The 246585-nt window shown below is 44.1% G+C and overlaps 5 protein-coding genes, 1 long non-coding RNA gene, 6 other non-coding genes and 1 pseudogene across 13 annotated transcripts; 8 read left to right on the top strand and 5 right to left on the bottom strand.

Moving 5' to 3' along the window:
- Positions 1-4334: 4334 nt before the first annotated feature.
- On the top strand, positions 4335-33068 carry LBP (lipopolysaccharide binding protein). Its single transcript, XM_060078397.1, has 15 exons — positions 4335-4458; positions 8490-8604; positions 9762-9890; positions 12586-12741; positions 13350-13413; positions 17322-17385; positions 19674-19765; positions 21360-21536; positions 22898-22957; positions 25385-25552; positions 26933-27000; positions 27536-27578; positions 29798-29861; positions 30672-30748; positions 33024-33068. The coding sequence occupies exons 1-15, from the start codon at positions 4335-4337 to the stop codon at positions 33066-33068; spliced, it is 1446 nt and encodes a 481-aa protein (XP_059934380.1).
- A 16007-nt stretch (positions 33069-49075) lies between these two features.
- On the bottom strand, positions 49076-65516 carry LOC132476435 (uncharacterized). The gene is made up of 5 exons (XR_009530140.1): positions 65355-65516; positions 63303-63365; positions 61708-61783; positions 52143-52303; positions 49076-50865 (listed from the first exon to the last, which is right to left on the bottom strand). It is a non-coding gene; the product is annotated as an uncharacterized LOC132476435 (long non-coding RNA).
- LOC132477226 (small nucleolar RNA SNORA71) lies at positions 61015-61146 on the bottom strand. Its single transcript, XR_009530242.1, has one exon. It is a non-coding gene; the product is annotated as a small nucleolar RNA SNORA71 (small nucleolar RNA).
- Positions 62708-62841, bottom strand: LOC132477224 (small nucleolar RNA SNORA71). Its single transcript, XR_009530240.1, has one exon. It is a non-coding gene; the product is annotated as a small nucleolar RNA SNORA71 (small nucleolar RNA).
- LOC132477228 (small nucleolar RNA SNORA71) lies at positions 63996-64129 on the bottom strand. Its single transcript, XR_009530244.1, has one exon. It is a non-coding gene; the product is annotated as a small nucleolar RNA SNORA71 (small nucleolar RNA).
- A 7494-nt stretch (positions 65517-73010) lies between the features above and the next one.
- On the top strand, positions 73011-73144 carry LOC132477227 (small nucleolar RNA SNORA71). The gene has a single exon (XR_009530243.1). It is a non-coding gene; the product is annotated as a small nucleolar RNA SNORA71 (small nucleolar RNA).
- A 2012-nt stretch (positions 73145-75156) lies between these two features.
- LOC132477229 (small nucleolar RNA SNORA71) lies at positions 75157-75289 on the top strand. The gene has a single exon (XR_009530245.1). It is a non-coding gene; the product is annotated as a small nucleolar RNA SNORA71 (small nucleolar RNA).
- A 1598-nt stretch (positions 75290-76887) lies between these two features.
- On the top strand, positions 76888-77021 carry LOC132477225 (small nucleolar RNA SNORA71). Its single transcript, XR_009530241.1, has one exon. It is a non-coding gene; the product is annotated as a small nucleolar RNA SNORA71 (small nucleolar RNA).
- A 7570-nt stretch (positions 77022-84591) lies between these two features.
- On the bottom strand, positions 84592-86257 carry LOC132476257 (splicing factor 45-like). The gene is given in 2 exon segments (XM_060078077.1): positions 84592-85346; positions 85349-86257. Coding segments are annotated over 2 exon segments (1200 nt in total). The 5' UTR covers positions 86139-86257; the 3' UTR covers positions 84592-84936.
- Positions 86258-98687: 12430 nt separating this feature from the next.
- On the top strand, positions 98688-202157 carry RALGAPB (Ral GTPase activating protein non-catalytic subunit beta). 2 transcript variants are annotated; one of them, XM_060120071.1, is made up of 30 exons: positions 98688-98942; positions 118774-118989; positions 122724-122926; positions 129955-130118; positions 131669-131855; positions 134317-134448; positions 144624-144802; positions 145853-146001; positions 146128-146344; positions 149850-150051; positions 152852-153019; positions 153538-153652; positions 154027-154174; positions 156581-156645; positions 158094-158223; positions 160049-160170; positions 164635-164817; positions 166067-166218; positions 171754-171941; positions 174240-174346; positions 175946-176098; positions 178235-178444; positions 185181-185339; positions 186930-187095; positions 190668-190790; positions 192042-192178; positions 193878-193986; positions 194761-194839; positions 197082-197230; positions 198080-202157. In XM_060120071.1, exons 2-30 carry the CDS (start codon positions 118804-118806, stop codon positions 198271-198273), a joined length of 4476 nt encoding a protein of 1491 aa, XP_059976054.1. In that variant the 5' UTR covers positions 98688-98942; positions 118774-118803; the 3' UTR covers positions 198274-202157. The 2 variants fall into 2 exon arrangements, with proteins under 2 accessions (XP_059976054.1, XP_059976052.1); XM_060120069.1 differs by having other exon boundaries at positions 160037-160170.
- LOC132476105 (small ribosomal subunit protein uS3-like) lies at positions 162267-163665 on the top strand (annotated as a pseudogene).
- On the top strand, positions 181788-182183 carry LOC132476129 (histone H2A type 1-like). Its single transcript, XM_060077886.1, has one exon. The coding sequence runs from the start codon at positions 181788-181790 to the stop codon at positions 182181-182183; it is 396 nt and encodes a 131-aa protein (XP_059933869.1).
- A 2206-nt stretch (positions 202158-204363) lies between the features above and the next one.
- Positions 204364-210374, top strand: ADIG (adipogenin). Its single transcript, XM_060079032.1, has 3 exons — positions 204364-204573; positions 208325-208454; positions 210209-210374. Exons 1-2 carry the CDS (start codon positions 204447-204449, stop codon positions 208435-208437), a joined length of 240 nt encoding a protein of 79 aa, XP_059935015.1. The 5' UTR covers positions 204364-204446; the 3' UTR covers positions 208438-208454; positions 210209-210374.
- The last annotated feature ends 36211 nt before the right edge of the window (positions 210375-246585 follow it).

The following is a 246585-nucleotide window of genomic DNA, read 5'->3' as shown; positions in this document are numbered from 1 at the left end:
GTTTCCATGTCTTGGCTATTGTGAATAATGCTGCAATAAACACAGGGGTGCAGATATCTCTTCAACATCCTGTTTTCATTTCCTTTGCATATATATCCAGAAGTGGAATTGCTGGATCATACAGCAGTTCTATTTTTAATCTTTTGAGGGACTTCCATACTCTTTCCCTAGTGGCTGTACCAATTTACATTCCCACCAACAGTCTACAAGCATTCCCTTATCTCCACATCTGGAATTTGTATATCTATACACAATGGAATATTATTCAGCCATGAAAAAGGAGGAAATCCTGTCATTTGCAACAACATGGCCCTTGAGGGCATTATGCTAAGCAAAAAAAAGATAAATATTGTATGATATCATTTATATGTGGAATCTAAAAGAGCTGAGCTCGTAAAAATGAGAGTAGAATGGTTATTACTGGGAGCCTCGGGCAGGGGGGAACTGGGGAGATGATATTTAAGGGCCAAACTTGGAACTAGTAGATAAATAAGTCCTGTAGGTCTAATGCACAGCATCATGATTACAGACAACAATACTGTATCATAAACTTCAAAGTTGCTAAGAAACTAGATCTTACTTATTCCCACCACAAAAAAGAAATGATAATCATGTGCTGTGATAGAGGTGTCAGCTAACGCTACAGTGGCGATCACACTACAATATATAAATACATCAAGTCAACACGTTGTACAGCTTAAACTTACCTGTCAATTATATGTCAATGAAAATAAATTTTAAAATAAAATAAATAAATGAGATCCCTGGGATCCGAGGAACACTGTCCTAGTCCAACACTTTCATCTGCATTTGGAGGCAAAGTGAGGATCAGAGAGGGGCATGGTTTACCCCGTGTCACACAGCCCATCAGGAGCAGAGCCTAGACAGGGACCCAGGCTTCCTTGCTGCCAGTGTGTCACATGTTCTGGCTCTGTGTTTCGACACACCCTGCTTCCTTCTCTTGGACGGCCCTTGGCTCTCTCCTCTGTAAAACCATGTGTGACCTTCAAGATCCAAGAGGATGTCACCTCCCTAGGCAAGATGGCCCCCAGAGACATCCTTGGTGGCAGAGTGAGGGTTGCTGTGTACTTTTAGTTCTGTGTCACAGGCTACTGTTCCCGCACAAGACCTGTTCAGACTTTGGAAAAGAGCTCTCCACGAGAGGAAGGCATTTGCTACAAAAGGTCAATAACAGAAGAAATACTCAGTGTACCAACTGTGTCCATCAGGGTCTAGGCAGGAAATCAGAATCCAGCTCAGATGGTTCTTGGGATTCGAATGAAGGGGCTATTTACAGAGCTGGGGGACGGGCTTAAGGAAACCTGTGAAGGATGGGAGGCCCCCAGGAACTAGCCTCCCTAAGCTTGAAGCAGCAAAGAAAGCAGTAGTGGTGTCCCAGCCTGGCGGGGAGATGGGAAGGCTGGAGCCAAGGGTGAGAGGAGTGTCAAGAGTGATGCAACCACGGCCAGACCTAAAATCCAAAGCAAGGAGGAAGCAGGGAGAAGTGCCCTGACCCTGCTCTCTTCCTAACCTCCGACCTCCTGCCGTGCTGGCCTTTGGCTGAGCCCAACTACAGATGAGAAAACTGAGTCAGCGTGCCCAAGGTCACCCAGTGGGTGAGCCGGGATTCAAACCCAGGCCACCTAGTCCCAACATCCATGCCGTTAACCTTTCACTTTTCCGATTTATGTTCATTCACTCAATTATCTACTATGTGGTGCTCAGTATTCCAGGCACTGTGGTTTCCAAATTCTGGGTTTTCCGAATTCTTTTCGAGACTTTTGTCATCAGAACACAGTAAACACTGTTCCTGTTCAAAGGGAGAGCGTTTTCTCTGCTGTAGGACTTGATGGTGGGGGAGTGACAGCGGCTTTGGCTTTCGTGGAGGTGGATGGGCAGACTGGTAGGAGAAAAGTCCAGGGGTTCTGGCCAGTGTTGGATTCATGCTGCTCCCAGGGGCCTCTGCGGGGTCCTGGGTCACCAGCAGGGACCTTGACCTGGGGGTGGGCACCTGTGGCGGTGGAGGCTGGGCCTGGGCCCATGGGGCACGCTGCCCAGCCGGGGAAGTTCTAATGTCCAAAGCTCACTGCTATGGGAACTCCTGCCCCTGCAAACAGCCCCCAGCCTGGACATTCTCAGACCTCTGCCAGAGGAAGAGTGACATCTGTGTCCCCATGAGGTCCCCACTCTCTAGAATGTCCTCCCTCATCTCCAAGCTGAAGGGCCCATGGGAGTCACCTGCTCTATCTCCCTCATTTTACAGAGGGAGACTTAGGCACAGGAGGACACAAGGCTTGCTGGGGGCCCCATGGCCAGGCAGAAGCCAGATCGGAACATTGGTTTCCCGGCTCCCAGCCCAGCGCCCCGCCCTACCTCCACAGGCAGAGTCCAGGGAGCAGATGCCCCCAGGCACACTGCTGCCAAGCTTTTGTCCTTGTTCTTTGCTGGCCTGGAATGGCTCTTCCAAAGGCCACATCCTCCTCATCCTTAGGGTCCCAGCTCAGCAAGTCACCTCAGAGAAGCCTTCTCTGACCATCGCTTTGGAATGGCATCCCACAGATCCGGGTTCAAACCCCTGTTGGGTGACTATGGCTTAATCACTTCATTCCTCTGAGCCTCAGTTTTTTCAGCTCAAAACGAGACTTCAGTACTCACCATAAAAGGCTGCTGCAGGGCCGAGAGGGGGGTGTGGCATAACCAGCATGGTGCCCCGCACATAGTGGGCGCTCAATAAATGCTGCTTCCCTGCCAGTTCCCACCAGAAGCGGGAAGGATCATAGGATTCACAGGGCTCAGCCCTGCCCTCAGGAGCACTCAGGCCTCTTGCAGGGGGATTGGGGGGTGGGACAAGGACCCCAAAAACCTCAGCCTGATGGACAGAAACAATAGGACACAGAGGAGCAGAGAGGCCCCAGTGTGGGCTTCCCTGCGCTCAGTGTGGGAGATTCTGATCCCAACCCCAAATCCAGTGCCTTTTATGACCCACTGGGAAGAAACCCTGTCACTCCTGCCACAGTCAGTGTATTGAGGCAGTCCAAAGACCCACCCAATTTCAAGGTGGAGACACAGAGACCCCACCTTTTGAATTTGTGGACATATTTTTAAAGTACCACAATTACAGAAAAGCAGAGAATGGTTAATGCTATGATGGAGAAAGTGCAAAGTTTTCTGGGATCTCAGAGGAGGACCTTCCTCTAATCCAGGGAAATATGGAGGTGATCTGGGAAGGCTTCCTGGAGGTGGGGGCAAAACAAAACTCACGAATATAGGGAGTCCTTGGGAGGGGAGAGATCCCTACAAATTAAGCACAATCCCTACTATAAATTTTGTTTCCCAAAATAAAATTTTATTTTCTTTACTTACTGCAAATACAATATATGCCAAGAAAATAAAAATGGAAATACCAGCAAACAAAAAGATTTTCAAAACACCCATAATCCTGCCCATCCAACCAGAAATGATCCCTCATAACTCCTTGCTAAGAATTTTCCAGATTGGCAAACGTGAGAATAGAACAAAGAAATAGAACCTCACCCTATGATGCCATTGGCAATGGGCCCCTCATAAGCATCTTTCTGAAGTATCAAGAAATACATTTATTTCTGCAGTCTCACTTTAAATGTATGATAGTATACCCAGTGCGCTTTTGTTGAACGTCTTAGGTTGGGTCCCACTCTGACCTTGCCGATGTCACACGGAGCAGCAAAGGGCATCCTACTGCTGTGACATATTTCCACACTGACTTAATTATGTACTTAGAGTAAAGTTCCAGCAGTAGAATTACTGGGTCACTGGGCATGCAGCTGTTTAAGGATTTGCCAAGTGGCCTTCCAGAAGATTTTACCACTAGCAAGGCTTGAGAAGCCTGTTTTCCCACAGGGGATGGGGAGCGGGGGTGTGGGGCGGAGATTTCTTTTTCACATAAACTGAGGTGAGTCTAGCTCAGCTGGCTTGGACTCCCAGCTCGGCCACCTGCCGGGTGTGTGAGCTTGAGCCGGTGACCTGGCCCCTCTGAGCCTCAGCTTCCTTGTCTACAAAACCGGGCCTTCCTGGAAATGAACGTGGGGTCTTTTTGTGGGAAGAGGGGACAGAGAGTGTCACCTGGGCCCAGGCCAACCCATCCTCTCACCCGGGGCGGCGACCACAGGCTTTGAAGTATGACCCATGACCCCAACAGTGTCGCAAGCAGGTTCCAGTCACTAGGCCTCCCCTTCCTGATTCCAGGAACCTGCCCCACTCAGGAGCTGCCCCAGGCCCCAGGCCTCAGTTACTTAAGGGAGCTGGGCCCAGCCTGAGGCTGCGACAGACCTGGCCCAGCCCTCTGGGAACCCAGGATGGGGACTTCGGCTGGGGCCCTGCCCTCCCTCCTGCTGGGAATGCTGCTCACATCCACCCCCGGGGCCCTGGGTGCCAACCCTGGCCTGGTCGCCAGGATCACCGACAAGGGCTTGGAGTATGGTAAGGAGCTGAGGCTGTTGGCTGGACTTGGCTGACCCGCTTGGCCCCAGGCTGCTCTGGGTACGGCAGGGGACACAGAGGGGACTCTCTCCCTTGGGATGGTGCAGCCTTCCCGGCCAGGCAAACCTGGCTCGGGTTCTGGCCTCGTCACCCAACCCCTGGGCCACTTGGGCACATTACTTGCCTTAGCTGGGTTCCCCACTAGGCACCAGAGATAAAGATTTGGGTGCGAGTAGTTGAGTTGGGAGATGATTCCAGGAAACACTGTAAGAGAGTAGTGATGTGAGATGAGAAAGGCAAGGTGGCCAGGAGAGGCGTATCATTAAACCAGCTACCGCCTCAGTGATGGGAACAGCTCCACTGGAAAATTTTTGCTCGAGTTTGAAAACATATGCCTTAAAACTAGATGTCAGGGACTTCCCTGGCGGTCCAGTGGTTAAGACTCTGCGCTTCCAGTGCAGGGGGCATGGGTTTGATCCCTGGTCGGGGAACTAAGATCCCACATGCTGTGCAGCACAGCCAAAAAATAAACAAAAAACAAAAATATATATATTAAAAAAAAAAAAAAACTAGGGACTTCCCTGGGGGAGCAGTGGTTAAGAATCTGCCTGCCAATGCAGGGACACGGGTTCGAGCCCTGGTCCAGGAAGATCCCACATGCTGTGGAGCAACTAAGCCTGTGTGCCACAACTACTGAGCCTGTGCTCTAGAGCTCGCGAGCCACAACTACCGAGCCCACACGCCACAACTACTGAAGCTCATGCGCCTAGAGCCCGTGCTCCGCAGCAAGAGAAGCCACCGTAATGAGAAGCCCGCCTACTGCAACGAAGAGTGGCCCCTGCTCGCAGCAACTAGAGAAAGCCCGCATGCAGCAACGAAGACCTAACACAGCCAATAAATTAATTAATTTAAAAAAATTGATGTCAGAATGGTGGTTACCACCCGGAAGGGGCATAGGGAGCCTGCAGGGGTGCTGGGAATGCCCTGCATCTTGCTCTGGGCGGTGGCTACATGGGTACATAAACATGTAAAAATTACCTGGCAATACCTTTAAGATTAGTGCCCTTTAGGTTATACCTCTACGGATGTTATACCTCAGTTTTAAAGAATGGGCAAAAGCAGGACTATATTTTATTTTTTATTGGAATATGGTTGATTTACAATATTGTGTTAGTTTCAGGTATACACCAAACTGATTCAGGCTTTTTTTTTTTTTCAGATTATATTCCATTATAGGTTATTACAAGATACTGAATATAGTTCCCCGTGCTATACAGTAAATCCTTGTTGCGTATCTATTTTATGTGCAGCAGTTTGTATCTGTTAATCCCATACTCCTAATTTGTCCCTCCCCCACACCTTTCATAACCATGCTGTTTTCTATGTCTGTGAGTTTGTTTCTGTTTTGTATATAGATTCATTTGTAGTATTTTTTTTTTAAAGATGCTAAAACAAAGTCTCAGGAATAAACTGTCCAAGGGGCAAGGGATCTAGGGTATTTATACCGCTCCCTTCAGCACTTGATGGAGGGCTGCTCCTCACATTTATGGAGGCTCAACTGCCTTATCTGTTCACTGGGGTAATAACATTCCCTCAGGTAGAGTTGGTGGGAGCCCAGATTGGCTGGGGACAGAGAGAGGGAAATCAAGGAAGGGGTCTTGGAGGAGGTGAGGTAGAAAAGATACGTTAACCAGGGACAAGAGATAGCATTTTGGCAGAGAGACCGGCTCATGCATTTGCTGGAGGGAGGACTGCAAAGTGGTATGAGGCAGAGTCGGGGAGACCCCGGGTCATCTGTGTACACACACCCTCCCTGAGGGCAGAATCCTGGGTCTCTCATACCTCAGATAAACAGAAGGTCCTACCGAATGCTGTTTATATTGAAACCCTAAATCAGGCAAAATTTGCCTTTTGCTCCTTTACATTTGCTCCTTTAAATGTAACCAGTCCTCCAGAGTTGGACATTTTGGTCCTTCCCATATTTTTTTTTTTTTTTTGCGGTACGCGGGCCTCTCAGTGTTGTGGCCTCTCCCGTTGTGGAGCACAGGCTCCGGACGCACAGGCTCAGCGGCCATGGTTCACGGGCCCAGCTGCTCCGCAGCATGTGGGATCCTCCTGGACCGGAGCACGAACCCATGTCCCCTGCATCGGCAGGCGGACTCTCAACCACTACGCCACCAGGGAAGCCCCTTTCCATATTTTTAATGACATAAACCCTGCATTTACTGAGTACCTGATGTGTCAGGCACCAAGCAAGGGTGCTTTTTAAAATAAATTTAATTAATTAATTAATTAATTAATTTTTTAACGTCTTTACTGGAGTATAGTTGCTTTACATTGCTGTATTAATTTCTGCTGTATAACAAAGAGAATCAGCTATACATATACATATATCCCCATATCTCCTCCCTCTTGCGTCTCCATCCCTCCCACCCTCCCTATCCCACCCCTCTAGGTGGTCACAAAGCACGAGCTGATCTCCCTGTGCTATGTGACTGCTTCCCACTCGCTAGCTATTTTACATTTGGTCGTGTATATATGTCACTGCTACTCTCGCACTTCGTCAGAGCTTCCCCTTCGCCCCCTGTGTCCTCAAGTCCGTTCTCTGTGTCTGTGTCTTTATTCCTGCCCTGCAACTAGGTTCATCAGCACCATTTTTTAGATTCCACATATGTGTGTTATTTGTTTTTCTCTTTCTGACTTACTTCACTCTGTATGACAGACTCTAGGTCCATCCACCTCACTACAAATAACTCAATTTCTTTTCTTTTTATGGCTGAGTAATATTTCAGTGTATATATGTGCCACATCTTTATCCATTCATCTGTCAATGGACATTTAGGTTGCTTCCATGTCCTGGCTATTGTAAATAGAGTTACAATGAACATTGTGGTACATGACTTTTTGAATTATGGTTTTCTCAGGGTATATGCCCAGCAGTGGGATTGCTGGGTCATATGATAGTTCTATTTTGAGTTTTATAAGGAACCTCCATACTGTTCTCTATAGTGGCTGTATCAATTTACATTCCCACCAACAGTGCAAGAGGGTTCCCTTTTCTCCACACTCTCCAACATTTATTGTTTGTAGATTTTTTGTTTGTTTGTTTGTTTGTTTGTAGATTTTTTCATGATGGCCATTCTGACTGGTGTGAGGTGATACCTCATTGTAGTTTTGATTTGCATGTTGAGCATCCTTTCATGTGTTTGTTGGCAATCTGTATATCTTCTTTGGAGAAATATCTGTTTAGGTCTTCTGCCCATTTTTGGACTGGGTTGTTTGTCTTTTTGATATTGAGCTGCATGAGCTGCTTGTATATTTCAGAGATTAATTCTTTATCAGTTGCTTCATTTGCAAATATTTTCTCCCATTCTGAGGGTTGTCTTTTGATCTTGTTTATGGTTTCCTTTGCTGTGCAAAAGCTTTTAAGTTTCATTAGGTCCCATTTGTTTTTTTTTTTTGTTTTTATTTCCATTTCTCTAGGAGGTAGGTCAAAAAGGGTAAGCAAGGGTGATTTTTATCCTGTCAGCCCCTTTTTGCTTTGCAATGATCTTTTTTAACCCTCATGCCACCCCAGTGAGGAAAGTATTATTATCATTGCTATTTAACCGACAGAGAACACCAAGGTTGAAAACTTGCTCAAGGTCACCCACCTAGAAACATGCCAACACCAGAATCCTAGCCCTAAAATCCTTACAGTCTCTTCTACACAGGCTAGATGCCATGAAGGACAGGAAAGAGGGCCACCCTCCAAGCACACAGAACTCCTCCCTCTCGGAGCTGCTGACAAAGACATTGTGTCTTCATCCATAACATGGGCATGAACATAACTACCCCACCAGAAATGCAGTGATGCTCCTGTGTGTTTCTCTTGCTACTTGGTGCTCTAGAGGGGCTCAATAACCTGCAACTGCAATTAATGCTAATCAGGAAGTCGACCTCTTTCCCCAGGGCAGGTGGGAGCCACTGAAGGGTTTAGAGGGAGGGAGGCAGGCTGACTAGGCGGACTCCCAGCTTTTTCCCATCCACAGTGGCCCAAGAGGAGCTGGTGACTCTGCAGAGTAAACTGTATGATGTCACACTGCCCGACTTCAGTGGGGACGCCAAGATCAAATACCTCGGCAATGTGCACTATGAATTCCACAGGTGGGGCTCTGAGGTGACTGGGCAGGGGCCGGGGGGTCTGGAGAGGAAGGGAGGGAGAGCCCCAGGACTGATTCGGGATGTCTCTGGGGCAGACGGTGGGATGGTTCCTCACAGAATTCAGAGGGAAGTTCTGGGAGGAACTTGGGCCCCTTCATTCATTCATACAACAAATATTAATGAAGACCCACTAGCTGTGTGACCTGAGCCTCAGCTTCCTTATCTGTAAAATGGGGATAACTTGCTGCCTCTTTGGAGTGATTATCCAGGCTCTGGCCTGGCCACTGGTTGTAGCCTGGAAGGGAAGCTAGACCTTAAACATTGTTTTAAATAAACCTTAAATTTTAGATGTAGTAGCCCTCTTAGCCCTGAGGTTGGCACATCTGGAGGAGTCAGCTAAAGTTTCCTGGACGCGATGGCATTTGAGCTGAGTCTTCAAAGGATATTTAGACCTGAACAGCTGATGCTTTTTTTAAAAAAGGCATCAAACACTTTTTGAAGGATTGATAATGGAATGGGGGCAATTGAGCCCACAGCTCATCACACACCTCTCTGCTCACCACTGATGGCTTCAGTCAGTCCTTTTTTTATTCAGTCCATCAGTAAACATCTATTGGGCACCTACTGTGTACCGGGCAAAGAAGATGGAACTTGACCATTCTCTTCCCAATGATGGCTCCATAATACACGTCATCTTGGTTTGCTTCTCCCAGCCCTTTTGTGTCTCTTCTTGAAGCTGCCTTCGGCCTTCTCTGAATCTGATTCCCCCACCTGGAGGTGTGGAGGAAAGGGATGATGGGGTGCATCTATGCACCCTACTCAGGATCCCAGCCAGGGACACATGAGCTCTGATCCTGACTGTGCAGCTTTGGGCAAATGCATCCCTTCTGAGAGGTTCTATGTCCCCCTCTGTAAAAAGGGAACCTGAACAGTGCTGAACCCCTCTGTGAGACAAACTGACATAATGCATATAAAGTACTTGGCATGGCTGCCTGGTCAGCACAGGGCACACAGCAGGTAAGTGTGGGGAGCCAGAAGCCTGTCTGATGCAGGCTCAGCTGGCCTAGTCCCTGTAGGATGGGGACGAGAGCAAGACCCCTGCTGAGGCTGGACCTGCCTCTGCCTCTGGGCTGATGCCGCTTCTGTGGGTCTCTCTCCAGCCTGGACATCCACAGCTGTGAGCTGCTCGGTGCTGCTCTGAAGCCCCTCCCCAGCCATGGCCTGAATTTCTCCATCTCCGACTCCTTCATCAGAGTCAAGGGCAAGTGGAAGGTGCGCAAGCGGATACTGTAAGTTGACTCTGCTTCCAGGCCCTTGGAACCTTGGCTTTGGCTTTCATTCCACGCTTCTTGGGTCCAAGGTGTTCCTAGCTTCCCCCATAGCAGACCTCAAGGCAAGTACTTCATCTGGGGAGCGACCTAAGGAAACATAGAGGGGGTGTGCAGAAGTGAGGTGGGGAAGGAGGTCAGCTTGGCAGCTACTAGAGCTCAACCCTCCCGGGGACCCCTGGGGACAGTGTAGGCAGAGCACACTTCTGAGGTACCCCAACCTCCTGTTTGCCATTGGTCAAGGGTAGCTCTCAGGGGCACGACCTCTCCAGCACTTTGAACTGTTCTCTGACCTCTGAGGTCCTTGGATGGAAGGTGGGTTAGTCTCCTTGGGCTGCCATAATGAAACATCACACACTAGGGGGTTCAACCAACAGAAATCTATTTTCTCACACTTTTGGAGGCTGAAAGTCCAAGATCAAGATGTGGGCAGGTTTAGTTTCTTCTGAGACTTCTTTCCTGGGTTTGCAGATGCCTGCTCTGTTGCCATGTCCGCTCATGGTCATCCCTCCATGAGCCTGCATCCCCGGTGCTTCTCTGTGTGTCCAAATCTCCTCTTCTTAGAATGACAGATTGGACTCTAGCCCACCCTAATGGTCTCATTTTAACTGAATCACTGTCTCAAATACAGTCACATTCTGGTTACTGAGGGGCCTTCAACATTTGAATGTCGGGGGGACACAGTTCAGCCCATAACAGGAGGGCAACTATGGGTGACCTGGCCATATAGACACTGGAGACCTGCCCTGTCCTACACAGTAGCCTGTGGCCACATGTCCTTACTGAATACATGAAAAGTGGCTGGAACAAATGGGGATCTGTTGTAAGTGTGAAACACCATATTTGAAGATTCAGCACATAAAAGAACATAAGAAATCTCATTAATAATTTTTACATTGATCACATGTTGAAATGATAATCATATACTATTAAAATGATTCTCACCTTTTTCCTTTTGCTTTTTCTAATGTGGCTACTAGAAAATTTTAAATTACCCATGTAGTTCACATTATATTTCTGTTGGACAACACTGCTTTAGAAAGATGCTCAGTATATAGGTCACCTATATTTGCATATTTCTTCAATTTCCATGACAGGAATGAAGCCATACTCTTCAAGATCTCTTATATGAGCATATGAATATCTACCTCATTTTTTAAAACTTTTTTTTAAGATTTTTTTTTTGGATGTGGACGATTTTTAAAGTCTTTATTGAATTTGTTACAATACTGCTTCTGTTTTATGTTTTAGTTTTTTGGCCACGAGGCATGTGGGATCTTAGCTCCCCGACCAGGGATCAAACCAGCACCCCCTGCATTGGAAGGGGAAGTCTTAACCACTGGACCTTCAGGGAAGTCCCTGTAATATTTTTATTGAGGTGAAATTCACATAACATGAAACTAACCATTTTAAAGTATACAATTCAGTGGCATCTAGTGCATTCACAATGTTGTGCAACCACCAGCTCTACCTAGTCCCACAATATTTCCATCAACCCAAAAGATGCTCCATACTTATTAAGCACTAACTCCCCATTTCCCCCTCCCCCAGTCCTGGGCCACCACCAACCCGCCTCTGTCTCTATGGATTTGCCAATCCGGGACATATAAATGAAATCGTATAGTATGTGACATTTTGTTTCTGACTTTTGTCATGTAACATAATATTTTTGAGGTTTATCCACACTATAGCATGCATCAGTGCTTTGTTCTTTTGTATGGATGGGTAATATTTCACTGTGTAACTAGACCACATTTGGCTTCATTCTTTTTAAAGGCTGCATAGCATAGATGCCCACAATTTATTGAACCTATCCCAACTAGTTGACATTTAAGGTTGCTTCCTCATTTCTTGCTATTACCCATGGTGCTTCAGTGAGCTGCCCCACACATATATCTTGACTGGACGAACCACAGAGTAAAGACTTAGAAGTAAAATTACTGGGCCAAAGATTTGTGGTTAAAATCAGGATAGATTCCACCAGCTTGTGTTCTAGATGTGCTTTCCCAACCAGTGTTTTGTTTTCCATATCTTCACAAGCACTGGGTATAAAAACTTCTAAACTTTTTATCAACCTGTTAGGTGAAAACTGGCATCATTGTTATTTTCATTTTTAGTAACTTCTCATGTGCTTATTTGCAATTGAACTTCCTTTTCATATCTTTGATCCCTTTTCTTTCCTTTTGTCCTTTCTTTATTTCCTTGTATAGGCTTATTCTTTGTGTATTAAGGAAATTAACTCATATATTAGCTCACATGTTACGGAAATTAGCTCTTTGCCTAGATCAAGATGCAATTTTTTTTTTTTACTTTGCGTATGGCATTTTTTTGTTGCTGTTCACTAAAGTTTTAATTTTCAGTGCTGGCAAGTTTATCCACCATTTCCTTCATGGCTGCTGAGACTTGGATCTAACCTAGAAAGGCTTTTGCCCATCCCTGACCATAAGTAAATGAACCCAAGCTTTCTTCTTGAACTTTTATGGTCTTATCTGTAATAAATCTTTGCTTTGTAATAAGTATTTGTAATAATTTTTTAAATTAAATTTTTACTGCAGCTTCACTTATTTGGGGGTAAGAATTGAGATTTATATTTTCCCCCCAAATGGTGGCTGACCCTAGTCTAGGAATCAATTACTACTTCTCTTATCTCCTCTAGGAAACTAGACGGCTCCTTTGATGTGACAGTCAAGGGCATCACCATTTCAGTCAATCTTCTCTTGGGCAGCGAGCCCTCTGGGAGACCCAAGGTCACTGTTTCTAGCTGCAGCAGCCACATCCGTGATGTGGAGGTGCACATGTCGGGAGATTTGGGGTAGGTCACCATCGGGACACTGACGAGCTTGACCCCTGGCTGCAGCTAGAGGCACATCCAGCCCAAGACCTGGTCACTGATAAGCATGAGGGTCCAGGCGTAATGCATGGGTATATCACGTGCACTTGGAGGTAATTCTTTGGGGAACCTGCTGAAATTAACAGAAGCAGATTTAAGCTCGGAGTACCAGTGTGCCATTTCCACCAAAAGACAAACTTCACCACCAACAGGCAAGTGCAATTTGGTTACTGAAGAAACACAAAGGCTTTTGGCCAAAGGAGAGTTTGTGGAAAATATATAAACCCTTGAGCAAGTCTCTTCAAGTCTCAGTTTTGTTGATTAGAAAAACATGGATTCTCCAGCCCCTCCCCCAAATCTACTGACTTGGGGGCACAGCAGGGGGCTGGGATGCCAGATGCGCTGAATCAGTGAGTGTGCTGGGAACTGGGACTCCGCATATTCATCCCATCCAGGATTCTGGGACACAGCAGGGGACCAGAATGGGGTGGGGAGGGCTCCCTTGGGGACTGGCCTGGCTCTCCCTACTCTCCCACTGTCCCTGCATTCAGTGGCACACAGCTGATCATCCACTGTGCTTCTCTCCCCAGGTGGCTGCTGAATCTCTTCCAACATCAGATCGAGTCCAAGTTCCGAAGAGTATTGGAGAACAAGGTAAGAATGTCCAAGTGGCTGGCGCTGCTGAGCCGCTCAAGGGGCTGGGCCCAAGTCCTTAATGGGCTCTGGCCTTGAACAGCCCGAGGGGCTGGCCCAGGCACACTTGGGCTCAAGGCCCAGAGAGGACAAATCAAGGTCATGAAGCTGGTGTGCGGCAAAGCTGGGGACAAAACGTAGGTCTCTGGACTCCGAGTCTATCCAGTGAGACAGAAAATGGTTAGATGCTTGGCCAAGGGTAAAACAGTAGGGGCCAAATGGAGACGCCTGCTTGGCCTTGCTCGCTGCCCGCCCTGGCCCTGCAAGCCACAAACGCAAAAAAGAAAATCAACACTTAGGTGGCTGCAGAGACCAAGCAGGAAACTCTGGGAGTGTGTGGACCAGGTGGGAGTTCTGGTTCCTGCCTGGGCGATGAGCACCTGCTTTGTACGCGGAAGCAGTAACAGACTGTCAGTTCTTCCCATTAAAAAATTATGTGAAATCTCCAAATTTTGGAATCTCTGGCTCAAAGAAAGAGGTTTCATGTTAACTTTCAGTTCTTGCACTCACTCACTTCACCCCAAAATCTCATTTCTGGGGTATCATATACCTGGATCTGTGTCTGTAGCAATGACTGTGCTTGGGAAGGAGAAAGTAACAAAGGAGGAAGAAACAGGCGCACACACCGCTCTTGGTACAACATCTGGTTTGGCTTTGAGTGCCTCCTGGTGGTTGAAGAGAGAATAGCATGCAGACCCCACAGATTGGATGTAGCAAGCTGCCTTCTGTTCCTTGTCTTATCCTGGTGTCCTGGGGTCTAGGTGAGCTTGGGAAATATGTCAGCCTCCTTCTCAAGCACCCCATTGCCATGTTGCCATGCCTTTCTGAGTGGGACATAATATTCTTCAGTGGTTTGGATTTATACTCCCCTGTTGATGATGGAGATAATAATGGTTAATAATAATAATATATAAAAATAGTACCATATTACAATTAATAATAATATAATAATTATCAGGGTAATAAGTTACCCTGATAAGTATTATTTTGATAAATTAATATAATTAATGTTATACAGAATGTGTCACTCTATGTAACTATTCTTATTTATAATAATAATGGTGGCTATTTGTTGAGCCTGTGGTTTGGCTAAGAGTAATGTACTAATCACTTCACATAGGCAATGCCACTGGATCTTAACCACAGCCTCTGAAGGAGATACCGTTTCCCACGTTTGAGGGAGAAGCTCTGAGCGTGGAGTAACTTGTTCAGTGGTCACCTTGTTGACAAGAGGCTAGGTCAGGATCTGAATTTCCTGGAGCTTGGAGCAGCTTGTACCAAAGGCCTTGTGGGGGCTGGTGTCTCAGGAAAGACGGAGATCTCTCTCCCCTGATCCCTGATCTTTTTTTCTTAAATTTGTTTATTTACTTATTTTGGCTGCGTTGGGTCTTTGTTGCTGTGCGTGGGCTTTCTCTAGTTGCAGTGAGCGGGGGCTACTCTTCGTTGTGGTGCGCGGGCTTCTCGTCGCAGTGGTTTCACTTGTTGCAGAGCACAGGCTCTAGGAGCACGGGCTTCAGCAGTTGTGGCACGTGGGCTCACTAGTTGTGGCTCGTGGGCTCTAGAGCGCAGGCTCGGTAGTTGTGGCGCACGGGCTTAGTTGCTCAGCCTCATGTGAGATCTTCCCGGACCAGGGCTCAAACCCGTGTCCCCTGCATCAGGAGGCGGATTCTTAACCACTGCGCCACCAGGGAAGTCCTGACCCCTGATCTTTATAGGGCTTCAGAAATCTCCTTCTCCCAGGGCAACTAAGAGCCTGGTGCAGGACCGTTCGGCTTACCCATTCAGGGAGGGATGAGGTATCTGACTAGCAGGGCTAAGAATAATGAGTCCTTGCTGAGCTTACTCTCTGGGCCATACACACTCATAAGCTTATAACCTCACCCTACCCCCACCAAACACCCTGGAAAGCACTGGGCCTTGTCATTGTATCCTGAGGTGAGGACCCCAAAGCAGAGAGAGATTCTGCAAAGGTCACAGAGCCAGTGGAGACTTAGCAGGATTTTTTTTTTTTTTATTAGTTTCTGCTCTACAACAAAGTGAATCAGTCATACATATACATCTGCTCCCACATCCCCCCCCCCTGCATCTCCCTCCCTCCCACCCTCCCCATCACACCCCTCCAGGCGGTCACAAAGCACCGAGCCGATCTCCCCTTAGCAGGATTTGAACCCAGGTTTTCAGACTTCCCTACTACACCCTTAACCACTGCCCCAACCTGCCTCTCTGGGAGACCTTACTGCACGTCTGGGGCCGAAGCACCTGAAGGCCTCCCTTCCCCCATTGGGTGAGGTCGACAGAGTTTCCTGGCTCCTTTGAAACTAACCATGAAGGTTCCTCACCACCTCTTTCCTTTATTTCTGGCAGCTCCCCACTACCAAACTCTTCTCCCAGAAACTAGGCCAGCTGCAAAGGGAGGTGAAGATTTCACCCCTTGTCTGCCCAACCCCCAGCCTGTCCTTCCCACAACCCTGTGCCTGGTTTATGCCTGCTCACCCTTTAGCTTGCCCTTAAAAGGCCACCTCTTCAAGGGAGCCGTCGGTGACTCCCTCACTAGGCCAGGGCCCCATCCATGCTCTTGGACCCCCTGCCCATGTGCTCCTCCCTCCACTGTATCTGTGCATCCGTTTGCACCACAGGTGATAGCTGGTTAATCAAAAAAGCTGTTTAAAGTGAGGACTCACTCATACACACCTGAACAAAGAAAATATTTACATATGAATCCAAATGTTTTAAGATACAGTAAATGTAAATTCAGTTGACCGAGGCCCAGAACTGTCCTTTGTAAACAGTCTCTTGATTGGCATTGCACTGTCTTTCTTTCATTCAACATGGATCTGCTACAAATTCCAGCTCAGATTTCTTTAACCACAATGAGAAACTGAAGACATTTGCAAAGCAATCCCAGTGCAGAATCCTTCTAAATTCTTATGATTGTCTTCCTTGTAAGCTTTTCTGGTCCACACCAATTTACCAGCATTTTCTTTAAGCAACTCACCTTTCCAAAACACTTGCCATAGGTTTTTGGGAATTCCCTGGTGGTCCAGTGGTTAGAACTCCGCGCTTTCACTGCCGAAGGTGTAGATTTGATCCCTGGTCAGGGCACTAAGATTCCTCAAGCCCTGAGGGCATGGCCAAAGGAAAAAAAAAAAAAAGAAGGAAAGAAAACGTAAGTTTTCATAGAAACAACTCTTGTCTCAGTCATATTTCATGGGTTTACATAAGAAATAATTTGAGTGATTGCAATAGCAAGGAAAGCAAACAGGTTAGAGAACACACATTTCCTTTTCTTGAGACGCACGCAGTTCAACTGGGGCAAAAAATTCTGAGTGCTTAGTGTGTGTGGTAGTCTGCTGGATGGGAGGGTTCAGTCTTCCATGGGCAGCAGGGGACATGGGGACTATTGATCAATCCAGCTAACCTGTTAAGTGATGACATTTAAGAAGTATCTGCATTAAGTATACACTTATTTGTGTGGCTATTGCTACTTATTGTCTGGTTCTGCTATTTCCACTCTAGACCCTGGGAGACCAGGGCATCCCAAAGGGAAAGGTCCTTCATGATGGAGTTTCAGGCAGCGCCTCTAGCCATGTCCCCTCATCCACTGCGTAGGTGACTACCTAGCTCCGATTTCCAGTCCTGGGATGGACTTTGACAGGTCCAGCTGGACCCTATTGGGGTCTACATGGGGGCTGACATGTTTTTGATCATTTCTACTTTCTCAGTACCTGGCACATCATAAGTACTTATACATTTTTGTAGAATCAATGACCAATTAGCAAATAAGTGAAATAATGGAACTAAAGCAATTAGCACAGGGCCAGACCAAAGCCAGGGAACTCACTCAGGCTTTCTCTTCTTATATTTTTCAGATTTGCAAAATAATCCAGGACTCGGTGACCTCTGACCTACAGCCTTATCTCCAAACTCTGCCAGGTAGGACACCCCACCCATACCTGGGATACTTGATTTTTACTAATTTTTATAAGTGCATACATGTACCTTATAAAACCTTACATGGAAGAGAAGTGTTGAAAGTTAAAATTAAAATCCCCTTTTCTCCCCAAATTTTCTTCCAAGAGGTAACCTATTTCCTTTGAATGTACAAATATAAATATACACATACATAAGCATATAACTATACATTCACATATATATTCCTTTTGTTCATGAATATATGTGAATATGCATAATTATGAATATATATATTAGTCTATAATAATACCTTGTTCTTTTGTAACTTGTATACTTTGGAGATCTTTTTACATCAGCACATATAAATTGATCTCATTTTTAAAAACTTTTGTGTAGAAGTTAATACAGAGAGAAAAGTGCTCAAATCATAAGTGAAGAGTTTTTAGAAACTTTTCACGAACTGATCACATGCACGTACCAGCTTACAGATCAATATACAGTACACGACTGGCCTTTCAGAGTCCTCTCGTGTCTCCTTCTGACACTACCCACCCCTCAGGGTGACCACTAACCCAGCTTCTGCTAGCAAAGGTTAGTTTTGCACTTTGTACATCAATGGAACCATTGATGTACAAAGTCTTGTATCAAGAGCTGGAGACTTTCTCTATTCAACTTTTTTTTTTAAAGGATACACATTTTATTTATTTATTTATTTAAATTTATTTTATTTATTTATTTTTGGCTGCGTTGGATCTTTGTTGCTGCGCATGGGCTTTCTCTAGTTGCAGTGAGCAGGGGCTACTCTTCGTTGCGGTGCACGGGCTTCTCATTGCGGTGGCTCCTCTTGTTGCAGAGCACAGGCTCTAGGCCTGTTGGTTTCAGTAGTTGTGGCACGCAGGCTCAGCAGTTGTGCCGCACGGGCTTAATTACTCCGCGACATGTGGGATCTTCTCAGACCAGGGATCGAACCCATGTCCTCTGCACTGGCAGGCAGATTCTTAACCACTGTGACACCAGGGGAGCCCTATTCACCTTTAAAATATGAGGTCAATCCATATTGTTGCATATCGTGAGTTCATTCTCCTGCTGTGTAATCCACCGTGTCCATGTCTCTCCATTGATTTATCTATTGTACTATTGAAGCCCATTTGGGTAGTTTCAGTTTTAGACCATCGTGGGTAGGTGCTGTGAACATTCTAGCTCCTGTGGATGCACGTCTTTGGGTATATACCCAGGAGAGAAATTACAGGCTCTTGTGGTGCGCACAGGTTCAGCCTTACCAGATCCTGCCAAACAGTTTTCCAAAGTGGTTTTAATAGACTTTTTTTTTTTTTTTTTGGCCACACCACGTGGCTTGCAGGATCTTAGTTCCCTGACCAGGGATTGAACCTGTGCCCCCTGCAGTGTAAGCACGGAGTCCTAAGTACTGGACCACAGGGGAATTCATTTTAATAGCCGCACAGTGTTCTATCTTAACGGATGTCTCCATTTATTTAATGAGTCCCCAGCTGCTGGATAGGTAGGTTTGTTGCCATCCTTTGCTATTGCCAACAGTGGGGCAGGGAGCGCCTCACACCACCTCTTCCCCTTCAAATGTAGCAAGTGGAGGCCCCGGATCTCGGCTACACACATAAAGTTGGTAGAAACAGGCCCTGGCAAATTGTTGAGGTGTTCTCTCATGCCTTGGCCCCCAGGTCCTCCACACTCACCTGTTGACATTCCCCTTCAGCAGAGACCCAGGCAGGCACAGACACCCAAGTGCTTGGGACAGAAAACTCCAGTCCCTCCAGGGCCTTGGAGGGGAGTCTCTGGGCCCTTTGGACATGGCCCAGCCTTCCTGGTTATTTGGTTCGTACTGGTAGGAGACTGGTTTCCCGGAAGATCAAGGTCTCGGTTGTAAACTTGGGGAGCAATAGCTTCGGCTGGAGAGTTTTTCCTATTGTGTAGCTTCCTAGGTGTGGAAGGGCTGCCAGACCTGAGTTCCTCCTGCCCTCAGGGTATGTGTGTGTGTGTGTCTATGTGTCTGTGTGTGTGTGTGTGACTGTGTGTCTGAGTATGTGAGACTCTGGGAACTGCTCAGGCTCTGGGCTAAGCATACCAGCCCCCTTGTGGCTAAATCACCAGTGGAACCGAAGAACCCATGTCATCTCTTTCTTGGCAAAGGCGTTCTTTGCCCCCAGCACTGGGCTGGGTGGAGGGTCTTAAGGTGGAGGGGCAGGGGACTCTGAAGAAAGTCACAGAGAGTGTGGGTCAGCCAGAGCCCTCACCCCTTCTCCCCCGCCTGCCTCCTAATTCTGCCCTTCCTTCAGTCACCATGGAGTTGGACATTTTCGCTGGGCTTGATTACAGCTTAATGGAGGCCCCTCAGGCAACAGTGGAAATACTGGACGTGATGCTTAAGGTAAAAGGGTCAGGGGCAGGGGCTTGGGCGGGTCCAGGCCAGGTGTGGCATCACCTCAGGGTCAGCCCTTCCTGGGGCCTCTTGTTCTCCTGGCTTCAGATCTGTCCTCATCTCCCCGTGGTTCCCACTGTGTCAAGGGCGGGGCGATATGGATTGCTGCGGGGTGTTCCCAGAGCCAGGATCCTCCCACGGTGTCTTTTTTTTTTTTTTTTAAGCTTTTTTTTTTTTTTTTTTTTTTTTTTTTCTTTTTTGCGGTATGCGGGCCTCTCACTGTTGTGGCCTCTCCCGTCGCGGAGCACAGGCTCCGGATGCGCAGGCCCAGCGGCCATGGCTCACGGGCCCAGCCGCTCCGCGGCATATGGGATCCTCCCAGACCGGGGCACGAACCCGTATCCCCTGCATCGGCAGGCGGACTCTTAACCACTGCGCCACCAGGGAGGCCCTAAGCTTTTTTTTTTGGCTGTGCCAGTAGCTGTGGCGCACGGGCTTAGTTGCTCTGTGACGTGTGGGATCTTCCCGGACCAGGGCTCGAACCTGTGTCCCCTGCATTGGCAGGCGGATTCTTAACCACTGCGCCACAAAGGAAGCCCCTCGCAGGCTGTCTTACATCACTTAGGCCTTGAAACTTCCCTTGCCCCTTCCTCCCCTCTTTCACCATTCCCACCAAGCAGGTGAGGTCAATCAGAGCTGGCCCTCAGTGGTGTGGAGGAGCCGGCCAGGAGGTCCTATAGGTTAACAGACCAAAGCTTCTGCGGATCATTTCATTAAGGGATTCTGGATACACACTTTGATCCAAAGGAAAACATCCTTTTTATTTTTTAATTTTTATTGGATTATCGTTGATTTACAATGTTGTGTTAGTTTCAGGTGTACAGCAAAGTGTATCAGTTATACATATACATATATCCTCTTTTTTTTATGTTGGGGGTAGGAGTTTTATTAATTAATTAATTTTTGCTGTGTTGGGTCTTCATTTCTGTGCGAGGGCTTTCTCTAGTTGTGGCAAATGGGGGCCACTCTTCATCGCGGTGCGCGGGCCTCTCACTATCGCGGCCTCTCTTGTTGCGGAGCACAGGCTCCAGACGCGCAGGCTCAGTAGTTGTGGCTCATGGGCCTAGTTGCTCCGCGGCATGTGGGATCCTCCCAGACCAGGGCGCGAACCTGTGTCCCCTGCATTAGCGGGCAGATTCTCAACCACTACGCCACCAGGGAAGCCCCCTTTCTTTTAAGATTCTTTTCCCATATAGGTCATTACAGAGCATTGAGTAGAGTTCCTTGTGCTATACAGCAGGTTCTTATTAGTTATCTTTTTTATATATAGTAGTGTGTATATGTCAGTCCCAATCTCCCAATTTATACCTCCTTCCCTTATCCCCTGGTAACCATAAGTTTGTTTCCTACATCCGTGACTCTACTTCTGGTTTGTACCCTTTTTTTTTAGATTCCAAGGAAAACTTATTTAATGGTGGAGTTTCAGGCTTGTTCCCTCCAATCCATGTTCCCTCATCAGACTCTATAGGCAACTACCTAGCTCAGATGTCCAGCCCTGGGATAGACTTAGAAAAGTTCAAATGGATTCTCTCTCTCTCTCCAGGGTGAAATTTTTAGCCGTGATCACCGCTCCCCGGTTGCCTTCCTTGCTCCTGTCATGAGCCTTCCTGAAGAACACAGCCGAATGGTCTACTTTGCCATCTCTAATTATGCCTTCAACACCGCCAGCCTAGTTTATCACAAAGTGGGATACCTGAACTTTTCCATCACAGATGACATGGTGAGAATCATAGCACAATAGCTCCCACAAATGACACTGTCTCCTTCCTTCTTTCCTTTCCACGCATTTACATCAGTGAAATAGTAAATTATGACTAAGAAGAAAGATCAAGAGCAGGAAAATATAAGTTAGTACGATTTCCCTTTTCACTTTGGCTGCCAGAAAGCTCAAAGTTCTTTCTCCCTTAGAACAATTGTGGAAGACTTTGTGGCTTGCTTGTCTGTCTTTTACTTTTCCCTCCAGACTCGATCTGTTATTCTAATTCATACTTTCTTTCATCCTGGTGGTCTGTGGAGGTTTAAAAAAAGATTTTAGTGAATGGGGCAGGACAATAGATACACTGATAAATGCATAAAGTTACATAGAATAGAAAATAAAGACCAAGTTAAAAGTAAAGCACAATTTTATAAAGACACTGGGCCCCAAAATTGATTTTTTTAAATATCACGAATCTGTGCAGGAGCTTCCTGTAGCCAAAATGGAAAGGGTACATGATTTAGTGATTCACAGGAAAAAGGAGAGACAAAGTCTTCCGAGCACTTAGCTCTAAAATAACTCTCAGATGTGGCTTTGTATAATGGTTACTAAATTTTAGAGTGGATCACGTGGTTAATATTTCTTTCAGTTTCTTTAATATTTCTGGGGTTTAGATGGATGTTTCTGTAGCTCTTTGTAAAAGCTGAGGCCCCGTGAACAATGTAGGGATGGTGGGGGAAACACAATGCAGTCCGTATTGGATGGTCCAGCCTACGCTGGTAATAAATTGAGGACCAGCGGTGATGGATGGAGTGACACTTGTCCTTTGACTCACCCACACCCAGGCCTTTTACTTCTATTGCCATGTTTGAGTCACCCTTCCCACCTGTGGTACAGTCCTTTCTTTCAGTGGGTGGGATCACGGTAGCTGTGTTTTACTGAGCACTCACTATGTGCTAAGCCTTGGGCTAGATGCTTTGTACCCACCATTTCACTTAGCCCTCACAGTGACCCAACAAGTGGGGACTATAATTATCTCCATTTTATAGGTGAGGAAGTTGGGGCTCAGAGAGGTAAAGGCACTCACCTGAGATCAAATAGTCACAAAGCCAAGAGTCAAACCTAGATCTGCGTGATTGCAAATCTCACCCTTGTGGATCCTCTGACTGAGTCCTGCGTGTCACTTATGGCCCAAGGAGAGCAGTCAGGATCCCAAGGACTTGTGTGCTCATGGTGAATGCAGAACAGGCATCTTGCCATTGCCATGGTAACCCTGAGCAGTCAAGAAGCTACATTATTGAATATCCCCCCACTTCCCCATCTCTCTTCAGAACTTCGGCTCTGGCCGGAGCGCCTAAAACTTCTTTTGTGTCCCTTTGCCGCAGGTTCCGCCTACTTCTAACATCCGACTGACCACCAAGTCCTTCCGCGCCTTCTGCCCCCGGGTAAGGCTTCCCTTAGCCCTCAGGGTGCAGGCTGAGCCCCCAATACTTCAGGGGTCTTCTTTAAAACCTCCACACTCCTCTCAGCTTGACCAAGAGTCAGAAGGCCAGCAGTGGGGCCCCCAGTGAAGGCCGTGGTGCTGCAGGTTTGGGGACTCCCTTCCCTTCAAGGCCCAGATAACAGAGGCCTGAGCCCTGTGTCTCGTGGGACCACAGGCTGCCCAGTCTTTTTTTTTTTTTTTGCGGTACGCGGGCCTCTCACTGCTGTGGCCTCTCCCGTTGTGGAGCACAGGCTCTGGACGCGCAGGCTCAGCGGCCATGGCTCACGGGCCTAGCCGCTCCGCAGCATGTGTGATCCTCCCGGACCGGGGCACGAACCCGTGTCTCCTGCATCGGCAGGCAGACTCTCAACCACTGCGCCACCAGGGAGGCCTGCCCAGTCTTTTGTTGATGATCTCTGACAATACCAAGGAATGCTGACATGTCCCACAAAATGTATCCTAATTAATAACACCAAGCAATTACAGAGGGCGTACTAGGGGTCAGGCACTGTTCTTGGTGCTTTAAAAAATTATTTTTTGAATGGATAATAAATTCTCATTGTTCAAGATTCAAAAGACATAGAAGGCTATAGAGTGGAAAGTCCCATCCACTCCTGTCCCCTAAACATCCAGTTCACACCCTGAGTCTATCAATATTATCAGATCATACACATCTTTCCGGGGCTATTCTATGTATATATGAACAAATGTATGTCTTTCCTCCATTTTTTTACAGAAAGGGAGGTATATTTTACACTCCATTTTGTACCTTACTTTTTCCCTTAGTATACCAGGAGATGATTCCATGTAGGTAGATAAAGAGCTTCCTCACTCTTGTTTTCTTGGGAATCCAGTCTGCCATTGTATTATGGATGGACCATAGTTTGGGTAATCAGTCCCCCATGGAAGGACATGTACGTTGTTTCCAGTCTTTTGCTACATCAGTGTTGCAGTGAATAACCCTGTAGCTTGGTCTTTGCTGGACTAAGCTCTTCATGTTCAATATCTCATTTAATCCCACAGAAATCCACCTGTCCTGTCCCCTCTCCCCTATCTTGTGAGTCCCCCCAAGACACAGCTTAGACAGGTGGTAGTGCTTAAAGTTCCTTGCAGGAGGCTTGATGATGGCTGAGAGGAATTATAACGGTGGGAAAATGGTTGAACTTTAAATACTGCGGTACCTGGGTCACGTCCTTCCATAACATACCCTCACAGCAGGCCCCTTCTCTCCCTAGAGCCCCAAAAAAGCCCAAGCTGCCACCATGTTGTCGGCACTAGCATTAGAGGGACCTTGGCTTCATCCTGGTTCCAACATCCCTTTTGCCCAGAAAGAGGAGGAAACTCTCCCTCTCCCTTCCTGCTCACATCGTAATCAACCTGACACAGAAGCAGCTCAGGTCACCTTCTTAGTCAAGTGGTTTACCTCCTCAACCTTCTAAAGATCTCCCTTTTACAACTGAATGTAGATTTTATATTTGCATAACCAAAAGGCTCATGGGACTGTCGTTCCTCCACCAACTTCCCCCCGTAAAAGGAAGTCTTGACCCCAAATTAAATTCTAATTAAAAGGAAAATTGCCAGCTCTTTTAAATGGTGGGATCTAGGTGTGCTGTGCTTCAAAAACATTGGTGTCTGGTCTTTGCATGTGCAGTTACCTGAGTGTGATGGGGGTATAGAGAAAAAAATAGTTCTCACCCATTGCCCAGGGAGGGGTGTGGAGTGAAAAAAAAATCAGCCTAATCTTTCTGGAGGACAGTTTGGCAATCAATAACTGGCAGAAGCTTTAAAAATATCCCTGTCTGGGGCTTCCCTGGTGGCGCAGTGGCTGAGAGTCCACCTGCTGATGCAGGGGACACAGGCTCGTGCCCTGGTCCGGGAAGATCACACATGCCGCGGAGCGGCTGGGCCTGTGAGCCATGGCCACTGAGCCTGCGCGTCCGGAGCCTGTGCTCCACAACGGGAGAGACCACAACAGTGAGAGGCCCGCGTACCGCAAAAAAAAAAAAAAAAAAAAAAAAAATCCCTGCCCTTGGACTCAGCAATTCCATGTCTAGGAATGTATCCCCCAAAATAATAGCCAAGGGTACACAGGAGAGTGGTCTTTAAAATGGCAAAACCTTGGAGACAACTTGATGTACAATAAAGTTAGATCAATTGCAGTACCCATGCACAGTGGAATACAATGCATCCATGAGATAAATGACACAGACTCCATATGTCTGACGTGGAAGGATGTCCAGTTATACCTTCAAGAGAAAAAGGCACAGAGCATTTTGTGGAAATTAAACCAACCAAGAAGTTTTCTCAGCTTGACCTGACTCCCTCAAGGTTCTCCAAGCAAACCTGCACGTTTCCTTCTCTTGACATAATTTCTTCATTCTGCCCTCAGTTAGCCAGACTGTACCCCAACATGAACTTAGAGCTCCAAGGCACAGTGGTCTCTGCCCCCTTCCTGAACTTCAGCCCTGGGAATCTGTCCTCAGCTGCCCAGATGGAGATTGAGGCCTTTGTGCTCCTGCCCGACTCTGTCAAGGAGCCTGTCTTCCGGCTTGGTGTGGTAAGGTTCAAAGGCTTGGCAAACATTGTTCCCTTTTCCTACATGCTTTTTCCCCCACTCCCCACCTGGCTAATTCCTTAAGATAGATCTCAACTTAAGTATCACTTCCTCAGATAGGCCTTTCTTGGTTGCCCTTACCCCTGATCTACCTTAGGCACCTTGTCATTTTTTTTTCTTGTGGCACCCTATTATTTTTCCTCATAGGACTTATTGTAAAGATACCAATGTAGCTGTTTGCAGGTTTATTTGCTTAATGTATGTTTGCCCAACTAAGTGAGTCTGGACTATTGTGGGGAGGAAGGCAGAGGGGATCTTTGACCTGTTGCTCTGCTCTGTATCTATATCTGACCCCTGAAGACTACATTTCCCAGGTTTCCTTGCACTGACTTCCAGCTAGGTCAGCCAATAGAAGACACTGTCAGGAGAACAGAGGGTGGGAGGAAGGAAGAAGCCAGAGTATTTCTTCTTCTCGCTTTATCTTGGACAGAGACTCAGGCACTGACTGTGTCTCCTCCATGGTGCCTCCCCAATTCCTCCCTCTGTTCCTCCAGTCCTGGGGTGGAAGCAGCTTCCCACCTCTGCTAATCTCTGAGTTGCCTGTCCAACTCTTTTTTAACTTCTCAGCAATTCCATCATTTGTATAACCAATCCCCTGTATGAAAGTCCCTCTTGGTTAAATATTGAGAGTTGTGTCTCCCTTCTCAATGGACCCTGTCAAACAGAGAAGGGATTGAGTTTTTTGGGGGTCCTGCTCACAGGATGGAGAACTTTGCTCTCTTGTTCCAGGTTTGAAACTCAGCAAGACAAATTTCTAGAAGAGTAATTGCTCCCAGATGTTATATCTGCAATTTGATATTGTTGTTATTGTTATCAAAATTGTTGTCAATATATTTTATTTTATTATTTATTATTTTTATTATTTTGGTAAAGCAGAAAAGGATAGCTTTATTGCTTTGCCAGGCAAAGGGGAACACTCCAGACTTCTGCCTTGAAAAACTATGTGTCCCTAATATATTCTAAATTAAAACATAAGCTATTATTACTATTACTATTTACTAGGGCTGAATCTTGGCCCTGAGATAGCTAGAAATGGTCCCTTTAGAGATCTCCAGGGATAGGCCTCTAAACCTTCTCTTGGTAGTATGTTCAAAGTTTAATGTTATCATAGTCAGCAATTTCAAGTAAAAATGTTCAAGTCCAAGTTCAAATGTTTATTGAGCACCCATGATGAGCTTCTTGGGAGTCTAATCTAGTGGGAAAGTTCCTACTTTAACTCAGTGAGATGTTTGCTTAGAGGAGACAGCCAGTCCTCATAGTTATCCATTCTGTACATGACAACCTCCTTCATCTAGACCTGTTTCTTTCTACCGGAATTACCAGGCCATTAATGTGTCTGTCATGTTGACCTTCAACACCAGCAAGATCACTGGATTCCTGAAGCCAGAAAAGTAAGTCAGCCTCCTGACTTACATGGGGGGTGCTCAACTGGGCTCCATCTGACACTTCAGCTGATTCCCTGTAGCTGGAGGTGGGATGTAACCAGATCCCCCTGTCAAACCGTGGGGCCCACAGTTTGGGAAGGAAACTTAAATTTTACCCCAGTTGGCCCAATTCCTTTGGCCAACTGGATCTGCCTCCATAAACTTCCTTTTCACCTAACCCCCATTACTTCCAAATTTCTAAAGAATTTACTAATACTGCTTTTTCTTAATCTATGAACTTTAGACATCAGCAATATTGACTTCCTGAAATTGTAGAGACTGAGTTCTTTCATGTTACACACTTCCCCTCTGCAAGTCTTCCCAATAAGGTTGTATCATTGTTTTTGGTTCCTCAATCACCTATTTCACTCTCACTGCTACCACACCCTTGGCCCTGTGCCTTCTCAAGCTGGTGTCTCCTCCTTTCTAGGGATCCCTACATTGCTTAGGTTTCCCTTGAACATAATGCCCACATCTCTGAATCTTCTCTGATTTGTTATAGGATACAAGTGGAACTGAAAGAATCTAAAGTTGGAGTATTCAATGTAAGTTATTATTGTTTTTATTTATGAAATGATTAGGGTAATAATTAATTTAGAGTATTTACTAAGCAATGCTTTGGCACCTATAATAGAAAATAGAAAAGGAGAAGAGTTACTCTCTGCCCTAGAAAAGCATAGAAGTTCTTGAGGACAGGAACCATAGGGCAGAGGAACAGTTACCTCCCAATATAAGACAGTATAATTAAATCATCTATTGGACAAAATTCTTTTAACTGCAAAGAATAGAAAGCCAACTAAAAGTGTCTTAAGCAAACAGAAGGAATGTATAGGATCATAACCAAAAAACAAAAACAAAAAAGCTAAGGCTAGAGGTTTCAGGCATAGCTGGATCCAGGTGTTCAAATTAGTACAAGAATCTCTCTCCAAGGGAAGGGGAGAGGGGCAATATAGGGATAGGGGGAAAACGGTTATTAACTGATTGTATAAAATCATGTGTGTGAAACTTCTGAAAATTGTAGAGTGCTACAGAATTTAAAGAATCTTTCATTCAATTTTTGAAAAAGAAAAAAAGAATATATTCCAAAAAAAAAAAAGAATCTCTATCTCTCCATTCTGCTTTCATCTGTGTTGGCTTCATTCTCAGGCAGGTTCTTCCCACTGGTGAAAAACTCACAAATTTCCTGTAGTTTCTTTTTTTTTTTTTTAACCCCCCCCCCGCAAAAAAAAGCCCTCGTTGGGTTAATCTTAGTCATGTGCCCATTCTTTAGCCAATCACGTGGTTGGAAATTGGACAAGGTCAATTGGCTGAGCATGGGTTTAATCTACACTCCCCGAGCCAGGATTTGCAGTCCCAAACCACACGGACTGAGATTGGAAAGGAGGGTTCCCCAGGAGAAAATAGGGACTATTATTAAAACAAAAGGAATTGAGTGCTGGGCAGGCAAAACCAAAGGATGATATCCACAAAGAGGAAAAAGTGGTGAAATAGATGGCGCCATATTAAAGGAGGAAAAAGAATGGGAAGTTTTATGTGGGCTGAAACAATCGAGGAGAGATTTCTGAAAAGAGGGAAGGTGGGGTGATGGCAGCTGCTCACAAGCCAAGGAGGAGATGGAACGACTTTAATCTACAGCAGTTGGCTCCCTTTTTACCATCCTATGGATGCTGGCTCCCTCTGACCACACTTTACCTGCCCCCAACTTCCCAGACCTTCCCTCAAGTAGAAGTGGAAAAAATACATCAAGTGTGGGGAGAAACATTGCCCACAGGGACCCTGAAGGATGACTCCTTTCAGAGAACAAAGGCTAAAGTGAATAATGACACACTAATATTGTATCTGTGCATGGCATGTAAAAATGTTCTATGAAGTAAATTATTCATATGTAAAGAGTCACAAAAAGACATCCTATCATGTTTTCAGAACATCGACCATAAAAAATAAGATCTGTAGGGCTTCCCTGGTGGCGTAGTGGTTGAGAGTCCGCCTGCCGATGCAGGGGACACGGGTTCGTGCCCCAGTCCGGCAAGATTCCCACATGCCGCGGAGTGGCTGGGCCTGTGAGCCATGGCTGCTGAGCCTGCGTGTCCGGAGCCTGTGCTCTGCAACGGGAGAGGCCACAACAGTGAGAGGCCCGTGTACCGCAAAAAAAATAAATAAATAAAATAAGACCTGTAGAATCAGATAAATCTGGATTCAAATTCAGACCCTGCTGCCCGATTTCTAGCAAGTCACTTTCATTTGGTGGGCCTCAGTTTTCTTATCTGTGAAATGGGGACGTTAATATTAGCTTCGAAGTGTTATAGTGAAAATGGAATCAGGTGTAGATGTAATGCTCTGAGCCCTATACCTGGCACATAGTGAGTGTTAAAAGTTGGGTTTCATCATTTTTGTTTTGACTTAAAAATCTTTTTTATTATATAAGTAACTTGGGAAAACATTTCCACTGTAAAAAGAAAAATTAGCTACTAAAGATAAGGCTAAGCCAAACCTTGATGTTCTTCCTGGAGGATAGATAGTTGGGTGTGTAGTCTTCCAAATTTTTCTATCCCTTTGTACACATATAAATGTGCATCTCAAAATAGTTTTACCTTATAAAGTAGTAGCATGATGTAGGTATCTACCTGAAATTTGCTTTTTTTCAAGCCTTTTGCCATGTCAACCCATACAAAACCACCCCACCCATGGGGTGGCTTCTGTGGAGGTTTGTTGGTGGGCAAGATGGTACATGTGGTTATGGTGTACCTCTCCTATGCTCCACCAGGTGGAGCTGTTGGAGGCGCTGCTCAATTACTACCTTCTCAACACCCTCTACCCTAAGGTCAATGGTAAGTATCACTATGGATTTTTCCAAGTCAAGAGTGGACACTGCTCTTTCGGGGAAGGAAAGCTGGGACCAGGGCTCTCCTGCAGGCTGTGTGACCTTGGGTGAGTCACTTCTCTTATCTGAGCTTCAGTGGCCTGTCTGTGAGACAGGAGTGTTGAAGTCGGCCTCACCTCATTCCGGGCCTCTAAGGAGGGCTGAGGATAGGGGCAGTTTTTGGAACACAGTAAACCTCCTCCTAAGAGAGAAAGAGGGGCTCACAGAAGTGCCCACACACACCCTGAAGTGATAGGTGAGACTGAGAACCAAATTAATAGACAGGGTACAAGGCAGCCCACCTCTAAAATCACATTCCCCAGTTAGTTGCTATCTCCCTGGTCAAAAAATAAAGCTTAAAGACCTAAACCCTGTTTCCATGAGACCCTGCTTCATTTGGCTGCAGTAGAAAGCAGGATGCAAGTGGGGGGCAGGGAGCAAATGCCCACTGGATTCTTATCATGAGTAGACGCTGCCCCATCCCTGCCAATGTCTCCACAGAGCACCATGGCTGAGGGCTCAGGCTCCTCTGTCAGTCTTCCTGGCATCAAATTCCAGTTCTCCCACTTTCTAGCTATGTAACCTAGGACAGGTTACTTGGCCACTCTGTGCCTCAATTTCCTTATCTGTAACATGGGAATAATAATCCCAATCTTTGGTGATAATTAAATGGGAATATACCATGTATAGGGTTTGTAGAGAGGACCTTTTTGGTGTAAAATTTTCTCTGTAATTATTTATTAACAAATCTCTCTGGATGTTCTGCCTCAACCTCCAGATAAGTTGGCAGAAGGCTTCCCCCTCCCTCTGCTAAAGCGTATTCAGCTCTATGACCCTGTTCTCCAGATCCACAAGGTCAGTGGGTTCAGCAGGGTTCTGAGGAATTGGGGAGGGGGGTTGGTTAGCTTTCCTGGTTTGCAGGCTATAACTCAGTGGGTGGGACCCAGCCCAACCCTGCAGCTGGGAAAGCCTCCACGGGGGTGGGATGGTTCAGGGTCAGCTGGATGCCATGAAGCCGTCCACATGTCCTTTAGAAGTGGCACCTCTATGGGGGCAGGAGGGATTTGACACAACCTGTGTCACAACTTTCCACCCCCCCACCGCCCCGCCCCCGGGCCGTGGGTGACCTGGGAGAACCTCAAGACCAGCTCGTTTTAAAAATACAGCAATCCTAGCCATGCCAACAGCTCAGGTTCTGAAAGCCATTTGTAAGTTTTTTAAATTTCTTCTAATTTCTTGGGAATTCCCTGGTGGCCCAGTGGTTAGGACTCGGCACTTTCACTGCTGAGGGCCCGGGTTCAATCCCTGGTCTGGGAACTGAGATCCCACAAGCCGTATGGTGAGGCCAAAATTAATTAATTAATTAATTAAAATAAAATTTCTTCTAAGTTCTTAAGTGGAAGAGCTTTGATGTACTAATAGATACATGTTTGGTGTGCCATCCCTCATAGACCCATGGCCCCACCACACTCATAGCTTGACTTATGGTGTATGTCCTTCCAGCCTTTTGTCTCCTCCAAGCATTTTTTGAAATTGTTTTCTTGTTATGGATAGTTGCCTTGCTAGCGCTCAGACCTGTTTCCTTTCTTTTCTTTTGGTTGCAGTCTAGTCTCCCTTCCCCCCACCAATGTTAAATTCTGTCCCAAGCATGCAAGGGACCATAATTTACTTAATGATTTGAATACCAAGGAATATGTCTGCTTCTTCACCAGACTCTCCACTCTTCTGAGCAAGCATTTTATGCGCCATCTGTGCCCCACGGTTCAGGTTATCTTTCTAGAAGAGCATCCGTGAGGTGGATGACTGGGTTGGCAGGCTTGTCAGCATTAAAGGAGATGTTGCTTTGTGCCTGGTACATAGTCAACATCCAGGAAACAACAGCTACTAATGAGAGGGGCAGGCAGCAGAGTGACCAGGAACATTGAAACAGAGATCAACTGAGACATCTGAAAAACAAATATCCAGAGCCCTTTTGTGCCCAGAGATACTCAACATCCAACTATGGTTGAGAGTTTATAAGGAGTGAGACAGACCATTGTTCAAAGCAAGGACTGAGGAACAGTTCATGCAGCTGGCCTCAGTCTTCTCCTGTGTAAAGTGGGGTGTAGCCCAAACCTCACTGGGCAGTTATGAAGATTAGAGCTTCTAGCTCAGTTTGGCACAATGGAAGTCATTAGAAGATTTGTTAGATTGACCCTTGAACAACACAGGTTTGAATGGCCCCATGTCTGGGTATACGCAGATTTTTTTCAATAATAAATACAATACTATGGTACTACACCATCTCTGCAGTTGGTTGAATCTGTGTATGAGCAACTGCGGCCGCGAGGAACCGCGGATACGGAGGGCTGACTATAAATTATACGTGGATTTTCCCACCCATCGGTGCCCCTAACCCCGCAGTTGTTCAATGGTCAACTGTATATACTATCATATCCATTCACATTTTTTTTTTTTTTTTTTTTTTTTTTTTTGCGGTACACGGGCAGTGAGACACTGTTGTGGCCTCTCCCGTTGCGGAGCACAGGCTCCGGACGCGCAGGCTCAGCAGCCATGGCTCACGGGCCCAGCTGCTCCGCGGCATGTGGGATCTTCCCAGACCGGGGCACGAACCTGTGTCCCCTGCATCGGCAGGCGGACTCGCAACCACTGCGCCACCAGGGAAGCCCTCCATTAACATTTTGAGGTCAACTCTGCCCATGTGTTTGACCCCCAAAGGCAGGGGATGGGTTGCTGTAGGAAAGAATTGGATTTTGCTCTGAGTTCAGAATTCCCACCCCTTTGGTGATGGAAACTTACGAGGAAGTAGGAGAATAAACCCCAGCAGCTCACAGTTTTGTCTTATTCACCAAGGAGAGAGAATTTAGGTGACACAGGGGACATTTATGAGGTCTGCCAGGAAGCAGCAGCTTGGGAAATGACAGATAAATTGCCACCTTAGAGAAGGTAGCTGGCAAAAGCTGTGCTTTATGGAGACCTTGGGAACAGAGGCACACGCTCGATTTATGCACTGACCTGGTTTCTGGCAGAGCTTGTGCTTCCCCAGACGTGGGCCTCCCTTTAAATCAGAGATGCATCTTTTTGGAGTAGAGGATGCTTTTACCATCCTGTCCTGTCTTGTCTCTCCTAGGACTTCCTGTTTTTGGGCACCAACGTCCGGTACCTGAGAGTTTGAGGACAGGGTGAAAGACAGGGCTTGGGGGCCACAGCTGGATTGCCAAGTTGCATTTCCAGATGTGCAGCATATTCCTGGAGATTCTGGGAGGATGAAGACCATTTCTGTTATCAGCTCTGGGGGCCTGGCCTCTGTCCCCACACTCCTCCTTTTCAGCACGTACACCCACACCCCCCTAACTCTGGATTTTACTTTCCCACCAGCACGGACCGTCCTCCCCCACTAGCCTGTACTATCTTTAAGGGCAGGCACTGTCTTTTTTTATTCACCATCGGATCCCTGTGCCTAGCAGAGTGCTTGCACTTAGTAGGTCCTCAATAAATATTTACTGAATGGCTCAATGAAGGAAACATCTGGTACTCTAGCTGATCCTCCCTACTGCCAACCCTCTCTACTTAAGGGGTCTTTGGATGGTCAGCTCCATCTGTGGTCTTCAAGGATGAACCCTGACCACATTCCCGTTTCTCAGCGCTGCTGCTGTGGGAACCTCAATGCGAGAACATGGGATTCCACTCCCTGCTCAGCCCTGGACCTGGAGCTGATGCTGGCTCTCTAAGACAACTGTCCATCTCAGTTTGGGGGCAGTTCATGGGCTCATTTCAGTACATGCTCCCTCTCTCCCTCCCTCTCTGTCTGCTGCAGTCACAGGAGCCAGTGGGTCTCCGGGAGCAAAAACTCAGCCTCCTGCGGCCCTCCCCATTGAAACGGGTGTAAATTAGGAGGAAATGGATCTGTCTAGGTTTTGGGTCCGATCCAAATCAAAGACTCATCCAACTGTTGTTTATGAGCCCCAAGCCTGGAGGAAGAGGCCGTGCTTTCTAATTACTGAACAACCAGCCTTTGATCAGACTTTACCAAACAGTCATTTCCAAGTTATGTGGTTGGGCCCCCGGGGACCGGGAATCAGAATGGATTCGTTGGATGCTTTCTTAATTGTGTTAATGAGCGGATGGATGGAGCTGCCGGCTAGCAGATAATTCACAGGGAATAGACCCATTTACCCTGTGTGTGACAGAGATGTATTCCAAGATGGGACGATGCACTGTCACCCAGCTGGAGGCGGGGTGAACCATGGCTTCGCCTCATCCCTTTTGTTCACTTGTCTGCCACCATCATCCATCCTGTGATGGATTGTGAAGGGCTCGGCTTCATCCAGCACTGGCCATGTGGCCTTGGACCGGTCCCTTTCCCCCTTTCCCCCACTTTATACTATAAAATAAGGATGAAAATAATAGTAGCCATGTCCTAGGACTCTTATAATGATGATATTAGGTAATCCATGTAAAAGGATTTATTTAACCCTAGTGGGGATTCAATATTTATTGGCTGGACGTGCTTACTGAGCATCCTCCTGTTTGCAGGCACTGAGTTGGTCAGCACAGGGGAACTAGAAGCAGCACAGGCCCGGTTCCTATGTCTGTTTTTCAGAACGTTGCCTCACCGTGGAAAGAGCCAGTCTTGACTCCAACTTACTTGCTTTGGGCCTCTGGAAAAGGCCTCTCTAAAGCCTCAGTGTCCTCCCTTGTCAAATTTGCTGGGAATACCTCCTTGCAGGGTGACTAGGGACTCAGTGGGTTCATGTCCAGCTTCTGGGGGTGAGGGGAGGATAGGGCATAACCAGGTCCTGGTAAACAGCTAATGCGATTATCACCTACTTTCCTTTGGGCTCCCCAGAAGCAGACTCTGAAACAAGGAGGCCGGTACAAGTAGTTTACTGGGAAGAGGATCCCAGGGAAATAACCAGCAGAGGAGAGAAAATGTGATGGGCGGGGGCTTCCCTGGTGGCGCAGTGGTTGAGAGTCTGCCTGCCGATGCAGGGGACACAGGTTCGTGCCCCGGTCCGGGAAGATCCCACATGCCGCAGAGCAGCTAGGCCCGTGAGCCATGGCCGCTGAGCCTGCGCGTCTGGAGCCTGTGCTCCGCAACGGGAGAGGCCACGACAGCGAGAGGCCCGTGTACCACACAAAAAAAAATAATAATAAAAATAAAAATAAAAATTTTAAGATGTCAATCAAAGCAATTTAGGCACATGCTTTAAAAAAATCAATATACAAAATGGATAATCAACAAGGACCTACTGTATAGCACAGGGCACTCTACTCAGTATTCTGTAATAGGGACTTCCCTGGTGATCCAGCGGCTAGGGCTCTCCACTCCCAACTCAGAGGGCCCCAGTTTGATCCCTGGTCAGGGAACTAGATCCCACATGCGGCAACTAAGAAGTCCACATGCCGCAACTAAGAAGTCCGCATGCCACAACTAAAGATCCCGCATGTGGCAACGAAGATCCCGCATGCATAAACTGAGACCCGGCACAGCCAAATAAATAAATAAATATTAAAAAAAACATTCTCTAATAACCTATATGAGAAAAGAATTTGGAAAAGAATGGATATATGTATATGTATAACTGAAGCACTTTGCTGTACACTTGAAATTAACACAACATTGTAAATCAACTATACTCCCATATAAAATAAAAATTAAACTAAAAAAAAGAACAAAAACATCAATGTACAAAAGGGTCCATAATAAGCAGCAAAGGTCTCAGAGGGAACAACTTTTAATTCCTTAAACGTTTCTGTTTTTAGTTCTGGATACCTTCAAATATTAAGTAATGTTCCTATTTCTCTCTCTCTCTCTCTCTCTCATTTACCAATATGAAACAAAATTACTGACTTCATTAACCTGCCCCACTTACAGTCCCTCTCTCAAAATAGTTATGTAACTTCATATTTTTGGCTTCTCTGTTGGTCAGTTTATAATTTCAGATACTATGTTCGTACATTTGTTTTTTGCTCCATCAACTATATATAGCTGGGGTCTCTCAATTTCTCTACTCACTGTGACCTAGCACCTCTCTGAGCCTAAGTTCCCTCACCTGGAAAAGAGCAGGTATGAGAGTCTGACTAGACAGCTAGTCACAAAACCATTTCTCTTTCTTCCTGGGCTCACAGCTGTTTCCCAGCCTCCCTTGCAGTTAGATGTGACCATGTAGCTGAGCTTTGGCAAGTGGAATGTGGGCAGAAGTGATGTGTGCCACTCTGGGTGTAGCCCATAAACACCCCTATTTGAGTCTCATTCTCTTTCTCTCTCTTTCTCTCCCCTCCCCCATCCGGATTTGACACCCAAGGTAACTTGAGATAAATGTACTGACGATGACAGAGCCTCCAGCAGCCCGGATCCCTGAATCATTCTGTGTCACGGACTTCCAGTACTATGTTGAATAGAAGTGATAATAGTGGGCATCCTTGCCTTATTCCTAATCTTAGAGGAAAAGCTTTCAATGTTTCACTAATGAGTTTGATGTTTGTGGTGGGCTTGTCACATATGGGCTTTGTTAGGTTGAGGTCATTTCTTCTCCTAGTTTGTTGAGTGTTTTTATCATGAAAGGGTGTTGAATTTTGTCAGATGCTTTTTCGGCATCTATTGAGATGATCATGTGATTTTTATGTTTCATTCTGTTAATGTGGTGTGTAATTTGCATATGTTGAACCGTCCTTGCCCCACACAGGTAAATCCCACTTGGTCATGTTGTATGATAATTTTAATGTGCCGTTGAATTTGATTTGCTAGTATTTTGTTGAGGATTTTTACATCTATAGTCATCAGAGATATTGTCCTGTAGTTTTCTTTTCTTGTACTGACTTTGGTTTTGACATTGGGGTAACACTGGCCTTATAAAGAGTTTGGAAGTATTCCCTCCTCTTTTGTATTTTGGAAGAGTTTGAGAGGTATTGGCATTAATTCTTCTTTAAATGTTTGGTAGAATTCTCAGTGAATCCATCTGGTCCTGGGCTTTTTTGGGGGGGAGATTTCTGATTACTGATTCAATCTCTTACTAGTTACAGGTCTGCTCAGATTGTCTACTTCTTCATGATTCAACCTTGCTTGGTTGTATGTTTCTAGGAATGTTTCCATTTCTTCTGGCTTACCCAATTTGTTGGCATATAATTGTTTATAGTAGTCTCTTATCATCCTTTTTATTTCTGTCATCAGTTGTAATATCTCCTCTTTCATTTCTGATTTTATTTGGATCTTTTTTTTTAAGTCTAGCTAAAAGTTTGTCAATTTCATTGATGTCTGTAAAAAAGCAGCTCTTAAGTTTCATTGATTTGCCCTGCTCAGTTAACCCTTCGTTTCCCCCCAGCAAGAAAATATGCAGCCTATCTAGACCATAAATAACCAGATAATCTCCCCTGGTTCAGAATTCTAAAAGCTTGTCATCAGCTCTACAGTTCACTTAGCAAATGATTGTGTGGCACTGTAAATTGCTATTTAAATATTTTGTTATCTTACTTCTCCTGAGTTTTATGTCTAACCTCTGTAAGTAGATTATACTTTCCTTGAGGGCAGGAAACAGATATTATATGTCTTTGTATCACCCATGCCTCATTGCAGTACTGAGTTGGGCACTTAATATGTATCTGGTGATTTGATTTGAAGTCTCTTGTCACTTAACCTAATTTTCCAATCTTTTCCCCAGCTATGGGCTGCCCCAGGCCCTTTTCACATAGCTCCTCCAATTTAGAGTCTGCTGTTAATTGTCTTCATATCTTTGTCTATGCTGTGCTGCACATGCTCAGTGCCCCTGCGTTTGACTTTCATATCATTCCTGTTCAGATCACAGAGCTCCCCAAAGGACATCTCACCCGGTTCTCGCTCTTTCTGATGGGTCTAAGCCCTCTGCTGGGGCTCCAGAGGATATTCGGGAGGTAGATGAGCCATGAAATGTTAAGTCAGGAGGGTGGAAACCCAGGTCAGCAGGAAACAAGAGAGGATCTGAAAGGCCTACATTTTAAAGGGTCATCAAGGGTTGCAGGGATTAGCATAGTTAATATTTTGGTGAATTTCCTTGGTGACTTTCCATTTTAGGAGAGCCTGGGCATGGTTAAGGTCATGCAGAGAGGAAGTATAGAGTGGGATGGCTTCATAGAAAAAGTCCCTTTTAGATCTAATACTCCATGATTCAAAATTACTTACCGTTGTGTGTTGAATTGTGTCCTCCAAAACAGATATGATGAAGTCCTAACCTCCAGTACTTCAAAATGTGACTTTATTTGGAAATAGGATCTTGATAGAGATAATCAAGTTAAAACGAGGTCATTCAGGTGGTCCCTAATCCAATATGACTGGTTTCCTTATAAATTTGGACATAGAGACAGACACCCACAGAGAAACAAGATGATGACAGAGGCAGAGATCAGACATGCAGTTTCAAGTCAAAAAATGCTTGAGGCTACCAGAAGCTAAGAAGAGGTAAAGAAGGATTCTACCCAGAATCTCTGAGGAAGCATTGTCCCATGGATATCTTGATTTCAGAATTCTGGCCTCCAGAACTGTAAGACAATAAATTTCTGTTGTTTTAAGCCAGCCAGTTTGTGGTATTTTTGCAGCAGCCCTAGGAAAGTAACACACTTATCTTCTCCATGCTTCCTTCCCCCTATCCATAAAATGAGCACCTAAGGGCCTCCCTGGTGGCGCAAGTGGTTGAGAGTCCGCCTGCCGATGCAGGGGATACGGGTTCGTGCCCCGGTCTGGGAGGATCCCATATGCCGCGGAGCGGCTGGGCCCGTGAGCCATGGCCGCTGAGCCTGCGCGTCCGGAGCCTGCGCGTCCGGAGCCTGTGCTCCGCGACGGGGGAGGCCACAACAGTGAGAGGCCCGCATACCGCAAAAAAAAAAAAAAAAAAAAAAAAAAAATGAGCACCTAATGTCAACTTCACAAGAGTGGGAGGCTTTTTGCTGAGCTAAAAATATCAGTGGATTTTTATTTTTTAAACATTTATTTATTTGACCGTGCTGGGTCTTAGTTGCGGCACACGGGATCCTCGATCTTCATTGTGGCATGCAGGATCTTTAGTTGCGGCATGTAAACTCTTATTCAAGGCATGTGGGATCTAGTTCCCTGACCAGGGATCGAACCCAGGCCCCCTGCATTGGGAGTGCAGAGTCTTAGCCACTGGACCACCAGGGAAGTCCCATCAATGTTGTTTTTTTTTTTTTTTTTTTTTTTTTGTGTGGTACGTGGGCCTCTCACTGTTGTGGCCTCTCCTGTTGCGGAGCACAGGCTCCGGATGCGCAGGCTCAGCGGCCATGGCTCATGGGCCCACCCGCTCCACGGCATGTGGGATCCTCCCGGACTGGGGCATGAACCCGCGTCCCCTGCATCGGCAGGCGGACTCTCAACCACTGCGCCACCAGGGAAGCCCCCACCAATGAGTTTTTAATTAGTTATGCAAAAGTCAGCTTCTCACTGAGTTTGCAAAATAAGCACAGCTGTTCCAAGTATGCTTTTTTTTTTTTTTTTTTTGGCTGTGTTGGGTCTTCATTGCTGTGTGCGGGCTTTCTTTAGTTGTGGCGAGCAGAGACTACTCATCCTTGCAGTGCACGGGTTTCTCATTGCGGTTGCTTCTCTTGTTGTAGAGCATGGGCTCTAGGTGTGTGGGCTTCAGTAGTTGGAGCATGCAGGCTCAGTAGTTGTGGCTCACGGGCTTAGTTGATCCACGGCATGTGGGATCTTCCCAGACCAGGGCTCAAACCTACATCCCCTGCATTGGCAGGAGGATTCTTAACCACTGTGCCACCAGGGAAGTCCCTTGACTATAGTTTTTTATTCTTTAACTATATTACTGGATTCTACCTCTTAATCTTTCATGAAGTTCTGCTTCAATATTCATAGATTAAATTAGTCTGTGAATTTCTCTTTGTTGCTTTGTCAGGTTTCGATATTTATCTTAGTCAACTCAGGCTGCTATAACAAAACACTGGGGTGGCTTTAACAACAGAAACTTATGTCTCACAGTTCTGGAGGCTGAGAAGTCTAAGATCAAAGTCCCGCCAATTTGCTTTCTGGTTAGGGTCTAATTCCTGGCTTACAGATGGTCATCTTCTGGCTGTCTTAACATAGCAAAGAGAAAGGGAGATGTCTCTCAGGACACTTTTTATAAGGACACTAATCCCATCATGAGGGCTCCATCCTCATGACCTCATCCAAACCTAACCACCTCCCAGTTGGAAGGCCCCACTTCCCAATACCATCACATTGGGAGTTAGGGCTTCAACATATGAATTTGGGGGGAGGACACAATACAATCCATATCAATATTAATACTCTTCCAAAAAAAATCACTGGGCAGTTTCCTTCTTTCTTTTTGCTCTGGAAGAGTTTGGTGAGCTTTGGAATTACCTGTCACTTATAGATTTGAAAGAAACCTTGGTGTTGTCTTGGACAACTTCCTCAGCTACTTCCATAGTTATTAGTCTGTTCAGGTTTTCTATTTCTTCTTAAGCCAGTCTTGGGAATTTTTTTTTTTTATTTTGGTTTTAAATCATCCAAATTTTCAAGAGGATTAACATTGCATTGTGTTAAACGGGCCTTCATAATTTCCCCCTTACCTTTATACTGTATAATATCATTCAACAATTAAAGAGAATAAAGTAGATCTATATATGCTGACATGGAAAGATCTACAAGATAGAATGGGGGTTTAGCAAGTCTCAGAAAAAGAGAGAATCCATTTTTTAAAATGTTTTTATTTTGGAATTAGAATCTCCTTTTTATATATTAAATGGATGTAAAATGGTCTAAAAAGATACCCACTAATATCTAGTTGTAGCAGTATTCCCCTTAGACCTGAGCAAGAGGGACCTCTCCCTTGGGCATGCTCTTTAGAGGGGCTGCTCATCCTCCTTCCAGATGCACCACATCCACAGAGGACATGCCCATCTAGAGTCTGAACCTTCCTTCTAGACCAGCCTTCCTATTCCTGGGACCCCAGCATTCCTTCCAGAGTCTGTAGGGACCTTGCCTCAGGTATGTCTTCCTGAGGATGGAGTGTACCACTGCTGTGACCACTGCTAGGTCCTGTTTGAGGGGTGTGTGGAGAAACCTGGATGTGCAGGTTGGAGCCTCCATCTGTGTATGCATGAGGCCCTGGTGGTGTAGACGGAGCCGGGCAAGGGAAGAGAAGGGAGGCCCTACACCACACTCTAGGAAGAGACTCTGTAGAGTCCAGGAATTCTAAATCCAAACATGGTTTCTCAGGTCAATATGAAGGTATATTTGTACAGGTAGGAGGATAGAACGTTTCTATTTAACAGTTTGTTAGCTGGATTTACAAAAAGTATGTAGATATATGGTATGTGGGCCTTGGTTTGACTCTTGTCCTGGGCCCCGCAAATGTCATGGGGTTAATCATATGACTTCTGGGAGAGATGTGGAACTTGAGGGGGGAAAAGGGAGAGTGTGTGTCATGGGCTGAACTGTGTCCCGCAAAATTCATATACTAAAGCCCAAAACGCCACCCAACCCCCTGTACCTAAGAATGTGACTATATTTGGAGATGGGGCCTTTTAATGTGTCGATGAACTTAAAATTAGGCTGGGCCCTAATCAAACTGACTGGTATGCTTATAAGAAGAGGAAACTTGGACACACAAAGAGACACCAGAGGCTCATGTACAGAGGGGTGAACGTGTAAAGAGGGGAACTGTCTGCACCCCAAGGAGAGAGGCCTCAGAGGAAACCAACTGTGTGGGCACCTTGATTTTGGTCTTCCAGCCTCCAGAAGTATAAGAAAATAAATTTCTGTTGTTTAAGCCACCCAGTCTGTGGCATTTTGTTCTGGCAGCCTGAGCTGACTTTAACTTTTTACTCTATTTTTTTCTTCTTCTTTGACTTTTATTTCTAATGCCTATGTATCCGTGCATTATTTATGTAATTAAAAAATACATATTAAAATGTTCTCTTATCATGCTCGTCTTTCATTTCTCATCCTAATTATGTGTTCTCTGTATGTGGTCTTTTTCCTCCTGATTAGGCTGGCTGGTGGCTTCTCTATTTTACTGTGCAGGGTTCTTTTCCACAATGAATCAGCTCTTCCATTTACCAATTCTACCTTTGTTTCGTACTTTAATTCATTAACTTCTGCTTGTCTTCATTCTGCCCTTCTTTCCTTAGATGTATTTTGTTCCTCATTTTGTATCTTCCAGCTTTGAATGCTTGATTCATTTATATTTGTCTTTCTTTTTTCTTTTTCAGAAATATACGTGTTTAAGAAGAAATTTCCCTCTCATAATGTTTTTTTATTTTATTTTATTTATTTTTGTCTGCGTTGGGTCTCCATTGCTGTGCGTGGGCTTTCTCTAGTTGCAGCGAGCAGGCGCTACTCTTTGTTCCAGTGCGTGGGCTTCTCATTGCGGTGGCTTCTCTTGTTGCAGAGAACTGGCTCTAGGCGCGCGGGCCTCAGTAGCTGCGGCTCGAGGGCTCTAGAGCGCAGGCTCAGTAGTTGTGGCACACAGCCTTAGTTGCTCTGTGGCATGTGGGATCTTCCAGACCAGGGATTGAACCCATGTCCCCTGCATTATCAGGCGGATTCTTATGCACTGGGCCACCAGGGAAGTCCCTCTCATAATGGTTTTAGCTGTATCTCATTGTTTTAGACACAGTGTTTTCATCTTTGTTTTCCAATCTTGTTTGAACTTACAATTTTGACTTTCTTTTGTTCTCAAATGGAGTTTTAAATTTTGAGGAGGGGATGCAACTAGAGATTATCATACTAAGTGAAGTCAGAAAGAGAAAGACAAAAACTATAAGATATCACCTATACGTGGAATCTAAAATATGACACAAATGAACTGATCTATGAAACAGAAACAGAATCGTGGACATAGAGAACAGACTGGTGGTTGCCAAGGGGAGGGGGTTGGGGGAGGGATGGAGTGGGAGGTTAGGGTTAGCACATGTAAGCTTTTATATAAAGAATGGATAAACAACAAGGTCCTACTGTATAGCACAGAGAGCTATAGTCAATATCCTATGATAAACCATAATGGAAAAGAATATTTTAAAAAAGAATGTATACATGTGTATAACTGAATCATTTTATTGTATAGCAGTAATTAACACAACACTGTAAATCAACTATACTTCAATTTTAAAATAAGTAAATAAAATTTGAGGAGGGTTTTAAAAAATATTTTATTTATTTATTTATTTGCTTGCACTGGGTCTTAGTTGTGGCATGCGGGCTCCTTAGTTGCAGCTCCCTGGCTCCTTCGTTGTGGCATGCAAACCCTTAGCTGCCGCATGCATGTGGGATCTACTTCCCTGACCAGGGATCGAACCCAGACCCCCTGCATTGGGAGTGCAGAGTCTTAACCACTGCACCACCAGGGAAGTCCCAAGGAGGGGGTTTAATTTTTCCATGTGGTTGGGTTTTTGTCTCATTTCTACTTTTTGTTTTAATTTCTGGTTTTATTACTTGGTGGTCAAAGAAGTCTCTACTATTTCTATTTGGGGGAAAATTACTGATATTTTCTTTATAGCCATGGTCAAGTTTTGTAACTATTCTCATGGGTGTTTCAGTGGAAGACATATTCACTGTTTACATATCCATTTGTTTGCACAATGCCATATTATTACTAATATCAACCTGATTCATTATTTGATTCGGATCCTCTGTATCCCTTTGTGACTTGTGGCTCTTGGTAAAGCCCTTTAGCCAGTGTGGTTGAGCTGATTTATCTCTGTTCAGCTGGCATTGTACAAGGGTGATATCAGAGTGTGATTCTCACCTCTCTCTCCTCACCTTGCCCTTAGCTCATTGGCTTGATATAGGACCCCAGCTCAGAGAATTACAAGGGTGGTAAAATTACAGAGTCATCCTTACAGCCCTGGTTCCCATCACCCCGGGGCTTGAAGACAGTCGCAAGGTCTTGAGTCCTCTTTTGCTCTGAGTTCTCATCTTTCCAAGTAAAGATGTTGGTCAGACCCTTCCAGACCCTCTTACTTACTTTTAGGAAACCTGTACCTACCTAATATCCGGGAGATAGGTAGGGACTCTCCATGTCTTCCTTAAATGTGTTACAGATATTTCTGTGCGTCTGGAAGGTACTCTTGCCAATTTGCTCAATTCTGCCACATTCATTTCAGATGACACGTTCTTCTGTTACTTGCTCCGTCGATTTGTCTCTGCTGCTGCTGTTGTTCACCTGAAAGGTGTTGGAGAGGGTCAGCGGGACCTTCACTCTGCCACCTTTTCCTCCTAATACTCATCAAAGCCAATTGCTTCTGTCTCTTGCCACGTTCTATGAAAGCCAATAGCTGGATCCTCACTAAATTGAGAGACTGTGTGCTGAAGTGTCTGACTCAAAATAAAATCTATTAACTTTATGGATCCTTGGGGACACCTCAAAGGTCATTCTGAAACTAGAGTTCAGCGGGAAGCCCATGTGCTTGCTGATGAGGACAGACAAGGCATGTTAAGATGCCTTTGAGAGACAGCACAATGGCTTCAATCATATGTCTTGAGGACAGAGAGATGCTCCCTATTGTGTCTCCCACAGGCAATTCGAAGTGGCTTCTAGATAAGCAGCAACCAGGCTGCTCTGGTTTAATAATATTCCTCTTATTTTCCTGAGCAATACCAAGGAGTCAGTTGAGCTGTCTATAAACACAGTATTCTCAAATTTTCTTTGTTTTTTCTTTACTGTTTTACCTTTCTCTTTCTCCTTCCCATTTTTTTCTTTTTTCTTTCTTCTCCTGTTCCTGTAATAAATTTGAAAGGATCAGTGTTTCTAATGTCCAGGAAATATTTTTATGACTCTTTCTCTTTGCTTTAGACCTTATTGGCTCTTTCTTTAACCATAATTCTCACCTCCTCATAGTATTTTACAAAACAGGAAATTTCTATTTACTGTAACTGGCAATTATTACATAAACATTCTTCATGTGTATTGGTCAGGTTTCAGCAGGTTGTGCTGCAGAACAAACAACCCCAAAATCTTAGTGGCTGACCACCACAGTGGTTTATTTCTCACTCATGTGACATGTCAGTTGCAGCTCTGTGCCAAGTCCTCTTCATTCTGGATCCAGGATGCAGGAAGAAAGGGAAGATCAAAGTGCAAAAGGGACAAACTAGCCAAATCTAATCCCTTTTAGAGGGCTTTTCCAGGAGCCCACCCTTTCCTGGTTCAGGTGGGTCACTCAGCAGCCTCCTACAGCGCAGGCAGCTGCTCCAGCACCTGTTCCTACAGTCTACAGCAGCCAGAAGCACTGAAAGGCCAGTAGCTTCCCCCAGCACCCCCACCTTTGGCAATTTTGTATTCAAGTGCTTCCACTGAGATACCTCAGTGGTATCAGGGTAACTTTCCCTGGTTTGATAGAGGGCAGTTTTCTGGCAAGTTCCACCAGGGCAGACCTCAGTAACTTCTCTGCTGTTCAGTGAACCACAGCTGTGCCCAATCCAACAAAGTCTGGACCTCAGCACTGGGGGGAGGGCATAGGGGAGGGAAAGCTCTTTCTCAGCCCTGAGAATCATGACTGCTCCTTATACCTGCTACTTCACCTGTATTCTTCAGAGTTCTCTTTACCTCTTACTAGGCAACCCCTCATTACTTCAATCCTCTGTTATAGTCAATGATTCTTTATATTACACTTTCCCTATTCAAATTACCATGTGGTTTTTCTCTCCTGATTGAATCCAGACTAATACACCAGCCCAGCTTTGTTGGCTCACATCTCATTAGCCAGGACTAGCTGCCAGTGCTGGGAAATGTAGCTCTTTAGCTGGGCAGGTGGCCACTTCAACTAATCCAGGGTTCTGCTAACAACAAAGAAGGGGAGTTGAGGTCTTGCATAAACAATGTGCAGCGTTGACCTCAACAGAAGTACATATTGATAAGGATGCCTTCCAGATCTCCAGTCAAACTTCTCTGCTTTCTAGGACAATTCCCTTGACCACACCCATGGGTGAAAATCCCCACCTGCCCACATCTCCAGGTGAACATTCTTACCTGTCCACGTCTCCAGGCTCATTTCACACCATCCTCCCTGATACCATGGATCCCTTCCCTTGAAAATCCCCTCAATCCTCTTAGAAAAGGATTAAATAAGCGGAAACAAATTCAACAAGTATGATTTGCTCTATTATGAGCATTACACAGACTGAGTGTCCCACAGTGTCCCCCTGAAACAGGTGGGAAGGGGGCAGGGCACAACCTTTAAAAAAATGACATAGCCTTTGGATCTGACATAAACTGGTTAGAACCAACTAGGTCCAAGATGGCAGAAGATTCGACTTCCAGTAGACCTTGAGCTTCATTTTATGCTCATTGTAATATATTAGCATATGCTAAATGACACCAGGGCCATGACAGTTCTGAGACTAACCATAAAAGGCCAAAGAGTGGGTGGTGGCCCAATTCCTGGAAATCTCCACCCCTTCTCCAAGATAGTTGGAATAATCCTCCCACTCATTAGCCTATGAAATTACCCAGCCCATAAAAACTAACCACCCCATATTTTGGGGCCTCTCGCCTTTTGAGATGGCCCACACTCTGTCTGTGGAGTGTGTTTCTCCCAGGGCCACTCTCGCCTTTTGAGACACACCATACTCCGTCTATGGAATGTGTATCCCTCTAAGTAAATCCACTTTTTACCTATTGCTTTGTCTCTCACCGAATTGCTGAGACATAAAGACTTCAGTAGGTCCTGAGACCAGATATGTGATTTTAATTAAAAGACAGTGGACTCAAGTTCCCATCTGGGTTTTGGCCAGGTTCGAGTCCCAGCCCATGGGTTCAAATCCCAATCTGAGTTGTGCAGTTTCACCCCATCTTTGAAAGCCCCCCCAGTCCCTCCAGCGTCTCAGAATCTCTCGACAGCCTGCCCACTGGCCCTCCATGTGCTGTGACCCATGTCGTGTCTGCCTCCCTAAACAGTTGAAGCCCCCTTAACAGGGGGACTGACCCAGTGTCTGTCCCTTGCAGCTCCCTGCCCAGTCACCCTGGCCCCCAAGGCAGGGAAGGGCATCCCCTCCTTTCTCAGGACGCTCCCCAAGCTCTCAGAGCCTGGGCCTGAGACACAGACATTATTGCTCCCCTTCTGCAACTCTGACTCAAGCACAAGTTCCAGCCAAGATGGAAACAGGAGGTAGTGATGGGAACTTGCTGTGTGACTGTGGGAAGGTTAACAATCTCCTTCTCAGGGGTAGCTGTGAGAGTTAAATGAGAAAATGACAGTCTTGCTAGTCACACAGTAAGTTCTCAGTAAATGCTAGTTGGGGTATTATTATTTTACAGTTGCTGGCTAGCTCTTCAGAAAGAGGGGCCTCTCACCTCTAGGAGTTTAGAAAACTCCAAGTGAGTTCTGACCACTTTGAGGTCCCGGGGCATCAAGAGAAGTCACTCCGAAGGGACAGGAGGGGAGAGCAGCTTAAGCAGCCAAGCTCTCCTGGTGGATGTTAACTTGAATTCACAGTAAGTTTCACAGGGAGATCTTTCCAGAAATGCAGCAGCTGCATTGAAAGTGCAGACTGCACCGCCATCTACTGGCCATGTCTTGGAAGGAACGTAAACAAGTAGACAACTGGTCACACTGCTGCTGGTTAATCACGTAGATTCCTGGCCTACACTCTCAGGGGTACTGGGGTGTCTGCATGTTTATCGAGTCTTTCAGTGGATTCTTGTGCAGGTGGTCCAGTACCCCCCACCTCTTCCCATGAGGGGACCCTATTTTAAGGCATGAACAAAAATATTCACAACGATGTGATGCACTGAAATGCACTCTTGCCCAAAACACCTAACCTGAATCTAATTATGAGGAAACATCAGACAAACCTAAAGAGAGTGACTGGCCTATACTCTTCAAAAATGTCAAGGTCATGAGAGACAAGAAGACTGGGAAACTGTTACCAGGAAACTAAAGAGAAAGGAAAACTGAATGTAATACATGATCCAAGATTTTCATTCGTTATGTAGGATGTTATGGGACAGTTGACAAAATCTGAATATAGTCTGCTGAAAACAGTATTGTATAAGTGTCAATTTCATGATTTTAATCATTGTACTATGACTATATAAGAGAATGTCCTTGCTTTTAGGGAATACACACTTAAGTGTTTAGGGGTAAAAGGCCAACAGGTTTGCATCTGACTTGCAAACAGTTCAGGAGGGAAATTTATGTATATATATGTATAATCTTGACGAAGGGTGCTCAGGAATTCTTTGTACTCTTTTTGCAACTTTTTTAGCAGTCTGAAATTATACTAAAATAAGAAAAAATTTTTTCACAGCCCTACTGAGAAAATAGTGACATAATGCCACCATAAATCAGTTACACATTAAAACCTCGCCTTTTTACAGAGCCCTTAGTAGGTGCTGGACATGTGCTTTTCATGGTTTATCTCATTAAATGCTCACAGCAATCCTATAAGAGAAATGCTACTATTACCCTCCAATTCTCACATGAAGAAAGCTTCACCTCAGAGAGGTGAAGTAATCTGCCCAAGATCACACAGCCAGTAGGTGATAGAACTGGGATGGGCTCTCTCAATCCAGAGTCATAAGAATCCAACTAGCAGCATGTAGGGTCCACAACACTAGAAGACATGGTTCTCATTATTGAAAGGACGGGGGACCACTCCTGCAGTTGCCAGATTGAACTGTACCATATCCTCCAAACATACCTGGGCCTTGACTCTGCCTCTGTGCAGACCATTGCTCCTGACTGCCTTTTTTGCTGTCTTCAATGTCCCTCCCCTACATCCTCTTCTGGGCTGAGAAACCTCTTCCCCCATAGTTCCTTCCCAAGCCCTGTACCTAGGAGGGACCTGTCCCTGCTCTGCAGTCCCACAGCCCTATACTTGTCCTTCTCTCAGAGAATATCCTATTCTCCATCTCCCATTATAATCCTTTGGCAGAGGCAGAAGAGGGAAGCTATTGCTGGCTCCAGCTCTGCACTCAGACAGACCTGGATTCGAAACCTGGCTCTGCCGTTTACTGGCTGTGTGATCTTGGGCAAGTCCCTTCACCTCTCTGAGCATCTTATAAGTAAAACAGAGCTACGATAACCCAACTCATTATAAAGAGAAAGAAAGATGAGCTATATAAGACATTTCCTATAATATCTGGCAAGCAGCAAGTACTTAAAAATGTTAATTACTACTCCTGTGTCCTACCTCCATAATGACTGTTTTAAATTTTTTCAGATAAATTAGTTATAAGCTTGTGTCAAAGTTTTATTTTGATCATGCCACAAAGCCAAGTCAGAGTTCCCTTTTGTTAAGGACATTTCCCAGGAAAAGAGAATGGTTGGATAAGCATTATTAAACTGAATATAAGATAAAGAATGTCTGATAATCAGCTGAGTGTTTGGGTAGCTGATTTCTCCAAGGAGGTTTTAATCTTGTTAGAGTTTATCAGAAAATTGCTTAAACATTTATCAAGAATGCTAATTTCCTCCCAGAAGGAGATTGTGAATTACATCAAGCAATTCTATCGTGATGGGAACACTCTGCTCTTAATCAAACTCATAATAATCAAGGCTGACATTTCGTGAGGGTTCACTATACACCCAGCATGGAGCTGTGTCACAGGCCTAGCCTTGAAGCAGATCCTGGATGTATTTTGTCATTGTGCCCTGTTCTGACTTAGTTCAGAGTCAGACTATGCAGGCGGCTACAAAATGCTGGTGGAATGTGTGAACGGGAGCAGCGGCCATCACGTCCCAGGACTCTGCATGATGTGGGACACACACCCTCTCCTGTCCTGCACACCACCAAGGTGGAAACAAACAGGTTTCTGAGAGCAGACCATCCACTGTTTCCCCAATATAATGGGATGTAAGTAAATGACTTGGTTAGGCTTTCTGGTTCAATACTGTCAAGAAAGTCCTTTACCAGCTAGATGACAAAGTGCTTAATTCTGGCCACAGAGCCTGGCAGAGAGACCAAAGGCTCATTACCAAGCATGGATGCCTTTCCTCTGGCAGACAATAAAGAGTTGGATCCAAGTTGCTCATTAGTTTCTTTAGGGATTTGTTGGACATCTTGCTACTATGTGAACAAACAGATGGACTTGGCTGTTGGCCGCAAGGATATTTAAGAAGGAACAGATCTGCCTACCCATTGTGAGAAGCAAAACACTGTGTCTGAAGGGGGTGCACTGCCTCCCATATGGTTTGGGGATGAAGTCAGTGGTCTTCAGAGTGTGGTCCCCTGACCAGCAGCATCAGTATCACCTGGGAATTTGTTAGAAATGCAAAGTCTTGGTCCCCACCCCAAACTTACTGAATCAGAAATCTGAGGTGGGATCCAGCACTCTGTGCTTTAACAAGCCTTCTAGGTGATTTGGATGCACATTCAAGTTTGAGTTAAACTGGGTTAAGTTGTAATATGTTTTCCTCTTTCTGTCTTCTCTGGCTTCCCCGCATCTTCTCTTCCTCCCCATCATCTCCCATCCTTCCTCCTCTACAAACCTATACCTTCTCAGAATCTCCTGGGATTAAATATAAGTACTCAGCTGGGCTGTGAGACCATCCATGGATCACCAAGAAAGATGGAAGATTATCAAACTCCAGAAAATTGTCACATTCTCCCAGCTGAACGTTTGAGAACAGGCCTGCCTGGATGAGCTAGAAGACGCCTTAATGGCCTCTGAGGCCACAGCACCACATGCTTCTGAGGCAGAAACAAGATCAGGCCAGAGTTTGGAGTCTGTGCTGTCCTGGAGCCAGCCATGGCCACTCAGAGGATGTTCAGAGCAAAATAGCTTAGGGAAAGAACAGCAACTGGGAGAAGAGGTGAAGAAATGGCTGTAGGTGACCACAAAGAGGCCTGGCACAATGGAGCCATTCAGAGAAAAATGCAACAGCTACAGGATGGATCTATAGAAACACATCAGCATGTACTGGGCTCTTGAATGGATTTCCTGCAGATCTGGGAGCTGATATTCAGTGGATGTTCAAGGAAAGGGTGACTCCTGAAGGCTGGAGAACTTGGGACACTCATGTGACACCTATAAAAAGAAGGCACAGTCAACTGATTCTTTTAATAAACATTTGCAATTCACCATGGCACATGCTGAATTTTAGGCAGAGGGCATATCTGGTACCTCACTCTGGTACTGTGGTCCCTTCTAGCAAGCTCTCCATCCAGCTCCACAGCCATCTCTAGGTCTACTTAGACCACTCAGGATCCCAGGCAGCTCAGGGAAGCTAAATTTCAAAGCCTCCTGCTATGGACAGAGTTATGTAACCCCAAAATCCATATGTTGAAGCCTAACCCCCAGTGCGCCAGTATTTGGAGTAAGGAACTAATTAAGGTTAAATGAAGTCATAAGAGTGAAGCCTTAATCTGGTAAAGTGAGTGTCCTTATAAGAGACACCAGGCATATATACAATGGAGTATTACTAAGCCATAAAAAAGACTGAACTTTTGCTATTTGCAACATCATGGATGGACCTGGAGGGTATTATGCTAAGTGAAATAAGTTAGACAGAGAAAGTCAAATACTGTATGTTATCACTTATACATGAAACCTAAAATATAAAACAGGTGAACGAATACAATAACAACAACAAAAAGAGACACCAGGGAGGCCACTCTCTGTCTCTCTCTGTCTCTGCTATGTGAGGACATGGTGAGAAGGTGGCCATCTGCAAGTCAGGAAGAGAGACCCCACAGGAAACCAAATTGACTGGCACAATCATCTTAGACTTCCTGGCCTCCAGAACTGTGAGAAAATAAATTATTTTATTTAAGCCACCCAGTCTATGGTGTTTTGTTTTGACAGCCCAAGATAATGAAGATAGCTCCCTCTGCCTGACCCCACCAGGCTGTCCAGTTGTCCTGGATATACTACAGGATAGGACAGGGGATAGTTCAAGAAGTGGCTTCTTTCAGATTGCTAAATGGGAAGCAGAGTAAATGATTCCCCCCCTGTCCTCAGTGTTCCCTCTAATGCACCTTTCCCCTGCAAGCCAAAGTCCACAGAAGAGACACCTTGTACCCCTCAGCCATCTGTCCAGGATCCAGTCTCCCTCACCAGTGGGCCAACACTAGCCTTGGGACATCCCAGATACTGCAGCCAGTTGTATCAGGAACTGGCCCCACCCACCAGCAGGCTGACACTAAATCTGAGACCCCCAGCCCCACCATCACCCACTCCAGAACCCCCCAGGATCACACAGCCAGCAGCCCCGTGACCCAGCCCTGCCAGCCAACCAGTGGCTGGCAGCCTCTACACAAGGTAGGGCCTGACAACAAACCAGACCAAGTGCCAGCCACACCTACCAGATTGCCCACAGCAGTCAGTCTGCCACAACACGCAGCCCAAATAGTGGGCACCCCTAGAGCATATAGCTCTGGTGACCAGAGAGAGGAGTGTGCTGCTGAGATACATAGGACGTCTCCTACAAAAGGCCACTTCTCCAAGGATGGGAAATGTCAACAACCTACCAAATACATAGAAATAAAAAGAGCAAATTAGGCAAAATGAGGTGACAGAGGAATATCTTCCAAATGAAAGATCAAGATAAAACCCCAGAAGAAGAACTAACTGAAGCTGAGATAGGCAGTCTACCCCACAGAGAGTTCAAGGTAATGATCATAAAAATGTTCAAAGAATTTGGGAGAATATTGGATGAACAGAGTGAGAAGTGAGAATTTTTTTTTTTTTTTTTTGCGGTACACAGGCCTCTCACTGCTGTGGCCTCTCCCATTGCGGGGCACAGACTCCAGTTGCGCAGGCTCAGTGGCCATGGCTCACGGGCCCAGCTGCTCCGCAGCACGTGGAATCCTCCCGGACCAGGGCACGAACCCGTGTCCCCTGCATCGGCAGGCGGACTCCCAACCACTGCGCCACCAGGGAAGCCCAGAAGTTAGAATTTTTTAACAAGGTTAGAAAATATAAAGAAGAACCAGAGATGAAGAATACAATAATTGAAATGAAAAATACCTAGAAGGAATTTCTAGAAAATTTCCTAGAAGGAGTCAACAGTAGACTAAATAATACAGAGGAACTGATCAGCAAGCTGGAAGACAGATTAGTGGAAACCAATGAAGCTGAAGGAAAAAAGAATAAAGATTAAAAAGAAATAAGGACAGTTTAAGAGATCTCTGAGATAACATCAAGCATATTAATATTCACATTATAGGGGTCCCAGAAGAAGAGAGAGAGAAAGGGGCAGAGAACATATTTGAAGATATAATAGCTGAAAATTTCCCTAACCTGGGAAAGGAAACTGACATCCAGGTCCAGGAAACACAGAGAGTCCCAACAGGATCAACCACACCAAGACACATTGTAATTAAAATGGAAAAAATTAAAGGGAGAATATTTAAAGCAGCAAGAGAAAAACAATTAGTTACATACAGGGGAACTCCAATAAGAATACCAGCTGACTTTTCAGCAGAAACTCTGCAGGCCAGAAGCGAATGGCATGATATATTCAAAGTGATGAACGGGGAAAGCCTACAACCCAAAATACTCTACCCAGCAAGGCTCTTTTCATTCAGACTTGATGGAGAGATCAAAAGTTTTACAGGCAGGCTGGGCTTCCCTGGTGATGCAATGGTTAAGAATCCGCCTGCCACTGCAGGGGACATGGGCTTGAGCCCTGGTCCGGGAAGATCCCACATGCCACGGAACAACTAAGCCCATGTGCCACAACTACTGAAGCCCACATGCCTAGAGCCTGTGCTCCCAACAAGAGAAGCCACCACAATGAGAAGCCTGCACACCACAACGAAGAGTAGCCTCCGCTTGCCTCAACCAGAGAAAAGCCCATGTGCAGCAACGAAGACCCAAAAGCAGCCAGAATTTTTTTAAAAATTAAATTAAATTAAATTAAAAAGTTTTGGGGCTTCCCTGGTGGTGCAGTGGTTGAGAATCTGCCTGCCAATGCAGGGGACACGGGTTCGAGCCCTGGTCTGGGAAGATCCCACATGCCGTGGAGCAACTAGGCCCGTGAGCCACAACTACTGAGCCTGCGCATCTGGAGCCCGTGCTCCGCAACAAGAGAGGCTGCGATAGTGAGAGGCCCGCGCACTGCGATGAAGAGTGGCCCCCAATTGCCGCAACTAGAGAAAGCCCTCGCACAGAAACGAAGACCCAACACAGTCAAAAATAAATACAAAAATTAATTAATTAATTTTAAAAGAAGACCTAAAGAAATACATGGTGAATATCTTTTAAAAAAATAGTTTTACAGGCAGGCAAAAGCTAAAAGAGTTCAGCACCACCAAACCAACCTTAGAGAAATGTTAAAGGGACTTCTCTAAGTGAAAAAGGAAAGGCCACAACTAGAAACAAGAAAATTACAAAGGGAAAAAATCTCATTGATAAAGGTAAATACACAATAAAGGTAAATTAGCAGTGTGTAAAGCTACTGTGAAAGTTGAAAGACAAAAGTAGTAAAATCATCTATGACTGCAATAAGTAGTTAAGCGATACACACAAAAAAAGATGTAAAATATGATGTCAAAAACAGTAAATGTGGGTGTGGGGAAAGTAAAAATGCAGGGTGTAAAAATGTATTTGAACTTAAGACATCAGGAACTCAAAATAATCACATATATACTGCTATATACAGTGTGGGGAATATAGTAAATAACTATGCAGTATCTTTGTATGGTGACATATTATAATTAGACTTATGGTGGTGATCATTTTGAAATGAATAGAAATACCAAATCACTATGTTGTGTAACGGGAGCTAACATAGTGTTGTAGGTCAGTTATACTTCAAAAACAAACAGATAAACAAACTCATAGAAAAAGAGATCAGATTTGTGGTTACCAGAGGCAGAGGGTGAGGAGAGGGGGAACTGAATGAAGGCAGTCAAAAGGTACAAATTCTCCATTATAAGATGAATAAGTTCTAGGGACGTCATGTACAACATGATAAATATAATGAACACTGCTGTACGGTATATATGAAAGTTGTTAAGAGAGCAAATCTTAAGAGTTCACATCACAAGAAAAACTTTTTTTCTATTTCTTTTTTTGTTTTTTTGGCTGCATTGGGTCTTTGTTGCCACGCGTGGCTTTCTCCAGTTGCGGCGAGCGTTGGCTACTCTTCATTGCAGTGTGCGGGCTTCTCATTGTGATGGCTTCTCTTGTTGCGGAGCACAGGCTCTAGGCACGTGGGCCTCAGTAGTTGTGGCACGTGGGCTCAGTAGTTGTGACTCGCGGGCTCTAGAGCACAGGCTCAGTGGTTGTGGTGCATGGACTTAGTTGCTCCGCGGCATGTGGGATCTTCCCAATCCAGAGCTCGAACCTGTGTCCCCTGCATTGGCAGGCAGATTCTTAACCACTGTGCCACCAGGGAAGTTCCTCTATTTCTTTAATTTTGCATCTATATGAGAAAATGAATGTTCACTAAACTTACTGTGATAATCATTTCATGATGTATGTAAGTCAAATCATTAGGCTGTACACTTTAAACTTATACAGTGCTGTATGTCAATTATATCTCAATAAAACTGGAAGGAAAATTAATAATAATAAAACATCCATACTATGCAAAGCAATCTACAGATTCAACACAATTCCTATCAAAATTCCAATGGCATAATTCACAGAAATAGAGCAAACAAGTCTAAAATTTATATGGAACCATAAAAGACTCCAAATAGCCAAAGCAATCTTGAGAAATAAGACCACAGCCAGAGGCATCACACATTCTGATTTCAAACTATATTACAAAGCTGTAGTTATCAAAACAGTGTGTTATTGGCATAAAATCAGAAACATAAATGAATGTAACAGAATAGAGAGCCCAGAAGTAAACCCACGTGTATAAGGTCAATTAATTTACAACAAAGGAGCCAAGAATACACAATGAGTAAAGAACAGTCTCTTCAATAAATGGTGTTGGGAAAACTGGAAATATACATGCAAAAGAATCAAACTAGACCCCACTCTTACTCCATACACAAAAATTAACTCAAAATGGATTAAAGACTTGAATGTAAAACCTGAAACCAGAAAACTTCTAGAAGAAAACATAGATGGTAACCTTGACATCGGTCTTGGCAATGATTTTTTGGATCTGACATGAAAAGCAGAGGTAACAAAAGCAAAAATAAGCAAGTGGAATTACATCAAACTAAAAAGCTTCTGCACAGCGAAGGAAACCGTCAACTAAATGAAAACGCAACCTACTGCGTGGGAGAAAATATTTGCAAATCATGTATCTGATAAGAGGTTAATAATCAAAATAGATAAAGAACTCATAAATTCAATGGAGAAAAAAAATCTGATTTTTAAATAGGCAAAGGATCTATATAGACATTTTCCAAAAGAAGACATACAGATGGCCAACAGGTACAGGAAAAGATACTCAACATCACTAATCATTGGGGAAATGCAAATGAAAACCACAATGAGCTATCACCTCACACCTGCTGGAATTATTATCAAATAATATTTAATAATAGCTATTATAAAAAAGACAAGAAATAACAAGTTTCAGCTTGATGTGGAGAAAAGGAAACCCCTGTGCATGCCTTGTTGGTGGGATGTAAATTGGTGCAGCCACTATGGAAAACAGCATGGAGGTTCCTCAAAAAATTAAAAATAGAACTACCATATACAAATCAGAAGAAAGCTGGAGTAGCAATTCTCATATCAGACAAAATAGACTTTAAAATAAAGACTATTACAAGAGACAAAGAAGGACACTACATAATGATCAAGGGATCAATCCAAGAAGATATAACAATTGTAAATATTTATGCACCCAACATAGGAGCACCTCAATACATAAGGCAAATACTAACAGCCATAAAAGGGGAAATCGACAGTAATACAATCATAGTAGGGGACTTTAACACCCTACTTTCACGAATGGACAGATCATCCAAAATGAATATAAATAAAGAAACACAAGTTTTAAATGATACATTAAACAAGATGGACTTAATTGATATTTATAGGACATTCCATCCAAAAACAACAGAATACACATTTTTCTCAAGTGCTCATGGAACATTCTCCAGGATAGATCATATGTTGGGTCACAAATCTAGCCTTGGTAAATTTAAGAACACTGAAATCGTATCAAGTATCTTTTCCAACCACAACACTATGAGACTAGATATCAATTACAGGAAAAGATCTGTAAAAAATACAAACACATGGAGGCTAAACAATACACTACTTAATAACGAAGTGATCACTGAAGAAATCAAAGAGGAAATCAAAAAATACCTAGAAACAAATGACAATGGAGACATGACGACCCAAAACCTATGGGATGCAGCAAAAGCAGTTCTAAGAGGGAAGTTTATAGCAATACAATCCTACCTTAAGAAACAGGAAACATCTCAAATAAACAACCTAACCTTGCACCTAAAGCAATTAGAGAAAGAAGAGCAAAAAAACCCCAAAGTTAGCAGAAGGAAAGAAATCATAATGATCAGATCAGAAATAAAGGAAAAAGAAATGAAGGAAACGATGGCAAAGATCAATAAAACTAAAAGCTGGTCCTTTAAGAAGATAAACAAAATTGATAAACCATTAGCCAGACTCATCAAGAAAAAAGGGAGAAGACTCAAATCAATAGAATTAGAACTGAAAAAGCTGAAGTAACAACTGACACTGCAGAAATACAAAAGATCATGAGAGATTACTACAAGCAACTCTATGCCAATAAAATGGACAACCTGGAAGAAATGGACAAATTCTTAGAAATGCACAACCTGCCAAGACTGAATCAGGAAGAAATAGAAAATATGAACAGACCAATCACAAGCACTGAAATTGAAACTGTGATTAAAAATCTTCCAACAAACAAAAGCCCAGGACCAGATGGCTTCACAGGCGAATTCTATCAAACATTTAGAGAAGATCTAACACCTATCCTTCTCAAACTCTTCCAAAATATAGCAGAGGGAGGAACACTCCCAAACTCATTCTATGAGGCCACCATCACCCTGATACCAAAACCAGACAAATATGTCACAAACAAAGAAAACTACAGGCCAATATCACTGATGAACATAGATGTAAACATCCTCAACAAAATACTAGCAAACAGAATCCAACAGTCCATTAAAAGGATCATACACCATGACCAAGTGGGGTTTATTCCAGGAATGCAAGAATTCTTCAATATACGCAAATCAATCAACGTGATATACCATATTAACAAATGGAAGGAGAAAAACCATATGATCATCTCAATAGATGCAGAGAAAGCTTTCGACAAAATTCAACACCCATTTATGATAAAAACTCTGCAGAAAGTAGGCACAGAGGGAACTTTCGTCAACATAATAAAGGCCATATATGACAAACCCACAGCCAACATCATCCTCAATGGTGAAAAACTGAAACCATTTCCACTAAGATCAGGAACAAGACAAGGTTGCCCACTCTCACCACTCTTATTCAACATAGTTTTGGAAGTTTTAGCCACAGCAATCAGAGAAGAAAAGGAAATAAAAGGAATCCAAATTGGAAAGGAAGAAGTAAAGCTGTCACTGTTTGCAGATGACATGATACTATACATAGAGAATCCTAAAGATGCCACCAGAAAACTACTAGAGCTAATCAATGAATTTGGTAAAGTAGCAGGATACAAAATTAATGCACAGAAATCTCTGGCATTCCTGTACACTAATAATGAAAAATCTGAAAGTGAAATCAAGAAAACACTCCCATTTACCATTGCAACAAAAAGAATAAAATATCTAGGAATAAACCTACCTAAGGAGACAAAAGACCTGTATGCAGAAAATTATAAGACACTGATGAAAGAAATTAAAGATGATACAAATAGATGGAGAGATATACCATGTTCCTGGATTGGAAGAATCAACATTGTGAAAATGACTCTACTACCCAAAGCAATCTACAGATTCAATGTAATCCCTATCAAACTACCACTGGCATTTTTCACAGAACTAGAACAAAAAATTTCACAATTTGTATGGAAACACAAAAGACCCCGAATAGCCAAAGCAATCTTGAGAATGAAAAACGGAGCTGGAGGAATCAGGCTCCCTGACTTCAGACTATACTACAAAGCTACAGTAATCAAGACAGTACGGTACTGGCACAAAAACAGAAAGATAGATCAATGGAACAGGATAGAAAGCCCAGAGATAAACCCACGCACATATGGTCACCTTATCTTTGATAAAGGAGGCAGGAATGTACAGTGGAGAAAGGACAGCCTCTTCAATAAGTGGTGCTGGGAAAACTGGACAGGTACATGTGAAAGTATGAGATTAGATCACTCCCTAACACCATACACAAAAATAAGCTCAAAATGGATTAAAGACCTAAATGTAAGGCCAGAAACTATCAAACTCTTAGAGGAAAACATAGGCAGAACACTCTATGACATAAATCACAGCAAAATCCTTTTTGACCCACCTCCTAGAGAAATGGAAATAAAAACAAAAATAAACAAATGGGACCTAATGAAACTTCAAAGCTTTTGCACAGCAAAGGAAACCATAAACAAGACCAAAAGACAACCCTCAGAATGGGAGAAAATATTTGCAAATGAAGCAACTGACAAAGGATTCATCTCCAAAATTTATAAGCAGCTCATGCAGCTCAATAGCAAAAAAACAAACAACCCAATCCAAAAATGGGCAGAAGACCTAAATAGACATTTCTCCAAAGAAGATATACAGACTGCCAACAAACACAAGAAAGGATGCTCAACATCTTTACTCATTAGAGAAATGCAAATCAAAACTACAATGAGATATCATCTCACACCAGTCAGAATGGCCATCATCAAAAAATCTAGAAACAATAAATGCTGGAGAGGGTGTGGAGAAAAGGGAACACTCTTGCACTGCTGGTGGGAATGTGAATTGGTACAGCCACTATGGAGAACAGTATGGAGGTTCCTTAAAAAACTACAAATAGAACTACCATATGACCCAGCAATCCCACTACTGGGCATATACCCTGAGAAAACCATAATTCAAAAAGAGTCATGTACCAAAATGTTCACTGCAGCTCTATTTACAATAGCCCAGAGATGGAAACAACCTAAGTGTCCATCATCCAATGAATGGATGAAGAAGATGTGGCACATATATACAATGGAATATTACTCAGCCATAAAAAGAAACAGAATTGAGCTATTTGTAATGAGGTGAATAGACCTAGAGTCTGTCATACAGAGTGAAGTAAGTCAGAAAGAGAAAGACAAATACCGCATGCTAACACATATATATGGAATTTAAGAAAAATAAATGTCATGAAGAACCCAGGGGTAAAACAGGAATAAAGAAACAGACCTACTTGAGAATGGACTTGAGGATATGGGGAGGGGGAAGGGTAAGCTGTGACAAAGCGAGAGAGAGGCATGGACATATATACACTACCAAACGTAAGGTAGATAGCTAGTGGGAAGCAGCCGCATAGCACAGGGAGATCAGCTGGGTGCTTTGTGACCGACTGGAGGGGTGGGATAGGGAGGGTGGGAGGGAGGGAGACGCAAGAGGGAAGGGATATGGGAACAGATGTATACGTATAACTGATTCACTTTGTTATAAAGCAGAAACTAATACACCATTGTGAAGCAATTATACTCCAATAAAGTTGTAAAAAAAAAAAAAAGAAACAGTAAAGGGGGGCTTCCCTGGTGGCGCAGTGGTTAAGAGTCCACCTGCGGATGCAGGGGACGCAGGTTCGTGCCCCAGTCTGGGAGGATCCCACATGCCGCGGAGCAGCTGGGCCCGTGAGCCATGGCCGCTGAGCCTGCGCATCCGGAGCCTGTGCTCCGCAACGGGAGAGGCCACAACAGTGAGAGGCCCACGTACCGCAAAAAAAAGAAACAGTAAAGGGAAAAAAACCAAAAACTGAGTAAAGGAGCAAAGTCAACACACAAACAAGCATGTCGGTCATGGGCTGCCTTGAATAATGTATTATTATGGGTTGTCCTCCATTCCTGTTAAGTTCATAGAGCAGAACCCACGATTTACAGTTCTCCCGTGTGCCCTTCAGCATTATCTGAACTTATTCCAGTGTGAGGTCCAAATACAAACGTATGGACTGGTTTCTCTCTGGAGGCTCCTTTACTTCAAAGACAAAGTGAACCTCCACAAGTCCGGGGCCCAGCCCGGTCACCATATCACATGTGGGCCGGCAAAGGCCCGTGCTCTGAAGGAAATGGCAGGACCAAAAAGCTAGTGTGTGAAAGCTCCAGGGTTTGGAAGGGACAACTGGGCCCTTCAAACACGGGGAAAGGTCTTTCAGCAACTCCTGTCCCTGCACTATCGATGACCAGGGCACGGGCAGCCCACGATCACTTTCGATGCAGGAGCAGCAAAGGACAGAAAGAGCCAGGAAGGGCGGGAGGCTGGAGCCAGGGGCCTGGGGCAGGGAGAGCAGCCCAGCCTGGCCGAGTCCCAGCAGCTTCTGTCGTGTCCGGCCAAGACCCCACAAAACCTCCCTGCCAGGGGGAGTCAAGACACTTCCAGCATAAAAAACTGCAAATGCTTTCGGGCTGAAAAAGATCAGGATCATGTGGTCATGGCACCACCATGAAAAATTTTTTAGAACTTTTGCTGCTATCCCAGCTTTGCTCTTCAGATGAAGATGTGGAGTCTGAGACGGGGTCACAGCGCTAGACAGGTTGAGAGGCGGGACCGGTCTCCATCACAACGGTACTTGCACTGACACCCTAAGGCTCGGAAGGGAGGTGCCCCGGGGAGCCCTTCACCCAAGCAGGTTTCCAGAGCCCTCCCCTAGGCATGTAGGGGACTGCCCCACAGCAGGATGCTGTCACCCCACTTCCCCTTACACGATCATCCAAGCCCCAGAAAACACGCACGTGACTTTACAAAAAACACAAAATTCCAGAGAAAGGTCCAAAAGCCTTACCTGGGGCCCCAGAGCCTAGCGCCTGGCTGACACCAAGATGACGCCTCCTGTGGAGCCTCTGTGCACACAGACCCAGCTGCAAAGGAAAATCGGTGAACGGGCACTCACAGCAGGCCCTGGGGGACACACGGAACACTTGGCACAGCAGCTGGCAGTTCCTAGCACCCACGAAGGCAGGCTGTTACTGCAGTACCTGAACGGCCACACTACGGTATCAGGAACAAGAACAATTTAACCCCAGGAAGGGGTCTGCAGGTCACCTCTGATGGGAATAATACCTACGTTACCCTATGTGCCAACTGTGATCAATTTGCTGCTAACCAGTCTGTAGGCTGTGGCTGCCTGGCAATGACTAGAATGGACCGGGAGGGGTACCAGGTGGAGGAGGGCCCCGTGCCTGCTACGTAGTATAAGGGCGACTTACATATGCATCCTCAACTATACTGGGCTTTGTCCAGGTCGGTCACTAGAAAATCACCAACAGTGGACCACGGGCCCTGCTCATGACCAGGATTAAGGCAGATTATAGTAAGTCTACCTTTCATTACAGAAACAATTCCAGTGGAGAAAAGGAGGCTGACCCGGCAGGCTGGCTTGCTGGAGGGCTTGGTACCCTGACACTCTGCAATGGGAGAAGCCCTGTCACCTCACAACAGATGGGTCATCTCCACCTCTTTGGGGTTTTTTTTTTTGGTCCAGGTGCTATGCATCAGGCACCAGATGCAACACAATACAGGGAGGTGCTGCCCTCAAGATTACAGCATAAGGGGCACGATCAGCAAATCAACACTTTCTAGGTGCGATCAGTGCTGAGGGGCGGGGCTGAGGATGTGGAATGAGGAAGGGGTGCGATGGGGAATCAGAGAAAACTTCCGGAAGGGAGCCCTCCACTGCCAGCCCGTGAACTGCTAAGGCAGGGCCCTGTTCGGGAAAAGGGGCGCTCAGTGAGCACACAGCGCCAGGGACCAGGAAGCAACACAAATCAGTGGGAAGAAAGACATGTACGAAAGCTCCAGAGTTTGCAAGGGACAGGAGTGAACCCTCCAAACACGGGGAAAGGCTTTCAGCAATTCCTCTCCCTGCACTATCAATGACCAGGGCACAGGCAGCCCACGATCACTTTCGAATGCAGGGGCAGAAAAGGGCAGTGAGGGAGCTGAGAAGGGAGGCCACCGCCAGCATCCTGGGAAACGGCCTGGCCTAGGAACACACCAGCAGACAGGTCAATGACCAGACTTACAGCCTAAGATGACAGAACCACCCGATTATTCACCAGTCCCTGCCAAGAGCTGAAGAGGAGACTAACGGCAGAAATACTGAGAACTCTTAGGTACTGAAGGAACGTGTGTAAGTGGCACCAGGATTGAACACCTGACAGAATTCTCGCTCAGGCTCACAAAAGAGCACTTGGCTGGTCACTGGATGTGAATCTCTGTCCTGTCAACATCACAGCAGCCTCCATCCAGGCTTTCAGGAGCAGAAGGGGGCCCAAGCCTCCACTGCACCCTCATTCTCTACACCTCAGCACCCAACATCTCTGGCCTCACAGCCTGCACACAACTCAAGTACTAGAGAACCGGCGGGACACCACTTACCTGGGACTCAGTCCCGGCTCTCCCTGACGACACGTCTCATGTAACAGCAGCCATGTGACACTCCTGCAGGGGACAAGAAGCCATCATGTGATCTGCCCAACTGGCAGGAAACCATTATGCTCATCGACAGGAAAACATGATGTGTGTGTTGGGGGGATTCGGGTCTTAGGCAATGAACGCACTACAGCCTGACTCCCTCCATCCTCAGACTGCCTCATGCTTGGTCACTGCTAGTCACTGAAGGCTGTCCTGTATGGAAGGGACAAGTATGGGTCCCCTGAACATGGGGAAAATCTTGCAACTTTTCCTCGGCCTATATTACCAATGACCAGGACACAGGCAGCCTGTAACCACTTCAAATCCAGAGGCAGAAAAGAACACAGGGCTGCTGAGACTGGAGACCAGGGTCAGAAGACCACAGCTGTGGCAAGACCCACTCCCATTCTCCTTTTTTAAAGCCTCAGAGAAACCAGCACCAAGCCAGGCAGAGGGCACTCAACAGACACCAGGTGCCAGGAGACATCTAAAGAGGTGGGGGGGGGAATTCCCTGGAGGCCCGGTGGTTAGGACTCCGTGCGCTTTCACTGCCATGGCCTTCGTTCAATCCCTGGTCAGGGAACTAAGATCCGTCAAGCCGTGCGGTGTGCAATAATACATAAGTAAAATAATAGAAAAGCGGCGGGAGGACGGCCGTGTGGGACAGCTCCAGAATTGAGAAGGGACAGGAGTGAACCCTCCAAACACGGGGAAACGCTTTCAGCAACTCCTCTGCCGGCACTACCAGTGACCAGGGCACGGCCAGCCCACGATCACTTCCAAATGCAGGGGCAACAAAGGGCAGAAGAAGAGCCAGGCAGAGGAGCCCATGTGAGCAGCCGGCTCTCCGCCCAGGCAGGGGAAAGCTGCCCAGCCAAGCCCGGGACCCCAACGCTATCCTCACTTCATGGAAAGACTCCACCTCCCCTCATCAACAGAGGCCACAGGAAGACCAACTTCTCGTAAAAATGCCTCAAGTACTCATCCACCCACAAAATACCAACTAAGTACCTACTAACCACTTGCCAGGCACTGGGGGTTCAAAGACACAGACCAGGCCTCTGCCCTCCCGGACTGCTTGCTGTTTCCCCCTGGAAGGAAAGGAAAGCTCAGGAGAATGAAGTAACTCACCTGAGGTTCCACGGCTAACAAGCAGCTGAGTCAGGATCTGAACTCAGGCCTTTCTGGACCCCAAACCCAGCCCCACTCTCCTGCACAAGGCTTGGCAAGACTGTGCCCAGAACCCCCCTGAGCCCAGGGACCACCCCTCTGCGGCGGGGCAGGAAGGCCACGGCCCCCAGTTCAAGGCCCTCAGGAGCAGCACTTGCCCAAGGGACAGCTCAGCCCCTGGACACAGTGGGGCGCAGCAGGCAATGCGGCTCAGGGTCCCGCAGGAGAGAAGGGGGCGCTGGCAGAGGCAGGCGCAGCAAAGCCGTTCGAGGGAGGGTCTTCAGCAGCGCAGGGCCTGGCCAGGGAACGGGTGCGGAAGGGCTTCAGTGCGAAGCAGGGACAGGAAGCCAGACTCTGCCCCTCGGGGGCCCTGGGGCGCCCTCACTTTAAAGCTCTAACACCCGTTTGGAAAATGGACGTTTCAACACTTTCCCTTAAAGCTTAATAAGGGGAAATGGGCTAACGGTCACCAGAGTATTTGGCCGGTAACCGACGAGCGGCTTTGGGGCCTGAAACGCTGGAGTCGGAGGTGATGGGCAGTGAATCAGGGGCTCTGGCGCCCCTCGGGCCAGGTTCACACGGGCTCTGCACGACCCCCTGCGGGACCTCGGGCCACGCGTCACCCGACCGGTCTCTCGACATCAGCGGGCACAAGTCTCCCCACGGGGCAGGTGAGGCTCCGAGACGGCGCCGGCCGGTGGCTCGGTGACCGGAGGCCTCTTTGTCGAAGACACGAGGGCCGAGAAGTCGCCATGCGGCGCTCACCGGCCCCTCGGGCCTCAGTTTCCCCTTGGGGGGGGGCGGGCGGAGCAGACCACGTGCCCAGCGCTCCCCTCAGTAACGCACCCGGGGCGCCGTGAGAGATGGCGCGGAACAGAGGCGGAAACACAGCAGACAGTGCGGGAAGGTGCGGATGTCCGCGAATGTTGGGAGATGGCGTGGATCCAAGAGAAACAGAAGCCACCGGAGCCGGGAACCTCCTCCACCCGCGCAGCGGCGGCGGAACTGCAGCAGAGACGAGGCCTGCGGCCTAGAGCGGAGTCGCCGGGAGCGGATCCCTCGCGCGCGATCCTGCAGCAACCTCTGGTGGAGCGGAGCCCGAGTTCTGCGTTGGGATGACTTGGTAATTTCCAGAAGCAGTCTGAAATTTTGAAAATAACATTCCCTCACCTGTTTTGCTTTTCTGTGTGTGTTCTGTTTGTTGTCACTGATTTGACATTAATTTGTACGAATGGTGACTCTTCCACATGAGGAGCTTTAATTAGCAAAAGCTCTTTTTTTTTTAATATCCGAGTATAGTTGATTAATAATGTGTTAGCTTCAGGTGTACAGCGGAGTGATTCAGTTATACAGATACATATATATATTCTTTTTCAAATTCTTTTTCCATTTAGGTTATTACAGAGTATTGAGCAGAGTCACCCCTGCTATACAGTAGGTCCTTGTTGGTTATCTATTCTAAATATAGCAGTGTGTACATGTCAATCCCAATCTCCCAATCTATACCTCCCCTGCCACCCTTTCCTGCTGGTAACCATAAATTCGTTCTCTAAGTCTGTGAGTGTGTTTCTGTTTTGTAAATAAGTTTGTTTGATCATTTTTTAAAGATTCCGCATGTAAGCAATATCCTATGATATTTGTCTTTGTCTGACTTACTTCGCTCAGTATGACAATATCCAGGTCCATCCATGTTGCTGCAAATGGCATTATTTCATTCTTTTTTTTTTTTTTTTTTTTTTTTTTTTGCAGTACACGGGCCTCTCACTGTTGTGGCCTCTCCTGTTGCAGAGCACAGGCTCCGGACGCGCAGGCTCAGCGGCCATGGCTCACAGGCCCAGCCACTCCGCGGCGGGACCCTCCCAGACCGGAGCATGAACCCGTGTCCCCTGCATCGGCAGGTGGACTCTCAACCACTGCGCCACCAGGGAAGCCCATATAACTGGCTTATTTTACTTAACGTAATATTATTAGGGTTCATCCATGTTGTAGCATTTGTCAGAATTCCCTTCCTTTTTAAGGCTGAATAATATTCCATTGTATGTAGAGACCACATTTTGTTTATCCATTCATCCATCAGTGGGCACTTGAGTAGCTTCTACCTTTTGGCTATCGTGAATAGTACTGCCATGCACATGGGTGGACAAATATCCCTTTAAGACCCTGCGTTCATTTGTTTCGAGGATAAGTGGAATTGTTGGATCCTATGGCAATTCTGTTTTTAATTTTTTGAGCAACCACCATCCTATTTTCCATAGTGGCACACACCATTTTGCATATTTTATCTACTTTGAAGTTGAAAACTTGAAGTTCAGAAGGATTAAGTAGCTTGCTAATGTGTAAAACGTGGTAGAGAAAAATTTCAAGTATGTCTATTGAATTCATTTCCTAGGGCTGCCATAAGAAATTACCACAAACTGGGTAGCTTAAAACAGAAATTTATTCTCTCACTATTCTGGAGGTTAGAAGTCTGAAATCAACATGTCAGCAGGACCATGCTCCCTCTAAAACTCTGGGTGGGGGTCTTCCTTTTCCTAGTGCTTGGTGGTGCCCATCAATCCTGCAGCTGTGTCAATCCAATCTCTGGCATTCTCCTGGGGTGTCTTTCTCCTCACTTACAAGGACACCAGTCATGTGGGATTAATGGTCCTCCGTCCTGCAACATGACCTCATCTTAACTTACATCTTAGTTACATCTGCAAATACTATTCCCACATCAGGTCACTTTCCCAGGTACCAGGTGTTAGGACTTCAACATAACACCTTTTGGGGGTATATAACTTAATCCATAATATCTGTCTTCCTCCAAATTCTGTGATATTTACCATACTTTTGACCTCTTAATGTGATAAACTACTAGACTTCCCAATAGAAAGCCATGCTTGCATTTATGGAACAGAACTTATTTGCTAGTGGTGGATTATTAGACTATAAGCTTGGAGGAAGGCAGACACAATAGGTTTTTTCATTCATCCCTTTGCCTCCAGTCATTATACAAAAACAAAAACAAAAAACAGTATTGGAGGGCTTCCCTGGTGGCGCAGTGGTTGAGAGTCCGCCTGCTGATGCAGGGGACATGGGTTCGTGCCCCGGTCTGGGAAGATCCCACATGCCGCGGAGCGGCTGGGCCCGTGAGCCACGGCCGCTGAGCCTGCGTGTCCGGAGCCTGTGCTCTGCAACGGGAGAGGCCACAACAGTGAGAGGCCCACGTACTGCAAAAAAAAAAACAAACAGTATTGGAAAAGTGGTATAGCTTTTCCAGTGCCTTTATGGGGAAAAATCATTTGAACAGTTGTTTGGGGAATTATTTAGGTGGTAGTTTTTGTTGTTCCTTTCTCAATTTCCTGCCAATCAGGCTGTTGTTGACATCTGTTGGACACACCCACCAGCATAGCGCCCCATAGAGCGGAAGCGCTTATTTACCATGTATTGAATGAATGAATGAATGAATGAATAGAAGGTTCATTGGCTCAGCAGTGCCTCTGCCCCCTTTTTGCTACTACTGTTCTGTCTCGATGACCAGTGGCTCCAAGTGACTGGTGGCTCCTCCTCCCCCTACAGCCTCCTTAAGCCCCCTGTGTCCACTCCTGAAAGAGCCTTGGTCCAGGCAGACCTAATCACCAGCCTCCTCCTGCCTGGGTAGGTCCCCAACACACCCCCTTCTGGCAAAAGACCCACTTGAAACATCCATCCCTTCTGGAGCTTGCAGAGAGTGCACTGCAGTTTTATTTTGTTTTTAACGTCTGCAGACACATTGCTGACTGACAAATAAGGACAAGCCACCGAGCATGGACTGTTATCTGAACGCCAAGAGCAAAGGCTGTCGTAACACATTTATTTCAAGACCTCAGCATGCTGCCCTGTTTGCTGGAATCTCCAGTTATGTAGGCCAGTGTCGTAGATGGGAAAGTCATCTGAGATAAGCCCGCAGTGCCTCGTGCAATGCCAACCTCCCCGCCCTGACCCCCACTGATGGAATACCTCAATAACTGGCCATTTAGGATAAGTTAAGGAAAAGACTTAGGCACTGCGCCAGGAGTGTTGGTGACAGAAACCTAACTTATTCTAAAAAAAAAAAAAAGAATTACATTCTTAGAAAGCTTATGTAACCGAACAAAAGGAAAGGCAGAGGTGGAACTGGGCTTCCAAGATGACAAACACCAGGGACTGAAATTCCACCAGTACTCTCTGTCCTGCATCTCCCCCTCTCTCTGTGTGTGGATTTCTGACTTTACATTTACTCTGTTTCTTGTATATGGGGTGGGGGGGGACATATGCTACATTTGCCCTGAAGTACATCTCCATACATCTTCCACTGTAGGTAGGCAGGATTGCCACATATGGTTGTGCAGGTTGTGTACTGCCCAACTCATGGACGTGCCATTCACATCATAGACTCTGGCTGAAAAGCAGAGACGTTAGGGATACTTGGCTGAACATAGAAAACATGTTTTCCTAGCACATCCTTCTCTCGTCCAGCAGAGTCACCCTACGTTCTACCATCCTGAAGGGAGGGGTTCAAAAATCTCCATTCTAATCCTTAAATGGTGGGCCCTTCTAATGAAGACTCTTGGGAATATCTTTAAAGGGCAACACTTTGGGGAAATTTTTCCACAAGCTTCATGAGGACAAGCAGAAGATAATTAAACCTGAGACAGTGTAACCCGTGCAGGTCCATTAGAATAAGAGAAAGGTTTGCAAGAAGTAGAGGGGCCTTCTGGGAAATGCAGCCCTAACGCCACAATCTTGGAACTCTCAATCCTCAAAGTTACTTTCCAGGCCAAAGGATAGGCCCTTCTACCTTTTCATAGCTGTGGGAGGAGTCACCCATCTCAGAGGTCTCTCATCTCATGGGTGGATTGGGAGGCGTTGAGCGTGCATAGGTGCATAGGTGTTAAGCATGCATAGACTTCAGAGTCTCTGTGGTTTGCCCTGCTTGGGATGCTTGGCCAAGACCCAGCTCCTTCCTGGATGAGCTCACTGGGAAGGCCCTACCCAGTGATGCAGTGGGCAGAGGGTGGGCAACAATGGTGAAAGGAAGAGGAGCCTGAAGGTCATCGAATCTGAGCTGGGTCCTCTGTCAAACATATTGTTCTCCTTGGTCATCACTGACCAAGGCTGCTTCCGCCTGAAACTTACCAATATACTTTTAGGATGTTTAGGTCTACATTACTGAATAAATTAACCTGTAATTTACTTTTCTTTTATTAACCTTTTCTAATTTGGAGGTTATGTGAACTGAGAACTGTTCTCTCTTTATAATCTAGGAGACTGTGTAAGGCCACAAATCTTTGTAGAATTTACCTATTAAGACACCTGGGGGCTTCCCTTCCCTGGTGGCGCAGTGGTTAAGAATCTGCCTGCCAATGCAGGGAACACGGGTTCGAACCCTGGTCCGGGAGGATCCCACATGCCGCGGAGCAACTAAGCCCGTGAGCCACAACTACTGAGCCTGCGCTCTAGAGCCCGCGAGCCACAACTACTGAGCCTGCGTGCTGCAACTACTGAAGCCCGCACGCTGCAACTACTGAAGCCTGTGCGCCTAGAGCATGTACTCTGCAACAAGAGAAGCCACCACAATGAGAAGCCCGCGCACCACAATGAAGAGTAGCCCCTGCTCGCCGCAACTAGAGAAAGCCCGTGCGCAGCAATGAAGACCCAATGCAGCCAAAAAAATAAATCAATAGGGCTTCCCTGGTGGCGCAGTGGTTGAGAGTCCACCTGCCGATGCAGGGGACACGGGTTCGTGCCCCGGTCTAGGAAGATCCCACATGCCACGGAGCGGCTGGGCTTGTGAGCCATGGCCGCTGAGCCTGCGTGTCCGGAGCCTGTGCTCCGCAACGGGAGAGGCCACAACAGTGAGAGGCCCACGTACCGCAAAAAAAAGAAAAAAAAAAAGTCGATAAAATAAACAAATTTAAAAAAATAATAATAAATAAATAAATTTATTTTAAAAAAAGACACCTGGGTATGATGTTTTCTTTGTGGGAGGATTGTTAACTGATTCAATTTTTTAAAGTGTTATGAAATTATTTAGGTTTTCTATTTTTCCTTAAGGCAATTCTGTTAAATATATTCCAGGTATGTGTTCATTTTACCTAAATTTAAAATTTTATGGGCAAAAAGTCAAACATATTGTTCTCTAGCTTTTTACCCTCTGCTGACTGTACAAAGCCCCTTTTCCCATTCCTAAAGTTGTTTGGCTATGTTGCTCTACATGGTTAGGCTCATTTTCTGCCATTTTGGTTTCTACTCATTGTTTTATTGATTTTACTTTATTTGGATCATTTCAATTGCCCTTTTCCTCATTTTTTTAAGCCCTCAGGAACCAAGAGCAGACTGAGACACATGGACTTTTTCTTACATTTCAGAATCAAGTGAGTGCCTCTCCCATTGCAACAATGAGAATTTCTTTCTTCTCTTGTAACATTTAAAGATTCATCTATTACAGGCCATGCAATGAGATGCCCTATCCAGTTTCTAACTTCTTCACATTCCAACACATGGATCCACTCCCCCATCCCTTCCCTCACATCGGCTTGTGCGTCTTCCTTTTCCTCCCTTTCCTGAACATCTTCCCATTCCCCCTTTCTGTTTGAGTCCTTCAAAACCCTGCTAAGGTACACCACCTACAAGAAACCACCTTAATTTGGAAATTGATTGAAGTATGACTCCACTCATAGCTCCACAACTAGCCTCCAAGCTCCTTTAGGATCCCTGCTCTCTCACACTCGAGATACAAAATTAAGGAAGAAAGTATAATTTTCCCAGCTTGGGTCCCACGCCCAACCCTTTCTCAGGAGAGGGCAGGACTCCATAATTGATATTCCCAACAAGACTGAATTCAACAGGAAAAGTGAATGCCACAAGAAAATCAGGGAGAAGGAGTAGACAGGTCAAAACTACAGATGTTCTAGCCATTTAATATTCAGATGGGTGGTTGGGAAGAGGAAAGGATGCTCGGAGACTTGGCAGGTCAGAGTTTCCGTTCTCATCCACAAGGGGGCGCGAAGGAACCGCTTGCGCGGGTTCCGCCCTGGGAGCTGCCGCTCTAGGCTGCCGCGCCTCAACTGCATTTCCGCTGGCGTTCAACCGGCGGACGCTGCGTCCTGCGTCCTAGTGGGAGAGAACCGTGCAGCTTCTTCTCACGTCGTCTCCTATGACCTGTAGCCGACAGTCCCGGCACCCTGGGTGAGTCACTGCGGGGCCGCGCTTCCCAGGGACCCCCGGCGGCCTTCAAGGCCGGTGCTCCGTCTCCCTGCCCCCGACAGGAGGAGAAACAGGCCCGAGGGGGTGGGAAGCTCCGGCCGCAGGTCTCCTCGGAGCCCTTGTCCGCTCCCTGTTCTGAGCCCGTCCTCTCCGCCGCGTGTGGGCCTTTCGGGACTCGTGTCCTCGACAAAGAGGCCTCGGGTCACCGAGCCACCAGCCGGCGCCGCTTCGGAGTGTCAGGTCCCCTGGCCTCACCCGCCCCGTGGGGAGACTTGTGCCCGCTGATGTCGAGAGACCGGTCGGTTGACGCGTGGGCCCGAGGTCCCGCAGGGGGTCGTGCAGAGCCCGTGTGAACCTGGCCCGGGGGGCGCCAGAGCCCCTGATTCACTGCCCATCACCTCCGACTCCAGCGTTTCAGGCCACAAAGCCGCTCGTCGGTTACCGGCCAAATACTCTGGTGACCGTTAGCCCATTTCCCCTTAATAAGCTTTAAGGGAAAGTGTTGAAACGTCCATTTTCCAAACGGGTGTTAGAGCTTTAAAGTGAGGGCGCCCCAGGGCCCCCGAGGGGCAGAGTCTGCCTGCTTCGCACTGAAACCCTTCCGCACCCGTTCCCTGGCCGGGCCCGGCGCTGCTGAAGACCCTCCCTCGAACGGCTTTGCTGCGCCTGCCTCTGCCAGCGCCCCCTTCTCTCCTGCGGGACCCTGAGCCGCATTGCCTGCTGCGCCCCACTGTGTCCAGGGGCTGAGCTGTCCCTTGGGCAAGTGCTGCTCCTGAGGGCCTTGAACTGGGGGCCGTGGCCTTCCTGCCCCGCCGCAGAGGGGTGGTCCCTGGGCTCAGGGGGGTTCTGGGAACAGTCTTGCCAAGCCTTGTGCAGGAGAGTGGGGCTGGGTTTGGGGTCCAGAAAGGCCTGAGTTCAGATCCTGACTCAGCTGCTTGTTAGCCGTGGAACCTCAGGTGAGTTACTTCATTCTCCTGAGCTTTCCTTTCCTTCCAGGGGGAAACAGCAAGCAGTCCGGGAGGGCAGAGGCCTGGTCTGTGTCTTTGAACCCCCAGTGCCTGGCAAGTGGTTAGTAGGTACTTAGTTGGTATTTTGTGGGTGGATGAGTACTTGAGGCATTTTTACGAGAAGTTGGTCTTCCTGTGGCCTCTGTTGATGAGGGGAGGTGGAGTCTTTCCATGAAGTGAGGATAGCGTTGGGGTCCCGGGCTTGGCTGGGCAGCTTTCCCCTGCCTGGGCGGAGAGCCGGCTGCTCACATGGGCTCCTCTGCCTGGCTCTTCTTCTGCCCTTTGTTGCCCCTGCATTTGGAAGTGATCGTGGGCTGGCCGTGCCCTGGTCACTGGTAGTGCCGGCAGAGGAGTTGCTGAAAGCGTTTCCCCGTGTTTGGAGGGTTCACTCCTGTCCCTTCTCAACTCTGGAGCTGTCCCACACGGCCGTCCTCCCGCCGCCTTTACATCTGCTTCCTGGCCCCTGGTGTCTGGCTTACTGAGTGCTGCCCTATGCGAGGCCCAGTGCTAGTTGCAGAGAAGCTTTTAAAAAAGGAAGATAAAGCATGGGCTGTGTCTAAGGAGCTATGGCTGGCTGTGGAACCACTGTTCGGGTAATTTTCACCAAGGGCTTCCCTCCAGGAAGCCAGGTCTGCCTCCCCCTTCTCCGCTTTCCAGGTCCTTAATCAAGCATGTTTCCTGGTGTGATGTAGTGTGGGAAGTGGCTTGATGTGAGATGAGGGCACTAATCATACTTTATGAATATCATTGGTTTTCTTGTTTTTTTGCCTCTCTCTGATCTGATCTCAAGGTCAGTGTCTGAGTTTTGCCTCTCCGCAGGCTCAGTGCCTGGCAGGTGTCCGGTCTCAGCAACTGTGGAACAACTGCCCAGCAGGAAAGAAGGAAAGGACAGACGCATCCCGGTGAGGTGGCGCGGCCCATCGTGTCATGGAGAATCAGGGAAAGACTGCTTGTGAGCCAGCCAGCCAGGGGAGAGATGGGGGCACTTCCTGTGTTTCCTTTTCTTGGAATTGTTCTTCCTGTTGACCAGTATTTATCCCTTGGAGGTTCCTTGGCATGAGATGGAGCCCAGTCCACCAGGGGAGACTTTCCCCATGGCCTGCGGTTATGGTGGCAAGAACCAGAACAGTATTGCACTTGGACAAGGCTTAAATAGACACCAGACCTCACCTCCGCAGGCAGCCTGAGGTGCCTTTACCCTTCCTACCCCACCCCCTGGTCAAGGCCAGACCAGGCCAGGCACGGCCTGTCAGGTGCTGCACACTCCCAGACCTGTCCTGGACTTTTATCCTGTTCAAGATCCAGCTTCCAGAAACTGTACAGTGTCATTAGAGTTTGCACAAAAGATGATCTGAAAAGGCCTCTGCCTCAGATGCAGATGAACTGTTGTCCCATGTGGAGTAATAACTTCCGTCCTGTTCATGAGTGGTGGCGTGGCTCGTGGGTGGTAACAGCAGCCCACGTTTGTGAAGTGGCCGCTCTGCACGTACTCAGCCTGGGCTTCCCAGGGCATGCTGTGGTCAGGTGGGATCTAGGTTACTCATCCAGGGCTTCTCGATTTTTGCAGAGGAGACTCTTTTTTTTTTTTTGCGGTATGCGGGCCTCTCACTGTTGTGGCCTCTCCCGTTGCGGAGCACAGGCTCTGGATGCGCAGGCTCAGCGGCCATGGCTCACGGGCCCAGCCGCTCCGCGGCATATGGGATCCTCCCAGACCGGGGCACGAACCCGTATCCCCTGCATCGGCAGGCGGACTCTCAACCACTTGCGCCACGAGGGAGGCCCTGCAGAGGAGACTCTTGAGAGGTGTCCCCATCCTGTCAAGAAGCAGCTGGACCTCGTGCTGCTGAGGTGAGCTCTGTTCCCTGGAGATCTGGGGCTTTGCCTCCCTCAAGGTGCACGCAGGTCCCGCGGTGGTCTGGGAAGCAGCTAGAGGAGAGACAAGAGTGGCTTCGACCCGGCCCTCACCTTTACCCTCTCTGGGGCCTTTGGGAACACACCTGGTTCCTCTTTATGTGCTTGTTTCTGAGAGCCCCTGGGGAGCCCTTCCTCAGACTGTTTGTTATGTTGGCAGCAGAATGTGTGAACAGAGGCAGGGAAAGGATTTCGGTATGCCCACCTGTACCCAGGTGTCAGTCACTTCTCTGCCTCCTCCTAACTTTGGGACCTTCTCTTATCGCTGGTTTCATCCTCCATAAAGCAGGACTACAATGAGGCCATTTGTCTTCAGATCACCGAGTCCCTGTCTTTTACAACCTAAGAACTCTGCCACTTTTCTTTCAGAGGTGTCCTCCCTTTATCTCTCCCTTCCGGGCCACGTGGAAGGCTTTTTTTGCAGGATTAGAAGCAGATACTGGGTCCTTGTGCTCCGTTAGGCCGACTGCTCCAGGCCTCTGCCATTGGCCTCCTTTTTCAGCAAGCCCTCTGTCCTTTCCTGCCCTTGCACTTGGAAGTGATCACGGGCTGCCCGTGGCCTGCACTTTGGTAGTGCAGGCAGAGGAAACATGGTAGGGTTGTCCTGCATTTGGAGGGGTCACATCCTCACCCTCCAGTTCCGGGAGCTTTCCCATACACTCCTGCTTCTTGCCTGCCACACCTCGGGCCTCCAGGGCCTTGGGGTCTATCGTGTGTGCATTGGTGTCTATCATGCGTGCATTGGTGTCATTGTTGGGGCATTCGCTTCCTGCCCCTGCTGTTGGGAACCAGGCCCTGTGTGCTGCTTAACTTCCCCTTGATGCCCAGTTGCTGTCAGCCGGCCATGGCACGTTCCCGTAAACCTGGCAATGGTGTCCTTTTCCGCCTATCACTGATCAATTACACATTGATCAGCGTTGGCCACCCTGCCATAGGCCATCCACTGTCTCCCTTTTTAGAGTTAACTACTGTTTTTTTAATGAAGAAATAGTGTGTCTGTTCAGGAAATAATAACAGCCAACATACGCAGAACGTTCACTGTCTGGTAACTCTTGCACTAAGTCCTTTCCTGGTGCCTGACATGCTCTGCTGTGAGCAGGGACAAGTCGGGTGCTCATCCTTGGCTTCTTGTCTGTTGCAGATGAGTCCAGTGTGTGCAGAGGTGTCATGGAAGTTGTCATGTCGGGAGTGGTCTAGACCCCAGTGTCCTTGAGGTAAGATCTCTGGTCCATTCTCTGGAGTGTTGGGTCCTCTCATCCGGTAGTCGTGTGTATGTGTTCCCAGGGGCTTTGGGTGAAAATGTAGGGGAGCCGAGAGGTGAGCTGAAGGCAGCATCCACGAGTCCCCAGGTCTGCTCACCACCCCAGCCCTGGGCATCCTGGACCACATCTGGCCCTTCACTGTCTGCAGTGGCTGCTGCAGGGGTGGAGCCTCTAGAGTTCCACTGGGGCGTTGAGAGTTGTGGGGTATCTGTCCTTCCCTGGAGTGTGGGCAGAAGCATGTTGTGATGGAAAACGGGTGGACCTGGGCATCAGAGATTCCTCCCCTGGCTTTGAATCCCCTTCTGCTGCCGTCTTAATCAGTGTCCTATTCAGAACCTTGTTTTCTTCATTTGAAAAACCGAAGCTGTGTTAGAGGTGACTTTGTGGTTCTTAAGACCACATGATTTCTGTAATTTCCAACCGTAATATTTTCCCGTTTTTGTCCAAAGTGACTTCTCTTTTTTTTTTTGAGTGGATTTTTTTCTGTGCTTATTTATTTGTTTGTTTGTTTGTTTGTTTATGGCTGTGTTGGGTCTTTGTTGCTGTGCGCAGGCTCTCTCTAGTTGCGGTGAGCAGGGGCTACCCTTCGTTGTGGTGCGCAGGCTTCTCATTGTCGTGGCTTCTCTTGTTGCGGAGCACGGGCTCTAGGCGCACACGCTTCAGTAGTTGTGGGTTGTGGGCTCTAGAGCGCAGGCTCAGTAGTTGTGGCGCACAGGCTTAGTTGCTCTGCGGCATGTGGGATCTTCCCCGACCAGCGCTCAAACCTGTGTCCCTTGCATTGGCAGGCAGAGTCTTAACCACTGCGCCACCAGGGAAGCCCCAAAGTGACTTCTCTTTGATTCCCTTGGGAGAAGGTTTCTTTTGGGCTTTTGCAGGAAAGAATGGCCACTCCGTGGGTCCTGTGCTTGGCTGGGTGGTTTTCCCAGACTCAAGTCTACCGTATAGGCCACTAGCACTCCCTTCTCTTCCTGGAGCTCTCTCTGCCTTGTACGCACCTGCATTCAAAGGTGACCATGGGCTGTCCGTGCTCTGGTCGTTGATAATGCAGGGAGAGGAATTGTGGAAAGCAATTTCCCGTGTTTGGAGGGTCCACACCTGTCCCTTTCAAATGCTGACGCTTTCACACACTCCTGCTTCTCTCCAGCCTGTGCTTTCCAGCCCTCAGGCACTGGGGGCCGCTGTGTGACAGGCAGTGACAGGAGACTTCCGAGCTCGGCCTGTCTCAGCTTGGCCTCCTGTTAGCAGAGCCAGGCTACGTCTGTGTCAGGTTTAGATACTTTAGGGGTGTAAGGAACCAGGATGAATTACACATAATGAATAAGCCCGATGTTGGGTGGTGTATAGTGGTTGCCGTAAGATTTTCAAAGGGAAGCAGCTTGTTGGAGGTGGCGGACCTGGCCTTTGAAGGAGTGGGATGCGATAGGCTGGAAGAAGGTCTTCGGGGGGAAGGGAGGAACACGAGGACGATTTGAGGCTGGGGTGAGCATGAGCACCTGGGAGTCCGGTGTACAGGCAGTAATGACGGTGCGGGGGACAGCTGCTGGGGGTGGCGGTCCCCACTCCTGCCACAGGGGTAGGGCCGAGTGGGAAGAGCTCCTGAGAGCAAGCTCTCCGGCCGTCTCTCTGCCAGTTACTGCATTTGCTCTGTCGCCGTGAGAAGGCCCATTTTTTGAAGACAGTGTTCATTTTGACTCTTCTCTAGGAGTTTTGAGATTCCTTTTTGAGCCAGGTTTGGTGTGAAAAGCCCGCAGCTCATGCCTGACTAACTGGGGGCACTCTCACGCATGTCAGCTTGAAGGAAGACGAGGTAACGTTGGAGAGTTATCCCTGGTCCTGACCTCCTGCCCCGTGGCCTCCTCATCACTCTGGGGCGCTGCCTTGGAGGAAGCCTCAAGGGATGGAAGTGCTGGCCTCTCAGGATGGTGACCTGGGTCCCAGCTCCCCTGGAGGGGCCTCCTCATGGTGAGTAACTGCCAAGGGGCTAAGTCGGCCTGTGTTTCTGAAATAGAAATTCCAAGCTGCCGGCCTCACGTGACTTCCTCCTTTAGGTGGTTTTGGGGCTGTTCACGGATGCTGGCAGAGCAGAGCGAAGAGGGGTGTTGCCACTGATCGTCACCAGACCTTCGTCTCCTGTTGCCTTAGCACAGTATGGAAGGACTTGGCCCCTGTGAGCGGGGCAGAGGGAAAGTCCTGGGACTCTGGGGACTCGGGATTCAGAACTGGAGACCTTCAGCTGGCTCTGCCCTTCCAGCAGGTGCCACAGAGAACTGGGGACCCAGAAGTCTGCTTTCCTTCCGTCTGGACCAAGTCATCCAGTGGCCTCCGTGTCCCCTTGTCTGCTCATGGTGTAACTTTTTAGAAACGAGTTCCCATTGGAGTCTTATGTGCTGGGCATCGTGTCCTCTCACCCACTTCAATAAACCTTGAAACTGCCTTGCCGCTTTTTATGGTTTTGTTTTCTTTTTTTAATACTTGCTTCCATGTGCACAGCTGGGTATAGAGACAGTGGGCCACAGGGACAGGTCTTCCAGGTTTCAGTCATTGAGACTTTCCACTTAGCACACTCCTGAGGCCTGACCTAGGGATGGGGGATGGGATGTAGAATTGACATGGTGTTGAATAATCCCAAGTGCTTCTGGGGGCTCAGGTTTAGCAGAGACGGGAATTGTTGGCAGAGGGATGTTTGCTCCAGGGCTTTGGAAGAGAGGATGAGGGTGTGGTGGACGTAGAGACAGTCGGGCTGAAGTCCTCGAGGAAGGCAGGAGAGCCTTGGGCTATGGGGGTGAAAGTACACGGGGTGAATTTGGGGAGATGGTTTGGAGCAGGGCTGGGAGAGGGATGTATGAGGAACAGCTGCCCTCGGGAGAACTCTGGCGGTGTGGTGGGCAAAGGCCAGGTGTTGGGGTTACTGGTACAGTAACAATGACGGCAGTGGTGCGCTTCACCACCCGCTGGGTACATGGCACTCTGCTCACCTTTCAGGTGTCGTCCACACAGGGGAAGTCTCCCAAAGGCCCTGGTGAGAAGGGAGGAGTTCTCTGTCCATTCCTTCCAGTGACGTTGAATCACCTTGACTGGGGCTGAAGTAGAAACCAGGTGGTCAGGCCCACCTATGTGAGGTCAGCAAATTGATGGCTTCTGCCAGTGGGAGGCATTTTTGGGCCTGGAGGGTCCACGCTGCCGGGCAGCCGTAGCAGAGGTCCTTGTTTCTGCCGTTCCCCTCTCCTCAGTACCTGCCCAAGGGCCACGTGAAGTCTCCCATTTGCTCTCTTGAAGACCCCCCACCTGCTCTGACTCCTCTCTGGGCCAGTTTCATCCCACCGTGGCCCTAGTCCTCTAGTGAAAAAGGAGCACATGTCCGCCCACTTAGCCAAAGCCCCGCTGCTGGTTGTTGCCTCGACACTTGGAGCCCTCTTTCTTTAACACAGACTGTCCCCTCATTGCTGAGCAACTTCCTGTCAGCTTTTGGTACCAGTATCTGTGCCCCATTCCCCTGCCCTTTATTCAGTTTATTCTTTCATGGTTTTCTGGACCCCCCCCACCTCAATCCTATAGCCTGGGGGTCCCTGATGCCATTTTGTCTGTGTTCTGTAGGAGGGGGCGGCGATGGAGCACTGGAGAGGGGAGAGGCGCGAGGTGCTATGGTTGGTGAAATGGGGGAGGGGAGGGGAGGGGAGTCACAAGCCTACGGAGGCGTGATCTCTGAGGAGGCGTGATCTCTGACCGTGGCTTGGCCCAAGGGCACCAAAATTTCCTTCGTAATTCGCCAGACTGGTCACTTTCCGGAGGTGTCACTCATTCCTCGCCCAGTTTCCGTGGCATCCTGGTATAATGACTGGAGGTGGGAGTGGGTGAAGTAATGCATTAGAAGTGCAGGTTGCACCACCCCGCCTGCCCGCCCCGCTTGTAACACTCGGTAGAGGACAGCGCTTCCTGATCATTAACCTGTTCACTTTCAGATTATAAATGACGCTCGCCCCTGACCCAGCCTCTGAAGTCTGCCCTCCCCTGCCCTCTGCTACCCTCGCCCACCTGACCCTCAGCCCCAGCTTAGGCTTCCCACTCGCCAGGGTAGACACGCAGGGCCCTCCCCTGTGATCATGGTCTACTGTCCACCCGCATCTCACACATCATGCCCCACAAGCACCATAGGCCCCAGCCATGCTAGCACGTAAGGTTCCTGACCATGCTGCCCTTTTCCTGGCCTGCGTTTTGTGTGCCTGGAACGCCCCTTCCATTTCAGATGCTCGCCTGACTCCGCTTGTGTCACTTCTGTAGGAAGCCTTCACCGGCTAAACCTCCACCCAGACTGGATCCCCTGCCCTTCCTTTCATTCACATCAAGTTCAATTTTGGGTAGGCACAATTCTAGGAAATGATAAATAGAAGAAGGCAAAAGAGCCAAAACCCCTGCCTTTATGGTGCTTCCATTTTAGAGGACAGGGACATACCATAAACAGTACTGAAACGTCTAGTGTGCTAGACAAGGACTGAGAAGAAAACTAGTCAAGCAGAGAAACAGGACAGGAAGTCTGGGGGCAAGCAGGGGGCGTGGCCTTTGAATCTGTAGTTGGAGAAGGCCTCACCTAGGAGGTGTGATTTGAGTAGAGGGAGGAGCTCTCACCTCTGGGCGTTCATGGCAGCCTGTGCAGTCTCCATCACGGCACGGACCAGCGATGGGAGGAATCTTCCCTCTGGGATACCAGGCCCAGGGAACTGGGGGGACGAGACACCTTTGAGGCCTCTGCAGGGCGACGGCTAGTTAGCAACGTCTGCCATGTGGTGAGGGCAGCAGCCGAATCAAGTTGGGATTAGCTAGTCAGACCAGGCTGTGCACGTCTGGAGGGCAGGCTCTGCATTGTCAGCGCGCAGCCCCTCGCCCCACCCCCCGACCACAGCTCGGTGGACTCGGTGCCATCACCCATGGGCAGGCCTAACCCCCGACCTTGGTCTAGGACCAAGAACAGTGCTAACCAAGCCAGGCATGTTTTCCTCTTGGGGAGTTCTTAGCGCGTCAAGAGCCTGAGTGATTGGTTGCAGGAACAAAAACAGGAAGAGATGGAAGAATTAAGTCCCTTTAACAGCAGAGTCCAGAGGTGCAGAGCATTGAGCTCCTGTTGTAGGCAAGAGGACCATTTCTAGAATTTTTACAGGGAGAGGATGAGACTCCAATTGCCAAACCATGTTTGTGCTGCTGTACAAGGCCTGGCTATGGAGTCTGAGCAGCACTTGCTACAAGGCCTGGGGTTCAGTTTTCCCTGAATTCTTATAAGGCGTGGCCAAGTGACCAAAATTCCCGTCTTCCTTTTCTTTCTAAGAGACGTTACATTCACCATCACTGTACCATGAGTAGAGGGAGCTAAATGAGTGTCTGCTCATAACAGCCTACAGGGTGTTACTTACTTACCAGTGTAGTGGCTGACACAGGCAAGGAGCTCAGTCTGCATTTAAGGATGAGGGATGAAGCCAGTGGTGGCCTCGACCATGGGTACCAGGAATAGTTCACTGAGGCCCCTCTTCCCCCATGACTACAACTGGCATGTCACCAGGATACCTAACTCGGCCTGCATTAGGAAGCGACCTAGAGAAATCGTTAAGAGCCTGTTGAATTCTGATGTTGTCCCTTAATTGCTTTGGGGCCTGGAGCACATTCTTTTGCCTCCTTGAGCCTCGGTTTCTGGCTCTGTAGTTTGACCATCAGAATAGGACCTACCACAAATAGTAATGATGAAATAAGATGATGCTTGTTAAATGCATAACACAGTACCTGCCTCACACTGAGTACTCTGTACACATCAGCTATTTTTATTCGATGAGCATGTCTAGCTTGTTGATAGTTAAAATGAAGAACAAATATAAAATGTCATTATGACAGACTCATCAGTCATCTGTTAACGTGACACCATAAATACTTCTTTGCAAATTTGCAGACGTCCCAGTGGGGCTGGTGTTAAGCATCCCTACCATTGATTGAACTTTTATTAAATTCCACGCACTGTACTAAGTGAGCCTGTATATATAATTACTTCACTTAATCTTCACAGCAACCAGTGAGGTAGACTTAATTATTCTCCATTTTATAAATGAGGAAACCAAAGCTCAGAGAAATGAAGGGACCTGTCTCCCTTCCAATGAATGGTTCAGCTGGCTTTCCATTTCCTGGTGTATCAAGTAGTGAAAAATGTTGCAGGCTGATTTCATAAATAGCAGAAGCATACGAGGCTGTCAGATGCTTGTTTGTACTGGGAAACTGGAAATTAGGATATTTTACTATTCCCTCCATCTGTTTCAAATTATGGCCTATTATCCAGTCTTCCTAAAATAGTCCCCATCTAAATCACCAGTCTTGAGGACTGAACTTGTGAACCTGACATGTACAGAGACGATAGGCATGTTTCAGCCAACGCCAAATTATCAAGTGCACATCTCATTACGGCTGTGTCTGAGGCAGGAGTCATCCTAGGTCTTCTAAGCTTGAAAAAACCTTGGCAGGGTATGACCGAGGTGGCCCAAGAACCAGGATTAGGGTCAAGAAGGGCCATGATCCTATCAGCAAGTTGGTACCTGGTACCAGAGGTGAGGCAGCTGGTGGGAGTTTTATGTATAGTATAATCAAGCCAGGAGAACGGCCATCTGGGAGAATGAAGGTTTATTGTCCATGCAAAAAAGATTTGTCAGGCACTGTGCTGAGAAGCAGGATCTGCCCTCATGGGGATCACATACAGGTATATACATAATAAGTTCTATTTCCAGATATTTATGGAACAGTCACTATGTGCGGGCCTTGCTCTAAGCTGTGCACACAATCCTGAACAAAGTTGAGGAGGGGCCTCATGGAGTGTACAGTCTAGAACAGCACTGTCCAATATAAACCCATACATGTAATTTAAAACTTTCCTACTAGCTGCATTAAAGAAATAAAAAGCAGATGAAATACATTTTAGGAATATGGTTTTATTTGATTCACTACATCAAAAAATATTGTCATTTCAACATATAATCAATATAAAAATTATTGAGATGTTTTATATTTTTCCCCCAAACTAAATCTTTGAAATCTGGGGTACATTTCATGCTTATAGCACGTCTTGGTTATGCTTACAGCACGTGTGGCTGGTGGCTACCTTATTGGACAGCACACAGATCTAGATGATGAGGGGTTCGAGGCTAATTCCATGAAAGAAGAGTGTTGCAAGGATGCCTTCTTTACAGGAAGGCTCCTGCATCTGGTAAAGAAGCTCCTCCAGCCTGGGTTCCCCATCGCCTGGAATCCCTCTTCCCCATCTTGGCAGAGCAGGGCCAGGTATATATCAGGTGTGCCGGATGGAATCCCTGCATCATGTTCCAGAACCTACTGGAGGCAGGATGCCAAGTTCCATAGTGCTCGCCCAGTGTAAGCCCCACTTCCTAGAGTTAACCTTAGTGTGCTGGGAGTGCGTTCATTCAGTCAGTTACTACTTGTTAATTGAGCACCTACTAAGTGCCAGCCTCTGTGCTGAGTAAGCACTGGGAACACACACCAGTGAACATAGACAGTTGATAGCTCACAGTCCCATCATGATAAACAAGTAACCCATAAATGAAGAAATCATTAAAAACGGTAAGAAATGCTGTGGAGGACAAATGACAGGTGCTGTGAGATTCAACAGGGCCACCTGATCTCTTTGGGGGTCAGAGAAGTTCTCCCAGAGGGAGTAGAATTAACTGGGCAAAGGAGGAGTGGTCCACGTGCAAAAGCAGCGTGGGGGATGCAGGGAGGAGCTCTAAGACAGCCAGTGGGGATGGCATGCACCACTGAGGATTAGGGCAGCAGCCTGGAGTGGCTGGGAGAGCGCTAGCTTTGGAGTTGGCACGGATCTGGTCCAACCCAGCCAGAAACTTGGGTGACAAGTTTCAACCTGTCTGGGACCCAGTGGCCTCCTTTAGAGGGACGTGGTGAAGATTAAACAGAGTGATGTATGAAAACTCTTGATATAGCAAATGCCCTACCTCATTGTTAAATTGTTGGCCTTTTTTATTATTTATTGAAGGTTCTTCTGCACCATATCAAGAAGATGGCCAAGTTTTGTGTTTGTTTCCTTCTCTTGGGGACTTCAGAAGTCTCCAAAGTCGAAGTGTTTGAAGAAGTGGAGACAGAAACCTCCCCCCCGCTTTATTTTTTCCCTTGCTTTATTTTTACTAGAAAATTTGAACAGTACAAGTAATAGATGACTTTTAAAAATAAACCTTTTATTTTGGAATAGTTTTAGATTTGCAGAAAAGTTTAAAACCTAGTACAAAGAGTTCCCATGGATCCTTCACCCAGGTGCCCCTAATAAGCACATTTGTCAAAATTAAGAAGTTAATACTGGTACCTTACCATTAACTGAACTCCAAGTTCAGTTTGGATTTCACCAGTTTCCCCACTCATGTCCATTTTCTGTGCCAGGATCCAATCCAGATTACCACATTACATTTAGTCATTATGTTTCCTTAATCTCCTCCAATCTGCAACAGTTTCTTAGTCTTTCCTTATTTTTCACGACCCTGACAGTTTTTTTTTAGAGAAAGCAGAAATTTTCACCTTTGGCAGACTGCCAAGATGATACTTTATTATAGAATTTATGAAGCTACAGTTTAGTAACTTGCAGGTTTTATTAAAATGAATCAAAAAAAAAAAGAAAGAAAAGCAAAGGGTAACACAACCCCACATCCCAAAACTTTCTAGATTTTTTTAGTGCAAGAAATGCCGTATCACTGAAGCACTTGAGAATTATCATGAAATCCTAGCAAAAAATGTAATCACCTCAGAAGTGGTAATAAAAAAGAGAAACAACCAGAGAGGCACACAGATTGTTTTTTTGTTTGTTTTTTTTTAAAGGATTTTTATACTATATTAAAAAACCACAAAATAAAAAAGGGATCAGTCAACATATATCTTAGAAGTCCTTCCAGAGTCTCTGTACCCACAGCCATGCAGGCTGCCTGTTGCCTTGCTCTCCTCTGCTCAGTCTGTGGCTCGTTGAAGGATCGTTGGAGATGACTCAGGCTCTAGTTCTTACAATCACACTTGTTCTGCCAAATCCAAGACCCTGAATTTATCCAAATTGTAGAAACATGCTTTGACCACCCGTCCACCAAAATACCTCCCATTCAGATCAACAACAGCTTTAATTGCTGATTCAACCCTCTCAAATTCTAAAAATATTCGTACTGCTTCATCATCAGGGGCACCAGGAATTTCAAATATCACACATTTTCCAACTTTGCCATATTTTTCACACTCTTCCTTGGTTTCAACTTCCAAGTCTTCATCTACCTCTCCTGCACCAACCATGTTCCTTAGTAGGACCACTTTAGTAGGACACTTAAGTATTTCAGCTAATGGATTTGAATCCGACTTCTTGGCTGCATCTTTCTCAGTGGCGTCGCCCACGATGATCTTGCCTCCCCGCTTGCTGGTCTTCTCCACAGCGCTGTGCTCAAGCCCTGCTCGTGCTTCCCAAGACCCTGGCCTTCCCGGAAGCCGTACTTCTGCATGATTTTATGTGCTACTGTGCCACCCATGTTGGCGAGGAAGGAGTTGCCAGGGCCAGTCGGGGATCTGGGTCTGTCTTGTTCCTCGTACACTGGGGGAGGGATAGCAGCTTTGGAAGACTGTGAGCGAGGTCTTGAATCCTCTTCATAAGGGAAGTCTCGGGGTAACTCTTTGTCTTTCTCTACAAGAGAAGTGGGTGGTGCAATGGCAGCTCCGCCCATACTTCTCTTCCTCCTCTCTCGCTCATAATCTTCATCTTCATCAGAATCTGGATCTGGTCGCCTGGAAAACCCACTAGCTTCATGTCTGTCTTTACGCCTCTTTTCTCTCTCTTCTATTTCCTTCTGTCTTTCCAGCTCCCGCTGTCTCTGTCGCTCCTCTCTCTGGCGCTTCACTGCTTTCTCATAATTGTTAGGAAACATGGGATCATATTCATCAGCTAGGGGAATCAAAACTTCTCCTGCAGAAAACCCACTGGGAGCCGGGTCCTTGAGGCCCGCCGCCACGTGCGGCGGGGTGTCCACGATCTGCCGCTCGTCTGAAGAGCCACCTCGCTTCAGGTCGATTACTGGGGCAAGGACCGTACTTTGTTTTGTCCTCTGGCTCTTTGCCTGAGTGAGAGCTGCCTTCTTCACCTGGAGCTGAGACTGCAGAAATTTGAAGTTTTTGGACCAGCCGTCCGTTTTTGAGTCACTGGTCTCCACTCCCAGGTCATCGTACAGGGACATCTCAGTTTAATGCCGGCCCGCCCGGCCGACGCTCCCGGGCCGCGGCGGCGCACAGGGGCCGAGGCGCCGCGGACTCGGCGGGCTGGGCGCTCGGCTTCAGCCCCCGACGGCCGGACCTCTCCGGCGCCAACCCCTACGCAGAGCCCCTGACAGTTTTTTGTTTTTGTTTTTGGCTGCTAAGTATGTGGGATCTTAGTTCCCCGACCAGGGATTGAACCTGTGCCGCTTGCATTGGGAGCACGGAGTCTTTTTTTTTTTTTTTTAAGGTCACTGCAGTAGTGGTTGGAATAAGAGGCTGAAAGGATTTTTTTGTTTTGTTTTTTGTTTTTTTTTGGCTGTGTTGGGTCTTTGTTGCTGCGCGCGGGCTTTCTCTAGTTGCAGCGAGTGGGGGGCTACTCTTTGTTGCTGTGCGCAGGCTTCTCATTGTGGTGGCTTCTCTTGTTGCGGAGCACGGGCTCTAGGCATGTGGGCTCAGTAGTTGTGGCTCGCGGGCCCTAGAGTGCAGGCTTGGTAGTTGTGGCACACGGGCCTAGGTGCTCTGTGGCATGTGGGATCTTCCTGGATCAAGGATCGAACCCGTGCCTGCATTGGCAGGCAGACTCTTAATCACTGGGCCACCAGGGAAGTCCCAACCTTGACAGTTTTGAAATGTGTTGGTAAGATATTTTGTAGAATGTCTCTCAATTTGGGCTTTTCTGATGTTTTCTCATGATTAGACTGGAGTTATGGGGTTGGGGGAAGAATATCACAGAGGTGAAAAGCCCCTCTTATCACATCCTATCAGGGAGTATATAACATGACTTATCACCAATGATATTAACCTTGATTACTTGGTTAAGGTGGTAGCTGCCAGACTTCCCCACTATAAAGTTACTATTTTTCCCTTTCCGTACTCTAGTCTTTGGAATATAGGCTTGATTTTAATAGATATTTAAGAAAACATATTTGGAAATCTTTGCCCAACAGTGAGAGAGTATATCTCTTTCTCAAGCACATTAGAAGTATTTACAAATAATGACCACATTATCTGCTGCAAAGCGAGTCTCAAATACCAATGCATCAGTATCACATAGATTACAATATGACTACAACATACAGACATGTAAAAACAAAACTTTAGACAATACTTAGACTTGAACTATTACGAATATACCATATATCAAAACTTGTGGAATGCAGCTAAAACAGTACATAAGGAGAAGTTTATAACTTCGAAGGCCTTCATTGAGAAATTCCCTACAGTAAAGGGAGCGTGTGACTCATCACACAGGAGACTTACCTCCACTGACCAGTGTGGACAGGAGTTCAGAGGGTTTCTCCCCAGTGTTATGGTCTTGGGCACTCCTCCAGGACTTTAGCAAAACCCTGAGGGAATCAGAACCACAGTGAACCACTGAGATTGAATGGCCCACCAGTTCCGAAAAATGGAGGCACAGAACAGTTCTTATTCGATTCTACAAAGAAAAGGGATAAAGGGAACTATGCTCAATATGCTGTGATAGGGACTTCCCTGGTGGTCCAGTGGTTAAGACTCTGCGCTTCCAATGCAGGGGGCGCAGGTTCGATCCCTGGTCAGGGGACTAAGATCCCACATGCATGCCGTAACTAAGAGTTCGCATGCCACAACTAAGGAGCCCGCCTGCCGCAATAAGACCCAATGCAACCAAATAAATAAATAAATAAATATTTTTTAAAAAGTCCTGTGATAAACCATAAAGGAAAAGAATATAAAAAAGAATATATATATGTGTATAACTGAGTCACTATGCTATACAGCAGAGATTGGCACAGCATTTTAAATCAACTATACTTCAATTTAAAAAAAAAAGAAAAGGGATGAGATATTTTCCCCATGCTAGCTTTGTGAAATAAGTTTCAGTTGTGATATCCATCAGAGGTGTTGAGGGAAACCAGAGTTTATGTTATCTTTGATTTAGATCTGCTAAAGACATTGTTTTGTTGGGAGCAAGAGTTTTATAATTTTTTTAAAAAGCTGTCCTTTCCAAATGCAAGAAAGACAGCTTCTCAACAGTGAAAAAAGTACACAAGAATATAGGTTTAACCTCTTCTTAAAATAAAAAATTCTAAGTAACGAAGTTTGCTCCAACGTCACAGGCATTGCCTTTAAATGCTACCTTTTTCAGAATGGGCCACCTCCTTGTAAAACTCTCTCCACTTCTAATAGACCCTGTGTGGATTCTGCTCTCATAGGTTTAGCTGTCTTCTGCTTGAGGTGATCAAGCCTGGGAATACAAAGCTTCAAAGTGCCGATTCTTTGAGCTATTCCCTGGCAGCTTTACCAGGGAGATCATTAACGGTTAGGGTGGGATTTCTTGAGCTCCCTTGGAATGGGCTTGTCGAGGACCACCCTTCCCCACCAGAGAAGAATGTACTAAGAAAACCTACCCTTCTCTTTCAGTCAAGCATTTTCTATGGCATGGGCTCAACCACGCATCCCCAGCATCTCTGCTTCTCAGCTATGAAGTATGATGTGAATGGCTCCCAGGAGGGGTACAGTGCACATCCCTGTGGCAAACCTGCCTACCTTCAGTGGAAGGTGGATGGAGACATGCCTGGGATAAACCTAGAGCATGTCTCTAACTGTATGCAAAAAGCCAGAGTGAGTGTGGAGTCAGAAGTCCACACACAGGGAGGGGCAGAGCTGCAGGACAGGGAGTCCCAGAGGAATTCCAGTCCCCCGTGCTTGTTGTCTTGAAGGCCCAACTTGACCTCTGCCCTCCCCTTATTTGACGACATAAGCTTTCCAATAAATATTTCTTTTTAAAGTATAAGTTAGATTTCCATCGCCAATGCATCCTTGCTAAAAGCCCGAGTTTTCCCCTTAACTTGCCCCAAATGGCCAGTTGTTAAGTTGTTCCATGGAGGGTTTGCTTATCCGGGTTGACCTTGCCTACCTAACGGGGATTCCAGCAAACAGGGCAGTGTATTGAGGTCTCAAAATAAACATGTAGTGACAGCCTTTGCTCCTGGCATTCAGACATCTGTCCATTCTCAGTGGCTTGTCCTTATTTGTTGGTCACTAAATTTATTTCCTGGTATTAAAAATAAAAGAGTAGGCACACTCCGTCCATACAGGAGATGTATGTGTGATTTGGACCTTTTGTCTGGAGGGAATGTTCTGGGGCAGCCACTCCAGTGGGGGCCCAAGTTGGCAATTAAGACTGCCTGGAAAATGGTGCTTTCAAGAGTGGGAGAAGTGAGCTCAGAGGAGCTCAAGGGGCCTATCGGGAGAAGAGGAGGACACCAGCCAAGGCAGTCCTAGTATGTGCAAGGCCTTGGCAAATATTTTTTGTATAGCCCCTGTCTATATAAACAATTTTCTTAAAAATATATTACAGAGGGGAATTCCCTGGTGGTCCAGTGGCGAAGGCTCTGCACTCCCAATGCAGGGGGCCCGGGTTCGATCCCTGGTCAGGGAACTAGACCGCACATGCCTCAACGAAAGGATTCTGCACGGTGCAACTAAAGATCCCGCATCCTGCAACTAAGACCCAGTGTAGCTGAATAAATAAATATTTTAAAAAAATGTATTACAGGGAATTCCCTGGAGGTCCAGTGGTTAGGACTCTGTGCCCTCACTGCCAAGGGCCTGGGTTCCATCCCTGGTTGGGGAACTAAGACCCCACAAGGCACACTGCGCGACAAAAAAAAAAAAAATTCATGGGCCCCATGTGGAGCGTTGTGATTTACTGATGAAGATTTAGATCATGGGTAGAGAAGGGTGCTGAGACTTTATTTCTTGTCCTATCAGTGCACATGAAGATTCTTGGTAATATCCAGACACCATCTCCTACTCTTCAACTCCAAGAACCATCTCTTCATGTTATTTATTGTAAAATGTGCCATTCTTGCTTAGTTTCTTATTTCCCACTGCAAAAAACGGTATGCCGTTTGGAGCCTGTTAGTATTGAAGCAATATAGATCTTCTTAACTTTGTATTTCTCTAATGCATTTCTTTACTTATATATTACATTACAATTCATACATTACTCATGATGCTGCAGCATCCATGGTGGTGGTCCCTATGTGCTGGTTTCCAAGGACTCTCTCAAACATTTTTACTGCGCCTCATTGATGAGAACTACGAATATCAATCTTACCCAGAGTATGCAGGAAAATGAGAATGATGATTTATTTTCTGGTCATGTTAAATTTATCATTTGCAATATTGTTTTGTAAATGTGGAGTAATACATCTTTCCAATCATGACTTGAACTCTTTTTTTTTTTTTGGTAGAAAGGAAAGTTGCTTTAATCAGAAAGCCAGCAATCTGGGGAGAAAGTAGACTCATGACCCAAGAACAACTCGAAAGATTCTGGTCAGCCATGACAATTTTTAAAGGGAAAAAGGGGAAATAATCGCAGTTAAATATTAAGGAGGTCATATTCTTTGTCATTTTTCCATTGCGTGCAGACCTGCTGACTTCTGATCTTCCTTTGGATGCTCTCCTGCCCGCGTGGTCTGCCTGCAAGTTTACCAAGGGGAAGCTAGGGGTAGATAGTAAGTCATTCTTTAACTACTTAATTCTTCATTATTACTCCTTCTTTTTTTTTTTTTTTTTTTGCGGTACGTGGGCCTCTCACTGCTGTGGCCTCTCCCGTTGCGGAGCACAGGCTCCAGACGCGCAGGCTCGGCGGCCGTGGCTCACGGGCCTAGCCGCTCCGCAGCATGTGGGATCCTCCCGGACCGGGTCACGAACCCGCGTCCCCTGTATCGCCAAGCAGACTCTCAACCACTGCGCCACCAGGGAAGCCCTATTACTCCTTCTAATCCAGGAAAGGAATCAACAGGTTAGGCAAGGCATTGTGTACATTCAGTAAAGCAAAAATCAAGAGTTAGGTTAAACATTACCTAGTGATATCATTTTTATGATTGAAGTCTGAGAAAAACAGAGATGAACAAACAGAAAAGGGACAAAAGAGATGCTTACATATCTACTGTACAAAAGCCTAGATTTGCTGAGAAGACCGTATTTCTCTTTTTATTACAAGTCTTTTCTCTGAAGTCAATATTTCATTCTGTTTCTTGGTAATATATATTTCCTCTCTCTTTAACTAATTTTATTCTTTTTTTCCAATTCTGGTTTTATTTATTTAAATTAATTTTTATTGGAGTATAGTTGCTTTACAATGTTGTGTTAGTTTCTACTGTACAGCAAAATGAATCAGCTCTACATATACATATATTCCCTCTTTTTCAGATTTCCTTCCCATTTAGGTCACCACAGTGCATTAAGTAGTTCCCTGTGCTATACAGTACGTTCTCATGAGTTATCTATTTTATACATAGTATCAATAGTGTATGTATGTCAATCCCAATGCATCCATCTTCATTAAATTCCTTCTTGAGAAATTCTGTTCTTTTTTTTTTTTTTTTGTGATACGCGGGCCTCTCACTGTTGTGGCCTCTCCTGTTGCGGAGCTCAGGCTCCGGACGCACAGGCTCAGTGGCCATGGCTCACGGGCCCAGCCGCTCTGCGGCATGTGGGATCTTCCCAGACCGGGGCACGAACCCATGTCCCCTGCATCGGCAGGCGGACTCTCAACCACTGCGCCACCAGGGAAGCCCTGTTCATTTTTATTTCTGGCTCCCTAGCATCGCTTTGGATTTGGACTCTGCTATCCAGAGTATTCACCAAGCCTCAGGGCTTCATGTCTTTTGAGAATCGGCTCAGCTGGTTTTCTAGGTTCTCATCCAAGTCTCGGCAAGAAACTGTTGGTTCAGCCAGAGCTTAGGGCTGAGTCCTCTAGGATGCTATTGGAACACACTCTCCAGCTTGGCTTTGACCCTTTGGAGACTGACTGAACTCGCTAGGCAGTCAACCAACTGCGTTATTGTCCAGCTTACATCTCTTTATCTCAGTTAAAAAGATATCATGAGGGTTTGGGTCAAGGGCCTTTCAGGCATAATATGGTTACACACAGGCCTTCCCAACCTATTAGTCTCTGATTCTATCACAAAAACCAGATAGAATTACTTGCTATAACTTATTCTTGGGAATCCCTTACTGGCTCCTAGAGCTCATTGGTCCCTCTCTAAGGGTCTACATACTACCTATTTGGGAACAATTATAGTTTTGTTTTTTTTTAAATAAATTTATTTATTTTATTTATTTATTTTTGGCTGCTTTGGTTCTTCGTTGCTGTGCACGGCTTTCTCTAGTTGCGGCGAGCGGGGGCCACTCTCCGGTGTGGTGCGCAGGCTTCTCATTGCGGTGGCTTCTCTTGTTGTGGAGCACGGGCTCTAGGCACGCGGGCTTCAGTAGTTGTGGCTCACAGGCTCTAGAGCGGAGGCTCAGTAGTTGTGGTGCATGGGCTTAGTTGCTCCACGGCATGTGGGATCTTCCCAGACCAGGGATTGAATCTGTGTCCCCTGCAGTGGCAGGCGGATTCTTAACCACTGCGCCACCAGGGAAGCCCCTCGATTATAGTTTTGAGTGAGTTAGAATTTGCCACACAGTTTGTCAGGTCTATCAGAATTTATTGAAGGGCTTCTTAACCTAGGGTTTGTGAACTTGCATGGGAATAAATTACATCTTTATTTTCACTAATCTCTGACTGAAATTTCGCATGTTTTCTTTTTTTTTTTTTTTTTTTTTTTTGCGGTATGCGGGCCTCTCACTGTTGTGGCCTCTCCCGTTGCGGAGCACAGGCTCCGGATGCGCAGGCCCAGCGGCCATGGCTCACGGGCCCAGCCGCTCTGCGGCATATGGGATCCTCCCAGACCGGGGCACGAACCCGTATCCCCTGCATCGGCAGGCGGACTCTTAACCACTGCGCCACCAGGGAGGCCCATTCGCATGTTTTCTAATTGTTAATGTAAGCAACAAATCACAGTAATGTTAGCATGACCTTGACTTTGTCGCCAATACAAATCATGGATTTTTCACATCATGCTGGAGTCGTTGTAGACATTTCAAAACATCTTTCAAGTTCACAACTACTTCAAAATTATGGTACTTATAAGACCTGCTGCTAGATCTTGTTACTTAATGCATTACTAAAGAGGCACGTATATTACCATATTGCAGGTTTAAAAAATATTCTAATAGCTTTATTTTAATATAATCGGCCTCCCTTGCAATCTGACATATTTCATTTGATGCATTTAAAAATGTAACTCTGAGAAGAGGTCTGTAGGTGTCACCAGTTTGCCAAAGGGGCTCATGTACAGAAATTCATGCTTGTCATGATGGTAGCAGCTCCTCCTCAGAAGCCTCAGGGGCCAGAGCTCTGCCCAGAGCTCCCCTTTGCCCAGACAGATCTCTTGAGGGGCAAAAGAACCCTCACCTCAACTTTGGGTTCTTGTCTTCTCTTCACTCAGACTAAGCTAACACTAGTGAAGCTTTCCTTTCGACTACATGTCTTGGACTCTTTAGGCCATAATCACTGCATTCCTGAATTATGATTGCTTTCAATGCTGACCACGGTCCTGCCTTCCACACACCACACCAGCGGGGATCACAGGAAAGGGGCCTGTGAGCAGAGTGAGAAGAGCGGCCCCCTTCATACAAGATACATCCATCCCTTGTTCTCCATGGCTTAAGACAGATGAGAGCACCATGTCATCGCACTGATTGGAGGCATGAAAAGTACATCGATGGAAAGAGCACATCGGCCTTGCAGCTCAACATCTCAAAAGTCCTTGGAGGAAACGGGCATGGCCGCTTCTGCCAAAGGGAGTGAGGTGACCACCCTGGGGGCTGGCTGGGGAAGGGACAGCAGAACACACAGGGTAAAGGACATCTGCCGCCCTTTTCTCCCATTTCCCTGGCTGCACTAGGTCAGAGGGGCACTGTGGTCTGAACAGAGAGGTGCAAGCCAATACCTGGGTCCACACTTGCAGCTCAAGCGTCTGCAGTGGATTGTTGGTGACTCACAATCTTAAACCTAGCCTGGTTCCAAAGTGAGTGAGAATCATCAGAATCATACTAAAACTATTTTGGCAGCCCAATCTTGCACAAAGGGTGAAAGAACTACTGTATCAGATAGCAAGAGTGAGGTCCTTGCCTGGCTGTCCTCTTGGAATCAGAGCTGGCTATGGGGCTCCATGACATGAGTCCTGGAGTATCTCAGGGCATCTGGTCAACCCCACACATAAGTGAGAGGGGGGTGTGGGTAAGATAGAGGGTTGAAGAGTTCTTCAAAGAAAAGTAATGGAGAATGAGACCCACCCGGGATGGACATGGTCTGGGACGGGGTAGCTGTGCCTAGACGGCACCTCTGGCCAGCCCCAACCACTGAAGTGAGACTTAGAAGATTTCAAGGTAGAAATTTCTGGCCAACAGGACCCACACAGGGCCTGGTCTGGATTGGGGCACCAGGCCAAGATGGCATTGGTGGCCTGGAGAGGCACTCAGAAAATTTTGGGGAATACCAATCCAAAATGCAGTACCATTTGAAGCACAAGGTCTGGGGCAGGGGACCTCTTACCTAGATCTAATGATATTTTCTACCTCTACCACTGGATATTATTCACTAAGACTTAACGGTCCAGCAAGAAACTGGGTTCAATGCTGAGCCAATGAATCTTCCAGCCACCCACCCATCCATCCAACAAATGTTTATTGAGCACATACACTGTGCTAGTATTGCGTTAGGTTCAGGAGAAATAGAAGTGGATCTTCTCAGCCATTTTCCACACCAAGCTAGTTCTGCACAACTGAAAAAGGAAGAAAAGGGTAAAAAAAAAAAACTGGCTACAGATGACATACCTCTCATACATCTGTTCAGTTAAACACTTTTCTCAATTATGGCTTTTGAAAACTGTTCCACTTACTATGGTTCCACACAATTTACCCCAAAACTTAGTGGCTTAAAACAATGGCAATATTTATTTTGCTCATGAATCTGCTATTTGGGCTGGGGTTATCTTGTCTCTGCTTTGCTTGCTTTCAGGTGAGTTGGCTTGAAGCCTGGGGACTGGAATCATCTGAAGCCTTCCTCATTCACATGTCTGGCCATTGATGTTGTCAGCTGAGACAGGTTGTCTCAGGTTGTCAGCTGGAACATCTCCACATGCTCTCTTCATGTGGTCTGAGCTTCCTCCCAGTATGGTGACTGGGTACTGAGGGTGAGCATTGCAAAAGCGGGTAAGCCAGGTGGAAGCTGAATCCTCTTTATGACCTAGCCCCAGAAGTCGCCAAGCATTACTTCTGCCCTATTGGCCAGAACAGTCACAGCAGCCAACCAGATTCAAGGAGAGGGAATATGGATCCATCTCTCAGCGGGAAGATGTTGGTTACATTGTAAGAAGAACTGGGGGATGGATTATATATATTGGTGAGGTCAGTTCAGGAAAAAAGTCTTCCACATAAGGTTGATACAACTGCTCCATTTTTTTTCCTTTTTTCAAATGCAATACCTTTTAATACACAGTAATTAAGTACATGATACAAAGTGATTATTCTGACTACAGTTTCAGATGAAGACAATTCCCCAATTCATTCTACTTTTATAGTTAGAATTTACGATGTAGAACAGATTTGAATTGTGCCCTGTTTGGAGAATCCAAATGTTTTATTCTGTATAGCATTTCATATGTCTCTTCAGTCTATTGTGCATGCACACTTTTTGCATACGTTTCAAAGTGTTCTGATGTTTAATTTTCCCTCAAGGTGTTTGTGTGTGTTATAACTTTATTTTTATGTTGGTTTAAGAGAAACACTGAAAAATTTTTTTTAAATTGGAAAAGAAAATATGCAGAAATATAATATCACCTTTAAAAAATGACTGCTCACTTGTATCTTTCCTCCACCCACCACCCCTTACCTAATATTAAATCTTGTCATCTTGGTCAGTACATTAGTCCTTATACGTTACATTTTTTATGTAGAAGCCACATTCTTTTTTTAGCATTTTATTTTATATTGGAGTATAGTTGATTAACCGTGTTGTATTATTTTCAGGTGTACAGCAAAGTGATTCAGTTTCATTTATTTATTTATCTTTTGGCCACACCATGTGGCCTGTGGGATCTTAGTTCCCCGACCAAGGATCGAACCCATGTCCCCTGCATTGGGAGCACAGAGTCTTAACCACTGGACCGCCAGGGAAGTCCCACAAAGTGATTCAGTTACACGTATACATGTATCTATTCTTTTTCAAATTCTTTTCCCATTTAGGTTGTTACATATTATTGAGCAGAGCTCCCTGAGCTCTACAGTAGATCCTTGTTGGTTATCCATTTTAAATATAGCAATGTGTACATATCAATCCCAAACCCCCTAACTATCCTTCCCCCCTGCAGAAGCCATATTCTTAATTTAAAATTATTTATTTATTGCTTATATGATTTTTGTTTCCATTGTTCCATTGCTACATGTTTGTCCGTTAAAAATATTTAGGTGTCTTGGGTTGGAATTGAACACCTATCTTTTTGCCATTAAAATTAATGGAAGGGCTTCCCTGGTGGCGCAGGGTTGAGAATCTGCCTGCCAATGCAGGGGACACGGGTTCGAGCCCTGGTCCGGGAAGATCCCACATGCCGCGGAACAACTAAGCCAGTGCGCCACAACTACTGAGCCTGTGCACTAGAGCCCGTGAGCCACAACTACTGAGCCCACGTGCTACAACTACTGAAGCCCATGCGCCTAGAGCCCGTGCTCCATGACAAGAGAAGCCACCACAATGAGAAGCCTGCGCACCACAACAAAGAGTAGCTCCCGCTCTCTGCAACTAGAGAAAGCCTGTGCACAGCAACTAAGACCCAATGCAGCCAAAAATAAATAAATAAAAATTTAAAAAATTAATGGAAATATATATTTTTTTCATTTATCAGCTTTTCACTTAGAGGCAGAATTTTCAGGAGTCAATTAAAGTCATCAGGTGGGAGATAGATGTACTTTCATCATCTCCCTAAAAGCTTTGACAGCCTCCCAGTCCTCTGTGTCTGTCATTTTTCCAGTTCCCATCACCTATTGCTCTTCTAAGCCATCACCTCCATTATCAGCTCCTTACCTGTCTGACATATTACAGATGTTCCATATTTATTACGTTAGGAATGAGTCTGGTTGAATGTAACAGGTAACTTGACAAACTTGACAAAAAGATTTTTTTTCCCCCTCATAAAACAGGAAGGCAGTCCAGGGTTTGTGCAGGTGCTTGAGTACGACCTAAAGAACCAGACTTCTTTTGTTCTTTTATTTCATCTTCCTTAGCACAATCCTCCTCATGGTCTCAAGGTGATTGCTGCACCTCCGGGTGTTGTGCCTTAGTTCCAAGCATGAAGTAGGGGAAGGGTGAAGGTCACAAACTTCCAAAGAGTTCCTTTTTATTCTGGAAGGGAAGCTGTCCCTTGGGACTTCTGCCTACATCTTATTGGCCAGGACTTTGTCTTATTGCCACTTCTAGCTGCAAGGGAAGGTGGGAACTGTGAGTTTTGCTTTCCAGCCTCTGTAGTTTGGAAAAGCAAGGGATAAGTGATTGGAAGAAATATTGAGAGCTTCTTACAACATGTGCCACACTGCGTTTAATTGAAATGTATTGCTTCGATCCACAAAGTATCCTGGATATAGCCTGTTCTTGTCCTGGAACATTCTTCCTTTTCCTTTTCTCTCCTTTCCTGGGTATGTATGTGTGTGTGTGTGGGGGGGGGAAGAGACAAAATATTGAGGAAACACTCATTTTTTTTTTCCATGAGGATACCAGTTCCTTTGTCGCTCCTTCCTCCATGGTCTCTTCTAACTGAGGGTAAGGAGGAGGAGTCAGCATCTTCTTTGCTCCATTCTGCTCTTTTCAGACACCGTGACTTCAGCACTACTACCCTGATCCCTTCCTCTCTGAATATTAAGGACAGTCTCAAGGCCAGGTTCTCCCTCCTCTTCTTTCTCAGCCCAAGTTTCCTCCTTTACACTCCCAAGGGACTTGAGCTGTATCTCTCTAATGGTATTTATCATTTTCTTCGTTGACGCTGAAACCAAATGATTGGAAGTGGTACTGTTTACGAAATGTGTGGTGCATTGTAGGTGCTCAAACCGGTAGCTCTTGCTATTATTACTACAATTAATAATGTCTTATCGCCTATATCAGACTCAGCTCCTTAATGACAGGCTCTGAATCTGATGTCCGATTCATCTTTGTAACACACATCTGGCCTGGAATTGAACATTGCTCATAATGCTATCAATATAAGGGGGCGGCGGGTAAAGGACAACGTTTCAAAGGAAGGGTTCTGTACTGGTGTGAGAAATTCTTAGAACCTGAGTGGAAGCCAGAATCTTGCAGAGAAGACCCTTACTCTGTCCGCATCAAAAACACGCAGAGTCCCAACTGTTTCGTAGGGACGCATGTGGACCGCCTTCACGCCTGTGTTGCGATGAAGTAGGAGAGTCCGTCACTTCACCCCTCCTGCTCCTCCGGAAAGGGAGGCGGGACTATACCCCGCGCGCGGTGATCTGGGATAGCTGCGCACGCGCAGCTTCCGGCTCCGTGTCTTGGGAATTATTTGACGCCGCCGCTTCGGCCCCACACAAGCCTCTGATCAGGCGCGCCGCGCACGCGCAGTGATCCTCTAGGCTCGGGGAGTTATTTGACGCTGCCGCCCCTGGCAGTCGGAAGTTGCCTGAGCAGATCCTAGCCGGCCGGCCCGAGTGGCCTTCGTCGATCTGGGCGCCCTGGGAGAGTCGCTGACGGGTGGACGGAGCGACCGCCTGAGGACAGCCGGCCGGGGCAGCGAAAGCGTCGGGCCTATGGCGCGGGTGGCGTGAGGCGGAAGGCCGAGTGCGGCCGGCGGCGGCGGCGGCGGCGCCCGCCCCAGCAATGCGGGCCCCGCCCGTCGCCTCAGGTAACCGGGCGGCCCTCCCCGTCGCGACCGGACCCTCCCCTCTCCTCCCCTCCGGGCGGTCTAGGGATGGCTAAGCCTTGTTTCTCGGCCCTGGTGGCTCCAAGGGCCCTTCGGAAGCGCATCTCATTTTGGGGGGGGACCCACGGGGTCCGGGGCAGCTTGGCTGTGGAGTCGGCGGCTTCTGTCGGGTCTGTTCAAACCCGGGGTGGCCCTTGAGAGCTGCCCCGGCCGGGCGAAGCTCTTTCCTGGCAGCCTGGGGGAGGGGGCGGGTCTGGAGCGGAGCTAGACAAGTCTGGCGAAGAATCTGGTCCAGCAGAAAGGTTGGTCGAGTGGCTGTCGCCCTTTGGGACGATGCTGCCCGTTGCACGGTGACTGTCGGAGGAGGAAGAGTTAATAATGAGAATAAACAGCTAGCCCTTGTTAAGCGCTTACTATACGCCGGCCATTGTGCCAGACCATTACGTTCACCCCATCTAACTTCACAACAACCCGGTACGGGAGGATGATTATCCCCATCTTACTGACGAGGCAACTGAGGCCCTAAATGGTTAGGTGACTTCCTTGCCCAAGGTCACGGAGCTGGTAAATTTGACTCGAGATTCAAGTTCTTAACAATTAGGTCAGTGGCTCTCCAACTTCGCTGCACGTAGAAATCACCTGGGGCAGCTTTTAAAGATTCCTGATGCCCAGGTAGCAGAGCCAGGCCAATTAAATCACCGTGTTTGGGAGTGGGGTTGGTGGGGGAAACCAGACAGCAGTATTTCTTAAAGATCCCCACATGAATTCAGTGTGCAGCAAAGTTTGGGAACTGCTACCGTAGATAATTCTGCATCTCAGTAAAACGTTTCGGTGTTTCTCCAGTTTAAGTGTGTAGGAGAATTTTCTGGGAGTTTGTTTAAAATGCAGTTTCCACCTGCAGAGATCTTTTCATTAGGCCCACGGACTACTACACCTTGTGAAAGCCTGATGGGGGTGGGAAGTAACTTTCTATGCAGGATTTGTGAGTCAGCTGGACCTTTTAAAGGTCCATCTCATGCAAAACTGTTAGTTTGCAATTTTCCTGGATACACAGTACTCATGGTTATAGTGTCTCTGATCTTTGGGTCTTGTTTGAATATGCTGTTATCTGCCTAGTCTGTCCTCTGTGCTTTCTCCCTGCTCCGCCCAGACACACACCCTTCTGCTGTTTCTTACACACATAAACGTAGTCTTTTCTTCCCACCTCTGGCTGCATAACTCCCAGCATTCAAGAAGCCTCTGTGACCCTCACACCTCTTGCTTCCAACCTCCTTGGGTCTTTCCTGTTTGCTCTTTAGCATCATCATAATGGAATTTACCAGTGATTTTTCTGTGTTGTATTTCTGTGTTTTATTAGATTGTGAGCGACTTGAGCCATGTTTTCTCATCTCTGTATTCCTCCCAGTTCTTTGACATACAGACTCACAAAGGTTTTACTGAATGGAATGTTTGTGTCCCTTTTATGTCACAGACTGCATGCTGCAAATCGGTTCTTCTCTATTTCCACTTTTGCAAAAGGTGTTTGGTAGTTCTTGCTCTACAGAGTTTTGTTCTGTTTGCTTGAAAATACTCTAGTTAGGTTCGTTAACTTTTCCATCCAGCAGTTAAATAAACACATTGAGTTCTTAGAACTGGCGAGACACTAGGGAAGACTAACTATGTGCAGTCAACATTGGTTGATTTTTTTTTTAATTAATGACTTCTTACTATATGGTGTCATATAGTAAGACTTCATGATGTTTTCTTTTTAAATTTTATTTATTTATTTATTTATGGCTGTGTTGGGTCTTCGTTTCTGTGCGAGGGCTTTCTCTAGTTGCGGCAAGTGGGGGCCACTCTTCATCGCGGTGCTGAGGCCTCTATCGCGGCCTCTCTTGTTGTGGAGCACAGGCTCCAGACGTGCAGGCTCAGTAGTTGTGGCTCACGGGCCTAGTTGTTCCGCAGCATGTGGGATCCTCCCAGACCACGGGTCGAACCCGTGTCCCCCTCATTAGCAGGCAGACCCTCAACCACTGCGCCACCAGGGAAGCCTTGTTGCTTTATATTATATAGTTTTATCATAGTCAGATACAATCAGTTCTGTAGTGGAGACCTTTTTATTGCCCTTAGGCCTTTGCATGTGTTCCCTACTAAACACTATGCTGTCCAAACTAGCGTTTAGTTGTCATCCACTAAATGTTGTTACCTTGCTGGTACTTGGTAAATACTAGTAGATGGAAGTGCTGTTGGTAGTAGTTTACTAGGAGGGATGACTTAAGAAGTACTTAATAAAGATTAAAACCTTGATGTCAGAGGAATTGACAAACTTAGTATATATTTATTACAGAATGCCTGAACTGCTGTTGCCCAACATATTTACAAATTATAAAGGAAGGCAGCCTGGTAATTCAGATTATCTTTGTTCTTGGCTGGTCTTAAAACCATGTAAGGTTTATAAAAGTGATTGAGTGAGTATGTGTGTGAAGGTCATTATGAAGAGGTTTTTGGACAATAAAGATTTTCTATAGTAGTTAAATATGGTAAAGTATGTGGACTGAATAAGAAACACATTTCACGTAATGACATTCTTTACATCATACAGATTGTTATAGAAAGAGTTTTCTTGGTTCTGTTTTGTACTATTTACTCAAATTTTAGGCTAAGGCTAATGTAGAAACTGATGGGATAATTTATGTTAAATTCAGATACTCAAGAAACTTGCCCTTGTTTCTCTGATCAGATATGGGCAGAGTATCCAGTTCTGGCCTTAGCACATGGAAGAAACTCAATCTTCAAGCCTGAGGTTTAAGTCTCTAGTTTGATCCCCCAGAAAAGGTGAAAAACTACACGTGCTCAGTTAGAGACCAAAAATGACTCTAATCATGATAGCCTGAGACCTAGAAATGGATTCTTTTTAATTTGAGGTACCCATCAGTGTTAGCAGATGTGTTCCCTGACATGTGTAAAGGGCTTTTCGATAGAATACATGATTTTCTTTGGTGCAAGACGATTAAATGTTTTAGAATTAAGGTACATGGAGTTTAAGTTTTAGATGCAGAAAATAGGTAACCTGCCCAAGACTACATGGTTGGCTGTAGCACATCTAAGAATAGAATGCAGGTCTCCTTCCTCTGGACTCAGTATCCCTTTCCACCCTCATGCCCCTCATGTGAGAGGATGTCTTGTTTCTTGTTGTTGTTGTTGTTGTGTGTGTGACAAAGTAGTCTGCTATGTTTGAGATATTAAGTTAGATATATAATGAGTGCTTGTAGTATGACATGTACTTTGCTATATAAACTGGGGATATTAAGATAAATAAGACACGGCCCCTTTCCTTCAGGAATCTATAGTCTAGTCAGGGTTGTAATAAAAGTAAAAGTATAGTATCTAAGGCAGCTCTGTCAAATAGAAATTTCTGCAATGATGGAACTGTTCTATATCTGCACTGTCTAATGTGGTAGCAGTTAACCACATGTGATATTGAGGACTTGAAATGTGACTAGTTTAACTAAGGAACTGAATTTATAATTTAATTTAAATTTAAGTAACACGTGGTTATGGCTGCTGTGTTAGAGCAAGTCTGAGGCATAAAAGATGAGAGCTGTGGTGGAAGTGGGAGCAGGCAGGGTATCCATGCTTTTTTGGACAGACTAGCAAAAACTACCTGTTTTCACTTTTGGGGAGGAATGCAGGCAGAACCTGTCTCCCTTTCTTGTAACTCAGGTGTTTGATAGGATCCTTAACAGAATCTGGTGCACAGGTGAATACATTCCTTTTTGGCCAAGCTTGATTGATACTTGCCTTGGGGGTCAATAGGACTACAACAGAAATATGAAATATGTTCCTTGTGCCTTTATTAGTTGTAAAGGTTATATGGATGACCTTGAATGCACTTATGCACCTTAAAATCCAGCATTTATTTACTCAGTTCATTTATTCAGTGTTTTGGCACCCTGTACCCTATTTTTCCTAAGAGAAACAAGGCATGCCTGATAGTGTGTACCTTGCATTTGTACAGCTCAAAGTATGTTGACTTAAGTTGTTTTATTTGATCCTTTTCCCAAGTCACTTTAGCTAGGTACTGCAGGTATTCTCCCTGTTTTACAGGTGAGGAAACTATGACAAAGAAATGCCAAGTGACTTGTCCAAGGTCATATGGTGAGGTACGGAGTCAGAACAAAAGAAGGAGCATTGGACTTCGAGGCAAGAGGTGGAGTTTCTTGTCCCAGCTCTACTGTTACTTGATGTGACCCTGAGCAAGTTGTAGAGGCTAGTGACATCTGTCTTGCTTAAATTTCTAGGCTTGTTATTGAACTGAAATGAAATAACACGTGAAAGCTCTTTGAAAATGATCAATTATGCAAAGGTACATTGTTATCAAGCAAGATCTGCAATAGTTTTTCTGTTGTAGGATGCCACCTTCGTAACTCATCACGTCAGTTACCGTGTTGAATACTGCTATATGATGGATTTATTCATCATGGATTTCTCTTGTCTTCACTATGAAACTTTCTCTTGGGCAGCCATTGTGCCCTATTCATATCTGCCTCCCTACATGTTAGGACAATACCTGACACATAGCAGGTGTTTAATAAATGTTTGTTTAATGAAATGACTGCTGTATGAATTTACAAAGTTAAAAAAACTGTTCTCTGTAATTAGATTTGAAGTTCCTTGGGAGCAAGGATGATGTTTATTCATTATTATAGTCCCTGTGCTTGGTGTATAGAAGGCATGTAATAAATATTGGCTGAGTTAATTGATGTAATTAATGCCAAGCTGTGGTCTTAGTGTGTCTACCACTGTATTGATCATTTTGGTAGTTTGTCAATTAGACCAAACCTTCATGTTACTTTGTGGTAGTACCTACAAGTCATAAACTGTTACCCAGCACACAGTGACCTGATAGTAGAAACATCCAGAGATTACCTAGAAAATGGATACATGCAGAGTTGGGAAGGAGACTAAGTGATCTGCAGGGTAGCACTGTCATCTTTGCTTTCCTCCTATCACTTCTAGAGTATTGAAAGTGGAGGCTTCTCTGCTCGCAGCTCAAGTTGATAGCCAACAGAGCCTATCTGGGAAGGAGACTCATAGGATCCTAACACAGCAGCCAAAGCTCTCAGCCGTCTGACTTCAGTATCTCACCACAGTGCCCAACCCTCCCTGCAATGTTCCCATCCTTCCTGCCCTCCCCTTCCTCAATATATTAGAGACACTGGAGTCTGCTTTCCCTTCAGCCTGTCTTAGATACTTCCATCAAATTTCCTTAATAGGAATTCAGTTCCTGTTGTATTATTCCTATGATAAAGTTAAACTTTCTCTCATTCTCTGCCCTCAGTTTTTACTAAGTTAATTTCAAATCTCCAATCTGAGGATTCATAGTACTCTTCCTCCATAAGAGCTATCGTTTGTTGATTGCTTACTTTGGACTAGATAGGACCAAACATCTTACATGTATTGATTTTCTAATCACAACTCCAAAGTAGGCTGTTATCCTACTGTTATCTCCATTTAACAGATGAGGATGCTCAGACACAGGTAGAGCAACTTTTGCAGGATTTTCCAACTTGCAGGTGGTGGAACTGGGATTTGAATCTAAGAAGTCTAGTTCCAGAGTCCTGGCTCTTAACCAGTCTCCTATTTGTTTTCATGCTTCTCATCTCTGTGTGTAATGGCTACATCATAGTATATAAAGTTAATATGCCCTAATTGTGAAGGTATTCCATTATTGATGGACAGTTAAATTCTGATCACTTCCCCATCTTATGTATAATACTACAGTGAATGAATGCCTCGTGCATTTTTCTATTGAGTTGTTTATCAGGATAAATTAAGTGGTATTACTGGGTCAAAGCACCTGATATTACTATGTCTCCCACTGTGTATTGGCAAAACATTCGTGCTATCCTTGGGTGAATGGTTAGGCATTAGCCTGAGGTGCCTTACAGGTGTGTCAATTTATCGGCAGGATAGAGCTACAAACAATTCCATGGCAAGTGGACTAGGCAATCAAGGCCCAGCAGGGTTTTACCATGGTGCTATCCTGAAAGGTTGATGCACATATGAACATCTTTGCCCAGGAGGACCTAGGCTGTGAAACAATTCTGGTTCTTGAAACTACAGATGTTCTTTGAGATCTCTGGGTTGCTTTGGACAGCTTGAGGTGCAACAGCAAGAGGAGGCTCTTATTTGTGTGTTTAAGACTAGGCTGGCCACTGACAAAACTGGACCCAACGGGACTTACCCTGCCAAATCTGTGACATTACACTCTGCCCTCATCTTTTTTTTTTTTTTTTCCTAACATCAACAAACATGAAACAAAATGAAGTTATAGGACTTCCATAGTTGGGTAATAAGCCCAGACCCTGGATCAGAGGTGGGTTAGGGTGACTTTCAGGGCAGCAATGGCTCATTCATAGTGTATGCCTCCCTACCTTCCCTCCACAAGAATCATGCTAATTCAGTTACCAAAACTAGCATATGCCTTTACCTTTGATCAGAGGCGTAAACTGACCCATAGATGAGTTCTTTTTAGCTTACATCCTGTTTTTTTTTTAAACTTGAATTAGTTGCTAACATTTAAAGAGTGGACTTCACAGAGATGTCCAGATTTTCTGTGTCTCTTGAAAAACTGGATTATCAGGCAACACTGGGTCTACATTCCTTCAAGGTAATAGTTGGCTAAGGCTGAGTAGTGATTGTGTCCTTTAAAGAGAACCTTAATTCTCTAATTTGCCCCAGTGTGCACCCTACCCACTTCACCCCATGTTTGGTTTCCTAGACTGGAGGTTTTCATCCTTCCCAGACCTAATATTGGTAATGACTGCTTCAGTATCCTGAAATTAACAGATAATATATAACCGACCAACACATAGAATTTTAAAAAAATCTGTGAAACTAACAATAACAAATGATAACCATAAATTATTATCCTTCCAATAAAATTGGTATTTCGGTAAAAATGCTCAGGTAGAGCTATACTAGAGGACATAACAAAATGGTCGGATGCTTGTGTCTACTTATAACTTGAGAAAGTAAGACAGTAATATGGCACTTTATATTTGACATTTGAAATAAGGGCTAAGTAAGTAGCATGTAGTTCTTGTGATTGTGTTCCTGACAGCAGTGTGTGGTATTAGCAACTCAGACACCACAAAAGGTATGGCCTTTGGTGATGTGATTGTTCTGAAATGGTGAACAATTCTTGGTATGGTAAGGTTCCAAACATAAAAAAGTTGAATCTTTCCTCGGTTTGCATGGTTAATTGTGTTACTGGAAAATTAAGTGTATATTAAAATAGCACAAAATATTTTGTATTTATGAGTAAAATGAAGTTAGATTTTTAGCCTTAGACAATTAAGAACAGAATGATTTTCTGGCAGACATTAGAAAGTCAGGTGAAATGTAGCAAAATTATTCATTGTGCAGGACTGTCACCTGGGTTACAGGATGTCTAGATATCTTGGATCTACCCATAAATACCAGTAACATGCCCCAGTCGTTGCGTTAACCAAAAGTGCACTTAATATTTCCAAAATACCCTGGGTGGGGGCAGTCCTTTTTTTTTTTTTTTTTAAGTTGAAAATCATTGCCCTAAACTCTTGAGTGTGTCCTGTTGGCCTTACCTCCTAATCATTTTGCTAGTTTAATATTTACAAAATAATGCCTTTGTTAATTTGTGTTTTTTTTTAATGTTTGTTTCCAATGTTTATTTTCTCTTCATTGTTTAATTTGCATCTGCAGTTGGCCCTTTCTGTTGGTGGGTTCCGCATTTGCAGATTGAACCAACCATGAATCAAAGATATTTGGAGAAAAAAAATCCAGAAAGTTCCGAAAAGAAAAACCTGAATTTGCTGTATGTAAGCAGCTATTTACATGGCATTTATATTGCAATTAGAACTACTTACATAGCACTTACATTGTATTAGGTATTATAAATAATCTAGAGATGATTTAAAGTATATGGGAGAATGTGCATAGGTTATATGCCACATACTTTTTTTTTTTTTTTTTTCTTTTTGCGGTATGTGGGCCTCTCACTGTTGTGGCCTCTCCCGTTGCGGAGCACAGGCTCCGGACGCGCAGGCCCAGCGGCCATGGCTCACGGGCCCAGCCGCTCCGCGGCATATGGGATCCTCCCAGACCGGGGCACGAACCCGTATCCCCTGCATCGGCAGGCGGACTCTCAACCACTGCGCCACCAGGGAGGCCCTGCCACATACTTTTATATAAGGGACTTGAGCATCTGTGATTTTGGTATTGTTGGAGGGTCCTCGAACCAGTCCTCCGTGGATACCAAGGGACAACTGTAATTATAAGGTACATCTTTGTCTTATTATTTTTTGTCTTTTATGCATTTTGTTGAAATTTAGCAGCTATGTTTTTCTGTTACATGTGTTAAATATTTTAGTTCAACCTTTTCTCTCTCTCGGTCTTAGTTGCAGTACGTGGGCTCTTTAGTTGGGGCATGTGGGGTCTTTAGTTGCGACATGCGGACTTCTTAGTTGCGGCATGCATGCAGGATCTGATTCCTGGACCAGGGTTTGAAACCAGGACCCCTGCATTGGGAGCGCAGAGTCTTACCCACTGGGCCACCAGGGAAGTCCCTACCTTACATGTTTCTTGAAGCATTTATTTCATTTTCTTCCATGTAATCGTTTAAACATTAATAGATTTGAAGAATTTAAATCTCTTACATTTAAAAACTTTTTTTAAGATTTTAAGAATTTAAGAGCTATTAATCCTGTTTTGATTGGTCTTTCATAGTGTTTTTTTTTTTTGCGGCACGCGGGCCCCTCACTGTCATGGCCTCTCCCGTTGCGGAGCACAGGCTCCGGACGCGTAGGCTCAGCGGCCATGGCTCACGGGCCCAGCCGCTCCGCGGCATGTGGGATCCTCCCGGACCGGGGCATGAACCCGTGTCCCCTGCATTGGCAGACGGACTCTCAACCACTGCGCCACAAGGGAAGCCCTTTCCTAGTGTTTTTTCAAGAAAGATACTCCTGTCTTTTTTTTTTTTTTAACTTTTTTTTTTTTTTTTTTTTTTTGCGGTACGCGGGCCTCTCACTGCTGTGGCCTCTCCCATTGCGGAGCACAGGCTCCGGACGCGCAGGCTCAGCGGCCATGGCTCATGGGCCCAGCCGCTCCATGGCATGTGGGATCCTCCCGGACCGGGGCATGAACCCGTGTCCCCTGCATCGGCAGGCAGACTCCCAACCACTGCGCCACCAGGGAAGCCCGATACTCCTGTCTTTACTTCAAAATTGGGAAGGGTGGTAGCTGTTTCTTAAAAATGCAAATTCCCAGGCCCTAACCCAGACCTACAGAATTGAGCTTTTTGGGGATGGAGTTTTGAAATCTACATTTTAAACCAGAGGCGCCCCCCCCCCAATGATTCTTGTGTATACAGTGGAGTTTGAGAGCTAGCTTGTCTTTTTTTTTTTTTCTTAAAACATTTTTTTCCCTCCAACAATGTATTATCCGAAATGGCCACTAAATATTATTTAAGTATTCCTTGAATATTTGAAAACCATCCAACTACTTTTTTAATACTAATAAATAGCTTAAAGCAAATGGACATTTTCAATTTTTATATGTATACAGCATGCAAAATTTTGGACTTCCTTCAGTGGCATAAATGGAACACCTTCTAACATCTTCCTTTTTCCCATTGATAAACCTTGGCATTCTGAAACATTCAGTATTCACTGTGTGCCAAGGACTTCTTAAAGATTGAGGAAGTGAGGTTTCCCCTCAAAAAGAAGGTTGACACACTTGTGGTGAAGATATCTTTATAAAGCTAACGAATAACCAAACGCGAAGCTTAATATTAATAGCCTGTAGTAGGCACTCAGAGCTGGTGAAGAGGGGTGACTGGAGGAGTCAAAAAAAGTTTTACCGAAGAGGACGTTTGAGCTGTGCTTTGAAGTGTGAAGACTTCATAAGGTGGAAAGAGGTGGGGAACAGCATGAACAGTAATATAGAGTATGAACAAACTTGTCGGTTTTGAGCAATCATCAGTGGTTCTTTGGGTCATAGCTTGGAGGATGGGGTGGGAAAGTGGCCATAGAAGATAAAACTGGGAACGTGCATAAGCAATTTCAATTAGAATTTTAGCAAGGTTTTTTCTTTAATTGGATAAAGTCATCTTAACTTTTATATAAAAGAGTAAATGCCTGAGAATAGCTGATAAAGTTTTGAAAAAGAGTAGTCAAAGTAAAGGGAGCTTCCTTTTCAGATGTTAAAACATTCTGTAAAGCCACTGAATTTAAATCATTATGGCTGGACTTCACTGGTGGCATAGTGGTTAAGAATCCGCCAATGCAGGGGACATGGGTTCTAGCCCCGGTCCGGGAAGATCCCACATGCTGCGCAGCAACCAAGCCTGTGTGCCATAACTACTGAGGCTGCACTCTACAGCCCACGAGCCACAACTACTGAGCCTGCGTGCCACAACTACTGAAGCCCGCGCGCCTAGAGCCCGTGTTCCGCAACAAGAGAAGCCACCACAATGAGAAACCCGCGCACCTCAACGAAGAGTAGCCCCTGCTTGCCACAATTAGAAAAAGCCCGCACACAGCAACAAAGACCCAGTGCAGCCAAAAATAAAAATAAATTAATTAATTAATTTAAAAAAATCGTTATGGCATTAACATAGGAATAGACAAATAGTTGAACAGAACAGATTTGTAAATAGATTCCTATATAAATGAGAGTCTAATATATGACAAAATTGGTATTTCACGTCAGTGGGAAAGGACGTGCTTGTTTTTTTGTTTTTTGGCTGCATTGGGTCTTCGTTGCCGTGCATGGGCTTTCTCTAGTTGTGGCGAGTGGGGTCTACTCTTCGTTGAGGTGCGCGGGTTTCTCATTGAGGTGGCTTCTCTTGTGGAACACGGGCTCTAGGAACTTGGGCTTCAGTAGTTGCAGCATGCGGGCTCAGTAGCAAGGATGTGTGTTTTTTTAGATGTTGGGGGTAGCAGTTTATTAATTAATTAATTTATTTTTGCTGTGTTGGGTCTTAGTTTCTGTGCGAGGGCTTTCTCTAGTTGCGGCAAGTGGGGGCCACTCTTCATCATGGTGCGCGGGCCTATCACTATCGCGGCCTCTCTTGTTGCGGAGCACAGGCTGCAGACGCACAGGCTCAGCAGTTGTGGCTCACGGGCCTAGTTGCTCCGCGGCATGTGAGATCCTTCCAGACCAGGGCTCGAACCCGTGTCCCCTGCATTAGCAGGCAGATTCTCAACCACTGCGCCACAAGGGAAGCCCAAGGATGTGTTTTTAATAGATGATATTGACACAACTTACTATACATCTGTAAGAAAATAAAATTGGATCTTTCCTATACCACTCGTAGAAGTAAATTCCAGGTGATATAAAACTTAAATGTGAAGAATGAATTATCTTGCATGAAAATCTAGTAACTACATTATACACTTTAGGGTTATGTCTTTAAACTTATGGACCTAGGTGCATAATAAATATTTTATGTATTTTACATTATGACCCAGAACATATGCATATATAAAAAATGAAACAAGTCTCAAAGAACATTGCTTACCTTTACTGTGTGTGGTGCCTTTATTGTATATTCTATTCCATATAATTAAAAAGTATTATCTATTTCATTTATTTTATGACCCACAGTTTGAAAAACACTGATACAGGGGATAGGAGGGAGAAATCACCTAAGCCAGACTCAAAACTAGAAGTTATAAAATAAAAAAATATATATTTGGCTAGAATAATGGAATTTCACTTCATACCTACCAAATTGGCAAATAAATATGTAAATAAATCTGATTCTTGGCAAAAGATGGGGACTGAGAGGAGGAAGGGCTCTCATCCATTCTTAATGTAAATAGGAGTTGTAATGTAAATAGCTTTTTGGGAATCTATCTGGCAAGACCTATTAACATTAAAAATATATATACTCTTTGATCCAATGGTTTCACTCTTGGAAACTTGTTCCATAGAAATTAAAAGGCCAGTACTTAAGGATATATTAGCAAGCATATTTATTGCATCATTATTTCCTGGTGACAAAATATGGGAAATGAAGTAAATGTAAATCATTGGGAGACTAAATTGTACCATATCAGGGAATATTACACAGCCATTAAAAAGAATCTTATTGGAAGGATATTCATGAGGTACTGGTGAATGGAAAAAAGATGTAGAAAAGTATATAGTCCCTAGCTATGTGTGCATATAAATTATTTTAGTATGACTGAGTTAGGGTGGAGCAAAATACACAAGGAAGTGTTAGGTTGTTTAAATGGCTTATCTATTCAGGGAAGTGAATTATTTGGGTAGGGAATGAAGACAAATATAAAGGGTAAAAAATCACACTAAAACAAAGCAAAAAACCTTGTAGTATAATGTTCTTGTGCATTTATTGAAGAGGTTATAGTGTGTGTATTATACTATATACTATATATGTATGTGTGTGTGTGTTTATATATATGTTCATAAAAAAAGGTGAGAAAAAATGTGTGGGTGTAAGTTATACTCTGATGAGAATGGCAACCTATCAGAGGCTCCCCTTTTTTCCCTTCCATTTTTTAAAAAATTCTTATTAGTCATCAGTTTTATACACATCAGTGTATACATGTCAATCCCAATCGTCCAATTCATCACACCCCCCTGCCCCTGTGGCTTACTCCCTTGGTGTCCATACATTTGTTCTCTACATCTGTGTCTCAATTTCTGCCCTGCAAACCAGTTCATCTGTACCATTTTTCTAGGTTCTACGTATATGCGTTAATGTACGATATTTGTTTTTCTCTTTCTGACTTACTTCACTCTGTATGACAGTCTAGATACATCCACGTCTCAACAAATGACCCAATTTTGTTCCTTTTTATGGCTGAGTAATATTCCATTGTATATATGTACCACATCTTCTTTATCCATTCATCTGTCGATGGGCATTTAGGTTGCTTCCATGACCTGGCTATTGTAAATAGTGCTGCAATGAACATGGAAGTGCATGTGTCTTTTTGAATTATGGTTTTCTCTGGGTATATGCCCAGTAGTGGGATTACTGGATCATATGGTAATTCTATTTTTAGTTTTTTAAGGAACCTCCATACTGTTCTCCATAGTGGCTGTATCAATTTACATTCCCACCAAGAGTGCAAGAGGGTTCTCTTTTCTCCACACCCTCTCCAGCATTTGTTGTTTGTAGATTTTCTGGTGATGCCCATTCTAACTGGTGTGAGGTGATACCTCATTGTAGTTTTGATTTGCATTTCTCTAATAGTGATGTTGAGCAGCTTTTCATGTGCTTCTTGGCCATCTGTATGTCTTCTGTGGAGAAATGTCTATTTAGGTCTTCTGCCCATTTTTGGATTGGGTTGTTTGTTTCTTTAATATTGAGCTGCATGAGCTGTTTATATATTTTGGAGATTAATCCTTTGTCCGTTGATTTGTTTGCAAATATTTTCTCCCATTCTGAGGGTTGTCTTTTGGTCTTGTTTATGGTTTCCTTTGCCGTGCAAAAGCTTTTAAGTTTCGTTGGGTCCCATTTGTTTGTTTTTATTTCCATTACTCTAAGAGGTGGATCAAAAAAGATCTTGCTGTGATTTCTGTCAAAGAGTGTTCTTCCTATGTTTTCCTCTAAGAGTTTTATAGTGTCTGGTCTTACGTTTAGGTCTCGAATCCAATTTGAGTTTACTTTTGTGTATGGTGTTAGGGAGTGTTCTAATTTCATTCTTTTACATGTAGCTGTACAGTTTTCCCAGCACCACTTATTGAAGAGACTGTCTTTTCTCCATTGTATATCCTTGCCTCCTTGGTCATAGATTAGTTGACCATAGGTGCGTGGGTTTATCTCTGGGCTTTCTATCTTGTTCCATTAATCTATGTTTCTGTTTTTGTGCCAGTACCATATTGTCTTGATGACTGTAGCTTTGTAGTATAGTCTGAAGTCAGGGAGTCTGATTCCTCCAGCTCTGTTTTTTTCCCTCAAGACTGCTTTGGCTATTTGGGGTCTTTTGTGTCTCCATACAAATTTTAAGATTTTTTGTTCTAGTTCCATAAAAAATGCCATTGGTAATTTGATAGGGATTGCATTGAATCTGTAGATTGCTTTGGGGAGTATAGTCATTTTCACAATATTGATTCTTCCAATCCAAGAACATGGTATATCTCTCCATCTGTTGGTGTCATCTTTAATTTCTTTCATCAGTGTCTTATAGTTTTCTGCATACAGGTCTTTTGTCTCCCTAGGTAGGTTTATTCCTAGATATTTTATTCTTTTTGTTGCAATGGTAAATGGGAGTGTTTCCTTAATTTTTCTTTCAGATTTTCATCATTAGTGTATAGGAATGCCAGAGATTTCTGTGCATTAATTTTGTATCCTGTGACTTTACCAGATGCATTGATTAGCTCCGGTAGTTTTCTGGTGGCATCTTTAGGATTCTCTATGTATAGTATCATGTCATCTGCAAACAGTGACAGTTTTACTTCTTCTTTTCCAATTTGTATTCCTTTTATTTCTTCTTCTTCTCTGATTGCCGTGGCTAGGACTTCCAAAACTATGTTGAATACTAGTGGCGAGAGTGGACATCCTTGTCTTTTTCCTGATCTTAGAGGAAATGCTTTCAGTTTTTCACCATTGAGAATGATGGTTGCTGTGGGTTTGTCGTATATGGCCTTTATTATGTTGAGGTAGGTTCCCTCTATGCCCACTTTCTGGAGAGTTTTTATCATAAATGCGTGTTGAATTTTGTCAGAAGCTTTTTCTGCATCTATTGAGATGATGGTTTTTTTTCTTCAATTTGTTAATATGGTGTATCACATTGATTGATTTGCGTATATTGAAGAATCCTTGCATCCCTGGGATACATCCCTCTTGATCGTGGTGTATGATCCTTTTAATATGTTGTTGGATTCTGTTTGCTAGTATTTTGTTGAGGATTTTTGCATCTATATTCATCAGTGATATTGGTCTGTAATTTTCTTTTTTTGTAGTATCTTGGTCTGATTTTGCTATCAGGGTGATGGTGGCCTCATAGAATGAGTTTGGGAGTATTTGTTCCTCCGCAGTTTTTTGGAAGAGTTTGAGAAGGATGGGTGTTAGCTCTTCTCTAAATGTTTGATAGAATTCACCTGTGAAGCCATCTGGTCCTGGGCTTTTGTTTGTTGGAAGAGTTTTAATCACAGTTTCAATTTCATTACTTGTGATTGGTGTGTTCATATTTTCTATTTCTTCCTGGTTCAGTCTTGGAAGGTTATACCTTTCTGAGAATTTGTCCATTTCTCCCAGGTTGTCCATTTCATTGGCATGGAGTTGCTTGTAGTAGTCTCTTAGGATGCTTTGTATTTCTGTGGTGTCTGTTGTAACTTCTCCGTTTTCATTTCTAATTTTATTGATTTGAGTCCTCTCCCTCTTTTTCTTGATGAATCTGGCTAATGGTTTATCAATTTTGTTTATCTTCTCAAAGAACCAGCTTTTAGTTTTATTGATCTTTGCTATTGTTTCCTTTGTTTCTATTTCATTTATTTCTGCTCTTATCTTTATGATTTCTTCCCTTCTGCTAACTTTGTGTTTTGTTTGTTCTTCTTTTTGTAGTTCCTTTAGGTGTAAGGTTAGATTGTTTGAAATTTTTCTTGTTTCTTGAGGTAGGCTTGTATAGCTATAAACTTCCCTCTTAGAACTGCTTTTGCTGCATCCCATAGGTTTTGGATCGTTGTGTGTTCGTTGTCATTTGTCTCTAGGTATTTTTTGATTTCCTCTTTGATTTCTTCAGTGATCTCTTGGTTATTTAGTAACGTATTTTTTAGCCTCCCTGTGTTTGTGTTTTTTACGTTTTTTCCCCTGTGATTGATTTCTAATCTCATAGCGTTGTCAGAAAAGATGCTTAATGTGATTTCAATTTTCTTAAATTTACTGAGGCTTGATTTGTGACCCAAAATGTGATCTATCCTGAAGAATGTTCCGTGCGCACTTGAGAAGAAAGTGTAATCTGCTGTTTTTGGATGGAATGTCATATAAATATCAATTAAGTCTATCTGGCCTATTGTGTCATTTAAAGCTTCTGTTTCCTTATTTATTTTCATTTTGGATGATCTGTCCATTGGTGTAAGTGAGGTGTTAAAGTCCCCCACTATTACTGTGTTACTGTCTATTTTCTCTTTTTTAGCTGTTAGCAGTTGCCTTATGTATTGAGGTGCTCCTATTTTGGGTGCATATATATTTATAATTGTTATATCTTCTTCTTGGATTGATCTTTTCATCATTATGTAGTGTCCTTCCTTGTCTCTTATAACATTATTTTAAAGTCTATTTTATCTGATATGAGTATTGCTACTCCAGCTTTCTTTTGATTTCCATTTGCATGGAATATCTTTTTCCATTCCCTCAGTTTCAGTTTATATGTGTCCCTAGGTCTGAAGTGGGTTTCTTGTAGACAGCATATATGTGGGTCTTGTTTTTGTATCCATTTAGCAAGCCTGTGTCTTTTGGTTGGAGCATTTAATCCATTCACGTTTAAGGTAATTATTGATATGTATGTTCCTATGACCATTTTCTTAATTGTTTTTGTAGGTCCTTTTCTTCTCTTGTGTTTCCCACTTAGAGAAGTTCCTTTAGCATTTGTTGTGGAGCTGGTTTGGTGGTGCTGAATTATCTTAGCTTTTGCTTGTCTGTAAAGCTTTTGATTTCTCCATTGAATCTGAATGAGATCCTTGCTGGGTAGAGTAATCTTGGTTGTAGTTTCTTCCCTTTCATCACTTGAAGTATATCATGCCACTCCCTTGTGGCTTGTAGAGTTTCTGCTGAGAAATCAGCTGTTAACCTTATGGGAGTTCCCTTGTATGTTATTTGTCATTTTTCCCTTGCTGCCTTCAATAATTTTTCTTTGTCTTTAATTTTTGCCAATTTGATTACCATGTGTCTCGGTGTGTTTCTCCTTGGGTTTATCCTGTATGGGACTCGCTGCGCTTCCTGGACTTGGGTGGCTATTTCCTTTCCCATGTTAGGGAAGTTTTCGACTATAATCTCTTCATATATTTTCTCTGGTCCTTTCTCTCTCTCTTCTCCTTCTGGGACCCCATAATGCAAATGTTGTTGCATTTAATGTTGTCCCAGAGGTCTCTTAGGCTGTTTTCATTCTTTTTTCTTTATTCTGTTCCGCAGCAGTGAATTCCACCATTCTGTCTTCCAGGTCACTTATCCATTCTTCTGCCTCAGTTATTCTGCCTTTGATTCCTTCTAGTGTAGTTTTCATTTCAGTTATTGTTCATCTCTGTTTTTTTGTTCTTTAATTCTTCTAGGTCTTTGTTAAACATTCTTTGCACCTTCTCCATATTTGCCTCCATTCTTTTTCTGAGGTCCTGGATCATCTTCACTATCATTATTCCGAATTCTGTTTATGGAAGGTTGCCTATCTCTACTTCATTTAGTTGTTTTTCTGCGGTTTTATCTTGTTCCTTCATCTGGTACATAGCCCTCTGCCTTTTCATCCTGTCCATCTTTCTGTGCATGTGGTTTTTGTTCCACAGGCTGCAGGATTGTAGTTCTTCTTGTTTCTGCTGTCTGCCCTCTGGTGGATGAGGCTATCTAAGAGGCTTGTGCAAGTTTCCTGATGGGAGGGACTGGTGGTGGGTAGAGCTGCCTGGTGCTCTGGTGGGCAGAGCTCAGTAAAACTTTAATCAGCTTGACTGCTGGTGGGTGGGGCTGGATTCCCTCCCTGTGGTTGTTTGCCCTGAGGTAACCTAACACTGGGGCCCACCTGGGCTCTTTGGTGGGGCTAATGGTGGACTTTGGGAGGGCTCACGCCAAGGAGTACTTACCAGAACTTCTGTTGCCAGTGTCCTTGTCCCCATGGTGAGCCACAGCCACCCCCCACCTCTGCAGGAGACCCTCCAACACTAGCAGGTAGGTCTGGTTCAGTCTCCCCTGGGGTCACTGCTCCTTCCCCTGGGTCCCGATGTGCACACTACTTTGTGTGTGCCCTCCAAGAGTGGAGTCTCTGTTTCCCCCAGTCCTGTCGAAGTCCTGCAATCAAATCCTGCTAGCCTTCTAAGTCTGATTCTCTAGGAATTCTTCCTCCCGTTGCCGGACCCCCAGGTTGGGAAGCCTGACGTGGGGCTCAGAACCTTCACTCCAGTGGGTGAACTTCTGTGGTATAACTGTTCTCCAGTTTGTGAGTCACCCACCCAGCAGTTATGGGATTTGATTTTACTGTGATTGTGCCCCTGCTACCGTCTCATTGTGGCTTCTCCTTTGTCTTTGGATGCGGGGTATCTTTTTTGGTGAGTTCCAGTGTCTTTGTATTGATGATTGTCCAGCAGCTAGTTGTCATTCTGGTGTTCTCACAAGAGGGAGTGAGAGCAAGTCCTTCTACTCCATCATCTTGGTTCAGGGCCACAAATTTTCCCTTCCGTTTTTGAGAGTGCTTATTTTAGGGCAGTGGTGCCGGGGTTGGGGGAACATCAGGATATCCTTAGGGGGGTTCCTTATAAATCCTAAGGAAATTGAGGCAACTTGTAACAGTCAGTCACATCCACCCATCCTTCACATTGTAGGTACCTTGTTCGATTCTGGTGCATCCTTTCTGCCTTCCCATTGTCAGGGCCTCTTGGTTCAGAGGAGGACCATATCCTCTTGAAAAACACTGATACTTACTGAGCTGGAATGAGGTTTTGTAAGATAAAATTAAACAAAGCTACCAGTTTGAAGAAAAACTAGTTTAAGGGATGGAACTTTTTAAAGCTTAAGTGTATCCTTAAACTCTGCCGGCTGGGCAAACAGATTTCAGAGCAAGTAGAAAATGAAAGTTAATAGAAATTAATTGGAAAGGATTAACCATCCTTGATTCTCTTCATGAGTATGGCATTTATGATTGTAATATTTACATTGCATTCATATAGATATGTTTTCTGTGGCTAAAGTTTCTCATTTGTATGGTAGACTTAAATATCTTTAAATGGAGAATATACAGCGTAGGGAAAAGCAGGACATGTCATGGAGAATGTATAGGTTAGGGAGGGGCAGTACATGCTGTGGTTAAGAGCATGGTCCCTGGAGCCCAACAGATGTGTACTCAAAACCCACCTCTACCATGTTATAGTTGTGAAGCCTCAGGGAAGCAGCAGACCTCTCTATGCCTCAGTTTTTTCATCTGTGAATTAGGGATAGTGTTACTTAATTTTCATAGAGTTGTTGTGTGATTTCATGAGTAGTATGTAGTAAATGCTCAGTAAGTGGCAGGTCTTTACATGTTTTCTGAAGGACACTGACTTCCAGGGGTTCCATTACCAGAAGAATGTATGCCACTGCTGTAGGGAATGAAATATTCTCAAAGAATTTTATGTCTGATTTGAGGACATTGGTGGGAAATTGCAGGGGTATGTTTCTAGCAAGTAATAGGTACTTGGAAACTGTTGACTGAAAAATCTGGGGCCTACAGTAAACCCTTTCCTTTGTCTCCCTTTCCTACTTAGAGCATACCATTCTTCTATCTTTTTCTATCCTGGAACATGAAATGTAGAAGGTTCCCTCATGCTGTGAGTGTACCAAATTTGATTATTTTATCCCCTTGCACGGTGGCCATCTGCCCCAGCTCTACTCTGAGCTTCTGAGGGCTCTTTTGGGGAGGTGCTCAGACAGCTGCTTCCCAGGGTCTGCCTTTCCTACTTGATCTCACTAAGAGGCTATTTAGGACATTCTCAAGACATTTAAATGTTTTTTTTCCTCAGTCTTCTCAAGGCAGTATATTTACAGCTTCTTTATCTTGCTGTGTAGGGTAAATGTGTATTTTACTAAGTTTTATTAGTTTGCAGCAATATAGTTTGACTTGTAATTCTCTTTTTGTCTTTTCAGGTGCCATTTGGATAGTCCTTTAGCGGCACGATGTACTCTGAGTGGAGGTCGCTGCATTTGGTGATTCAGAATGATCAGGGCCACACCAGTGTGCTACACAGCTATCCAGAGAGCGTTGGGCGAGAGGTGGCCAATGCGGTGGTTCATCCTCTCGGGCAGGCCTTAGGTACCCTTTCAGCAGCTGGTGGTGAGAGTTTGTTGAAAACTGACAAAGAAGTAAGTGTTTTTTTCATTTCATTCTACTCTGTGGAAATATGTCTGTTACAGGATAATTTGTTTAACATTGTCTTTTTAAGTGGATGTCTGCTCACTGTAGTGTGATGTCTTAATTTGACCGTATTTGGGTTGAGGGTTGGGGCCCAGAGTCTGTGGGAGTTATGAGGAATAGGTTGTACCATTGTGCTGTTGGGATTTCCTGCTAGCCGGACCCAGTTCTCCACTTGAGCTGTGAGCTGAGACAGAGACTTGCCTGTCAGGTCCCTTTCCCTAAGTTTTAGGCTTAGTCTTCAGATTTCCATTCAGAGGTTGTGTTTGGAAGGTCTTCATTCCTACCTCTAGATGGCCTCTGACTGAAGGCCTATCTTGTGTTGTCTTCAGGCTACACATGTGCGCTGCGCTTGAGGCTCTCCCGCTGTCTCCATCCCAGTCTACCCTTGTCTGACTTCTGCGTTTAAGAGTGCTACAGAGCAGCTAAGTCTGTATAGCTGTGAGCCCACGTGGTTGGGATGGGGGTTGTGTTTGCTGTTCCTAAAGATGAGGAGCTTTTGGAGTGGCTTGGCTTAGAGCTGGTCCTCTGTTCTTGGGTTCAGGGGCGGGGCTGAAGTTAAGTTGCCAGTGGGGAGTCATGAAGGGGCCCTGAGAATGGAGTGATTCGGAGCTTGCTAGTATGAGGTCTGGCTAATCGGGATTAGAACTTGTCCCCTGTGCTTGAGAACATTCATGCAACCTTTAGGCTTTGGGTTTACCTATTTCTCAGACACTGCACCGTTTTTCACTTACATTTTGATTTCTTGTGAAGGAGAGATTAGACTTAGTCTAGATATAAGACAACTCTAGATAGGAGACTAAGGTTTATAGCTCAGGAAGCATTTTATTTACCCTCTGTAGGCCAAAGAGCCTGGGTTGCCGAAGGGGAAGCCCCTCATACTGAGGAGCATTTTCTTCTCAGAGTGCCCTGGCAGAGACTTACCCCGAGGACCAGCACTTGTCCTGGCGCACTCTCTTCTTGGTGTGTCTGTAATTCCTTCTGCCCTCTCCTGGGAAGAGATGGCATGTGAGTAGATAAAGGTGCTCAGTGCAGCCCTTGTTTTTTCTCCTTTCTTACCCTCAAAAGGATATGAGAGAATAGGTCTTGAATCCAGTGTCCTCTTGAATTATACAGTTGAACTATTGTGTGAAGATATTACCAAAGATATCTTCTCCTTGGTCTTTGCTGTGATAATTAGGGACTTGCAACCTCTTTTAAAATTAGGGACTTGCAACCTCTTTTAAAATTCTTTTGTTCAGCTAAATCCCACCCCCTCCACACCCCTTCCCACCTCATTTGTCACAGCTTCACTGTGTTCTTATAGTCACTTTTAACATTTATTGCTGTTGTATGTTACTTTCTATTATATTATATTTTTGTTATGTATTTTCTACCCTTAGCCTTTGTAGTTCTGAGGTTAAAAATTTCAGTACATGTATTTATCTTGTTAGATTCAGCTTTAGTTTTAAGCTGTTATAATCTTTTTTTAATTATTATTTTTTATTTATTTATGTTTGGCTGCATTGGGTCTTTGTTGCTGCACACGGGCTTTCTCCAGTTGCGGCGAGCAGGGGCTACTCTTCATTGTGGTGCGCGGGCTTCTCATTGGGGTGGCTCCTCTTGTTGCAGAGCACGGGCTCTAGGCACGCGGACTTCAGTAGTTGTGGTGCGCGGGCTTCAGTAGTTGTGGCTCGCAGGCTCTAGAGCGCAGGCTCAGTAGTTGTGGTGCACGTAATTGCTCCACGGCATGTGGGATCTTCCAGGACCAGGGCTCGAACCTGTGTCCCCTGCATTGGCACACGCATTCTTAACCACTGCGCCACCAGGGAAGCCCAAAGCTGTTATAATCTTCTTGAATCCTGAATTTCTATTTAACAAGTTAGTTTTTTTTTTAGCTTTGTGATATCTACAAATGGTCAGCATGTAATCTGTTTTTCTCTAAGTTAAAATCTTGGCAGAGCCTTTGGCATGCCATTGGGCATCTTCTTCCAAAACGATCTTGGTACAGTAATCCACTGCTATTCTCCCATGTTATTTTGACCAGTTACAAATCCAACCATTCTACCTCCTTCTGGACTGTATCTTTCCATCTTGTCCACAAAGACCAAATTTCTTGTTGAAGCCCAGATCCCCCTTTGCCAGAGAAGGCTGTTAATGGCATGGTGAGAATAGCTTTAGGTTTCTAGTTGGAAGACCAGGGATCAAGTTTTCAGCTCCAGCATTTCCAAACGAGCGCCATGGTCCAAATTGCTTAATTTGCTAAACTTCAGTTTTCTTATGTATGAAATGAGGATGGGGACTTCCCTGGCGGTCCAGTGGTTAAGACTCCACGCTTCCACTGCAGGGGGTACACGTTTGATCCCTACTTGGGGGACTAAGATCCCACGAGCCATGCAGTGTGGCCAGAAAATAAAAGTAAAAAATAAAAATAAAATGAGGATAGTTTACCCTCTCACACCGGTTATTTTGATGTTTAGATAATATTTATGAAAATACCTCAGAAACTGGTTTTAAATCAGTGCCAGGTTTCTACATTTGTCAGCTGCCTTCATAGTAACCCTCTTAATAAAGGAATGAAGCGTATCTGGCATGACTTGTTTTTTTTGAGCAGGCTGGTTCTCAGCGACCCTGCTTCCCTTTCATAAGTGCTCACTGATCATCTGCTTAGTAATTTGTCCCAGAGTTTTGTCTGGAATTCACTTAAACTTTCCAGTCTACATTATCTGGAATATAGTTTCATCCTCTTTTGCAAATTAGGCCATTTCCCCTTTCTCATTGTGCCTTATTCGTTCATGACTGCAAGCAGTGGTTCAGCAGTCTCTTAGGCACCTTCTCTCGGCCCCTATGATTCAGACAGGTCAGGAGGCTGGAACTCATTTAGTGCAGCTAAGTGCCTTTTTAAGATCTTACCCAGCTTCAGTCCCTTCTGACTTGTGTTTGTTCTTGCCCTTCCATTTAAAATATTGTTTTCTTTGCCAATGAAAATAGTCACAAAATAAGAGTTGGGCAGTTCATCTTCCTTCCTGTTGTTTGTTAAAGTTGCATAATCTGGAAATGGAATATAATTAAATTTATGTAAGTGATTTCCTAAATGACACGCATACCCGCATGCAAATTAAGTGGAGAAAAATATCTAAAATTTTCTATTTCTGTGCCTCCAATCTCTATGGAAAATCAAGATGACCTGTACTTACTTTTTATTTTACAGAGCAAACAATAATAATGTTTAAGGGGTGAAAGCCAACATAGGCTTAATAATTAGAAATAAGTCATTTATTTTCTTCTTAAATCTTTTGCTTAGGAAACGTTGTCTGAGTATGTCTTTTTTTTTGGCGGTACGTGGGCCTCTCACTGTTGTGGCCTCTCCCGTTGTGGAGCACAGGCTCCGGATGCGCAGGCTCAGTGGCCATGGCTCACGGGCCCAGCTGCTCCACGGCATGTGGGATCTTCCTGGACTGGGGCACGAACCCGTGTCCCCTGCATCAGCAGGCGGACTCTCAACCACTGCGCCACCAGGGAAGCCCCCTGAGTATGTCTTATACATGGAAAGTACATTCTGTAGAATTAATCTGATGTATGTTGAGATGAATATACTTCAGTTGAGAGGTTTTTGACAATAAAAGAGCTTAACATTTTAAATCAGTCTACTGATACACAGATAGGAATGTGTAATAATTCTATATGTATATTTTCTTTTGTTTAGGTAAAATGGACCATGGAAGTAATTTGCTATGGACTGACCCTTCCATTGGATGGAGAGACTGTAAAATATTGTGTTGATGTATATACTGACTGGATTATGGCTTTAGTGTTGCCGAAAGATTCTATTCCATTGCCAGTTATTAAAGAGCCTAATCTATATGTTCAAAGTATACTAAAACACCTGCAGAATCTTTTTGTACCAAGGTAAGCTATACTAGTCTATCTGACCTGTTATCAGGATCATAATGAAGTACTCATCAATGTTACTTTTTTATATTATAGGAACTGATTTCATTGTTAGACCTTTGAACAGTAACTTTCATTACTTGTTCAGTTAAAGAGTGTGTTAATATGAATGAGAGAGATGAGCTTATATAATGTTTACTAGGACTCTTTAACAAGTGTGTGTTCATTTTAACGGCTTTTGGTTTTGCTTCTAAGATTGGATAGCTATTAGACGTTAAAATACTGTGACCCCTTTCCCTTCCAGTCAAAAAAAACCATGCTTTTTGCCTAACATAATTCTTGTCTCCACTTAAACTAAAGGCGACTAAGCCATCTGCCTTAAAATGAATCTTTCTTATGAGAGCATGAAGACATTGAAGTAAGCAGATTTGAAATTATAGGCACATTTGTAGTAGGCCAAAAGAATACTCTTGACAGTTTGTTACTGAGTTTTTCCCCTATCTCTGCGTCAGAGACCTTAAATATTGTAATGTAAGATTGCCTTACTTGTGCCTAAAACATTTTTTTCCCATTCTAAAAGGATTATATGTCACTATAAAGGATTTTGGAAATATAGAAAATAATGGAGAAGAAAGCACTAGTTGCCTACCTATTTGTAGGGATTTCCTTTGAGAAAAATCTGTTTTCAGCTTTTTTTTATGTCTGGAAGGGGCAAGTGGGCTTCCCTTCTTTTGGAAAAGTTCTGGTTAGGGCTTTTGGTCTGTCAGATGACGAGGCCTTTGAATCATACAAAAACCAGCCCTGTAAATTTTAACTTTTTAAATTTAGAAGGAAGATTACTTTGGAAAATCTGAATTAAAAAAGAGGAATCTCCATTAAGAGCTCTGGTCTATAGGATCAGTTGTACAAACATACCTCAAGATATTGCAGGTTTGGTTGCAGACCACCACAATAAAGCGATCATTGAAATAAAGCAAGTCACATGAATTTTTTGGTTTCCCAGTGCATAAAAGTTTTTATACTATACTGTAGTCTGTAAACATGAAATAGCATTATGTCTAAAAAAACACTTACATATTTTGATTAAAAAATATTGGCATTGCTGAAAAATGCTAACCATCTGAGCCTTTAGTGAACTGAAATCTTTTTGCTGGTGGAGGGTCCTGCCTCAGTGCGATGGCTGCTGACTGATCAGGGTGGTGGTTGCTGAAGCTTGGGTGGCTGTGGCGATGTGTTAAAATAAGACAACAGTGAAGTCTGCCACATTGATTGACTCTTCAGTTCATGAACGATTTGTCTGTAGCATGCAATGTTTTTTGATAGCATTTTACCTACAGTAGTTCTTTCAAAATTGGAGTTAATCCTCTCAGACCCTGCTGCCGCTTTATCAACTAAGTTTATGTAATATTCTAAATTGTTTGTTGTCATTTCAATAATTTTCACAGCATCTTCACCGGGAGTAGATTCCATCTCAGGAAACCACTTTCTCTGCTCATCCATAAGAAGCAACTCCTCTTCCATTAAAGTTTTATTATGAGATTGCAGCAATTCAGTCACGTCTTCGGGCTCCACTTCTAATTTTAGTTCTCTTATTATTTCTACCACATCTGCATTTACTTCCACCACTGAAGTCTTGAGCCCCTCAAAGTCATCCGTAAGGGTTGAAATCAACTTCTTCCAGACTCTTATGAATATTGATGTTTTGATCTCTTCCCATGACATAAATATTCTTAATACCATTTAGAATGGTGAATCCTTTCCAGAGGGTTTTCAGTTTCCTTTGCCCAGATCCATCAGAGGAATCGCTGTCTGTGGCAGCTATAGTCTTAAGAAATGTATTTCTTAAATAATAAAACTTGAAAGTCGAAATTGCTCCTTGATCCGTGGGCAGCAGAATGGATTTTGGGTTAGCAGGCAAACATTAATCTTGTTGTACATCTCAGTGTTGACGGAAAAAACTGCACAGTCGAAAAGTTAAGAATTATGTTTTATTCAGCGGACTTACTGAAGACTATAGCCCGGATACTGTTTCTCAGCTCTGAGGGGCTGTTCCAAAGAGGTAAGGGAGGAGCGAGGATGTATAGGAGTTTTGCTGGGAAAAAAACAAAAAAACAAAACTGTTTAGTGGAACATCAAAAGATTACTGCTAATCAAAAAACAGACATCTCAAGTTAATGATTTTAGTGCCTTTCTGTGTATGGGAAGGTGCAAGAGTTTGGGCTCATTGAAATAATTCCTTTGGTATGCATCTTAACTATCTAGGGCCACTATTTTGTTTCTCTCTGTCCTGAAGTCCCCTCATGGTGCACCTTGGGGGTGGGGGGGGCATCTGCAGCGGCTGATGGCTTTATGGCCACAATATTGTTTGTTTACTGAAATGGCAGGTGACATTCTTTGTCCACATCCATTAGAGCTCTTGGATGACCCAGGTACACTGTTAATGAGCAGTAATATTTTGAAAGGCATCTTTTTGTCTGAGCAGTAGGTCTCACCAGTGGGCTTAAAATGTTGTAAACAGATGTGCTGGCATCCAGGCTTTATTGTTTCATTTATATGGCACAGGCAGAGTAGATTTAGCATAATTTTTAGGGGCCCTAGGATTTTCAGAATGGTGAATGAGCATTGGCTTCAACTTGAAGTCACCAACTGCATTAGCCCCTAACAAGAGAGTCAGCCTGACCTTTGAAGCTTTGAAGCCAGGAGTTGACTTCTCTCTAGCTATGAAAGTCCTAGATGGTATCTTCTTCCAACAGAAGGCTGTAGGCTGTAGGCTGTTTTGTCTCCATTGAAAATCTGTTGTTTAGTGTGGCCACTTTAATTATCTTGGCTAGATCTTCTGGATAACTTGCTATAGCTTTTACATTAGCAATTGCCGCTTCATCTTGCACTTTTTTTTTTTTTTTAAATGGAGACATTTCCTTAAACTTCATGAACCAGCCTCTGCTGGCTTCAGACTTTCCTTCTGCAGCTTCCTCACTGCTCTCAGACTTCATAGAACTGAAGAGAGTTAGGGGCTTGCTCTGGATTAGGTTTTGGCTTAAGGCAGTGTTGTGGCTGGTTTGATCTTCTATCCAGACACTAAAACTTTCTTCATATCAGTAGTAAGCCTGTTTCTCTTCTTATCATTTGTGTGTTCACTGGAGTAGCACTTCTGATTTCCTTCAGGAACTTTTCCTTTGCATTCACAATTTGGCTAATTGGTGCAAGAGGCCTAGCTTCCAGCCTGTCTTGGCTTTTGACTTGCCTTCCTCACTAAGCTTAATCATTTCTACCTTTTTACAATGCTGTGTTAGATTCTAGTGTACAGCAAAGTGATTCAGTTTTTTGTATATATATATATATATATATATATATATATATATATACACACACACACACACACACACACATACATATATAAACACACACAAATATATGTATATTCTTTTTCAGATTCTTTTCCATTATAGGTTATTACAGGGTACTGAATATGGTTCCCTGTGCTATAAGGTAGGTCCTTGTTGTTTCTGGCTTTTGATTTAAAGTGAGAGACATGATTCTTCCTTTCACTTGAACACTTAGAGGCCATTGTAGGGTTATTAAATGGCCTAATTTTAATATTGCTATCTCTCAGGGAATAGGGAGGCCTGAGGAGAGGGAGAGAGCAGGAAAATGGCCAGTCAGTGGAGCAGTCAGAACACACACAACATTTATCAGTTAAGTTCGCTGTCTTATATGGGCATGGTTTGTAGTGCCCCAAAACAATTACAATCACCATAACAGATATAATAATGAAAATATTGTGAGTATTACCAAAATGTGGCACAGAGACACAAAGTGAGCAAATGCAGTTGGAAAAATGATGCCGATAGACTTGCTCAATCAATGCAGGATTGCCACAAGTCTTCAATTTGTAAAAAATCTGCAATATCTGTGAAGTGCAACAGAATGGATGCAATACAATGAGGTATGCCTGTAAACTCCTTATCTTGTGTGCAATACCTGCTGTAATCTGGCCCCTAACCACATTAGCTGCTGCTAGTTCTGCGTGAGCCCTGCTCTTTGGTCAGACTCATAAATTAAACATTCTCCTAAGACTCCTTAAAGATCTTCTCCATCATTACCTACTCTTTTGCCATCCTCCTCCTCCTCTCCCTGTCCTAGTTGTCCACATCGCTGTCTTGATGGTTCATCTTAAATTCAGCCTTACCTGATCATTCAGGCCCGTAGTGATCACACCTTCTTTGAGCCTGTGGGGTACTTCCTGTGTACTTCTGGTATCTCTCCAGTTTTATTGCCTATCTTTTAAAATGTGTATGTCTCATTTCCCCATCTAACCAACTTGAGGGTAGGAACTAGGTTGTATATAGTTTGGACTTCCACAGTACCTAGAGCAGTACTGGTATTACATTAGGGTGAATAAGATGCTGGTTGCTTATATTTATTGATTTCAAATAGAATTATAACAGGAATGATGGGAAGTAAGTGGCATATTGTTTGTGGCTAAGCAGGTTCTTCTAAAATGATATAATACTTTTAATGCTTTCTTGTCATCCCATTTAGGAGACTAATTTACTAGGCTTTTTCTTAGTGCGTGGGACAGTCTCATGGATAGTACTGTCACTGTGTTTCTTTCCTCTTTGTACTCTTACCAACTCTCAGTGCTCAGTTAGTTTGTATTGATGAGAAAAATCAGCGGCATTTGAGTTAATTAGGCTTTTGCTTTGGCTTTTCTCTTTTGAGAAACATGATTACCTTATAAATTGTTCACTTACTGTTTTGGTAATTAGCTTATTTTCTCAAAAGTGTGTGTGTGTGCATACTTCTGAGTGGGTGCTAAACTGAGTATTAGAGTTCTCATGGCCAGTAATGTCTTAGGGAGCTGAATATTTTCAGTGCTAAATATTGGGAGTTATGATCTCATCTCTTATTACTGGAAGTTTCTTTTTTTTTGATTCAAATAGTTCACAAAATTGTCATCAAGTTTACTTAATTAGTTGTTTTTATGAAAACTAACACTCAGAATAGAGGAAACAGCCTCTACTACTTTGCTAGAGATTAAGTCAGAGTGGATGTAACCTTTCTCTTTTTGCCTATCAGTTTTTGGGGGTCTTTTTTGCATAATTGAGTGAAGAGTGACCCATCATTTAAAATTGATTAGTGTTTTCATTGCTCAAATAAACTTCTTTAGAAAATGTGATGTTCTTCTAAAGCAGTGGTCGGCAAACATTTTGTGAAGAGTCATATAGTAAATACTTTAGCCTTTGTGGGCCATACGGTGTCTGTCACAACTATTCAACTCTGCTGGTGTAGAGAAGCAGCCGTAGATGATATATAAATAAATGAGCATGGTTGTGTTCCAATAAAGCTTTATTTACAAAAACAGATAGCAGGCCAGATTTGACCCATTGGCCATACATAATTCACCACCCCATGTTCTAGAACAGTTTTCTGAAGTTCACAAGTTGCTTTTGAAAATATTAAGGGGAAAGGAACATCTTTGGTGTTTAGACCTTTCTGTTTATTTTTCCAGTAAAGATTACCTTGTTTCTCTTAGCTGTAGAAACTTGGACACTGTTCTTAAATTTAGGCTGTCTGAGAGAGGCTGCAGTACCTAAGGAGCAGATGTTTCCTTTTCTGCCACTGGGCAGGTGGTACCTAGAAAGGGTGGGTAGGCCTGGGTTACCATTTGGGAGGCTTCTAGTGTCATTGCTGTCTTGCAAGAGTGTCACCCCCAGGACTACTAGTGGTATTTTTATTTCTTATTCTGGGTTTCCTCTTACATGGCTACATGAGGTTTGGGGCTGTTATGTATTTCTTACTCTTCTTTAGTAGCCAGAGCAACAGACACAAGCTTGAGCCTCATGGCTTCCCATGGACTGGATTCACCTCAAACTGAACATGGGATATCTTCCTGCTCTTGGGGACTCTTGGCTTTTCCTAAGTGAATGTCTCATCATTTTACTTTAGATCTGACTTCTTCAGGGAAAACGTAAGGTTGTCATTTTTTTGCAACTCCAGTGTAAGTTTCTGGTTTTCTGGGTCATGGCCCAGAATCTGAGAATCTTTATTCTAAGGTTTTGATGGGAGTTCTAAGGGCAGTCACTTCATTTTCTGGATTTCTTGAGGCAGCTCTGCGATTCTCTCCTCTCATTCAGACATGTTTTATGAATTTGTAACATGAGTCATAATATATAGAAACTTGGCCTCAAGATTTATTTCAGTAGTATTAGTTACTTGTCTTGGGTTTCACATGAGAACTCCGGAGGGCAGTTCATCATTTGCTGATGCAGTGGGTTTACTACGGTTCTTGAAATTCTCAAGGTGATCCACTTTGGACAGTGGGGATAAGGGCTGGAGCTTGGACCTGATATATTGATCTAATTCTGTTGGAGAAAAATGGTCCTGTGGACTAAAAAGCGTTATAAAACTGTTCTTCGGGAGTATCTTGGGTACCTTTGGAGCCCCCATCTTGGGTTATGTTGCCTTTTTTTTTGTAGAGCAGCAGTAGCAGGTGCTCATTTCTGAGGCAATTGCCTCTATCTCGTCAGTTTTGGGGACCTGTTAGGATATTCCATTCTGTAGGCTCTTCTCTAGCAGACATTAGCTTCAGAGGGACTGTGAGCACTATGAAATCACGTGCAGAATTCTTGTAAATGTGTGTTTACAATTTTTAAAAAGAATACAAAGGCCATTCTGCTGTGTGAGCAGCGGAAGTGGCTGTGGGTATTTACTCATTCATTCAGCAGAAACCTATTGAGTATCTGTTGTATGCACCAGGCACATTTCACACTTAGAAAATCTAGAAGTGAAGTTTACTTTCTGTTATCCTCTTGTCTCCCCAGGAGCTCTTCAAGCTCTTTAAGAGTGGTAGGCTGAGATCCCAGAGGGCCAAACTGTATGATGAGGAAGTAGCTTGGAACTGAAGAGGGTGCACCTAATTCTGTCTGCTGATGCTGTTAGGGAGTATCATTGGATCATTGCTTGCTGTGTCCAAAAGTCTCCTGTCCTTAACTGTTGCATTCTGTCCTTAAGGCTTGTCAGTGATGTTTGTCTGTCTTCTTCAGACAGGAACAGGGCTCCAGTCAGATCCGACTATGCTTACAGGTCCTGAGAGCCATTCAGAAACTGGCCCGTGAGTCATCCATTATGGCCCGAGAAACCTGGGAAGTCTTACTGTTGTTTCTTCTGCAGATTAATGACATACTTCTAGCACCACCAACTGTTCAAGGTTTGTTCATTTTTTTTCTAATTTATTTCTGAGCTCCAAATGCTGTTTACTTTTAGACTCAATGAGTAGTAGACTGTGGGGATTTAAATTTTGGCACTACAGTTGACAAACCAAGATGAACAGTTCTTAGAATGGAAAACCCTCAAAGGCACAATGCAAAGTTATGTTAACTTCAGTGATGATTTTGCTAACATAGGGAGGGACTCAGTGAATTAATGCATGTTTGATAATGACAGTAACAGTAGCTTGTTCAGTATATTAGGATAAAGCCTAAATATGAAACAACTAATGTACCGGATTACAAAGTAGTTATCCAGGTAGACTCTGAAAACTTGATAGCTAGAAGATACTTTGTTTAGCAAATGAACCCTACAGAATCTTAAAGAGTTCTATTTGGAAGTATGACAGTATGTCATTCATTGCCTAGCCATTAAAAAGCCTCCAATTTTATAAGATTTTAGAGTGTATTTTAGACATCCTGCTTTGTATGCACAGTATACACAGACAATAAGTTGATATTTTAGTTCCCTTGTTGCTTATTTATCTGTGTAGTCTCTTTACTAACACATGTGAGTGTGCTTGTGCTCTCACACAAATGCAGTGTCCAGGAAGATATCTTAAAAAAACCCTAGAATTTTAGTGTAGCAAGGGACCCCATAATAGGAATACCCTGTCTGGTATTGATGATAGCTGGCCAGACACAGATAGTGTGTCTCTCTGCTACACACTCCCCATGGCAGGGATTTCAGCACCATAAGGCCGGCAATCCATCCACTTCTGGGGCTTATTACTGTTGAAACTTCATTTTTGCACATTTGAAATAGGAATCCTTAGAACTTTTCCTTCTCGTCCCAAGTTTGTCTTTTGGAGCCATGCAGAGTACAGACCACCGCTGTTCTTCCTAGTTCCAGGGCTTGGAACAGAGGAGCAGCTCTGTTTTCATGGTTGAGACTCTGTCCTTCCCAGTACCAGCCCTTGGGCCCGCTTCCCTTGAAAGGGTCGCTTTCAAACACCTGAAGCATTTGATAGCAAAGTTTAGAGGTAAAAAGTCTTGGGTATTTGTTCTGATTCCTTTACTTATTGGCTGTGTGAACTTGGGCAAGCTACTTAAATTTCCTGAACCTGTCTTCTCATCTTCAAAATAGGTCTAATCGATAATTGGTAAGAGATATTATAAATACCTGTCCTGCAGAATTAATGTGTATGAGCTGTGTGCACAGAAACTGACTCATAGCAGTCATTCATTATAGACACTCATCCTTTCCCTTCCTCCCTCTGTACTCCTTGTCCCACTGCTGGAAGATTAAGATCTTCAATACAGACCAAGCAGGGCCACTTGAAAACTTTCAAAGTGATAATGGGTTGATGTATCCATGATTTCCTTCATAGGAGCTTCTAAGAATAGTTTTTTGTTCTCACTGTTAAGTTGTTATTTGAAAGTCAAAACTTAACATTGCAGTTAATTTTTTGACCAGTTCTCCCAAGTCACTGTATTAAAGATTCTGCTTTACAAATAAGTATGCCAAAGATGTTTTCTTTTTGTTGGTAAGGTGGCATTGCTGAGAATCTAGCAGAGAAGTTGATTGGTGTTCTCTTTGAGGTTTGGTTACTAGCTTGTACTCGGTGCTTCCCAACACCTCCTTACTGGAAAACAGCCAAGGAGATGGTGGCTAACTGGAGGCACCACCCGGCAGTGGTGGAGCAGTGGAGCAAGGTCATCTGTGCGCTCACTTCAAGGTAAGTTATCATCATCCACTTGCCTTCCTTCATCCGTCTGGCCTTGGGTAGCTTTCCCCTGGTTCTGTGTCTTTCTGGGATTCACAGAGTACATGGTAAAAAGTCTCTATTCTGTGTCTCTCATTACTGTGCTTTAGAGAGAGAATCAAACCACTTTTTAAAAATAGATATGTCAGTTTGGCTAGTGCCTGTCTAATCTAAAACATTTTAGATTAAGCAAGTATTTTGGAGAGGCAGATAAATTCTGAGCCCTGCCACGCCCACCCCCAAAATCCCACTCTTATTCTGATTATTAGAATATTCATGATCATTATTTTAAAAAAACAAACCAAAGAAAGGTATAACAGAAAGAATTAAGTTCACCAGAAGTCTTATTATATATGTTTATACATAATTTTACAGAAATGGGACCATACTATAATGTTCTCCTGTGTAACCAAAGTAGGCAGTGTTTTATTATAATAATTTAACTTTTTTTTTTTTTTTTTACCATTTATATATAATGCCATCACTATTCTGTGAGTAAACTGTTAGGCCTCATTTTTTTCAGACTTGTTTTTTTCATTTCTTTTAATATGACTCTGAAAGTTGAACATTCTTTTTAAAACATAATCACAATACCATTTATCACACCTAAACAAAATGTTAATAGTTTGTTAATATTGGTTAGGCTGTTGAGTGTTCAGATGTCCCTGAATGGCTCAGTTTTTTTTATAGTTGATTCCATTGAATCAGAACACAAACAAGGTTTGGACATTGTATTTAGTTGACATGTTTCTTAAGCCTATTTTAAACTGTAGGTTACTGTTCTCTCATTTTTATTTCCTTGCAGTCTTTCTGTTTGTCTTATAGAATGCTTCACAGTTTGGATTTTTCTGATTATGTCCTAGTTGTGTTAATTAGCATGTTCCTCTGTCCCCTGTATTTCCCGTCGACTGGTGGTTAGATCTAGAGACTTGATCTGATTCAGATTTGATTGGGGGTGGGGTAGTGGTGGAGGTAAGAACAGATCATTCGTAGGTGGTATCATGTATCAGAAGGTAGACTGATTCTGGTATATCTTTGTGAATGTCAATATTATGAATCTATTTTAAAATAATATATCATTTTTTCTTGATTATAAAAGCAATACATGCTTATAATAGAAAATTTGGAAGATGTAGGGGGAAATATCCATCACTTACAAATAACCAAAGTTTGAATGTATTTTTTCTGTTTTCTCTTTTTTAAAAAATCAAGTTGAGATTATTTGATATAGTATTATCTGCTTTTATTATCTGTTGTCTGATTCTTGTCCCAGTAATTACATGTACCTTTTCTCTTCTTAAATAGATCTCAAGATCATTTTTTAATGGCTTTATAGTTTTTCATTTTATAAATGGAATTATAATTCATTTAATAATTTCCCTGCTGTTTTGATACTTAAGTTTTTCCCTGTGTTTTATTTTAAAAATATTGTTGATATGTGAGTACTTTATACATAGTCTTTGTGTATATTCTGGTTATTTTATTAAGACATCATCTTTAGATTATATAACTCTAATGTAATAGATTATAATCTATTCTAATTATAATAGGTTAATAATTAGGTCAAAGGGCTTTGAACAGTTTTAATACATTTGGAATATTACTATTTAGTTAAGTAATTGAATTGTCAAATTCATTTTATGGCGCACACACCATAAATTCTAAACTTCATTTAAAGTTATATAGCAGTTATTATGAATAAATTATAGCTTAGTTGTGTTGAAGGCGTTTGCAGTGCGATGAATCTTTTAAAAATAATTTAAAGAATTTATTATTTATATTACATGACTATATAATCAACAAAAGCATAATTGTATATTATGATTATATAATTATTTGTTATTTGCAATTATAAAGTAAACTTTTAGGTAATTTTTAATTTTATAAAGTAATATTTAATTTGTAATTTATGTTATAATATATATTATAAAATTATGTATAATTATATACACCATTGGATGTTACATGTTATACATATTATAGTGTTATATACAAGAGGTATTATAAAATTTATATGAGATATATTTAATTTATAAAATCACTTATTTGATAATTATAATAAAATCATATAAGTAAAATAAACTTACAGTTAAATACATAAATTTATAAAATTATAAAGAAATTTTATAAGTAAATAAAATAAACTTATAAATTATATAACTTAAAAATATATGAACTAAATTATAAATAACATTAATTATTTAAAAAAAGAAATACATGTTTTAAATAATCCTTTACAAAACTGGAAATCCTCTTCCAGTTTATCCATTTTATAAACAAGGGTTTTCATTTATTTTATTCACTTCAGTGAGGTATAATACAAGTTTCATCTATTTTCTCTTATCATATTTCTCTTAGTATATTTTAATGCTTGAATATATTTTCCATTCTGTTACAAAATGAACTTGGTGGTGTGGTTTTTTTTATTTTCTAGATTGCTACGCTTTACATATGGTCCTTCATTTCCTCCATTTAAAGTTCCCGATGAAGATGCCAGTCTGATCCCTCCTGAAATGGATAATGAGTGTGTTGCACAGACATGGTTTCGCTTTTTACATATGTTAAGGTACTGTTGTTGTTGTATTTCATGTGGTTTTTACGCAGTGAGTGTCTTAGGGCCGGAATGGTGCTATAACTCCTTGTTGGAGTTCACAGTGTGGCTGTTAAGCCCAGTCATCCGATGGAGCCAAATTGGACAACACACACATCTACATCATGTGCCCCTGCTCTCCCTGTCCCAGCAGGGTCAGGCCGTCCTCAGCTGCTCTTGGGCCACACTCTCTAGAGGCTTGTTCCCTGCAGTAGGTGCAGCATTTGTTCTCTTGCCTGTTGGTGCAGCTTGGATGATGATCTCTCTCCCAGGACTTTGTCACATTCTGTGGGGACTGGAGACTAGCTTGTTCCTCTCTATGACCAGCACTTACTGGTCAGTCTGGCTCCCAGGACCTCTCTTCTAGTAGCCTTGTTTAAAATTTCACTGAGGGTACACCATAAAATTTCACAGAGGGACAAATTGCTAAAAGTAATACTTCATGCTCTTTCTTTTTTTATAGTAATTCTATTCAATTCAATTTCATTGCCTCCTACCTTTCTCTCTACTAGCCCCATCCTTGTGCTCTGTGGAACTTTGGTTCTGTTGTATACTGTCTTGATTTGTAAACTTTTTCCTTGCATATCTTTTCTTTCTGGTTTGATGAGCCTCATTTTTCTATTTGTGTATTAGTGATTCTGAATTACTCTGTATGACCTGTTTATGCATTAGGGATCTTAACCATTTTCTATCATGTTTTTTTCAGTTTGTATTGTGTGTTTTTCACATTTCAGTGATTTTAGTTTATTCTTTTAATCTGTCTTTTTCTGTGATTATTTTCTGTTTCCTTTAAGATTAGGAAGTCTTTCTCTGTTCTTTGATCAGATAGATATTCACCTATGATTTCTTCTGACTTTGTTTCCTTTGTGCCATTAAGTTCCTTTATATATATGGGTTTTGTCTTTGGGTCACATATTATTCCATTTATCTTTTAATTCATTCTTATAGGAGATTAACACTTTTAATTATTTTAACCTTATAATAGTTATTGATATTTGGTGGGACTAATATCTTTTTCCCTAAAACATTTCTTGGAATATTTTAAAAAATCTTTTCTTGCCTGTTTAACATTTTAGATGAATTTTAGAATCCACTTGACATGTTACAAAACACAAGTGAACAGAAGAACCTCACAAAACCTTTTGGGGTTTGGCGTGTGTATTAATTAGGGTAAGGAACATGTCCTCCTTTAGCAGATGAACCTGAAAATCTTAGTGGCTTAGTACAGTATGTTTCATAAAGTCTTGGGTAAGGAGCAGCTCTGCTTAGGTAGTTGTTCAGGGACCCAGGCTGGCAGAGTCTCTGCCATCTTCAACATGTGGCTTTATTAGGGCCTTAACTTTGTAGGCAGGTGCCTCTGTATCTGGCTAGAAGATGGAAAAGAGAGAGAGCAAGGAAAATTGTGTGGAAGGTTTTCATGGACCAGCTCCTGAAGTGTAATGTAAATCAATGCTACCCATATTCCATTGGCTGGAACTCAGACATATGCCACACTTAATAGCAAGAGAACATAGGAGGAAAAGAGAAGCTAGTGAACATCTAACCAGACTCTGCCAAAGATGAGAATTGCATTAAGCTTGTATTTATATTTAGGAACAGCTGATATCTTAATATATTGTGTTTGCTTTTCTAAGAGTAGGTATTTTTCTTTTTTAGAATCTTAATTAATTAATTAATTAATTTAGGTTGTGTTGGGTCTTTGTTGCTGTGCATGGGCTTTCTCTAGTTGAGGCAAGCGGGGGCTACTCTTCATTGCGGTGTGCAGGCTTCTCATTGTCATGGCTTCTCTTGTTGCAGAGCACAGGCTGTAGAGCGCAGGCTCAGTAGTTGTGGCGCACGGGCTTAGTTGCTCCACAGCATGTGGGATCTTCCCGGGCTAGGGATCGAACCCATGTCCCCTACATTGGCAGGCGGTTCTTAACCACTGCACCACCAGCGAAGCCCCTAGAATCTTAAATATCTTGCAGAAGTGTTTTACAGTTTTCTTCACAGAGATCTGCATAATTTTTTTCTTTTTACCATTATTCCTATGTATTTATTGCTGATGTTGTGAAAGGCTAACTTTTTTTCTACTGTTAAATCTTTTAAGTGGCTATTGCTGCTGTAAAGAAAATGTTTTACTTATTTTATTTTTGTATATTTTTTATATACTTGGGATTTAAAAATGCTCTGAGTATTTCACTGATTCTTTTTAAATTTCTAGATATAATGAATACATATCTGCAAATAAATGTCTCCTTTCTAGTAATTCATACTCGAATCTGTGGTAATTAATTATAAGTGCTTTGATTGCAGTAATATCTGTATATGAGTTCATGTTCTGCTACTTTTTTCTTTGTGAACTTGAGCAAGCAGTTTAGTGTCTCTGAGTCTCAGTCTCTTTTTAATCTATACAATGGGGATAATAATAGTATCCATCTTGTTATAAGCACTGAAGAAAAAGTATGTAAAACAGTACATCTAATGCTTGAAAAGTTGCCATTGTTGTTATAATTATTTTTGTATGTGTTTTACTACATTAGGCAGAATTTCTAGAACATTGTTGAGTTAAAATGATACTGTTTTGGCATCCTTCTTTCATTCTGATTTTCATTGGAATGCCTCTATTGTGTGAAATTTTGAGTGGGATATTGGTTGTTGATATTAGATAGTTATTCTTTTTTATGTTCCTGATTTCCTAAGCAATTAAAAAATTTTGAATTTAAAAATATAAGTAAAATCAGAAATAGTACTGAATTATTTTCAAATCATATTTTGGTGTCCATTTAAGCAATTAAATGTTTTTTCTTCGTTTACCTATTGATAGTATGTTAATTTTTCCCCAATACTGAATCATCCTTCATTGTTTAGAGAAAAATTCTGCTTGGTTATGGAATGCTGTTCTATTGAATCATCCTTCATTTTTTAGAGAAAACTTGTGCTTGGTTATGGAATGCTATTTTAATGTTTTCCCAAATTATCTCCGTTTCTATTTTTTGACTAATCTATATTTTGGTAACTTAAATAGGAAACTACCTATCTTTTTCTGTGCTCTGTTGCATGGAAGTTATATATTCCTTAAGAGTTTGTAGTTCTTGGATAACCTTTTCCTGTTCCTCCACTATTAATTGATCTCTTCAGGCTCTATCTTTGTTCTTGAGCTGAAAGATTTTAGTATTTTAGTCAGGTTTTTTTTGATATACAGAATAGGAACTTACTTAAACAGATGCAGGTGAAAAAGAGGGGTTATTGTGTGATGATAGAGCAGTCTCACAGGGCTCCAGGAAGCAGTGAACATTCAATCATGATAGGGAGGGATCAAGGCAGCCTTGGGACAGGCTGCTCTATTGTCTGTCTCTTGGCTTTTTTGCTCCTCTTGTGCATATGCACTGCTCTCTTTCTCCGGCAGGCTCCCCCGAACCCCTGTTTCTTTCTCTCCAGTTTTCAATATTAAACAGATATGAATTAAGCAGAGCTCTGCTGGACTGAGGTGTAGTCCATTCCAAGCTTACTGCTTATTTTTCTAATTTTTGAACAGAGAACTATAATCCCCAGTAGGTACTGCTTCTAGAGACTTCTTATCTTCCCTTCACCACATAGTAGACTACAGTTCTTTGGATACAGTGTACTAACACTAGAAGCCCCTTTTCCGTACATGCACACATACGCCCCTGTCCCCACTTGCAGTTATGTGAAATTCAGAGTCTGAGTAGATGGAAAAAGGTTTCAAAGGTCCAGGGCATCTATAAACCACTGATTTATGTTTCTCAGCCTAGTTCTTTTTGTCTTGAAGCTGGTGGAAGTTCTTTCCAGGTGCTGGCTGTAGGTTGACTAACAATATTACCTTGGGTTGGAAAGGCTGTTTAATGGACAGTTAAGCAGACTATTTTGAGTGGAAGCCTAAATCTGTTTTTCAATGGAAATGTTTAAAATTATTTATATATAAAATATACCTCAAGCCCATTGTTTTAAATACATTGAAATGGGTCTGCTGCCCTATCCTACCCATCTGTCACACATGCTGGGATGTTGCTCCAGGACCTTACTTCAGACATCCGTGTGGCTGACAGGGTCTTGGTGCTCCGGCCCGGTGTCAGGCCTGAGCCTCCAAGGTGGGAAAGCCAAATCCAGGACATTGGACCGCCAGAGACCTCCTGGCCCACGTAATAGCAGTCGGCGAGAGCTCTCCCAGAGATCTCCATCTCAATGCTAAGACCCAGCTCCACCCAGCGGCCAGCGAGCTTCAGCTTGGCTGGACGCCATGCCAAACAACTAACAAGACAGGAACACAACCCCATGCATTAGCAGAGAGGCTGCCTAAAATCATACTAAGTTCACAGACACCCCAAAACACACCACTGGACGCAGCCCTGCCCACCAGAAAGACAAGATCCAGCCCCACCCACCAGAACACAGGCACCAGTTCCCTCCACTAGGAATCCTACACAAGCCACTGAACCAACCTCACCCACTGGGGGCAGACACCAAAAACAACGGGAACTACGAGCCTGCAGCCTGCGAAAAGGAGACTCCAAACACAGTAAGTTAAACAAAATGAGACAACAGAGAATTGTGAGCAGATGAAGGAGCAAGGTAAAAACCCACCAGACCAAACAAATGAAGAGGAAATAGGCAGCCTACCTGAAAAAGAATTCAGAGTAATGATAGTAAAGAGGATCCAAAATCTTCAAAGTAGAATGGAGAAAATACAAGAAACGTTTACAAGGACCTAGAAGAGCTGAAGAGCAAATAAACAATGATGAATAACACAATAAATGAAATTAAAAATTCTGTAGAAGGAATCAATAGCAGAATAACTGGGGCAGAAGAACGGATAAGTGACCTAGAAGATAAAATAGTGGAAATAACTACTGCAGAGCAGAATAAGGAAAAAAGAATGAAAAGAATTGAGGACAGTCTCAGAGACCTCTGGGACAACATTAAACACACCAACGTTCGCATTATAGGGGTCCCAGAGAAGAAGAGAAAAAGAAAGGGTCTGAGAAAATCTTCGAAGAGATTATAGTTGAAAACTTCCCTAATGTGGGAAAGGAAAGAGTCAATCAAGTCCAGGAAGCACAGAGAGTCCCATACAGGATAAATCCAAGGAGAAACATGCCAAGACACATATTAATCAAACTATCGAAAATTAAGTACAAAGAAAAAATACTAAAAGCAGCAAGGGAAAAGCAACGAATAACATACAAGGGAATCTCCATAAGATTAACAACTGATCTTTCAGCAGAAACTCTGCAAGCCAGAAGGGAGTGGCAGGACATATTTAAAGTGATGAAAGGGCAAAACCTACAACCAAGATTACTCTACCCAGCAAGGATCTCATTCAAATTCGACGGAGAAATTAAAACCTTTATAGACAAGCAAAAGTTAAGAGAATTCAGCACAACCAAACAAGCTTTACAACAAATGCTAAAGGAACTTCTCTAGGCAGGAAACACAAGAGAAGGAAGAGACCTACAAAAACAAACCCAAAACAACAAAGAAAATGGTAATAGGAACATACATATCAATAATTACCTTAAATGTAAATGGATTAAATGCTCCAACCAAAAGACATAGACTGGCTGAATGGATACAAAAACAAGACCCATATATATGCTGTCTACAAGAGACCCACTTCAGACCTAGGGACACATACAGACTGAAAGTGAGGGGGTGGAAAAAGGTACTCCATGCAAATGGAAATCAGAAGAAAACTGGAGTAGCAATTCTCATATGAGACAAAATAGACTTTAAAATAAAGACTATTAGAAGAGACAAAGAAGGACACTACATAATGATAAAGGGATCGATCCAAGAAGAAGATATAACAATTGTAAATATTTATGCAGCCAACATAGGAGCACCTCAATACATAAGGCAAATGCTAACAGCCATAAAAGGAGAAATCGACAGTAACACAATCATAGTAGGGGACTTTAACACCCCACTTTCACCAATGGACAGATCATCCAAAATGAAAATAAATAAGGAAACACAAGCTTGAAATGACACATTAGGCAAGATGGACTTAATTGATATTTATAGGACATGCCATCCAAAAACAACAGAATACACTTTCTTCTCAAGTGCTCATAGAACATTCTCCAGGATAGATCATATCTTGGGTCACAAATCAAGCCTTGGTAAATTTAAGAAAGTTGAAATTGTATCAAGTATCTTTTCTGACCACAACGCTATGAGACTAGATATCAATTACAGGAAAAAAACTGTAAAAACCCCAAACACATGGAGGCTAAACAATACGTTACTAAATAACCAAGAGATCACTGAAGAAATCAAAGAGGAAATCAAAAAATAATTTGAAACAAATTATTTTGTTTCAAATGACAAATGACAATGAAAACACGGCGACCCAAAACCTATGAGATGCAGCAAAAGCAGTTCTAAAAGGGAAGTTTATAGCAATACAGTCCTACCTCAAGAAACAAGACAAATCTCAAATAAACAACGTAACCTTACACCTAAAGCAGTTAGAGAAAGAAGAACAAAATAAACCCCAAAGTTAGCAGAAGGAAAGAAATCATAAAGATCAGATCAGAAATAAATGAAAAAGAAATGAAGGAAACAATAGCAAAGGTCAATAAAACAAAAAGCTGGTTCTTTGAGAAGATAAAGAAAACTGATAAACCACCTGCCAGACTCATCAAGAAAAAAAGGGAGAAGACTCAAATCAACAGAATTAGAACTGAAAAAGGAGAAGTAACAACTGACACTGCAGAAATACAAAGGATCATGAGAGATTACTACAAGCAACTGTATGCCAATGAAATGGACAACCTGGAAGAAATGGACAAATTTTTAGAAAAGCACAACCTTCCAAGCCTGAACCTGGAAGAAATTGAAAATATAAACAGACCAATCACAAGCACTGAAGTTGAAACTGTGATTAAAAATCTTTCAACAAACAAAAGCCCAGGACCAAATGGCTTCACAGGCGAATTCTGTCAAACATTTAGAGAAGAGCTAACACCCATCCTTCTCAAACTCTTCCAAAATATAGCAGAGGAGGGAGCACTCCCAAACTCGTTCTACAAGGCCACCAATCACCAATACCAAAACCAAAGATGTCACAGAAAACGAAGACTACATGCCAGTATTACTGATGAACATAGATGCAAACATCCTCAACAAAATACTAGCAGACGGAATCCAACAGCACATTAAACGGATCATATACCATGATCAAGTGGGGTTTATCCCAGGAATGCAAGGATTCTTCAGTATATGCAAATCAATCAATGTGATATACCATACTAAACAGATTGAAGGATAAAAACCATATGATCATCCCAACAGATGCAGAAAAAGCTTTCGACAAAATCAGCACCCATTTATGATAAAAACTGTTCAGAAAGCAGGCATAGAGGGAACCTACCTCAACATGATAAAGGCCTTATATGACAAACCCACAGCCAATATCGTTCTCAATGGTGAAAAACTGAAACCATTTCCTGTACGATCAGGAACAAGACAAGGTTGCCCACTCTCACCACTATTATTCAACATAGTTTTGGAAGTTTTAGCCATGGCATTCAGAGAAGCAAAAGAAATAAAAGGAATCCAAATCGGAAAAGAAGTAAAACTGTCACTGTTTGCAGATGACATGATACTATACATAGAGAATCCTAATGATGCTACCAGAAAACTACTAGAGCTAATCAGTGAGCTTGGTAAAGTAGCAGGATACAAAATTAATGCACAGAAACCTCTTGCATTCCTGTACACTAATGATGAAAAATCTGAAAGAGAAGTTAAGGAAACACTCCCATTTACCATTGCAACAAAAAGAATAAAATACTTAGGAATAAACCTATCTAAGGAGACAAAAGACTTGAATGCAGAAAACTGTAAGACACTGATGAAAGAAATTAAAGATGATATAAACAGGTGGAGAGATATACCATATTCTTGGACTGGAAGAATCAACATTGTGAAAATGACCATACTACCCAAAGCAATCTACAGATTCAATACAATACTTACCGAACTACCACTGGCATTTTTCACAGAACTAGAACAAAAAGTTTTGAAATTTGTATGGAAACACAAAGACCCCAAATAGCCAAAGCAATCTTGAGAAAGAAAAATGGAGCTGGAGGAATCAGGCTCCCTGACTTCAGACTCTACTATGAAGCTACAGTAATCAGGACAGTATGGTACTGGCACAAAAAACAGACATATAGATGACTGGAACAGGATAGAAAGCCCAGAGATAAACCCATACACATATGGTCACCTCTTCTTTGATAAAGGAGGCAAGAATATACAATGGAGAAAAGACAGCCTCTTCAACCAGTGGTACTGGGAAAACTGGACAGCTACATGTAAAAGAATGAAATTAGAATACTTCCTAACACCATACACAAAAATAAACTCAAAATGGATTAAAGACTTAAATGTAAGGCCAGACACTGTAAAACTCTGAGAGGAACACATAGGCAGAACACTCTTTGACATAAATCACAGCAAGATCTTTTTTGATCCACCTCTTGGAGAAATGGAAATAAAAACAAAAATAAACAAATGGGACCTAATGAAACTTAAAAGCTTTTTGCACAGCAAAGGAAACCATAAATAAGATGAAAAGACAACCCTCAGAATTGGAGAAAATATTTGCAAACGAAGCAACTGACAAAGGATTAATCTCCAAAATATACAAGCAGTTCACACAGCTCAATATCAAAAAAACAAACAACCCAATCCAAAAATGGGTGGAAGACCTAAACAGACATTTCTCCAAAGAAGATATACAGATTGTCAACAAACACATGAAAGGATGCTCAATATCACTAATCATTAGAGAAATGCAAGTCAAAACTACAATGAGGTATCACTTCACACCGGTCAGAATGGCCATCATCAAAAAATCTAGAAACAATAAATGCTGGAGAGGGTGTGGAGAAAAGGGAACCCCCTTGCACTGTTATTGGGAATGTAAATTGATACAGCCACTATGGAGAACAGTATGGAGGTTCCTTAAAAAACTAAAAACAGAGTTACCATACGACCCAGCAATCCCACTACTGGGCATATACCCTGAGAAAACCATAATTCAAGAAGAGCCACGTCCCACAATGTTCATTGCAGCACTATTTACAATAGCCAGGACATGGAAGCCACCTTCGTGTCCATCGACAGATGAATGGATAAAGAAGATGTGGCACATATATACAGCCATAAAAAGAAACGAAATTGAGTTATTTGTAGTGAGGTTGATGGACCTAGAGTCTGTAATACAGAGTGAATGAATTAAGTCAGAAAGAGGAAAACAAATACCGTATGCTGACACATATATTTGGAATTTAAAAAAATGGATACGAGGAACCTAGGGGCAGGACAGGAATAAAGATGCAGATGTAGAGAATGGACTTGAGGACACGGGGGTGGGGAGGGAGGGGTAAGCTGGGACGAAGTGAGAGAGTAGCATGGACATATATACACCACCAAGTGTAAGATAGATAGTTAGTGGGAAGCAGCTGCATAGCACAGGGAGATCAGCTTGGTGTTTCGTAATCACCTAGAGGCATGGGGTAGGGAGGGTGGGAGGGAGACACAAGAGGGAGGGGATATGGGGATGTATGTGTACATATAGCTGATTCAGTTTGTTGTACAGCAGAAACTAACACAACATTGTAAAGCAATTATATTCCAATAAAGATGTTAAAATAAATAAATTAATTAAAAAATATGGAACAGAAAAAAATATATTGAAATGTATGGCTTTAGTGTGTGCATGTGAACACAAACACTAATCCCAATTTTCACATAGTTTTTAAAAAATTGGAAATGTTAATATTAAAGTAAGATTTTCTCCTTGGGGTTCTTGTTGATTTATTTATAGTTTTACCATTCCATTGCTTAGTTCCAAACATATTACAAAATATCCATGTATACGTTAAAAGAATTAAAAACTAGTCTTATTTTGATTCTCATTCTCTGAATAGGCAAAGTAGGTTCATGTAAGCAGACTGCAGGTCTTCTGTAAAGTAGTGTTGGTGTTGAGTCCCTAGCTTATTAAATACAGATTAATCTCCTCTCTGAATCATCAAAGAAATAGGCACAAACAGCCCGTTCTTAAATTAGATTGCATGCATTTTATTGCTAAAGAGATTTCTAAATGTCTAATTAATTCTTGCTCTCTCTTTTGATAGTAATCCCGTGGATTTGAGTAACCCAGCCATTATAAGCTCGACTCCCAAATTTCAGGAACAGTTCTTAAATGTGAGCGGAATGCCGCAAGAATTGAATCAGTATCCCTGCCTTAAACATCTGCCTCAAATATTTTTTCGTGCCATGCGTGGAATCAGCTGTCTGGTGGATGCATTCTTAGGTGAATTTTGTGTATGTTGCTAGATGTTTGAAGATAACTCTAGAGTCTAGTTTTAGAGACTTTTGTGGACAGCCCAAAGCAAAAGATGATCAGAGTTGATTACTAATAATAAACTGGGAAAAATTATTTGCCATGAATGTGATAGCTAGAGGGTTTTTGTTATTATTATATAAATAGATCAAATAATGCAAAGAACAAGAATAAGACCTGGTAGATAAATGGACAAAGACTATGAATAAATAATTTGCAAAAGAGAAAAGTGTTCATTCTCACTAGTAATCCAAGAAAATACAGATTAAAATGCATTAGGTATCATTCTGATGTGAATCATTAGGAAGCAGTTTATACTTTTTGTGAACCGTTGTTTTAAACTGTTTTTCACATGAAAAGTCAGAATTTTTTTAACCTGTTAAAAGGCAGTGATATTTAATACCAATCATTTTCAAAAACGTTTTTTTATGTGCAATTAATATATTACAGAGGTAATATATTAGTTCAGTTAACTTTGGCTGCCACCTGGCCAAAAGTACTAGTGGTTTAAACAAGGTAGTTTACTTTCACATGTGTTAAGCGCAGGACTAAGCTGTATACAGGCCTGCTATAGCAGTTCCACCATTGTCAGAGACCCAAGGCCCTTCCATCTTCTGGCTCTTCATCCTTTGTGCACACTCTCATGGGCCATGATGGGTGAAAGAGTTCCAGCTGTCCTGTTCAGGAATTGGGAAGGAAGGAGCATCTACCTTTGATTGGTTCTTTTAAGGAGATTTCTTGGGGAAGACCCACCCAATAATTGCCCACTTCTCTATGGTCAGAACATGGCCACATCTGTCTGTAAGGGAGCCTTCAAAAGGCAGTTGTTTATTCTGCATAGCCATGTCTAGCTAAAATTTGTGTTTTGTAACTCAGGAAGAAAGGACAAATTGATATTGGGAGGCAGCTAGCAGATTCTGCTGTAGTCTGTTGTGAGCCTTCACTGGTGTAGCTTGAGGAAGATCTACTGACCACATATTTTGAACTATGAAGAATAACTCCATTTGTCTTTCTTTAAAGGCATTTCTAGACCCCGATCAGACAGTGCTCCTCCAACACCCGTGAATAGATTGAGTATGCCTCAAAGCACTGCTGTCAATACCACCCCACCACATAACCGGAGGCACCGGGCTGTTACTGTGAATAAGGCCACCATGAAGACAAGCACAGTAAGTTCTCATGACCATTGTTATACTGTATAAAATGGGCTTTTTAATCTGTCTTCCTTTAAAAAAATCCTGCTGTTTTCTCAAACTTTTCATGAGTGTGGCTGTATTCTTGTGTTCTTCTAATAGGTTAGTACTGCTCACGCCTCAAAAGTTCAGCACCAGACATCCTCCACCTCTCCTCTGTCAAGTCCAAATCAGACTAGTTCAGAACCCCGGCCACTGCCTGCCCCACAGAGACCAAAGGTTAACAGCATCTTGAATCTCTTTGGATCGTGGTTATTTGATGCAGCATTTGTTCACTGTAAACTTCATAATGGGATAAACAGAGACAGCAGCATGACTGGTAAATATCGCTCAAGAAATACGTTGTCATTGTTTTTCTTTTCTTTTGTTTCTTTTTAATCTTTCCTACCTGCAAGATTAATATGTATCTTAAAAAGCTCTCTGTCTCTGACCAAGCAGTGTCTTGTGCTTAACCCCTTCCAGCTGAAGTAATTTTGAAAGTTTCCCTACTTGTCCTTTTTATGTTCGTTCTATGAGGTTTGGCTTTTGTCTGGCTTTTGTCTAACACTTCAGGTTAGCCACTTTTTGTTAAACCAGATTCCTTTCAGTAGGTGACCTGGAAGTTCCCTTCATGTCAGCCAGGATAATAATACTGATATAAAGAATTAAACATAATCGACCAGAAATTTATTCATAAGAAGTGTTTTCTTAGATTTTTGACAGCCATTCACTCATTACTACATATAAATATCAGAAAATTTCTGCTTCACAGAAGACTCTAACCTTTTAGGTTTTAGTCTAGAGAACTTTATTTCAAGGGCACACTTTGAAAAATATATTTTCTCTGTAAGTAAATAAGACTGGTGAAGAATTAATAACTCAACCCTGATATCTTCATTTAGATTTTATTACAGAAATGAAATTCTATCTAAATCTGATTTATTTTTGTCATCTTACCATTACACATGGAAAGTAGTGGCATAGGGTGCAGGATGGAAGGATGGGGTACTGCAGAATATACTGAATATTTATGACTGTTTTATAGAGCTGAGCAATAATAATGGCTAGCACTTACTGAGCTGCAGTCACTCTGTGCCAGGCACTATGCTTTATGAATTAATTGTGCTTTATGTAATATAATTAATATTGGTTGGTTGGTAAGAGAAGCACTTTTCCACTGGGGTTGGAAATAACTTGAGATAAAAGGATGCCTAATTGTGTTAGATTATGCGTCTCTAGGAAGAGTGTTAATTTCAAGGATAAAACTAATAAAATGGTCATAAGGGTCTCTGCTTTCTCTCAGAAATGCATTCTTTGTTATTATGTATCATCTCGGAACTAAGGGTCTGTTAGCATTATATACATGTAAATTATTTTGGTTGTTCTTACAAATCTTTAAATAATTTAGAAAAGTAGTACATATAAAGGCATTTTCAGGAATATAATTTGAGATTGCATGATTGAGTTTAGGGATTCCTTTGTTTATTTTGTTCAAATTCAGACACTTTATATTCTACCATTTCCATATTTTATTTGCAAGTTTGACTTATGGATAAGTAAATGTACTTATTTGATGACTAAATGAAAACATTTAAAAAACATTTTGACTTACGTTTTCTTATGTTCATGTGCCTTATATTTTGAGTTTTATGACCCATGTTTATATTTATTAATTTGTATTGTATATTCTAGATTGAGTTAGTCATATTTTTATTTTTTATTTTTATTAGGATACAATTCTTTACAGTGTAACTTTTGGGTATCAAGCTGTTGACACTAAAATCCCTGAATCCAGAGTGGTTCAACCTGCTGCTTCCTTGGTGGGCTTGCTTAAAGGGAATTTATAGATCTTCCCACTCTCTAGGGAGTTTTTAACAGCTTTTCTCACCCTCTTGTGCCAAAAGACAGAAACTAAAATTCAAATCATGTGTGGGCTACAAATTCCTACTTTTAACTCTTACCATTTTCTTTGGTGGGGAAAGGATAGAAGCTCTTCTTCCCCCACCTTGTGTTCAGAGATGAGAAAGGCTGTTGTATTACCCAGGAGATAGGAGGTGTCCAGATAGCTGAATGGGTTAAAGTGCTGTTGGGTGCTACTCTTGAGGTCTTGGGGGTGGTGGGAAGTTTGAGAATACTGATTCTGTTAGTCTGTTCTCTAAGTACTGGCTGCCATCAAGGAATTCTGCCATGTAGTTCACCTCTAAAAATGTTTGCTTCTGTGAACTGGTTAGCTTTAGAGTTACATGACAGTACACTGTGCTTTGTAATTGTAACATTGAGCTGGGAAGGGTTAATGAACTAAAATTTTAATGCACGTTATGGGCAGTTCAAAACCTCAATTTTTTTGTAGTTGTGTAATTTTCTTCGTTCATTGTTTTGCATGATACAAAAATCATAATTTTGGATCTGAATGCACAATTTCCTGTTTTTGAACTAGCTTGTGGTATCATAAAGCTTTTAATCTAACTTTTAAAAAGCTAAAAAGCTTCTTAACTTATTGTAAAATTTCACCATCTTTAAAGTATTTTATAATTACTACTGTCCTTTGATTTGTTTCCATTTATTTCTATTATCTTGCAGCATCTTTTATCCAAATTCTTCTTTCTTATAAATCTTGTAAGTAGGAACCAGAAGCTTCTCCTTAATTGCAGTCATGTTTTTATTTTTTTCATAATTCCATTAAAAATTTTGATTGTCATTGTCTCTTGTAGTTTTTGCACTTGGGAAGAAAAATACTTTTCTGTGTTTTGAATGGGGAAGATTGTTGGCAAAAGCAAATTAATCTGCCTGAATCAGTCCCATTATTTTCGTACACTAGTCTGGTCATGTCATGAATTCCAGGATTTTGCACTAACTGTGTTTTGGCTTTTTTTTTTTTTTTTAATTTAAAGCTTTAAGCGTATTTTTATACAGATTTAGTGTTTGATTTGTATGCATTCTGCATGTAGTGTTTTTCAAATGTATTATTGCTGGATAGCTTATTCAGGACTAAAAATGGCTCATGGGAAGTTGCATAAAGATTTATGCTTGACTCTGCATTCTGTTAAATCTGTTATTACAAATAATTTAAACATTTCATGTAGAGTGATAAAAGATTTCAGAGTGATTTTCAATACACTGTGAAATCGTTTGTTAAAAATAAAAGCAACTTTCGAAGGGCTTCTGTTTCAGTGACAACAAATGACCATGATAATCTTTCTTACCAATCCAATTTTCTGATTTATCAACCTCAAGTTAGCTGCTGTCTGTGGTTGTTAAAATTCATTCTCATTTTGCTTGGTTGGGCGATTCTTTGGTGTGTGTTTTGGAGTTGGGTGGGTGGTGGGAATGCTCTCTCTTCCTCCCTACCCATTTCTTATCCTTACCTTGCCCTCTCCCTAAAGTATACAACCTGGCATGGGATTACCCATTCAATTATGATGTCTGTCTGGGGTAATGTGTAAATTTGCAGTACCTATTTTTCTTAATGTTTAAGCATCATTTTTTTAGGGAGAGAAAAAAACAGAATAAATAATAGAAAAGCCAAATTCTGTGTTATATATCTGTATGTATGTGAATACAGATATATACAGATGTACTCTGCTAATCAGAAATTCAGTTGAAAAATGCATCTTGTAGAATCTGTTAAACTGACAGTACCACTGTAAATTGTTACCCCTTTTCAAAGAAGATTTCAGAGAGCCCTTTAAAAAAAAAAATTAAGACATAATTGCTAAACAAAAGCATTATTGGATTCTATTCAAGTAGCTATTTAATGACACCAACATTTGATCTTTGTGTCCAGGGTCCCATGAGCCTATTTGCATATCAACAAATATAATAAAACCCTCCTTTTTTCTCCCCAGCCATTACAACACAAGCTAGCATGGAGTTTCGACGGAAAGGGTCACAAATGTCCACAGACACCATGGTTTCCAATCCTATGTTTGATGCAAGTGAATTTCCTGATAACTATGAAGCAGGAAGAGCTGAGGCTTGTGGGACACTGTGTAGGATTTTTTGTAGCAAGAAGACTGGAGAAGAGATTCTGCCAGCTTATTTATCCAGGTCTTAGAATTTTTTTTGTTTATTTTTCCATTTATATAGTTGTAATAGTGAAACTATTATAGCATGGCTTAGTAGGTTGAACTGATAAGTAAATGTTGGTTTGAAATACCTGCAAATGTATGTAAGTAACTGAAATTTTTTGCTTGAATTCTTCCTTTTTACCTACCTTACCAGATTTGGTGAGGACCCCAACACCCTTTTTATTTTAGAAGTATTGTTAATTTCATCTTAGATGACGTTTGTTAATTACAGAGAGATTTGAAGGGCCACACTAAATTTTTAATACATTTTTACCACAGTACTAGACAGTATAGATGGTCCAGAAATGTTAGCTGTCAATCCTGCCTCTAAGGAGCTTATTTTCTCAAGTGAGCAAAGCCATGTACACAAGTAACACCAATCCGATAGCAATAGGAAGCTGGTAAGAGAGAGACACAGAAAAAGTGCTATAGGCATTCAGAGGAAGCAGCAGCATACACTTGCCCTGGGGGTTCAGGAAAGAGTTACAGAGGATTGGATGATTGTGCTGGACTTATAAAATGACTAGTATTTAGACTATGTTAACAAGTTGGGTAGGGTCATCCTATCCAAATTTATAACTTCATCCAGTCTTTTTGAATGGCTCTGCCATCCATTCAGTTGCTTATGCCAGAAACTAGGAGTCATTTTAGGCTTCTCTTCTCTCCCTCTGTATCTTTAGATGGTCAGCCGACTCTTGCCTTTCTGCTACTTAACCCTCTTTCTAATCTCTCCACTCTGTCCTCACCATGACACTTCAGGCCTTGTCACTTTTTTGCTAAATTAACTTGTAATGGCCTCCTATTTTTCTTGACTGTCTTTTGCCCTCCTCAACTGATCATTCACACAGCTCCTGAAGTGATACTAATATTAATAAGAACATTCAGGTGTCTGTACATACTAGGTTCTCAGGAGAGAGGATTAAACTGACTCAGAAGGAAAAAGTGTAGAAGAATACAGATGTGAAACAGAATGGTACATGCAGGGAAGTAAGCAGTATCTTAATAGGCACTTGACTTTCAGTAACAGAAAACTCTTTCAATGTGACTTAAGCAAAAGGGGAATGAGTTATGAGAAACTCACGCTGTTGAATACCTTCTAAGGTCAGGACATGCAGCAGGGTCTCACAAAGGGCAGGAACCAGGAGCTAGAAAATGTTCAGGGGCCAAAACAACTTTCCCCCTTTTTGTTTCTCTGTCATCATGGTCTCCCAGAACTGCTTCATTCTTCTCTTACCTGCAGATCATGTTCTTATATTGTAGTATGCTTCTAAGTTCAAATTTCCATGACCTTTGTGTAGGTGACCAGCAGGGCCAGTTAGCATTCTGAATCCTACTTTCAGATTCCTGAGAAAGAGGATCTGATTAATCAGGTGTCTACCTCTGGTCTAATCAGCTACAGCTGTGAAGGTGGGTCACATTGGATACTGGCACCCCATATGGTGGGGGCACATTTCTTAGGAGGGAGACGATAGGTTGGGACGATACTCCAAACGGTATCAACAGCAGTAAGGGAGAAGGCTGTGAACACGAGCCTTCCATCTGGCCCATAAGATTGGATGGGTGGTAGTGTGACTGAAGAGTGGATTTGTGACGGGGGCCAAGGATGGGGTTAGTGTTGAACCTGTTGAATTTGAGGTGCCTGCGGGCTATTTATCAACAAATATTTATTAAGTTCCTACTTTGTGCCAGTCGCTGTGCACAGGGAGTACTAGAGTAATCAGTAGACATGTCCTGCCCTCAGGTCTCCAGTATGCTTTTGGCTAGTAGATCTGGAGCTAGAGACTGATTTGATTATGTTTGGTGGCTTAAGTAGTGTTTAAAACCAGGCTAGTAAAAGAGATAGCTTAGAGAACTGAGGTTGGCAGCCTGAGGAACCCCAGTGTTAGGAGGCACGTGGAGTAAGAAGATCTGTTAAAGGAACTAGCCATAGAAGTCAGAGAAGAATTAAGAGCAGAAGGGAGTAATCAAAGGGTTGAATGCTTTAAAAAGGCAAAGTTAAGACTTAGACATGTCTTTTGGATTTAGCAATTGAGAGGCCATTGGTTATTTGCTATAACATGGTTTTAGTTGAGTTCTAGAAAGAGAAGATAGATTGAAATGGGTTGAGCAGTGACCAGGAGGTTAGGAAGTTGTTTCTGAGGAGGTTTGTGGAGAAGGGTACCTTACAGCAGCAGAAGAGTATACTAGTATAGTTGCTTTTGAATGATGGAAGATTGAATGCTTAGTTCATTGGGGGTTAGGGGAGGATGTTGAAAGTAAGGTATGTTCAAGTACATTCCTAAAAGGATTCTTATTCAGAGTGACCTTCATGTCGTGGTGAATACAGGGTCGAATGAGGTTTCTTTCTTTCATTGTGCCCCCAAAAATAATGGGGGAGGGGGAAAGGGACACAACACACTTTTTTTCAGGAATTACGAAACACTACAAAATTTTACTGACATGGAAATCAATTCAGTAATTCCTCCAGCTTATTGATAATTACTGCAGCCTTTTGTTTTTATCAGTAGTTACTTCATTTGCAGGCACCTGTAACTGAATTGCAAGGCTTAAAACTTCAAGAAAGTGTAATAGACATTAATCTTTTTTTTCTTTTGATTAGGAAATATAACTTGGTTCTTAGTGTATTTGATTCTGAATTGTTCTAACTCCAGTAATACATTTTAAAGGATAGAAGTAGTGAAGATTGGAAATAGACTTTAAGATGACTGTGTAGAAAATATTAATAATTATGAAAACAATTGATCAGCAGTTTGTTTAAAATTTTTTTCTTGCTTTCCTAGATTTTACATGCTTTTAATTCAAGGTTTGCAGATAACTGATTATGTGTGCCATCCTGTCTTGGCCAGCGTTATTCTAAACTCCCCTCCTTTGTTCTGCTGTGACTTGAAAGGGATTGATGTTGTGGTTCCTTACTTTATTTCAGCTCTTGAAACCATTTTGCCCGACAGGTAAGCTTTCATTCTGTACTAATATGTCAGTTGTCGGTTTTGGCCTGGTCTGTTTTGGTGCTTCCACCCCAGTTTCCCAATTTATCCTGTCCAGTTGTCTTCATAGCCCAAGGGGACTCAGGCCATATTAAATGAGTGTAGAACATCCAGGCCTACCTCGTCCCTGAACTCTTTCAGTTCTCTTTGTCCACGGGCGTGTTGAATCCTTCTTGGTCTGGTCTAGAGGGGTAAGAATAGCCCCAGCCCAGAGGTCTTTTATGGAGTAGGCCTTACATTTAAAATCAATCAATCAGTCAGATTCTAGTTTAATTCCATTACAGTTTAACATAGAGATTCTCTATCACACACACACAGATTGCAGAATATGAACTCAGTGGAAAGTAGTTACTGCATTCTTTATAAAACCAAACCCAGTGCGTGTATTATAAAAAATTGGCATAATGTATATTTGGCAATAGCTAAAAACGTACTTTAGTTCAGAAATACTAATAGCTATCTTTTTTTTTTTTTTTTGGCAGAGAACTCTCAAAATTCAAAAGCTATGTAAGTCCAACAGAATTGAGAAGATCTTCCATTAATATCCTGCTCTCTTTGTTGCCCCTCCCACATCACTTTGGCACAGTCAAATCCGAGGTAGTTTTATTAAAGTTTTTTATATTCTGTATTCTCTTTTGTGTGTTAATTCACGTCAAATTATTTTTTTAAATGGAACAGGAGCTTTAAAAAATTTTTTCAAATTATTTCAAGTGAATCAACAAAGTTGATTTGTTGAGGTATTTCTTCTGTCAGTGAGCCAGCATGCCCTTGGCCTACCATTTCAAGTGGTGATGGGCTGGTGATGTCTGATCTCATATGTTGTGTGAGTTAGTGACACACTTAGCACAGTGGCTAATATTAGACTGCAAGCCTTGCTTGTTAGACTGGTCTATGTGTCCACTGTAGCAGTTCCTACATGGGCGTAGTGTACCACAGCAGACGATGTTAAATGTTATTTGTTTCTTCCGTAGGTGGTCCTGGAAGGAAAATTTAGTAATGATGACAGCTCTTCTTATGATAAACCAATAACTTTTTTGTCACTGAAGTTGAGACTTGTGAATATACTAATAGGTGCCTTGCAAACGGAAACGGACCCCAACAACACTCAAATGATACTAGGTTTGTGTTCACATGTTTTTTTATAAGTGAAAACCCAGGTGGTATGTTGACCTCAGGCATGTTGAGGAGGCAGGGGTCAGGGATGGGAACCTAAGCATAATATAGCCCTACTTATTCTGAATCAGAGGCAGAATTTGTTTGCTTTTATATGTGAAAATTTTTGAAGGGGTGAGATGAGGGAAGGAAAGCATCCTAGTTGTCTTGGTAGGTCATGTTGGCTTAGTTTTATTTGTGTTCTTCATTTTTCTCTTTCCCTCTTGTCCTTCCTCTCTCCTTCTCTCCCCTTCCCTCCCCTTCTTCTCCCCTTCCCTCTCTTCTCTCTCCTTTCTGTCTTCATTACTTCTGCCTCTGCCTCCTGCCTATTAAGTACATGTGAAAATATTTGGAGTTGGGTGTAATTCTGGAAGCCATGTTTGAACATGCCAAGAGGAGATTGAGGAGTAGCTGTTGCTGTGCCTCCTCCCTTTTTCCTTATTATTTCCTGTTGGTTTTCTAATCATACTGACTCTTTGTCTTAAATGGCTCCTTATTATTATTGCCACTTACATATTTTAAACACTTACCACCTCTCAGCTTGGTTACTGAAGCTGTCTCTCACTGTACTTCTGGTTTTTTTATCAAAGCCAAGGGCATGGTCCTATGTGCAGATACTCCAAGGAGAAAGAAGAGAATGGCATGGCTTTTATCCTTGAGCAAGTCTCATTGCAGAGGTTGGAACACCTTCACAGAGTACTCAGATAACAGCAGAAGGCAGTGCTGATTGCATATCATGTTGAGTGTCTTCAGGGTTGAGAAAGAAGAAACCAAAAGAGCAAGGAAACTTCATAGAGGGAAGTGGAAGTTAAATTGGATCTTGTAGGGCAGGATTTGAATAGGCGCCAGTGAGGTTAGAATTTCATTCCAGGAGAGGAAATGACAAGGCCAGAGCATTGGTGGTGGCAGTAGTGGTTGGAGTGGCTACTCAGGAAGTATAGTATGTTATGCGGCAAGAGAGGGGAATAAACAGGGAAGAGTAAATCCTTTCATTTTGGAAAGGAGTTGAAGGAACAGAGGTTAAATCTCGATCTGAGAGAGCCTCCAAATTGTACTTCTTTAGGTTATTCAAATAACATCACTTGAAATCAGATAATTTCTACAGTTGATAGAGTATTTAGTTCTGCTTTATCCTTGTTCTGAAGACGCTCCCTATGTGTGTTCCAAGGAAGAATCAGTTGTCGGTCTTGCCATAGATTGGCAAAGCTGTGTCTGTCCTCTTTATCCATAGTGCACAAGAGCACTCCCCCACTGGGATGAGAAGCAGTGTGCTAGGCTCACTATCTTGTTTCTGTCCTAGTCTTTCTAGGGCTATGAGTTCCTTGGGAATAAATACATGCAGCTTGCCTTCAGAATATGCAGCCATGGGCGAACCCTAAACCATTTGTAAAAAGCAGTTGGTCAGAAAGATATAGCTGTGATTTTTATTTTGTTATTTTATATTGAAAAGATCAGGGCTTCCCTGGTGGCGCGGCGGTTAAGAATCTGCCTGCCAATGCAAGGGACATGGGTTCAAGCCCTGATCCGGGAAGATCCCACATGCCAAGGAGCAACTAAGCCCGTGCGCCATAACTACTGAGCCTGTGTGCCACAACTACTGAGCCCGCGTGCTACAACTACTGAAGCCAGTGTGCCTAGAGCCCGTGCTCTGCCACAAGAGAAGCCACTGCAATGAGAAGCCCACGCACCGCAACTAGAGAAAGCCCGCGTGCAGCAACAAAGACCCAGTGCGGCCAAAAATAAATTTAAAAAAAAAGTAAATTTATTAAAAAAAGAAAAAGGAAAGATCAGAATCTGGTTTTAAAAGTATTGCATAATATTTTTCTTAGTTTATATTACCCTCGAAATTGAGATGTTTACATCTGGTCTTTCACACCAATTAAAAAATACCTTCAGATTTTTTTTGACCTTCAGATTTATTTTAGGAAAACGTTATTTTAAAATTTGGGGGAGAGATCAGAAGATTAGGTCATTTCTAAAGAATATCTTTTCTGACCAACCAGTAGATTTATTAGTAATTTTATGGAACTTTCAGGAATACTCAGCTAAAGTAATATTCTTTTTTTTTTTTTTTTTTTTTTTTTTTTTGCTGTATGCGGGCCTCTCACTGTTGTGGCCTCTCCCGTTGCGGAGCACAGGCTCCGGATGCGCAGGCCCAGCGGCCATGGCTCACGGGCCCAGCCGCTCCGCGGCATATGGGATCCTCCCAGACCGGGGCACGAACCCGTATCCCCTGCATCGGCAGGCGGACTCTCAACCACTGCGCCACCAGGGAGGCCCTAAAGTAATATTCTTATCTCTGTATTAATGGAGATGTTTTAGCCATTTTAGTATTCTTGTCATGTATTTAAATGTATTTTTTTGTTGTTTCAGGGGCAATGTTAAATATTGTTCAAGATTCAGCACTCTTAGAAGCCATTGGTTGCCAGATGGAGATGGTAAGAGGCATACAACATGTAATTTGTCAGAGAATATCAACTTCTGTTTTTATGTAAATTATATTCCAAAATGTCTGTCCTTGTGTTTTTTTTTTTTTTTTTTTTTTTTTTTGCGGTACGCGGGCCTCTCACTGTTGTGGCCTCTCCCGTTGTGGAGCACAGGCTCCGGACGCGCAGGCTCAACAGCCATGGCTCACGGGCCCAGCCGCTCCGCGGCATGTGGGATCCTCCCAGACCGGGGCACGAACCCGTGTCCCCTGCATCGGCAGGCGGACTCTCAACCACTGCGCCACCAGGGAAGCCCTGTCCTTGTGTTTTTTAAAGGCATTTGTTTGTAAATTCAGCTCACTGATTCAGAAAGGATCCTTTTTAAAATATCTATTTTGAGGTTTCTTACCTTTCAGTGCCTCATCAGGTCCCTGAGAGATTCTGCATGAGAGAAATTCCAGCTAAACACTGTCTTTATTCCTGGACAGTGTTTACTTAAAGCTCTTACTTCTTTTGCTGTGTTGGTGAATTGGCTTGAATAATCTAGGAAAAGCCCCCTACTCCATAATTCCTTGTATCCCTTGTAGATCTAGTGTTGGCTGTAAACAGCATCTAGTTTATTCTTTTCTATCTCATCAGCTCTTTCTGGCCCCTCTAGACCAAAGTTTGAAGACCCCCGCAAAGCACCAATGCTTCTAAATCAAAAAAACTTTCCAGAGACTCCCAGTTCCCCCTGCTTCTGTCTTCAAGATATGTGATCCCTTTACCTGGAGTAGAGGTGGGGCAGTGGGTGGGTGGGGAATTAATAGAGTATACTGGTGTGAGATGGGTGGATGTTGGATGGGTGATCAAGTTATTATTAAGGAAACTATGTTCATGTCCCAGTAGGTGGCTAATAACAGTCACCTTATCTGGATAAAATGAATTGTGTTTGTAGGGGAAGAAAATGAGGAATGTCTTTAACAGACACCTTTGTTAGCCCCTATACGTACAGGAGTTAATCTTTGTACTAATCATATGTTTTATTGTTTGTGTTTTATCATATAACTACATTTGAAAGTTGTTGTTTGTTTATTTGTGTTGTTTGGTTTTTTTTTTAAGATTGTATTCCTGTTCTGATGTTTTGCTTGGGAGGCACTAGGGTATTTCTTTAAGGACCCAGAGTCATTAGCTAGTGAAGTCTAGTGAAGATGGAAAAGGTCTGGCCCTTTTAAACAGCATCAAAGAAAACTCCAGAATGGGCACCCTCTAATCATCAGACCCTTGATACCTCCAATAGGTGGTTATGCGAAAACACCACAGCAGTTTTAATCCTTTGTCAATTTTTATCTGTGTATCAGTTTGTGCTGTTTAGCTGGCACCTTCCATTTTATCAACATGGCTTTAGTGATTGACCTCTGTCTATACTTGTAAACTGTGGGTCTAGCTGTCAAATATTTGATTCATTTTTATTTGACTAGGGTGGTGGAGAAAATAACTTGAAGAGTCATAGTCGCACGAATAGTGGTATTAGTTCAGCAAGTGGTGGAAGCACGGAGCCCACAACTCCTGACAGTGAAAGACCTGCTCAGGCTCTTCTAAGAGATTATGGTAATCCATGTTTGTTTTTTTTTTTTTTGAAATCTAAAGTTTATAGAATAACTTTTAATGCACAGATATACAAAACAAACAAGCAAAGAAATTTTAAACCAGATTTTAAGTTCATGACTTTTATGTATCTAAGTGTAACAGAGAGGCTATTAGTCCAAGACATTAAGAAAAAGAAAACATTTAGCTCTGTAGCTTTTAGTAGTTGGATTTTGCGTGGTTTCTTAGATTTTATAAGTGATTATAATGTGTGGTTAGGGAACATTTCTGAATTCTGTACCAGGTGCTAGTAGTACAGAGTCAAATAGGATTTACGCTCTGCCTCAGAGTCTAATGGCAGAGTCAGCCAGTATACCCGATTTTGCAGTGTGGTAAGGGTGGGTGATGGTTTATGCATTAGACGGCAACTCAGAGGAGAGTCTGTCTTTGTGTTTGAAGGCTATATAGCCTACTTTATCTGGTTAGATTCTTCAGTCACAAAATGTAAGGAAGAGTAAGGAAACACTTGCCATTAGAGCATCCTATTCAATAATGTCCTTTATCCTGGGCAGTTACTTCATGGGTTCTGTGAGTTTATGGGTGCCTTTATGTTTTTACACATAAATACTAATGGTGTATTGAATCTGTGAGTATTAATCCAACTAGATTGGAATGAAATCTAGCTCCTTAGATGTGAGCTTAATTTTTTTAATCATTTGGAGAGTTCATGAGCCCAGGAGTCCAGACATATTTCAGTGATTTAAGTTTGTTTTAAGTATCCTTCAACATGTCAGATACATAAGGTCATTCATTATGTGGCTATTAAACACATTTAAATATTGCATTTATGAAGAAGTTATTTGAATTGCTATCTTACTCATTATGCTTGTGGATTTAAGTGTAGGTGAAAATTTGTTTTATTTTTCATGTTTCTAAGACACTTTTAAACTAAAGAAATTTTCGCATTATTATGTGTTCTAATATAAATGTTTGAAGTGGTTATTGTTTGTTTCAGTATTTTGAACTGGTGTTAGTGAGTTCTGCTTGTAATGTCATAAAATATTTTTCCTAAGAAATCCAGATATGTGTTAGTGTCGCATGAATGTCTCTCTTTAATGATCATTCCTTTTTTTGTTGTCACTGCCCTCTTTCTGATAGGATCGACAGGTATAATGTCCCTAAAGCTTCCTTTATAAATTCAATTTAATTTGTCCTAATTTATTATTAACTAAGTAGTAATTACTTTTAAATATAGAATTGGAGGCTAAATAAAAACACAATAACTTGGTTATGTAATTTTTTAGAAGTATTAAAGTTGTCTTAGAGAATTCAATATTAAAATTTGTTTGAAAAGGGATTGCATGTAACTTTTGGTGGTTTAAACCCTGAAAATAATTTCAGTAGATGCTTTAGGATAATTCCCAGCATCTGAGGAGATTCTAGAATTTGAATTCTTTCTCTATAAAATTCCAAAGAAATAATTGATAGCCTTTTCATTGTTTTGCTTTTTTTAAAAAAAAATGTTAATTTAGACATTTTAAGATTTACATTGTTATAAAAATGATACTGAAACTTTCAAATCCCAGTGGATGTCTGTATGAAAGTACATGAGCTGGGAGCTAGAAGCTGCTCTGGTCCAGTGTGTGTGCCCTGTGCACTGTTGTTCAGTCAGGCTTGATGCTCAGGCCAGTGGGGCGGGGAGCATAGCACTGTGTGGGTGCCCATCATGCTCACTGTGGCTGCTGTGGTCTGTGCCTAGTGGAATGCTGTGCTTCTCGTTACTAATGCTTAGTTGTTTTCCCTCCCTGTGGGATGTGGCATTGGGGTTATATCCTAGCTCTTAATACAGATTCAGCTGCTGGGCTCCTGATTCGCAGCATTCATCTCGTCACCCAAAGACTCAACTCCCAGTGGCGGCAAGACATGAGCATATCACTGGCAGCTCTAGAGCTCCTCTCTGGCCTGGCGAAGGTGAGAAGGACAATCCATTTATTTTAGCCCAGTGACCTTGGACCATGGCTCTTTTTTCTGTATCTCCTGACCCCTTCTTGGGGTATTGCGGTGTTGGTTATATTCAATGCAGTTGATATCAAGGTGTGCAGAAATGAGCCTCCAAGTGAGATTTTACAAAATGATCTTTACTATTTTGTTTAATAGGTTCAAAGAGTGTGAATGATATTTTTTGCTGTTAAATTACTGGAAACATTTCAATACTTGCTATTCATTTGTACATAATAATAGAATACCTGTTGATTTATACCTGTTGATTTTGTATTTGCTTATAATACCCTTAAATTTTCAACAACATTTTGTGCCATTGTAAGTTCATCTAACTTCAATGAACAAATGCAGATTTGGCAACAAAAGAAAAGCTTATCCTAAAATATGCCATTTGGGACTACCTGTGATTCTTCCATCTTCCATTATCAGAGATAAGTGAAAATTGGCTGTATTTTCAAATTTCTTTCATAGGTCTTTTTCAGTTTTGTGGAACCTTAGAGCTGGGTGTCTGTTTGCATTTCTCTAAGTATTTTCTTTTTTTTTTGCTGAGGTGAAATTCACATAACATAAAATTATCCTTTTAAAGTGAACAATTCAGTGCCTATTAGTACTTTCACCGTGTTGTGCAACCACCACCTCTATCTAGTTCCAAAACATTTATAACCCCAGAAGAACCCTGTACCCATTAAGCGGTTGTTTCCTGGTCTCCGTTTCCCCTAATCCCTAACAACCACCAATCTGCATTCTGTCTCTATGGATTTACCTATTTTGGATATTTCTTATAAATTAAATCATACAACCTATGAACTTTTATGTATGGCTTCCTTCACTTAATATGTTTTTGAGGTTGATGTATATTGTAGAGTCTGTCACAACTTCATTCCATTTTATGGTTGAATGATATTCCATTATATTTATGTACCAATTTGTCTGTTCCTCTGTTGCACATTTGGGCTGTTTCTACCTTTTGGCTATTGTGAATAGTGCTGCTATGAACATGGACATACATGTGTTTATTTGAATACCAATTTTCAGTTGTTTTGGGTATATACCTAGGAGTGGAATTGCTGGGTCATATGGTAATTCTATATTTAACTTTTTGAGGAGCTGCCAAACTGTTGTCCACAGCAACTGAATCACTTTACGTTTCCACCAGTGATATAGGAGGGTTCCAATTTCTCTACTAACATCTTCACTAACATCTAAATGTTTTCTTATCTGTAAAATGGGCAGGATTATCTTGCGTGTGTGTATGTATGTGTGTGTGTGTATATATATATATATATATATATATATATATATGTATATATGTATATGTATATATCTATCTTGTATAACACCTGGTGATGTGAGGATGAAATGAAATGAAATATATAGAACACTTTGTAAACACAAAGGTGATGTACACACATAAGGTGATATTGTCTGAGATAAAATTTAAGCCCTCGTTTTACAGATGAGGGGGCAGGTAAACAGAGGCTGTGACTTACCTAAGTCATGAGAGACAAAATAAGCAAGTCACCACCACTTACAGCTTACCTTTACCTCAGAGATTCTCAAGGATAGATGAAATGGCCATAGTTTTGTGAGGAGCAGTATTGATGCAGAAGGTAAGAATAGCCATTTGTGAGACATGCAGGACCATACTGTCTTTGAGAGCAAGGTACTGTTGCCTGTGACCTTGAGTACACTTGCAGTGGTAAGGAATAATTAGTCCTAGATGGAGTGCTCTCTGGACCTAACAAACCATAAAGGGCTAACACTATGTGATTTCAAGACTTGCTGTATAAAGCTATGGTAATCAAAACAGTCTGGTATTGGTATAGGGTTAGACACCTAGATCAACAGTGTAGTATATAGGGAGTCCAGAAATAGATCCACACATGTGTGGACATCTGATTTTTGACAAAGGTACCACAATAATTCAAAGGAGAAAGGATAGTCTTTTCAACAAATGGTGCTGGAACAATATTCATATACAAAAAAAAAGAACTTTGATTCATACTTTGTACTATGTACAAAAATTACCTCAAAATGGATTGTAGACCTACATATAAAACCAAAACTCTAAACTTCTAGAAGAAATAATGGGAGAAAAATCTTTATTGGTTGTACAGAGATTTGGGTTATACAAAGATTTCTTAGATATTATACCATAGAGGAACAGACTATTAAATTGGACTTTATTAAAATTAAAAACTACCATTCTTCAAAAAATACTGTTAAGAGAATGAGATGACAAGTCACAGATTGGGAGAAAATCTTTACAGAGTATGTATGTGGTGAGGGACCTGTATCCAGATCATATAAAGAATTCTCAAAACTCAGTAATAGCCTTTCATTTTGGTGGTGTGCAGTAGTAACATGGTGGTGAAAATTTCCAAGAAGAGGATGTTTGTTGTTGATGGCTTTTTCAGAATTAAACTGAATGAGTTCTCACTCAGAGGCTGGCTGAAGATGACTGCTCTGGAATTGAGGTCTGAATTATACCAACCAGGACAGAAATCATTACCTTGGCCTTCAGGAGCAGAATGTTCTTGGTGAGAAGAGTCCAGGAATTGACTGATGTAGTTCAGAAGAAGTGTGGATTCCCTGAGGGCTACGTAGAGCTCTGTGCTGAAAAGGTGGCCACACGAGGTCTGTGTGCCATTGCCCAGACAGAACCTCTGCATTACAAACTGCTAGGAGGGCTGGCTCTGCAGAGAGCCTGCTGTGGGGTGCTGCAGTTCATCATGGAGAGGGGGGCCAAGGGCTACAGGGTCATGGATGTCAGGGAAACTCCAAGGACAGAGGGCTGAATCCATGAAGTTTCTGGATGGTGTGATGATCCACAGTGGGGACCCCGTTAACTACTATATTGATACCCCTGTGTGTCAGTGTTGTGCTGGGCATCAGAGTGAAGATCATCTTGTCCTGGGATCCAAGTGGTAAGACTGGCCCTAAGAAGCCCCTTTCTGACCACATGAACATTGTGGACTCTAAGGATGAGATATTATCCATCATTTCCATCTTGGGACAGAAGGATAGGAAGCCAGAACTACCTGCCATGCTCGAGCCAGTCCCCACTGCATAACGTGGTCTTCTTGGCACCTGGATACGGAGTCTGGATGTTGCTTTGTAAAGACCTTTAATACAGTCTTTTGAAAAGACAGTATAACAATGACAGCAAAAGCCCTCAATAATACAACAAACAACCCAGTTTTAAAATGGGCAAAAGATTGGACAGATATTTTACCAAAGAAGATATACTGATGGCAAATAAGCACATGAAAAGATGCTCATTATCATTACTTAGTAGGGAAATGCAATTAAAATCACAGTGAGATACCACTCCATACCTTTTAGGATGGTTAAAATTTAAAAGACTGACCATACCAAATGTTTGGTGATGATGTAGAAGAATTGGAGCTCTCATATACTGTTGAAGGGAATGTTAAATGGTGCAACCATTTTAGAAAACAGCTTTGCAGGTCCTTAAAAAACTAAACATGCATCTATCATATGATTCAATCAGTCCACTCCTAGAAAATAAGAGAGCATATACGTGTACAAAGACTTGTACCTGAATGTTTATAGCAGCTTTATTTGTAATATTCAGAAGCTGGAAACAATCCAAATGCAACAGGTGACTGTATAAATTAATTGTGATATAATCCATATAATGGAATACTACTCAGCAATAAAAAGGAATGAAAAACTGATACACACAAAAATGTGGATAAATGTCAAAATAATTGTGCTGAGTAAAAGAAGCCAGACTGTCCCCCCGACCCCCACCAAATAGTGCAGGACTCTATGATTTTATTTATATAGAACTCTAGAAAATGCAAGTTAATCTATAGTGACAGCAAATCAGCAGTAACCTAGGGAGGGGGCAAAAAGGAGTGAGAGGAAGGATTACAAAGGTGCATGAGATTTTGAGGGGTGATGAATATATCCACCGTCTTGATTGTTGTGATAGTTCACAGGTGTATACTTAGGCTGAAATTTATCAAATTTTACACTTTAAATATATGTAGTTTACTGTATGTTAATTATACCTCCGGGCAGCTGCACAGAACTTTGTAACCCATAGAGCATTGCTGTGGGGTTGGGTTAGGGGACTTAAAAAATGTGCACATGTTCCATTGCCAGCTATTCTTGTGATTTGTGGCAGTGATGAGTAGCTGCACCCCAGGAGTTTAGGTTTTAGAGCATGAAAAAGTATGCTAAAGTGAAATACTGTTTTAAGGTTTGAAAAATGCCCTCTATTTTTATAGAGTAGTGTATGATAATGCATCTGAAATGTTATGTTCTTTTATATAAATAATACTTTAAAAAGCAAGGCTTCCTGTGGTGTGTCATATTCTCAGAAAGGCTGGGCCTCAGTGTTGAGGCTTTGACATTGGTACAGTGGTTCCTGGCTAACTGTGTTCACCGTACGAATACGCTCAGGTGAAGGTGATGGTTGACTCAGGTGACCGGAAGCGCGCCATCAGTTCCGTGTGCAGCTACATTGTGTACCAGTGTAGTCGGCCAGCTCCTCTTCACTCCCGGGATCTTCACTCCATGATAGTGGCAGCTTTTCAGTGTCTCTGTGTCTGGCTGACAGAGCACCCTGATATGCTTGATGAAAAGGTTAGTCTACTAGATCTTAAACAGTAAATAGAAACACAAATGTATGTTGGAAAATATCTTTTGAAAGAGAATATCTAAATGTAAATACAACGTTGCATACTTTAAACTGAATATACTTGTTATATTTCAGGAGAACACTTGTCCTAGTGAGCATAATTCAAAAACTGTCATCGTACTTATACAGTTGACCCTTGAACAATATGGAGTTGAACTGTGTGAGTCCACTTATATGCACATTTTTAAAAATAGTAAATACTACACTATTACATGATTCCTGATTGGTTGAACCCATGAGTGTGGAACTGTGGATAAGGAGGAACCGCATATATGGATGGCTGATATACATGGTGGATTTTTGACTGAACTGAGGGTCAACGCCTCTAACCCCCATGTTGTTCAGGGGTCAACTTTTATTTGGTTGCAAATTAACTCATAGAGAAGTTCTTTTCAAAGATGGGGCTTTGAATAATTTATCTGTGAACTGTCAAAAGAGATGGCCAATAGGTACTTTGGTCACCTGTCATCAAACCAAGAAGGGCAGTTGATAGCCAGGCTGCAAACCTAGAGCACTGCTTGTTCATAAAGGTTGCTTGTATCTAAAAATTTCATTCACACACGTTTCTTTCTTTTCAAGTAGACACAGATATCTAGACTGCTTTCTCTACCATTGTTCCATGTAATACTTTTCTTATGGGAAGGCAGACAGTTACAGAGAATTCACAGTGTAAATAAAAGAAGAGATACCAGGTTTATTGGAAAATTATAGAGAGTTTTATATAGTTTTTTAAAAATAATACTGTTGATTAACTCTTAGTCATTTTCATGATGACTTGTAAAGTTATCATACCAGAAATTGCTTTAAAATGTCAATAACCTATGAGCTTCCCTTTGGATAATGTAACATATTTTACACCATGTAGGTTTAACTGAATTACTGTTACATCTCTTTCACTGGGCCTTTCACGATTTACAGTCCATGGTAATTTTACAAGAATTGTGACTGATAAAATTGAAATGAATTTATCATTACTTATTATCTGAATCTCAACACTCAAATTTAGTTCTTTAAAGAACAGTGGGGGGGAACAAGTTTATTTTATTAAATTATTATGAAGTTAATATATACCTATTCAAGAAAATGAGAAATTAGAGTCCCACCACCAAAACACACCCATATCGACACTTTCATGTATTGTCGTCTCATAAAATAGGTGTATTACAAAAGCTAATCTGCTTTTCCTTTTTCTAGGACTGTCTTAAGGAAGTGCTGGAGATTGTGGAACTGGGTATTTCAGGAAGCAAGTCCAAGAACAGTGAGCAAGAGGTCAAGTACAAAGGAGATAAGGAGCCAAACCCTGCATCTATGAGGGTAAAGGATGCTGCTGAAGCCACCCTAACATGGTATGAAAGTGACTGCACAGGGATTGTGCCTAAGAGTTAGATGGGATTAGATGTGATCCTGTGTTGTTTCATCTCCCCAGTTGTTCAGCATTAAGTGACACAACCCCATTTAGGATACTGTTTCTCCAGAAATAAAATGGAAAAGAAAATCTTGTTTTTTGGACCAAAGGAAACCAGGAACTTGGGGCTGAGAGTTTGGGTCCTTGTTTTTCTATGCTGGTTGTTAGTTAATTCAAGTCATAGCATTTTAGAGCTGGAAAGGATCTTGGAGAGCCTTACCCACCCCCTCACTTTGATGGCTGAGTCCAGAGACAGGGTATGTCCATGGTCACACCATTAGGTCTCCTACTTGCCAGCTCAGTGGTTTGTATTCTCTGCTATACCATTTATATTACATGTTACAGGTTCATTCCGCAAGATTTATAAACTTTCTCTTATGAACTGGTAATAGGATTGTAAAGATAAATCAGATTCAGTTATCACCGTCAAAGAGCTTCTTGTCTAGTAAGGAAGATAAGATGTGAACACAAATATCTATAATGCTAGTTAGATTAAATGCTCTAAGAGAAGAGGTACAAATGAAATGCTGGGGTGTTGGAAGGAGGAAATGAATACTTCCGGATTTGGGGAAATCAAAATAAGATTCCTAAGGAAAATGACATTGACCTGATTCGTAGAGAATGGATAAAGTTTGAGCCATAAGTCAGATTGCAGGGTGGTTAGGCAGCAAGAGAAGACTCCTACGTCAAGCAATTTGGTAGTGAAGGGACAGAGACAGGTTGGTATCTTGAAAAAGTATTAGAGAGAATTGAAAGAGTGTGTTTGGCCAGTTAGTGAGCAGAGTAGAAAGAGGGAAGAAAGGCAATTTATCAACTGAAAGGAAGAGGTAGGTGGAGAAGATTAGGTGGAATTGGTACAGATGGAAAGATGAGGCTTATGAAAGGGTAAATGTGGATGAGACCCCAGAACAACATAAAAACAGAAACGAGGAATGTCAAGTCAGTCTGGGTTGGCTCATCTTGGTCTTCTTAGTAAAGTGGTAGGTAAGACAGCTTGTAGATTTGTATGTAAATCAGCCCTTACCAAGATCCCAGAATCTTTTATGAGTTTTGTGACCTGTTGAAAGTTTCACACTAAAGTGTGCACAATAAAATGGGGTTTATTTCAGTTCCTCATGGGCTTAGGTCATTCAGTAAATTTTCAGAAGCACACTTGCTTTAGTTCAGTCCTGCTCACTATGCTAATGATGGGCTTTCATTGACTTTGTGGAGGTTTGGCTAATAGCTAGAAAATTAGAAAAATGCGATTGAGTACTAGAAATAATAGAAGTCCAAAGAAAAGACCTGTGTGGGCTGGGGTGGACTTAAAAGCATTATTAAAAAACTAAGACTTGATGTGTGTACATTGAAGAGTAAGGGATATGGAGAAAGGGGGAAGGACATTTCTCACTGGGACTCTGCATTATATAAAAATAAGTTTGCTCCATCCTAGGCTGGATGGGACATTCCATTGAGAATATGATTGGCAGTGAGGATCGGATATGAGCTCAGAATAAGTAGAGAGTCCTGGGATGCTTCCAGGGCTAGCCAGTAGTTATCCAGGTGGCTCATCTGTCTTATCTCTGCTGGCAACTCTACAAAAGGCATCTTCAGTTTTAAGTCTTGAAGAGGGCCCTGAAGAGTCATCATGAAACATATCCAAATCACATTTTCTCTGTTCCCTCACAATTACAGCTTTATGTCAGTATCATTGCTGTTTTCCAGTTATGCAAACACAGAACTTTGACTCATTTTCTGATTTATCTCTGCTTTATCTGTTATTCCCCATATGAAGCCAGTGACTGAGTCCAATAGACTTGACTTTTGAAAGTATTTCCTCCATTTGTTCTGACCTCAGATAGCATTCCCAGTCCAGGCCCTTATCACTTCTTGCCTGATTTCCCTGTTTTCAGTCTCTCACACTTTTCATTTTGCATTCATTTGCATGAGTTGCTGAACTCATCATCTTAGGTACTGTGCTTATTCTGCTGCTTGAGTGATTGAAAACTGAATAGATTGCTGTTTACTGCGATGTGGTGTGAAATTTTTGGTCTCTTCAAAGCCCTCCTTGAGTCCCCACTCAAACTGTCTGATCTTTCCCAGCACATCCCTTCTGCCACAGCTGGCAGGCCACTTGTGGCTGTGAAGTGCACATGTTCATACCTGTCTGTATACTTGCCCTGGGTTTCAGGACTTCCCTCTTCTCTTGGCCACATCCTCCATTGTTCGGTGCTCACATCATATCCACTACTTCTGTGGACCTTCTTTGGTCATTCTGCTTCTTTTCCACACCTCTGTGCTCAATTAGTCTGACCTTACCACACTGCATGAGTTCTACAGTGTCATGATCACACCTGGTTATATTTGATAACATGCTAGTGTACCTCCCCAACCTGGGTAAAGACCACATTTCCCTCTTCACACCCCTCACAGTGCTGAGCACACAGGAGATAGTTACGGAATGCAGATCAGCTGGTTGGTGTTTTTTCCCTTGTTGTATAATATACATTAGGACTCTGGAAGACATTTTAGTGGCCCCTCTGCTTAGTCACCTTTAAGACTTATTTACCAAGTTATTCAGCCTCTAATTTTGGGATACTTTAACCCCCAAGTTTGCCCATTTCATTTTAATTGTTAAAAACTTGATGTTTACACTGAACTAAAATCTCTCCCACTTTAACTTCTACCCATTGGTTCTGATTCAGACTTTTAATAATGAAACCCTTTTTTCTGAGGAGTGGTGATATTCGAAGACAATGCTCATGTTCTTTCTGATTCATTTCTGCCAGTACCTTCAACTGTTTTTCATATGACAGGGATTTAGAGTACCTTTATCATCCTCGTCTTTTTCCTTTCAATGGCGCAGGTTTGGCTGTGTACCTCTTTAAAGGTCAATGACCTTTAAATTGTGGAATATTATATTTTCATTAAAGTGTACTTAGAGACTGCATTGGGTTTTTGAGAACCTGGTGATTTGTACTAAGTCAACTAAAATCTTAGAGGCTTTTTTTAACGCATTTACTTTTTGTCTTTCTCATCCTGTACTTATTTTTGGGGGGGGTATTTGGATGTAATATACAGAATTTTACATTTAAACTTGAAATTTCTTTATGTAAGATTTACCTCATTATTGTTAATCTTTTAAGATTCTTTTGGATCCCAACTCTTACTCTGACATACTAACTCTGCAGCTCAACTTTTGGTCAACTGCAGATTTATTTTATTTATTTATTATTTTCAAATTTATTTATTTATTATTTTTGGCTGTGTTCGGTCTTTGTTGCTGTGTGCGGGCTTTCTTTTAGTTGCGAGTGGGGGCTACTCTTCACTGTGGTGCGCAGGCTTCTCATTGCGGTGGCTTCTCTTGTTGCAGAGCACGGGCTCTAGGTGAGCGGGCTCAGTAGTTGTGGCTCGTGGGCTCTAGAGCACAGGCTCAGTAGTTGTGGCGCACGGGCTTAGTTGCTCCGCGGCATGTGGAATCTTCCTGGACCAGGGCTCGAACCCATGTCCCCTGCATTGGCAGGCGGATTCTTAGCCACTGTGTCACCAGGGAAGTCCCCAGCTGCAGATTTAATGAGCCTGCCCTGTGTGTCCTAATCAAAGATACTGATAAAAATATTGAACAGGGACTTCCCTGGTGGTCCAGTGGTTAAGACTCCGCTTCCACTGCAGGGGGCACAGGTTCTATCCCTGGTCTATTGGGGAAGATTCCGCGTGCCGCACGGTGTGGCCAAAAAAGTAAATTAATTAAATGGTTAGTTCTTGAAAAAAAATATATATATATATTGAACAGAGAAAGACTCACAAAGCACATGATAAGAGGTTTCCCTTCAGGTTCACAGAGGTTTTTAAATCTTGTCTGTAAGTTTATAATGATACACTGCCAAATACTTGCATGTCTTGATTTCAGAGATATTTCTCTGCCTTTCCAGTCTAGTAATCATCAAGAGGAGAAAATGAGGTTAGGCTGGTGTGACCTATACCCTTGCCAGCAACCTATCTGATAATGTCTTAGGATCTTGCATGGAACATAAGCTCACATGGTCCATATGCTTTGTGACAACCATCTCTGTCCCATATTAGAAAACCCACATTTTCCCATTACTCGTCTCTTGGTTTTTCATAAATCCTTAGGCCTGAACTCATCATGAAATTCTCCTGGTCCTTGAAATTCTTAGATAGTCCTCCTCCTAGGAGGAGAGAAAATGGAAGGAAAGTATCTGTTAAGCAGTGTTGCCTTCTATTAGAGAGATTTGGGTTCAAGCATTAGAATGAAAGAGAAAGGGAGAGGATTGCAATGATGTTGGGGAATACTAATTTTCAAATGAGTTACGAATGAAGGATCAGGTGATATTAGGACCACAAGATAAAATCTTTTAAGTTTTCTTAAGAAGATTCTGTCTGTGTTTCAGTTTCTTAATTATAAAATGGGAATAATAATGGTACCTATCTCATAGGGTTGTTATGATAACTAAATAAAATGTGTGAAGTGCTTAGACCCAGTGCCTGGCACATGGTAAGTGGTATATGTAAGTTATTACTATTATGCATTGAAGGTATGCAGAAATCTCTGTGGATATAAACATTTCAGAATGGTAAGACTTGATCAGTTGAATTCCAGTTTATAAAGCATTTTTTCTTATATATTCTCATTTAATAATTACAATGGTTCTGTGAGATGTAACTACTAGTGCATCAAGTTCCTTATCTGTAAAATGAAGATATCTATTCATGGCCACACAGTGAGAAGGCAGTAGGCCCTGGTTTCTGGTCTCTTGATGATCACTTATCTCTTCTGAGCCTGAGTTTCCGCGTCTGAAAAATTGAGGGGGCTTGGCTGATCTTTGGATCCTTTTCTAGGTCTAGAATGCTTTAGCATTATCCTGAAACCTGGAGCACACACATTTTTTAAAATATATCTTTAGGAGCTTCATGATTTGGAAGTATGATTAGTCACGTTCCCTGGGTAGCAAACTTCGAGAGAGAGAAATTTGCTTGCAGGAAGTTTATTGGAAAGTGCTCTCAGGATCAACCCTTATGAGGGAATGAAGGAAGTAGGATTGAGCAGAGGGAAGACATAAACTGTGATGCATTTGCAACAAAGAGCTCTGGAGCTGGACTGGCCCTTCAGGATTCTCTCATGTTGGGGCCAGGGGGCTGGGACTTTATACCCCTGTATTAACAGTTCATTGGATGAGAACTGTCCCAGGAGGAAGCTGTGATCTTGAGTAAAGTGGTTCTCATTGGCCTCTCCAGGACTCAGCTGAAAGCTATGGCCACCATCTCCCCGCATCTGAGGGACTGGGTCTTTCAATCTTGGAGAGGGAAATCTGGACAGCACACCACAGCATCCGCCACAGGGAGTAAATCTGACTCTCAAAGAGGAAGCGTGGCTGTGGTCAGATAAATCCAAAAGAACAGAAGGACAGATTGCTGCATGAGGTGAACTTAAGATTTCCCTTTGGGGATTAACTGTTATCTTTTGCATTCTCCGTAGTATTATGCAGTTGCTTGGCGCATTTCCTTCACCCAGTGGTCCTGCCTCTCCTTGTAGTCTGGTGAATGAGACCACTTTGATTAAATACTCCAGACTGCCAACCATAAACAAGCATAGTTTCCGGTACTTTGTCTTGGATAACAGTGTCATCCTGGCAATGCTGGAGCAACCTCTTGGAAATGAACAGAGTAAGTTTCAGCACTTTGGGCTTTTTCCACTGCTAAATCAACATGTTCATCAGTATTAGCAAACTGTTTCCAGGATCGGGGAAGGAAAGACTGCAAATTCTAAGTAATTTTGCATTTGTCAGAAAGCCTTCTAGCTGATGAGATAATAGCAACTAAAAAATAGAGGGTCAGAAAATGCAATATACATATTAAATAGAATCTTTTAGAGACTCTTTATTAGAAAAGAGCTCCATAATTTTATAAAAAGTTTACTTTAGTGGGATATTTCTGTTGTTTACTGTGTATAAAAATCAGTATTACTCTTCCGTTCTTCTTGAACTTTGGATCCTGCCCCTCTCCTTTCCCACCCTTCACTCCACATTGTTCTTTTTCAGTTATTGGTGCCACCCAAACAGGCTGGGAATTGGAGGAGTCATCTTTGCCTTCTCCTTCCTGTTACTCCCTTATGTAGTTGGTTTCCAAGTTTCTACCCCACTAGTGACTTTGGAATCTTCTTTTCTCTGCATTCCTCCCAGTACAGCCAAATGCAGGCCTTTATTATTTCTTACCTGGCTTATTGCTTCCTACCTGATCTGATTCTTCCTCCTTCCAGTTCCAAAATTTGTTACCGTTACCTCCATCCTACTTGCTGCCACCATTGCATTCATCCTCAACTGCAGATCTGACCATGCCAGTGCCCTCCTGAAAATTATTCAGTGATTTTCCATTGACATAACATGCACTGTTTTCTTCCCCTCTTTCCCCCAATTATAAACCATCTGCAACGCAGACTACTCAAAGTACATTTTTTTCTGATGGTAATTGGAATCAGCCAGTATGTAAAGGAAGCATGTTCTTAGAGAGACCCTTATTGCTGGGAAGGTAAAGGAAAGTGAAGGTTACAGAATCGTTGGGCATATAGGGAATCACCTAGCGTTCAGTTCCCGCATTTACAGGTTAAGAAACTGGGGCTCAGAGAGGGTATGTGACTTATCCAGGGTTACTTGAGAAGTGTATGCTATGACCAGGACTAGAGTCCAAATTTTCTGAACCTCATACTGTCTCTTTGTTATTGTTGCCCCACAGTGATAGGATTTCCTCAGTGATTAAAGACTTACCTTCTTACTTTTGCAGACGTGAAAAGGATCTTAGAGTCCCATGCAAATTCTGTTCAGTATATATAGGTAGGATCTCATAAATCCATAAAATGAAATGAGACGTTTCCCAGTAGTTCAGGGACGAGTGAATACCATCACAGGTTTCCTTCCTCTTGTGGTAAGATACAGTGACTTTAATATGAAGTGGATGGGGCCTTTAATCGTTGCCCAACTCCAGAAGCACTGGTCCCACGTCTTTCCTTCTTAAGGCACCTCATCCTTCTCTACCTTAGACCTGGGTGTTGCTTGACTTTCTTCCCTGGTTTGTGCCAGTTATTCATGATTCCTCCAGTTTCCCACTCCCAAGCCACCTGCTAAAGAGTCTATAAAAAATCCCAGTATCCTCTCCAGGTTTCCTGGCCTGAGGGGTAAATGTCAACCCTTTCAGATTTTTTAGGACTCCATTACTCTCATTCTAAGCAATTTCATTGCATTGGAATTCTACCAAAAATATAAACAATTGGGATTTTATTGAACTACAAGGATATTTTAATGGTTCATTGTAATAGTTATTAACAGAAGTAAGAGAGAGAAGTTTGAACAAGTTTGACTCCTACACCAGAGACAAAAGAAGGGAATAGGAAGAAGGATCTGGGTACTCAGGAAGTCCATCCTGAGTTCTTTACCTCCCTTCTTCCTGCCCCTGAACTTGTGTTGGGATGAAACAGTGCCTGCCTGTGGTGGGCCGTGGTGCACAAAGGCATGGGTGAATGTAACATCAGCACCGCAAGCACCCAGCCTGTCTTCTGCATTTAAGTCATTCCCAACACTGAAAATTAAGAGTATTTGCTAGGATAGTGTTACCCAAAAATGTGTATGTGTATTGCTGGAGGTATGTGAGATGATGTTGGTTGATACATCGGTGAACATTATTTTATGTATTTTTAAACATGTGTTTTTAAAATATATAATTAGCACACCAAAATTTATGGTTTTCCTTTTAAGGTAGAAATATATCATTTCCTTCAAAAATTTTAAGTTTAAATTTAAATAGTAATAGCGGTACCTGAATATGGCAGAATCCACAGAGATGGTTCACAAAGGATAAAAGTTAGGGAAGCACTGTGCTAGGGCTTTGATTATTAGAGGCTCTAAAATTGACAGTAGGTATATTTTATATGCTGTCAGAAATAAAAACTTTTCCACCAACATTTTATTCTAGATGATTTTTTCCCCTCTGTCACTGTGCTGGTCCGGGGAATGTCTGGAAGACTTGCTTGGGCACAACAACTTTGCCTTTTACCCAGAGGAGCAAAAGCAAATCAGAAGGTATCCATCAGAAGTTACAGGGAAGTGACTAGGAGTGAGTGTGTGTGTGCACGTGTTTGTGTGCATTGTGATTTAAAGGTTAAATAATACTACAACAAAAATCACCGATAAATATTTTTGATCCTAGCCAGATTCTCAGTGAGTTCACATCAGAATCATCTTAGGAGCCTAGAATTCCAGGTCCACTGAAATACTCTTTAAAGACGTCTTCAAGGCAGGTGTATTTTCAGAAAGCTTTCCGGGTGACTTTGACATCCACTTATGATTAAGAACTACTGTTCTGAACATTGTCCCAATTTTTTTCATGCAGTGTTTAATATAGTAAAATTTAGGTACATGCCATTATGAAAAAAATTTTGCCAGAGCCTTGATGTCTCTGGCAACAGTACTTAGTTTCAAATTGTTTCATATAACTGTATAATTGGTAATATGCTCTATAATTTTTTAATGTGCTGTATAATTTAATGAAATCTTTCTTTGGGGTGGCACAGTTTATTTTCTTTATAACAGTTGTAATTATGTGAATAAAATTTGCTTACGGGAGAAAGTTGGAAAATTCAGATAATGAAGAAATTTTAAATCACCTGTACTCTTACTCTCCAGAAGTAGATAGCCACTGTTAATATTTTAGTGGATTTCCTTCCAATCTTTTTGTTCCTTTCTGTACATAACACTTAAATAGAATTTTAGTCATTTTTGTATACTGCTCTTTTCACTTATCACACTGTAAGCTTTTACTTATGTTACTAAAAATTCTTTAAAACATAACTTAATAAAATTTTACCAGCATTTAAGAGAGACGCTCACAAAATTGGAGCAAATGCCTAAAACAATTGAATATTCCATATGTCTCTGTTAGATGAGATGTGTTTGCTGTGAGGAGCACACCCCTATTTGCTCCTGGTGGCGTCACGCCAGTCACATTCTGTCAGCAGCACTGTATAAGCCACTGAATGCCATTAAAGGCTGAGGAAGAAGGAGATCAGGAAAGGCACTAAAACTGTTTGATAGTTTAATATGTGCCATATATTTTTTTGTTTAATCCTTATGACAGTCTTGTGGTGGATTATTTCCATTTTTCAGGTGTGAAAATGGAAGTCACACAGCTAATATATATTAAAGCAGGGATTTGGCACCTTGAAGACCTAGATTCGGTGCCATATCTTTTCAATTAAGCCATGCTAAGGTTCTAATTATTGAACTCACTGTCTAGAGATGCCCAGTGGATGTAAACTTGTACCTTATTATATGGAATGATTTGAGAGCCCTTAGGGAAGAAGGACGTTTGAGTCTTAAGCTCTGAAATGCCTTACCTATTGGCTTACCACTGAATATGGAAGATTCAGGCCTGGTGCAGTGGAGGTCCGTAACCCATTTATCAGTCACAGAAATCTGTCATAAGTTGATGAACATTTTTATAAAAATAAAAGAGTACATTGGTTCCTTTACCATTAGCAGTAGTATTGGCAGATTCTTACTGAATTTCTGTGTTATGCAGTCCTAGGGAAACACAGGCATCTAAGAGACCAGGGTAATACATGTCATTTCAGATGGCACCCAAATGTAATAAACATAATGTTATTTGTTTTATTTTAACAGCTTTTTGTGCCTGAACCTCGTCCAGTTCCTAAAAATGATGTTGGATTTAGATATACTGTGAAACATCGACCATTTCCTGAAGAGGTGGACAAGATTCCTTTTGTGAAAGCAGATCTGAGCATTCCAGATTTGCATGAAATCGTTACTGAAGAAGTAAGATAAATTATTATGAGCTGTTGTTAAGAGAATGACTGTTAACATTCTTCAACAACTTCTGTGGTCAAGACACTGCCTTTCTTTGGTATTCCTGGAGGTGATTCATAAGATGACCTGGGTATTTGTCATCCAGGAGGTTACCATGTAGTAAGACAAATATAGATTGTGGCTGATTGAAAGGAACTGGACATATCTTATAGAGAGGTGGTACTGGGCTGCCTGGGCTGGTCTCTGGTTTCAATAGTGTTCTGATATGATCAGACCCTAGTGGAGGATATTTGGAGAAGGGAGCCTCATTCAGAGACAGTTATGGCAGTCTAGACAGGGGATGGGAAGGACTACCTCACTGATAGTGGAAGTTTCAATATACGGCATGTCTTATAGAGGTAGATCCAGACAGTCTTGGATTGACGAGGGAAGGAAAAGAGCCAAAGAACTTCAGATTTCAGGCTTGAGTGACAGAGATAACAGTGCCATTTATAGAAATACAGACATAAGAAGAGGACAGGTTTGGGAAAATGGGAAAAAGTTATTGCGTTGTAGATTAGATACTTAACTAGATTAAGTAATTGGTCGCTTAGGTCAAGAGAGATGAATTTTAAGAAATGGAAGGCAGGTATGTCAGGGCATGAGAGAATATAAGGTTAGGAATGGAGGCTGCCTGCAGTTTCCAATGCTAGAGAGATCAAGGAGAAGGAGCACTAAGAAGAGGCCCCTGGATTTTGTCATGAAATGTTGGTAACCTTTGAGAGCAAGTTCAAAGGAGTATTAAAGTGTAAGGGTCTGGGGAATGAATGGTTAAAAGAGGAAAAGGCAGTGAATGTAAACTACACTGTTGCTGTTAGCAGTAAAGGGAAGGGTACAGAGTGAAAAATAGTGTGAGGAAATAGCCTTAGCTAAGGAAAGGCAAGGCTGGTTTTTCTTTTTCTTTCTTTGTTTTTAATTCAAGAAGAATTAGAGGTGGAAAGGAGCCAGTGGAAAAGGGTCTGCACCTGCCAACACTGTAAGGTGGGCTGGGGAAATGATAAGTAACAGAGTAAAGCCCTGGAGGCAGTAGGGTCAAGAACCTGTGACTGAGTCTAGAAAAGGGACACTTCTGGTAAGACAGGAGAGGAGAGGGTCAGCGAAGGTTCAGAGACATTTAGAGGTGGAAAGGAGGAAAAGTGAAGCAGCTTATATAAGTTTTAATCTTAGTTCTTAGCAATGAAATAGGAAAGCAAAGATGATTCTTAAAATTGCCAGGCAGCCCAGCTAGGTTTAAGTAGCATCATCTGTAGTGAAGTTACTTAATGCACTCTGCTGACTTTCTTCAAAAGTCCTTGGTATCCAGAGGCATAAGTAAAAATTTTGAATGGTGTGGAGATTGGCTGGGTGAATAAGGAAGAATAAGGAACAACACAGCTATGTTATATGCTTAGAAGAGGGTATTAAGATGTCAGATTTGGGGATTTAGTTTTGGTTGGGAGGTAGATGAAGCCAGAAGGATGCTAATGGCTTGGGGAAATACGGGGAGGGGTTGTTTGCCTTTCAGTGATAGTACGGGGGAGTAGGGGTACGGGTGAGCTGTAGGAAAGGAATTTCAGGATTGTAGCTCTTGAAAGTCCAGCACATCTGAGGTACAAAGTGTGTTATGGATGGCCAGAGTTGTGAAGGTTGAGGAGGTTGTAGGAATATAAGCCAGACTGTTCACCAAAGAGGGTGGAATTTTAAATAGGATGGATCAGAAGGGAAGCAGAGGTAATTCCAAGAGTATAGCAACTAATGCATATGGTTGTGGAGTTCAAAACATGAGGGGATCACTGCAGGATGAAGAGGGACAGGGATCTGGCAGAGAGCAGCAGCTCTGCCCCCTTTCTTGCCAATGTGAAGGAAAGCAGAGACAGAGTGGTTTCACTTACAGCGAGGAGATGAAGGAGCAATTTTTGAGGTTGTAGGGACATGTTTTGGGTATTTGTTTTAACCTTGTAACGTATTTGCTTGATTGTATGCTCTTGGTTGTACTGAATTGAAGCTCAGTGTTGATCACTGAAAATTATCTTCATTTATTTTGTTGCTTTATTTTCATTTAAAACTCGATTAATTCTATTACTTTTATGATAATTCCAAAAAAATGAAATGTTCGGTTTATTTCAGTTAGAAGAGAGACATGAAAAATTAAGGAATGGCATGGCCCAGCAGATTGCTTATGAAATACACCTTGAACAACAAAGTGAGGAGAAATTGCAGAAGAGAAGTTTTCCTGATCCGATTACAGATTGTAAGCCCCCACCTCCTGCCCAGGAATTCCAAACAGCACGCCTTTTCCTTTCACACTTTGGATTTTTGTCCTTAGAAGCATTGAAGGTAATTTCTATAAACTTTTATGAGTAAATATATTCATAAATTAACATTCAGCTGCTGATAGCTAAAGCATTTTTATGAAAATAGAATTTTAAAAAAACAAAAACTGTTTAAAACCTTACCCTTCATACAAGGAAATGAAATTCCATGATGCTGTAGATTATAATATGAGCTCCAAGACAGTTTTCCCATGAATATATTTAGAGTTCTGTCTGAGGGGACTGCTTATAATATAATAATATATGCGCCTCTGAATTTTCCTAGGTAATGTAGGACTCATATCACACATATTAATGAAATCTATAGATAATTAGAAAAAAGAATGTTAAAACTCTTCCCCAGTAAACTTTATTACTGAAAGTATGGGCTACAATTTACTCTGCTCTTTTATGCCACTTTTAAAAAGGAACAAGTATAAGTACTTCTTATGTTGTGCAGTTCCTGAGATCAGACTGTCTAGGTTTATGTCCTGGCATCACTACTTGCCAGCTATGTGATCTTGGGCAAGTTGCCCAACTTTTCTGAGTCTTAGTTCCTCATCTATAAAATAGGGGTGGGCTTCCCTGGTGGTGCAGTGGTTAAGAATCCTCCTGCCAATGCAGGGGACACGGGTTCGAGCCCTGGTCTGGGAGGATCCCACATGCCGCAGAGCAACTAAGCCCTTGCGCCACAACTACTGGGCCTGCGTTCTAGAGCTCATGCACGGCAACTACTGAGCCTGCGAGCCACAGCTACTGAAGCCCGCACACCTAGAGCCCGTGCTCCGCAACAAGAGAAGCCACTGCAGTGAGAAGCCCGCGCACCGCAACAAAGAGTAGCCCCCGCTCGCCGCAACTAGAGAAAGCCCGCGCACAGCAACGAAGACCCAGTGCAGCCAAAAATAAATAAATAAAGAGATAAATAAAATAGGGGTGATAAGGGTATCCATCTCATTATGATCGTGTCAGGTGCTTCATGTAGTAGGTAGTACAAAGTCAACCAGCCTGTAAGGTAAATAATGTCATTATTCTTAATTCCATTAAAACAATTTTACAAGGAAAGTAATGGTATCTCTATTTCACAGATGTGGAAACAGGGCCTCAAAAATGTGAAATGGCTTCCCTGAATGAGGATTTAGAGTTTGTACTAAGGCCTGTTTGTTTTGAAAAGCACAACTGAAGATTGCCAGGCAAGAAGTTGCTTATTGCACAAGTTGCCCCCTGCCCTTACACGCCAACAGCTACTTGGTTAAAGGCCATTTAACTTTTAAGGAAAACAGGGGAACATTGCTGACTGAGTTTGGATTTCAGCATGTAGATGAAAAATATTTTATGTTGTAGAAAATTGAGTTAGTGGTGAAGAGTAAAAAGTAAAAAACTCTTAAAATGCAGAAGAAAACAACAGAAAGAGGAAAATAATGAGAAATACAGTGGTAAATATGGAAGGCCAGGAACAAAGATACAACCTACAAATGATTAGTGGTATTCCTAGTGGAGAAAATTGAACAAAGTAGAAGCAGTAAATTAAAATATACTAGAAGAAAATATTACATTCTGTGGACTGAAGGGAGACAAGAAGAGCCTTAACAGCCCTGTCTCTGAGATTGCAGTTTTCCTTTCATGTTATCTATTCTGCTTGAAATTTTTAAGCTTTCAAGGAAATAATTCTCATGCTTTCTCACCTGGTTCAGAACATAGGAAAAAGGGACTTCCTTGGTGGTCCAGTGGTTAAGACTCCGCACTCCCAATGCAGGGGGCCCAGGTTCGATCCCGGGAATTAGATCCCGCATGCCACAACTAAGAGCCCGCATGCCGCAACTAAGAGCCTGCATGCTGTGATGAAGATCCCGCGTGCTGCAACTAAGACCCAGCACGGCCAAATAAATATTAAAAAAAAAAAAAAAAAAACATAGGAAAAAGTCAGAAAGTAAACTGGTTTATTTTATGAATCTTAGCTTATCTCTAATAACTTAAACCGGACAGCACACACATACGAAAAAGCTATAAACCAATCTTTACTTATGAATATATGTGCAAAAGCGTTAAGGAGAATGCTAGTAAAACTGAATTCAGCAGGGTGTTAAACAAATTAACTTCTACAACCAAGCAAGGTTTATCCTAGGAACTCAAGGAGAGTCAGTTATTGGTAAATGTTAGTACAGTTATTAAGAAAATAATTTGATCCTATTTTAGCAGATCAGTCAATAAAACAGTCAGTATTCAATAGAATAATATTCAGTCTGATTTTTAAAACGTGAATAAACAAAAACCCAAAAACTTAGCCAGGGCCAGTAATGTAGATCTCAGTAAATGGCAGCCTGTTTAGGAAACAAGATGGAGAATGAGGAAACTAGAACCACCCTTTGTTAAAAATCAGAGGTAAGGGATATCTACCTTGGCCACTGTTTAACACAGAGTTTTTTAGTTAATGAAAAGTTATTTTAATTTTTATTTTATTTTTAATTAAAAAATATTTTTTTTGGCTGTGTTGGGTCTTCATTGCTGCACGTGGGCTTTCTCTAGTTGTGGCGAGCGGGGGCTACTCTTCATTGAGGTGCGTGGGTTTCTCATTGTGGTGGCTTCTCTTGTTGCGGAGCACGGGCTCTAGGCGCGTGGGCTTCAGTTGTTGCAGCACGTGGGCTCAGTAGTTGTGGTATGCGGGCCCTAGAGCATGCAGGCTTTAGTAGTTGAGGCACGTGGGCTCAGTAGTTGCAGTGAGTGGGCTTAGTTGCTCCATGGCATGTGGGGTCTTCCCGGACCAGGGATTGAACCCGTGTCCTCTGCATATGCAGGCGAATTCTTAATGACTGCACCACGAGGGAAGTCCCTATTTTAATTTTTAAATAACTATAGATTAACAAAGTTTTTTTAAAAATGTGAAGGGAGGTTCCCCCAGTGGGTAACATCTTACATAACTACAGTATAGTATCAAAACCAGGGAGGTCAGTGAAATATTAAAAGAAACTAAAAGGAAAAAAACCATTGGAAAGGAAAAGACAGTTCCCAGGTAATATGATTTCTAATTAGACAGCCATAAGAGAATCAATAGAATGTTTAAAGTAAATGAGAAGATCACTACACACAAAGTACAGATATTAATGACTGTGGCTCTAATATCCAGTTAGAAATATGATGCCAAAATACCTCAGTTACAACTGCGATATTGACAAAAGTTATTCTAAGAAAATGTATTAAAACACAGACCTAGAGGGAAAAACTTTAAAGTTACTAAGAGTTGAGAGATATAAAATATATGCATGTTATGTTCCTGAATCAGAAGATCATCCAGAAGAACAAGCTGATGAGATAGCTTATTTAAAAAGCAAAGAATGGTTTTGAAAGACTTCTGAGGTATATTCGTTGGTTTCATGATGTCTGGACGAGGTAAGCAAGGCGGGAAAGCTCGCGCCAAGGCCAAGACCCGATCTTCACGGGCGGCGCTCCAGTTTCCCGTTGGCCGAGTGCACCGCTTGCTCCGCAAGGGCAACTATGCCGAACGGGTCGGGGCTGGCGCGCCGGTGTACCTGGCGGCAGTGCTGGAGTACCTGACCGCGGAGATCCTGGAGCTGGCGGGCAACGCGGCTCGCGACAACAAAAAGACGCGTATCATTCCGCGTCATCTGCAGCTGGCCATCCAAAACGACGAGGAGCTTAACAAACTGCTCGGCAAAGTTACCATCGCTCAGGGTGGGGTCCTGCCCAACATCCAGGCCGTGCTGCTGCCCAAGAAAACTGAGAGCCACCACAAGGCCAAGGGCAAGTAATTGCATAGATTATAGCAACTCTAGTAAATTCAAACCAAAGGCTCTTTTCAGGGCCACCCATGTTTTCTGTAAGAGAGTTTAACATTTGTTACGTTGGACTATGAAAAGGGGTAGTGAGATTTAATAAAAGTTTCTGAAATATTTTGGTACAAAAGAAACACTACGTTGACTCGAATTTAGCAGACGGTGCAGCAAGTACCTGACCAGGCGGCCTGCGAGAACGCACCGGCCACGGGCGGCGTGAAGAAGCCGCACCGCTATCGGCCCGGCACGATGGCCCTGCGCGAGATCCGCCGCTACCAGAAGTCCACGGAGCTGCTGATCCGCAAGCTGCCGTTCCAGCACCTGGTGCGCGAGATCGCGCAGGACTTCAAGACCGACCTGCGCTTCCAGAGCTCGGCCGTGATGGCGCTGCAGGAGGCGTGCGAGGCCTACCTGGTGGGGCTCTTCGAGGACACCAACCTGTGTGCCATCCACGCCAAGCGCGTCACCATCATGCCCAAGGACATCCAGTTCCCCTACAGATCAACGGAGAGCTTCGTGGCACGATAGTCTCCCTCACCCAACTACTGTCAGCCACATACGTTTTCCCTAACAGTACATGTGCCACGAGGCAATGTTGCTACGTTAAAATATTGGGATTACATCTGTAGATGTGACACCACTCTGGAGCCTGAGAAAAGTTTCTCATATTTGGGGTGCGGCCTAAATCTCAAATGTTGTTGCCTCAGGAGAACTTGACAGGTTAGTTATTTAAAACGAACTTTAAACCGATCAAGACATTTGAGGAAATGTTTTCCATAACTATTGCTATTGAAATGTTGCCAAGTGTTGCCAATCACGCAGACTTAAACTTCTGCCTCGTAGACTTAAAGTAAGTGTGGGGTAAGGAAAATAATATAGAGGATTATGATATGGTTCGACAAAGTAGTTAGTAAGTAGTGGAGAAATGTAGTGTGTTGTGGGCTCCTGACAGAAACCAAGTCAGCAAAGCTGATAAGGGTTACCTTTGAAAGAGTTATTTGATGTGACATTACAAGTAACTTCTGTTGCTGTAACCAAATGAGGAATACCCCTGCCAATGGTTTTTACTGCCTAGGTTGCAGAATCTAGCCTCTTACTCTCCACTCACTGAACTCTTTTAATTGATGTCATCTCAAAATAAAAGACGTTAACTTAAAAAAAAAAAAAAAAAAAAAAGCAAAGAATGAGGAGCCTTTGTCCTATAAGGTGTATCATAGCATGCTGCAGGTCTGCAGTTCCTTATCCATGATTTCAAAGTGAAAAATGAAAACTAGAAGATCTTTTGTATGTTTGTATAAAATTCACTTAGTGGAAAAATCTGACCTGAATTGATGTGAGCCTATTTGTAGTCTTACTTATTTCATAGTGTGAATACTCTTCTGTTTGACTGCAAAAATAGTAATGTTTTTGATGATAGGGTGTTGCCTCAACCCTTGTTAGGAATGTTATATAATGGACTGGAAGACCAGGCTCACGATCCTTGCTATTGTAGAAGAGAGTAATCCTTGCCATCTCTGGGGGATGCTTTCCTGAAAAATATCATGGATGGCCCAACCTGCTGGGCAAGATCAGGATCTCAAAGAAGATAAGGGATGGGGGGAAACAAAACAAAAAATGCCTTAAAAAATTAATAGACTATTTTTTAAAGCAGTTTTAGGTTTGCAGAACAATTGAGTAGAAAGTAGAGAGACTTCCCATATAACCTGTCTTCCTCCACACACATAGTTTCTCGTATTGTAACATCTTGCATTGTTATGACACATCTGTAACAAGTGATGAACCAGTATGGGATGGATTATTAACTGAAGTCAGTAGTTTACATTAGAGTTCACTCTGTGTTGTACAATTCTGTGGGTTTTGACAAATGCGTAATAACATGTGTCCATCATTATAGCATTATACAAAATAGTTTCACTGCCCTAAAAATCCAGTGTAGTCTTCTTTTTTTTTTTTTTTTTTTTTTTTTTTTGCGGTATGCGGGCCTCTCACTGTTGTGGCCTCCCCCGTTGCGGAGCACAGGCTCCGGACGCGCAGGCTCCGGACGCGCAGGCTCAGCGGCCATGGCTCACGGGCCCAGCCGCTCCGCGGCATATGGGATCCTCCCAGACCGGGGCACGAACCCGTATCCCCTGCATCGGCAGGCGGACTCTCAACCACTTGCGCCACCAGGGAGGCCCCAGTGTAGTCTTCTTATTCATACTTCCTCCTCCTTCCCCCACCCAACCCCTGATTTTTTACTGTCTCTACAGTTTTGCCTTTTCCAGAGTGTCATATAGTTGGAATCATATAGTATGTAGCCTCTTCAGATTGGCTTCTTTCACTTAGCAATTTGCATTTAAGTTTCCTCCATGTCTTTTTGTGGCTTGATAGCACATTTCTTTTTATTATTGAATAATATTCCATTGTGTGGATGTATCACAGTCTACTTATCCATTCACCTACAGAAAGACACCTTGGTTGCTGCAAGTTTTGGCCATTATGAATAAAGCTGCTGTAAACATTTGTGTGCAGGTTTTTGTGTAGACGTGTTTTTAATTCATATGGGAAAATACCAAGTTATGTAATTGCTTCACTGTGTGGTAAGACTATGTTTAGCTTTGCAAGAAACTGCCAAATTGCCTCCCGGCATGGCTGTACCATTTTGCATTAAGCCCGGCAATGAATAAGAATAAAATACATATAAAATTTTTTGCTAGAAAGCTTGATATTTTATAGAGAGAATAGGATTTTAAATTATATACATATTAAGATTTCAACTGTCTTTCAACAGAAAAAGGCAAATAAGAGAACTGAGAGGAAGTACACAAGCATGTTAAATAGTTTCTGTAGTTTGGGATTATGGTTGTGCTTATTGCTGCCACTTTATAATTTTTTTTTTTTACTTAATGTTCATTAAACCATGAGCAAGTATTGCTTTTACAATTAGAATGATGAAGAGAGATGATAATTTCTCCTTTCTTCCTTTGGCGATAGGAACCTGCAAATAGTCGTCTACCTCCTCACCTTATTGCACTTGACTCCATGATACCTGGATTTTTTGATGACATTGGGTATCTGGATCTCTTGCCATGTCGTCCCTTCGACACAGTTTTTATTTTCTATATGAAGCCAGGTCAGAAAACAAACCAGGAGGTAAGATTTCTGGATTTTGGGGGTAAATTTTTATGCTGTAAATTTTATAAACCCTTGAGGTAATTCTTACACCGGTTGAGTTTCCTTAGCTTTCTAGGAACTGAGTGTGAATAGAAAACAATAAGATTCTCTGAGGCCTCCTTTAGAATGGCTGAGACCTGCCTTCCCTAGCCACAGGGAAGATTTAGATTAATTTCCAGCTGCCAGCCAGTGGCCTGCAAGTTGAATTTGACTTACTTATTGCATCTTGACTAAATTTTTAAGTTGTTTATTTAAAAGTTTCACTTCTGAAAAAAAATTTTAATTGGAAGAAAACGAGAACTGGCTGTCAAATCAGTTTCTTGGCACTTAGAAGAATATGAAGGGATATGGGTGAACTAAACAGGTACACTTCTAAGGAGATGATGTGTTTAAGAGATGATATGTTTAAGAGATAATGGCCTGGCAACGATGCCCAGTGGATTGAGAAGTATTCGACGTAACACACCACATATTTTGACTTTATTAGGCCTCCAGATGGTCTTGCCATTGATTAACATTGTATGAACTACATCAGTGATCTGTGGACTGGCTGCATCAAAAGTTACTTGGGAGAGCTTTTAAAAATAGTAATTCCAGGATCTTATCTCTGCTGATCTGATAGAGAAGTTCTAGAGTAGGCTAAGAGAATCTTATGTTTTAAGAGATTCCCCAGGTGATGTTGATACACTACCCCTCTCATTTTTAATTTGTAGAAGATTTCTCCTTTTTCTTCCTCTAGCATTAGGTTTTCAACAGAAGCACTGTTGCTATTTTGGGCCGGATAATTCCTTGTTATGGGAGCTGTTCTATAGGACATATAGCAGCATCTTTGGCCTCTACTCACTAGGTCCCAGCAGTGCCCCACCAGTTGTGATATCAAAAATGTCTCCAGACATTTGTCCCCTGGAGAGCAAAATCACCCCCATGAGAACCACTGTTTTAGAACAAGGGACTTTTCTTTCTGAGGCCCAGGAATTAAGTTTGGTACTTGGTGAAGAGGAGAGACCCTTCTGGTCACTTCATTTTTTCTGGAATGGTTGCATTCTCTTCTTTGGACTAAGAGAAGGATGTTTTCCCACTCATTAATTATTGGATTTGTAATAGGTTTATACTTTTTATAGCATTTGTCAAGATTTGTAAGTAAATAATCACATACCTATGTAATGTTTTTCACTAATCAGACTCTGTGAAGGCGGGGACTTAGTGTTTTTTGTTTACTTTTAGTAAACATGTCTAGCTCAATAATTACTTTGCTAGGGAGGGAGCTAAAGGATTTTCTTGTATTATCTCACCTAATCTTCACAACCATCATTATTACTCACTTTATAGATGAAGAAACTGAAGCAGTGGGGTTAAGAAACTTGCCCGAGGCCCAGCCAGGATTTGAACCCAAATCTGTCTAACTTGGAAGCATGCATTTTTAACTACAGTGATATATATAGTCCCCAGTTTATTCTAAGCTTGGGCTTGATTTATCAGACACTTCAAAGTGAATCGATTTTTATGAAGCTTATTTTGATATGCTCTTTTGTTTCCTTCATTATATCTGATGATTGGTATGTATTTCAGATTTTAAAGAATGTGGAGTCTTCCAGAAATGTTCAGCCACATTTCCTAGAATTTTTGCTCTCCCTTGGCTGGGCGGTAGATGTGGGCAGACACCCTGGCTGGACTGGGCATGTTTCCACCAGTTGGTCTATTAACAGTTGCGATGATGGTGAAGGACCTGAACAAGGTAAAACTCATATGTTCATTTGTTTTTTCTTGTTTTGTTACTCTTGGCTTTTCCCCCTTTACTATTAGTTTGTAGTCTTATTAAAAAAAACAAGCAGAGGTATAGAATGGAAAAGTCTTTTTCCTCTAATCCTCACAGGAGGTCACTTAATAATTGTATAGTCTTCCAGACATTTTCTGTTAATATGGGGAATACTTATGTATATGTATATATAAATGAATGTATATGTTATATACATATATAATGAGAGTTAATTAATATAAAATTAATGACCTAATTATCACAAGGTTAATAAGTTCCTTTTTTTGTAGTGTGAGTGAACAAATTCCATTTTCTATAACAATATTATAATAAATTTAGATTATAGCAAACAGTGCAGTTTCCTAACAAGTGTATTTTGTCTAATAAATATAGGTTTCTATTAACAGATGTGTTTTTTAGACTTTGTGGCTGTCATTTAAGTTACATTCTTGGGCTATTATATAAAAATCTTTGTAGTAAACAGCTGACTGTCTCTGAGAGATTCATGCCCATCTCTGCAAATCCTCCTGAGGAACTATAATCAGGATAACAAGTACCAGAGCAAGTATAAGTTTAAACTTAAGGCCTTTGCACCACCTGGCTAGTGCTTTTTGTTCTGGGGGCTCTTGAAATCACTGGAAAGTTAATAATGCCTCTCTCAAGTGGGTAATGCCTGTGTCCAGTGCTTTGAATTAGCAGAGTTTTTCTGTCAACAAGATTATACTCTCTCAAGGTTTCCCATTGAATATCATTGTGACCTGTAACTTGTAATTTTTTCTACTTTCAACCAAGGTTGAATCAAAGTATTTGAGGATATGTTCTAATTTTATTGCCACATAACCTTTAATATGTGCTTGAGTGTATCTATAGACTAAGTTCTCATAAGTAGAATTGATAAAGGATTTGCACATTTTTTAGTTTGATAAATGTATCAGTTGGATGCTTAAGGTTGCAGGTAACAGAAAACCCGACCCAAATTGGCTTAGATTTTGAAGGTCATTTATTGCCTCATATAACTGAAAATTCCAGAGATCAGTGTACATTTTTTGTTGCCATTTGATCAGCAGTCCTGTTCTATTTCTCTCCAGTTTTCCTTTAGCTCTCTTTTCCAAGTGTTGGCTTTGTCCCAGCCTGGCTTTCCTCATAGTGCAAATAAGGCAGTTCTAGGCTTTACATTCACATACCACACTAGTCTGAAGAGGAGAGATTAGCTGAGTCTCAGAACCTCCCTTCTCCCCAAATCCTGAGATACGCAGTGATTGGACCACCCTGAGCCCGTCCCTGTGGCAAGAGAGATGGAATGATCCTGACAGAAACAAACAAGATAGAGGAGGGGAGGGTGGAGTGGATCTTGGGGCAGTAACCACAGTGTGTACTGCAGTAGACACAAGTGCCTGCCCAGCATCTAAACCGGGAGTCAGCAACTACAGCCCATGCCTGTTTTTGTAAATAAAGTTTTATTGGATCTCAGCCACGCTTCTTTATGTATTATCTGACTGCTTTCATGCTACAACGGCAGACTTAAGTAGTCGTGGCAGAGACCATACGGCATGCAAAGCCTTATTTACTGTCTGATCCTTTGCAGAAAAAGTTTGCTAACCTCTGGTCTAAACTTCCTGTTTTCCACATCCTCACCAATTTAGGTGTCTTCTGGTCTGTTAGGTGAGGAATTTTCTATTTTTAATTATGATTGAGTTTCAGCATCTTCTCATATTTTTATTTCTTACCCGAGAACTACTTGTTAATTTCCTCTTCCCAGTTTTTTGTCAGGTTGTTGATCTTTTATGTATTACTGGCAGGGCATTGTGTCCATTTTTTTTTTTTTTTACAACTTTATTGGCGTATAATTGCTTCACAATGGTGTGTTAGTTTCTGCTTTATAACAAAGTGAATCAGTTATACATATACATCTGTTCCCATATCCCTTCCCTCTTGCGTCTCCCTCCCTCCCACCCTCCCTATCCCACCCCTCCAGGCGGTCACAAAGCACCCATCTGATCTCCCTGTGCTATGAGGCTGCTTCCCACTAGCTATCTACCTTACGTTTGGTAGTCTATATATGTCCATGCCTCTCTCTCGCTTTGTCACAGCTTACCCTTCCCCCTCCCCATATCCTCAAGTCCATTCTCAAGTAGGTCTGTGTCTTTATCCCTGTTTTACCCCTAGGTTCTTCATGACATTTTTTCCCTTAAATTCCATATATACGTGTTAGCATACGGTATTTGTCTTTCTCTTTCTGACTTACTTCACTCTGTATGACAGACTCTAGGTCTATCCACCTCATTACAAATAGCTCAATTTCGTTTCTTTTTATGGCTGAGTAATATTCCATTGTATATATGTGCCACATCTTCATTGTGTCCATTTTAATTGAAAACTATACTAGCTCTCAGGAGTGTTACTTTTTTAATTCAATCTTGCTGGCTTAGAGCAGATATTATTACTAAACTGCCTGTACACTTTGATATTATATCACTGATCACTGGGGAAAGTGGAACAGAAGCAAAGCTGAGGAGCAGTAGAGAGAGACCAGGGACAGGAAATGCGTTGAAAGCAAGAGTACACACACAGGCAGACATCTGTCCCCCTTCCCTTCAGAGGGACTGTGGTAGTCTTCTCCCTTTTGATTACTGTTACCTCTTCCAAAAAGACTGTTCCCTAAATCCGCCTTATACAGATGAGCTAAAGGTCCTGCTAATCAGAAGTGGTCTGGGGCTTCCCTGGTGGCGCAGTGGTTGAGAGTCTGCCTGCTAATGCAGGGGACACGGGTACGAGCCCTGGTCTGGGAGGATCCCGCATGCTGCGGGGTGACTAGGCCCATGAGCCACAAGTACTGAGCCTGTGCGTCTGGAGCCTGTGCCCCTCAACAAGAGAGACCGCGATGGTGAGAGGCCCGCGCACCGTGATGAAGAGTGGCCCCCGCTTGCCGCAACTAGAGAAAGCCCTCGTGCAGAAACGAAGACCCAACACAGCAAAAATAAATAAATTAATTAATAAACTCCTACCCCCAACATCTTAAAAAAAAAAAAAAAAGAAGTGATCTGATTTAGAGTAGTTTCAGAAAGTATGAAATTAAGATTTTATGATTTAAAGTTAGTGTACGTGCACCACAACTACTGAGCCTGCACTCTAGAGCCTGCACGCCACTACTGAGCCCGTGTGCCACAACTACTGAAGCCCGTATGCCTAGAGCCCGTGCTCCACAACAAAGGGAAGCCACCACAATGAGAAGCCCGTGCACTGCAACAGAGTAGCCCCTGCTCGCTGCAACTAGAGGAAGCCCGCACACAGCAACGAAGACCCAATGCAGCCAAAAATGAATAAATAAAATAAATTTAAAAAAAATACAACTTCTAATTTAAAAAATAAAGTTAGTGTAAAGACATTTAATGAACATTTATCGTTTATTCTTCTTACACATTAATTGGTTCATGTTGGAAATGTACCTTCTATTTATTATCACTTTATTAACCAGTTAAAATTTCAGGAAGCAGGATGATACTGGTTTTCCCCACTTTTTAGAGCAGTAATGTAGTGTTTCTCATTCCTAGATGAAGTGATTTCCTCTGAAGATGCTGGGGCTAGCATTTTCAACGGACAGAAGAAGGTGCTGTATTATGCTGATGCCCTTACAGAAATAGCTTTTGTGGTTCCTTCTTCTGTGGAGTCCTTAAGTAAGGGCATTTTTTGTATGGAACTATTTTTGTATTCACTGGTTTGTGCAGTAGTATTGCATTGGGGGAGATTCTGAAGTCACCTAAGACATTCTTCAGCTTTGAAGGCATGATAGCTTTTAGATTATGCAGAGGTACAGGATGTTATCCCCTCTTAACTAAAGGAAGGTGGTTAAAAACAAGAAGACTGGCTCTCTAATAATTTTTAAATAAAGGAGATCCACTTTGGCCCATTTTTTAACTTTTTAAAATCTGATTAATACATAGAAGCCCTATTTTCCAGTTTACTCATTTCTTTCTCTAATTATGAGTAAGCTCTCACCTGCTTCCCTGTTTCCATGTGAGAGCCTTTATATGGAACCCCAGAGAATCCTGCAATTGGAAGGCTCATGATGGCATCTGGCTGATCTTCTAACACTGAGGAGGAGAAACTTCAGCCTAGAAAAGGTGGTGATTAAGCCTGTTCTTCTCAAGGATCAGGAGTGATCATTACTTCTCAGTCTGAATTCTTAGTCTTATTTTGCCTAGAACCTTTGCTTCCTTCAAATTAAACTCATTTCTTTGTGCCTGACCAAGCAGTAGGTGGAAAACTTCAGCTTCTTCATTGAGACCATCCATAGGATAGGATGCTGCACATCACACTTTGATGATCTCATCTCTAGGCTAATGACTTTTTGTGTACTCTATAGCCTACCTAGGCAGCCTCCTAACCTTTGTATTTGGACCCTTAATTTTGCACTCTAGGCCCCTCTCTGTCTCTTACTCTGGGGCCAGTTGTGTCCCTGGCAGGAGGGGCCTTCCATGTTCTAGGTCAGTGTCTTAGCAGCTGTTTGCCTTCATGTTAAGGCTGTGATCTACCACCTGATTCCAGAAGCCAGGCCCCATCTGTCCTCTATGAACTGAGTCCCTGCCTGGTGTCTCTGGCCCAGCCTGTTTGCACCAACTCAGTAGAGCCAGAGCCAGCAAATTATGGCACACAGGCAAAATTCAGAACACTAAGAATGGTATTTACATTTTTAAAGGGTTGTAAATAAAATACAAAAAGAATATGCTGTAGAGACCTGTATAGCCAGCAAAGCCTGAAATATTTATTACCTGATCCTTTGCAGAAAAACTTTGCCAACCCTTGCTCTAGAAGCAGTGCTTTGCTTAAGTGACTTAGGTTGGACTGTTAGCATAACTAGTTTAATAAACATGTTTGCTCTAAGGAAGTAGTAGGTATTATAATTATTTTTTTTCTTTATGCTATAGCTGATTCATTGGAAAGTAACATCTCAGACCAAGATAGTGATTCAAATATGGATCTTATGCCAGGAATTCTGAAACAGCCATCCCTGACACTTGAGCTTTTCCCTAATCACACAGACAATCTTAATTCCTCACAGAGGGTAAGTCACTTTGTTGATAAACCTCCAAAAATTTGTAGTGAAATGGGAATAATTATAGAATCACGCCTGAAAAGCTTTTAACTTTAACCCAGAGAGTAATTATAGCAGTACTGATTCATTAGTATCTTAATTTTTTTAATCAAATTCTTATGCTTTTCTTTTTTTCAGCTTGCAACAAATATTTAATTCTAATTCAGCCTTTGTTGTTTTCCTTGATTTAGCCATTTCAGTTCCGTGCTCGGTTCTTTCACCCATTCCGTCTCAAGCCTAGGTTTTTATTTGGTCCCTACAATATCCACTAAAGGTACAACAATTACTATACATTTCATAGCATTAATCATGCAAAATTCAACTTAAGTCTGACAACATACAGATGACAGCATTTTGAAGAATCGCCCAGTGTTTGAATAAATGCACTGAGTGAGGCAACACAGCAGCTACTACAAGAAGACAGCATTTTACTTTTATCCTTTTTTCTTACCTTATCAGATGTTATGTCTTATCTGTGTTCTCCCCTCATGTTATGTCATAATCCTTACTGGAAGGTGACTAAGTGATAACAAGAGTACAGGATCAGTTTACAGGTGTAAGAAAATTGATTTAGAACAAATGGTTAAAAAGACAAAAGAAGTGTAATGTAAACTTTCCTGAAGCCCTTCTTCCATTGTAAAGGGGTTTAATTTGGCTCTTTCTACACTTAAAATTATTTTTAACGTTAAGTATTTGCTTAAAAGAATATGGGAGAGGTTCACCTTTAAAATTGATTTAGGAAAAAAGTTAACTTGTATAAAACTCTCTGAAGTAGACCGATTTTGAAAATCATGAGTTGCTACCTTTAAAAAGGTTTTACAGAATACAGTTTGGAGAAGAACAAGTCAGGTAATGCAGAATTTTAGTCAGATCTAATAGTCAAGGATTGCTACTCATTTTCTGAATGCCAACGTGGTTACGATTAGAAGGGAACTTCCTCAACCTGAAACAGAACTCTGCTAGAAACCTGCAGCTAACATTATACTTACACATTATTCTGAAAGCTTTCCCCCCAAATGGAGGCAAGGATGTTTGCTCTCACTACTTCTATTCACAAGGTAGTAGAGGTTTTATGCAGGGAAATAAGATAAAGAAATAAAACGCATAAAGCTTGGTTATTTCTTAAAATCCAAAGAATGACAACTCTTAAAGCACCATGTTTTCATTTGCCACATACTTTGCAGACTACTAACAAACTTAAGGAAAGAAAAATCATATCATTATATCAGTAGATACAGGAAAAGCTGTTGACAAGAGTTCAACACTGAAAGGATCCCCGGGCAAATCAGTGATGTTGCTATGATGGAAAAATTGTACTGCTTTCTGACCATAGAGATAGACTCAGATCCTTTTTAAGCACTCATTAAGGCATTGCATCAAATTTTATTTTTATAACTATAATTGTTTACTGTTCCTTATCTTTTTTTCATTTGAAGTTTCTAGACCTTCATTTCCTTGCTCTAGTTTGAGACTTGATAAACAGAGGAACCAAAGAAGGGCTTTTTTGCAAATGTATTTTATACTTTTTTCCAGAAGTGACTTCCCATGACGTGATCCTTATTTCACTGGGTAGCTTGATGAATGTATGGTTGTAGTTTTATTAAGCCAGTGTTTTTTATTTGTTTGTTTGTTTTTCTTCCCCTCTTCTGCTCTTCTCTGCCTCATACAGCTCAGTCCCAGTTCCAGAATGAAGAAGCTGCCTCAGGGGCGCCCTGTGCCTCCCCTTGGACCTGAGACAAGAGTTTCTGTCGTCTGGGTGGAACGCTATGATGATATAGGTACTGTGTAAGGACTTTGTCCATTAATAAGATTATAATAGGATGACGATGACTTGTTAAATGTCTAAAGGGAGTGGCAGCATAGGCCCTATATGGTGGCCAAGAGCTGGGACTGGAGTTCAGCAAGCCTCGATTTCATTAAGCCTTAGGTCACTCATCTGTTAAATGAGTGATCCAGCACTTATTTCATAGTTGTGAAGATTTGATGAGACTCATGGTTACAAAAAGCCTTTAGCTCTTCTTCGTATGCCAGTTACTGGTTTGTGGCCACTTGGTCCCACTGCATGTAGCCCCCAGGTACCCCAGAACCTCTGGAAAGGAGAAGGGGGAACACCTCCCTCACCCTCTTTCCACAGACCCTACTGTCTTATTTTAGTGTAAAGATTAATTTGTCCTTAGGGATTCTGCTATGGATATGTTTTTCATGATTTTTATGTAAGCTGCATAAGAACATTAGAAATGTGTTTTTGTCCTAGAATCTCATCCAGCTTAGAGTTTATAAGAAAGTGTGATAGTTGCTTTCCAGAACTTCTAAAGCTATTTCCAAGCCCTCCAAGACTATAGATTATGTTCTGTAAAAACTCTCTGCTTTAGATGAACTTATCTAAAATACGTCTTAAGGGAGAATTTTTTTTTTAATTTGTGAAGAATAGTTAGGATTATATATTTTAGGATAGCACAGTCCATATATTTGTTGCCCGCTATGTGAAGAGATTAGGAAAATAGGTTTCCTAGGAGGGAGATATTAATTGTAATGCTATGATTTTCTTCCAGAAAACTTTCCCCTCTCAGACCTGATGACAGAAATCAGTACTGGTGTGGAAACTACTGCAAATAGTAGCACTTCTCTGAGGTACGCTCTTTACTTGCTTGAAGTTTATCAGCATTGTGTTTAAGCATAAAGGAACCTATTTTTCACAATCTGTTGATTGCAGTTTCATTAAGAGATAAGGACTTTAATGAAACAAAAGGGATGAGGGCAGTAAGAAGTAAACATAATTAGGGGAAAAGAATCAAAGAGAGAAGTTAGTAGATTAATGCACAAGGTGATCAAATGAGCAAGGATTTTTAAATGGCATAATTAATTGCTGTTTAAATTTATCTGAGGCAAAAAAGAAAGAGAAGTGGAGGCAATTAAGTATTAGTGAAGGCTGATAATAGAGTAGCAATATTAGATAGAAATAATGGAATTAAATTGGTCAAAACATTCTGGATAGATAGCAGTTAAAATATCCTCATCACATAGGAGCTATTTAATGGAAAAATATTTCTAAGTAAAACGTAATGCTAACTTTATTATAATATTTTTATTTTAGCTTTTCATGCACAAAAAGGATAAAAACAGAATAATATGATTCTAAGAATAATAAGAATATATCTGTTCAGGCTTTATCGTTTCAAAGATTTTTGCTTGCTTGTCTTTGGTTTAAACAAATAATTTATATCAAGCTAAACTTGATATTTTAACTTTGAGTAAGTTCCTTCTGTTTACATGATCTGGTTTGTATTGCACGTAAGATGAATTTATATTACTGTTGTAGAAATGAAGTCAGTAAAGGTGGTTTATTTTAACATTATCATATTAAATTTCTAGAATAGGGCAAGTCATTCTTAAAACTTCCATGTTTGTTTTGGGGTTTTTTTGGCCACACCGCGTGGCATGCGGGATCTTATTGACAGTTCCCCGACCAGGGATTGGAACCCATGTTCCCTGCAGTGGAAGCACAGAGTCTTAACCACTGGACTGCCAGGGAAGTCCCCATGTTTTTTATGCTAAAGTATTTTAAAGCAAATTACAGATTTTCTAACATTCTAAATATGCACCTCTGAAGATTAAGAACACTTTTCAAATAGATAAAGATAATATTATCACAGTAATAAAGTTAGTAGCAATTCCTTAATTTTATCTAGTAGCCAGCTCACATTCAAATTTCTCCATTTTCCCTAAAATAGTCTTTATAGCTGGTTTGTTTAAACCAGCATCCATTTCATCCATCTGGTGTTAATTCTTTCAGTCTCTCTTAATACAGAACAGTCCTGTTTTTCTTTTTTTCGTCCATGACACTGACACTTGCTGAAGAGACCAGAATAGATTTCATAAGGGGTACTTTTCTAGAACTAGTTTGGAAGAGAACTTTTAAGTCTCTTGTACTGTTTGTTGTTGTTTTAATCTTTTTAGGTCAAAAGTTCTAATATGATTGGACTGTAAAATTTGTGTTTTACTAGTAGTTTAGCAAAGTTTAGAATTTGTCTTGGGGACAGAATTAGTATAGGATTGATTTTTATTAAATGTCTTTAAAAATTGACTCACTGTCCCTTTGGCCAAAATCACTTTAGAAAGAAAACTCATTGTGTTGCAAAACAAAAACAAACCAAAACCCTGGCATATAGCATCGAAGAGTAACATGGGTACCTCTAGATGCATTGGCGTAGCCCTGACACATGATGTGTAATTCAGTCTTCTAAAGGTACGGTTGCTGACCTTGGCAGCTGTGTTACCTGTTCAGAGGCTTTGAGGGCTTTGACTGTGCTAAGACTCAGCCATTTATCACCTCTGCTGAGGAGGACACTTGCAACTGACCCAGACTAAGGTCCTCCCAACCTCTTTCCCCAGCACCTAAAAAAAATCATATCAGGGATTCCCATAGTGAGCCTAAACTGTATTTCCACTTCTCCTCTGAGGTGCCAGCATTGACTGTGGTGGAATTCCCTGCCCTCTGGCCAGCCCCACTTTTGTTCCCTACAAGAAGGAGGAACTAAGTAAAAGTCCCATGGCTGGTTGCTATTGATGGCTCCCCACCATACATTTTTCTGGCCTTTCCTTCTACCCCGTGTCCCCAGTGTTTCTAAGCACAATTTTTAGCCCCTTTTTTGGTCAGCTTCAAAAGGCCAACCCCAGTGATGGGTAATTAGGGTCAGGTGTTGGTGTGGGGAGCTTCACCATGGGCTCCCAGAAAGAAGATTCTGAGCAGACTGATCACTTGTCTCTTCTCAAGTACTGCCTGGCAGTAAGTCCCCTTGGTATTCTTATATTATACATGGGGGACTTTAGCTCTTGAATATCTGGAGTAAGAAGAGTTTTTTCTTTTCTTAAGATCTACTGCTCTTGAAAAAGAAGTTCCTGTCATCTTCATCCACCCTTTAAACACTGGATTATTCCGGATTAAAATTCAAGGAGCCACTGGAAAATTTAACATGGTCATCCCTCTCGTGGATGGGATGATTGTCAGTAGGCGAGCACTCGGTAAGTCGTATGTGGCTGAAGGAGTGAGTTTTCTTTTCATTTATTTTTTTAAAAATAAATTTATTTATTTGTTTATTTATTTTTGGCTGTGTTGGGTCTTCGTTGCTGTGTGTGGGCTTTCTCTAGTTGCAGCAAGCAGGGGCCACTCTTTGTTGCGGTGAGTGTGGGCTTCTCACTGCAGTGGCTTCTCTTGTTGCGGAGCACAGGCTATAGGCTCACGGGCTTCAATAGTTGTGGCACACAGGCTCGGTAGTTGTGGCTCATGGGCTCTAGAGCACAGGCTCAGTAGTTGTGGCGCACGGGCTTAGTTGCTCCACGGCATGTGGGATCTTCCCGGACCAGGGATCAAACTCGTGTCCCCTGCATTGGCAGGCAGATTCTTAACCACTGCGCCACCAGGGAAGTCCCATTGAGTTTTCTATTTTTTTTTTTTTATTTAACATTTTCATGAACCAAAAAGAAGTATAAATAAGGAAATGGTGATATTACTTAGTAGGTCCCACATGTGGAAAATCCTCTGGCTCTTGTTAAAAGGAAGCATGTTTGGTTCTGTTTTGAAGTGTGCCTAATCTGCTAAGTAGGAGCACAACTATAATTCACAAACTTCCAGTACTGGAAAACAAGCATAGTTGTTTACAGTCCAAGGCAGGAAATGGGTTGTCAGGCTAGATTTTGATTTTGTTTTTCCATGTCATTGTGTGTTTCTTTTGACAGTTTTATCTTAGTAGAGCTCTGTCTCTCTGGGGACAAGGAGTTTTGCAAATGTAATGAAATAGTTTGAGTTTGCAGAGAATAGTTCACTTGAATACTGATAGTTCACCTAGCTGACTAAAACCCTCTGTTTTCAAGGTTTTCTGGTGAGGCAGACTGTAATTAACATTTGTAGAAGAAAGAGACTGGAAAGTGACTCGTACAGTCCACCACATGTCCGCCGGAAACAGAAGATCACCGACATTGTCAACAAGTACCGGAACAAGCAGTTGGAGCCAGAGTTTTATACTTCACTTTTTCAGGAGGTTGGACTCAAGAACTGTAGTTCTTAGACCACTGTCTGTCTAGGACTATTGAACTCTAGTTTGGAGCTATAATATCAAAGCAAAACAATTTGATAGGTGATCACTGTAACAAAACAAATCACTCCCCAAGAGCTTACTGTTTAATCACCAGAATAGAAGAGACACATTATAAACCCATCTGAGAGAAGACTTTTCGGCTTTTTAGTGAAATGGGCTCCCAGACACAATCATATTCCTGCTGGTAATGATGATATACGTTTTAGCCATAAACTTTCTTTTAAAAGTGACAATTTTAGTTAAATATAAGCCTTTTGAGGAGAAAGGCTTTTATGCATCTCAGTTAAACATGTGCATTGGTAGTTTCAAATTTGCAAATTAGAAGTTGAAGATAGTTTTATACCTCACTTTTTAGGAGGTTGTGTTCAAAAGTAAAATCTGTCTCAGAATCTTCCAGGACATTTAAAGACTCGTGTTGATGGCATGGAGGAGAAGGAAGGAAACCTCAACTTTCTGCTCACTCGTAGATCCATTTGTCATCCAGCTGTCATCCAAATGTCAAACTGATGGAAAAGAACTTAAGTGTTTTTTGCTCAGATAAGAAGTCTGAGATTAAAATATTTCATAGTTTTTCTCCACATTTCAGAAAGTTACTCTCATCACTGCAAAGGTCTGTCTGAAGGCCTCAGTTTCTGGGCAGCCCAGGAACAGATCTAAAATGGAAGCATGGCCCAGTCCTTTAATGAGGATACAAATGGAGTTTGTGGAGCTAAGTTAGAAGACAGCTGTGATGCCTCCACTCTCTCCGTTATTGTCTAGCTCCGTGACATTATGACAGGTTAACCATTTGTAATTCCTTGGTAATTTCTTGGTTAAATATTAAGAAATATAAATTCACAGCAAAGGTTAAACATTATTTGGTTTCATCCATTGTCTCATTTCAGGACCAAGCAGGAAACTGCAGTAGTTTATGAAGGATTCTAATTTGGGGTTCAGGAAGTAGCCTCTCAACGCTACTAATTCAGATCTCTCCCAGAGAGCTACTAGATTTCATCATAATTGACAAACATTAGTGACCACCTCCTTGGGTGGCTGCTTTTAGAAATGGCTGTTGTTATATTTTCTGGACTTTGCCGGCTGAAGGCACAACAAATCCCTGCCCGGGTTTTTGAAATACTTCTGTTACCTCGCTGCTACTTTTCTGCCAGGGATAAATGTTTTGAGGTGGCCAGACCCAGAACATCCTTACAAGGATTCCTGTTACAGTGCTAGAGTATACACTGCTCATTTCTCCTATTCTTATGTGCTTTCTTCTTTATTAAGATTATTTTATGTTAAGAAAATAAGTGACATTTAAAAGTCCAAAGAGGAGTGATCACAGTTGTATAAGGGGTGATTTCCCACTTGAACTCTGATGTCAGTAGATTCTGTAGGTCAGGCCTACAACCGTCTGTTTGGTTTGATGTTTTGGTAGTTTAATTAGAGGGTGGGGAATAATATAGGACCTAATTCCCTGTGCAGATATTTCTATTCCAGAAGTACATGTTGATATCTATGAGCAAGAAACGGCATAGCAGCTCTTGGTTTTAGTTTGCCGTACCTTTTTCTTCATGTTTGTTTTAAGCTCAGGTAAAGGTAACCTCCTCCTTCTATGACTCCAGTTTCCATTCAGGGTATAATATTATTCAGTAATTGATTTTTTTTAATCTGGGCAATAAATTGATGTTTCCAGATGGTAGCATGGGGGAGGGGGTTGTATGATTAGCACGTTCTTCCCTAAAAATGTTTTAGTAGCTCAGCAGGTGTAAAGTGAGGTTTAACAACTTTCATGGAAATTCCAGATTGACATTTCATGGGAAAAAATGGGCACTTGTTCTGATGGATGTGGACAAAGAAGGCTATAAATTAATGTGCAACTTATAACATTCCAGAGGTTAAAAATAACTGATATAGGTGTGCCTCCTCAGTGTGACTCTTCAGATAACACTTTTACCTTTGGCATAGTTCTGCTGTCAGCAAAATGTACGGTGGTGTGTGTGTGTTGGGGTGGCCTTCCTGATGCTTCAGTTTGCTCTAATTTCTGACAACTCTGTAATTCTAATGGCTTTGATAAGTCAGTGAACAACCATGTTGAATGCATTTATGATCTGGAAGACTTTGTGGTCTCCCAGGGAAGGAGGGATGGATTTAGGACTGTGCTGCTCCCTAAGGCGTGAAACCCCGGTGTGCACAGCACAGACGGAGTATGGGGCACACATACCTCGTCAGGTGCCGACTCCTTCTGCTCAAAATCCCATCTACCTAAAAAGGGAGTGTGGTGGGGACCCTTGGACCTTTCACTAGTGTGGGTTTGAGTTCATGGTCACTAAGTTCTCTCAACTGCCTTTGTAAAAGTCACTTTGAGTACAGTAATGCCAGAGGAGCATATTTAGTCTCTAATAATAATCTCTAGTAGTCCACTTGATAAATTTGCTAACATAGGTTCAGAACCTTTGGGGGGAAGCCAGGACCACTTCGGTCTTTGGTTTAAACAGTTTAGTTGCTGCATGTGACAGGTGCACCAGGGTGTGGGTGAGTGTGGCTTTTGTTGACAAGGAAAGCATTACCCAGGGGACAGAGGCAGGTAGCCCCTCGTAGTCCCTTCTCACATTTGGGGGGGTAGGGGCTCTCTCCCCCTCTCTGATTGGGAGCACTGAGGGCAGAGAGGAGGGCTTTTGCCTTTTCCTGTTCAGCCGGCTCTCTTTTGTCCAGTGCTTCCTCCTAAGACCCGCTCCTGTCCATTGGCCCTTTGACCTGGATAGTTACATGGTGGTTTGACTGCCTCCCGTCCTGGCAATATATACACAACATGCATGCATGCTGTCCTCCATTTCCAGGTCTTCAGGTCCCCTGAGGCCACCCATTCTCCTCTGGACTCATTTATAAAAACAAAATACCTACATCTTTGGCCAGTAATGTCAGTTCCCTACAGGTTTTGTGTGTGAGGCCTTCATGAGTGGTTACTTCCTGTATACACTGAGGAAGCATTTGTCAGACTCTGCAGAGTCATTTTTAGAGAAGCAGTGTCTTCAAGAGTATTTATTTATATTGGAAGGTGGAATTTTACCCAAAGAAAGTGGGAGTCAGCCTTGCTCAAAGACATGTAGATGGTAAAAAATGTATCGGCGGTAATTTGACACTCCTGCTGGTAGTTCTCCATTCAGCATTTTTAAACCCTTTCAGGTTATATCTTCCTAAAAAGAATTGATTTATATGTTTACATGAAACGGTAAGTTGTGTTAGGTGGTCTGTTTTAGGGATTTCCATGATAGCCTCTTTTCCTGAGATGGAGAGATTGGAGGTAATCCACCCGTTCAATGTGGAATCAAGCTGTGGGTTCTCAGTAGCTAAAGAAGCCATGTACTGTATAGTGTTTTTCTCGGAGTATCAACTCATGTTTTTCCGATGCTTTTCTTTTTTTAATGGTGAGGGAAAGGTATAATTTGGGATTCCACAGTGCCTTGCATACAGTAGGCGCCCAATAAATATTTGTTGAAGCAAACCAAGTTTCCCAAGTCCTTGTCTCTTGCAGTGACCAAGAACATCTTTCTCCTCTGAAGGGCTTGGCAGTTGTGGCTAAAAAGTAAGCAGTATCATTATTTGCTTGAAATCATATACACAGTTTGTATGAATTTTGGTATGTTGCCAAGACATGATCTTTTTCTTATTGTATTTTCTGTAAATATTTCTGGCACTGAACTGTAAAGTAAAGGCGAAATGTAAATATGAAGGTGTCCTGTGTACCCTCGCCTCCTGTGTTTCCTCTTTGTCAGTTAGGGAAGAAGGCCCAGAGGCTTGTTTGTATTTATGCAGCCCCTTTGTCCAGAAGAAACCCATGGAATATTGAATGTAATACATTTAGTCAATTAAATTTTAAGGAGATTCTTATCTAAAAATGTCATGTGTGCTTTTGGTTTGACTCTGGCATGGGTGTTCTTCATAATTTTAGATCAGTAGGTTTTCACCCTGGTTTTGTAGAGTATCATGAAATACTCAAATTTTGATAAATTTAAAAAGAAAATTATTTGGCCTTCTATGCTGGAAGGAGCTTGTGTAACAAGCACTGCCAACAGAGGCCCACCTTACAGAGGCTAGCAATTGCTGAGCAGCTGGCTGGCTCTCTGTGTCCTGGGAACACAGAAATGCCAGCTGAGCTCCCTGCCTGCAGAAGATCTGAGCTCTGCCAGGGCTGGCCAGTCAGGAAAGCAGAGATGCAGGGGGAGGTCCTCCCGCTGCCCACTGGCCCTTTGAGTAGGGTCTTGGCTGCAGAAGGTTCCATGGGGCCAGATTAACACCTAATGCCTAGGTCACACGTGGGGGTGGGGTACCACTTGAGCAAACAGCTGTGGTGCATGACTCTGCCAAGAGCCACCCCTCCAGCCTGGCACTGACTCCACGTGACAATGCGTGACCCCCTAAGTGCAACTGGAAGCCAGGGCTGCGAGTTGCATCCCCTCAGGTGTGTGTCCACACCTGCTTGCCTCCTCACCACAGGACCTGCTGCTGGGTTCTGGTGGCTGGGGGTGCTTAGCCCTGGGCTGACTGCACGGTGGCCCTGTTTTGGGGTCTGGCAAGGATATGTGTGTTCGAGCCTTTCTCAGCTGTGCTGCTCAGCTCTTTCTGACCCCAGCCCCTTCAGAACCCAGTGCCAAGGGACCTCCCTGGTGGGCCAGTGGCTAAGACTCCGTGCTCCCAATGCATGGGGCTTGGGTTCGATCCCTGGTCAGAGAACTGGATCCTGCATGCCGCAACGAAGAGTTCGCATGCTGCAGCTAAAGATCCTGCGTGCCACAATTACGACTGGCACAGCCAAAAACGAACAAACAAAAAACAGTGCCAAGAAATCACCCCAACCCAGACCACCCAGCTCTTGGTCTTGGCCCCCAGGCCCTGAGTGGCACAGCTTGCCAGGCTACCGTGTTTCATGGATGCACATTCTAATACCATCTGCCCTGACCCTCCTCTGCTGGGGACTCAGGTCATTCCACAGCTGGGCTAAGACTCCCTTTAAACACACTGGCCCTCCAAACCCCAGCTGTCCCCGCCCCCGTTTTTACTGTGGCTGGAGCCCTCTTACCCTTCTCCCTGTGCCAGTGTCTTCCTCTAAGGGGGTCCTTCCACTCCATGTCTCCCCTAGGTCTACCACCCACTTCCTACAGCTGCTCCCCCAGCCTGGAACTGGGTCTGCCTGACTTTCCAACCTATGCTCCATGAGATGCCGTGGTCTCAAAATCAAGTTGGCCTCAGACCGGTTGCCCATTGATGTGTGGAGTCCGAGCCTCACCCCCTGGAGGTTCTGACTCAGCAGAGCAGGGTGAGCACGCCAGTCGGCATGTCTCATAAGTACTGTCCAGCCCCCTCCGCCCCTCTGCTGGCAGTGGCTGAGGTAGGTGGGCCAGTTGGAGAATACCACGCTTCTGCCTTCCTCCCCTCCACAAGCAGCAGCCGCTCTTCGTGTGGACTTCCCGCACCCACCAGGCTCCCAGCCTGGCCAGAGTCCCCCTCCAGCTTAGGGGCTGTCAGGCCCTGGGACGTCCAGCGCCTCCTTCCTGTCGTGGCACCTGACGCAGAGATTTACTGACTACTCCATAATGAAAGAATGACAGAGGCGAGGGGGAGAGAGCAGCTCAGCATTTGGGGGTGTCTTGCCCACTTGGGAGATAAAGGAACAAGGTTAAAGTCTTAGAAGCTCATCACTGAAAACCCTAATACAGAGAGATGCAGAAGCTTCCAGATTAAATAACAGTCATTTACTGAGGGCCTTGCTGGCTCCAGAAGGAATATGTGACCTCAGATATATGGACACCCACCTGGGGGCAATTTGTATCCACTTTTCTAACTTTTAGCAGCTTGGCGAGGTAAGGATTATTTCCATTCTACAAGAGGGTTGGGGAGGTGTCACGTGAACCCACAGCATCTTACTAGGATTCAAACCCAGGCCAGGAAGCCTGGGCTTCTGTTCTCAGTCAAACTGTCCCACTACCCCAGCTGCTTCCCACTCGTCCAAAACAGCTCTCTTCAGCTGCCTGAAGGACCTTGTGGTTTCCTTATTACGTCACCCATTCAGTCACAATTGGGCTGAGAGCGGAGCGTGGCCCGGCCAGTTCCCCAGGGCAGCCCTGCCAGCCCAGCCCAGGCCAGCCTGGCTTAGCCACACACGCACCATGAAGTACCCTCTGGTGCCGCTGGTGAACGAGCTGACGTTTTCTTTCCTGGTGTTCTGGCTCTGTCTGCCTGTGGCTTTGCTGTTGTTATTGCTGATCGTCTGGCTACACTTCTTACTCAGCCAAGGTGAGCTGCCAGGCCGGGCCCTAATCCTGGAGGCTGGGCAGGGCGTGGGATAGGGTGGGAGTCCCAAAACAACTGCCGAGAGAGGGGTGTCCTTCAGGCAGAGGGGTTTCCTGCTGGCTCCGAGAAAGCATTGACTTGGTAGTTTAGCGTTTCTTAACCTGGAGTCCCAGAGTGAATCCTGAGTTGGGAAAACAATATGTATGTGTGCACATGGGTCCCTTCAGGGCCACTGCTAGCGTATAAGGTCTTTGGTACATAGGAAATTATTGTGAGTGTGATTGCGAATTTAGTTAAGATATTCTAGATAGAAGATAAAACAATTTATTACTTTTGTGCTATAATATAAATATATTTGTGGTAAAATAAACTTGGAGCAGAAATGGACTTGGAATTGGTTATAGTGTATACAAAATTCATATTGTTTCTGAAGAAGCAGTACTCATATACCACCGGTAATAGAAGCTATTATTATCAAAATGTGTATGTAAACTATATATATATATATATACAGAATAATGGAACTATAATTTTTGTGTGAAATATGGTGTCAAATGTAAAATGTATGTTTCAGCATGGCAGTAAATGCTTTCTGTTTTTGTGACCAATCATTAATTTAGAAGGAATTGAATCTTTATAATAAATAAACAAATAAATAAATACACACACAAAAAGGTGTCCCTTCAGGGCCACAGCTAGCAAGCACATAAGGTCTTTGGTACAAATCAGAAAGAGGTGGCCCCTCTGGGCAGATGAATTAGTAAAAGATGTCCCTTCCTGTGAATGCAGCCAGGGCACAAGGCCCAGTGAGCAGAGCATGGGCTGGCTTTCAGCCCTTCTCGGCCCTCAGCCCTGTGCTTTTGCAGTCAACAACCAGCTCGATGGGTACAGCAGCCTTCAGCATTTAGCAGGTGCCCAGAGACCACTCACACAGTTTCCTGCCCAGACCACACATCAGGGAGGATCTGGGTTTCTGTAGGACACGGGATCACAGAAGCTGACTGACACCTGTCCTGAGCTCAGCATGCCACCCAGAGGAGTGGGAGGCAGGGTGAAGCAGGCCTGAGGGAGGCTGGGAGCGGTGGGCCGGTGGGGACGGGGGACAGCCTGGCCACGTGGCAAGAATGACACTCTGCTCCTCAGGTGTCCCGTCTCCCCCGGCACTCCCATCACCTAGGGGCCTCTTCCTGGGGTCTGTTTGACCTCCCACCTCCTGCTCAGCAGCCCCATGACCTTTGACCACCTGGGCAGGGAGGGCACTGAGTGTGCTGCCAGCTCTGCTCAGATGGTGCTCAGACAAGCTGAGCAGTTCACCCCCAACTTGCCCCATAACCTCACATGTAGGGGCTGGCAATTGTGCGATTGTTAGGAGTTCTTGGCGAGAGCTTCCAGAAAATGTTTGTTTAAAGTGTGTTCTCCTTCTGTTCCCAGGGTGGACGGCAGCCCTCCCTGAGGGCTAGTGTTGGGTAGAAGGCAGAGCCCTTGCCTGCAGTGGCTATAAAATCCCATTTCTCCAGAGTCTAGGGGATGTGGGCCCGGGTTTCAGCTTCGCCCCTTAATCGTTCATAACAATAGCTTTTTCGAACACTGCTAGGCCTTGTGCTAAACACCTGGTGTACCTTATTTCATTTAATCCTCAGAGTAACCCTGTGAAATAATCCTTATCATACAAGTGAGGAAACTCAGGTTTGGAGAGAAGTTACCTGTCCAAGGCCACACCCTTAAGAGTGCCGACTGTCCAGTGTCCCACCTGGGCTCTGACACCTACCAGCTGTGTGACTTGGGGCAAATCCTCTCTGAGCCCCAGTTTTCTCACCTACAAAATGGAGATAATAACGGTCCCTACCCTTTGGGGCTGTGGAGAGATGCATGTCAGGGGAAGGGTACCTGTACACACATGGCACATAGCAGGTGCTTGGAAGCTGAGAAGTAATCCAGGCAGTGTCGGTTTTGTCAAGGTAGGAGGAAGTGCAGGCGTAGCTTTGGATGGACTTTCCGGAAGGTGGGACACCTTCCCTGAGGTCCAAGGCACTAATCTCCTCCAGCAGTTCGTTCTCCTTGGAGGCCCATCTCTAAGCCATCCACAACCTGCCCTGTCCGGCCCCACTCTCAGACTTTCTCCTGAGAGGCTGTTTACCCACCGACATCTCACGTGGCGGTTTGAAACAGGTCCTTTTGTTCATTTTGCATTGAAGAGAAACTGTCCTTAAAGTGAGGCAAGCAGCCCTCCCTCAGGGTCCCCATCTTCTTGGGAATCTCACTATTACTGTGTTCTGTCTTTGTGCTGAGAATTGGCTCAAACCCAGGGTCTGGACCTGCCAGGGTGTGGGGGGCTGGGGCTCGGGACACCCTGGCCTGGGGTTTTCTCTTCTGCCATGGATCTCTTGATTGGAATCCGTCTGGCCTGGAATCCAGTATGAACAGCCGTCAAGAGGAGCTCTGATTCACCCCTCCCCACGCCCACCTGGCCTGGCTCAGCAGGGCGGTTTCAGAGCCCAGAAGGCAGAAGGTTGAGCAGCAAGTGCCACGTGGCCCACGAGGATGTGAGGATGCCAATGCGCTTTTCCAAGTGGAGGCTGGAGCAAGTGGGGCGGAGGAGGGAGCTACCTGGTGAGATGGGTGCAGAGGCAAGAAAAGATGGTTGGCAGCTGAGCCCTGGAGACGCTGGCCAGGGAGGGCAGTGCTGATCCCCAGCCTGACATAGCAAGGGAGGATGAAGCCTCCGAATTCCCTGCCTTTGGACAAGGGCCCCCATGGAACTGCACGGGACTGTGGAGCCGGGACCTGCTTTGGCGTCCAGCACTACCACCTCCCAGCGGCAGGAAAACCTACACGTGTTATTAGATGGGTACCTGAGCTTGCTCACACGGCCTATCTCGGGAAGGCAAGGTGAGAAAAGAGGGGGAAGGGGAGATGATTATTTTTCTGATACACTCAGGTTGTTTCACTGGTTACAGAGAAGTAGAGGAGGTTGAAGACAGCCCCTCAGATTTCAGACCAAGAAAAGGCCGAGGGAGTTTCCTGGTGGTCTAGTGGTTAGGATTCGGTGCTTTCACCGCCAGGGCCTGGGTTTGATCCCTGGTGGGGGGCTTTGGCGGGGGAAGGGGGCATTCTTTTTTTTTAAAAAAGGGATTCTACCATATACTTCTCTGCAACTTTCTTGTAATATACCATAGACATCCAACAAGTTAAAAGATACAGATCTAATGCGGGTGTTTTACAAGCCTCATGACATGCCACACGTGAGTGTGCCACACTTCATCACCCAGACCTCTCATGATGGACACACACATGGTTTCCAGGGTATTTTAGCGTGTGTGTGCGCGTGTGTGTGTTTCACCATAAAACAGTGCTGTAAGGGAAACCACTGGACACATATACTCAGACATTTGATAATGAATGAACTGGTGGATGGATGGATGGACAGGTGGGTGGGTGGGCTTGTGTCTCCTCGGTGTCCCCTCCTGGACCATGCTCAATACACGTAGGTCATTTGCTCACCCCTAGGGTCCTTCCTCTTCTAGAAGGTGGATGTGTCATGGGCCAACCTTCTTTCTTGGTCCCTGCTCACCATTCAAGGCCCTAAAGTCTTCCTGAGGTCTTGGGGCTGTCTCATCTCCCATGATCCTGCCTTGGCCCCCTGGCCTCAGATAAGGCTGCAGGGGATGCCTGGGCCCTGCAGGGGGCTCCTTTAGCATCGAAAATAGGAGCTAGGCTGTGACCACTGAAGAGGCCTTGTCTTGTCCCTCCACAGATTCAGAGGAAAATGACTCAGATGTTTGCTTTGATTGGGAGCCCCGGAGCAAAGGCCCTGCCAAGTTTTGCCAGAAGACACTCCATAGCCAACAGGAGGAGAGGCCCTGCTAGTGAGCCTATTGTGCCAGGTGAGGCCCCTCTAAGAGGCGGGGGGCTGGAAACAGGAGCCTCAGGGCCTGCCCAAAGCCTAGGGCGGCTGCCATGTTAGAGCTCTCCTCCCTCTACCATGTTAGAAATCATACTGTCTCTGCCATGTCAGAGAAACTTCTGCCTTATTGTGTGGGAGACCTGTTTTTGCCACGTTAGAGGACCAGTCACCTCTGCCGTGAAGAGTTTCTTTACAAAGGCCCCCCTACCCATTATCTCTATGACCTCACCTCCGAGCACCCTCCTTAGGGTCTTTGCACTGGCTGTTCCCTCTGCCTGGAACCCTTCTCCCCACACGTACCTCACCTCAGAGGGTTCTGCTCAAATGTCACTTTTTCAGTGACAACCACCTTCCTTAATGCTGTAATCTTTTCCCCACTCTGACTCTGCTCTTCGTTTTCTTTTGCCATAGCACTTATTACCCATGACATGCTCGATAATTGATGTCTCCAAAGCATCCGTAACAATGCCTGACACACAATGGAGGCTCCATAGATATTTGTAAAAGGAAGGAGAAAGACATGATAACAATAGTCATAGTAATAGTAATAATAATGGCTGATATTCATTGAGTGTTTAATAGGTACCAGAGCCCGTGCTAAACATTCACAAGCTCATTTACGGAAGTCCTACGAAGAAGATATTATTCTTATCTTCATTTTACAGATGGGAATTCAGAGTGTCAGTGCAGTTAAATAATGTGCCCAAGTATTAGAGCTCTACCCTCACTGAACAGCGAGGACCCCTCATCCATCCCAGTGGGATTAAATGCCATTTCTATGCCAGTGACTCTAAATGTATCTCACTCTAATCTCCCTTCTGAGCTCTATTATCTGTCCCCCTCGATGCCTTTTCATGGCTAGAATGGGATTCTTAATTCCCTTTGCTACCCAACAAAGCAAAACACAGCACCCTATCTTCTGCCAGCTGGTCCCCATCTCCATGAACAGCATTGCCGTTGGTTGGTCTAGTTGCTTGAGCCACAAGCCCGGGAGTCAGCCATCATGCCTTTCTTTTCCTCCCACCCACGTCCAGTCCATCAGCAAGTCCTAAATGCCATCTCTCATGCGTCCACTTCTCTCTGTCCCCAGGGCCACCATGGCCTGCCCTACCCCAAGGTCTGCCTGTATGTCTCACTCTTGGAGCCCCTGCCTGTCCGAGTGGAGAAAGGAGGTGGTGGCGAGAAACAGGGACTCTCACTTAATCTGTCACACTGACCTTGTCAGGTCATGACCTTGACAGTTGAAAAAGGAAGTTGAGGGCCCTTTCCCCAGAAAAACACACACTTGGACACGCACTCAGAGTTTTGTGCTCAGGGCCAGGTTCACAGGTTGTCACCTGTGCGGTTCCACAAGGTTACATGTTCAGAAGAGCCTCATGCTTCGTTTAATGTTCTGCTGTCACTGTCTTGAAATTCTTAATTTTTTTTGGCTGTGCCACGTGGCTTGTGGGATCTTAGTTCCACGACCAGGGGTCGAACCCTGGCCCTCGGCAGTGAAAGCCCGGAGTCCTAACCACTGAACCACAAGGGAATTCCCTTGAAATTCTTAGTTTTTGAACAAGGGGACCCACATTGGTTCTTTTTTTTAATGGGCCGCACAAATCACATAGCCCGTCCTGTTTGTGTACAGTTAATGGGGTAAGAAAAGGAGACATTCGGACTCTGATATAGAGCCCTTCCTGCCCCACCGTGGGTCTGTCTCCCTCTTACTCTTTCATCTCATTGTCACCCTAGATCCAATGTTCCAATGCTTCCCAGCTTGGTTTTCCCAGAGTCAGCGGGGCTGCGGCAGCGGCCGAGGTGGATGGGAGACCCGCCAGGGAGGGGAGAGGACTTTGGCGAGTGAGGTGCTCCCCAGGGACCCCCGATTCATCTCCTCCACTGATGGACACACGAACGCCTCCAGAGACCCGGCTCTTCTCCGTTACAGACCACCTCCCAGTCCCCCCAGGGAGGAGCCTGAGCCTGTGAAGACAGTATAAGCCGGCCCTTGGGGAGAAGCTGCCGACTGAACTCAGAGGCCTGAGAGGGCAGGCCCCTGAGAAACCTGCTGGGCCTGACCAAGTCCACTCATCTGACAAGCTGTGCAGCCCGGGCCCAGCCCTGGCACCACCTTGAGCCATCCTGACCTTTGGGAATCTCTTTCCCACCTGTTCAGAGGGCTGGGGATCTTGCTCTGAACTTCTGTTCTCTAATTTCAAACTCACTGTATGTGAAATCAAGCTCAAAATCACTCATCTTTTTTTTTTTTTTTTTTGGCCATGCCACGCAACTTGCGTGATCTTAGTTCCCAGGGATTGAACCCCGGGTCCCCGGCAGTGAAAGTGCCGAGTCCTAACCACTGGACCACCAGGGAATTCCCTCAAACTCACTCCTTGATTAGTCTTCAGGTTGATTTTAATAACAAATATTAATTTTATAACTATGTACATTGTCTAACATTTGCCTAGTTACAATAGGAAGAGCTCACCTTTAGTGGGTGCTTACTGTGTGCCAGGTGCTTCACTATGCATTTTTTATACACATGATTTTTTTTTTCTTTTTTTGCCTCATTGGGTCTTCATTGCTCTGCACGGGCTTTCTCTAGTTGTGGTGAGCGCGGGCTACACTTCGTTGTGGTGCACGGGCTTCTCATTGCAGTGGCTTCTCTTGTTGTGGAACACGGGCTCTAGGCACGCGGGCTTCAGGAGTTGTGGCACGTGGGCTCAGTAGTTGTGGCTCACGGGCTCTAGAGTGCAGGCTCAGCGGCCATGGCTCACGGGCTTAGTTGCTCCACAGCATGTGGGATCTTCCCAGACCAGGGCTCGAACCCATGTCCCCTGCATTGGCAGGCAGATTCTTAACTACTGCGCCACCAGGGAAGTCCCACATGATGGTTTTTAACCCTCACAAGCATTCTGTGAGGTAGGGTCTTTGGTTATTCCTAGTTTACAGATGGGGAAACTGAGGCACAGAGTGGTCAAGCAACTTGCTCAGAGTCACACGGGTAGGGTTGGGATTTGAACCTGGACCCTGACTCTAGCGCCTGGTCCCCGATCCACTGTGCCAGTTCTTCTCCAGGTTGGGGTGTTGGAGGAGAATATGGAGGAGACATAATGTTCTGACATTTTAAGAAACCCCCTGTCCCTGTACCCCCACTGGCTACGGGCAAGCAGCAGGGTTGATGGGCTGGAGAAGGGGACAGGCCCTCTCAGGGATCACCTGGGTGTCATCTTTGTGTCCCCTCTTTCTCTCTCACCCCACATCCCACCAGCCACTATAAGACTTCTAAACAAAGGCAAGAGAATGAGTCTGAATTATTAGCACCTGAAATATTAGCTGGTCTCCTGGACTTTGTTCTCTCTGGCTCTGCTTTTTTCTGCCCTATTAGAACAATCCATCCAAAACACAAATCGGAACATGTCTCTCCCCACCACCCCTATCTTTCTCCCTCTCTCTCTGTGTCTCTCTCTCTGTCTCTGTGTGTGTATGTGTGTGTGTCTCTCTCTCTCTCTCTCACACACACACACACACACACACACACACCCCTTTCTCCACACACGCTTTGTCACGAGCTTCTGTCAGTGCTGTGCTTTCTGGGGGCTTTCCTGGCATCGAATAAACACTTTTAATAACAAAAAGCTCCCCTTTGGCTGAAGCTCCCCGCCGGCTTTGTCTGACATTTTCTCCAACTGCCCTGCTCCGTGCAATGCCACGTACCGTTTAGTGCCACTGCCCCTTTGCTGTCTGTAGGGGGCTGCTGGGGCATCGTTCGGCTTCCTGCTGACCCAGAAAAGCCACCAAGCGCCCCTCCCCTGTCCACCACCCACCCCCAGCCATTCTGGAGGAGCCAGAGGAGCCTCCTGGGGCGAGCTCAGGCCTTGAGGGAGGGCGGCCGCAGCCTGGCTCTGCAGGAAGAACGTCTGGCCGTGCTCCCGGAGCGGAGCGGCGCCTGCAGCAGAAGGCGGGCCAGACAGCTCCCTGGGGCCCCTGGAAGGCTAGCAGCTCTGGAGGATTGTTGGCTGTGTGTGTACGGGTTGTCTGTGGAAAGATGCCCTCCCTGCTTGGGTGGGAGGCTGAGACCCCAGGCCTCTGAGGGGATGGATTGAAGCCCCCTTTCTGGCATTTTGTCTGATAAGGCAGGAGGGGTGCGTGCGTGTGTGTGTGTGTGTGTGTGTGTCCTTCTCCCTGCTGCCCAGATGGCCCTGGCTCCACTGTGTCCCCAGACCCCACGGGCCCTCATCGCCAGGCGGCTGGGCAGAGCTGGGATGCAGGTACAGGAATCCCAGGAGAGGAGAGGGAAGGTTTGGGCTGCTGGTGTCTCAGGGCCAAGCCTGAGGGGCGAGAGGACCAAGTTGAGGACCCATATGTGCTGGGGGCGTGCATCATCTCACGTCCCCCTCACCACACACTTGTGAAGCAAGAATTCCCCTCTCATCCTACAGATGAGGAAATAGACGCTCTGGGAGGTCAAGTAAATGGCCCAAGGTTACCGCCAAGGGGTGGAGTGGGTTTCATTTTTTCTTTTTTTTTTTTTTTGACTGCATGTTGAATCCATGCCCCCTGCAATGGAAGCACGGTGTCTTAACCACTGGACCATCAGGGAAGTCCCTGGAGTGGGTTTCAAACCTTGGTCCGTGGGACCCCAAACCCAGGCTTTTCCTGGGCCACACACTACCCTGGGTCACTGATTTTTGGATACTTTGAGATGTGAGTAACCCCCAATATGTGCCGTTTCCCCTTCCTCTGGATGAAGAGAGTATTAGGGACTCCAGGGCTTCTTTGGGGCTCAGGATTCAGGACCCCAAGCTGTGGAGTCTCAGCTGGGTTAGTGTGGTCATCTCAACTGAGAACCGTCACCCCTTTCCCCCTGCTCAGTGTGCCTCTCACAGCAAGACCAGAATTTTTATTTATTAGAAAAATGTCTTTAAATTTATTTTATTTATTTACTTTTTGGCTCCCTTGGGTCTTTGTTGCTGCGCACAGGCTTTCTCTAGTTGTGGTGAGCAGGGGCTACCCTTCGTTGCAGTGCGCGGGCTTCTCATTGCGGTGGCTTCTCTTGTTGCAGAGCACGGGCTCTAGGCGTGAGGGCTTCAGTAGTTGCGGCTCACAGGCTCAGTAGTTGTGGCTCGTGGGCTCTAGAGCGCAGGCTCACTAGTTGTGGCGCACGGGCTTAGCTGCTCCGTGGCATGTGGGATCTTCCCGAACCGGGGCTCGAACCCATGTCCCCTGCATTGGCAGGCAGATTCTTAAACACTGTGCCACCAGGGAAGCCCTAAAATTTTTATTTTTATTGTTATTATTATTTTTGGCTGTGCTGTGCGGCTTGTGGGATCTTAGTTCCCCAACCAGCGCTTGGACCTGGACCCTCGGCATGGAAGCATGCAGTCCTAACCACTGGACCACTAGGGAATTGCCCAGATCAGAATTTTTAAAATGTCATTTCTCCTTGACTGTGATTACAGCATATTACAAAATGTGATTCTGACAGAAATTCAAACAGTACAGAAGTATATGCGCCTATTTCCCAGAACCTACTACTGTTAAGTTTCGGACGTATACCTTGGGAGAATGTTGTGACATATATAAAGCTGTACCTATATAGTTCTACGCAAATACAATCATGGTAGTGGTTGTGCCTTTACGCTTCCTTTCAACCCTTAATTAATGTTATGGACATCTTTACATGTCAGTAACATAACAATCTAACTCATTCATTTTAATGGTCTTCCAGAATCCAGTTTTATGGGTATCCTTTCGTTAATTAGTTCCTGGCTAATTTAGACATATAGATTGGCTCCAATTTTTAACCATTCTAAGCAATACTGTAATGGACATCTTTGGGGATTTGTGTGGGTAAAACTCATTCCTAGAAGGGTAATTGTAGGTTTTAAAGGAACAGTTAGAATCTTGATAGTTCCTGCCCAATTGTCCTCCAAAAATGCTGTAGCTCAGAACACGCCTGCAGCAAGGGAGCCCCGTTGCTCTCCTCATTTCCACCTGAGGACCAGATTGCTGCCCCCGACCAGAGTTTCTAATTCAATAATTCTCTGGCAAAGACTGAGAATTGGCGGAGTAGATTCACATATCCAAGTTTTCAAGCATCCAGTTTTAAATTTAAATTAGTTAAGATTAAATAAAAATTCATTTTCTCAGTCATACCAACCACAGTTCAAGAGCCCAGTAGTCACACGTGGCTAGTGGTTACTGCACTGGCCAACACAGCATAGGAAATAGGCTCATTAAGTGACTCAGGCAGGGACAGGCTAGTGTCTATGCCCTTGGTCAAAGGAAGGGTCAGGGCAAGTCTCAACCCCCTGGGGAACTTCCAGAACCTCTCTGGCAAGCCCTGCAGGGAAGCCCATGGAAGGTGCAGCCACTGCTCAGCTTTAGCAAATTGTCTTCCCTCAGAGATGAGGCCCCAGGATTATCCTCTCTTTTGATTTTTTTTGGAGAGGATTGGAGCTAGAGGATTTTTAAATGAGAGACCTCCCTATGTTCAAACGATGGCAAGCTATATTCAATGTGTTAACAACCAGTGGGGGTAGTAGCCACTCTGCTACTTCGAATGGAGATTGTTGGATCCTGGTCTTCTGGGTGGGAACATTTGTCATCTCAGAGGTCACAGGCAGTACCGTAATCTCCCCCAGCCATCTCAGAAATGCAGGTGGCTCCTCCCAGAAGTGCTATGTGAGAATTCTGATGCAATCCATCCGTTTCACCCGACTCTTGAAAACTTCTGTGCAATTCTCTGAACCCAAGTGGCATAAGGATGCTTCCAGCAGTGCTCCCGAGCCTTGGCTGAACAATGGAATGAAGTGGGCAGCTTCAAATAATACAGGTGCCCATGTCCCATTTCCAGTGGCTTTGGTGCAATTGGTCTGGAGTGTTGCCTGGGCACTGGGACTTTGAAAGCCTGCCTGGGTGATTCCAGTGCACAGTCAGTGTTGAGAACCACTGGTCTGTCGGTCTGGTCTCCACACCTAGAAGGTGGCTTCTTGGCCCAGCAGGTCTCTTATTTCTCTGGCTCTCACCTGCCTTGACCAGCTGAAGGGAACACCCACAGCTGTGCCTTTCTCTGTCTCCTGGCCCAGCCTCCGATCGGATTCAAGAAGCGAACTTATATTGATTCTATTTCAAGATGTTTTCATTCTTGTTTTCTAGAACACAAAATAGTCATGTTTGAAAAGTTTGCAACCCAGGCATCAGCTCTAGCAGAATTACTTCGTGGAAGAAAGGTGGAGAGCCTCATTGGACAATTCAAAGAATGAGCACACTGCTAGGAATAAACCTTCTTGTCTTAAGGGGAAAGTTGTTGCCTTATAGGGGTTTTAGGGGCTCAGTTAAGATGATACTCAAAATGGTAACTGAGGATTTGCCTTTTATAAGATCTCATTCCTGTCCGGCCCCCACATGGTCCCCACAGGGATTGCTTCATAGATGGCAGTGTTGCTGTGTACTGTTGTTCAGGTTGTGTACTGCATAAAGATGTTCCATCCAAAGGGGCACCGTCCACATCATAGTCATATACTAAGTTATGTGAGAGTACCTGTGTGGGCATGGAGAATCCAGACTTCCTGGAAAGTCCTAAAGCAGCAGAGGAGAGATCCTCCTTCATAAGCTCCTATTGGCGCACATGACCACATACACGTTCATGGGAGAGTATGGACCTACACATTCCCTGGCACACGCATGTGCACTTGGCTACGCCCTGCCCTGAGACTGACTTTTCAACCTCTGCTCTCAGAGGCTTGATTCTCACCCTTCACATGACTCAGAGCCTGATGTGCAGTTTCATCTGGGGGTTGGGGGTAGGGTGGGACATGGTGTGGGTGTGTGTCATCTAGCATCTAGGAGTGTGTGTGAGTGGGAGAGAGTGGGCCCTCTCCTCCTCTGGGCAAGCTGTTAGGGTTGTTCAATAATACACTGTATGTGTCAGCTATGGCGGTGTAACAAATGATCCCAAACTCACCAGCAACCATTTATTAAAGTAACACTTATTCATGCCATGTGTCGATGGTCGGTTGAGGGTTGGCTGATCTGGCCCTAGGCTCAAGCTGTGAGTGCTCACTGGGCTCTGGCCTGTGCCACATGAGTTCAGTCTGGGACCCAGGCTGCAGCCATCGAGGGATAGCGTGTCCCATGGTGATGGGAGGTGCAAGAGGGCCAGCCCCACCACACAGCCTCAAGTCTGCTACCATTCCACTGACCAAGGCACATCATGCACCCAAAGCCCAAGTCAGTGGATGGGCCAGGGGGACAGTAGCCCCTGCCTCTGTTGGAGGAATGGCAGGTGCCTTAAGTAGAGGGAGGGGTAATGAATTGATAACAATAATTTGGTTTATCCGTTATTAACTTAAATGGCAGAGGGACAACACAAGCTGCACACCTAGGACTCTGTTGGGAGAACTTTTCAAACACTGTAAAATATGTTTAGTGGCATAAAACTACAAATATGTGATTCTGTTCATGGATTCCGTGGGTAAGGATTGGGGCAGGGCAAGTGGGGATGGCTGGTCTCAGCTCCATGATTTCTGGGGCCTTGGCTGGGAAGATTGAACAGCTGCAGGTGACTTCACAGCTGGGGACTGGAAACATCTAGAAGCTTCTCTACTCATACGTCAGAAACCTAGACCAAAATGACTCAAAGGCATGGTTCGACCAGCTCCGTTACCTGGAGCGCTTAGGGGTGACCTCGTACCTGGCCTGGGCTTCTCAGCATGGCCACCGAGAAGGGGCAAGCAGAGGGAGAGAGCCAGGTAGGGGCTTTCATGACCCGACTCAGAAGTCACAGAGCTTGACTTCTGCTGTGTTCTGTCGGTTGCAGCGGTTGCAAGTCTGCCAGGTTTAAAGGGAGCAGACGTAGACCCCACCTCTCCATAGACCCCACCTCTCTCTTTGACACCCTCCATGGCAGGGTGTCAAAGAACTCGGGGACCGTCTACTATATACACTACACCTACTATTTGCCAGCAGTGTTCTAGGCACTGGGGAGACAGCAGTGACTAGGGAAGACAATCCATCGATATTTCCAGGAAGAATGAATGTGTGTTATCCACAAGCAAAATGGCAGAGACCTAATCCAGGTAAGGGATCTGGGAAGGTCTTTTTGAGAAAGTGACTTTCAGGCAGGGACCTGAGGAAGAACTGGCAGATGAGGGAAGGACACTCCAAGCAGAGGGAGGAAGAAAGGACAGGGGATGAGGTTGGAAATGGAGTCAGGCCACACCCATGCCATCTTAAGGTATCTGGATTTTATCCTCAGGGTACTCTCAAGCAGGAGACTGATAGGTCAGCTTCAAGAGCTTGGGAGATCCTTCTGAACCAGTTAAGGGTACCTAGAAGCCATGTAGGAAGACTGTGATGAGGCTGTGGTCCAGGCAAGAGGGGAGGGTAGCCTGAACCAAGATGGCGGCTGTGGGAATGGGGGGAAGTGGGTGGATGCAAGAGATGTATGAAGGGCTGAATTAATTAGTGTTTAATTGAATGTGGGGAATTAAAGAAAGCATTTTCAGGAGTGGCCCTCAGCACGCTTGAAGGTAACACCTGGTGAGACCAGGAGTTCAGAAAGGGAATCAGAGTTTATGGTGGGGAAAGAATGGGTTCAGATCACTTCCTTCATACCTAAGGGCTTCCTGAAACCACAGCGCATACCAGTTGAGAGCACTAGAGCTGGGGCTTGCAACGTGGGTTCAAATCCTGGCTCTGCTGCTTGCCAGCTGGGTATGTATGGGTGGGTCATCTACTGCTGGGTCTGTTCCCTCATCTGTAAACTGGCGACAATAGCACCCACCTGTGAATATTAAACTGATGCCGGCGCGTGTCTGGTGCTGGGCATGTAGTAAGTGCTCAGGAAACACTGGAAACAAAATGACAACAGGAGACAGTTATTCATGCTGTACATGGAGGATCTGTGCACTTTTCTGCGTATACTGTACGTCAATAAAACACTGAAAACAAAACAAACAAAAAATCGGCTCTTAGTGATGCTCAGAACAAATTCTGTGGGTGTGCTGAGTGCCCTTGTTCTCTGGTGAAATGCGGGACTCACTGCAGCACTGCGTCATGTGACCTTGGGACAGTGACGCCATTGGAACTGTTAGGGTTTTGTTTCATTTCTGTCCCTTCCTGCGTCCCATCTGACCTCCTCAAAAAGTTCACCCAAAGAAATGATCACTCCCCTCTCCCTGCTTAGCTGTCAAAACGGGGACAAAGGTAATGACTTTTGTTTTGGTTTAGTCACCGCAGTTTTCAAATTGTCACGAAAACACCCAGAGGCTGGTAATTTCCAAGCAAATCACAAAGCAACTAAAGAAATCATGTTGTGCACCAGCAGGGGTTTCCAAAAGGACACAGGAGGTTCCCGGACTGGCAGTTTTCTCAAAAAGCATAAATCAAGCTAAACGGCCAATTTTATAATTAACTGGGAATCAGTCTCCAGTTAAGCTTCTGCTCAGGAAAATTGGCCAAGAGGTTGCCCAGGGAGCACTGGTGCCCTGCCTCTTCCTCGGGCACTGGCAGACCTGGGATTGCTTTGCTTTACCACTTTCAAGGACATTTCAGGATGGGAGGGTGGAGCTCAGCGTGTGGGCAGGACACTTGGGGCAAAGGTGCAAGCCAGGGCCTGTGGGTAAGGTGCTGGCGGGACAGGCCACGTGCAAAATGAGCATGGGGGCCCTTGTTCAAAAATTATTAAGAATTTCAAGGGGCTTCCCTGGTGGCGCAGTGGTTGAGAGTCCACCTGCTGATGCAGGGGACACGGGTTCGTGCCCCAGTCCAGGAAGATCCCACATGCCATGGAGTGGCTGGGCCCGTGAGCCATGGCCGCTGAGCCTGCGCATCTGGAGCCTGCAGAGCAGTAAACCCAGCATGGCCTCCTCCTAAGCCTGGGATCCTGTGGGACTAACCAGGTCACACACCTGTGATGCTAGTCCTAGGTACTGGATCACACCTCCAGAAGTTGGGGGGACATCCATGGGTGGGGTGTCAGGCTGAGGGCAAAGTACAGCCTCAGAGACTCCAGGGCACAGGACTCCACGAGGCAGAAGCCAGGTAGACAGCAGGAGCAAAACTGGCCTCCTGTTCCAGGCTATAACAACTACGACAACAACAAACAGAGAAAAATCCAATAGAACAATTCTGCGGGGGAGGCAATTTGGCAGGAAGTGTCAAATTTTTATACAAACCCTTTGATTCAGCAATTCCACTTTCGACTCTCTTCCACTGCTACCTCTGTGCAAAGGTACAAGGTAATAAATATGAGGTTGCTTTTTACTCATGATCTGGACCCAATGGAAGCAATCCAAGCATCTGTCAAAAGGGCATGGATTAGGGCTTCGCTGGTGGCGCAGTGGTTGGGAGTCCGCTTGCCGATGCAGGGGACACGGGTTCGTGCCCCGGTCCGGGAAGATCCCACATGCCGCGGAGCGGCTGGGCCCGTGAGCCATGGCCGCTGAGCCTGCGTGTCCGGAGCCTGTGCTCCACAACGGGAGAGGCCACAACAGTGAGAGGCCCGCGTATCCCCCCCACCAAAAAAAAGGGCATGGATTAAAAAACCAAGATACCTCCCCAGGTAAGGATACTTCAGATAAAATGCACTCTGTGGGTGAACTTCTTATGATTCGACTGCTCAAGATTATCTAAGGCCCCGCTTTTAAAATTTCTTTTTATTGCTGTGCGTGGTATCCCCTTTGTTCTAAGCCCAGATCCCCGCTGGGTGACTGCCAACACCGGGAGGCTACTTATTTTTCGCACATGTCTTCAGCAAGTTGTCTACATCTCAGAATTCCCAACGAAAGCCCTGAGCTTTATCTTCTTGAAACAATTCCTGTGGCTGGAGGAATGCACACAATGGTTCTTTTCTTTTCTGTTTTTTTTAAACAATAGCCTTATTGAACTATAATTCACATATCATATAATTCACCCATTGTAAAGTACGCAGTCCAACCGTCTTCAGTCTATTCCTAGAGTTGTGTAACCCTCATCACAATTGATCTTAGAACATTTTCATCCCCTTAAAAAAACGCTGTACTCATCAGCAGGCACTCACACAACAGTTCTTAATTCAAGCTTACCTGGACCTGAGTCTGTGACTAGGCTGGTGGGGGGGAGGGGGTCACAGCTGCTATAATGGGGGATGCGTGGAAAGGATGCTGGGGAGGCAGCCACAAGGCCCACCACATCTGTGCTCCGCTCACTCGTGACGTCGTGATGTCCCTTTGTCCTCGTCTGGCCCCGAGATGCTGACGGCCTCCTGCAATATGCCTTCCTTACCTCGCCAAGCTCTTGCTGTAAGACTGCCTTTCGTGCAGTAAGAGTGGGCCAGGTCTCATGTAAAAGGGATACGGTGGCCAGGATTGGGGAAACCCCAGCCTTGGCTGGGGGGACGAATTATGCAAAGACACGGAGGTCTAAGAGAAACTGGAGAACTTGCCAACTCATAACTGGAAAGCAACGTTCACGTGGGGAAATGGCAAATGATGAGGCCCACGTGCTTCTGTCAATCTCACATTTCTAGCCGTTCTTGTTTATTTTTCTTGCTGTGCTACGAAGCGCATAAAGGTTCCTCACCGTCACAGGTTCTTTGTGGATTTACTCTTTTTCCCTCCTTAGAATGCTTCTCAATCTGAAAGTGCTATTGATATCTTCGTCCGTTGTGTTAACATTTACCCAATATTTGGACCACCTTTTTTACTTTTAACTTTTGTTCTTTTACATTACATGTGTCTTCCCCAGCTTTATTGAGATATAATTGACATATAACATTGTGTAAGTTTAAGGTATTCAATGTGATGATTTGATATACATATATTTTGTGAGATGATTACCACAAAAAGGTTATTAAGAGCTTTATCACCTCACAGAGTTAGCACTTGTGTGTGGTGAGAACATTTAAGATCTACTCTCTCAGCAACGTATAAGTATTTTAACTGTAGTCGCCATGCTAATCATTAGATCCCCAGAACTTACACGTTGTACAACTAGGAGTTACCCTTTGACCAGCATCTCCCCATTGCCCCCACCAACCCCTAGCAACCACCGTTCCACTCTCTGTTTCTATGAGTTCTGTTTCTATGAGCTGTTTTAGATTCCATCATACAGTATTTGTCTTTGTCTGAATTATTTCACTTAACATAATACCCTCAAGGTCCATCCATGTTGTCACAAATTCCTTCTTTTTTATGGTGGAATAATATTCCTGTGTGTATGAACACAAACCAAAGTCTCCCCTGTGGAGCGAACATTCCAGTGGAATTCTCAGTCCTAGGCTCAAATTCCCAAATGTGTCTCCATCTCTTTCAGAATAATAGACAACTGTATGTTCCCATTATGTATTATGCGTAACAAAGCACCCCAAATTTAGCAACTTAGCAGTGTAAAGCAACTATTATTACTCTTATTATATCTCACTGTTATGGGGGTTGACAGGGCTCAGCTAGGCAGTTCTCACTCAGGGACCCTCACGCAGTTAGTCAGATGGTGGCTGAGGCTGGAGTCACCTCAAAGGATTTCTCACTCTTGTGTCTGGTGGTGGATGTGACCATCAGCTGGGCCTCACCTGGAACCATCGCCTGGAAAGCCTACTCTAGGCCTCTGTGTGTGGCCTGAGTTTCCTCACAGCATGGTGACTGGGTTCTAAGAACAAGAGTTTGGGGGAGGGGTGGGCAGGGGGAGAGAGAGAGAACCAGGCAGAAGCTGTCTCGCCATGTATGACCCAGCTTTGGAAGAAAGCATCACTCTACCACATCCTATTTCCCTACGTCCAGCCCATATTCAAAGGGAGGGGAATTAGACTCCCATCTCTTAATGGGGTGAGAGTCAAAGAATCTGGGGACATGTAAAACCACCACATCACAGCTTAGCAGGCTTTGCAGAATTGGCCCTGTGCCCCACTCTGCCTCCTCTCCTCCCACCCCCCCTTCCCATCTCCCTACTTCTGCCACTCAGGCCTCCTTGCTGTTCCTAGACCATGAAGTGGTTCCTGGACCACTCCTGCTTCAGGGCCTTTGTCCTCACAGCTGCTGCTGCCTGGAATGCTCTTCCCCTCGGGATCTGCATGGTGTCTTCTCTCCAACCAGAACTGGGCTCAAACGTCACCTCCTTGGAAAGCTGTCACCAACAGCCCCCCTTCCCTGTCACTCACTAGCCCCTTGACCTGCTTTATGTATTGTTAGAGGATTTATCACCACCTGACATCACATAGTGCATTTATTTGTGCATTTGTTGATGTCCTCCACTAGAATGTAACCTCATGAGGCCAGGGACATTTCCTGGCCTTTCTCACTGCTGTAGCCTCAGTGCCTAGAACAGGCCAAGCATACACAACTATGGGGGACCACAGGCAAATCCAGAGAACAAGGAAAGGAAAATTGCTTTTATAGGGAAAAGCTGGAAATTGGGAAAGGGTGTGATAACCAAAGAGCCCATCAGAGGAAGCTGGAAGACAAAAGCATGGAGGCTTCTTGTTGGTTGGACTGCTACAAAAATTTTCTTCTTCCTGACGGATATTAAATAGGGGCCCCTTCCTGTTGGAGTTGTAGGCATAGGTCTCTTCCTGTTCGGAGCAATTGGTGATGCATGGCAGGGTGTGAGCGCTCCCCCTACAGGCCTGTTCCGACTCCAATTCTAGCTTTTTTTTTTCTTTTTTTTTTTTTTTTTTGCGGTACGCGGGCCTCTCAGTGTTGTGGCCTCTCCCGTTGCGGAGCACAGGCTCCGGATGCGCAGGCTCAGCAGCCATGGCCCACGGGCCCAGCCAGTCTGCGGCATGTGGGATCTTCCCAGACCGGGGCACGAACCCGTGTTCCCTGCATCGGCAGGCGGACTCTCAACCACTGCGCCACCAGGGAAGCCCCCTAGCTGAGGTTTCTTTAACTGCATAGCTTGCATGCGCTGCGTCCCCATTTTACATTAGGTCTTCGTCAGCTGTGTAGGCCAATATGCATATGTTCGTTGCCACTGTGTGTCCTTGGGTGGCCTGAAAGCTTAGGTTCTCTATATAGCCATTATCAGTGCAACTCTCATACTTTTTATTGTCATTTATATGTCCTGCTGGCACTTGAAACCTGATAGGTTGTGGGCATCTTCTTTCTTGGAATAGATTTGATGTGGCATAACCCAGCAATTGAAATGATAAGCACTGAAAGCAGAAAGACCTGGGTCCCAATGCCCACTCTCCCACTTAGCAGTCACGGGATCTTGGGAAGATCTCTGAGCTTCAGCCGCTCCATCTATGAAGAAAGAGTAGTGAGTGGCTCCTATTTCCCTGGGGTGTGTGAGTATCATCTGCTTCCCACGTGACTAACTGGAAGCTGTCTGTAATTTGCAAAGGAAATGTCTCCAGAGAGTGGGGACTTGGGTGTGAATTGGAACAAGCTCAGTTCCGGGGCTTTTGAGTCTCCTCCACATAAGGGGCCTTCACTCTCCAGGGCCCTGGGAATCCTCCAGTCTTCATAGAGGGGCTGCTCTGTGAAGTGAGAGAACGTGCACACCTCTGAACATTTCTATCTGTTTGCCTTTCCAGCCTGAGGGCAGTAGGAAGGAACCCTGAGGGGAAAACTTGGGCCCTTGAGTGGACTTTTCCTATCAGGCCCATGGGCTTCAGCCTGGAAAATCACTTCCTGGGCAATGAACCTTAGCTAGGAAACCACATCCTGGGGCAAGGGACTTAGCTAAGAAATTACTTCCTGGGGCAAGGGCCTTAGCTAAGAAAACACTTCCTGGGGCAAGGGCCTTAGCTAGGAAACGACTTCCTGGGGCAATGGGTCTGAGCTGTATGCTTTTTTATTCGAGGATCCTGGGGCTTTGAGCTTGAGCCTGGAAATCAGTTCTTGGGCCAAAAGCCTCAGTCCTCAGCCTAAGAGCTTGCTTCCCTGAGTCACGACCTGGGCCCCTGTATCCTAGGCAACTGTTACTGAGGTTACTGGGCTTGAGCATGGGCACAAGCCTGGGAAATCATTTCCTGGGGCTCTGGGCTTGCAGGAAGTAGGGAGCCAGTGGTCCTGACAGCCTCTCTGTTCTGTTTCCCCACAGCAGCAGAGTCTGAAGGGCTGCAGGTGCAGGCTGGCAGGGGGAAACCTTCATCATGGACCCTGCTTACTCCGAACAAGCTGTGCTGCTTCTGCAGAGAGGCAGGTGGCCCCCGGGAGGCACCTGTGCCTGGGGCAAGGGCTGCCTGCCGGAAGTGTTGCTACTGCGCAGAGGGCTGGTGGCTAGGCCCTGCCTTTAGGCACCAGCACATCCTGTCCCTCCATCCTCACCCTTTCCATGCTACCGGGCACCCAGCAGACAGTTGTTGAATCACACATTCTTTTAGTTCATTCCACAAATATTTAATGAGTGACTGCCCACGTCAGGGACTGGGGACTAGGGAACTACAGTCATTTATGCTCCTCTTTATTTTCATTTATCCTTTTCTTCTTTGCTTTTATGCATTGAAAGTCCTCCCTCATCCAGCAAACTATCTACCTACATGTGTTTTTCTAGTTGTGTTTTTAAAATTAATTTTGGTGTCTGGTGTGAGAGACCCAACTTCTTAGTTTTTTTCTTTTCCAAATGTTCACTTGTCCCAGTACAGTCCCAGACTTCCAGTAAAGTGCACAAATATTTACCTTGTACATCTTGATGTGTGTACCTGTGTAACTACCACCAGATCAAGATATAGAACCCTCCCATCACCCCAAGGCTCCCCCATGTCCTTTCCCAGTTAATCCCCCCTCCCCCCAGGGTAACCAGGCTTCTGATCTCTCATCAGGAAGAGTCTTTCCCAGGTCCTCGTGCTGCTGAAGGAAGAGGTTCTTCATTGATCACATTTTGATGTGGCTGGATAATCCTAGGTAACATTTTACTGAGGGCTTCCCTGCCCCAGGAGTTGTTCCAGAGGCATCGTTCACATGCACTGGCTTGTTTCCTTACCTCACCCTACGAGATGGGTGCTGTCATTGTACTCCCACTTTATAGATAGAAAAAAGAGAAACGAAGCTCAGAGGGAAGTGATGGAGCTAACCGAGCCTCCAGCAGCCTGACCCACAGCCTTCCAGATTGACCATGACTCCCTCTTGCTTAGGAAATTTGCCCTCCACCCCCACAAGAACCCCACTCCAATGTGAAAGCACTGTCTTTCCCTCGAATGGAATCTTCTTTTAAACCTTTTGTTTTGAAATAATCTTAGACTCACAAGAAGTTGCAAAAATAGTACAGAGTTCCCATGTATTCTTCACCTACTTTCTCCCAGTGTTAATATCTTATGTAACCATAGTTCATCAAATAAAATTTTTAAATAATGACTTTCTATTCCTAAAGCATCGGAGATAATTAATGTTCAACATTATCTTTTTTTTTTTTTTTTTTTCGGTATGCGGGCCTCTCACTGTTGTGGCCTCCCCCGTTGCGGAGCACAGGCTCCGGACGCGCAGGCTCAGCGGCCATGGCTCACGGGCCCAGCCGCTCCGCGGCACATGGGATCCTCCCAGACCGGGGCACGAACCCGTATCCCCTGCATCGGCAGGCGGACTCTCAACCACTTGCGCCACCAGGGAGGCCCTCAACATTATCTTATCTTCTCATCGTGGTCATTTGATTTTCCCCACTCAGCTATGAGTAATGATAGTAATTAGTGCGAAAGGGTACCACATATTGCTGACCTTTTACCGTGGATCAGTTATTAGACCAAGTACTTTATATACATGATTGAATTTCATTCTGTTATGTTGACAGTAATTAACTATAAATAAACTAAGAAATAGTAATAGTTATAATGCCTGAGTACTCAGTATATGTCAGGTGCTGTGTTTTTTGGCCACGTGGCTTTTGGGATCTTAGTTCCTCGACCAGGGATTGAACCCTGGCCCTCAGCAGCAAAGGCGCAGAGTCCTAACCACTGGACCGCGACAGAATTCCCTCAGGAACTGTGTTTTATATGCTTTATCCAATATAATATCCTCAACAACCTTGTGAAGTAGATGCTATTATTAGCCCCATTTTACAGATGAGAAACTTGACACACAAAAGGGTAAAATTACCCAAACTCACAGCTGAAGTCAGAATCCGAGCCCAGAGAGTGTGACTCCATAGCCCATACAACGAGCACTGGGCTGTATTATAGCCACAACATTATTATCGACAACCACAGCATGATTCCTTTCCCTTCTTAGAGCACTCTAATGGGGCACTGGGGAGTATTCTGGTTAAGTCTTCTGGTAATACTGAAGAAATCTGTCCTCCCCCCCCACCCCGTCTCTCGGCATTTTTCACCTCTGATAGCAGGAATCCCTGCAGATCCCCACTATTGCCTCTAGATGGCGCAGTCTAACATCATTTATTTTTCAATTAATATTCTGTCGTTACGCAGAGTGAGGAAGAGGGGAGCTGTGGGTGACACGGCCAAGCGTAGGGACGGATAGGGTGAGAGAGAGCAACAAAGGACCTGAATAGACATAATGAGAAGAGGCCTGTGGGGTGACCACTTTCCTCCTGCCCCTCCTGTTGGAATGCAGGTAGTAAAAGCATCCTCCATTCACTGGGGCCTCCGGCACCCGAAGCACTTTACACCCCTTAGCCCATTTTACCATCGCAAAAACCTCACAAGGTAGGCACAATTTTATGATGACAAACGGGGAATTAGAGGCTCAGAATGTGACCCCATCAGTCAGAGGTAGAGCTTGAACTTGAACCTGGGATGGAGTCCTCAGCCCCTGCGCTTCTCCACTCTGCGCTTCCTCTTCCTGGTGGCCTGGGCGGATGGGGGAGCCTCAACGCACATACTGGTGCATGGCTTGAACGATTGTTTTTCCTTTTCTCCTTAGAAATTTAGGATCCCCAAGGGCAGACTTGGCCTGACTAGGGTAGGAGACTTGTCCTTACAGGATATCAGAAGGTCCCTGCCTTAGCCCTTATCGAGCTGACCATGCTCTGTGATGTCCTGGGCTTCGACCTGAAAAAGAGCAAGGCCGGCAAACGGAAGGGGACAGGTCAGCGGTGCCAGCGTATGAAAAACCCTGAGGCTAAAGTCCTAGCTTTCTCATCGAGGGAGCTGCCTGGGGAATGTTCCACCAAAACATGCTTAGCTGCGATATTTCTTTCATATATATATATATATATATATATATATAATTTTGCATGTGAAAACAATTCCTGCTCATTGTAGGACATTTGGGAAATAGAGCAAAAATACAAAAACGAAAAATGCAATTCAGATATAAGCTCTATTAACTTTCAGGGTATCATCTTCCTTTTTGTTTTTCATGTGTGTGTATAGCCTTTTTTCACTAAATATTCTAGAATTATGGGCACTTCTCAGTCGCTGTATCATTCAGCTATTGTCACAGTAATGCTACATAATAAGAACCCCAAAACTCATGACTTTAAACAATTATTTACTCTGGTTGGGGGTGAACTGGGGGTCAGTTGGCTGATCTAGGCTGTTGGCAGGTTCTGGGTCTGCTTCATATTTCTCTCATTCTCCTGGGACTAGCAGGCTATCTGGAGCCTGTCCTTATGGCAAGAGAGCACGAGAGGGCAAACCCTATCACATCATACATTTTAAACCTCTGTGTGCATCACGGAATCTACTGTTCCACTGTCTAAAGCTATCACCTGACTGACCAGCAAGGAGTGGGAAAGTACTTTCTGCTTCTTTCATGGGAAGGATTGCAAATTCACATGGCAAAGGATATGGATACAAGGAGGGGTAATGAACTTGGGACAGTATTATCATTTACCACAACTATTAAACATTCTTTGAAAACATGATTTTTAATCAGGGCACTATTTCCCTCCTTGTGGATGTGATTTATTTAACCATTTCTTATTAGTGGACATTTATTATTTCATGATTTTCTATTATAAAACACAATCACTATGGCTGTACACACAACTTTGAATGCATCTTAGATTATTTTAGAATATACTTATTCAGTTCTTGGTGTATATTAGCCTTCAATAGTGTATGAGAGTGTTCATCTCACTGCATCACTGTCAACATTACACACTGTGATTTTTTTTTGTTTGCTTCTTCAAAGACAAGAGGACGGGGGATAAGAAAGGCCAGAGGTAGGGGTTTCGCAGAGAAACATGTAGGTGGTTGAAGGGAGAAGGAAGGAAATTAGAGAAGATTGGGAAGGAGGAATTTGCCCAAGAAGACTGCAAGGCAGGATGGGAAATACATTTCTTCAGAACTCAGCCTGTCCTTGCAGACCTAGACCCTCTACCCCAGGCCATTGTCACATGTCATACTCAGCACTCCCTGGGGCTGCAGCACATTTTCCTTTGAACATCTCTTTATGCAGCCGAGATTTTCTGCTTTGTGGTACACCTAACGTTTTCATGATCACTGAGGCCAAAGGTTCTGTTAGAGAGATGTGGAGAATTTTTAGCTCAACCATCCTCCAGAGAGCTCAGTCCTCATGCAGGGAAAAGAGTCTGATTCTAGTTACCCACGAGATCTCGCAGGTTGGAGCCCAGCTGTCATTCCAGGAAGTGAAATGCCCCTTCTGTTCTTTGACTTCCACAGAAACTTGCCTTTTCAGCGTGTCCCTCGACACCTTGCTGGAAGCCAACCGTAGATCCCTCCCCAGCACCCAGGTCCCGCTGGTCCTTTAAGCCGGAAGTTATCCCCAGATTGGGCTCATTTAGCCCATGAGAGGCTGGCTCTGGTGCCATTATTGGGAGACGTCTAGCCTGAGATATAAGAGTGTGGACTATAGAATCGGGAGACTTGGGTTCAAATTCGGTCTCTGACATTTGGTAGCTGAGAAACTTGGGATGAATTTTTTTTGAATTTTTAACATAGGAGTCTTTAATAATGTCTTAAACTTAAAAATTTTTTGCACAATCAAATAACAGAATTTAACATTCAATTGGAAGAGAGTCAAATTATTACAGTTGACCCTTGAACAGCACGGAGGTTAGTCCACGTGTAACTTATAGTCATCCTTGGGATGAATTTTTAAACCTCTATGAGCCTTTCTTTCAGTATCTGCAGAGGAAGGTTAGAATAACAGCATGCTCCTTTTATTACAGATGAAATGAGATAAATGCACGTAAAGCTCTCAGAACAATCCCTAGCTCATGGCAGCGGCCCAGAAAGCTGTTCTCATTTTGAGGGAAAGCTCCTCCAAACTCTCTCTTCTTTCTGGTTTTCATGGGAGACAAACACACGTTTGAATCCCGCTTTCCAATGGTTGCTGGTTTAAACATTGGTTTCTTTCTCCCATAGTTGCTGTCCTGTTTGGAAGAGAGAGGGCTGGACACATCGGGCATTCCCAGGGTGCCAGGGTCAAAGTCATGGTTTGGTCTCCCCAATTCGTTGAGGCTGCGTCTCCCAGCACCCTCCTCCATACGTTAAGCCAGGAGAGAATCCATTTCATGGTTTATCAGTGGTCTGTCTTTGGTATCTGTTTGGGTCATGGAATTCCAGGAGGGTTTGGAAGGGTGAAGGTGGCACAATACAGCAGAGGGGTTGGGAGTGTGGGCCCTGGAGTCAGACCACTCACATTTATTGAGCAAAACCCAGTGCTGAGTGACTTACACACATTAGGCCATTTAATCCTCTTATCACCACTTTGCAGATGAGGAAACTGAGGCCCAGAGGAGTGGCAGAGTGACTTTTACTGGAGCCTCGAGCCAACTTCTCAGCAGCGCCCCTCCTTCCTTCAGGGGCTGGAACACAAGCTGAATCACAACGACACATCTGATTTGCTCCAAATGCCTATCCAGGCACTGCCGGTGCCTCTGCTCACCGCGGAGTACCTCCAGGCCTTCCCTGTGGTGCCCAGAGAGCATGCCCAGTCCTTTGTGTTTGGGGGGAAAAGTGTCTGATGACACTGGCCTTGGTTGGAGAGGGGAAGTGGTGGGAAGACAGGACTGTCCCTGTGACCTCGAGCTGTGAGTGCATGCACATTTGACTATGTGTGTGCATGCTAAGTACATGTGCATGCACACACATGTGTGCATGTGTATGGTGTGGATGTGTGTCCATGCATGTTCTCTGTGTGTATGCACGTGTGTGTGTGTGTGTGTGTGTGTGTAGTGTGACGGGGAGGAGAGGAGGGCAAGTGTTTGCCCACCACAGTCCCTATCAGTCCCCACTAGACCGGTTTTCTTCCCTTCACGATATCCATGGGGTCGACCTTATTGGGTTTGTCTAGTTGTGTATCTGTGGGCACATGTGTGCACAGCCGTCCACCTGTGTGCCTGTCTGCAGACCGGCATGAATCACATTGGATCTCTCTCTGTTTATATCCCACATGTATAAGTTCCTGACTGGACTTCCTCCCAATCCATAGAGAGTAAACACAGTCATTTCTGGTTTTCGCAGAAGAATAAAGCGTTTGACCTTGAGGGAAACCCAAGGATACGCTCTCTTTCTCTCTCTCTGTGATTCTCCAAAAAGCTTCAGAGCTCAGGCAGTCTGATCTCCACTCCCAAGCAGAGGGCAGGGACCCTGAGAAATCCTCTCCAACATTTGCTTCTCATATAGATGGAATCAGAGCCGATCAGTTGACAGCTTCAAACCCTCTGAAACCCACTGGGAATAAACTCTGACTCTGAACCCATCTCATGCCCCTCTCTGTCGCCACCACCCGGCCAGGCTCCCCTGCTTCGATGTGCCCGTTTCTCTTTCCTTCTTCTGAGTGCCTGCACTTGCTGCTCTTTCTGCCTGGAAATTCACCCCTTTATTAGGCTGACTGCATCTTGGCATTCATATGTCAGCTCAGTGTCAGGGCTGGAAAGAGACCCTCCTGTCCTGGCAAGCCTGCCCACCCAGGCACCACTTGTTATAATACTCTGCTTGTTTTCTTCTTAGTACAAATCAGTGTTTGAAGCTACTTAGTTATTTCTTTGTTTGTTATTGTCTGTCTTCTCCCTCTGAAACATACACTCCACAAACCTGCCTCTTTGTTTCCTTCACCACAATGTCCTGGGTCCTCGGACTGGAGCCTGGCACCTAAAAGATGCTTAACGATATTTGCTGAGTGAGTGAATGAATGAATGAAGGCCACACAGGCTCTGAGGGACGAAACCCTAGGCACTCAGGTTCTGTGTCCCCCGCACAGCTGTTCCCCGGGCTCCGGCTGGATCACCGCTGATGGGTGTGGTCTGGCTCTGGTGAACTGTTCCTCTGAATTCTACAGCTCCAGAGATCCTGACCTCAGGTGTGGGACAGCTTTTCCTTTCCAACCCTCAAAACACGAAGGTTTTCATTAATGGCTCCTTGTCTCCGGGAGCTATTCACTTCCTAGAGGTGATGGCTGGTTCCTTGCCTTTCTGACCCTGGGCCATAGGTCTGAGGCTGCACATCTGGGCATGTGTGTGTGTGTGCACATGTCTGTGAGTGCATGTGAATGTGTGTGTGCATGCACACATGTGTGTTACTTTTTATTCACACAGTGCAGAGAGTGAGCCTTGAGACCAGCACTGGCTGGGCCTCTGTCTGAGCTACACTAGCCTGGGAAACAGTTCCAGGCCTTAGGAGGAAAGGTTTCCTGGCCACTCCTGTTCTTTCCATCTCTAGAGTCTCCCCTCCTCTAGAAGAGGCCTCCAACCCCCGGGAGGGATGGTTCCTGAACCTCCCATGGGGACAGGAGACCAAGCCCTCCCTCTTCCCGCAGACATCCCTGACCTGACCCAGTGCCTGCAGGCCCTTCACTGTTCATCCTGATCCTCCCAGAACCCAGCAGAAACATCCCGAAGGAAAAGTTACCACGAGCTGCCTTCACTCTACGGCCTCGGCCTACACCCAAAATAACGCCTCCAAATCTGCTCATTCATTCATTCCACAACTATGCCAGGTGCTGGGGTGCAATGGTCACCAACCATGATGGCCAAGACATTTTAAAAAATAAATTTATTTATTTATTTATTTTTGGTTGTGTTGGGTCTTCGTTCCTGTGTATGGGCTTTTCTCTAGTTGCGGCGAACGGGGGCTACTCTTCGTTGCGATGCGCGGGTTTCTCATTGCGGTGGCTTCTCTTGGTGTGGAGCACGGGCTCTACGTGCGCGGGCTTCAGTAGTTGTGGCTCGTGGGCTCTAGAGTGCAGGCTCAGTAGTGGTGGCTCATGGGATTAATTGCTCCGGGGCATGTGGGATCTTCTCAGACCAGGGTTCGAACCCATGTCCCCTGCACTGGCAGGCAGATTCTTAACCACTGCACCACCAGGGAAGTCCCGTCAAGTCTTTCCTGAGACTTTTTCTCTAAAGAAAGCAGATGGGTCTTGGAAGGAAATGGTGCTTCCCGGATGGGCACAGCCCATCCATACACCCCCATCCATCAGTCCACCCACCCACCCATCCATCCACCCCTCCATGCTTTCATCCACCCATCCATCCACTCACCTTTGCCCCCTCCCTTTCTCTCTCTCACCTTCCCTCTCTCACTCTCTCCCTCTCTCCCTTCCTCCCTTCTATCCTTCCCTTCATCTATAAAGTCATAAGATAGTTTTTTTTTAATTCCAGAAACCCACAAGTGAAGCTTTCTGACTGTTTCCAGTTTCTCCCCTCTCCAAACTCAAGCAATCTTTTCTGTTCTAAATGCACCAAATGCCAGCTCATTCTCCAAACTCATCCTGCACTGCATGCCTCTGCGTTTCTGCTTAGGTAGTTCACTTTGCCTGGGATTCCCTTCCATTTTAGAAAGAGCAGAAAGCTGGTACTCTCTGCTCATTCTTCAAGACCCAGTTCAAGAGTCAACTCTTCTGCTGAGAACTCCCACCCTTCCCCATCACAGGTACCCTCCTACATGCCCAGAGTCCCTTTCTTCATGCTCTTTCAGCTCTCTGGGCTAATGGGACTACTAAAACACTTTTTATTTTTATTTTTATTTTATTTTTATTTTTTTTATTATTTTTTTTTTTTGCGGTATGTGGGCCTCTCACTGCTGTGGCCTCTCCCGTTGTGGAGCACCGGCTCCGGATGCGCAGGCTCAGTGGCCATGGCTCACGGGCCCAGCTGCTCCATGGCATGTGGAATCCTCCCAGACTGGGGCACGAACCCGCGTCCCCTGCATCGGCAGGCAGACTTTCAACCACTACACCACCAGGGAAGCCCTAAAACACTTTTTATTGTACGCAGGTTTTTTGTTGTTTTTTTTTTTTTGCGGTACGCGGGCCTCTCACTGCTGTGGCCTCTCCTGCTGCGGAGCACAGGCTCCGGACGCGCAGGCTCAGCGGCCATGGCTCACGGGCCCAGCTGCTCCGCGGCATGTGAGATCTTCCCGGACCGGGGCACGAACCCGTGTCCCCTGCATCGGCAGGTGGACTCTCAACCACTGCGCCACCAGAGGAGCCCTGTACGCAGTTTTTTAAATTCAAGAAATACCTTAATGACTTCTTGTAAAACTTTCAGGCAACACAGATGTAGGTAAAGTAAAATAGAAAAATCCTCTTCCTCTCCCTCTCATATGTGTCACCTTGTTTGGGTGTCACACAACCAGTAAACAGAGGAGCCCAGAATGGAACCCAGTCCTGTCAGAGTCCAGGGCACATGCCCTTTATTATCAGGGTCCATGGAATCTGGATTCTCCTGACTGTCTGCTGGGTTCTGATGTGACAGAGGGTATGGGCTGATCCGGGGGTCTTTGGGGATCCACCAGTGAGGGCTGGCTGGGGTTCTCAAAGCCTTAGACCACTGCAGGTGTGTTCTTGGGGACACCCCTGCTTGGGTAAGACAATGAGCACCTGTCCCACAGCAGGTGCAGTACCCTCCAGCCTCTGTCTTGGGAGATCCTTGTCAGGGAGCCCAAGAGTGGGCTCTGCTCTCAGAGTCCCCTCCTCCATGGCCCCCTTTAGGGACTAAATGACCCCCCTCCTCCCATCCAACTAGTGCTTCAGCCCCAAGTTCAACAAATACATATTGCCAAGCTCTGTTTGAGACGCTGGGACAGGGAAGAGGCCCCAGTGACCCTGGCGGCTCTGCTTCTCACCCCAGCAACCCAACGCCCCTGCTAAGACTTGATTCTTTCTGGCCAGGTTGCCTTTCTTGGTGGCCCAGGTGTGAAAACTGAACGACAGCATTCGCCGGTGCCCCCAGCTCTGCGATGGGGGACTCAAGACCTGGCTGCGAAGGATACACACAGACAGGAACAAGGCGACGGACGGCCCCGAGTTAGTAAGTGAGCCCTGCACCACCGCCCCGCCCGCCCCCACAGGTGGAAGAAGAAAGGGGCAAGGAGTGGCGGGAGGGCACCCTGTGACCGTGCCTTCGCGTCCTCTGCATCAGCCGTGACTCACGACCAGGCTGCCAGGAACGGCGCTGCCGACTGTGGCCACCAGGGGGCGTCCCGGGCCCGTCGCAGCGAGAGAGGAGGCGGGGTCTCAGAAACGAGGGAGGTGACGCGGCTGAGCAAGGAGGAAACGGTGGGGCGGTGCGGGGTCTTCTGGAAGTCATCACCCCTGCCTCATTTTTAGACAGCACTTGTGTGCTTTGCCAAGGGTTAGGAAAGTGGGGTTTGCTTTGTGGGGTGTCGAGTGATTGGGGTGGGGAGGGGGGCAGTAGAAGAGAAGGGACTTCTAAGAATACTGAGTTTCCAGGAGGAGTCCAGAACGGGGAAGTTGGCAGTGTCGCCTTGTGCATCATGTGTATTTATGTAAACCTAGATGAATGCGTCTGGAGGTGCCCTGCACGCACTCCTGTTGTGTGTGAGGGTGAACGCATGTGCACACATGTTTCTATAGCCTGTGTTTATGTATGCACGCTTTGGGGGACATTGTGTATATGGACATATGATCCGTGCACAAGCAGCTGGTGTGGGTGTGTTGTGTGTGTGCATCCTGTATTCTGAGTGCGGGCCACCTCCCCTTACCCCTTACAGGAGCCTCTACCCTGCAGGGAACAGGGTGCTGGTGCAGGGAGAGATCAGCCCCTCGGAGCTGAAGGCCATTGAAGGGAGTTGTGCCTGCTGTTGACCTTTCCCTTTCTGGGGTGGTCAGAGCTGGGTTCCCCAGCCTTCTCAGAGAACTTCTTGGCTCCAAATCGTAATGGTGATAGCCATAATTCATTCATTTATTCATTCATTCATTTCACAGGTATTTAATGAATGCCTATTCTAGACCAGGTACCATGTGGAATGCTAGAATCACAAGGAAAAGAACAGACAGGGGCCCTGGACCTACAAGTTCACAGCCCTGTGGAAGACATAGACATGAGTCAAATAGCCACAAAGTAAATATCAAGTTACAAGCTGTATTAGGTTGTACAAGAAATACAGGGAACAGGGCTTCCCTGGTGGCGCAGTGGTTGAGAGTCCGCCTGCTGATGCAGGGGACACGGGTTCGTGCCCCAGTCTGGGAAGATCCCACATGCCGCGGAGCAGCTGGGCCCATGAGCCATGGCCACTGAGCCTGCGTGTCCGGAGCCTGTGCTCCGCAACGAGAGAGGTCACAACAGTGAGAGGCCCGTGTACCGCAAAAAAAAAAAAAAAAAAGAAAAAAAAAGAAATGCAGGGAGCCATGTGAATGTAAAACAAGGCACCTGGTATAGTGTGGGAAGTGAGGTAAGGCATCTAGGCACCCAAAACTGCGTGTGCAAAGGTCCTGAGTCAGTGTGGCCAAAGAGCTGGAAGAGGATCCATGGGGATGATCTGCAGCTGTCACTCCAGGATGTAAGAAACAGCTTGAACCCTCAGGAGCCTCCCTGATGGAATTGGCACAAAGGAGTCTTGGACTGTTGGTCCTTAGCAAGTGTCTAGTCCAGCTCCTCCTTGTACAGATGGGAAAACTGAGGCTCAGAGAGGGAAAGGGCCTTGCCCAGAGCCACACAGCAAATTGGGGACAGACTTTGGAATTGAGCTCAGGATATCCATAATTATCATATGATAATTATATGATACTTATATACTAATTATAATTACCATACATACTCATACAACATTCATAATCCACCTTGACTCAGAATCTGCCCCTCACTGCAGGCTCTTGTCCTCATCTGTCACTCATCCCACCACTCCCATAGCTTCCATTCTGGTGCCCAGCAGGAAGGGGCCTTGTGGCAGGGGACCCATGGCTGGCCCTCCCCTAGTGCCGTCCAGCTGCCACTTCCCTGCCTCTGGGTGCTGGGCTCCTTCCTGGGCTCTGGCTCTCTCAGGAGGGTCCATATGTCTCATCTCCCACCTGTGACCAAAAATCAGTGAGGCCGCCCCTTCCAGTCCTGGGCTCCATACGCAGTGGATGTTCTTGCTGCCTCTAGAAGAGCCAGTGGCTTGCTTCTCTCTGTCTTACAGCAACAGGTCCATGAAGTCAGCCGGCATCCTCCTCCTCGAAGTCAGAGGGAATATCAGTAAGTTTCCAGTGGGGAATGAGTCTGAGCACAGGTCACTGGGAGCTCTTTGACCTTGAGGGCTCACTGGACCCTCTGGGGGAGGCCAGAGTCCACCCTGGGATGAATCTCCCCCTCAGGCCTCTGTCTCTCGTGAAACCAAGTGGAACCCTGCTGTGAGGTCAAGGGTCAGCTTGTGCACGCCTTAGGATTCCGTCCTGGAGTTTGGAATTTTGCCTGGAGCTGGCATCAGACACAGAGGGGGCAGAATTTTTTGTTTAGTGTGACAGTTGTCAGTACCTCCAGTGAAACTGATGCTTCTGGGCCAGCCTAGCTGAAGTGGACCTCCTCCCGGGCCAGTGACCATGGATTCCTTAAGGAATTCTGTAAACATGTGTCCAGCTCTGAGAGTCCCCAGCTTTGTGGGGACCGAGGATAGGCAGCTGTCCTCAGCTGCATTCTCTGGAGCAGTGATTCTCAAACTTGAGTGGTGCATCAGAATCACCCAGAGGGCTATTAAGACACAGGTGGCTGGGCCCTGAGAATCTGCATTTCTAACAAGTTTCCACATCCTGCTAACGCAAGGACCACACTTTGAGAGCCACCAGCTAAGGAGCGGAGGCTAAGACAAGGCTTTGCGTGTAGTGATGCTTTGAGGGAGGGTCCTCAGGCAAAGCCTTACAAGAGAGGGAGGGAAGGAGGAGAAGGGGTGATGTCCAGCTGTGGCCACAAGGGGGCTCTGGAGCACAAATTGCATCAGAGCGGTTCCCTTTGGCTGCGGGGAGGGAGGCTGGTCTTTCCTACCTCAACCTCCTTCACCCCTGCTTCCCACAGGTGAGCATCGCCTGGACCCAGATGCCCACCTTTTAGATCTGTACCGCACCAACCCCCATGGCGAGTGGGGGTCATCATACAGAACCCCACCTAAGCCCCTGGGCTCTAAGAAGCAGCCTGGGTGCCACATCCCTGCCCCTGCGGGCTGGATGTACTCGGCGTGGGAGCACAGCTACTTAAGGAGAAGGTCGAGATTGTCCTCCAAGGTGACCTTCTCCTCTGAGATGCCTCTTAGAACCCACAAAGGACCCCGCAGAACCACACGCATTGAGCCCTCACTCCAGGGTGGGCTCCTACACCACGCTTGCTGTATGCCAACACCTCTTGGGGACTTAGACCTGCATGGATTTTTGTCTGTGATTCCCAGCCCTAAGGAGAATAAAAAATATAGCACCCCTATCAAGGGGCAGGTTTTCCTTTTTTTCCAGGAAAAAATTGCTTTGAGAGTGGCCCTATAATGTACAGTGGACAGAACTGGAGGAGAAGCCAGGAGAGCTCTGTGGCCTTGGGCAAGCCTCTTGCCCTCTCTGAGCCCTTGTGAAAGATGAGAGGATTGGGCCTCAGTGAAGGGGAGCAAGCACTGGCCAGGAACAGCCCCAGAAGGGACTGGAAAGAGGAAAAACCTCTCCCTTCACAGCGCCCATATTTTAAATATTGCTTTGGACAATCATGTCATTTTGTAAAATGGTATTTAAGTTCCGTTTGAACATTCAGGGCATCAGTTAAATGTCACTCTTACTTCACTCACGTTTTTTTCTCCCCAGTCTAGCTCTCAGTGAGTGTCGTCCTTCCAGGGAGCTAACAAGGGAGCTTGGTGATGAGGACGTCTTGCTGTGTTTCTCAACGTGGTCTGTTCACACCTTGAACCTGCAGCCACCCAGAGGGGCCAGGAAGAGAATCAGAGGGGGAGAGTTGGAGTCATGACGACAATTGTTGAAGGGCGGGGGGCTGCAGGGGCAGCTTCTCTGGGGTCCTGTCCCACCCCTCTCCTATGGTCCCAGGTCTCTTCCTCCTCTTTCCCCTACCCTGGGTCTGTCTCCTTGGGACAGGTGAAGCCTCATTCATTCAACAATGAATTTATTAAGCCCTTCATATATGCCAAGAGCTTTATAAGTTTAATCTTCACAGTAATCCAGGTCTGCATTTGTGTTCCCCCAGAAGCAGACCCTGAAATAATGATTCAAGTGCAAAGAGTGATCCCAGGAAACACAAGGGAGTGGGAAGTTAAGAAGGGGAGGCAGCGCTTCCCTGGTGGCGCAGTGGTTGAGAGTCCGCCTGCCGATGCAGGGGACGCGGGTTCGTGCCCGGTCTGGGATTTGGGCCCGTGAGCCATGGCCACTGAGCCTGCGCGTCCGGAGCCTGTGCTCCGCAATGGGAGAGGCCACAGCAGTGAGAGGCCCGTGTACCCCCCCCCAAAAAAAGGGGGGAGGCAGCCCATAAAAGGATGCATCATCAAGCAAATTACCACTGTGGGCACCAGAGCTTAATTCTCCTGGAAAACTCTGAGAAACAACGGAGAAGATACTCATCAGTTATCCACACCCAGAGGCCAAGGGATCTGGATATTTATTCATCAGCTCCTTGAGTGATTGGCTGAGGGCTCCTCCTGACAGGCATGGGCATTTTGTTCCCTGGCGCCTCCAGCCAGCATGAGCACAGGCATAGTTTGCTCTGGTAGCCAGAGATAGCCCTCAGGTAAAGGGATGTAGATGCTGGCAATTAGAAGTTAACCACTGGACACTGAAATGGTAGGTGATGAAAGGATAGTGCTGGTGCCTTGATAGTACCTGCTTGACCCTGTAAGGTGACGATGATGGTGGTGATGATAATGGGTGTGATGGTGATGGTGGTGATCATCATGGCGATGGGGATGGTGATGATGGTGATGCTGTTACTTCTGCTGCAGCTGCTGATAGTAGCGAGGATGATAATGATGATGATGGTGATGCTGATGACAGTGATGATACCCAGAGTTTTATAAACTTAGTCTTCACCATAATCCAGTGTTTTAGTTTGAGTGAGGATGTGATGACGGCAGCTAATGGTCACTAAGCACTGAGTTCGTACCAGGTACTTTACATATGTTACTCCTTTAATCCTCACAACAATCTTCTGAAACACAATATTATTATGACCAATAAATGACAGGATTCAAGACCAATGCAGGTTAGTCTGGTGTCAAGATGCAAGCTCTTAACTATTTTAGACTACAAATCCACACTATTTTGCCTTAAATATCTATATTTTAAAATATTTTCATGATAATCACTTGGTCAGTCTCCACTTCTCTCTCCCCACCTCCCACAATGCAAACACCCTCAGAAGCAGAAAGAGGGAACCAAGAAAACTTAGTGAGGAGGGATCGACATTAATCCTATAACTGCCTGGCAGGGCATTTGGAGATTGTAGCAGGTTACAAGCCTTTAAGTGGTCTCAGTTTCCCCATCAGCCCCATCCGAAGAGCACAGACTGGATGAAGCATGAGTTTAGCCCAGCAGTAGCCCCAAAGTCCTGTGAAATAGGTATTACCATGGTCCCATTTTACATATGAAGGAACTGAAGTTCAGAGAGGCTAAACCATGTGTCTAAAGTCACACTGAGATTGAGAAGCTTGGATGCCCGATTCCAAATCCATTGCTCTTTCAGCCACACCATGATTGCCTGAAGCAGGAAAAGGCCCTGGTAGGTGCTAGTGAGAGAGGACAGTCAAGAGCAGACATAGGGAGATTGGGTAGATTTTCCATATTGGGTTCAGCTAGAGTTGCTGCTTCTGCTCCTCAATTCCTCCCTGCCCCGTACAAACCACCTCCAAGCCCTGTTGGATCTCCCACCAAAATATACCCCAATCCTTCCCCACTTCACTCCTTTGCTCCTACTATCATCCTAGTCCAAGCCTCTGTCATCTAGATGCCTTTGATGATGATGATGATGATGATGATGATGATGATGGTGGTGATGGTGATGATGATGATGATGGTGGTAGTGGTGATGGTGGTGATGGTGATGATGATGGTGGTGGTAGTGATAATGATGGTGGTGGTGATGATGGTGCTGGTGCTGGTGATGGTGGTGATGATGATGGTGGTAGTGGTGATGGTGGTGATGGTGATGATGATGGTGGTGGTGGCTGTGATGGTGATGATAATGATGGTGGTGGTGATGATGGTGCTGGTGCTGGTGATGGTGGTGGTGATGATGGTGGTAGTGGTGATGGTGGTGATGGTGATGATGATGGTGGTGGTGGCTGTGATGGTGATGATAATGATGGTGGTGGTGATGATGGTGCTGGTGCTGGTGATGGTGGTGATGATGATGGTGGGGGTGTTGTTGATGGCAATGGTGGTGGTGGTGGTGATGGTACAAAGTCTCAGTGGCTTCCATGCCTTTTAACTACTCTCTCTCCTTGCCCTCCTATCTATCCTTTGTACAGCAGCCATAGTGACCCTTGTAAAACAAAAATTCAATTCTAGTAAAAGCCTCTTACTGAAAACCTTCCAGAGGGATCTCACACCACTTAAAGTAGTATCCCAACTCCTTACCCTGGCCTATGAGGTCCATCCGTTGTCTCTGATGACACTTCACACCCCCTGCCTGTCACTTTGCAGAACCAGCCACATGAGCCTCCTTTCCATTCCTCAGACATACCAGGTTCATTCCTGCTTTTGGGCATTTGCACGTGCTGTTCTCTCTGCCCAGAACATTCTCCCCTCAGCTACTCTCACAGCCAGCTTCTTTCACCTCCTGGTCTCAGCTCACATGTCTCTTCCTTCCAGGGGCCTTCTCTGACCATCCCCTTTGAACTGTTTGAAGTTGCTTCCTCTCTTCCTCTCTCTCTCTCTCTCATCACCTTAATTAATTTTCTTCCTAGAATTTATCATTACCTGAAATTATCATATTTAATTAGTTTTTCCCCATCTGTGACCCTGACTAATATGTAACCCCATGAAAGCAGAGACCATGTGGGACTTTGCTCACCTTTGTGGATATAATGGTGCATAGTAGGTGCTCAGTAAAAATCCACTGGATGAATGAACAGATACATGAATCCCTCTCTGCTCCTCTATTTCCTCCAGAAACTGTTGTCCTCACTACCTGACTTAACTCTACCTTCCTGGTTTGATGTGTGAAAATGAGGAAATGACCTATAGCAAGTGCTCATTCAGGGCTGTCATTATCATTATTAATTATCAACAAGAGCCAGGCAGCCTGAAATGGTGGGTAATGATATTATCTCCCCCATGGTTCTCAGCACCTGCTCTGGCCCCATGGCATGCCTCACTCCCTCATTAACAGGGCTGGGATCCCAGGGAGCTGTGTGGTTGGAGGGACAATCCTTTAACCTTAGCAGGAGGAGGGGCATGTGCTTCGGTGGGTGCCGGGAGCCCAGGCCTGGCTGTGCTAACTTTGTACTCAGAGAGGGCCATCAGCCATCAGCGGAGGAGCCCAGTTTAATCGCAGGTTGGTTTCCCCATTCATCTTCAGCGCTATCCGAGGGCTCACCTTTTCCTACCCTGTGGCATCATGGTGACTGATGATCTCACACCAGCCCTGCTGCTGGGTTAGCACAGCTCACAGTGGGTGCCAAGCTTCTGCAGGCTCTTGGCTGTCTGGACTTGGGCCGAGATCATGTTTCTTTTAAGGAGCCTTGTTATGGACTGAATTCCATCCCCCACCCAAATTCATATGTTGAAGCCGTAACCCCCAAGGTGACTGTATTTGAAGATCAGGTTTTAAGGAGGTAACTAAGGTTAACCGAGGTCAGAACCCTAACGATGACCCCATAGGACTGGTGTCCTTATAAGGAGATGAGACACTCAACGTTCTCTCTATATCTGTGGGCATCCAGAGGAAAGGCCATGTGAGCACACAGTGAGGAGGCAGCTCACCAGAGAGCTCTCACCAGAAACCAAATTTTCTAGCACCTTGATCTTGGACTTCTAGTTCCCAGAGCTGTGAGAAAATAAATGTCTGTTGTTTAAGCCCCCAGCCTGTGGTATTTTGTTATGGCAGCACAAACAGACTAAAACAAGCCCTTGCAGCCTCCAGTTTCTGAGAGGGAGGAGGGTGGGATTTGGAAAGATGCCCTCCCGTGGGGGCATTTCCTTTGGCAAATGGTGAAAATGACCCCTGAGCAGAGGAAATGTCTCACCTGGCATTCAGGTGAGTGCATCCCCGGGAGGGGCAGTGCTTACAGGGGCTCACCCCGGGCTGGCTGGTAGAGGGGGCTCCAATCCAGCTCTATGGGGCTGCAGGTAACTTGCCCAAGAGAAAGATTCATCTGCTGTTTCTACACTACAGAGGGTGGGGAGGATGAAATGAGGGAGTCTGCAGTCACTCGCCAATGACATTCAATGCCAGCTAGAGCCCAGCGCTGGGTTAGGCTGGGGCAAGAGTAATAAACCAGCAGGGAGGGTCCCAGGGCTCAGGGAACTCACAGACTACTGAGAAACACACACTAACTTAGAAATAAAGTGATCTCACATCATGATAAAATTCAGAGAAAATGAAGCAGAGAGAGAGAGAGATGGGGGAGGGGGAGAGAGACAGAGAGACTGCAGGGGGTGGGAACGTGGGCGGATCTTTGTTTCCAGTGGCCAGAAAAGGGTCTTAGATTAGCCAAGTATTTGGGAGGTGGTCCCAGGAAGACCCAGTGAGAATAGAGACGTGAGATGGGGAAGGGCTGGAGCCAGTGAAGGGTGCATCAGTGAGCGGGTTAGAGCCGTGGGCAGCTGGGGCTCAGTGCTGCATGGATTTCTGGGAAAATGTGTAGTTATGCCTCTAATGCAGGCCAACCCAGGAGTAAAGAAGATAGGGCATTATCCACCAACTCATCCTTGATGGGTTGAGTGCCATTCCAGGAGTGTCAACTCCCCGCCTGGTCCACCAGGACCACAGGTACACAGGCTGGGCACCTTCCTGTGCCAGAGAAAGACCTTGCGCAGAGAGGCCGGTGTGCTTGCAATTGGAAGCCATGGTGGTGTGTGCCAAGGGGCGTGCGTGGAGCCAATGTGCACGGAGTGTCTGCTACTGAACACCTCTCTGAGGAGGTGACAATGGAACGGACACCGAAATGAGGAGAAGGGGCCAGCCATCAGAAGAGCTGGGAGAAGAGGTTTGCAGATAGAGGGAACAGAAAGGACTCAGCCATGGCCCTAGTTGCTGGAGCATCACGTGCCAGGGCAGAGAGGTTGTCTCAGGCAGCTGGGCTAAGGGATGGATCAGGCTCCTTCCCTGAGATTCCCCAAACCTCCCCCACCCCTTCACCCAGGCCCCTCCCACCCTTTGTCCCCACCTACAGCAGAGTCACTCCACACCTGGCCCCTTGCTCCTCCTCTGCCTCCCATCACATTTTCTGAACTTACTCGGTCTTCTCTGGCCTCAGAGCCTTAGCTTGTGCTTTTCCCTCTTCTGAGAATGCACTTCCACCCCATTTCTGCCTGCTGAAAATTTCCAACATGCACTCAGCAAAAATTTCTACTGAGAGCCAGGCACTGGGGATGGAGCGTTGAATCAACACGGACCTTCCTTTCAGAGTTTACTGTCTAGTGAAGGAACAATGATGTTAAAATAACTCATCCCACAAATTGCTTATTGCTACTTACCATTGTATTGCTAATTACAGCTGTGGGGAGTGAAAGGAAAAAGAGGGGAAGTGGACTAGGTCTGAAGTTTCTCAGGAGGCTGAACTTGAAAGATGAACAGGTGAGAGGTGGAAGGGCCCCCTGGGCAGGAGGAACAGTGTGTGTGAGCCGCTGAGCGGAGGAACTTAGCGTGGAGGAGACACTGAAAGGCTGGCGTGGCTGGAGTGGAGAGAGGGCAAGGGGGCAGTGGGCAGACGGGGCAGGGACTGGAAATGGATCCAAAGAAGTTTGGGAAGACGGGAAGGGTTTAAATCTACCAAACCACCGGCCTGGGAATTCTGAGACTGCCCCCAGGTTTGCTCTTAGCAAAACTAAATATGACCCCAAACGCTCTTGCATGGGACTGTCTGTTGGTCTGCTCTGGGGTCTGTTTGGTGTCCCTCACTGCCCCAGGCCCTCCCAAGGGGTCTCATATATTCTTCGAGGCCTTCATTCAAGTCCCTCCTCTCGGAAAAACCTTCTAGCCTTGAAATCAGAAGAGATCTCGCCTCCCACGTCCTCCCCTCATTTGGCCCTTGGCTCTTAGGGGCCCTGGTGTGAAGGTGAACATTCCTCTGGCTGCCGCTGGGGGAAGGGTAGCCCAGACTCTGCGGGGATGAGGACGGGAGGGTGCTGCCTGGTACCTGGTTGTGGGCAGGTGACTCTCCCCCTGCACGTCCCGGGATCCACACCCCTGCCTGCCCCTCACGCCTGGATTCTGTAGGATACGTGCAATTGCAACCTATACGGGACTTCATCCATAGACTGCGGGTGGCGGGGAGGGGTGGTCTCCTGTCCTGATTTTCAAGTCTGGATGGGGAGCAAGCCAAGATCCACTGCTGGGCTTTGCAAGTCCCTGGAACCAGGGCTAGGGCGGTAGAAACGAAAAACGATGCCTGGCAAACCCATCCTGCCGCCTCCTGCCCCCTCCGCGGGCCGCTCAGAGGGTGGGAGATGCCTTCTCTTGAGAGCCCCTCTTTCCACACCAGCCACTTTGCGCTCTGGGAGAGGGGCAGGGGAGCCACTTTCATTGTCCCTGAATGTTGGCTGGCAGGAGGCCCAGGGAGGGAGCCCCTCAATAGGGAATCTGCAGCTGCCTGTCTTTAAGGTAAAATTACCGTAATTACTCCAATTACCAAATCCATCAAGAGCTTTGGACAGAGGAGGCTGGTGAACAATCAGTTCTGAGGAGTGTGAGTCATGGGGTTGGAGGCACAAAGTGTAGGAGGGGGCAGCGATTGATGTTAGACCAGGCTCTCTTGATCGGGCTGGGGGTGGGGAAATGCAGAGAAATCATGATTAGCCAAGACCCTGCTTTGCTGCTTCAGTGAGATTTTTCTCCTATATTGGAAAGGAATTTTTTTTAAAAACCCTCTCTCTGGCTTCTCCTTTCACAGAACCCTGCACCCCGTGGCCAACTGACTTTGTCTTTACCTCCTATGAGAGTTAAAAGAAACAAAACAAAATAAAACAAAAAAAGCAGCTGGCATCTCATACGCTCTTGCTGTGGGCCAAGCCCTGTGCAAAGAGCTTTTCAACTTTCATCCCTTCCAACCTCATGGAGCAGGTTTACTCCAGTTTTACAGATGTGGGCGTTGTGCCTTTCCTCTTGGCTTAGATGCTCCGGACACCAGACCCTGGGCGTGGTTTGCTTCTGTGCGCCTCAGCCCTGTTGCACTGGGTAAGTCTGCTCTTGGCACATAAGAGATATTTGGTGAAGGAAATGAAGTATGAGGCTGGCAGGTTTGGTGGGTTACTGGGAAAATCACCTTACTGGTCAGGCCCCCTTAAATCACCCCATCTCCTCCATCCAGCTTACAGCCTGGACTTTGGGGCCTGGAGCTCGTAGGGCTCACTCAGCCTAGAAGACGACCATGACCCCTGGGCCCACCCACTTAGACAGAAGGGTGACCCTGATCACCCATGAAGATGATTTCAATGCTGTGGAGTTGTGTATATTTTACCACTACTCAAAATGTATACATAACATAACATTTACCATTTTAACCATTTTTAGGTGTGCAGTTCAGTGACATTAAGTACATTCACATTGTTGTACAACCATCGCCACCATCCATCTTCAGAGTGTTTTCATCTTCCCAAACAGAAACTCTGTGCCCATTAAATAGTGACTTCCCACTCCCCTCTCCCTCCAGCCTCTACCAGTAACCACCGTTCTATTTTCTGCCTCTATGAATTTGACTACTCTAGGTACCTCGTGTAAGTGGAATCATACAACATTTGTTCTTTTGTGTCTGGCTTATTTCACTTAGCAGGCTGTCTTCAAGGTTCATCCATGTGGTAGCATGTGTCAGAATTTCATTCCTTTTAGAGGCTGAATAATGTTCCCTGGTATGTATAGACCACATTTTGTTTATTTGTTCGTCCATTGATGGACATTCGGTTGTTTCCGCCTTTCGGTTATTATGAATA

This window comes from Mesoplodon densirostris, chromosome 16 (genome assembly GCF_025265405.1).
Source record: "Mesoplodon densirostris isolate mMesDen1 chromosome 16, mMesDen1 primary haplotype, whole genome shotgun sequence".
Classification (NCBI taxonomy): domain Eukaryota; kingdom Metazoa; phylum Chordata; class Mammalia; order Artiodactyla; family Ziphiidae; genus Mesoplodon; species Mesoplodon densirostris.
This window is presented reverse-complemented; position numbering and strand designations above follow the sequence as displayed.

Coding starts and splice junctions, on each gene's coding strand:
- LBP (XM_060078397.1), top strand. CDS start 4,335: ATGGGGACTTCGGCTGGGGCCCTGCCCTCCCTCCTGCTGGGAATGCTG. Junction 22,958..25,384: donor TCCGCGCCTTCTGCCCCCGG/GTAAGGCTTCCC, acceptor TTCTGCCCTCAG/TTAGCCAGACTGTACCCCAA. Junction 27,579..29,797: donor CTAAAGTTGGAGTATTCAAT/GTAAGTTATTAT, acceptor ATGCTCCACCAG/GTGGAGCTGTTGGAGGCGCT.
- RALGAPB (XM_060120069.1), top strand. CDS start 118,804: ATGTACTCTGAGTGGAGGTCGCTGCATTTGGTGATTCAGAATGATCAG. Junction 185,340..186,929: donor GTCAGAAAACAAACCAGGAG/GTAAGATTTCTG, acceptor TATGTATTTCAG/ATTTTAAAGAATGTGGAGTC. Junction 192,179..193,877: donor ATCTTAATTCCTCACAGAGG/GTAAGTCACTTT, acceptor TGCCTCATACAG/CTCAGTCCCAGTTCCAGAAT.
- LOC132476129 (XM_060077886.1), top strand. CDS start 181,788: ATGATGTCTGGACGAGGTAAGCAAGGCGGGAAAGCTCGCGCCAAGGCC.
- ADIG (XM_060079032.1), top strand. CDS start 204,447: ATGAAGTACCCTCTGGTGCCGCTGGTGAACGAGCTGACGTTTTCTTTC. Junction 204,574..208,324: donor ACACTTCTTACTCAGCCAAG/GTGAGCTGCCAG, acceptor GTCCCTCCACAG/ATTCAGAGGAAAATGACTCA.